Source organism: Acanthochromis polyacanthus, chromosome 13, assembly GCF_021347895.1.
Source record: "Acanthochromis polyacanthus isolate Apoly-LR-REF ecotype Palm Island chromosome 13, KAUST_Apoly_ChrSc, whole genome shotgun sequence".
Classification (NCBI taxonomy): Eukaryota; Metazoa; Chordata; class Actinopteri; family Pomacentridae; genus Acanthochromis; species Acanthochromis polyacanthus.
Genome location: NC_067125.1, coordinates 39,491,092 through 39,779,449, shown reverse-complemented (window position 1 = coordinate 39,779,449; position 288,358 = coordinate 39,491,092). Strand labels below are relative to the sequence as shown.

At 40.1% G+C, this 288,358-nt stretch overlaps 1 protein-coding gene across 2 annotated transcripts; it reads right to left on the bottom strand.

The window, feature by feature from the left end:
• Positions 1 to 49,380: 49,380 nt before the first annotated feature.
• zgc:172282 (leucine-rich repeat and fibronectin type III domain-containing protein 1-like protein) lies at positions 49,381 to 254,375 on the bottom strand. 2 transcript variants are annotated; one of them, XM_022206150.2, is made up of 12 exons: positions 253,109 to 254,375; positions 173,214 to 173,319; positions 143,123 to 143,339; positions 140,777 to 140,928; positions 140,310 to 140,563; positions 139,905 to 140,148; positions 139,627 to 139,784; positions 138,215 to 138,595; positions 76,203 to 76,858; positions 70,326 to 70,430; positions 66,934 to 68,062; positions 49,381 to 50,215 (listed from the first exon to the last, which is right to left on the bottom strand). In XM_022206150.2, exons 3-10 carry the CDS (start codon positions 143,313 to 143,315, stop codon positions 70,372 to 70,374), a joined length of 2,097 nt encoding a protein of 698 aa, XP_022061842.1. In that variant the 5' UTR covers positions 143,316 to 143,339; positions 173,214 to 173,319; positions 253,109 to 254,375; the 3' UTR covers positions 49,381 to 50,215; positions 66,934 to 68,062; positions 70,326 to 70,371. The 2 variants fall into 2 exon arrangements, with proteins under 2 accessions (XP_022061842.1, XP_022061862.1); XM_022206170.2 differs by lacking the exon at positions 70,326 to 70,430 and having other exon boundaries at positions 253,109 to 254,370.
• Positions 254,376 to 288,358: the final 33,983 nt, after the last annotated feature.

Genomic DNA, 288,358 nt, shown 5'->3' with positions numbered 1-288,358 from the left:
CATCAAAGGTTCAGGTTACTGTTCCCTTGGCCATAGCCTGGATCTTTACCAGGGATATCCCAAGCCTGATCATAAGATCGGGATCAAGGCCTATCAGGGGAATTTTCATCTGCTCAGTATCGGCATAAATCTGTGCCTGATTCTTTTCTAAATCTGTCATCAGAAATATAAAAAAAGCCTCAAAAATGGCCATCAGATATTCTCATTGGTACTTAAGAATACTGTCTTGTTTGCCTGGAAAATCCAGACTGACTTTATTTATGTATTAATATAAATACAAATAAAGGCAGTCTGGCATTGCGATGGTACGAGACGATTTCAAAAAGGAGGGGCTAACGAATGCAGCTTGAACGAGAGAACCAATCAGCATAACACGGATGTGACGCACAAACAAATCGACCTTGTAGTCCAAACAACAATGGCATGCAGCCAAGAAAGCGTCGCGGTGAATGATTACTGCCGTTTTTGTCACAAAAATCAGCGAATACATGGGGTACTCTCAAGTACAACACTTATTTTTGAAAAGGCTATGCAACAAAAGACTCCTTCCGAACGATTAGCGGTGTTAGGAATAACTTTAAATCGGTGCGTATGTGTAAAAGTTGCTTAAATTTACTCACGCGTTTGGAACGGGATTTTCCTCTGTACAAACAATGGCAAGAAGCCGAAAGTAACGAGCCATCCACTGCCTCCTCATCGTCGGAAACGTCAAGTGAAAAGAGGCAACGACTAACGCCATCCAAAACGCCAAGAGACCACACAAAGATTCGCTTTGGCCCCCCTCCTCTCTCTCTGTCTCTCCTTCTTGTTTTACGGTGGTGGCCCCCCTCCTCCAGCATCATCTTTATGGGTAATCCAGGCGCTGAAGATGACGCAGCATTAACTCCCGCCTCCCGTGCTATGATTGGTCGTACCAAACTTTCCCGGGAGGGAAACGCGATTCAATTCGGCCAATGCCAAACTGACTCTCCTGTATCTCCTAACTTGGAAATAGGAGATTACATGGAGTTTCAGTTTGGATTTTCCAAGCTATTGTCTTGTTGTTAATCCTAGTTTATTTAGTTCATCACCTGTTCACTGCCTGAGGTCAGTCAGCCTATTAGGAGTCTTTATCACGGTGCGTCTTTACTTGATGAACTTCCACAATGCTCTCTGCTTGCCAACATGAACGTGCCCTCCTCAGGTCACTGCAGTATTAAACACTTAGGCACAACCAGTACTCCAACTAATCTGCAGTACTTCATATGGCGAGTAAAACAAAAAAAAAAAAAGTGATTCAAGCACTACTTTTTGGGCGATCCAACAATATGCACTAAAAAGAGACACTTCATCAGTGCAGTAATAAAACCCCATGTGTGCTCCCTCCCTGGCTCAGAAACAGTGTGCCATGCTTTGGTAAAGGAGCGTGCTACTCTCTGTCGCCATCCCTCAGTGGCTCCCATGCAGGTCTCCTGAGGCATTTTTGTCACACATGTCGACCTCCCCCGGTGGAGGTGAGACAGGCTTTCCGATTGAAAAACACTGATGACTCATGTTTCCCTACAGCGTGCTGCGAGGGCTGATGGACTTTATGTCAACGTGCACTGAGGTCAATGTTTTCACCCATGGCATTCAGTTCCTACCAGCCACTAGGTTGACGTCAGTGTGGTGAGGTTAAGGCTAATCTTAGAGTTGTTAAAATAAATATATGTATCAGTCTGAGATCACTCCCTTATCCTGATTTATTTTGATTTATGTGAAGCTTTATTTGTGTGTTTTTAAGTGATGTGTCAACATTAAAATCATCATTTGTGTACTTTTATTAAAATATGTTAAAGTGGTACCTTATTTTCCCCTGGTTTTTATTAAGTAAGTCATTACAATAATCTGTCTTAATATTGACTGACATGGAAAAATTTAGCTCGATTAGTTAGTTTCAGCTATTTCGGCCAGCCCTAGTTTTCTTAGTTATACCAAAAGTACTCCCCTGCTGGTGAATAAACAGATTACCCAGCCTTATACTTGGGCGTATAAAATTAAGTGTGGCTTAAAAAGTTGAGGTGACTGTACCTCCTAGCACAACATTTGAACATTTGATATTGTAGTGTTGGTGTCTGGCTGCTGCATTACATGGCAGGAGGAAAATGAACCTTCTGCAAACGTGAAGAATCTGTGTTCCCCTGGTTCCGTTAGGATTCTAACTGGAATAAATGGCGTCCAGGAATAGGATGTGAAAGCCTGCGAGTTTTCTGTGTCTGTGTGTACCTGTGCTAGGTCGGGGCAAGTCAGAGACTGAGTGCGCCATTTGAATCAACCTGCAGTGCTGCAACTGCCTGCTTGGCTTTGCTGTTAACTGCATGACCGATCACACAGAGACAGAGGGAAGGAAACAAGGAGTGGGGAGAGCGGTGAAGAGGTGACAGACGGTGCAAGATGAGCGACTAAAAATAAAGGAAGAGGTTGGACTGAAAAATCGAGAGAGTGAAAGAGAAGAATAACAGATCAGAGGAGGACAAGTTTGTAGTGAACATCATGATTGGACACAAACACAGGACAGAGTGGATGGAGGAGGGAAAAAAGCAGTGTGAAAGGAAGGTAGCACTTTGGTTAATTTCATCACTGAACACAGAAAGTGAGGACAGTGTGGAAAATGGAAAAAGGATAAAGAAAAATAGAGCAGACACAGGTGTGCTTCAGTCCTTCAACCCATTTTACAGACTGTGACTGAAGGTACAGTCATGCATGATTTAAGGTGAGATGTTTTTAGAAAAAGGTTAGAAGTTTGAAAGTTCCGGGACACCGGGCAGAGACTTCAAATTGTACTTTTATGCTCCTTGCACCTCATAAAATGGATAGTACACATTTGTTGTAGTGGCAGTGGAATGTAGAGAAAGAGAACAGGTAAAAAAAAAAAAGAGGTCAGATAGAGATAAAAGGCCGTATTTAGATTTGAACACTGAAGTCAGTTGCCCTAGTTTAAGAGTGGTGTCAAAAGACGCGTGCATAAAGTTAGCTGTACTTCAACACAATGTGTGTCGGTACTTAAAAATAAACCCCATGCCCCTCTGTTTCACTAGTGTATCTTTTCACTGGGACAGTAAAGGCTGAGGCCGTCCAAGAGGTATTACTGATGCACAGAGAGGAATATTATTATCATAAAAATACCTTGGTGACAACACCATGTGCTTTCTGGATATATTGAGCTCAGCTTTATAAATACATCAACAACTTATAGCAAACTCCCAGACCAATTAACCACACTGAGATGCTAAACAAGAAAAACAAACAACTTTAGTCATTAACCTCTTAAAGATGACATGCACATGTGTGGATATATTTTTTTCAAAAAGAAAATATTATTCAATAATAATATTAATAATGCACATGTAATATAAATATAAATACAATATAAAAATCAGATAATGGGTATTATACGATTATTATATTTATTGGGTACTCCTTATGCCAAATAAGTAAGAAATCTAAAATGCAGACCAACAAAAAGCCCGAGTCTTAGAGGGCTACAAACTGCAACAAAAAATGTTATTTATGAAATTTACTCCTTTTTTTGTTGCACATTTGCCTAATTTTATACTTATGCGCCAAAGGGACAACAATTAAATTAATTTTCCTTTTCCATTAGTGACTGCTATGTGCACCCCAAAGGGATTTAACAAAGATGAGATCAAGGAAGGTTTGCTGTCAAATTAAAATCTCTGAAAGCACTTGTGAGCCATTACAACACAACACTTTGGATCTCTGAGGAGCAACAAAACATCAGCTGTCAGATTTATATACTGGATATGTTTGAAGGTGTTTGAAAAACAGTATGGAATGTTTCAGATTTCTTATTTGAGTTGTGCTGAGATTTGCTATGTAAAAATTCTGATTATATTTATTTTAAAAAAATGTCGTAAATCCTGCTGCATTAAATAAAGTCAGTGCTGGATTTATTAGTCCTACAGATGGTGACACACAGACAGTGGTTGAATTGGGATGATAGTTTGAATCAACCTGAATAAACATAAATTAGAAAAATCTGTTTATATTTTAGACTAATGAAAAACTGCTTTGAAAATTAATGGTGTGAGGGATTCTGCAAAGTCTAACATAATAGTGCAGTGATATTTCTTCATGTACTTCAAGCCACATGTAAACGTACACTGTAATTAAGATCTACTTGATGATGATTTAACTATAACTACAATGCAACTTATCTTGGTTTAAAAGTATTTTCCACACAGATATTCAAGAAAATAATTGTGTACAATCATTTTTATTCCCAAAAGATTTTTCTTTTTCTTGTGATAAGGGGTGTACGAATGAGATCATGTTTATTTTAATGGCAAAATGACTATATTTATCTTAAAATCAAGAAAAAGAACAAGATGAAAAAAATGCACTTAGAGCCACAATCACTCTCAGCTCCGTAGGCTTTTTTAATCCACCAGCAGCTGAGAGGCGTGCAACGTGCACTGCTCTCTGCTCCTGTTTGTTGTTGATGCTGTCTGTGGATGGACTCAAAGTAAAAATGTTACAAATTTGAGAAATTATAAGTTAAATATCTGTTTTTAACAACCAAATGTTCATACACAAGGTTTGAGAAGTAAACCCAGGCTGCTAGAGGTCTCATCCAAGTGATCGTTAAAGTGAGTCAGCACCAAACTCATCATATCCTCACAAAACTGTTGGGGAAATTTTGCTTTAAAGGTCCCATATAGTAAGACCGGGCGTGAACTAACCGTGACGTCACCCGTTGGTTTCAACGCCAAGAAAATGAAGCCCGGATTTTGCTACTTCCTGGTCGCCATTTTGGATTTTTTGGAGCCAGTGACGTAAAAAGCGTCATCAAACAGGCTGGACCGGAGAGCAACTAGGGGCAGGACCAGTCTATGGGCGGGCCAGACTGAGAGCTGAAGACTCTCTTATCCCGCCCACATTTTACCACAGAGGCTTCTGTTGCTGTCAATCATTCCAGACAAGATTGTCTATCAAGTATAGCCACGCCCCCTGGCTCCGCCAACTTTAACGATTTATTTAAAATTCAGTATTGATTCATTTTAAGATCGGCCACCTGATCTCTCATTTTGACCATGAAAACTAACGGGAAAAAAATCCTGAGCTGTAGAACATCAGTCTGTCAAATTAGATTTTTCCCGGTGATGAATTGGGGTCTATGGAGAAAAAGCTTTTTGGAGCCAACCCTAGCGGATGGCTTGATATTGAAAGTTTTTAACACTTCCGGGTGGGTTTCATTTTTAGAGCCAAATGCTACGTCCATCTCTATATACAGCCTATGAGTAAGACTCCATTGTTACTTTGTTTTGTGGTTGTCATGCTGGAAGTGTAAAAACTGTTAACGTATGAAGACACTTCTGCCATTTGTAAAGGTCCCTCACAACTTAACAGCCCCCTTCCAGCTCGACAAGTGTGTAAGAATTTGACCCACCTAACTTACCGATTGTCATGTAGCTCAAACTGTGGGTAAACCTGCGATCTCACTGGCTGCTGTTTGCCAGGTGAGTCATTCAGAAAGAGCAGCTGCCTGGCAGTCCACCAGGTTTATTTACTTTCTACAGCTGCTTCTACTAAGTCTAAAATGTCTCAGCCTCGAGCAAAGCACACCAAATGTTCTTCTGTTGGCTGCAACAGTGAGCACAAACATCTGAGTAACTGAAGACCCAGCAGATTATTACTTGTCACCACAATAACAGGAGAATGCTTAGTATTGGCACATTGTGTGGCTAATGTTACCATTAGCTTTGGTTGTATGCCCACATGTCAGAGCTCTGTGGAAACTGTAAAACTGAAGGATATTTAGAGATGGTAGAAGCCAAAAAGCTGGTGTGAAACCAGTAAACAAGCACTGTGTGGGTCTCTGTATTTTTTCTATCACCTGTTGTGCTTCACTGCAACCTAAACTCAACCAAGGTTTACATCCATTTGCTTATTTTCTGCTCTCTAGAATCAGATATACAACTTTTTTTAACATAGCCGAATTCCCAACAATGTTCTCATTTACATATTTTCTTTTTCTGTTGTCAGACCACAGAATGAGCTGGCATTGGCATATTACATACTACTGGCAGCCACTTAAGAGCCATTTCCAAACTGCTGCTCTGCACCACTAAACTTGAGATTTTATAATTGCAGCATAGTCTGACAAACTCAACAAACAGTTCAATAGAACTTCTATGCTGTGAGCTTGGTGATACTTCCATGTGAAATGATCACACAGAGAGAAAGAAGTGATGGGGGGGTCCCGGTCTCCTTGTGTCAGCAGCCATGCAGTCAACTGTTTTGCTCTGTGCTGTCAGTCACAGATGCAGACTGAGCCTCCTTTAGGAAGAGGGCAAGGACAGCAGCAGTTTGTTGGTTTTCGAAGCAAAACAGTCAGATTAGAACAGCCCTAAAGCCAAAGGTTATGCTGTCATGGTAGAATGACTCACCTTTGCAGGATTTTGAGCTGTAAAATTTGAAGTTGCACTCTGGGAACATAAGACCGTCGTTAGTTTGCTGAAAAACCTTTTCATCAATATTTTCATTTCATGACGTTTTGCTTAAGTTTTACAAAGTAAAGGTCATGCAAACAAACTTCCTGTTTAAGAGGATGCTCATTGATATAATGTGTCTCTAACCATCACAACTAAATGCTTAACTCTGACGTAAACCAAAATCTATCAGCGATGACTTCAGTGTTTTCCAATACATTTATGTATTTGTGGTTGCATGCCATAGTATCTTTCCTACCTGCAGGCTCACGAGGTCACTATTGTGGTCATCCTGAATGTCATTCAGCTGCCTGCGGATTGACTCAGACTTCAGCATCTTGGGCTACAGCTGTTCACAGTCGTCCTTGTTCTGCTCTCCGGTAGATCCACTGTGAGCTGGAGGGCCACTACTGCCAGAACCTGCAGCAGGTGGAGAACTGGTTCATGTGGCGCTACGCCAATCTCACTGAGGTTGCAGAGCAGAACAAAGATGCCACAAACTCCGCCCGTGATTAGACAGCAGACTTCCATCGCCAGCTGCAGTCCAATATGGTGGAGTTGGAGTCTGTCCCCGGGACAAGACACACTCACCGGTGGGGGAGCTGAAGAAACTGCTCAGTTATTTATTTGTCAATCCCTCCGCTCCCCCCTCCTCCACCCAGTGTCAACATCCATCACAATGTTTCTCTGTGGACGACATCATATGCCAATTCGGTACACATCGCCTAATGCGAAGAGGCATGTACACTCATGGAGATATACATAAATGGAAAGACAGGAGGAGAGTGAGGGGAAAATGGATAGAGTTAGTGTGGTAGCTGATCAGTGCTTCACTAATGGAGTTCTGTGGAGTCATAGCTCTCTGGTCTCCTAATTGACTCCCTGTCATCTACATATCATTTACATACTGTTACCCTGGGCGACGAGGTGCAGGAGAGGCTGCCGAGTGTGTATGTGTGTCCTCCTGTGTGTAGTTAAGTGGAGATGAGTGCAGTGTAAATGCTGTTGGATAGACCCATTAATCATGTGCTTAACCTCATCAGGAGCTACACACACGCTCACACACGCATGCTGTGACAGTGCGAGACAGTGAGAGTTGTAGAGGAAAAGACAGACTGAGGGATAAAGAGTCTAAATGAGAAAAACATCCACAACAGCTGTTAGTAGTGGATGAGTAAATTGATAAATCAACCAGTAGGCTGGCCGTTCAATCCCCAGCTCTTCCTGGCTCTGTATAGTTTTAGTGTTCATGAAGATGGAGTTCAGTGTCACAAGTTCACAGCGGTATACATAAGAGTTACTTGCAAGAAATGTTCCATTGAAAATGAAAATTCAATCACTGTGTACCCCGTTATTTTGAAAGTGAATTTCCACCCATGTGCTTTACCACAAGCTAGCTTATGGAGCTTCATGGCAGGTTTTCCCAAACATAAAAGCTAATAGCAACAGGATCAGCAGCAGTGCAATAATATCTTCACAATTCACACTTCTTCTGAATTTGCTGCTTCACAGAAAATGAGCTAACTAACATGTGTTTAGTTTTAGTTGTAATACCATCGGCACTATTTACAATGTTAAGTTTTTGTGAAATTAAAAGATGTTTGACCTCACAACAATTACATTTTGTGTCCAACCTTTAAAAATGGTAAAAGTAATGGGATTACACTGTTTATGTATGAGCTGACATTTGTAAACATGAACTCGTATTTACCTAAGATGTGTTTCATACTAAATTAATTGGATAGATTATTCACACAGACACCACTGAATGAGTCCACTCCTCTTTCTCATTTACAAAACAGATTTTAATCAGGCAGAGACAGAATTCGACAACGATGGAGGGAGAGGGACTGATGAAAGGACAACAAAGGAGAGGCTAGTGTAATCAATACAGCGAGGCATGGAGAAAGAGACGATAATCAGAGAGACGCAGAGCAACAGAGAGATGGAAGGAGGGAGGTAGAGGACAGAAATGTACAGTAAAGTGAGGTAAGAAGTACAAACAGAGCGAGGAACCTGTTCTCTGTATCCTAAAAAGGAAACTAAATCCAGCCTGATCCCATTCCTGTGTAAATCTGCCAACAAAGCCAAGATGATGGGGAGAATAATAAGATTACGGAACAGAAAGCAGTGTGAGCAATGGGGGACACACACCTAGAAATGCAGACATGGTAGACCCTGTTTTCTAAGCTGGTGGCCCAAAAGGAATAACTTGGTATTGAGACATCTGCAGTGAATTATTATTGGCCACATTACTCTGTCTTGTTGCCTGTAAAATATTACAAAAACAACAAAAAAACTTCTGAAGAGGAAATGGAAATTCTGTTAGTTTACACACAAAAATGCAATCCCCATTGTGAGGGAATCTGACCCGACAGAAATGATGTATTTATTGTATTTCCAGCTCACATGCTTGTCAAGTTAAGTCATCCGTAGCACATTTAAAACAGAAGTTGACCTCAAGTGCCTTTCATTTTAGACAAAGCATAAACAATACAAATATATATGACGTAATTATATCTCTTGCAATATCATGTTACTCTGTTTTTCAGCCCTTGTCCTACATGACAGATGCCCTCTCTGTCTGCATCTGCTGTCACTCATTGCTACACTTCACTGACACACATTTTGAAGCACCCAGACAGAGCAGTGATGAACGGTAGTGACCTAGGAAACCGTCCTTTAGCCGCAGGAATCGTGTTCAATCCTGCATGACAGCAGCCATCCATCCTGCTGAAGTGTCCTTCAGCTAAATGCTGAATTCCTTCCAAGTCAGCTCTTCCAACATCGATTGGAAATATCACACACTAGAAATACAATAATGATAGAGGATAAGATTTAATTTCACATGTTTCCTTTGTGTGTAAGCATTACCGGTGTACATTTCAACTTCTGCGTTTAACTAGATTGTTAGTCCCAGCACAGTCTTTACACATATCAAAGACGTGTGCATCTTATGTGCATGGGGAAGTTGTTAACATGTGGACAGATGTGGGGGTGCTATTTTGAGGTCTCATCTGATAAAAGATGTTTTTCATGTGTAATGACAAGATTTCTGAGCAGCGGCTCAGCAGGAGGCTGAGAAAGAGAGAAGCTTAAAGGGGAACTTCGTTTTTTTTCAACCTGGGGTCTGTTTTCATGTCATTTCATACATGTGCGTGATGGAGAAATGAATTTTCAACATAGCTCCAGTATTTAGCCAGGCAGGCAGCTTAGCAGCTCAGCTAACGAAAGTATGGGGCAACTTGCCCCCCCGCGTCAAAGTCCGCCCTAATGTGCTTTTTGCCCCACACTGACTGACTCAGACAGTCTCAATGAGTGTCCCACAACATACTAGAGATGAGAAGTGAACGAAAACCTCCACATTACCTGGTGATCGCTCTTTGTTGTGGTCTGTATCCAAATCTCAGGACGCTAGAAAGCAAATCTCGTTCCGAAATCGCGCCAAAACCGGTGATGACATATGAAACAGACCCCAGGTTGAAAAAAAACGAAGTTCCCCTTTAAGAGAGACAGTGAGAGTGATCTTGTGGGAGATGAGAGAGTAGGCCAACAAAAAACGAGATGAAAGACAAAGTGGAGAAAAGCTGGAAGTGGCACGGGGAGGTGGAGGGAGAACAAGCGGCTCGAATAGATAAAGAAAGAAAAACCGTAGGAAGGGAAAGAGAGAGGCAGTTGTTAAGAGGGTCTAACCTGAAGTGCTCTAATAAAAGAAACACTAATTTGGAGATACATACAGAAAAGGGATTCAGAGAACGAGAGAGCGGGGCTTGAAGACACAGCAGAAGTTCAATACATCTGATTCAGCTGTGATTAGCCTTGGTGAAGTGCTGTAAACAAACACAGCAAAGTTAGCAGATGGAGGAAGAGATTTAGAGTGAATAACACATATGAGACAACCCACATTCTGTACATTGTATTGTGTAGAATAAACAAACTAGCAGTTTGCAGTATGTGGGGCATGTGAGGGCAAGTTTATTTCCAGAGAACTTTGTGCACATTATAAAATCAGAAGTCCTGTATATATATTAAGGGGACATTACAATCATAGAAATGGCTATGAATACGAATGAAGAAATATGAGCACAAGACAAGCTTAGTGGGACTATACATAGAGCATTTTCATACGCAATAAAAGAAAGCTATCAGTCTGCCTGTCTTTTTTATCAGTCTCTTTCTTCAGATATCTGCTCATTTGTAGAGGTTTCTCTGCCTTGTGTCCTTTAATCACCACAGATAGCATGAAGTTAGCTTGATGTATTCATGTTGTGTTCTTTTCAGAGAGTTCAAGCATGTATATTACACAAGGCATGCGGTGCCAAAAGTGAGGCTTGATTGTCTTCAAATATACAGGCACACACGTACACATGCAATTATGCAAGAGCAAGGCATATTGAATTTCCTGCTCCTAAAAACACTCATGCCCACAAACACAGAGGGAGTGAGGGTTATTAAATGCCTTCATATCAAAAGCACACAGCTCTAACACTTCAAAGAGGAGCAGAGACCTGAGGCACACAACCAACTTAAAACTCACTATCTCAGCTTTCACACACACATATGTCTGAGGACAGCCTATGAAACTTTCATTTGTTACCCCAAACTTGACCCTTACCATTGCCTACTAGGCACACACAACAGAATTACAATGAAAGCTTTAATGTAGCACATTACAGCGCATCAGTGTCACTTATGTACAATTTAAATGGACACGCATGCACTGAGGTAACCCAACTGCAATAGGCCAGTAGTGCATGTTTAGTAGTTCCATACAGAAGCACAGCCTCCCTCCTTGCAAATCTTCTGCAAGCTAAAAGTTTCTGACACAGAGGACAGAATTTGTCATTCATCTCAGTGATTTTCTATATCCGTTTAAGGAACATTGCGCATTACTGACAGGTCAAATCACACAGCACTGTGGTCAGGAGAGAGCAGAGGAGTCACACTATTCTTTAGTTCCCCAGTGCAGACTGACCATATGGCGTGCTGTGGAGCTTTGATTTTTCCTGCAGTGGATTGCGTCACCTCGGTGAGCTGTTATGTCAAGATTAATACTATCTCTGCTAAAAGGAACAGAAAAAAAGCCCCAAATGATTGAAGTTTTTTTCTTCCACAGTGGCTCGACCAAGAATAGAAAGGTGTAAAAACATGTTCACATACTAGCATTGTCACAAGCTTACAGATATAGTTGAACAAAGAAAATATGTAGTCTTTTACATGACTGACTGATATTTCCTGCTTTTGTCAACCACACTTTCAAAAAAAATTCCTCCTATTTGAGTTTTCTGCGATTTTTCTGAGTATCAGCAATAATAAACCGATCTTCTATGGGAGTTTGTTCTGTATAAGGTAACCATCTGTGTACCACTCCAGACTTTAGAGGGCTGTACTTTGCTGTCTCTGTATCTCACAGCAGCTGTTGTACAGAGACGCTTCTTTAGCCTACCTCTAAGCAGAAAAAGAGGTTTAATGTATGATGCAACCCAGACCAACCGCTCACAAAATCCAAGGACTTTCTCACACCCGTAAATTTGGTCTGAGACTATTTGAAGTCACTCTCAGACAACCGACAAAGACTTCTATTCACATGGACCATCTGTTTCACAAACAGGACAGATGTTTACAGTGAAAAGACATTTTAATGCCTCTATGGAGAAAACGGCAGACAGTCTCTACATCCCAAAGAGCTGGGAAGAGCCAATCAAGCGCTGTAAAAGTTAACTTGTGTGGGGGCATGCAGACACACATTCACAAAAGACAGAAACTTTTCTCTGGAAAAAAAAAAGCTCCTAAAATGTTAGCATTATTTTAATGCACACAGTTCTCTTAATATATTAGATGTTTGCGATAATGTATTACAAAATATGTATGTCCGTTACAAGCATTCATTAATATTTTAGCAGCTGTGAAACAGATCATGTTTGATCTCATTGTAATCACCAGAGCAACAGATGTGTATTTATTGTAGTTGTTCATTAATCGGATATGTATATTTAAGAACTTCTTCTAAAGTCAGGTCTAAAGGTATCTGGACTCTCACCTTCAATGGACAGTAAGGGGTTGAACCTTAACCCCACCACTGAACAAAAGCACATCCATGATTGGCTAGATGCTGATCTGAGTTTACTTCTCAATCTTTCATTATAAAAATCCTCCCTGGAATGCAACTTCAGATCCCCCGTTTTACTGATTAAAGCACTCTCCTTTTTTTAAAACCAGCTTTAACTTACTAGCCTTTTTGTGATTGGTACTGACAAATGGATCCCAGCAACTCTACCTTTACCATAACCCTGCAACCCTCTCTCCTTTACCCAACTATGCTGCATAGACGACCTTTGTTTCCGCTCAACGGGTAAAACGGGTTCATTTGATTTCTCAGTTCGAATGGGATTCTGAATTTATCATCACTGTTGTGTAAGCGTTCCCTCTCTGACGCTTACTTAAATTAAATCTTAAATGTGCATCTTCCTTATCCAAAAGCTGCAGATGGCCAACATCAGCATTTGGATCTGCAGTCATGTTTTCAGGCTCTGAAAGCTGCCGGAGAGAAAATAAAGCAGTTCATTCACTGTCGTTTCGTTACATATCGACTGTAGTGATCAGAAATGCTGCTCTTAGCAAATACTGTTGATCAATTAAAGTATTGAAACTAAATTATCAGGATTTGGTATTTAACAGCAAAGTATCGCAGTACTTTTGTAGTATCCATAAACGGCGCAACAGTAGTGGTTCCTCTCCGGGCTGCCAGGAATCCGCCAATCAGAAGAAAGACACAAGCCCTAAGATGTCTTGTTTCAGACCAAGGATGTGCGAAAAGGCTCCATAAAGGGCTAGTACAGGGCAAAGGGGGACTTTTTGAATTGTTCTCTGAATCAGTAATCATCCATCCTCTATACACCGCTCTATCCTCATTAGGGTCGCGGGGGGAGCTGGAGCCTATCCCAGCTGACTCGGGCGAAGGCAGGGGACACCCAGGACAGGTCGCCAGTCTGTCGCAGGGCTACATACACAGACGAACACTCACACTCACATTCACACCTACGGGCAATTTAGAGTACTCAATTAACCTCAGCATATTTTTGGACTGTGGGAGGAAGCCGGAGTACCCGGAGAAAACCCACGCATGCTCAGGGAGAACATGCAAACTCCATGCAGAAAGATCCCAGGCCCAGACTGGGATTCGAACCAGGGATCTTCTTGCTGCAAGGCGAAAGTGCTAATCACTACGCCACTGAGCAGCCCCTAATCAGTAATCAGTTCTTTTTAAAGTGATTATTTGGAAAGGCTTACAGATTATCAAGGTGTTTGACTGAAAAGTTCCACTTGAAGAGTCAGTTAAGTTTTTTTTTTTATGTCATTGATTTGGCCAGTATTCAAATAAGTTTAATTTGTACAAATTTAAATGAAGACTCAACTTTACTGACCTTCTCTTAGAAATTATTTTTACTGTTTCATACAATTTCAATAATATTTTGTTTATTTATGACTTATAAACAAAAAACGAGCAGGCTGGATGCTAATAGAGAGGCTGAAAAATCAGAGGTTAATATTTTTCTTCCCGATAATGTTGAGGGAATTAAATATTTGTGTGGCGATTTGACATATAGGAGCTCACCAGATAGTTGTCTGAGTTGCCACACAAATATATGCAGGACCCAAAAAATAGTTAATTACTGCCATTAATCCTAATTTAATCCAATCTACAGAGGATAGTTTGACTGGCAAAGTGCTTAACCAGTTGCTAACCTCCCTCTGGAGATCTGTCTGTCCGTCTGTCAGTGTGTCAATCTGACTGCTGCACCAAGCTGTCATCACAACATGTGCCAATTAAAGGCAAAAGGGCCAGAAGTGCTGAAGGAATTGCAAACCCTCTCGTACATTCAGAGACACACTCTACATGCACAGGCACCCTGTCTCACACACCTATACTGATGTAAGTGCACAGCGTTATACACACATAAACATGCACACAGCAGGAGGTAGAAAACAATCTAATTGGAGTGGTAACAAGCTGCCTGTCAATCAAAACCCTACTCAGTTCACTTTGTTTTTCTGTTCATTCTGCTCCAAGTCTGCAGCACTTTAATCAGCCACGATTGGGACTGGAATTTCCTTCCTGGACCACTTTGGTATATTTATCTCAGTGTATTTGTCACAGTGAAGGGTGATCGGAGTGGAGGGTTTCAATCTCCTCGATTGATTTAACAAGCACATGGCATGTAGTTTACAGGTCAGCTTATGGGTTTATTTTTATTCATTCAGTTGTTTTATTTTAATGTGCAGTTTCTTGGCAGGTCACAGAATGCTTCTGCACACACTCAACAAGCAAAACAAGATAAACACTGAAGTTAGGCACAGTGACACATCACATGCATACAACACATTCACATGGCTGTAAGGCTCTGTGTTTCTGTGACAGTCTGCCCGAATCTTTAAGAATCTTTGGAGACATAAACATGCAGCCCAGAATTTATGATTGACTGGACTGTCTGCACTTCAAGCATGTCAACTGTTGATGCTCTAGAAAGGTAAACTGGTTGTGCTCTGTGTGAACTGCATGCTTGTCATGTTTTCTTCGTCATTAGTTTTATGTTTTTACATGCTTATTGGGCAAGCACAGCAAAGAAAGGTGATCTGCTTCTTGCTATCAGGAAGTTGCCATCATGTTTTAAGTGATGAAACATAGTCTTTGTGTATTCTACGGCTGTCTTGTAATGTGATCAAGCCTTAACCCCTAGACCTCAGTGGATGTCCTTTGCATCAAAATTCACAACCCCTCTGCTGCATTCTATGACTCTCAAATTATTTATTGCAGTGAAATATGATCCAATTCCGACAAAGCCAGCTGCTTGTCTGTGTGGCAAAGTGTCAGCAAGAGAAATTAAAATTAAATGAACGTCAAATTGAATCATAGCCACAACCTGCATGCAGTTGTGCATATATCTCCACACCTATTAAATTACTCATGAACTCGTCAGTCATCATAATCATTATGATATGTTAATATCACATCACAACAAAGAACGGGACCTGGGCTTTGTAATTATGCTTCTGACATTATTGTATGTACTGAAGTAATAATGTAGTGACAAATGAAACTCCCACTCTTTGGCCGAATAAGTCACGGTATCGCTGTCATTTCACAATGCACGGCCGCTGCATATTAAAATAAACAACAGAGCTTAACCTTTTCGATGATACAGGTTGTTTATCTGTGACCCAAAGAAAAAAAAAAGGTGTTTGATTTTAAAGCCAGTTCCAGCATTGTCATTAAAAACGAGCTGACATTTCATCCCACTTTTTTACAGAAAAATAAGCACAGAATAATGGACTTGCTGTGCATTGGTTTAAAAGTGATGGTCAAAAGACAAGTGCAGGTCACCTGTGCTCAAGAGGGCACTGGTGATCCTTGACTCTGGGGGAGCCAAGACCGTGATTAATGAGGGCCTCTTGTTTGGCTGTAAGAGGATGAGGAGGGCAGGTTTGTGCCTCTCCATGTAGGTGACTGTATGTGAAGTGAATAAAATAATAGTTTTTTTTTTCCATTAGATACCAAGCCCATACTTTTTCCAACTTCTAAGGGGCCGTTTACAGGAGGACCATCCTAACAGAAAAAAAAAGTGGCGTCTTGTCTTTTCACGTTTAGACGAGCAGTTTTGAAGGAAATCTGCGTATGTACGGTGACTCTATAGTGTGTGGAATTCGATTGGATATGCATGCCAGGCAGCTGGGTGGCGCTGTGATCAAACTCCGCCATGTCTACGCGCATGCGTACTATCTCCCTTTTTGGATCTCTGCCGCGGTAAATGTCCATGAATGGAATCTGTACAGATTCTGTACGTGTGTTGGTACGACTCCTGTAGTGTACATAGAGCTGCCAGAGTTGCTTGAAGGTACGAAGGATGGAAATAATCACACATCTTTGTTTAATTCCTTGTACCGGCCGGCAAACCAAAGTACCGGCGCACGTATGTGACGTAATCGCGTACGCGCCGTGGTCAGATCTCGGCAAAGTTTTGCGTTTTGCTGTTTAGACGGAAACGTAACGGCGGAGAGTTTTCTACTTTTCCATTCTGGAGGCCGGTTTCAAATTTTTGCATTTTTGAGCCCCCAAAATGCCGTCCTCGTATAAACGATAGGGTGTTTTGTTGAAATATTTTGATGTTTTTACCTGCAAGCGTCCTCGTGTAAACAGCCCCTGAGTCATACAGTATCCCACCATCCTGGTTGGTTCAATTCCAGACAATCTTCTATATCCAATTTTGGAAGTATATCTCTATTGCCAGCACTTTGTGGCGACATAAATGCATAAATAAAACAATCTCATCATATGTGATATTTTATTTTTCCCATGGCATGAAGGAAAATACAGAAATCTGCAAAGACTTATCAAATTACATCAAATCTGTATGATCTAGACTGTTTTGAAAAAAGAAAAAAAAAGATACAGCATTGATATAGTCCTTATCTTGACCAAGATGAGTGCTTAAACGTAACAGCAGTGAAATTTCCTGGAAAATAACAGAAGGCTCATAGGGTTAAGTCGCCAAGACACTGCAGCCGAGCATTTGAGCAGCACTGGAGTAGCTGCCTGAGACTTCATGGAAGACACAGCTGTCACCAACACTTCACAAATTATTACAATTTGTTCATAAGTGGCCTATTGGACAAATGGAGGTTGTGTAAAATGAACAGCAGGAAAACTCAGAATCATGGTGTGCCAGGGTCGGTTGAACAGAGGGAGCATTTACTTGACAGCTGATTATCAATTGCAGCGCCTGACATCACGCTGGCCTCAGTATAGTTTTACTGCAGGAAAGTAGTTTAAGTTGTTAGTTTAAAAAAATATATAGTTGAAGAGATAGTCAAGACTCTGCCAGACAATGTTTCTTTTTCTTTCTTTTTTTTTCTGACTTCTTCTATATTCCCGTCTTGATATTTAAAATCCTTGCACAGTGTTTGGTACCAGTGTTCTAAATTAATAATGTTCTTCTTTTGGTTATTGTGCTGTAAATAACAATCCATAACTTAATTAATATCTCCTAACATGTTTCTTGGATGTTTCTAGTTGTCTTAAATCTGTGGATTTCCATTGTGTTGGCATCAGACTGCATTTCAGCACTGTGGTATTAAATAGTCTTTGTAAGACGTGCAGTTCTAATACAAAAAAGCCACCCTGAGGTTGAGGATAGTTTTTTGTGGAATGCAAAATGTAGTTATATCATTTGTCAGCACTAATTTGCTAAATAGATAAATGCTTCAGATTTAACCTCTTTCTGCTGTGCCTCATGTCCCAGTCCTCAGCCAATCTTAAGGATCAGTACTGGGGCCAATCCAGGCATATTTAATGGTTGCTGTTGGCGAACATAAGGCCCTTAAAATCCAGTCCTTTCTTCACAGTGCTCTACTGTGTGTTTTCCAGCTCAGCCTGCTCGTGTTGCCATTTCTCCCCTTAATGGCAGCTGGACTTTAAGAGCAGTTCACTGCTTATGACAGTGAAATTAGAGTGTGAATGTGGAATGAATTGGTCACACCAGTGATTGACTCTCCTCTGCCACTCAGGTTGGCAATAGCTCAGCTCTGATAGTAACGCATAAGGGTATATGGTATGTCGGTTTAGTATGTACTTTGGTTTTAGGGTCAGTTTTTGGTACAGCAGGGAAAAATAGTTCAAAACAGCATTTGTGTAATTTCTTCTGAAATTGGAGGCCTTCAATATGACACTGACCCCTGATGTTAATTCCATGATAACTGGTTCCACCTGTCCACACGTCCTTTAGCTTTAACTTATCATGTAGAGAGTTATGGGTGGCAGGAGTCTTCTCTGGCTGATGTTAAATGTAAAATACTTGGCACACTCTGGACAATAACTTGATGACAAGACAAAGTAAAATTTTATTGTCAAGTTTGTGTGCTCTCGGCAATCTGTACTCTGTCACATGTTGTTTGTCAAATAAAAGTAGCATCACTCATTAACTCTACAACTGTGAAAACATGTTTTTGTAGTCCCTGGAGTGATGTCCTCTCTGTAGATGATTGTATCTTGTCAGTTTCAGCAGTTATCACATTAAAGTTCACAAACCAAATACTTTTGAGCAAGGGCAGTCCGGATGTTTACTACATGTGTCTCAGTGTGACATTTACATATTTAACCAACATTTAAGTAATCAAAGGACAAGCTTGGACTCCATGCCAAAGATGGCCAATATTAAATTACTCATTTTGGAATTAAGTCCCTAAAAAGTTGTGAAATTCTGACGATCAAACTTGAGAGAAACTTCCTGTTTAGTAGATAGCCATGGGTAGATGAGGAAAGCTTATGTGCCCTAATGAGGACAGGGAAAAAAAAATCATTTGTGCCTGTTTAAATCCTGACTTAAGAGCTTTTTCAAAGTGGCCGGCTGCCAGCAAAAATTAGACTGCATCTGAAATTAAGAGGCTCCTCTAATGTACGCCTTTGTTATATTCCATGTGAGTTCAGCGATGTGGTGATAATATGCAAAAGCTGAGTCTTATTGAAGTGGCAACCTGCCAGCTAACTGCCCAACTGTATTAAGAAATTAAGGCTTAGCTAATCTTCAATTTTTTGTGATATTGCTGTCTCTGAATTCCTAATGAGTGCAATGATAGGATGATCCTATCTATGTATGCGAGCATACAGTGCAGGCAGAACGCCAGTGAACAACCCAACTGAAAAAAAGAAAGTAGTTGCTCTCCACTTTGACCAAGTTTCGATCTCTCCGTCTTTCTCTTGTTTTTTTTTCTGAATATAAACCTTATGGCATAAAAATCCAACATTAGAAAAGTCTTTGAAATAACTAAACCAAATGAATGTATCGTAAATTTGTACGTGGTTCTGTCTAGGCTTCATGCATAAACCTCACAAACCAGCCGAATAAACAGCAATGAACTTTATATACGATATTGCTCATTTTGTGAGAAATATGCCATGTAATGTGCTTTGCATCAGTGGTAAAAAGTAGCAACATTCACACAAGCATCAGTGTTTAAACAAGATGACAAATAAAGGGGATACTTGAGAGAAAATTCATTTATGCTACAATTTCTTTCTTTGTGGCATCTGCAATTTTCAGTGCATACACAGCATGATATAATAAAGTGATTACAGAGTATTTTTGAATGATTTATTTAATTTGTATATATGAATATTGATACTGGGATATTTCAGTTTGAACTAATTTTAGAATAATCCCACATGACTGGTACATTCTCAATAGGGGTTTCTCTCTATTTGTACTGCAATTATGAGAAATCCTTCTTTAAAAAATATCAGCAAGGGGCAGTTCATGTTTTGAATGTTAGATGTGTTGCATATTTGCACACAAGAGTGGATAAGAGTTTTCTGCAATGTGAGTGTGCGAGGTCGGCCTGTGTTTGCATCACAGCGTCTGCACACATTGTGTTTGTCAGCATTAATTGTTTGTGGTTTTAAGTGGTTATAATTTTACATGTTTTGGTTGGTATCCATGTATCTGGCAGCTGAACTGTATTTGTGTTTGCCTAAGATCAGCTTCATGTACCTAACCACTGACTGGATTTAGACACATACAATGTGACTGTGGGGCATAGTGGTGTAACACATGGCATACACATACAGTACTTGATCTTTTTTATATGTAGAAGCAAACAGGTTAAACAGACACAATGAGAATATGGACCCCAAAGTACAATCTCAGCACAACACAAATGAGTACACCTGTGCTTTCTGCCTAAGGCTACGTGCATGAGTAGGTCTATAAAAGAACCTCTGAACCCACAGCTTTGTCACTGTTGGCCTGAGGGGTATCGGTTGGCTACTGAACATAACACAGCTGCAGCAATGCTTAGGAGATATATGAAGAGTCCTGAACCGGTAAGTGCTACGACTTGGCAGCGGGATTATCTGTGGAAACCGGTGTTTCAGTGTTTGCTCAGACGGTGCAGAAAACATCACACAAAGTCAACCTCTATGGACACTGTCCAATAAGATAACTGTTGCTCACAGAATGGCACAGAATTACAAGATTAAACTTTGCCAAAGCACATGAAAAGAAGCCTCATAAATATTGGCAGTACATTCTTTGAACCAAAATGGATTTGTTTGGATCTTATGCAGTATTTTGCAATGGAAGGTAGAGAAACAAAACCCTCCAGCAAAGCGCAGCTCAAAAGAATCATCTGTGAAGAATGGCAGAACATCTCTCTACAGATTTGTGCAAGCAAGCCCGGTATTCTCCATGCCCAGGAGTTGCAAGTTTGCCAACCAAAACAAAAGCAGACATAAAAAATATTAAGAAATAAAAGAAACTCCCTAATCTTATGGGTTTGGTGTGGTAGAAGTTGGAGTGAAGATGCTTAATCGAATACACAAACTGATGGGATTTTGTATGGAAGCGCATTGCATTCACAAATTGGTTCTGAGTGTCATAATCACAAGAAAGCATCTTGTAATTTCAAGCATTGGATGTCAGAATGAGGGTTAAGGGGGTTATCTATCAGGCTACTTGAGAAGTCAGTGGAATCATGGTGCTTTAATGAATATGAGCTTATTAAACAGTACTTTGCTGCTGTTTTCCACACATTGCTTGTGTTAACACATTAACACTTTTATAAGACGAACAAAGTATAATATTGCTGTGAATACAGGGAGTTACACTGTGGCCTGCAACAGGAGTTTCATCTTTATGTTGCAATGTTTAAGATAAGGTCTCTTCATTTTTCTTTTCTTCAGGAACCGTGCTTCAGTGATTTTGAGATTGCATATGATTTTATTGTACTCTTCAATGCGTGGCTCTGAAGGTGATTGGTAGGCAATCATTGACACAACTAGTTGGGATGGTTAGCAGCTGGCAAGTAGACGCTGCCAGCTGGAGTAACTTCTATGTGTGTGTCATCCTCTTACTTTTGTTTCAATCTCCTTTACATGCACATTTGGATGTTTCTATCAACATCCATCCTGTAACTCTCATCTTACCGTCGTTGATTGTAGTTTATAGTTCACTTCAGCTGAACTATAGAGGAACCAGTTATGTTTTACTCAGGCAAATTTGACATCATCCTCCTGGGTGGACGATGATATCGTGCATAGTTTTGCAAGGTCTGTCAAACATGGGAATTTCTCTGTTTCACGGTGTGTTCATGATCTAACCGGGAGTTAAGCTTGACAAGCTCATTTCATTGTTTCCTTGTTTAGTTTTTAGCTATACACTGATCAGGCACAACATAAAAACAGCACTGTGTAGATCAGTCTTGTGCAGCCCTAACACGTCTGATCCATTTAACCATGAACTTATGTCACTGCAAGACTTTACCAGCAGATTTGGGTTCTGTACGCTGGGAGGTGGGAACTCCATTGCTCAAGCTTTTTCCAGCACATCCTACAGGTGCTTGATCTGATTGAGATCTGAGATATTTGGAGGCCAAGTCAACACCTTGTGTGACAGGGGACATTATATTACTGAAAGAGGCCGCTACCATCAAGGAATACAGTTGCCATGAAAGGGTGTGTTCGTACTGCAACACTGTGTAAGGATGGTGGAAGTAACCTCTATGAATAAATACAAGGACCCAGTTCATCAGAGTGCATCTGCTGGTTTGCTTTCTGCTACCATCTCCTCTGACAAATGGACATTTGTCTAGCTATTAAAATGAAACGATTGAACATAAACATGATTAATGTCTATGTCAGGATGCCTTCTACTGTTAATCCATGTCCAGTTCTGACCCTCATGTAGTGTTGTATACACGATGCCTGGTGTTCTTGGGTCCGCATGAACACTCTGACCAGTGTGATGCTTCACAGCAAAACTGTGATGCACTGTGTGTTCCGTCACCTTTATGTCATAGCCAGCATTAACATTTTCCATTCCATTTGTGATACAGCAGCATTTCTGTGGGGGTCACACCACACGAGTCAGCCTTCATTTCTCATGTGCATCAATGAGCTTTAGGCAGCCATTACCCTGTCACCGATTCACTGGGTGTCCTTGGGCCGTGTTTAGTAGGTACTAACCACTGCATGTTGGGAATACGAAAAAGACCTGCTGTTTTGGAAATACTGACTTAGCCATTGAGCCATCACAATTTGGCATTTGTCAAAGTCGCTCAGATCCTTATGCTGCCCATTTTTTCCTGCCTCCAACACATCGACTTTGAGAACTGACTGTTCACTTGCTGCTGAAAATGTCCCGCCCATGCCATTGTTACAACATAAACAGTTATTCTCTTCATCTGTCAGGTTTAAATGCTGTCACTGATCGGCATATATCTGATCTGTTTTCAATTTCTAGCTCATTTTTCATGTTTTTTTCAGGGTTTTAGTCTTTCCAGTGTGCATGTGTCAAAAAATCTGCTACTCCCATTTAATTAAAATTGTAAAAAGTCCCACTGCTTGTGCGAATATGTTTTACCTCATCTAACTTGTAGATCTTCTCTTCCTTTCTTTCTTGAAGCCACCTGCAGATGGCGAAGAAGAGGGATGGGTAGTGAGCCAAAGCACAGGAAAAGGAAGTTTGTTCTCTCTCTCTCTTTTTTTTTTTTTTTTTTTTACACCGTGTTCAGCCATGTGAGGGAAGGACTGGGATGTTGGCCAACCAAAATACTATCAAAGAAAACACACTGCACACCCTGGAAGTGTAACATACGGTTACACACGCATACACATACAACTGGCTTGTTGGTAAAAGGGCGAGGAGAAGATGAAGTGAGTGATGAGAGGGCAAGGGAGTAAGAAGAGAGAGGTGGAGGGGTGAAGATACAGATTTTGAGGCAGAGGGATTGAAGAAAGGGGGGGAAAAAAAAGAGGAATAGAAATGAAGAAGTCGGAGATAGGAGTGGCGAGTGCAGCTGAGGAGGAAAGAGGGGAGGAGAATGGATTCATTTCTTTTTACCACAGCTTGTCCTATACTTACAGTTAATAGGACACGCCCTTTGGGACACTGAGACAAATTCAGCAATGGAGGATAAAGGATATACAGTACTCGGAGACAGATTTAGACAAAGATATACAGACAGAGAGTGTGGACATAATGAAAACGACAAACAGATGTACAAAACTAAAAGAAGAAGGCAAGATAAAAATGAGGGAGAAATGATGAACAAACGGGAATGAATCCTGCGTCATGTGCCCCATCATTCGAACACATCTGCGTTAGTGTGTGTTCATGACTATACAAACAGCTGATTATCATCTCCTCTGCCCTCCTCATTGCCTGTACTCGTCCTAACCTTTCCTCCATCCCTCCTCCGTCATTTCATTCCCTCTTTGATCTTGTGTGTGTTTCATCTGTTGTGTAAAAAGATCATGTTGTTCTTTGAAACAACAGCAGCTGCATAATGAACTGACATGTCAGTATTTACATAGCACGGGTGGACCGTGAACTCGGCCCAATCTGTCCTCTTTTGAAGTGCAGGGAGAAGAGCAGAGTGATCACCGGGTTCATTTGCAGCACTACGAGTCATGAACAGGGTGTTTGTTGAGGAAGTTGTCTGTGTAGGTTCTTATTCATCCAGGTCATGGTTATCCAAAGTAGTTTAAGTCAATCCACTGGACTTTAAGAAAGTTCCTTGAAGACGTTTCACCTCTCATCCAAGAGGCTTCTTCAGTTCTGGTGGTGGTTGGTGTTGCCTCAGCTTTTAAACCTCTGTGAGGTGTGTCCAGGGCTGTTATTCCAACGACCGATACCAAAACTCATCTGACTACTCAACGATAGTCATTGTGAGTATGGGTGGGGGTCGTTGAAATGCACAGATGTCACTGAGCCCTCGTGTGCTAATGGTGGTCATTAGCATGAGTCTGCTGAGTCGTTCTTTTGGGGAGTTTTGAAAGGACCTGACTGTAAATTGGCGAAAGATGATGTCGCAGACCACCCCCCCGTTCAGAGATGGCCTCTCTACTTTGACATGGATGGTTTCTTTCACTCTCCTCTCAAACCATCTGTCCTCCCTGTCCAAAATCTGAACATTGGGGTCCTGAAACGAGTGTCCTTCTTCCTTAAGGTGAAGGATGACTGCTGAATCCTGTCCTGAGGAACTGGCTCTCCTGTGTTGAGCCATGTGCTTGTTAAGTGGCTGTTTGGTTTCCCCTATGTAGAGATCTGAGCATTCCTCGCTGCATTTAACGGCATACACCAGGTTGCTCTTCTGGCTGTGTGGTGTGGGGTCTTTTGGGTGGACCAGTCTTTGCCTGAGGGTGTTATTTGGCTTAAAAAAGACAGGGATCTGGTATTTGTTGAAAATCCTCCTCAGTTTTTCAGACACCCCAGACACATGTGGGATCACTATATTGTTGCGCCTGCTCTCCTTCTCTTCCTTCTTCATTGGGTTGTTCTCCTTTCTGGATCTTGTGTGAGCCTTCACAAAGGTCCAGTCAGGGTATCCACAAGTTTTCAGTGCCCCTTCAGGTGTTTGTGTTCTCAGGTGTTTGTTTAGGAACACAGTTTTGAATACAAGTCCTTATGTTCAGGTATGTTTGGTTACTGTGTAAATTTCAGATTCAGTGAACATCCAAATAAAAAAGTAATACCTCAGCCCTGAACTTAAGTTAATGCTGAAATCTTTCTGCAAATGTTTTTATCTCTTCGACTGCTGTGCTCTGGATGCTCATGTGGGTGGACGTCACTGATGTTGGCAGCGGCATCATTATCATCAACTTGATAGCAACAAAAAGTCCTTATTTTCCTTCTCTGCATATTGTTTCCATATGGAGGAACTATATATACATTGGAGGTACAAAGCTTTTATGAGATCTGACCCCATGACCAGCAAGTATTCTTATTGCTGGAAGAACTTTATACCTGCAGTTGTAACTGCTTGTTTGCAGTTTCTAAATTATTTCATCAGCATTGAACCGTTGGTAAAGACGACAGCAGTGAAGCTCAGAAGCTTGGAGCCAGAGTTACGAAACACAAATGTGCTGGGTGTTTGCATGAATGTGGAAATGCAAATCGGTTAAATGTGGGAGGAAAAGGGGGAAGCTGGTAGTCTGCTGGTGTGATGGACAGCTGCAGGGGAACACGACGGAAGACATATAAACAAAACTGAACACAAAATAGAAAGAATAAAAAGACTCACCTCCATTCCTGCTGTATTTATTTCATAGTGAGAAAAAGTTACTTTTAAATTCAGAAGGGTTGCGGAAGATGCAAGTTGTTCAGAATTCATAAATGAAGTACATTTTTTCTGAGAATAAAGTCAGATCCAATAATGTGATTTATATGAAATGATTTTCTGAAGTGGTTTCTGAGTGAGCCCATGTAGAAAGAATAACAACTTCAAGGGCAAGCCGACCTGAAGATGGATCTTGATTGAAACACCATCACTGCCCAGTAGTAAAAATTTGGTAAAAGGGTATGCTCTGTACTATGGTTTGACTGAGGATTTAATAAAATACAAAGGTCTCTTCTTGTCTTGTAGGGCTCTGTCCTTTGCATTTAAAGAGAAATCCTGTGAATTTCAGAAACCCTACATTTGTGATCTCACAAATTCTTACACTAAAGGTCATTATGAAAGATTATTTGATAAACATTTGATTGTGGATTTCACCCTGTTAAGAGCAAAGGGCAGTCGTCCCTTGCCATGTCATGATTCACTTTTTGCGGTCTCACTGTATTATGGATTTTTAAATTGTATATATCGAATTTTGTATCGTAGATTTTTTTGCTATATCATGAAGTTTTGCAGTATATAGGTATTTTTATATGTTCATTATTTTAAGTATTATCGCGGTAAAATAAGTATTTTCTGGCCTTAAAAAATGAAAACAATATAAAAAACATAAAAAATAATAATCTCCTGCATCTCCCATGTACAGCATGCGTGCAACATCTGGCTTGTCCATTTCACAGCGACGTCTGATCGCTGTGCATAGTGTTGCTCTGGTGTGGTGTTGTTTTTATGAAATTTTCATGAAAAATGAAATTTATTTCAAGCCCTATGATGTTGATCAAACATTCTGCACCTTCCAAGGCTTCTGGTACCGAACCCAAGCGCCAGAGGAAGATGCTTACTGTTGCAGAAAATTTGAGAATTACGTTGGTTTAGGAGTGTAGAAAGTGTTTATAATAGTGTGGGAAAGGTTTATAAGAATGTGGGAAGGGTTTATAAAGCCTTTAAATATGTATAAATGAAAAATAATAAGTTAAGATTGCCACTTTGCAGATTTCCACCTATAGAGATAAGAGACCACTGTACTACTGGTTATTGTACTGTACTAAAGGCTTGAGCAGTCCCCTATGGTGAAAATCTGTTTTTATCGTATTGTCTATGACTTGCAAACTTAAGGTGTTAAATTAAAGTGAAAATGATAAGATGCTTAATACTGCCATTACTTTGGGGATATTTCCATGTCAAATGTTTGTTTATAAAGAGAAGCGATAGAAAGTTTTATTCTCACACGCCCATTCACATCACACCATGCCATCAACTGTTTGAATCAAGGATGCAGAGAGAGTCTTCTTCCTGAAGGGGGTGTGAACAGCGATGGGTCAACTGCATCTACAATGAAATAGCCTGATCAGAGCAGGGCTAGAACTAGGAGATTATATGGTCATGTTGAAATTAACCCTCTTTCCAGTGTTTTGAGCTGAAAAATTGAAACACGTTCTGGAAACGTGAGACCTTCAATAATTTGCTGAAAAGGGGCATAAATGGGACCTTTAAATACAGTTAAGAGTTAGTGGGAGTAGTTTATTGTATCCAACTCTTCCCATTCTTGCAGTGCATACCAGAAAATGTGTTGTCATGCCAACTGATAAGGAGGATAGATCTGTGTATCTTCACCAAACCTTGAATAATAAGAGTCTCATGTCTTGTATGTATTCGTTTAAAAACAAAAACCAGCAGAACTATTTATCATTAGGGAGTTCATAAAGTTAAAAATTTAAATTTAGAAGATGGTGACATAATGAACTGTACTGAATCAGGACAGGACTTTTTTTTTAATGATTACTTGCTTTACCCTTAAATTTGCTTTGAAGTTGGAAGAACTGCAAACGGATCACTAAAAATGTCTAAATTAGTCACATGAAGAATTCTTTTCTTGCAGATGGCTTGTACAAAATCAATCTAAATATCATTCTGGCATGTTTATGTTGAAACATGTAGGATGTTTCTTTCATGTACTGTGCACTTGGCAATTTTCCAATCAAATTGAATTAAATTCTAAACCACATCAGGCTTTTTATACACATGAAACCTTCTCTACCAACAAACAGCGACACTCTCTCATCACTGTAAAAATCTCTTTTTAGATTACAACTTAGGCTAATTATGTTGCTGTGGATCTCACGTGAAATCCTGTAATATTTAGTTTTCTTTATTTTTTAATTTATATTTTTCATTGCCAATATCTTATCATTCAGCATACTTTGTGTCAAGTTGTTTCAAATGTTTCAGACTTCCTTTGGTTTTCAAGAGCATGGCAGCAGCATTATGTAGACCCTCCAGAAAAACGTGATTATGTGATCGCATGAATTCCCGCATTAATCACCAAAATGCCGCTGATTATGCGGGGGTCAATTATTTCCCAAAAGGCGGCATAATCCCTGCAAAACAGCGCATAATTCCCACAAGAATCTCACATTTCCACGAAAAAAAAAAAGAGAAATATGCGGGTCCCGCTTGATTTCACAATTTACGCATAAAATGAGAAAACTATAACCAAAATAAATGGAGTTGTGAGTTTTTATGTGACGCCCGGCCTGACGTCATCAGTTCACGCATTCACACACACACTAGAAGCACGAGCTGATGCGGAGCGGTGCTCAGAGACGAAAAACAAGAATGGCCAATGCTCAAAGATCACATTTACCTACGAATATTTCAGCCAGAAACCGGGCAAAACAGTACCCAGATTTACTGCACGAAAGTGGGGGGAAGCTTTTTTGCCACCCCGTGCAGCATCGTTCTGGAGCACCGAAGAAAATCAACCGTGTTGCAGCACTTTGTTGCAGGCCAAGCCTGCTCCTTTAACCTAGGCACGTAGAGGTAAAGAGTACGTAATGGGGCCCGCAGCGGGGGTGTGTCGGTAGCAGAGACGTAGATATGTGGAGCTGCACATGATGAGACAGGAGTTATTGAAAAGAAGTATGAGAAGTCGATGTATGCTCCTAGCAGCAAGTGTGGGCAGTCGCTGCTGGTAAACAAAGTGTCCTGTTCTTCCCAACTGCAAAGTTTTGTTGGACTATATATTAGCTGTTACCACCAACGAGTCGTGCTAAGCTAGGCGGGCTAGCACTACCCGAGGCTGCCCAACCACGGTTCGGCGGCCGACAAACGGGTCGGTAACAACTTCTCCACGACACTGGAGCAGGTAGTTTGCTCTACCTCAAAGTATAACTAAGCAGAAAGAATGTTTTATTTCTGACAAATTTGTGATTGAGGATTTTTTAAGTCATGCTTAAGCTGATAATAAATGGAACATTGGCAGCACTTACTGTGATGTGTCTTGCATGTAGTATGTCTGTTTATCTTTATATTGCTCTTTTTCATTCAGTGGTAGCCTAGTAACAGGATGTAGGAGAAGAATCACCTTTTTTCCCCAGTTCTTACATATTTCGCTAGCCTAGCCGCGCTAGACAACCCACGGCAACAAATTTAATTCTCTGCCAGGGTGGGTCTAGTTACCCTCCATAAGGCTCGAGGCTGGATTCTCCTAAAACTGGCCGGACCAATCACCATGAAGTGTAGAGTCAGAAGGCGGGCGTAACGAAGTGACGACAGAGGCATGATGATTCTGACAGAAACAACCGGCGCACAATAAACAGTTATCTTTCGACTCGGCTTTGGCCACAGCCCTTAAAGATTTGAAGCTAAAATTCATCTTGAAAGATAAACAAAGGACGGCACTGAAGTGTTTCATTGAGAAGAAAGACGTATTTGGACTTATGCCGACGGGATATGGCAAATCCTTAATATACCAGTTAACTCCACGGCTCCGCTGGTTGGGAAGCTAATGGGACTTAGCCACAATCTGCCGGTGCTCTAGGAACTACGTCAGCCTATTCGTTGCGTTGATTGGTTGTATACCTACCCAATTGCTGCAGAGAGATTTGATAGACAACCTTTTAGCCCGCCTCCCTCCCTGTCGAGCTTCCCTAGACCCTTGGGCCTTCAGAAACATGGGTGTAGCATGGCTAGGCTAATATTTCGCATCTTTTTGCATATTTCACAACTATTCGCATACTTTGCAACTTTCCGCAATTTCCCCACATAAAATGGCATAAAACCCCCGCGTATTTATTCGCATAATCAAGGATTTTTGCCTGTGTTTTTCTGCAGGGTCTAATTATGAATTATACAGCAATGATTAAATTATTATTTTTTTTTTTTTAAAAATACTTTTCCTTTTTTAGTTAGATTCTTCCCTGAAACTTTGACAGTTAAAAAATATCTAACACATTCTCCTTGAATAACAAGTCCCTGTCCTTAATACTTCTGTAGTCGAAGCAAAAAATATTTCGAATTTTTCTCAATACCTTTTTCTTCTGCCTCCACATATTTCACACAACTCTTAAGTGCGGGTGTATTTTAATACATTTTGTTTTCAGAGCAGAGGTTCTCTTGTCCTTGCTCTCTCTTTGTAGGGATGGCAGTGCTTTGATTTAAGCATGTGCTACTGTTCAAAGTAGCCTTATTCGGGTAATAACCTAACATACTTTTGCTTGTTTGTGAAGCCTTGGCTCTTTGTATGAGGAGAGTTGTTTAATCACTAAAGAAACTTATTCTTCATCAGCAAGAACTTCATGTTCTATTTTCTCCTCTTCTATCTGGATAAGTGTCCTTGAAGTCAAGGTAGATTCAACAGCTTACGTTTTCTGTGATTTCCTGGACCCTGTATTCTTTCCTACTCTTATTCTGTTGTTCCCCGATCCTCAGCCTCTTTCTCTGATAGTCCCTTAACCCTCATCTTACTCTTTCTTCCCACCTTTCTCAAATAAAAGAAATTGTTTCATTGCAGTTCTTTTTATTTCCTTCAGTTTCACTCTTCACGCCTCCCTATTTGTCGTTTTCAGAGTTTCTTTGTTCAAGACGTGCTTCAGTGTTTTTCATCCTCTGTGTTAGTTTTCAGAAACGCTGTCACAGCACACTGCAACAAGTGAAATCAAAGGAAGAGAAATATCTTAAATGAAGATTGATATGCTTGTTTTTTTGTCTGACAAAATATTTCTTCTTTCCAGATAGTTTTGTGACAACATAGCACTTGCTTTGGTATTTTCAGACTTAATTATCTTAAGATATTATATCTTGTGATGGAGAATTACTGGTTCTGAACAATATTTGATACTAGAATTATCAGTGATGAGTATGAAACTGCTTTGTCAGAATTTAGGTATTTCCAGCAATTTGTCCTTTTCATCCCTTCACTTATTAAAGCTAGGTTAGGTAGTTTTTTTTGTGTCATTAGAGGGCAAAATTAACCTTTTGTATGCAAGTATGTTGTAAATCAAGTGGTCTCAGTGGAAACTTCACTTCCACCCCATCTAAATCTAACTCAGTGGTAGGAGACTTTAACCTTATTCACTCAGAGAAGGTGAGATGGTGTAAAGAAAAGCAGCAAAGCGTTTGTGCTGAGAGGAGGATGCAGAGGCACAGTGGGTTAGGCTTTCATTCTGTAGAGCCTGGTTTGAATCCCATGGGAAGCTACACATAAATACAGACTTTTAGCATAAGTGTTTTTCTATGTTTGAGGCATGTGCATATGCTGCTGCTCATTAGCAGAGGGTGTAGGACAGAAAGGGGAGAAGAAAGAGCGGCAGGATCAAAGGTGTATTTTGCTTTTACAGATTTTTAACTATACTAGCTTTAAGAACAGAATAACGACCAAGTGGATTTCTCTGTTATTGTCACTCTTGTATGACAGCACAGCAATCAAAAATCAACCAGATAATCTTTATTAAATAAGCAGGGCATTTGCTGTTCATTATAACAAGGCTTAAAGCACAGTTGCATTTTTGATCTCGGCATAGGTTTGACATTTTCATTTTCACCTTGACGACGAAAGGATTCAATGTTATTTTTATAGATATAATATGCAGATATGCTTTAGGCGTCTTCATTAAAAAAGTGAAGAAACTTATAGAATCTTAAGTTGGCGTGTCAGGAACGTTCCAGGTTTGCAGCAGATGTTATGGATGTTAGCTAAAATATTATGAATGTTCTGTCATTTTGAGCTCTGTATTTGTTCTCTGTGACCCCTTGTTTTCACACCTACTGGTTTTCCTAACAGTGTTTCTCTTAACTCAGTGGGTAGCTCTGGCTTTTGCCATCTTGGCAGTGCCCAACTGTCCCAGTTAATTAAAAAATGAAGACATACATGGAGCGGGGATGAGGCTGAGGTGGTCCAAGTAAATGTCTCTTGGCAACGGACTGTAGCCACACACCGTTATTTATGTATAACTTTAAGCCTTAATGCATTTCACAAAGATGAGCTGTATAAAAAGTTGTCCTGTGTACAGTTGCCATGAATGCAAATTTAGCTCTAGAGACCAAAACTGCTGTTTGCACCTGACTGTGTACATGTTTATTTCTGCTGTAAAGTTGATTTTTTTTTTTTATTATTATTTTTATTTCACATGGGGGTTTGCTGGGATTGACTCACATTTGGAGCCAGCCTCAAATGGACATTCAATAACATGCAGTTTTTGGCACTTCGTGTTGGCTGTAAAGAAAAACTCAAAGTGTCTCACTAACATCAATCAGAAATGACTCACTTCTGGTCTCGACATTCAGTTCCGTCTCTTTTCTTAAGCCAGCCAATGTCCTTTATAGTAGTAGTAATACATTGATCTCAGTCAGGACTACTTCTTTTAAGCACAATATCCTGTTTCCCTCCATAGATTCCTGGGTACATACGTAGTCTTATTTCGAGATAATTGCAATAGCATTGGATGCTTTATTTGAACTCTCTTTCCTACATATTGGGAAAAAATGTTTAATTTTTTCTCTTTGGTTCTGGATAAATGTGCTTAGTCTGGACACACTAGTTTTTACATATCTGTGGTTTCTCTTAGACTATATGTTTATCCTTGTTTTAAAAAAAATCTTGGCAAGTATTCTGTTCACGGACTATTGTGATTATTGTAAGCAATATTTTTCCAATCACTTTTTTTCCCCTTGGTTTTGAATAGATGAGTTTTCACCGTGTACAGTTTCCCTGTTTGCACTGGACTCCAGGAGTATTCAGACCACTTCACTTTTTGCACAGTTCAGTTATTGTCATGTCGATAAATGCAGCCAAATACAGAGAGCGCCTTAAGAAAACCTGCTTCAGCGTGCAGCCACCTGGAACTGGGGTGATGGCTCACCTGTCAGCATGACAATAACCCGAAGCGTACAGCCAAGACAATGCCGGAGCAGCTTTGGGACAAGTCTCTAACTGTCCTTGAGTGGCTCATCCAAAGCTCTGACTCAAACCCCAGGGGACTTTTGAGAGAGAGAGACTTGAAGATGGCAGTTCACAGATACTTCCCATCCAGTCTGAGCTTGAAGGGATCTGCCCTGAAGACTAGGATAAACTGCCCAAATCCAGGTGTGCAAAGCTTGTTGAGACTTACTGAAAAAGACTTGAAGCTGTAATTGCAGACAAAGTGGCTTCAACAAAGGATGGAATTAAGGGTCTGTACTTTACCACTAAATGCTCCTCTTTTGATCGTGAAATTGACTGCAGCAGAGAGAGGTTATTTATACAGGCGAGGACTTGGGTGATTTTGCTCTAACATATGTACTTACTTTGCTCTTAAATGATTACTTGATCCAAGAAAAAATATGCACCTCGAAACCTGCAGTCATCTCTGCTACATTGAAGTTGATAAGAGACTATTCTTGTGTTGATTTGCTGTCAAATGGCCTATTGTTGACTGGAGAGATATCCAACGATCTGTTACTCTGCTAATATCAGAGCATGGTAATGATGATCAGTGTTATTCATTACAAGTGACTCTGCTCCTTAGCATAGAGCAGCCACTATATGATCCTTTCTCTCTTACACAACTACACTGCAATTTGACAAAACCTTGCATCTGTTTTTCTTTGGTCTGCACACCAGTGTCCATAGCTTGTGGCAGCTTCTCATTGCACCTCCTCTGCAGCTGTGGGAGTTGATCCGTTGACATTCGTGTGTCTACCAGATGTGTGAGCCACCTTCAGGCTAACCGTTTTCCCTGCTGCAGAAAAGAGCAAGTCTATTTTCGATGCACCACCATCTCTGAATGTGAAATTTACGTGTGACTGTATGTAAATAGCTGCAATTACTGATAATTGCCTTGAATTCTCCTTAACAGTAGATTATGCTTCAAAAATGTATGCTGCTGTGTCAATGGTAAAGCAGCTACAAGTTCTAAAATGTGGATGCTTTGCACAGAAGCACAGAGGACAATGATACAATGACCACACTCAGTAGATTAGTGTAACCATTTCAGTTTCTGACCAAATGTGAAATATGGACAGATTTTCCCTTCCTCTTCTGAAATTATTGTGCTGAATAATAGACAGAAAAACATTTTTGCAGAACATTTTGATACTACAGTAAAGGTCACCTTTGACATTTTGGATCTAGAATATCTCCACTATACTGTATCATTTTATTCTCTTTGTATGAAACATTGTCATAGTTAATTTGTGAATTCTGAGTTATTGATAAGAATGTGTTCTGTGAGGCCATTGACCTTGGCGTTTACCGCTAAATTCTACTCAATTCATTCTTGAGTTTTAGTGGACATTTGTGCCAATTTTAAAGAAATTCCCCAAGGAAAGTCTTGAGATATTACGTTCTTGAAAATGGGAGGCGGAAAGACTAACTTATAGGTGAACAGATGACCTGAAAACACAATACCTCTGGTCACGGCTTTCACTAATGCACAGGAATAAAATTTTGCCGCACACAGTGTGCTAACAGACAGAAGTGCACAGCATTGTATTTTGATTGATTGAACAGTAATGATGTCCTACTAGCGCTGTTAGCAGCACTCAGGTGAAGTTATAAAGCGTGGTTCCATTAGTTAAAACAAACAAATATTAGCTGTAACAAGCTAATGTAAACTTTAAGCTATTGTTAGCATTTGTGGATGTTGTTTGTGGAGTATTGCTACAACAGATGTGACTATTGCAATAATAGTGATATTATTTCAGGATATGAAGCTTATGATGGCATGTTAATATGTTTGTGTGCTGTTCAAGTAAGTTGAGATTTTCTTCCATTTGTTGCTCTGTGATTCTTTTGTTTTTGTCTTTAACTTGTCCTTGTACCTCACACTCAAACAAGAAATCTCTAGTACCTACAACATCTTCTGCACCTTCAGTAAAATTGAAATAAAAGTACCTTCACATGTTTTTGGCAAACAGTTGGTGCTAAAGTGTGACATATTTATAGAATATACCGATGTGTTATTCTTTCTTGACAAACCCACAAATGCTAAAATGCAGTTTGGAATAAAAGCAGTTAAGTGCAGCATAACTATCAAATGCAGTTTGACCAAGTTCCAGAAAACACCTGTAGAAACATAGAAGAGTGAGCACTTTCACATAATACTGGTAATTAGTAAAGGTTTCACAAAAGAGATTGAATAACATAAATGTAGCGGAAAGTGGAAAGATTGTCTCGCATGGGAACCAAAAGAATACATGTAGCAAAATAGTTGCAGAAAATAGCTTGATACAGTGGAACCAAACATACATATATATGTGGCAAAACTGTCAGCTGCGACACACCTAATGGTAGAAACTACACTTTATGATTAAAATTGCACTCATTAATTTAGGGGCATCATCTTCAGCTTGCCTGAGAAAATTATCAGTTTAAGTCTCAAAGAGACTTTGATTGAAATGTAGTTGATCAGTCTCATTATGAAAGTCGTAAACTCTGATTTCATTGACATTTATTAAGTAATACAAACAAACAATAAACAACAGTGACATGACAACAACAGACTGAATAAATGAATGAATAAATGCAGATAAACTAATGAACGGTGATCGTCACTGGAAGCAGTTGGTAGAAAAGGTGATGAAGTTAGAATGACCTTGAAAATTGGAAAACCAATTGTAATTTGTAAATCCACCCGTTCAGCAGAAGGAAAGTGATACTTGCGTAGCCTTTGTAGTAGTGAGAAGGAGGCTGCCGCAGGATGTGGAGCTGTGATGATCTGATGGATGAATTGTTTCAAGAACACAGAGACAAGGAGACACTTTGGCAGATTTGCATTGCAAAAGTGTGCCAAAATAAATACACTGAGAGTCAAAGCTCGTAGTTATCAAGGAAATATTTGTGCTGTTGTAGTTCTTAAGTAATTCTTAAGTCCAGTTGCATTCTTCTAAGACTCCATGTTCTACAAGTCCTTCTTGCAAGCCCAAGTTGAATTTTTCTAAAAGCCCAGTGTTCTTCATAAAGCCAAGCTCATTCTTCTCAAAGCCTGTTACAATTTTGCAAAAACCAAGTCTGAAACCTGAGAAAGCCCAAAAACAAAACCAAGTTGCATTCCGGTGACTTTCCACCGAAATCAAATCAACATCTAACCAATCATGGATGTGTTCTTCCCAAGAGGTGATGTTAAGCTTCACTGTCCAGTAGAGGTCAGAGGCCATATACTTTCATAATTTACTCTTAGTTCATTTCTTAAATGTAGAAATTCAATTGTTCAGTATTTATGGTGATCACAGATCCAAAATAACACTGAATAAATGATTAAAATGACACCGACACTGCATCTTCCACAAACACTTCAGATTGGATGTGTTCTTCTTCCATACTGGTCCTGATCTACCTGGTATGAGAAACTGGCTCCAGATCATCACACTGGTGATGCTGCATTTATTTATTGTTCTGATTTAAGCTGTTTAATCCATTCCTGCATACCAAGTTGTGAGTGTTGGTTAGGGAGATCAGAAGGTCAGAATGCCAATCCTACAGAGGTATGATTTTTCTGACAGTTGACACTTTATGACCCTTATCAGATTCTAGTGGAGGTAGGAGGCATCCTGTGGTCTCCAAGAGTGCCATGAGTGGTCCTTTAGTATTTAGTAGTAAACATTCGATCAGCAGATGTTCCATTTGGAGGTAAAGTTTGGGCTCACTGTCTTCTGAAATGGTGTCTTATCAAATTTACAGTTTTGACAGAGGGTCTTTGAATCTTTGTGTGTTCCTCTGGAATGTTCTGCTCCTTAGTACGCTACATAAAGAACAGAAAAAAAAAAACAACTTTAAAGCTACAGCTAGTATAGAGGCAGTGGGCTCAGACAGCGGCAAATGCTTGTGGGAAATATTACTCCTCAGGCTGAAAGGTAACTGCACCCAGATGCACTTTACAAATGTCTCAATCAACATAAATTTTATTGAACGCACTGCTACAAATCTTTGATGTTAAAAAGGTCAAACTGTTTTCATTCATTATTACTGGACTTGTTTGCTTTAGAACAAATGCAGGGCTGCACCTCTGTGCTCAATTTTCTGTGTTGTATTACTTTAGTAAAATGGAAATGTAGTTACAGAAACATGTTGTTTATTATTGTAATAAATTATAGTTATTTTGAATCATCATTTGAATCGCTTTTGTAGCTTCTGGGGAAACCTGAGGGATCGCTTGAGCAGTCTGATACCTCGCCAATATCAAAATTCAACTGAAACAGGCTGAAATGCTTTTTATTTGTGGTTTGGAGTGAGCCCACCATTACATCTTGTTTTGTTAAATGAGCAAATCAACACTAGAAACATGACAACTGTACTTAACTACTTTAGACTCACTGGTGATATGATCAGTTGTCATGTAGAGTTGTTGTGTGAGTATTAATGTCAGCTACTGAGTACTACAGGTTGAGGATAAGGGTGACAGATTCCATTCCCCAAAAATACAGAATGGCAGAAAACAATGTTTTTATTTTTTCCCCCTGACAGATATTTTGACTTGTCACAGCAGGGAAAGCAAAAGTAGAATTAACAAATGGCTCCATTACTTTAAATGTCCCAGTAAAATATGACAGGAACCCAGCTTGAACAAATACAAAAAACTTCCCTCTTCCTGCTGCGACACGTCCAAATGTCAGCTCTGAAAAGGGTCTATGCTGAACATTTCCACATTTTTGACAACAATCAAACGCAACAGGTTTGTCAAAACGATTATGATGGCAATTATATTTAAGTTGCTTATATTTGGACTTAACCTGAACTTTGTAGTCATGTCAAAATCTCAGCACTGTGCAGGATCATATATAGTGCAGATGCTTAAGAGGTTTCAAAACTAAAGGTTTAGCATCACAGTCATATGCTCTAATAGGCAAAGTAGTGCCTCTTTTAATAAATCAAAAGGCTCATGTGAACCTTTCACATAATCGCTAAAGCTTTTAATCTCTTGAACTAAGTCTTTATTCAGGTGTGTATGTTTTTAGTGAATTGGGTTCCAGTACGCATGGGTAGTTCCACACAATGTCTGTTTGAATACCATCTAGCAAACTTACATACTGGAGAGAGGTTATGTGCCTTAAGAAGCCAGTTGACTCCATACGAAATGTTTGATACGAGTGTGAATCGTGAACTTCCATGCAGGGAGACGGCAAAAATTTACTGTCCCAAAAAATTGAGGCTCACACAAACTGGTGAAATACTACAGTTGGTAAATGACATTGCTGATGGAAATAATAGGGAGAGGTGTGGTTTATCAAAGGAGTTTCCAGAGGTGTAATTTGTGCGCTAGATACTGATTCAGTTTTATCCATTTTTAATATTTTGGTCAATTTTCTTATTTATTTACATTTGTTATAGGCAACACAAATGAACAACATTCTTATCTACATTTTCTCATCGATTTTCAAGTTTCATTTTTGCATTTTTTTTGTCAGCCTCTGACAATACAGCATTTTCCATACGTGTATGGTTACCATGGTGAGAGGTCATCTGTACAAGTTTAATGGACAAGATTCAGTGCCCTTCTCCTGCTGCAGTTAATATTAGTGTTACCATTGCTAAACTCTGGCTCCTCCCTCTCAACACTGGCATTACCATACCCACCTATTGCTGTTGTAGCTCACCATAAACCATAGACGCCTTTCTGACATAGACATGACTTAGCTTTACAGAATTTGCCTACAACTTGGGAGTTCCTCTTGGGGGGACAACAAGGCCTTCCCAGGGCAAATGAGATATGTAACTTCTCCAGCAAGTTCTCAGTTTGCCCCGGGGTCTCCTTCTAGTTGGATGTGCTGGTAAAACCCAGGAGTCATCCTAATCAAGTGCCCAAACCACCTGAGCTGGCTCCTTTAACTGTTTATATCTGTGATCTCATTCTTTTGGTCACTGAGCTCATCACTATAAGGATGATCTGAACAAAGGCGAACTGGGAAATCGAGAGTCACATCTTCTGGCTCAGCTCCCTCTTCACCACAATGCTCTGATGTAACGGCCACATTATTGCTAGTATCTGTCTAATTATCTATTTTCCCATCACTTGTGAACAAGATCTTGAGATACTTCAACTCCTTCACTTGAGACAGCAACTCCACTCCCAAACCCAGAAGGAGCACGGCACCAGTGTGTGCTAAAGGTCACCAACCGAACTGCAGAGAACAAGATATGACTGCGAGGTTCCCAAACCAGTCACTCTCCTTACCCTGGCTGCGCTTTGAGAACATGTCCTTGAGTATCACTAACAGGATCGGAGTGGCGAGTGGAAACCCTGACAGAGTCCAGCATCCACCAAACACGTTTGCAACTCTCACTTTGGTTGTTCAAGGACATATACACTGGTACATCATATCCTCCTGGTACCCCTGATAGGGCTTCCCTGGAGGACATGGTTGTAAACCTTCTCCAAGTCCACTAAACACATGTGGACTGTCTGGTGAGTTGATAAACTATTCCATGGGATTGACATTGTTCCTTCTTAACCCAAGTGTCGACAGTCCGTTGGAGCCTTACTGCACTCTGGAATAAACTTTCCTGGGGAGGTTGAGCAGTGTGATACCCTGATAATTGGAGCACACCCTCTGGTTCCCTGTTTTTAAATGAGAATCACCACCCCAGCACTGTCACCGACCTCCACGGGACATTGAGCAGACATGTCAGCCAAGACCGCCCATATACAATTTGCAAATTTTCACACATCACTGTGTCAACTACTGTAAGCCAGTGAGTTTGGGACAGATACAGTGAAAGGGTTTATCTCCCCTGGAAGATTATTCTCAATTTGTGTAGGCTGCCCTGATCTTCCTAAATTATTCCTAAATTCTCTCTGCAGTCGCAGACTTTTACACTGAACCAGCCTTGTTCAGTTTGAACATAAAGGCTGCAGTTAATTAGAGAAGAATGATAAGACAACATTTTTTTTTAAGTGTGACAACGAGGTTATAAGCTCTCTCTTTGTCTAAGCTTTGGATTTGCGCAGTGAATGTTAATTTAATCTACTCAATAAGATGTGAAAATAAAATAACAATAAATTGTGCAGTAAATATGTGAACAAGTAAAGCAAATAGTGTCTTTAATGGACCCGTGTTAACTGCGCTGCATTCAAGCCTGAATATTGTCTCCAGAAATAAACATTAGGAAACAAATCAAAACATATCTTTTTTTCTGAAATCTACATTGTTCTACAAAGTTTTCTTCTTCATAAACTTTGTTGAATGCCCCTCCAGCCACAGTTCAGCTCATTTTGCACTTGAGTGAAGTCTGTGCTTCTGGATAATAAACATGCGCTGTGCAAGAAAAAAAAGTAAAAGAAAAAACATGAATCAGATTTTCAAAGGAAACGCGTTCAAGCACAATTTCACAACTTATTTAACCAAATCACATTAAAATGAAATCAATTTTCCTCCTGTAAAAATAGGGACTTGATCTAAGGAATTAAACAGCCTTTTCATGGTTCAATATCCAGTGAAGCGTTAAGATTGATATACGGATGACGGAGCGCAGATACAGCCCTTTTATATAAGATAGAAAGATCAGAGTGAGCGGTGATGGCAGATAAGAAATGATGGCCTTCACGCCACACACAAGCACACATGTGCACTGGCCTAAGATGGCTTCAGCCACAGGCAGCAACATCTCAATCAGGTCTCTCCACCGAGTCTAATCTCTGCTCGGATTGGCTGGCCGGATTGTTTATCTCTGATAGGATCGTTTCGATAAAGCTGTCCTCTAGATGACTTGCGAAACTTTCTTTGTCATCGCTTTTCTCTGTTTTCGTCTTTTCACGTCTGTCATATGAGTTAACTGCTGGCTGCTGCTCGCTACCGTTTTTTCTAAATGATGTTCCCAACACAGACAGCCATGCAGAAGCTTTTGCATATTGGAAACTGAGAAATGTCAGAGCTACATTTTTTTAATGTAATGCAAGCAAATGAGTTAAGCAAAAATGAAACATTACCTCATATCTCAAACCCCCAAATGTACAGAAGAGCCATCGTTTGTTGCACTTTCATTCTCTCTTCGCGAGGATTGTGTCGGACAGCAAATTATTGTCAAAGCTCTGGCCTCTTTCTGCCTTCCTTTGCTACTCTCCATTAACAGTAAATATAAGCTGACCTCTTACTGTCAAAAGCAGCTATGGCCTAACAAAAACACCAACATTCCTGTCTTCCTGTCTTAAATTTCTGTCCATGCCCTCTTACTTCAACTTTAGAAACACTTAGCTGTCTCTTGATAAAAGCTATAGAACAGAATTTGTATGCACCAGAAGCCACAGAACTAATGGCACCCATCAACTATCCATTTTCTACTTTCAACAAAACTACGTCCAGTAAGCACCTAACAACCGACCACTTCATGTCATTTCTTCCTCAGTTGTGAACACAGACACCTTACTCGTACAGGAGAGGAGAGTTGAATTTGCTCTTCTTCAGTTAAGCTTGATTTCTTCCTGTCTACATGTGGTGCTGCTGTCACTGCACTGACAACAAACTACACCAACTCTGGCCATTGTAATTTTAAGTTTGCTAAAAATGTACCTTTTTTTGCTAACTTACCAAGGTAATTAATATATAAAATGATGTCAGCATTATCATAGCTTGTCAGGTGTTCACAAGTATGCAGATCCAGAACACCAGTTCTGATTAATTTATGAGTACTAGTGATTGTAGCATGGCATTATAGACATTTTGTCTCAAATTGTTTGCATTATTAGAAACTGGACTCAGTTAAGTATGAGAATCAAACGCAAAAACACTCAACACATGAACAACAGTGTTATTCAGCATGAAAATAATCAAGTAAATATTAAAAAATAAATTAAGTTTATTCTTACATCTATTCTTACCTGACGTTTAAAGTTTTTGTTTTGGCATTTTTTCATTGTTGGCATTGACAGGTATCACATCAAAGAACACATCACATCAGAACCCTGTAGTTGCAAGGCGAAAGTGCAAAAGAAACCAGCAAGCCATCGTGCAGCCCCTCAATTCTTGTCTATTAGTCTGTAATATTAACGTGTGCTGCTCAAGAATGGGAATTTATCTACATTACGCATGGGATGATGAAGCAGTCTGAATTCTGTTCTTAATTGTGCTGTTTTTTTCTCTTCAAATAATATCAAAAAGTGCCATTAAAGTACTGATTTGATAAGCAGAATCGGCAGAAGTAGCCCCGTTAAAATCACAATACCCATCTCTAATCATGAACGTTTCATTCCTGAGTCTCTACAATGTGGTTATTTGGGTTTATCTGCATGCCTTTGAACAGTGAGAGGAAAACACAGAAGCCTGAAGAAAACCCTAATTTACAATCACCGAGTCATCCTACCACATGAGCCATATCACTACCACGCCAAAAGAAACTGTGAACAGCTGCAAACAATAATTGAATCTTCTATTAATTCTCACTTGGCAGTTAAACACAATGCAGTGATGATGCATGTTTAATATTCATGACGTAGGTTGTTTTGTGTGATGTCCTGTTGTGCAGGGATGACACCAGATGTAACATGTAAAGTCCCAGCACAATGACAGAGGAGAACACAACAACGTGACACAGATCAGCATGCTGCACTGATTGGACAGGTTGTCCTGCTGTTCCTTCAGATACAGATTCAGATCACTGCAGACCCCTGCTAGTTCTGCCAAATGTGGACTAACACTACATGCTTTGACAAGATTTAGCCCCAATTAAGCAGTCCTCGGCATAAAAAAATCTGAAAATATATTTTTCAGAATCTGACCATCGTGATGTTTTTCCTCGGTGGCTTTCTCACAGCAGTTTCCTCATCTGGAAAATTTGGGCTGGGGAAGGACGGTAACTTTGGGTTTAATTAGTTGAACTAAACTTGATGAGATCTTGTGGTGTGCATCCAACCTTAGATAAAACCAAGGGAGAGTGGAGTTTTCAGTTATCCCTCACTGTGAGCTGTCCTCATTAAAACGCATCTGATGCTTGTCTGCAGAAGATTAAACGAAAAACACCATGAGGTGCTCTTATTATAAATACTGAGCTCTACTGATTGCAAACAATTGCCTTCATCACCCTGATTCCCTTTGCTTAACAACTACGCTATCTTTTTAAAGTCCATCTTCTTTGATGTTTTAACTGTAGTCATTTTGTGGTTTATTGGCAAAAAAGACAAAAAATTAAACGGTGATTCATTCAGTCGGTTATTCACAACCTGTTAGGCAAGAACTGAACTGCAAATTTAGCACCAGTTCATTCTCTGATTAAAACATCAGACCGACCCAGGTGAAATGCAGGCAGGTACTTGGAGAGATATGATTTTATTAGGTGAGTCACCGTGTCCCTCTTTGAGTCGGAGTCATTATGAAACACCGGGACACCTGGTGGCTTGGTCGATCTGAGCACGTGGAGTGACCGGCCTTAGTTGAATCTCATTTCGGCGGAGTGTTAACCTTCCTCCGCAATGAGAGGCAGCCTCTGTGTGATGTGTGATATGCGTCATGTGGAGGGACACTGGCATGAAAGGGCAGAGAGGGGGAGTGAAATGGTCTAAAAAAAGAAATGGAACAATGTCAGTCCCTCACCATTTCTTCTTCTGTTACTATGGAGACACCATAAAGGAGTGTTGTCATATTCTGTAAAAAAAAAAAAATTCAAAGTTCTTTCCTCTGTTAGTTCATCTCTCTTGTTTGGAAAATTCAAATGGATGTAGACTGGATGGACCTGAGGCAAGACAGGCTGAGAAATGCTCAGTGGAAACACGCTCCTTGATATGAGCAGCTTTAGGCATTTCCTCAAGGGATCATTTTTCAGAATGAAACCAAGACATTCATTTTGAACATATCATTCTAGCCCATTTGCATTTGACTTGTTGATCCCGAACAAAGGTCAGTTTAGTGACGGAGAAAGAACAAGAGCAAGAAAGATGACCGAGCGGAAGAGACAGAAACCTTTTACTGACTTCTGTTCTGTGTCATATCAGTGTCAGGAGATGCATCATGTTGTCAGTGACTGTGTGAACAATGAGAGCAACGAGCCTGAAAAATGGAACCAACAAGTGGGTCCACTCCAACATTTAAAAACTAACGACAAATCTAAATTAAATCTGAAGCGCTGTACCTCAGTTATTTTTTTTTTTAAATTCAATGCTCTGTTTCATATATTCTTATTCAGACAGGTGTGTTAGATTTTAGTCACTTCCTTAGCAACGTCCAGCTCCGCCTGTGCTTCGTTTTTTCCCTGAAATATGGTACACGGTGCCAAGCACAGAGTTCACGGTGAACAGGTGTTGAAAAAAGAAACAAACAGGTGGGAGGTTCATTCAAAAGAGCCTGTTCAAAGCCAGTTGCTGGTATTTCAGTGGAAAATGTGTATTTTGGTGCTGAAAATAAAATCTCAAACCCACATCTGTTTCTGATTCAGCATCAACCTGCTGCCACTTTGATGATAAATACCCCAAAGTTCTGAAATGACAGAAAAGTCTGCATAAGTCGGCTATTTTAATCAATCTCTTTCCAGCACTTTTCAGCCAGAATACATACTTTTAGTGTGTTAAAAGTGGTGACATATCAGTGTGGCAGTCTGCTTTTGTGTATTATAAATATGAATGATTCTTACAGTAGACCTTCCTGTCTCCCATAACTGTTTTTTGATGAAAAGCTTCAGTTCATTTAATCCCTGCAGCCATCTGAGGGCAGCAGGACGCATATGTTCACAAATCTGCTGCCTCTTATTTGAGACGTGCAGTGCAATTATCCATGACCATCCACTGTGTTTATCTTTATTAAGGTGTGTGCAAATGGTGCCCAGCTGGGATGAAATAACGACACACCTCTCCACTCATCCGACTGGTCGCTTATAACTGTATTCAGGCTCATTAACACCTTTAGGGCCAAATGAAAAACGAGTGCTGGAAAGAGCAGCTTAACTAACTTGTCTGGATCTTTTATTTTTATTTTTTGACACAGTCCAACTGCCCATAATGTAGTTCAAATAGGGCAAAAAAAAAAAGCCATCTTTAACCTCCCACTTGCTGCTGAACATGCTGCCACTGTGGTTGCCTTTCACTTTGTGTATGTCAAGAATCTAGGCATATTTAGGCAAAATTAGCTCACAGTTGTGAACAGTTTTACATCCATTTGCATGCTCTCACCATCAGAACCATTTCACACCTTAAAATTGCAAGGGATTGCAAGAATTCCAAATGAAGTTGGTCAGTCTCCACCTGAGTCGATGGCATCAGAGGGAAGGCAGGCCTCAAAGGCACAACACATCTGGGAGCAGCGACGGACTCCCCCAGAGTGCGAATGAGGAGGGAACGTTAAACACTTGCAAATGAGATTCTGCCAGACGTCCCAGGTTTAAATCTATCTTAGGATGTTGGCCAAATGTCTTCCAGTGCTTTTCTTTTTCCAGTTTTTTTATCCCGTATCAGTCCGCCGAGACTATGCCAAGAGGGGAGAGCACATCTTCAAAAAGAAGCAGAAACCTAACCAGCCACTGAGCATGCAGCCAGGAAAATGAAGTCTGGGGGAAAACGGAGGCTTCACAGTTTAGAAATAAATCACTCAGTCACCCAAGAAGCAGTCAGACATGTAGTAATGACACGCAGCTAATACTGGAGAAGTCACTCAAGCATGTAGGAAATCAGTCACTTCGGTCCACCTCTGACAAGATTTTTCGAACAACAAACCTTTGTGTTCACATGCAAATTTGTCTCTGTGGGTGCTTTCTCTGTGATTATTCGCACAATCATTGCCGTGCATGCAAAGGGGACCAGGATTTTGTTGTCTGGGCGCCTCAATTATAGAATTCCCTGCCTGAGTATCTCAGGTTGTTGTGGATTTACTACGTTTGTTCTTTATTCTTCACAACAGGGCTGCAGAAATAAAGTTGTCTGGCTCTGTGTGTGTCATGCGGGTGAAAGTTTTAGGAGAATATCTGTTCTTATGTGTGGGCTTCTATCTGCTCATGATTTGTGTGTAAGAATTTTCAAGGTTTTTCATTCAAGGCTGCAATCAAAGTTGACCTTTCTATCAGGCGTGCCATGGCTTTCTGGTTAATCCTTTAACCAATTACAAATCTTATATATATAATTTTTCTGCCTTTCAAGGTTCACATTTAACGAGCACTATTCTTTCCAGCAGTGCTGATAGTTCGGTCTAAAAACTACCAAGGTCGCTTTGCCAAAGGTTCCTGCTCTTTGTATTTTTTTGAATACTATCCAGCTGACACATGCCCGTGTCGATTTTTTTTCCTTCTCTTTTTGTGAACATTGATTTGAGAACATGACAGGAATTCAATATGTACACGAACTGTTGCCCCCGTAGAGAAGATGGTCTGATTAAATTTGGAGTACCCTGCTGAATAGATTTCCATATTAATGAGTGTAAAATCATTTCCCTGAAACCACTTCCACTTGTTGGTGCTGTAAAACCAAGTTTGCATTAATACTTTTCACAGTATGTTGACACCAGTATTTGGCTTAATTAATGAATTCAGTAACATATCTGATTATTTTTTAAGGAACAATATGGTGGTAATTATAATGGGCTGTTGTCTTAATAGATGCCTCTTCTTTTATTCATGCAGCTTTGAAGAAAACTTTTAAAAACATGCAGTGGTGACCAATTATTAAATAATTCCTAATGATAATCATGACTCCTCAGGATGTTTTGACTTTGTTTTCTACACTGCTGCACTGATTTCCTGCTGCAATCATATTCACTCCATGGTATACAGTTCCAAGACTGAAAACATGAATCACATTTTAATATTAGGATTTTTCTCCAAACGAGACCCCAGGTGCCATGTTTAGTAGAGCTGCTGATGTCTCATGGGCCTTGTTCTTCCTTTTTCCATTACTTTTTCTCACTTTGATGGTGCTCTGGTAATGTCAGAGTAGTCATTCTGCCTATTTCTACTTCTGATAGGAAAGATACTTTACTTTTCATTATACCACATCCATTCTGACTCTTTCCATTTCTTGTGTACATATAAAGACAAAAATAAAACATAAAAAAAAAAATAGGAAGGGAGAGCAAATAGAGTTAACAGGTTGTGATGAGAGTAAAGGGGAGACAAAAATGGTGGAGAGTTGATCTGTTGCTGGCTGTCTGCCAAGAACAGAGGAGACGAGAACTGAGGAATGGAGCAGATCTGGGGAGCAGAGTGGAGTAGTGTAGAGCAGATTGAGTATTAAAGATGAGAAGAAGAACAGCAGCAGAGAGATGAGAGGATTGAAAGTTAGGAGAGGGGAGAATGAGGGAGAAAAGCAGAGGTGACTGAGGGGAGCAGATGAGTCGAGGAGATAAGAGAGGAGGGAGAGCAAGAAAGCAGACAGATTTAGGTTACATTCACGGGAAACGTTGAAAACGTGGAATAAAGACACGAAAAGAATGCACAAGATTTTACATTTTCAAACTGTCACCTCCGTTTTGAAGACGATACAGCTCAATTTAACGCTCATGTTGTCAGCCAGGTTTAAAATGAATGCATCTGTGCCAAGAAGTACGCAGACCTGCAACGCAAAGCCAAAATGATTTCAGTTCATAATTGACACCACATTTAACAGTATTTGACACAGAAACTGGTTCTCCACATTGGAAATCACAGTGAAGGTCCACTCAGTGAGATATTCTTCCTCTCATGTTTTAAATGGCTTCTCAGCAAAAGAAAACTCATAATAAATGGAAAATCAAAATTGGACGGGTTTTGTTTTGGAGGAAAAATGACAAAACGCTGAAAAATTAGTACTCTGGGACATTGATATGAAGCTATCCTGAGCAAAACGTTTATTTACACATCTAGAAGATATGGAGCAACAACACAATTAATTTGTCATCATTTCTTTACCCCAGATGAATCTAAGTATTATATGTCCTGCCATCCATTCTTCAACAGCTCTTGAGCGAGCTTTCTTGCTCTTTAGCTGCTTAGCTATACTCTCCAGCTAGTTTTTAGCTTCTCTAGGTGCTAGCAGTCAGTTTACAGTAATTCTTATTAAAGCTTTTTCTGCTGTTGCAAACAAAGTTGAGGTGAGCAGGGAAGGTGACCCAAACAGTCCACAAAACCAAAAAAATCATCCATCGAATGAATCGTTGACAAAGATGATTTATAGCAGCTTGAACTAGAATTTTAAATGTGACAGGAATTCACCTGAAGTTGCCATTTCATATAGTTAAATATAAGTGTATCCATCACAAAAAAGATAGATGGGAATAAAACATTGAATATGGATTGTTTAGTCATGAAATTATGAAATTGGTAATTGCTTTACATTTTAAAATAGTTGGAAATATATGAGTAAAACAATAATTGAGAAAAATATTGCAATAATTTAATTTTATGCTAATTAATTTAATTTTATTTGTTAATTCAAATAAATACCTAAAAAAATAAATATACTCAATGCATAGACAGAAACATTCTTCAAACTTAGCATGGCTGCACATGCTGCCTTGTATGTAGGATTGTAAACTTTTTTTTTTTTTTTTTTTTACTACTCAGGATTTGTAGGGATGTTAATGGTAGCTGCCAGCTGGTTATTTTGTTTGTGTCAAAATGGTTTTCAGAGAAGGAAATACATCTCTGTACAGAAGCTTTAGTCTCACACCCATATGTGCAAAAGCTATCTTGGTTTAATGTTTAAAAGTGTGTTCATTTTACAATAAAGACTGTTAAATTGTAAGATGGCCTGTGGATATATTGACCTTTTTCCGCAACAAGACTTTGGAGTGTTGGAGGAGGTATCTGTAACAGTACGTTCAACCAGGAGACAGGTTTGATTTCCATGTGGTCCTGTTGTTCTGTGGGGTCATCACTGGCTGTTTGCTTTCATTTGCAGCCACTGTTTCTTTTTCTTTCTGGTATAGCGATACTTAGTTGTGTTTTAGGCACCACAGCTGCTTGTCTCGGTTCTCAGTTTCAGTTTAAGTACACTTGTTTAAAGACTTGTCAGTCACTTTTTACTGTTTTCTGGAGTTGTTTGCATTTTTTGTGCTGTAGAAACAGCTCTGTAATTTTATATGTTTTACGCAGTGGATCAATGTAGCTATCACACAGTTTTTGGTTTATTTGTGGTTGTCCAAGTCAACAGGAGTCTGCTATCAGTGCTAACAGTGGGTCTTCACTTTGATGCAGAATAACGTGCTCACAAGCTTGCGGGTATTGGGAGCCTTGATATACTAAGGCTTAAAAGCTGCAGGAAGGTAGTTATTTTGTCTGTGTACTGTTATCACTCATTTACACATTGTTGTTGCTCTGTTTATGTGTTTACATCCACTCACAATATATACCTTGAGTCCAGCAATTAACACGTCAAAGCGAGAATCCAGTCGAGTCAGGCTACAGGGGAAAAACATGATTATTCTTATACCTTTGGAATTTATATCTACAGCGTTAACCTTCACTTTCACAGAACATTGTAAACATTGATGCATCTAGAAAATGATGCTTTAAAACATTTGGTAATAGGTCTGCATCTCGTCTGTCGTTGTGACAGACCACTAGAAAATAAACATAGATTTTTAAAAAACACAGTCCAGGAGAAAATCATCCATTTTTGTTTTATTTTATTAGAAAATATCCACACACCATAAAAATTACATGTACAAAACTATAAGATTTGAAATTGCTTTATGTACACATACAAAAGATAAAGCCCAAAGAAAAAGTGAGAGGAACACAGGAGGGGAAAAGTGAAGACAAAGCATTTGTATTTTTATCTTTTTTTTGGGGGGGGTGCTTCTTCTGGGATGGATCAAAACGTTTGAGGTTCTCCGTCTGTTTCCTGTTCTACCACCTCTCATATCTGCAGGGAACTCTTAACAATCATGATGATGCTGATTATGGTGACCCGGGGAATCGGCAGCGAGCGCAGTTACGTGCACACATATGGATAATAAATATCTGAGACTCCACATGTACCACATATCCCATTTACACTAACCAGACTCAAAGCATACTAGAGATGAGAGAGATGCTTGTATAGAGCACCTGGGATATTCTGATGATTTATATAAAGGGATATCTGACAGAGACATTAGATGAGATATGCCCAAGTATCAGTCACGCTGTGTGCACGTAAACACACTCTATGCTGATGAAGATGTGCGGTACCTGGATGGTGACAGCCAGGATGTTAACAACACAGGTTGTGCAGTAAGTATACCGTCGTACAGCATTTTTCTTCACATTAAACTAGTGCCACTTGCAGTGTAGAACTCTTGTAAACGTATTCAGTGATGAAATCAATGGTGGTTGATGAAGTTTCTGATGAAAATGCTGGATGATCTCAATAAGCACTGATGTGATTTGGTACCCTGCTACTTGAACGGTTGGTTTGTCTTTCTTCACTTCAGACATGTGGCTTTCCTCCTGATCACTGGGTCTGAAAGAAAAACAGGAGAACAAACGAGAAAGAAATTAATTTTTCAACTACGTTTTGTCGTTGCCTCAAAAAAAAATCAAGAATTAAGGATCTTAGATGAAGGATATAGCTTTAAACATGAGAATGGTAACAGTGATTTAGTATTTTGATGCAAAAATTTACATCTGATGATTTTGAATAGTATAACACACTTTGTTAACACCTGTTGGACACAGCTACCATATTTTCAGCCTCCGGCGAAACAGAAATGTGCTGTTTATCTGAATAACATTTGTGCTGTGTGTGTCCAGGTGCGACATGTTCCAAGTATATGAGTGTGAGTGTGTTTGTAATTTTCCTCTGTAAACAAGGCCGTCATGACCCAGATAGCAAACTATGGGTGAATCAATGTTGAATCTATGTTGAGACCTAACGTCGAAATTATACAGAAAGCGCAAGGTTGATAAAATGTTGAGCCAACGTTTGCTTTTCAACCATAAATCACACTTTACCCAGATAGCAAAAGATGTTAAATCAATGTTGAATTAGGGTTAAGAAGGTTGAATTGTGGTTACGGTTGAAGACTGATGGTTGGATCAACGTTGATTCAACAACATTTTGTCAACATTGAAGTTTGTGTTTAAAAGATGCCATTGAATCTACATTGTATTTTGGTTTAATTAAAATGTTTGACAGGTCAATGTTTAATTAATGTTGAATCTATGTTTGCAAACATGTAATCTATGTAAGCAAACGCTGACTCAACATTTTATCAACCTTGCGCTTTCTGTATAATTTCGACGTTAGGTCTCAACATAGATTCAACATTGATTCACCCATAGTTTGCTATCTGGGGACTTTACTACATTTTCATTTCTTTCTCTTTTTTTTCTTTTCTTGCATCTCTGTGGATCAGATCAGGCCAATTCAGCAGATGATTACCCTTCAAATTCTGATAAGAACTTCATCCATCTTAACTTGCAAAAAAGATGGCCATGACATTGTCCAACTCTTATGAGAAAACATCTGAAGCCCACATTGTGGAGTAATGCTGATCTTGTTCCTCATCCAAAGACCGTCATAGTGAGGCTGCACATTTCCAGTAGGCTAACAAACCTTGCAGGTGTCGTTAAAGTCACCCCGAGCCAGACAAATTACCATCTTCCTCATTTTCAGTGCTCTACTGTACATGCTGAAAATAATAAGGTATAAAAATCAAGTGTCAGGCTCAACAAATCTGTTCTACATTTAATTGATTCATGCCGTTTCTGCATTCCACTCATCACGCAAAGCTGTTAAAGCTGGAAAATAACAGGATTTCTGAAGAATAATCTGCATCTGTAACGCACCTAATCCAGAAATGCCTGTAAAGCCACGTGGAGTGTGCAGTCGATCGCCCTGTTCAAACAAATTAATGAATGCTTTCTGCTAAGTGACTATAGATTAATTGGGAAAATGTGACGGAAGGCAACTGGTCGGCCCACCATCCACCTTGTTAGACTTGAACAAATCTGCCGCTGGTGGCTTCATTAGTACTGTAATGTGAGCATGCCACAATGATTACATGTCACATTGTAAGTAGTCCTCTTGGGGAAAAGTAGGTCAAATTCTCAAATTGCTCATTGAAAGGTTGGCAGAAACAGAATTAAGTTAGATGTCACTGGTTAAGAAAATAAACAAATGGACAAACTAAAGCTGTCCAGCGATATATAAAATGTAGCAGCAAGAAACAAATAAAATATGGATTCATACAGACGATACTGTGTCAGAAAGCATGACACTCGTAGGAAAGTGAATGACAGGCAACCGTACATAATTAGACTGTGATATAGAAAATATTGATCAAACAGGGTGACTTAAAAACAACAATGTCACTTGCAAGAGGCACAAACTAGAGCCACAAGCGCATGTGTTTGTGAGCCAAGAGCGAAAAATCTTTATGCCATATGGTGCAATCTTGAGAAATGGCTGCATTATTACAGTACAGAGCAAAGTACGCAGCCGCAGGGACAGCCTTCAGTAACGGTCAATCAGCTCAGTTCCTCTCAGTCCCTTTAAAGCGCTGTGTGATAATGAGCACAACAGTAACACCCTGGGCACATGGTCAAAACTGCAGTTTGTAGCACTTCTGGAGGCACTACAAACAATGTGTGCTGCCAGGTATGTGCACAGGACGGATGAAATGAAACCAACAAGAAATGAATCATTACTCCTTGTTGTGCTACGACACTTTCATACATGGTGGTAACACCAGTACAACAGAGTTCAGAATAGGCAACTCTGAAAGTTCTTAAATTGGGCTTCCTGTAGAAGTAAACTGGAACTCCGGTAAAATTACAAGTTAATATTTTACTTTGGAAGTATCTTCACATAGAGCTTTAAATTAGCAGACAGTTTTCTAATGAGCCTGCAGTCCATGCTGGTCCTCTTGGGAGAAAGCCACATTTTACTCGGTGGCAGAAAATCCCACAGCACAGATATACAACACCACAAATATACCTCCCAGGGCAGATGATGTCCCTTTTTTTTTTAAAGCTGGATTTACATTTTAAGATACCCTAAAGTTACTGTGCTCTGAACCGAAGAAAGTTATATATGTGCAGTTTTTGTTCAAGTGATTCAAATGGTTGTAGTCTTTTATATATACACAGCAAATGTCACAAAACAAATTGCATAAACTGTGAGCCATTGATAACAGCAATATTAAACTGCTTAAACAAACCAATAAAACAAAGAAAATCTCCCTATGCAGAGGAAATGGGCTATTATTGCTGCTTCTTTGTAACTGCAGGTATGCATCATTTATCTTTAGAGAGACGCTGCATTTTACATTTTAAGGAAGTTGTGGATGCAGCCTCTGCATTGAATTTACATAGCTCAGTCTGATTTATAAAATAGATAAAAAACGGGATACGCATGTGGATCTCTGTCCTCTAAAGCAGCTCATATGCTCACAGTAAAACTTGGTGCCAACAGCTAAAAGTGTGAGCATCCAAGACAGTAGTGCTAAAAACACATCCTCTTTACCCAAAAAGTAGATGTGCATGTGACAAAAATCACACTGCAATTGAAAAAGCAAGTCCTGTACAACAACGGAGCCCCAAGGCCATGTACAAACCGACATTAGCGCAGCCTGAAAAACGAAAGCCCCTCATCCATTTTAATGAGCCCTCTGCACGGTGGGAGTGCCCATCCAGAGGGCACAGACACACACAAAAAAGATATCCACTTGGCTCAACTTTTGCTGCACTGCAATGCAACATTAGCTGCGTTATCAAATCAACGAGCGCACATTGCTTGTAGATCACAAATTTGAATGGTGCAATTACACTGACATATTTCATTGTCTACTTACTAAAATACAAATCCTATTTTCAGACCCGGCTCCTGCTGAGAGTCTAAATGGCCTGGTAAGGGCTCCTACTGAGGTTTGACAGTCGATGTCAGCGCTGACACTGCAGTGAGCAAGTATTTTGTTTTAGAATAAGATGGTGTTGGAAAGTAGCTAAATTTAATGACTGTTTCATGCCAGAACAATTAATTAGCCATGGCTCCTTAAAAACTGTCAGCCCGGTTCAGTGCAGATGTGGCTAGATCCAAGAGGGTTGGACCTGAATATATACACACTACTGGGCTGCAAATTCCATGAAATATTGGCTCAAGGGAGGACATCAGTGTCAGCTCTTTCTAATCTACTGCAACCTATGCATGAATTCTACTGATAAAGACACATGAAAGCACTCTCTGATTACTGCCTTCATGTTAATGGGAGCCACAACTTCATCTTACATATATTTTCATCATACTTCAACATCCACAGATGATTATTTAAAAAAGTGTCCAGCCGCATTAGGACTATCATCAGTTAATGCTACTGCAGTTTCCCACTAATGCATTAGCCAGAGAGTATGGAAAAATAAAGCAATATATTATAATATATGCAGTTCTTCTGTGCATATTTAAAATGTGTTGTGTAGTAATGCATCCAGTGTTTGGTCCAAACTGAAGCACAGATAAAGAAGAATGCCAATATTATGTCTCCTGAAAATCTGAAATTCATCAAAACGAGTAAAAAAAAACAGAATACCATAGCTATCACTGCAGAGCTTCATTAAGTTGTACTCTGTGACCTCAACGCCATTCTTTGTTACGCTTTGAATTTGCCAATAAACCAATAGGGCACTACAGTGTACTTCATATTTCTAACGCCTAAAGGACTCTTCAAAATCTTCCCCATCACCCCGTTTTCCCCTCAATACAAATAAACTGCATCAGCATTTCTGGTGTAAAGCTGCCAATACAACAGCAAAGTGTGAAACTGCAACCTTAAACCTGCACAAGATTTAATCCAACCATGGTCCCATTTTCTCTGCTGCCTGCGGAAGGAAATGGTTTTCTGCTGACAGATAAATGGAAGGGTGCTAACTTGAAGTCCCAATGCATGAATGCCTTCACGGCCACTGAATTGCACTTTACATTATATGTGGTTTGCAAGGCATTAGAAAAAAATAAGATGTAATTATAATAATTGAATAAATAAGAAATATACAGGAAAACACTGCAGGCATTATATAGATTTACAAAGTACTGTGAGGAAATTAATGGTCCCATATGGTGAAAATCCATTTTTCTTGTCCTTTGTGTTTGTTAAAAGGTAAAAACTGCTAAGATGTGAAGATATATAATTCTGTTGTTCCTCAAGCCTTCTCTTTAGAGCTGCTTCTTTTTCTCTAAATGTCTCAGCTATGAAGAGAGCACAGCAGGTGCTCTGCTGCTAGGTGAACAGGAGGAGTCCTGATGCACTCCTGGCATCTGAGGAACTTAACTTTTGATGGTAATGTTGCCACAACAGTAGGTAAATCCCTAATGTTAGCATTATGTGCAGCTACTGTAGATACTATTCTATTTTGCTTTGATTGTAGGACATCAGGTTAGAGCTCTGTGGAATCTGTAACAGATATTTATAGACGGTGGAAACTTAAACAGCCATTTGAAACCAATAAACATGTACTCGGTGTGTTACTGTTTATCATGTTGCCTATCGTGCTTGGAACAGGACTGCAGCATTGCTGGACGAACTCACCACCATGTACCAGTTAAAAACAACAGCCATGCTATGAATTTAGTGATATTTCCGTGTAAAATGATCACTCTGTGAAAGTTAGAAATGACAGAAAGTTCTTGTCTCACATTCATTCATTTCTATGTCAGCTTCCATGCACTCATTATGGTTTTGCATTTCTGAACGGGGTGTGAACGGCAGCAGCTCAGCTGCATTTAAAGCTATAGAAACTGAAACAGCCTGTATAGAACAGAGTTAAAATCCTTCTTGGCCTAATAAACAGTCTTTGCAGGAATTTGGATTAAAAAACAGATTCTGGAGATGTGAGACTTTTATTAATTTGCTGAATTCAGTTCATACTGTATTAAAATGTTCAAATTTCCAGTGTGAGTAGTGTAAAAGCCATCTAATACACCTTTTCTCCCCGAATGCTCTCTCTATATATCTATTTACTCCCTATGTTACTGTGTTCACTGTGCTCCTGCTGGAGATAACACCACACAGCTACAATCGTGCAAGAATCATCCCTGAAGTATAGAGTTTACAGTTAGAGCTTGGAAGGCACAGCTGTGGCCATTTACATGTAAATTGCTCAGCGTATTTTGCTTTATCATTTCGTAACCTCCTGAATCGTGCCACCTCATTTTTTTGTTTATTATCTCGTCTTCTTCTGTCTGCATCCGTTTCCTGAAGCTGCACCGTGTATCAAACAGCGCCAGTTCTGTCCCACTGATGAGATGCAGGTAAAGATTTTGTGTGGCAGCAGAAAGAAGGATGGAGGGAGTGAGAAGGAGTTTTTATATATATGTGAATGTTGTATATCAACTAATGCTGAGCTGCACATTTCCAGCATTCAGTTATAGCCTCTCTTTCTCCTGCTACTGACTCTCACGCTCACATGCTCAGCTTGGAGTTGCGACAGCTGACTTTTACAAGTCTGTATATCAGGAAATGTCAGCCAGTTCCAGTTGCTATCATGTTTAATTTTTAACGTGGCTATAAATATAATCACTGCTCCCTCATTTGAATCACAGTCTCTCGATGCCAATTAATGATTATACTGAAATCAATCCCTTTCAGTGCCGCAGTGTGCATTTATCTGACAGATGTACTCATTGCCTACAAAACCATCCGGCAGATTCAGCCTCGTTTCATCATTTAAGTGTCATTGTAGAGAAATGGTGCAAATGTCCTGAGATCACCGTAAACCGAGGTCAGATTTAAATGTAGGGATCAGGTACAAGTGAAATAATCCTCCTTCATATTTTTCGCTTTAAAATTCGTATTCCAAAATCACTCTATTTGATTCGATTAGGGTGGTGGGTTTTAGACTTTTATTGACTACACAGATCGACAGCAGTGCTTTTTAACAGCTGAATATGCTACTGACCTTCACAAACTGATGCTGGAACACTGAAAGCAATATCTTTTGAAGGACAAATCCCGTTGGTCCTCAGACGTTTGCATACAAAACAGTGGCTTTTAACATTCCACAGCCAAGTCCTAAAAATGATTTCGGTGCTGAACACAGCCCAGAAAGCCACATTTATTAGGCTGGTTTAGTATTCAGAGTGTTCCAGATTCTGTTCCCGGGTGGACAACGGGCTGAAATGCCAACTTTTTCATTTGAGTGGCACAGAAAGCCCACAACTGAATAACTCAAGTTCTCAAAGAGGGATTCATTCATGTAGACTTGGACCACAGCATTAAAGTATAACATGAAATTTAGAAATTCCCAAAGTATGATCTTCAGTGCTATCAAAAACACATGCTCTTTTTTTAATGATATGGAGTCAGCAGTGCTCTGTGAAATGTGATGTATTGTAGCGCACATCTTGCGTCAGTCGATGCCACTTATGATACAAACCGGTGGAACATGCAGGCAGCCAAGCTGAGAAAGATGATGAATGCTGGTGGAGATACAGAACTCCCTGTTGGGAATTATGCAAGTGTGTTGACCAGTGAGTGTGTACTAAGTTCAAAGGGGGAAGATTTTTCACCAAAGTGGGCAACACGGCCTGCAAATACCTCTGTAAGGGTGCTTCATGTGCAGCATTTTAAGGAATGTTTAATACGACGGAGAACACAGTCACCCTGCAACACTTTCAACTGAAGTCGGTCAAACAACACCACACTTCGAAAATGAAATACATGTATTACCAGGGCTCGATGCTGGAAAAAATAAAACAAAAAACAGAAGCTTTTATTAATCCCACAGTGGGGAAATTTGCAAACAAACCAACCAGGATATACATAAGTAATATTATGATAGTGTTTAATTTTAATTATATATTTTCAAAAAAAAAAAAAACGGAGCATAAAAAGGTTTCTGTTGAATTTAACCGCTTTAGTCTGTTTATCAAGGTACGAGGATAATGTTTTTAATGCTACCCCAGCAATGAAAAACATGCACATAAATCAATTTACACAACTATTATAAAAATAAATAAGGACAAATGAATAATATTGCCTTAATATGGATTAGATAAAGAGAGGAAATGAAACCCTGAGGCGCTCAGAGGGTGACCAGGGTAAAGCTGCTGCACTGCACTCAGGTTAATGGTTTAAGTGGCTTTCCTGGACCTGATGTTACCAGCTGAGGTCCCTGTAACAATGTCTGCTCATGCCCTCACATCAACACCATCAGCCCTCTGGGTAGGCTGCCACCACTTCACTTAGGTGGAGGCGCTGGTGGACACAGGGTAGTGGGTGTTTCATTACCACAAAGCTCATTTTGCAAGAGCAACATCCGCTCCATTTTTGCCGCAGCCTCCACCAGGGCAGGTCTGGGGGTTTTGAAGGGAGCTGCAAGGGACCCAGATGGGCACAAACTAGCATGCCTTGGAAGGCCTGCACGAAACCCTAAAGGAGGGTATTAGAGGGTGGAGGGGCTCCGTTATCAGACATGTTTGAGGATTGTTTATATAACCAAAATTTGTGTTTATGTTCTACACTTTCATGCTGGATTGCATCTGATATTTTGAAGTAAACCGATCGATAATGGTTCCTTAATGCATTGATAAAGTATCTATTGCCGGTGCATATCGCTATAGTTTTATCATCCAGGCCTTGTCATAGAGCATACAGAGGATGCAGCCAATAGAATCGTTATTTGTATGTCGACATGAGGACTGGTGGCCTGCTCATTTTGCCCTGTTGATGGCAACTGGCCACAACGTAACATGGATCAAAAACATTTAATCCCGACAAGATGGGGTGTCTAAGCAATCTGATCAGACAGCACTGTAAACTGCTACATACATACGAAACATTAACTTTTGTTCCTTTTTTTGTCTGATTACTGTCATGTACCTCGGGAAAAAAAATAGACGCTAAGGCATTAAAGCATGCTCAGTAAGTTCCTTGAAACTCTAACTCACAAACATAAACAAATCGATAGCAGGTCACAGGGTGTTTCCACAGAAGTCTCTTGTTCAGCCGAGGACATGGTCTCCCTTGCTGTCAAGATCTTTGTTGCGATCATTTTAAAGAGGACAAGGAGTCACACAATAAACACTCTCAAAAATAAACATGCATTCTGTGTGTGCGTTGTGGCATCTATTATTCATACTACTGTGTTTTCTTTCTGAGCAACCATAGACACCTCATAGCACAATACAGCTCAATATACACTGAGTAATCCTCCACACATCCCACTCACTGTTCTCCTTCTGTTTTCTCCTCTATTCCTTTTCTTTTACTTCTCCTCCTCTACTCTTTCTCATCGTCTTCACATCTTCTCCTCCGCCTCCTTTATTAAATCCTCGTTTTCCCCCTCTTTTCTCCTCTACAATGGTTGTATTTATCCTCTACCTCCTCTTTTTATTAAGCTGCTTATCATGTACTGCCTCTCTTGCCTCTTTCCCTCTCCTCTCTAACAGTTCACTTCAAGAAGCCGTATAAGCATGATAAAATCATCACTGGAGCATCCTTATATACTAGAAGATCATGTCAGCCTATACTGAACAAGCACGTGTATGCAAATGTTGAATTATCTTGCTGAGCCTTACTTCTCGTCCTGCTCTCTCCCTTATATAATCTGTTTTTAACACTTCTTTCACTTATTCTTACCTTATCCCCCCTCCAGTGCATCTGAACCTGCCCCGTTCCCTCTGTCCTTCCCTCTGTTTCCTCTCGTCCTTCCTGTGCTCCCTCTTATCTTTCCGTTCTCTTCTCGTCCTTATCGCAGGCATTGTTGACGTTGTCGTGCTCTTGTAGGACTCTCCTCTTACATCACCGCAGGCCGAGCGGCACAGGGCTGCACAAATACACGCTCCCTGCTCCACAGTCGGTGGACATGCTTTTCGCATGTAGACTCTGCATGTGTTCCGCCCTTTTTCTGCTTCTCAATCTCTGACTCACGCAGCTGGAAAGTTGTATGAAATGAGTGAAACATCAAGCGGCGATGTGTCGGAGAACTCTAGCCTTTTTGACGTGTAAGTGCCTTTGACAGAGGGCAGTAATATATGCATGGTCACATCTAGCTACATTACTGCCACATCAGCAACCAGGTGTGACATCTTGCTCAAATTGAAGTCACTGTATGGCCCATCAGCTCAGATAGTTGGATCTCACTTGGCGTCTTCTCTACATTAAGATCGCAATCACTGTCTGGGCATTTCTCGCCAATGCCTTTTAGCCTCTTTAGATGAAATACACTCAATGGTTGCTGGAAGGGACTTGCTGCTTCAAAGTGGACACATATGGATGCTGTCACATTAGCCGAAACAGAACCTTGCTAAAGACACCGAGCATGTCGCATAAAACGCGTGCCTGGTTCACATCATCAGCTCCTCGTAGATATGGGAGGCGTAGGGGCAGCAGAATGGAGCTTTTCTTTAACAGTGTTGACATTAAGTCAACATTTAAAGAGCTTATATGCACATTTACAGGTCTAAAATTTTAGTTTAGGGCTATTCCGTGTGGTTTTACCAGATGGTGGTTGCCACACCATGCCCTTTTTGTGTCACAAGCTCTAGTTTAGAGCCATACCTGTAGATATCATGACATGTTGACACCCATTTGCAATGCATACATGTAATCAAGGGCGTCAGTTTGTTTTTAAAAGTGGGGGGGATGGAGACCACTTTGAGAAAATGTCGAAGAACGGCGGCAAAATACCACAAGCTGGGCTCGAACTCACAACCACCGCACCAAAGGCGGAGGCTTAACCTGTTAAGCTATCAGTACATACAGGTAAAGGGATCTGTGGGCCGCTATAGTACTAATTCTCCCGGACCGAAATTTTGCCCCTGCACGCCTCTGGTCGGAGCTTCCACTTGGCACGGGCGCAAATTTAGCATCTGCACGGTTTTTTTTAACCTCACGAAGGTGTGCTGCATGTCTGTGCAACTCTTGGCCGAGTGCGGATGGTGCGTTCAGGAGCGTCGGAATTTTGTATACTGCTGAAAATAACTGGGTTTACAACGGCTTACATGTGAAGAATTTGAATGTGTTGGAGACAAAATGACCCCTGACAAAAAGTGGGGGGGGGGACACGTCCCCACCGTCCCCCCCTAAACTGACGCCTATGCATGTAATTATAACATACATACAAATTACATGTACTAACTTGAATTCAGGGAGCTCTGTAGTAGTTCATGGTTGATTAATTTAAAAATAACAACAATAATGTCGAATTTTACAGTATCAGTGCAGTGGGATTAAACATGTTAAATTTAATTGTACAATGTCATGTTACAAGCAAAGGAACCTATACCTAAGTTATACCTAAGTTATACCATTACACTTTTTGAAGGTAGTCACCTTTAACAACTAACATTTCAAAAAGAACAAAACATACATAATACTACCATTGGAATGACTATTAATACTTGTATCCCAATTTAAAGTACTGAAAAGCAAAAAACCATTTTGACATCACCCATGCCATTTTGAGTAAGAATATCTCAGTAACTACAAATATAACCCTGCTGCTTTTTTGTACAGTGATAGAAGACAGATGGAACTGTCTTGTAGAAAAATTTTGGGTCTCTGGTACCTGTCCCACACTGAGATTTTTGCCACCAAAAATAGCCAATTAAAAATCTCGTCCAACTTTGGGAGCTCATATTTTCCAAACTGAGGTACCTAGAAAGCTCCAGTTTGCTAAGTTATCACACACGTTTGTGTAGAATGGAACCCGGGGGTTAGAATACTTCTGTGCAGTATTTCTAGTACTTTTAAGGTCCCAAACCCCACTCGTGAGTAGGTATCTCTTAATTTTTTTTTAATAATTTTTTATCAAGCCCCCATGGCCTGCAGAGTGTAGGGAAACACCTGGGGATGTTTGTGGGGCACTAGCTACATGCAGAGGCCTTGTTTACCAACTCATAGCATGCAAATTTAGGACTAATTTGAAAATGGTGCCACAACACCCCCAAGGAATATCTGGTCATTTCACCTGGAATGACCCTTTAGAGGTCTACTAGAATGCGTTTACATGGTTTAATATTCAATATTCACATTATTTTAAGTAGATTAGCAAACAAATATCAGAATAAAAGCCTGAAACGAGGTGTTTCCAGCAAGTAAGGAGTGTTTTCTACGTGAGAGAGTAACTCCCTTTGACTGGACTTTGGGCTTTGTAAGTTTACAGACATTTCACATGTACTGATAAGCAATATAATACACTAAACAAAAAGAGGGGAAAAAAGCATATTATGGGCTCTTTAATCCTCTGAACCTTAAAACCAGTGTTGGTGCATTTAAAACACATAACGCCTAATAATTACACCATTTATCATACCAAGAACCTGTGAAAATGAGGAAACATTTTTTTAAAATTTTCAGCTTCCTGTCAACCCTTGAAGTAATCATGTGTGACTTTCAGTTTAGTGGAAAATTTTGTAAAAAATTAACCATATCTAAGCTTGAAATCGTAAGCTTATTCTACGTTTGTCAGTTAAATCATGAACAAAAAAATCATTTGACAAAAAGTAAGGGATTTTCCAGCTGAACTCGACTGAACTGTGGGCTGTGTTTACACAGAGCCAACAGGAGACAAGGATGGAAACAAATTAACTAGTAAAATATGTATAATGTTCATTGTTAGTTTTTGTTTCCCACAGTGTAAATAAAATTGAAGGATTTAATTGTTTTACAAACATTAATAGTCATGCATAAAGCAAAAAGATGCCTGCTACCTTGTGGTTTGCAAACATTTTTTACTTTGAATAGCGAAACAAGTAGAAGAAATCTTGATTTTAAACATAATTCTGCAAGAACGACTCTTAAAGGAATGTGTGTATCTGTGGAAAAATGGAATTCCTTGGAAAAAGATGTGAAACAATGTTCAAACATTTTGCAGTTTAAATGTAAGTTTAAAGAAAAAATATTTAACATTTATTCAAAGGAGCAATAACAATGATGTGATTGATCTGTAGATTGATTGTGGCCATCTAATGTTTGTTTTTTGTTTGTTTGTAGGAGTTAAAGACTTATTCTTCATCCTACTCCTGTTCTTGTACATGGGATGTGTGTATTCTGTACTTTATAAATTGTATCCATTTGTTGATTTTTCATGCATTACCATGGAAAAGAATAAATGAAATGAAATGAGTGTTGGTGACATCTGTGGCTATTTCAAAAACTAACTCCCCCCCCCCCCCCCCCCCCCTTTTTTTATGATTTATGGCACAGTAACTGCATTATACTGCACAAAAAAAAAAAAAATCATGTTTGATTTGGCTGTGGTTGTTTCCGTAGATGTGTATTACTTTAGGTTTCTGTAAAAAAAGGAGCCCACAGTGAGAAACGATGTGACACAAGCAGTTTGGCCTTTTGAGAATGTCTGAATTTCATCCCTCTATATTGAGAAGAAATCTACCAATCTAATGTTTGCCAGTTAAATATAATATGCTACAGCTGGTTCGTGGAGCATTGCATAAATACTGAAAACAAGCACATGGTTATCTTGGCAGTGACTTCCTTCCACCTGCCAAGAAATGTACGCGTCATAGAGCCCCAGATTGTCAGTTTTTGGTTTTGTGCTTGATTATGGATTAAACTAATGAGATGTAATGCTTTAATTACTGATCTGGCAGGAAGATTTTGTCACATTTGAACAATGCAAGGCGAGCTGTTTCCCCCTGTTTCCAGTGTTGTGAGAAGCTGAGCTAAATGGCAGCTAGTTATTGCCTTGAGATTAAGCAAGATGGTCAATATTTCACAGGATTTTTAAGTGTTCCTTCAAGTGTTTCCCAACTAGAGCTGAAACAGTACAAAAAAAAATCCAAAAAGAATAAATAAATCATACTTAATAAAAGTTTAGGTGGTGAACACATACCATCTTCACACCATACTCCCCATACTAGGAATCAGAGAAGATGAACATAATTTTGTCGAGATAATAAGCTGTTAACAGGCTTTATGACCATTACAGTAGGGAGTCCAATGTTCAGTCGGAGGAAAGCATAATGAACAATGTCAGTGAGGAGGTAACTGCATCAAACTTGCTGGATGCACTTCATTCACTTTCCCAATTTACAGATGGAAACAGGGAATAAAGCAAGAATTTATGAGTGCAACTGATAGACATTTTCCCCTGTGGGGAAATCTTGCTCTAAACTGGAGTTACTTTCCCATGTCGCCACATATGTTTGAGACAGGGTAAACTCTGCTCTATGGTGGCATGCTCTGATAAGTCAGCATCACTGAACTGTGGAAGATTGTATCCACATCTGTCACATGAGAAAAACAAAGCCATAAATCAATTTGACATGCTATTTTTTTGTCGTGCGGCATCCCAAATATTCCTGTACGTCTGTTGTTATCTATCATGTTGCGTTATGCAACAACAGAAAAGATAATCAAGGCAATTTGGAGCTGATAGTGTGCAGTCTGGAAAGGTCAGGACAAAATCCACCATTGTGACAATGTTTTAGCAGAGTTTGACACTGGGGTGCAACAGTTACAACTTATAAAAATTTGAAAAGAAATGAATACGTTTTTCCTCGGCAAGACAAGCATATTGATCGTGATAAAGGAAATCACTATAATCAAATGTCCTTTCTGCCCATTCCCCTTCTGCCACCTCATCACTCGAGTGTAAGAAAATCTTTCATTATTTGTGATGATGAGTTATGGATGCTGGAAATGTCTGCAGGATAAAATCTATTTATTCCATCACAGACAAGGTTAAAACAGAAGATGGACCAGGAGCACCTTTAACTGAACGTGACTGGGCTCACTTTGCAGAGCTATTTTTTTTCATATGCCATCTATATTTATACCATGCTTTTAGTTTTTGTGTTTGTCCTATCTTGCCTCTCTCTCTGGCAAATGTATGTGTGTGTGTGTGTGTGTGTGTGTGTGCACATGTAAGAAATGGACAAGATGGCTTAAACAATCACCAACAACAAACAACGGACAGAGAAAATGTTGGCTGTGTCTGACATCTGCAGTCGTACTCATACTGGTCAGGCTGTCCTGAGCGGGCACAAACACATACAGTGACGAGTCAGAGGTGCATAAAAAAGTGATAACTATGATAGATGTGCCCTTAATAGCCACTTTAGTTCTCGTGTTTGTGTGCTGGACCAAATACACTGAGTGATTCATTGTCATTGCTTTTACTGAAAGACCAAAGAAAGAGCCTTGTGTCACTTTGCTATTAAAATGTGAATTAAAGAGCCCATATTACCCCCATTTACAGGTTCATAATTTTAGTTTCTGTGTCTACGAGAATACGTTTACATGACTTAATAGTCAAGTGTACATTGCTGCACCACCTCTTTTCATCCTCTTTTTTTCTTTTTAAGAACCCTTCTTGAAAAGTCGCATCTGCTCTGAATACTTAGCTGGCCCGACAAAGGTAAGGCAACACCGGTTACATATCGTAACCTCAGATACTATCAGTAGAGACTTGTTAGCAGCTAACAAACCCCAGAGTTCAACCATACAAGTTTGAACCCCAATCTGACCCAGAACAAGCTGAGGCTGCTTTGTAAGCCACTATGTTACACAATGTCTAATGTTTTAATGAACTATCTTCTCTCAGCAATTCAGTTTCAACATAGCGTGAAAGCAATGAAAGCTAACTAACATTAGTCATAATAGCAGTGCAGTGTGCTAAGACTAAGGATTCTCCTGTTGTAGGGACAATATCATCAAAAGAACAGTAATCCACTGGGACTTTAGCTGCTCAGATGCTGGGATTGAACTGAGACTCCTGTGTTTCCTCCTCCAGCCAACAACAGAACATTTGGCCTGCTTTACTTATGGGCAGAAGCAGCTCAATAAAAGAAGTAATCGTGGACAACGAGGCAGCTGCTCATTCTTCGTTTGAGGATATGCCAAACTAGCCGCTAGGCCGGCATTATGCAAATGTGTTACTGACGTAGGTGAGTAACGGAAGGAAAACCTTGACTACAAAGGAGGCAGTGCAGGGCCAGTGTTTATTGTGGGAGAGAACTCCCTTTGGCATGGACTGAATCAGTTATTTGTGGCTACAGTCAATGTATTGTCTTATTTGATACCATGAGAAAAACATTTTATCAGATTGTACTTTACACCGAACTTTTCTGACAAACAAGTGAAAATGGTCATCAATGATGGGAATAATTAAAGGTAATTGCATTTCATGACAATTATACCATGGCCTTTGATTCTGAATGGCTAAAATGTACTTTGTAAAAGTATGAATCCCCAGCAAGCAAGCTAGTAAAACAATGTTTCCATTTATCCCCAGTAGAGAACACAGAGGTTGTTACTTTAATAAAATCTAATGAAACAGTATGGTTTCCACTGACACAGCATGGCAATGGGAAATTCAAAAGTGCAAATTATTTGGGGAGGTAAACAGTTTAATTGGATGGGAAGAGTTGAGATGCGTGACCATTCAGATTGCTGTGCTGATTTTTTGTTTAGACTCTCTTCCAAATTACCGTAATTTAATTTCTGGTAAATATCAAAAATTCTCCATCTAGTGGAGAGCAAGATTTCAACAACAAGAAAAAAATAGATTTTGCTCTTGATTACCTCTAATAAATTTGTAGTTTCAATTTGAGAGTGACTATCTCTGCAGCCTGGAGACAAGATGAGTTCAGTTCTGCAGCACCAGCCATCACCAGCCTGTGTCCTAGCTGACTAAATAGATATGGCTGACCTCCCTCTTGTATCGGCAAAGTCTGTCCCCGCGGCTGTGCTGTTCACTCATAACCACATCCTCTCCCTTCTCATTATATTCTCCACCAGTATTCAATCACTGCCTCAGGCAAGCGTGAAAAAAAATGACATCTGATGGACAGAGAGGGAGAGTGGTGTATGAGATAAGGAGTGACTCAGACACTCAAAGAGCAAAAAACAAACAGGAGGAAGGAGGGAGGGGGTAAACTTTCTGTCGCCTGTTGTGATATTGTCATTGGAGAGTAGTAACGAAGCAGATCGTTTAGTCGGGGTGGTTCTCTAATTGTCTTGCTGACAGCAATTAGATAGGCGCTCGTTAAAACGTTGCCCTCATTAGGTTTCCAGATTCTCGCGGCAGGAGGAGACGTTGCACAATCTAAGTGTCTCTTAAGCTATGGGGCAGGATCTGATATTGGTGGATGGCCAAGGTGAGTGCCGGCGGGTTACCATATGTCACACTAATTAATGAACCCGGGTGTTTGGGTGTAAGAACTTCTCATTTGGCTTCTTGTTTAGAAGAGGTTAATGGGCTAATCAGCAGATTACTCACCTGTTTAAGTGGGCCTGGAGAGCAGCGAGAGAGGCTGGTAAAGGTCCCCAAGGTCCTCACCAGTCTCATCCAGTGGAAAGCAGTAAATATAGGACAGAGCAGTAGAATGCATACACCAGACTGATGGCAGGCCTGAGTAGTCGAGTACAGTTTAGTCTGCATCATGTTGCTGTACAACTCCAGGTCAGGCTCCACTGGCTCCAGGTTTTGTCCAGTTCTGTCCGGGTCAAACTCGCTCAGTTCATTTTCTTTCTCATATGCTTTATGTGCTTTCCAAAAAGATAAAATTTTGATTAAGACATAACAGGGTCCAGTTATGGTTAAGATCCAGCTCCAGTTGAGCCCAGCCAGCGTCAGCCCAGCCAGCGTCAGCTCAGCTCAGTTCAATTTGACAGAATTGCTTTATTCCACATTGATTAATAGAGTGGAGCCACTTGGAGGCAGCCATCCTGAGTCCCTTATGGTTATTTTCAGAAACAGTCAACCATTATCGTTTAACATGTCCATATCCAAAACCAGACCCATCGGGATACTTTTCTCTATGATGTTCCTTCTTCTGTTTGTGCAGTCTGTCACATTGTACATCCAGCCTTAGCATAATTATCTAGGCATCCAGCTTTGCTTGCTGTTCATTTTCTTTTTCTGTTTTTACCATCCTCTCTGTATCTGTCCATGCATGTCGAAGCTGCCCCAGATGGTGAGAAGTTGATTCACATTTTCTTTCTGCTCCTTTATGCTGCTTTTGAAATAAATTATCTACTCCCAGTGTCTCCACTTCCACACTAATACAGATGTTTTAAGTGGCCCTTCCCTTATCAGTGACTAAGGTGATCACACTGACAGCTGGATCCTGCAACAACTGGTCAATTAGCAGCCAATCAGACACCAGTTCTCGACGTGTCCGTCCAAATCCAGACATGAGAACCAGGATAAGCACTTGAAAGTAAACCAGACAGTACAGGTCTATAACCCCATGATAATCATGGAAACAAAGTAATGTGTACAGTAAACAGGAGATACGGGGAGATGAGCTATAGGGCCTTTTATTCTTCTTCAGAGTTTTCACCAGCTTCTCCCCATTGGTGACCTTTATTTCCCCGCATCTTCCTCTGAGAACAACATCAGGGTTCTAGAAAAGAGGAAAACAAGATTTGAAATTAGAATGTTTATAAATACAGTATGAAGCTTGAAATAAAAAAAAAAAGAAGTCTGACTAAAGAGGATCTGGAGTAGAACATCAGGTCAGGAGGATGGGAAAGCAAGCTTCAGGGCAAAAAATTCAAAATAAAACCAAAGACAACTCAAATCCAAAGACCTGTTAAATCTGGAATACACTAGTTAGGGCAGTATTAATGATACCCGTGGTATAAACATGTGCCGGGAAAACCTAATAAGCCTTTAAGAGGCTTTACAGCCTTTTGTTTATTGACTCAGGTTTAACTAGACGTGATCCTAGCTATGGGCCCGATTTACAAAACTCTCAGAGGAGACTGCTTAATTTGTTTTCATAAGGTCTTCCTTGACTTAAAACTTTTAGAAAAGCTAATATTCACAGAGAAGGCTGCTGTGTTGTTTTGTGACTACATTACCTCCTGGAGGAAAACGGAACAAAATGAAACACTGTGAAACTGGGAGGAATGTAGGAAGTGAAGGTTCAAATGTCATGTTTTTTTTCCCTGACTTTGTAACATCACATCTGGCCTGGAGCCAGACGTTTGAAAAGGACAAAACTCACAATTCAGCACGTTTTCCCGCCTTTGTATTGAGGTTGAAAGGACGCATTGACATGTCTGCCTTTATATCCATATGCCCCTGAGCGTTTAAAGTTGTTTAGTCTTTTATTGTATATTGCAAGAAGGTTTTCAAACGTTCATCAAATTTTTCTGTCTTTGAATCACTTCGCTTCCTTTTTGTGACAGCTGTCTGAGTGTAGCTGCTGTACAGACATACAATAAATGCCTTTTGTTAAAGGTTTGCTGACAAGGGAAAGTTTAGATGTGTGGTGTCTGGGAGAGTAATGCAGCTGCGCTTGTTGCGGCAGTAAATCGACGCAGCCGCTATTTGTTATTTGTAAATGTGTATGTTTGTCAGGCGGGCATTTCTTAACTATGTTTGTCAGGTGGAATATGTCTCAACTGCATTTATGTACAGTCAATGCTTATTGTGTCAGTTTAAGAATGAGGCCCGGTCTCCTTAATGCCAAAGTCTGTATTCATCCATCACAAGCCTTTCCTATCTCCGCTGTCTTCTCCTCCATCATCCTCCTCTCCTCTCCTCTCTCCTCCTGCATCGCTCTTTGCAACATGCAGATGGATGACGGAGGTTGCAAGAGGACAGAGGAGAGGCTTGTATGCGATGATGATAACACGGAGTGAGCGGTGGAGGACGGGGAGGACATGAGAAATAACACATAACTTGACAGATAAAGGTGTTATAAATTGAAAACGAGCGTTAATACGTGATAGAAACAGCGTATGCAAATAGCTTGAGAGAAAAGGGATGTGCCAACAGAAAGGAGATGAAGGGAAGTTAGCGAGGAAGGACAGTGAGAAAATCAACTTTTCGTCATCTTTTTAAGAACCTGTTTCGCTTTTCCTCTTTTTTTAATCTTGAGAACCACCCAGCAGTTTTCATACAAACTACTTTTTCAGTATCCTTTCAATGAAAAATGAAGGACATTGTCAGCTTATCATCTCTCAGACAGGCAGATGTAATATCTCTAAAATGAAAAGAGTCTGCTGAAAATGTTGGTAAAAGTTTCCTGAGGCTCCAGATCACATCATGAAATAACCTCTTTAATTTGACCAAAAGTTGAAAATATAAATCATACTGAATTTACTATCACTATTACTATCATAATATTTGGCATTTTAACTTTAAAAAAATTGCTTTAAAGATCAGTTGGTTATGAAAATCATGATCAATCAAGTAGTTTTCTTTACTGTAAGCACCACAGATGAAATTCCAATTTGCTTCATTTTGTTAGGGTGCAGGCAGGAATGCCAAGGATGCACGCTTTTGTGTTTTATGCACAATATTGGGTTTTTTTTATGTGTCTTATGTGCAATATTGTTTTTATGTGTTTTTTGTGCAATACTGGTAGCACAGCTCTGAGTCCAAGACAAATTTCCCCAAGTGGGACAATAAAGTATATTGAATTGAATATCTCAAAATCACTTGCTAAAATACACAAAATGTGTAATTTGTTACTTGTCTGAATTTATCCAATGAAAAAGACAGATAAGAAAAAGGCACATAGCAGCATGCTGTACAGGAGTGAGGCTACAGTTGGGAAGTTCAGAGCATTGACACGGGACAGAAAGGAGGAGGGAAGGAAGACTATGGGAGAAAAAACTCCAGGGAGTGCTGAAGTTTTAAGTGCCAGTCATTACTCTTTGTGTAGTATGGGCCCGATCACTCTGTGAGGCCAAGAGACCTTCAGATCTTAAAGTCTCTCCATTCGACACTACGAGGCCGCCTGTCGTCTGCTGCTGCTGCTGGAGGCGTCCAAGAGTCAGAAAGAGAGAAATGGAGAAGGAAACAAAGCCAGAATGAGTGATAAAGAGACATGGAGAGAAATAATAAGAAACACAGAAAAAAAGAAAAACACTGACACAGACGCTGCTAAACGACACGAGGGGAGAGCGAGAGGGGGGAAGCCAAAATGTCAGGGCGGGCAGAAGACGGGTAAAAGAGGTAAGAAAAGGAAAGCTAAGAGAGAGTGAGAAAGAGCTTGAGAAATTCAGCGGGAGGGGAGAAGAGACAGCGATTCAGAGAGACAGACGGCGGTGAAGAATGAGGCCGGGCATACGGGATGACACTGAAAGGAGTGATGATAGATTAGAATACACGGAGGACAGACAGGCTACAGGGTCATGGATGGGCCATGGGGAGAACACACACACTTGCACTTCACACGCACACACTCATCCTTGCGTCGTACTTGACTGTTTTCCGATCCTGCTTAACCATGTGGGAACATTTGTACTGGCTCAAGGCAGTTAAACCTTGTGCGTAACAACACACAAATGCATGCACAGACCTGCAGGGATTTGATAGCTGACCCTGAGCTTACACCGACACACTTTCTGTTTTCACAAACATTTTCCTTTCTTGCGAGGACATTGTATTGACTTACATTTGTTACCTGGAGGCTTGCCCTAAAATTAACCTAAATGTAAGTCTTAACCCCTTAAAATAAATGGTTTACCTCATGGGGACATGTTCCTTTGTTCTCACAATGCGACTGTGTAGAGATTTCTGTCCCTAGAACGTGATCATTGCATTACACACACACACGCACAAATTCAGTGTTTGCCTGGCTGTTCTTGAACTAATAGCACTTTGCTTGACATAATCATAATATGTTTGTGTCAAGCATATAATTACCACTAATCCAGATAGAAAATTCCCCACTTGGTATTCAAGTTAAAGAGCTGGTTCTTATGCTGAATCTACATGCAGCGTCCTTGTATTGTGAGGTAGAGCTCACGCTCCAAGGTTAGTTAATACAGAAAATAGTACCCTGCTAATCCTTCCACGAGTATGGAATTGTATAAACACAGATTTATGATTTTTTCTGTCTTCTCTGTTAACCTTTGATTTTCGTCTTGTCACTTGCAAAATTTAAGATGTTCTCTAAAAATAACAAACACACAAAAACATCCCCAAAATCAAATCCAATTCTTATGTATAAATGTGAACAAGATGGCATGTGAGAAGCAACCAAAAAAGAAAACTATCACCCACAATATGCCTTTTTTTCATATTGGGTCACATTTGTGACAACCGTGGGCCTTTAATGGGGTCTCTGTGTGTGTCTGTCAGTAGGTCTATTCCTCAGACTCTCTGACTCACTGCGGCTCTCTCTCTGATCAGATCAATGTTGCCTTTCTCTGCAATGCAGCAACCAGTGAAACACATCACAGACACCGTTACACCCTGAGAAACCCCAGCAGCCTTTCTTCAACCACACGAGTATTATCCCTCATTGTAGGTTGCCCTCAAAGCGCCAACGATCCTGCAATCAAAGCAAGGAAACAAAGAACACAAAGGGCCAGTGGTTGCTTTTTCTTCCTGGGTAAAGTGTCAAAATAAAATCTATAGTAATTGGTTTGTTTGTCTGGCATGGTCTTCTTGTTCTTCTGGGATGCTCTTTGGTAGCTCCTTTGACTGATGCACTGAAGTCAGCTGAGGTTGTGGTGGCGTTCAAACGGTTAATTAGGCCTATAGGGGAAATGTTTGAGTTGGTGCCTATGGTGGTGGCAGAATACAATTCAAGCAAGTTCCTCATCACAGTTTGTAAAATTCTAGTCTGTCACAGCTCTAATGAGCAGCTCTGCAAATCATCTCCTTTGTAACTGCAATTTGGCCATAAACCTGTCAGCACACTTTACTATCTGTGTACACATCCCCTCGTATCCTAAATTAAGAAAACAGCTTCAAACAATGACTATCCAGGGTAGACTGCTCGGTATGGATCGACTGACATGGGTTTTTCAAGTCTGATGTCGGTTATTGGTGTTCAAGAAAGGCAGATCACCGATATTTGAACCTAGTATAGATTGGATTGAATGTTTTAACAGCATGCAATAATAGAAAACTGTCATTAATAACTAGGCTTCTTCATTGATAAGGGTGACTATAACTGAATATGTAAAATAGAAATAGGAGTGATTATATTAGGACGCTCTCCTCTGTTTATGAATGATCGACTTAGATTTGTCTTCTGCAGTTACGTCTGTAATCTTTTCACTTCATATTTCTGTCACTTTTATTGTCCACTAAGGTCCATATCTTAAAGCATTATAAAATATTGTTTTCCGGACTCTGTTTCACTCTAATCTGTGGCTGTGTTCTAACCTAGGCACTAGACATTAGCATAGCTTTAGCCACTGTGAGAGTAGCTGATTTCCTGGTTTGTGGCAACAGCTTGTGGTGCTTGTGTTTCTGCTTGAGAAAGATTTCTGAGACCACAGAGTCACAATAGCATGGTGAAAAATGCCAAATATTAGCCAGGGCAATAATCAGTCTATCCCTACTACTTGGTAGTCTGACAAAAGCAAGAATCGTCTTTCAGAAAGTAATTAGACACTGTAAGCACTTTTAATTGTGATATAAATCTAACTCCGACCAGGCTCCTGAAGGTGAAGACTCCTCCTGAAGTTGCTGGCTAAGCCGCTGCACTCTGCAAAGATCTCTCGTTTCCTCCACTGCTATCAACACGAGGCTCAATGACACCTCATTTCAGCCCATTCACTGAGGCCAATTGAATGGCATATCAGCCGCTGATAACGTATTTCAACTCAGCTGTTTAAGCCACTCGTGTGAAATTATGTCTCCATTTATTAATTCCAATGAAGCGCCCCCCCACCCCCCATTTCCTGAGTGGATTAGTGTTAAAGCGGAAGTACACTGGAGTAGGCGCAGTGCAGGGAAAAAGTGCGCGTAAAGTAAACTTCACATGCTCTTGTGAGTTCATATTATTACAGCACTATTGAGCATTTCAAGTGATCTTTGTGTGTAAGTGGAAGTCACTTCAAAAGTTTGGATAAAAGGAAGCGGGCCTGATTACATAAAAGTAGGCTTTATCTAATAGCCTTTGCTGGAAAAGACTGTGTTACATAATAGCAATTTTCCGTCAGTATCTCGCACGCTTAGGAAGACGTTTATCATAATATCATAATTGTGCAGCGTCGTGCTTTCACCGTCATGGATTTTGCACTACTGGAATGATACTGTGATTGCAAAATGATGTTCCTAAATAAATTATTCAACTTTTATCACACAAATTACCTCTCTATTCTTGCCAACTGACAGCTACAGTATTTTCTATTAGCACAGCCAGGAGCCGCTGCTGTAGAAAATAGGAATATGTATTTCATGCCAGAACAAGACGTTGATCCACAACTAGACAAGAGAGGCACGAGATCAAGAGACGGTGAATGGAAACCGTAATCTCAAGGAGTACTATTAGTTCTGAACCTGGAAATTAACCAATTTTGTTGCAGTAAATTGGGTTGCGGCTGTGCTCAACTTTAGCCTGTCATTTACACTCACTGGAACATCTTCACAAATTAGTTTTTTGGTAACAGCACAGACTTGAGTTTTCTCATTTCCAGGTGTCAGAGAGGCATGATTTCATCATTCATCTAGACTCCACTGTCCGAGGTCATCCAGTCTTCTTTTGTTGGGATTTTATTGAAGTTATTCTCGTTTCATTTTTCTTTATTTCTTTCATTTCTTTTCTTTTCCCTCTATGCCTCTGTACAGGGTCACAGAGGGCCAGAGCCTATCCCAGTTTGACACTGGGTGAGAGGCAGGATACAACATTGGTCATGTCACCAGTCCATTGCAGGGCTAATGCAAAGAGACAACCATGCATGCTCACATTAACATCTACTGGCAATTTGGAATCACCAATTAACCTGTCATGCTTGCTTTAACACCAACACACACACACATGCAGAGAACATACAAAGTCTACACAGAAACCCAGAACTTTCTTCCTGTCAGGTAACAGTTCAGTGTATTTTAAAACTGAAATCATTCGTTTTTGCAACGAACTTGGTAAAAAAGTGCTGTATAAATAAACTAAACTGCCTCTGGCTTTTTACTGACTGGTTGTTCTGCTTGCTGCCAGTTTTGGTCTCCCTCATATGTCTGGCAAAATGCCTTCACTGGCTACGCTGACGACTCTTTTCACCACCGTGTCTTGTTGTCTCACGTTTCCCTATACTGCAGCGTATACATTAATAATAGTTGTGATTGCTTCGGTTGCCTCGTGCATCATGTATATTATATCCACCCTGAATTGTAATAAATGTCTGTCGGATTCTGATTTGTTAGCCCTGGAGAGTTTCAAGTACGCTCTAACCGAATCAACGGTAAAACCAGCTGCTTGGATTTACCCTGCCCTAGGGGGCAGAATCTGAACTGAGCATATACAGCTTTACAAACATAAACACCGTAGTAAAGATTCATCCTTTGGGGAGCAACCGCTTGAACACTTCACAGTGGTATCGGCATGCATTGTTCCTATTTAGTTTTATTTGTTCATTTTCATAGTAAAGTATATATATATACACAATTAGAATATCTGCTGTATAGTTGCATGTTCAAACCATAAAGCTAATTTTGTTGCTTTTATAAGCCTCTTCAGATACTTTACAGGGCTTTTTACACTGCAGTAAATGTTAGCTACACAAAGGCAGTCACACAGATGTGATTTTAAGAACACATTTAGTTTTTGTGCAATTGTTTTGCCACATTTTAAAGTTTTATAAAGGGAGAAATGAGGGTCTTGGGTGTCTTCCAAGCTGGCATTGAATTTTAGGGAGTTTATATAGCCTTTCTTTTGTACTGAGGTAATTTTCCTTTTTCACTTGTAAGCACGTGTGTTGTGTCATTCCTAATGGCAAACAGGCTTTCTTGAGGTGCTTAAAGTCTAATACTTTGTAGCACACTCACGGAGGACACGCAAGGAACGTTATCCTGAATCACGCTAACTGTTGTGTGATGGCTGATCCCACCTGCATCACCAAATCCCTCTCTCCTCTAACACCAGCTTTCTTATGCAACTGGCTACACTCTAACTCTGCTTTTAGAAAAGGACCAAAAATAAAAAAAATCACAGTTTCTTGTAAAAGAAGGTCACAGCACTGTGCACAGCTCACTTGGGAAAACAAAGTAAAGTCAGTAATTTTCTTAAACTTCTTAAAGACTTTAAAGCCGCTGAGTCAAAATGTGCCACTTTCCATTGTTCAGAAATGAAGCCTGGTAATTGGCAAGAGCAGAAAACAAAAATAAATGAGCTTGGAGGAGGTTTTCACTGCACTGTAGGGAAGTTAATGCAAGACTATATTGTTTCATAGCTTTTCTTTTACAGTGAAAGCAATCACAGAGAGTTAAATAACGCTGAAGATACTACTGCAGCCCACCAGACAGAAAGCTGAAGACGTGTCTCACCATCTGTCTCCCATTACCATCTTTCCAGTGGATGAGGACGACATCTCTCATTCATTCTCTCATTCATGCTCACTCAGTTTTTCACTATTCTCTCCATTATTGTCTCGCTCAATTTCACACCCTCAGTTGCACATTGTATATTTCTCATCCTCCATCTCGTTCAGTTTGACTATATTTATTTATGTCTTGCTCCACTCTTTCTCTGTCAGCTTCTCACTGTTTTCTCTGAAATCCTTCCCTCTAGCTCTGCTGCTTGCCCTCTCCATGTCTACTTCCTCCTCCTTTTCTGTTTTCGGTACTACCTGCGAGCTCCTTGGGAGAGGTGGGCTCTTTGGCGACAGATGGCGGTCTGATTTTCATCTCAATGGCAACCCTGGAGGAGTAGCGTGCCTTGGTGGGTGAGAGCAACTCCTCATTGGCCACTGAGTCAGTTCTTGTCATTATGTTCCGTCCACTGCCCTCCTCCTCCACCAATGCCACTGTGTCTCTCAGGGTGTTGCTAGGCGACATGGCCCTGGACGGTGCTAGTGCCTGGTCGTCCTGACTGTCAATCATCTTTGAGGCAGAGCGAGGGACGACTTGGACCTGACTGCCTCCTCCTTGTCCGTTGCTCTGCGGCCTCGGCGCCGTCGTCGTGGCCGCGATGGCTCCCTTGCTGTGTCCCGCCCCTTGATGGCTGTAAACCTTGTATCGTATCATTAGGATGATGATGAAAACTAGCACAGAAGCAACAATAATCCCTCCGATGATGATGATCATAGTGCCACCCAGGAAGTGGCTGTGCAGTGCTTGACACTGGCTGAACTCTGTGTCCGTAGTGAATGACAGACAGCCCAACGGACGCGTTGCAGTCAGCGATGTGATGACGTCATCAAACACGGCCAGGACGCAAAGGTCGTAGCTGCGTCCAGCAGCGAGGTCCCGCACCAGGAAGTCGTTGCTGCTGGATGGAATCATCCTGCCACAGCAAATACAAAAGAAAAGAGGATGTCAGTATCAAGAAACCTAATAATGCAAAATAAATCATTAAACTCAAAGCAGAAGAAATACAGGTAAAAACAGAATCCTAGTTCAGCTTTTAAATTAATCTGAATTGCTAATAAGATCTAGAGGATTTTTAATCAGTGTCCGGGAAGTCAGCTGGACATGCAATAATGTGAATTACTTTCACAAACAGCTTCCTTTTTTTTTGGGTGAATGAAGCACCACATTAATGACCTGCGTCAGAGTCAGCAGGAGGTGGTTGGGGTGGATGGTGGGTGTACAAAGCATGATGAGTAAGACCGAGCTTCACATCCTGACTCCCATCTATGGTTCTGTTTAAGCAGCAAAAGAACTGTGATCATGGTGAGGAAAAAATGTGTTTTTGATTTGTTGTAAAGAAAACTTTTCTGTCTCCTGTCACAGTGGACATCATCTGTTTTTAACCAACTGCTGACAGTCATTAATTAACTGCTAGAAATCTTGTAGAGCTATACACGATGTTTTATACTGCTAGTACTGGCTACAAGGGGATACTGTAGTGCAAGTTCGGATATTTTGGCAGAAAAAACACAAAATTTACCATCACTCAATATATTACTTAAATGTTATGTATCAATGTGTTTCCTACTTGCCAAGAACATGTAATCTGATCAATTTCTTGTTTCCTTCTAAATATATTTGTTTTTGCAATATAGTTGCATAGCTTTTAAGGGGATAAAATGTAGAGTTTATACCAATGAAACACCCAAATTACCTAAAAAAACAAGCAAAACATCAAGCTTTTAGAGTGCATCAGTGAAAGATAACAAGGTAGGACAAAATAGTAACTTTACCATTATGTTGCCTGTCATTTTGGCCGATAGTGAGCTGAAAATTATGTCAGTGTCTTACGACAGTGCTGTCAATGACACTGCACTGCTGGATGCCGTCATTAGGTTAACACTGCAATAGAGCTGAATCGAAAAGCCACCAACACAAACCTGCTCTGTCCTACTCCACTCTGCCCATTCACTACACTGCACCAACAGCCAAATCAGCAATGCTGAGCCATGTAGCAGGAAAAAAAAAAATAAAAACCTCCTCTCCCAGGATGACTTATGATTGCAGCTGCTTGTTTTGCTTCCTTGTATTCTGCTGTGTGCTATAATATGAACGCTGCAGCGATGACACATGCACTATCATTACATATTTCCATGCAGCGCTGCCTGGAGCACAACAGTCACCTCACCGGCCTTATTTCCCCACAGAGTTAGAATTCATAAGTCTGTGATCTGGCAACACGTTCCATGCCTCACAGCTGCAGAAATCATCGCTCTCTGATTAAACACTTTCCTGATTCTTTCCATCGTGAACTTCTCCGGCCTTTCAGAAGGTAAATACTGCAGATCTCATTTTTCTTTGCTCGTATCCGATCCTGGTGGGGCGGACTAAGGGGGAGAAAGCACCCTGGTAAATGGGAGCAATGTTTTTTTTTTTTTTTCTGCGCTTACCTTGGTTTTGCTTTCTCTCTCTTTTTATCCGTACTTTCTCCAGGGGCCTTCGGAATAACTAGTGGGATTGTCAGACACCCACATGTCACTGCTATATTCTATCTAAGTCATATTTCCCTTCATTCGCATGCCCCCAGATGTACTGCGAGCCTTTCTGTCGTCGCCCATTCCCACCCCATGAATGTATTTCCACCTCTGCATGCAGACAGGCGGGCTTTGCAGCAAAGTCAGAGTGAAATAGTACTGATGGGCTTGTGTGTGTATGTGTGTGTCTGTTTGTGAGAGCCAGTGGGCAGCAGGGTATCGGCTGGCTCAGTCTCAGTGCCAAGCTCATCGATGGCATTGAACCTCAACCAGGAAGTATAACTTGGCAGATAGCTCTGTGTGTGTTTATCTGTGTGTGTGTGCGTGACCTTGTGCGGTTGTGAAGTGATGTGAAAGGATCCCTGGACTGAGTTCCTAATAGGAATCGAACCAGGAAACTTTAGCGGCCCTGATGTCTTGCCGAAGGGTAACAGCATGATTTGAGAGCAAAGCTGGACCAGGGCTTCCGAAAGCAATTTTTTAAGGGCTACTGAGAGAGAAAAAAAAGCACATAATAGAAGAAAAGTACCTCTGTCCACATTACTAAGCTTCAAAAAACTACAGAGTGAGACTTCTGTTGAATGTGTTTGAGCAAAATGATACCATATTTGTTTGCCTCTCCTCTCATCTTCACGGTGTGACAAACTGAATCATAGTTCAGAGAAATTTTTAGGGAAATTGGTAGGAGAGCAGGGCTGGTGGTGTCCTTTTGTGAACTCCACAAAGCACACGTGGGCTCCTTTTCCAAAATCTGCAGCCTGACACACTGCATTCAGTTTTAACAGTAACTTCTTTGTTAAACTTACCCCTTGGTTTTGTTGTTTTGAAAGCGCGTGTGGTGTTTCTCATGACACAAAGTGAGGTGTGTAAACGTGCCCTCAGGAGCCAAACAGGCTGACTCAAAACACATTATGTAAAAGTCGTGACTGATTATAATTAAACTGTCATGGAGATAGAGGGAGCAACTTTGAAAATTTGTGATTGTATTGCCTCCAATGCTAACTGTGCGTCACGTTTCACAGTGGGAATGTTGCTGCTTTTAGCAATGAAAGAGAAACAAAGAAAGCTAACAGTGAGAAAGCAGATCAATGTAAATTTGAATGCTTAATTCAGCAGAGACTAGTTCAACTTTTAACTTATAGTGCTATTGCTTAAAATTCATTATTGTAAGCTTTAATGATGGGACATTGTTGCCATTAATTCAGAAAGTGGGAATCTGTCGAATAGAGCTGTGTGAGGGATTACCGTGCCAATAATTTGTCTAACAGAGAGAAACTAATGAATGGCCCAGTGTGTATTGCACTTAGCCAAACCTTGGCATTTTCTGCTTTGTTGTGATTTGCTGTCATTTGGTTTCGTTTCACTGAGCTCTTTGTCATGTTGATTTGATTTGTTTTATTCTATTTCACAATGACTAGGCTGCATTGAACAAAATATGACAGTTACATCCCTCTGTGGGAACACAAACTCATGCAAAGAGAACTGCTGTGCGTGTGAGAGCTTATGTTACAATGGAAACAGAGGGCACGATTTATTTACAAATGAATACAAATTGCAATCCATATTAAAATGGAGTAAGCTGCATTTAAAATTAACATCGACATCTGTGTGAAGTCGTGCCTGGTAAGATGCAGTGAGTGAGACTCTAACACTGGTCTTAGATGAAGATTTTTTCATTGCAGATTTCTGATCTTTCCCTCAATTTTAGGCTTAATCCATGTTTGAGAGGTTGTTTGAAAGACTGAGGTGAGAATTAATTAATGATAAATTTAATTAAACACAACACAGGAGGTCTAAAAAGTTATATTCTCAATGAATGTTTATCCTTCTTGTCACGTATCTCATGTCCTGACCTTCCTCACATGGGTTGGGGGTCTATACTGTTGGGACAAGTCTGCAAACATGACATACCACTGGGCCAGTGCAGATGTCAGGTCATAAATATCAACTTTGCTGCCAGTGAAGTGTCTTTGATAAGTCTGACACAACCACATTGGGTGAGACTGAATCTGTGAAGCGCTTCACACTGCCCATGTAACCTTTGGGAATAATCAGCATTGCCTCCAACTACAATTAATCCTACGATTGTCTGGATGGCCAAATCTGGTGCAAATCAGCTTGAAAATCCCCCTGACGTGTACCCCTGTCTGTAAGGGCTCTTTTCTTAATAGGAATTAAACCAGGAAGCTTCCTCTGCCCTGAGGCTTTGCTAAAAGGCAGCTGCGTGTGAACTGAGAAGTGAGTAGTTGGGATGAGGTGGAGGAAATTGAAGGGAGGGATGCTAATAAAACAGAACATGCCACCACTATCTCTCTTTAAACGTGAACAAGTAGGAAACGTGTGTATACAGGGTGGGCCATAAGCTTCCACACACAGGAAAAATTAACATTTTATGTTGGACAACCGATTTTATTTATATAATGTGCTCTATATGATTACCATTGTTTCGAAAACACATATTAATATACATGTTTTCCACTGTTGATGAACTTGCATTAGCACAGCTGAAGTTGAAACATAAAAAAAAAATACATTACACATTTTCCTATGCATGTAAACTTATGGCCCACCCTGTATACACCGATCAGCCACAACATTATGACCACTGACAGGTGAAGTGAATAAAACTGAGCATGCTGGTACTATGGTGGTGGGCCTTGGATTTTGGCGTCCATGTTAGTGAGACTTAGACAGCCACATAAACATTGTCCTAGATCAAGTAGAATTCATTGTGCAAATGGAAATCCCAAATGTCACTGGCCTACCCCTGCAGGAAAATGCATCCGACCACATCGCAAAAACATCCATCAGGAACATCTTGACGAACATGACAATTGCACAAGACGTTGACTTGACCTCCATACTTCCTCGACCCAATTCTGATCAAGCATCAACAGGAACAAGTTTGATTCACAGAAGCTCCACTGCACAACCCAGAGGACCCAAAGGATCCACTGCCAATGTCCCAGTGCCAGACCTCATAGGACACCCTGAGAGGTCCTCTGGTCTAGGCCCAATCAGTGCTATGCCTGATCAATGTATACATTGTGTGTGTGTGTGTGTGTGTGTGTGTGTGTGTGTGTGTGTGTGTGTGTGTGTGTGTGTGTGTGTGTGTGTGTGTGTGTGTGTGTGTGTGTGTGTGTGTGTGTGTGTGTGTGTGTGTGTGTGTGTGTATATATACACATTTGTGTATTTGTCCTGTTCTTGTACAAATCCTTTTCTTATTTCACCAACGAATGACTTCAAAAAGATCGGTTAGAAAACAGCATAGAAAAAAATGGAAGATTTAATGCGTTTCTCAAGGACTCTTGTTCAGACAGGGTTTGGTGACACTGAAGACGGAACATCTGCACCCTCCAATTCTGCCACCTACCAAAAATAATCGCAACAACTTCAATTATATCAAATGAAATTGGCATATGGCATTCAGATTGCTCATTGGCCTGCATCTGTTTGTGTTTTGTACATCCATGGTTCTACAGATTCGTCAAGATTGATGCAGCGTTTCCAACCAATCAATAATTAACTGTGGCTGGGAGTTTTGGGTCTTGTGAAAGTGTGTCATGACTTTAAAAAGGACAAGGATTGCTGGGCCAAGCAGAAATGCTTCAGCAAACCCATTTGACACCACAATCATACTGGATGGTTTATTCAGTTAATGGGTTCAACCACGCAACCACGCACACACACACACACACACACACACACACACACACACACACACACACACACACACACTCAGACTCAGACTTAAACAGCTTAATGGAATCTTTTCTTCCACAACTGAGATTCACAAACACACACAGCTACTAAGCGAAACTAATGGTTTGTACGACTGCCGCTCTCTCTCTCTCACACACGACAAACAGATCAACAGTCAGTTATGTTTTGTCACCCTTCAGTTTATCCTCACACCCACAGGCGCACATGCAAACGCGCACACACAAATGTGCGCCTACACACAGCTGAAAAGACTAGATCCATTGAAATACGCAAACAGATAAAGTATTTCATTGTTTGACTCGAACAGATTACCACGCGCTATGTGATCTGGCTGTGTACACATGTACGCAATACTGCAAGCATGACAATAGTCTGATTCATGTGTTTAAAGGATTGCATAAGCTGACAACTCCTCAAAATAATCCCCTTTTTTCAATTCATGTGTTTCTTCAGTGACACACGGTCAACTTAAAGCTTTATATTGAGCCGTTGTTTGTGTAGACGCAGCGTTATCACTGGGGACTCTGTGTTGTCGTCGTCCTTGGAAAGCAGTAGGTCGTGGGTGCATATGCTGTGTGGGTGTCTCCCAGCACATCTGCTATTTTAGTTCACGTGGGTGCAGCAGGTTAGTTTGATTGAAAGCAGAGCACCATATGTGACTTAGATTTGTCCCTGCAGTGGTGCTACAGCTTGAACACTTGGCAATATTCACAATATTTAAGTTAAAAGTTCTGATTTAGCCAGCCTTTTCAGCACCATTTCTTGGTGTCAGATCTATGCGCAAACATGCCCGTCCTTTTATGTGTACAGATATCAACAAACCAGATCACTTATCAAGCTGCTTCAGAGAGGTCAGAAACTCAACAGCAGCAGTCTCCATCCTTTTTTTTGCACGACGGACGGTTTTCAAGCAAGACGGTTTTCTTTTTCTGTCTCAGCATCGAGTCTCTCTTCTTTTCAAAGAAGCTCTCCAGAAACATTTGTTTTTTCTTCATTTTGGCAGGGGTTAGATTGACGACTTTATTTAAACGGCCGGGCAGGAAAACTGACAGAGCTAAATGTGGGAAACAAGCACAGATGGAAGTGACGGGAAGATGATCTATCCATTTTTCAAAATAAAACACCCTGCAGGCTCGGCCGGAAATAAAATTTAAAATAAAATTTTTTTCTTTCGACTGGGCCTGGTACCAAATGACCCACAGCCCGGTGATTGGCGACTGTTGCTCTGCAGGATACTTTTACTGTAGGATTATGGAGTTTGCGCTCATATTCATTTGCACATTTTTACTGGTGAATTCCCTGAAAAACAAACATCTTTTCCTAATTCTAATCCTCATTGTCACTCAAACCAATTACAGTTACTTAGCAATTGGTACCATTTAATAAGCTGCATTATCTCTGCACAGTTTACTCTTTGGCCCCTGGTGTTATTGATACAAATTGCTTCCCAATCTCCACAGACTATTTATAATCTCCACTGAGAGCTAGTGAGATTTCACAGTGACCAGTTGGAGCTGGGGAGCAAGACATCCTCCCCTCTGGCTGTGACAGTGAGCAATCTGTCACAGCGCATGTATCATCCCGAATGCTGAATAGCTATGGTAATGTTGCCGTCTCTGCATTTATTTTGGATGCGCGATCCGGTTCCGAAAATAGTTGGGGCGCTTTCATTCTCCCGATAGCGTGTTTTGAAAACCATCAGGCCTATTCTCTCACGTATCGCCGCATTTTATCAGAGAATTTTCTATTGACATTTCCCCCACCCACCCCCTTCATCGGTTTTGTTTTCTTGGCTTTTCATCTCTAACTGCTTTCAACACAACCACATTCAAAGACTAGTAATTACTGCAGATTGCTGTCATTTCCCCAGGTTATTCCTTGCCTGTGTACCGCAAAGCACAACTTAACCGTGCAATTCACCACCTAACTGTTTATGTTCCAAAACACACTCTGAAGCTCTGCTGATTTACAGGAGCAACAAACGTTGAGACTATGTGATTTTCGGAGTTGAAATGGTTTTCTTCTCGACTCTATGTGCAGAACGGGAGCTCAAAAATGCTACTAAATTTCTGCACTTCTGTAAAGTGACATTTTTTCACTAATACCAGTCAACAGACATGTAATAAAATACTAACAAGTAATTTATATGAAATGCAGATGGATGGATAATTGGCTGAGCTGATTATTGAGCCCAATATCTGGTATTTTTCAGGTTGTATTCTCTATCTTTACTTTTAGTAATGTATTATCAATAAATTAAATGCACCACTTTGGGTCTGATGCTGCTGTCTTTCTCTCTGGTTTCAGTAATGTTTCTTTAGCAGAGACACAACCTGCAAAAGCTAAACAAGAAACACAAGCTACTTTACCAGTGTCTAAATCTAAGCTAGTGGCTAGAGGCTAAGTTATTAGGCAGCTACAGATCAGCCTGAAAGAGCGTCTGGAAAACAGTCACTAATAATACTTTAAGATATAGACTTCAGACAGCAGATGAAGTGGAAGGAGACAAACTGATCAATCAATAGATCAATCAGTAAAGAGAGGAGAGTCCCCTGGCATCATGTAATGGTTAGATGCATGCTCATTCCTATTGCTAGCATATTTATTCAGTTATAGTAATCTTTATAAATGAAGATGCCTAGTTCTAAATGGCAGTTTCCCTGCTTTCAAATGCTGTTGATATATAAGATTTCATGAAAATAGTATGATTACAAAGTGGATTGCCTTGATTATCAATAATCAGCATCAGTATCGGCCCTGGAAAAAACCCCCGTATTGGTCAATCTCATGTGCAATACTACAATATGCACCTGTGTTTATGTAGACTTACACAGCAGCCTTTTCTGACAGACGAAGGTGAAGCAGATGTGCTGGAACATGCAGTCATAACATCACAACCTGCAATTTCTTCTAACATATCCATGATTAGAATCCAGTTGTTGGTGTCAGAATCATTCGTTTACGATCCTTTAAATCATCACTGATTGTCACATAACAAGGCCGCGTTCCTTTTTGGAGTTCTGTGATGATCGCCGTTGGTTTGTCTGTCTGTATGTCTGTCTGTCTGACTCTTTGCAACATTACTCAAAAACGGACTAATTGAATTAGATGAAATTTCCAGGGAAGATCAGAAATTACACAAGGACCAGCTGATCAGGTTTCAACAGTGATGCAGCTTATAGTGTGGATCCAGGGATTTGTTAAGAATTTCTGTATCATTGTGAGACAGCGTTACGGCGTCACTGTAACTATGACAACAAGTGAACACTACATCAGCTGCCTGCTGGTGATCACATGATTGTGACCCTACTACAAATCAACCACAGCGGACTTATTGGGACTTATCCATCAGAAATGATACATGGAACAACTGATTGAACTGAGGAGGTGTTTCAGAGTGTGACGAACAGGGCCGTCCGTCACGTATGTTTGCACATTGCACATGACACTTTATGCATTCAGTTAGCGTGTTAATGCACCCAACACTGTGAGAAGCTAATTGGTAAATAATTTGTACACGATTGTCGGTTTTAAATATTTTATTAACCAAACAGTTTTATTGAGGTTGGCCGTGGGTCCGGTCCGGTGGCGTCACCTGGGGTGATGGCGGCGGCCGGGTCTGCGGAGGTGACAGGATAATTTAGATTGGAATGTACAATATTGTGAGATAATTTAAATTGGTGGTTCTCTTAGTGTGGTGTGCATGCGGTGAATGTATTGAGTGTCGTGGAGGTGTGTGTGTGAATGAGTGGTCTGCGCAGTTAACCTACCGTTTCCTCTTGTGTCCAGGTGCGTCTGGCCAAAAGAGTCCTCAGGGAGCCAGACGCCCAAAAGACTGTTCCGGGCTGAACCAAGGGGAGGGATACGGAAGGGGTGGCTGCAATACTTTTAACTTTATATTGTGTTGTTGGTTTAAGTTTGGTGGGTTTAGTTGGGTTAGTTTGCATTAGTTATTTTTTGTTTACTTTATTCTGGGTTTTGGTTTATGATGGAGAGTTTTTAACTTAGGTGGTAACGGCTAAGGATAAGGTGATCTACCTCCAGAGTTTTATTGGTTTATTCCTGTTGAGCAGACCAGTATTAGAGGAGGCTGTTCCCCTCATTCAAGGGAAACGGTTTGTCTGTCTGGTTGTTCTGCGTTCTGCTGCTGGAGAAGCCATTGCTCCTACCCTCCAACGCACCTGCACTTTTTGCACTTGCACTTTGATATTTTGTATTTTTGCACATTTGGAAAATAAAGAAGGAAAAAAAAGAAAAGAAGTCGACCACTCAAATGCTGCCTCCGCCTGCCTTTGTACCACTGTTCTTCCACCGCTCGAGCCGCTTGATCACACAGAGTCACATCAATCGCCACCACCCATTACATTTGTAGGTTACACGATTCAGTATCCATACATAATGTACACATACATAAGACAAGCTTGTGCTCAGTGCAAGGTCCTGTTGTTTGTGGGTTGTTGCTGTGATTTCTGATCATCAATAACTAATAAACAAATGCTGCATTTCTGACCATGCCATATGAGGGAATGAACAGCCTTTGTGAAGTACTGTGCCCTCTTTGTAGCCTAGCCGCGCTAGACAACCCATGGCAACGAATTTAATTCTCTGCCAGGGTGGGTCTAGTTACCCTCCATAAGGCTCGAGGTTGGATGCTCCTAAAACTGGCCGGACGAATCACCATGAAGTGTAGAGTCAGAAGGTGGGCGTAACGATTCTGAGAGAAACAACCGGAAACAACTAGCCTAGCCACGCTAGACAACCCACGGCAACGAATTTAATTCTCTGTCAGGGTCGACAACAAAAACAACAACAGTCGTTGAGCTCCATTAGCACCGACTCTGAATAATCTTTCTGTTAACATGTCTGTAATATACTTGAGCTTCACCCATTGACTGTATAAATAAGGCTTCACCGAACTACCGCATCCTCTGATTTCTGGTGCTCTAGGAGCCTGTTCGTTGCGCTGATTGGTTGTATACCTACCCAATTGCTGCAGAGTGATTTGATAGACAACCTTTTAGCCCGCCTCCCTCCCTGTCGAGTGTGCCTAGACCCTTGCGTCTTCAGAGCATGGGTCTAGCGCGGCTAGGCTACCCTCTTTGTGCTTTTCTAGTTATTTATCAGATGCATTTACAGTCATTAGATTATCATAGTGTTTAAAAACACACATTTTGTATTCTGTACACAGCTTCACCATATCTGCCATTGAGCCTGTAGAGGAGACGTGTAGGTCTCGGTGTCTGTAGTCCAGAATGGCATTAACAGATGCTAATGGACCTGTTCTGAGCAGCTCTGCTTTGTTAGCATGTCATTGTCTGGTCTCAGGCGAGAACAGTGACAAGTTCGTTAGAGGCTCTTGTTACAACAGCAGAGTGACGAGGGGCTGCTGTACCGCTCCGTCCTGCGAGTGCACGTTCATGAGTGAGTGTGCCCATTCCGAGTGCGGCTGACATTTCCGTGCCCAGCGTGGATATGTACTCTCACATCTGTGTCGGCGCATGAGCCTGACATTTTCATGCTGTCTGAATTTAGTTAGGTTGACTGACAGGGAGAAGTTTTGTTTGTAAATACTGTCCATCAATCAGCCCTTGGGCACTCAGAATGCATACGCACACACACACATCCGCATATGCAAACACACACACACACACAATGTCATGAAGTCACATCCGGAGCCTTGGGTTGTGACTGTTGATCTAAGCAAAACGTCAAGTGAATATTTATGATAATGTGCCCTGGATGTTTTTAAATAATTTAATGTGCCAATTATTCCTCCAGTGCAGGCAGCCCAGAAAAGAGGAGGGCAAAGGTTTGACAGCACAGTCCCTGCAGCACACACACACACACACTCTGTCCATCTTGCGAGACACACTGCAAAAAATGAACCCACAATATGTCACTGAGCTGAACATGGATGGATGGGTTGATGGATAGATGCGCAGACCTATTTTAGACCTCAAATCATAAAGGAGGTTTTCCTCGACCTGGCACGGTGTCTGCAAAAAAAGTGACATTACTTGAAATAATTCATTATTAAAAGGAAAGGGGAAAAAAATCGCTGTGAGAGTTCACCGTTTTTTACAGAACCGAGCAGCCGTTCGGTATTCATGAGACCCAGGGGACAGATTTTGATGTTACAAGCTTTAATTATGAAAATAAGTGCCATATAATCTATCATTCTGTGTGGACTTCCCCTTCTGCACCTGAGGGCCCTGTCCGGTTGCCCTCTCTTAAGAGGTGAGCCGTCCCCCTGCATCTTCCCCTGGGGAACTGAGTCAGTATTTTTAAGGTCCCGCTGATTGGCTGGTTCTGTTAGCTTTTCACTCCACCAGTCCCTGTGACACAGCTTCCTTTTTAATCATAGCCTCTCCCTCTCCTGACATCATGCATATAATTTTTGTCCCTATGTCAGTCCTGCTCATTCTCTGTTTTCACCTTTGTGCGCCTCTCTGTTCTGATGTCTTTCCATCTCGCTCACATTTTTCACACCTGTATTTTTTTCTCCCATCAAATCCAATTTCTCTGCCTATTACTCTGTCTGCTTTGCATTTATTTTCTCTCTCACAAACATATGTTAAAACAGATGAGGTTTGTGAGTCAACCTTGCAAAAGCATGTACACTTAAATCAGATGCATTTTTATAGATGTAGCTGCAGGTTAAATCATGTATCAGTGTATATAATGTCAGACTGCACAAATAGGAATAAAAACTAACTAGTTTTGATTTGAGCATCGCATCCACACTGGCAGACACAACAGCTAAACTAACAATGGTCACAAGTACTGCTGAATTATTTGCTTTTTGATCTTTTTTTAAATATTCTTTGGTGATTTGTTGTCTTTAAAACGCCCCACAAGTGCCTACATTTGATTAAAAAAAAAAGATATTTGTCAAAATGGCAATTATTTGTGACTTTGTCTTCAGATAACATTATTTTTTCATCATGCTGAGTGTTCTTTGCATCACTTTCAGTACATTAATTTATAGAAAGTACCAGTGTTCCTGTTTTATGATCCTCTCCTGCTCCTACCCAGCAGTTCTGCCTACAGATGGTGAGTTAAATACGTCAAATTGCACTATAAGCATGTGATCAGCTCGGGATCATTAAGCAACCTGTTAGGGTTGGCAACTTGACCTCTTTTGAGATGGGTATAATATGATGGAAAACTAATCCAGTCAGCAATACTTTAGTCCAACTCATATCGAGACAGGAAAAAATAGCCATCTATCATATATATACCGGGCTTTGCAAAAGTTCTGTTACACGGTTTCATGATCTTTAGAGACGTTTACATGTCGGAGTGAAAAATTCCATGAAACAAACTGAAAGTTCTACCTTATAGGCAGGTGTCATTAACACAAATTTGTTCTCCGGTGAAGTTGTATCAAGATGGAAGTGAAAAGAGTTGAGATGTCTGCTCTCCTTCATGCAGGCCACAACAAGTCTGACAGAGCCAAGCAGCTGAACAGTCGCGGAGAGGCTCAAGAATGGTGAAGATCTTTCAGATGATCTTTCAAGAATGGTGAAGACCTGAAAGATCTTCACCATTCTTTAGCCTCTCCGCGACTCTGTGGACGGTCATCCGGCTGATGTTCAGCACGAAGGAGAGCAGATATCTCAACTCTTTTGACTTCCATCTTGATACAACTTCACCGGAGAAAAAAATTGTATTAAGGACACCTGCCTATAAGGTAGAACTTTCAGTTTATTAAATGGAATTTTTCACTCTCTAAAGATCATGAAACCGAGTGTAACAGAAGTTTTGCAAAGTCCGGTATATATATATGTGTGTGTGTGTATGCTTTTCAAATGCAAAAATAGACATACAGCAATATATTCCAGGGGAAAAGATAAATACATCAACCCTAGAGAAACAGTGTTATTGTTTATCTTAACTAAGAAATATTAATCAACATGCATCAGTTTAAAATGAATTAAATCTGTTGCATCCTTTATGTTCCAGCCAGGGAGGCCTGGGAGAGGAAGACAGAAATTTAAATGATTATTGTCATGCGCGTTCTAAACGACCAGTTCTGAGAAGAAAGCACCGTAAAGTACCGCAATCGTCTCACAGCCTTCTGTGTTTTACTGCGTTTTAAGTACTTCATCATATTTGAGTCTCATTTTCTTTGACAGGACAGAACTAAGTGAGTTTCAGACAATAGCACTGCCTGGGCGTTCAGCATCAATTAACTTGACTGAAGTCCACTGGCTACTTTGCTGGCCAGATGAATTGCAATCATTTCCCCAAAGCGGTTAAAAAATCCAGCATATTTGCAGCAGTGACAGTTGCCAAAGTAGATTTACCTTCTTTTTTTTTGCTCTAATCTGTGTGGCCACATCATTAAAAATGACTGACAACAGCAGTTCAGGGGTAAGGCTGTAATAGTTGTGTGTGGGTAGCTCATACAAGGTTGCCCGATTACCTGTGTGAGTTCAGTAAATGAGGGTGAAAATGCAACTGACACGCAACAGCAGTGTCATCCTTGCTTTTCAGCTGTGTTGCTTTTCATCTCTTTTGTGCGATTGTTCCAGAGTTGAAAATCTGTGAACTTTTTCACAAAAGTGCCGGTTTCGCTCCTTTTCAGGCAACCAATCATATGGGCGGGACTCATCCCCCTGGCGACCGAGAAAATAGAGACGCTTGTTCCCCCTGTTTCTGCCTGTCCCGGCCTGTATGATGTGCCAAAAAGAAATGATCACAATGAGGGGCGATGCTATCATACAGTGGGGGTTAGGGTGGTGATGTGTTTTCAAGAGCGCCCTGCCAGCCCTTTTCTGCCTGAGGAAGCCACTATATGGACACATGCATTTACTCATGCAATCCCTTCCTTCCATTATTTTTCCCATTTGAACCATTTTCTTTAACCATCTTCTGCTTCTACCACACTCCTACTAGCGTTGCATGGTACACCAGTGCTGGAAAGGTACAATTCCAATATCCTGCTGTTAAAAACAATACTTTCTCCCATTTTATTAATACCTGCACTTTAAGAATGACCTGTTTTAATAGAAGCCGTGTTCCCTTTGAGCTGCCTCGACGTGTAACTGCAGGGCACTGTGTGTGTCCAGCGTTCTGCTTCCACTGCCTGCAGGCATGGTGGGCTTGCCAACTAGGTTTTTTTTAACTTTTTTTTTTGGTTTTCTCATACGCACACTGCAGCTTTAATGATGGCAAAGCAAGAAACATGGTTGCAAGTGCTCTTGTCGACTGTCCACGTTTTGGACAAAGTAGGCGCACAAAGCGAAATACGGCATTACTTCCCCGACAGTCAGGGAAAGCCCACGGACACCACAAAGCCCGTCTGTTAAAAAAAAAGAAGAAATCTTTCAAACCTACGCAGACCGAGGAAGCCAACTTGGCAAAACATTTCGCCGACAGCTTGTTCAAAGAATTCAAGCAGTGACAGGTTAGCGATAGATGACATAATTACATCATGCCCACATCCTCAAATATGAAGTCAAACCAGAGCTACGATAACTGTTTCATTTGGGTTTATATTTTTAGCTGATTTAACAAACATTTCTATATGCAAATGCAACGCTCACACAGGTAACGTTACCTTTCCCACAACCTGCAAACTGCTTTAAGTGAAGTGTTCATGAATATGCAGATTAACACCATCAGGTATAAATGAGCAACGAGATAGCAGCAAAACTGTGAAAGTAGCTAATTAAAACTTACACTCAAATAATCTTCACACTTATTTGTGACGTGAAGGTGGAGAGATTTGAACAGTTAAGGAGCTGATCTCTGGTGTTTCTGCAGCTGTGACTGGATCTGAAAATGTGTGAATACATGAAGGTGCAATAATTCCCCTTTTTGTTTGTTTTTACATCCTCCAGTGCCTTGGGTTGACATTGTTTGAATTTTAATTTCCAAAAAAGTTCTATGAAAATTGAAGTTTCTTTATCTTATGATTAAGGTTCAGGGTCATAAAGTCACCATGAAAGCTGCAGTGAGAATATGAGAGAAAGAAAAGAGTAATTATTTTAGCATCGTATTGAGATTTTCATGCAAGTTTTATACACAAGTTCTAATTTTAGTATTGTGACATTAGTTTCTAAGTTGATAAAAACTCAAGTTAATATTTCAGTATTTCAGCATTTATTTAGAAGGTCACCAGTTTCTTCCGTGAATGGTCTGACCTGGAGAGCTGCCCTCAAGGACGAATGTTTCTTTGCCTTTGTAGATTTTTGCTGTGTTTTTTTAATGGAATTAGTAGCAATATCCACTGTAGAAAGAGAATCTGAAATATGAGCTTGTATTATTTTTCTTCTTCTTCTTCTTTTCCTCAGAATTCCAAGTTCCAACTGAATTTAACATTGCTACCAGCGTTACTATCAGTTTTCATCTTTCAACATTGCTATACAGGTAAAAGCCAGAAAATTAGAATATTTTCATAAACTTGATTTATTTCCGTAATTGCGAACAAAAGGTATAACTTTTACATTATATGTAATCATTGCACGCAGACTGATGCACTTCAAATGTTTATTTATTTAATTTTGATGATCATAGGTGGCAACAAATGAAAATCCGACATTCCGTGGGTCAGAAAATTAGAATATTGTGAAATGGGTCAAGTTTGAAGACACCTGGTGCCACCCACTAACCAGCTGATTAACTCAAAACACCTGCAAAGGGCTTTAAATGGTCTCTCAGTCCAGTTCTGAAGCTTACACAAACATGGGGAAGACTTCAGATTTGACAGCTGTCCAAAAGGCAACCATTGACACATTGCACAAGGAGGGCAAGACTCAAAAGGTTATTGCTGAAAAGGTTGGCTGTTCTCAAAGCTCTGTGTCCAAACACATTAATGGAGAGGCAAAGGGTAGGAAAAACTGTGGTAGGAAAAAGTGTACAAGCGACAGGGATCACCACGCCCTGGTGAAGATTGTGGAAAAAAAACCCATTCAAAAATGTGGGGGAGATTCACAAGGACTGGACTGCTGCAGGAGTCAGTGCTTCAAAATCCACCACCAAGAGACGCATGAAAGACATGGGTTTCAACTGCCGCATACCTCGTGTCAAGCCTCTTTTGAACAAGAAACAGCGCGCAAAGCGTCTCACCTGGGCTAAGGAAAAAAAGAGCTGGACTGCAGCTGAGTGGTCCAAAGTTATGTTTTCTGATGAAAGCAAATTTTGCATTGCCTTTGGAAATCGAGGTCCCAGAGTCTGGAGGAGGACAGGAGAGGCACAGGATCCACGTTGCCTGAAGTCTAGTGTGAAGTTTCCACCATCAGTGATGGTTTGGGGTGCCATGTCATCTGCTGGTGTCGGTCCACTCTGTTTCCTGAGATCCAAGGTCAACGCAGCCGTCTACCAGCAAGTTTTAGAGCACTTCATGCTTCCTGCTGCTGACCTGCTTTATGGAGGTGGGGATTTTATGTTCCAACAGGACTTGGCGCCTGCACACAGTGCCAAATCTACCAGTGCCTGGTTTAAGGACCATGATATTTCTGTACTCAATTGGCCAGCCAACTCGCCCGACCTTAGCCCCATCGAAAATCTGTGGGGTATTGTTAAGAGGAAGATGCAGAATGCCAGACCCAAAAATGCAGAAGAGCTGAAGGCCACTATCAAAGCAACCTGGGCTCTCATAACACCTGAGCAGTGCCAGAAACTGATCGACTCCATGCCACGCCGCATTAATGCAGTCATTGAGGCAAAAGGAGCTCCAACCAAGTATTGAGTACTGTACATGCTCATATTTTTCACGTTCATACTTTTCAGTTGGCCAACATTTCAACAAATCCTGTTTTTGTATTGGCCTCAGGTAATATTCTAATTTTCTGACCCACGGAATGTCGGATTTTCATTTGTTGCCACCTATGATCATCAAAATTAAATAAATAAACATTTGAAGTGCATCAGTCTGCGTGCAATGATTACATATAATGTAAAAGTTATACCTTTTGTTCGCAATTACGGAAATAAATCAAGTTTATGAAAATATTCTAATTTTCTGGCTTTTACCTGTACTGCTTTATTAAACTGTACACATCCTTATGCCATTAACAAAATGAAGATGCGACTTATCAATGTTATCTGCAACTACAAACACAGTAGTATTGTCACTGCTCAATTGTAAACAGTGCAATTACTGCATAACATGAGGGAAAAGCAGGAAAAACGGGGAAATATTTTGAAGCTCATGCTGGATAAATCCACACATATGGTGCACTGTAGTTCCAAATAAATTATTTTAAATTGGAGAGATTGCATGATGCTCTGCAGGGGCACAAGGCAAGGTGCAAACAAAGGAGCTAGATGAGTACATTGCAGCTATAATTGAAGCGGCTGCATTGATGGCTGTGAACTCCAGCTGTCCCCTGGACTGAACCTATAGCTAATATGGAGCTGGATCAGTTACGAAGAGCAGAGAATGATAAAAACACAATCCAAATTATAGATCCGTACAGTGGAAGAGGCTTTCCTATCGGTTTGCACTCCATATGCTCCTTTTCAATCAATTTAACATTTTATTTATGGCCTCACAAGAGGAGCATTATCGATTAAGTCGTTGTTGATGGAAACAACGCAAAAATTATTAACAGAATCCTTCTTTTGCAAACGACTTTCTGTCCAGTGTTGAGTTCACAGAGTTACAGATGATAGGATTTCATAATTAGGTAAGTAGGCTGCCATTTCCTCTGCATGTCCTGTTTGTGTCTGACCAAACATTCATTCATGTCGTCACCTCAGTTTCCCAGCTGTCTAGCAGCATCTTTTCAATGGTTCAATGGAACCATGTGAACTTTTCCAACCATAAATCAGTGTCTTTCTCTGCGTCCTGCTGTTGCGTTTGATGTATTTGCATTGTAAAGACACAGTCGGTGACCTTTGTGGCTTGACTGTAGGCTGTTTCCCTCTCTGTTCCACCCACTGGCCTAGCCGTGTAGAGGTGATTGGAGGTTACCATGAATACACAGACGTGAGGAGCTGCCAGGATGTGGTGCATCTTTACCACCTGTTATGGTCCGCGACCATCATAATTAGGACTGAGTTGTTTTTTTTAAATGATTCCAGCACTGCTAGAATCTCAATAGACTTGTGTACAGAAATTAGACCAAGGAAAGAAATGGAATTTCACTCCCCTATATTACCACCCAGCAGATTTTGTGGATAGCCTCCAATGTGTACACACTATCTACGACACGCAACAGAGGAAGTCACTCATTCACTTATCCCAAGACTGTAGCAACAAGCTATGATTGGCTGATTACCCATTTGCCAATCCATGACTGACTCATTACCCATTTGAAAGTCTGGCAATAAACCCTGAAACAAAACAGACTTCCAATTGTGATGCATGCTCACTCACTATGGAGACAAAGCAACAGCAGCGATACAATAACTGTTAAAAAAAACCCAAATAGAAAATGTAGATAAGAGAGTGCTCACTGACTTAAAGGACAGAGATGGAGAGGAGAAAAACTGCTCAGATGAACACACTCAGTGTTATTCCTTTTGTCTCATTCATACCTCATCTTCACCGTATTTTCCTTTTCTCAGTTTTGCTGAAAACCTAACATACACCTCCAACCACTCTTACATGTCTGAGAATTAGACTGCATAAGCAAGATAAGGGTTAAATTTGCAGCTCCCCGGAGTTTGATTGATTTGACATCACTTTTACACATTTGCAAATGAAACCTAAAGTGTGAAGTTTTCTCAGGGGGAAACGCTTCGCAAAATAATTCAGAAAACCCGTATTTCCTTTTTTTTTTTTTTTTTTTTGCCTCCACCTGAACACCCGCAGCAGCTGTGATAAGGACGACACTGACCTTATTCCAGTGTATCCTCTTTTTTTATTTGTTTTGGCTACAGTCATGTTTGGAGGTAATCTAATTTGCTGAGATGGCACGTGGCTAAATGTGAAAAACAGAACTTTCCCCCCACATTAGTGCCAGAAATGCACGAGGTCCAACAGTCTGGCGTTTCTCTAATTTGTCATATAATGGATATCAACTGAGCACTGTGCAGGGTTCCACTTTTGACAACATAAAAATGAACAGAATTAGAACATTTTAAACCTTTTTTTTTTTTTAGAACTACTAAGTCAGGATGAAAGCTTGTCTGTTTTTACAAATATGTTTTTTATGAGTCATCGTCATATCTGGGATACTTGTGCTGATGGAGTTTGACTCTTTACAAGTGGAATGCTGCAGGGTAAACTTTTATGTTCACTGCCTCTGTTTGAGAAACTTCGATGCTTTTCCCATTTGTGACATTTTATCGCAAGCAATTACGTTCACATGAGAAGCCACAGAAATGACTACACCAAAAAAATACATGCCAGTTTGCCCCCTTCTCATCATGTTAAAACCTTTTAGCTTTGCGATTTGATGACCAGAGAATGCCGACTTTTCTTTTGTGACTTAACATTCAGAATGCCAATTTACATTATCTTGTCTGGACACTAATGGTGCCCTGTTTTTATCTTGCCAGCTGCCAAAAAAAAAAAAAAAGGAAAGTTGAGGCAATTATCGAATGCTAGGGGCTTCCGAGATGTGTTGGGAGTGTGCGGTATCTCTGACTCTGTGATGAGACATTTGGTCTTTATGCCCTCCTTCACAGTGTGAGACAGGCATGGAGGGGAAATCAAAGCCGAGCTGAAGTCTGAGTGTCCAGTTCTGTGACATTATGATGGTATTTCTGTTCACAAATGATGTTCTCCCTTTGCTTAACAGACTGTGATTTCCTGTGTGCACTGGAGCATTTTGCCGCTGAATTTTAGACGGTATCAGAGTCAAGCTCCAGTTCCCTTTCAGAAAAGGGTCAAAGGACGATGTGCTGGGTAGATGAAGCGGCTGTATAAATGCAGGTGCTGTATTGGAGCGTGGCGGCAGACAATTCGGGCATAAATCTTTATTTATCAGTCAGCTTTTATTTTGACCTGCACCTTTCCGTCGAGAGCTTTGTGTAGTGACCAACAGAATACGATTACGGCTTCGAGCAGCCAAAATGAGGTTTATCCTCACGCTAACTGAGCTCAGTATCCATGACACAGTGAGGAGCCAGACAGTCCAGAGGGCCTCAGAGTTAAGCCTGCTCCTCTGCATTCAAAGGAGCCAGATGATGTTGTTTGGCACCTGGTAGGGATGCCAACTCCTCATGTGCATCCCTTTGAATGTATCTCGGCCACGGCTGACTGATAGAACAGCCCACGGCAGGCCCAGGACGTGCTGGAGAGGCATGCTGGAGGGGCTTCCAGCTGGCAGGAGAGCTCATCGGGATCCCCCAAAAGGAACGGCGGCTGCAGAAAAAGACGTGTACACCGCTGCTTTTCTTGTTGACACCTCAAAGATGAAATGAAGAGCAAAAAGGGAGGCATAAAATGATACTCTGTCTGCCTGATTCTTAAAGATCACACATGCCTAAAAATACATATTTGCCTTTTGAAATAGAATCCCACCACAAAGCTTTAATGGTATATTTCAAGCGGTGACCACGGAGGGTTTTCTTTTCATCTGAACATTAAGTCTCACAGTATCACATTCCGCTTCCTGATGTTGTGCTCGGCAGTCACTGGATATAAAAAAAATCGAAGAGGAAAGAAAAAAATCCTTGTATCACAAAGTCAGCCATTGATATTGTCTGGCATTTAACATAATCAGTGAGCATGCCTGGTCTAAAATATGCCTCCAAGTAAAGCAGATTTTCCTTCCCATTGTGTTCGGTTGTTAAATTATGAAAACACTGTGGCTTCCAGGTAACTCTCCTGCCACAACTGAAGTGGCTGCCATTAAAATTTTAACAAGTGTCACAGCAATAAGGTTTGTTCACTCAGCATGAACATTTGAACTGTAGATTTGACATTCAAAACGTGTATGTTCTGCTAAAAGACACCTTTGCAAAAATAATTCTAACTATTAACACAATAATCAGTCATTCTGCTATACCAGAATTCGGCTCTGAACTATCAGAGTGAATGTAATTGTGTCTTGTGTCTACAGTGTTTTCAGTGAAAAGGTTGCAGCAGCCTTATTTTACTGCTGAACAAATCGCGCTGAGAATAGCACCATGAGCTCTAAAATGTGATGTGCAAACAGTGAGCAAGTGAGAGAAATGGTGATAAACATCATTATACATCATCAGTGAGAAGGGGAATACAGTTGTACTATTTATTCCTCACTAGGTGAAAACTGCAGCAGATACAGCATGTCTTGAATAAGGTGTGCATGCATCGAAGAAATTACCTCCTCCTGTGGTAGATGGAGGTTGAACATGACATTTTGCTGCTCAATATGGAACAGACCTTAGGGGACTGGTCATTAGTGGGATGCACAATGCAAAGTGAATGAGGGATGGAGGGCAAGTAGTCGGATAAATGTGGACTGGAACTGTCTTTCTTGTTGCTCATGTACATTTTGCATTTACAGTTGAAGCACATGGACAGAGATTATCTCTACAAATGGTGCTTGAAATGTGTTCTAAGTAATCTAGCTGATTGATTGATGTTCTACAAGTGAAATCATGTCAGATCTTAAAAAAAAAAGGCTGTACCTCATTCTAGTAGGAGAATGCATACTGGTGCTGTCACTGATTATTTTAGGTCACTGTGTATTCTGACATTTAGCAAAGATAATCTTTACTCTTAACCATTGATAGGGCTATTTTGGTCTGTGGCACAGGCTGACTTTTCACTCTCCATCTCCATTGTGATGATTTGAGGAAACAAGGAGTTGCACAGAACAGCATGGGAGCGGTGTATATTGTGGCAGCTCCCTGCAGCTTTCCAAAAACTTGATTTTACATGAATCATTTGACATAAATAAAGAAATTAGCAGCTTGGATCGGCCATATTGCCAACTGCAATGGGGACTTCCATTCGGATACTTGCCGGTTGACCAGATCACTTGCATATTCATTTTCATACAACGGTTTGTAAACTTTGTTTACTTGTGTGAAGCTGAATTTGAGCAGTTTCCTGCACTAATGTGGATCATAATGGAGAAGACTGCAGGAATGTGACAGTTGGCCGTATTTATTGATACAAACTGGTGGAGTCCAGTGTTTTGCGATACTGACTGAGGAGTACATTTTTGCTGTGAAAAGTGAAAGCTGTTGATGCCATTGAAAATCATATGTCCCCAGGATGAGATTAATCCCAGCTATGTAGCGACAACCACTGAATTTGCATTTATGCTATTAAACTTGCACGTTAAATCACTTTTTCTGTAAGTACAAGTGATGCAAATAGAAAACACAATGATTATAAGGGTTTGAACTAACAGAATAGAGAGAACACTAACTTTGAGTGCAAAGCTGCAATTATAGATGATTACATGGCAGCGTAACCTGAGGAACAAGCTTGCTTCAACAGATGAATTGACTAAATGATTCATATTTGCATGGAAGCGGTTATTTTTCATTACAAACAAACACAAGGTCAAGAGAAATTCTGAGAAGTTCCACCAACATGCACAGAGAAACGGCAAGCGGTGATAGCTAGTCACTGTTAGCCATTACTGTAGTGATCATAGCAAGTAGTAAACACAATATCTACTGCAACCTGAGCTAAGATGTGCAAACAGGATTCAGAAGCATCTCCTGTTCTGCCTCACAGGGTCTCTGAACTCAAATAGCAGCTGTACGTTTGAGGGGGAAATGATTTGGATGTTTTGATAGAACACGATGCACAAAGTCGTCTCTTTCAAAATGTTCACCACATACACAATAGTCTGTCAGGCAGAGAGCTTTGATACTTGTGTTGGGGTCAATTTGCAGAGTAACAAGCCACAACTGGAGTCTTCCTTTGTCGTGCAGCGACAGTCGATGAAAACTGCATATTGTGTGTCTTGTCATCTTATTCTTCCAATCTGGAAGCTCGCAGACACTAAACATTTTATTTGGTGTGACGATACCCATCCAGGATGAACACAAGGTAAACGGAAAGCTATCCACAGCCTTGCACGTGCAAACAAACTTGCACGTAGATGAATATATTGTGTGTGATTCGATCAGTGTCCTGGATGGAGAACACTTTTAAAATAATTCAGTTTTTTTGTAAACCTGCAGGGACTCCTCACTGATTCTCTGCAGCGGATGTGAGAGCCTGATGTTAGCATGACCGATAGAGTCACAATATCCTGATTAATGGGGAAATTGAATTGAAATAAAACAGAACTGTCCTTTAACCTCATCAGTAAATCAGTGTTACTCTGTGACAAACATTCAGTACTAAATGATGTCGGACCTTCACTCTCATCAAGTCAGAGGTCAAAGATCCCCTGTATGAGATAAAGTCAGCAGTAATCCCAACTGTCTATTGTCTATAACTGCAAGTGAAGACTTAACTTTCAGGTTAAACACTTTAAGTATTGCAGTCTGCTTACCGAGGCCCTTTGCTAGCGGATGTCCTCGAAAAGATGAATCTTTTGTCATAATGCAGACATATAGGATTTATCTAAATAGAATTTTCTGTTTATATAGGCAGAGAGATTTCCTTTGTGTGAGAATAGTAAAGTAATTCACTGCTCAGGAATGGCCTTAGAAAAAAATATTTTTGCGCATTACATTGAGTTAAACGCGCATTAAGTTGAGTAAGAAGAAGCATAACACTTTCTTCACCACAGATTTTCTCCTGCTCTATTGTGTGTCAAGTTCTTGACTCTGTATACTGACTTATGCTATAATACACATTCCATATAGGAGCAAATATACTTTTCACTCAACCCTCACCGATCTTTGAGACTTAGTCGTGGCAGTAGCCTTTCTGCAGCTGATGCTTTATTGATCTCTGCAGGGAAATCGGCTCTCCACATGTCTTCCCATAATGTAGAGATCAGAATTCATGGTCAGCTGTAGGCAGCATAGCAGGAACTGGCTTGAAAACCTCAGACTTCAAACAACCATTTCCTGCAGTTCTCCTTAGCTGCAGTGCAATTGGAATATTTCAAGATTTCCTTGAAGACTAAAGGGAAAAAAATGTACTGAACACAGAAAAGTGGACCAATTCCTGCCCCTTTTGTTGACAGTAGCAGATAATGTCACATTTGATGAGGACTAATCTCTCTTCAGCTGCTGCTGCTCTACGCTAATGATCTTTGACGTAATGCTGCGACCTTACCCCCACATTTGAGAACAATAGATCATGACATTATGTCATCTTTTATATCAATACAGTGCTTAAGTAATGGCCTATGTTGTAACATCAATTCAGTTCAATTCAATTTTATTTATATAGCTTCAATTACATCACACTATAACTCATCATGCTGACCCTAAATCCTCTTTAAATCTAACCCCTGATAACAGTGCAGGGAAATTGTCAGCAAGTCCTCAAATTCATACGACCACATCGGTCATATGTAACGTGCACCGGAATACGACTCATGAGAGCGTATTTAAATTAGCGCCCCTACGGGGAAAAGGAACGCATTATGGGATTTAATTTGAGAAACTGCTTTTCCCTCGCGAAACGGCTTTTTCCTCACTTTCCCAACACGGGTTTAGGGTTATGGTTAGGGATAGGGATAGTGTTAGATAAATTTTTGTTCATGGTGACGTTTCACCTGTGACACCGGAGTGTCGATATTTACTCAACCGCCAGAGGTCGCATAGTCAAAACGTAACACTCGGTCGTAATACGGGCGGGTACAGACGACCTATGTGGTCGTTTTTCGTTTGAGGACAGGCTGGAAATTGTAGTGGCAGTATGAATTAAAAGACATTATCATTTGCTTGACTGAAGCTAAACATGTTGACAGTAATAGAGATACATGTGTTCTTATGACAAAAGGGCCCGAATAAGAAATAAACCAAGAATTATGTAAAATTGTTCAACGATAATACGTCAATAAATTTCTTTTGTCATTTCAGAATAAATTTTCAATTAACAAGATTTATTTTTCAGCTTTATATGTTCTCAGTGGCATGAGGATGTTCTATGGTAAACAGCCTTTTCCTCAGTTGAGATCTAAATTATTTTGCTGTCATTATGCAAACTGAGATAAACTGGGAATTGACGGAATAATTTGCTCAGTCAATCACAAATGTGGAACAATCTAAGTGTTTTAATTTCATCCCCGAGGTTTACTATACATATTGAAGGTGAATATCAGCTCATAGCTCAGAGGAAAGCCCTGACATGGTGAATTAACATGTAGTTAATGATGTGGAACTCACCAACACTTTATGAATGTGTCTCATTAATCAGTAGATTTGATCATTTTACATATTTTAATTATTTTGATTTAATTCCAAACAAATATGCAGAGTCAGGTTTGGCTTTGTAAATGTCTTGGTAATGTCCTACATGTATAGGTTAGAGAGCAGAAATAGAATCGATATGGATTCAAAAGCTCATCAAAAACACGGCAACATAAGAATTTGGTACACAGTTTTAATAAAAGTTTGTTGATGCAATGTTACTCTACTTTTCAATTAGATTTTTTATCCCAAACAGATAAGCAGCTCCATATAAATGTTATTTTAATATTGGTGTTGAATGCAAAAGGGCTGCAGATTTTAATTATTTTAAGTATTCTACTGATTATTCCATGGGTTAATCGAGTAATCAGGTAAGAAATGCTGTACTAAAGAGAAATACCAGCTAAATATACACGTCAGAAAGAAACTGCACACCCCCATACTGAAACAGGGGCGATGCCAGCTTTGCGGGCAAAATTGAAGGAAATAAACAAACATATTTTGGCAGCCTAAATATCCTCTATTGTTACTTCGAGGGCATCTGTCGAAATCCAGCGCAGATACAAACACACAATGACACCTGTCACAAAACACCTGATGTTAGCTAGTTGGACAGTGAGATGAAAACATTAGCCTGCAGTGAATGACGTTCAAGTTTAACAGAGTTTACGACAAATCTGCTTTGAATTTAGATCACTGCCGATAGCTAAATCAGGTTCAGTCAACCTGACTGGTGACAAAGCTCAAAACTGCTAACGTTGCTTCAGTTTGCTCATTTAGATGTCAGCGTGCAGCTTGTCCTCAACAGAACCTGAGAGCTCCTGTACTCGTCTCTGCACTTTACTAGCCTTTATCTCAACCAGCAATTGTATTGATTTTTGTTGAATGCTAACAACGCCTTGGGTCAGGGCCTGCGAGAGAAACAGTTAACCATTGAGGCCATTTGACCTCTGTGTTCCTGTAGGTTTAGCATGCATTCACTAATATGTAGTGACAATATGTATGCTAATAATGATGGTAACGTAATGATGGTAAATAACAAGAAGGTTAAAAATCATTATATGGAAGGATGCATGTGTTTTGATAAGAAGGCTTTGATCAGATTAATTTTTTGTAAGCTCTGCATGCATCAGTCCACTATACACTACTTCACAAGACAGGCTGTGCGGATATCTTTTTCTTTTTTCTTTTTCTTTCTATGTAAACCTGACTTGCAAAAAACAGGACATACAGAATGTGACCATTCAGAAGCCGACAAGAAGAGAGATTCAGATTCAATAGCTGACTCACCGATAAGTGAAGGTTGTGTGATGCATATGGTGGCAACGAGGAACAGTAGTTCTGAAAATACACATATTCTATACCTCAGTTGCTTTTGACAGCTTTTCTTCTTAAATCTCTGCATGTAGTTAATGATGTGGAACTCACCAACACTTTATGAATGTGTCTCATAAATCTCTGTATGATAAACCCACAAGTTGTCTAAGGATCACTGACTCTGCTCATTTTCTTATTCTCAGGTTTGTGATAATAATTTAGAATAATTCAATGAATGTGGTGGTCAGAAAATAGTCTGGTCTTTGGACTGGAGCCGTAGACTGGAGGCTTTCTGCTAAGATGCTGAGGCATTGATGTCAAGCTATTCTGACAGGCCAGTTTGGATTTACAATAGATAGTCTAAACAGAGTTTCTGGGGGTTATTTCCGCACAAATGATCCCAACCTTTGGACACTAGTTGTTTTTTTTTCTCCATTTATTTCTGTATTTTGCTATCACAGTGAACCTGTATATCATTATATAGTTACAGCAAAGCTCCAATGCAAATTTTCGACATAGATGTTTCGCTATCAACTCAAGCACTAAAACACAACAAATCACTCAATGCAATGGAGCAATTACGACACTTTCCCTCTTCTCCACCCTGTGCTAAGTTGTCAGTCTGACACAGCACAGGTAACCAATCTGCAAAGCTCTTATGTTGGTATGAACTGGACAAGTTAACACTAATCGCTCTCTCTCTCTCTCTCTCTCTCTCTCTCTGCGCTGCCTCCCATTCCATCACCTCAACAAACAGGGAGATAATCTGAGCAGAGATTATTGTGAGATTAGTTGTGTCTACTGTATGTTGTGTGTGTGTGTGGTGGAGGAGCTCGATTTGCCGGCAACACAAAATCAGATGATGAATGAAGGGAGGGGAGACGAGGGATGCAGGGGATAGATTTAAGGAAGATAAAAGAACAGGTGGGTAAATCCACCATCTAACATAGAAGGACAGAGAGCCTTACAGACAGGAAAAAAACAAAACGAAACAACGAATACAAATCGACAGCAGGGCACAAGGCAGACAGCGACATGAATAAGACTGGCTAGCATTAAAATACAAATACTTGCCAGCCAAGCCACTTATTTTTTTAATATGTCCTATGACCTATATGGTGCTTCAGTCACTAACCTTCATCAAGCTTTTCATGAAGCTTGCTGATGCTTTTATCTTACTTTCCTGTATATATAGAAGGCATAAACCATACAGTGAATATTTTATAAAGTTTATGTTTTATCGTATCATACATCATTGAACACCAGTAAGCCAGTGCCCTTGTCCTCAAGTAGAAACATCCACACAACAATCACTCTAAAATAACACGCTGAAGGCCAAATGAAGGTGCAGCATCGGGTCAACACTGGCGATCTTGAATTTATTAAGCAGAATGGGTAGCAGCCATTACGGGTTCAGTCCACCTTAAATACAATTGATTTTTCATCATCTTTACAGTATTAGTTTACCATTTCTGCTGTCATTTATTTTCGTCAATTGTTAGCTTGATTTTAGCAATATGATTCCACTGAGTTCAAGGGACTGAGGTGAGCAGACTGCATTTATTGGTTGAAAATACAAAAAATAAAAAAAGTTGAATCTGTGCATTTGTTCAAGAATAAAGTGATTCCCTCCTCAGTCTATCTTTGATACACCAGGACAGCCTGGCTTGCATCCGTGAGACATAATTTACTTATCCCTTATTGTTTGGTCGTCTTTTAAAATTTGAGGACTCTTAAACAAGAAAGTACCTATCAATTCCCTGTGACAGAGATGAAGACAATGCTTTTATTTCTTTTCAGGATTTTCAGTAACTCTTTAACCCCCTCGTTTTGCTTCAACTTTCAAAGTGACATTTCCGGGTTGCATTTTGGTCAAAAACCTTGTGTTTGCTGTGTGCGTGCATTTCAGGTGTTGGTGTTTTTTCTCCGCTGCCAATCTTACACCGTTTGAAAGGGCAGCAAAGAGGGCCTGGAGTGTCTGGACTGAAGTGAATGCAATACATCAACTGCTGACATGTAATGGAATAAAAATGATGTAGGTAGCTGTTAACACTTGGATAAAATGCTCCCCTGGCCATGAGGACAGACAGAGAAAACAAAAGAGAAAACATATTTTTTTTTATAATGCAGGCTGATTTTCAAGTAAGTGTCTCTGGATACTTTGACCTGTGCCATTTCCATCCAAAAAACTACGAAACTACAAAGCAGCTTTCTGAAATGATATTATATCGTAGTCAGTATTTTTACTAAGAGATTTAGATTAACATTCAAAACAAAATCTAGTCAGTGCATAAACATTTCTTTATAAATTATTAACTGCTAAGCTCTGAAGAAACAAATGCCTGGAAGCTTTCCCTAAATGCACCAATTACAGCCGAGTTCAGGTAAATGGCTGGCACACATGGAATTATGGTCATTTAATCTACTTGATCCTGCTGTTTTTGGTCTTTTAGGGTGATCAAACCATGTAGACATGTTGAAACTGTTCAACATAGCAACACTGACTTGACCAAAATCATGCATTGGTCATTCAAACCTACATTTATCCCTAAATCTTAATTTTGTCATCAAATTCTGAGCATGTAATTATTTTGTTTTAGCTTTTTGATGTTATTATTTAAAATACTGACACTAATTATGTCCATATATTATTATTATTATTATTATTATGTCCGTATGTAACATTATGTCTGAAAAAGTGATTTAAATATTCTTTTGCTTCATTTTCAACAAACAAACTGTCTAAAAGGGATTTCACATGCACAAAAACTGCAGACAGGTGGTCACAGCAAGTGCCTCTGTGTTCATATATACACACATGACATGAGTAAACAGCATGGGGCCTATAGAAGAATTGCAAATACACACACTTGGCCAACTGGACTGTCCTCTCTTGAATCAATAATGTTCTTAGAATGCACAGACAGACTCTCTCACACAAATTTCTGTAGCACCAAGTAAATAATACGCAAGGACAGAGACACACACACATGGAGCCACTCGCACTGTGACAGTCATAACCATGCAGGGGAAAATGTCAGTCTCTTTGTCAAGCAGAAGAGCCTGACAGAATCAATTAGCAGGCAGGGAGAATGGAGAATACTGGATTCAATTAAACTGACAGCTTTCCCCATAGGCGAACCACTCACTGGGCCATTATTCAACCAAACCGTGTGTGTGAAAGAGAGAGACAGACTGAGGAGAAGGGTGGGTGTGTGTGTGTGTGTGTGTGTCTCGTTGTGCGTGTTCGAGAGCGTGTCTGTGTGTGTTTATCTTGAGGATGAACTCATTTCTCTCCATCCGCCCCGAGGTCAGCAAGCTCTGTTAGGGATTTAGACCCACACAAACACAGTCAAAATCTAATCCCTTTCTCAGCCGTCCTCACCAAGCCACACAAACAGTGTCCGCAGTTCAAAGAGCAGCTCTGGTATCAATGCACTGGATTCATAGGCCACATTAGCATTAGTAGCAAAATGGCTTTCTGACTCTGGCTTTGAAGAGGAGCTCCGGCAACGGAGATGCTTCCATCAGTCTGGATTATAGACAAATTTACCGTCGCTGGCAGGGATGTTGTGAGGAGCGTTCACGACTCGGCCCAGAGGCAGTCACAGCGCCACAGTGGGAGAGTTCTAGGGGCATTCACCCCGGGAGAAAAACTGTAACATTTCAAAATCAATAACGTGAATGCAGCTGCGAATGTACATAATGCCGGAGAAACAGCGCTGTGGCTGAGTCTGGGTGGGTGTGCGGAGGTTGCACTTGATTGTTTATGTTATTATTGTACACCGAGCACTTTGTTCAGTCCATCTGTAATGTGGGAAGCCTTTGCGAGGGGTTGTTAGTTGTTTGCAGTCATTTAGCTATAATGTAAAAAAAATGTCTCGGTGGCTGTTAATGTGTGTTTTTGTCTGGCGATTTCCATAAACACACAATGCACTTCTAAAAGGACACCAAAGTAAGCTACCGGGAGCCTGAACAGACCTGCGTTGGATTATAGCGTGCAGTCTGGCTTATCTGTAGCTGTGCCTGTCATTCTACCACTCCTAAGTTATGAACAGAACCTCAACTCTTATCTTTCTTCGTCTCTGTCCTCATGTTGTCTGCTATGTAGCGCAGATAAACGGAGAGAAAGAAATTTGAATGAATTTACAGACTAATGTTCAGGAGACCAAAAAGACTTGGGGCTGGATGGGCGATGAACCTGATGAGATCTACATTTAGTGACTATTAGAGATAGACTGAAGTCACAGGAGTCATTTTGTACACAACAATTCAGTATTATGTTGACTGATAAATAGAATAACTCTTTTTTGTATGTATGTATGTGTTAACAGTATATAAAGTTTAGGATGAAAACATAAGTTATTTGATTGTGAGTGAATATGTACACATCTGAACTACACTCCTATGTTTATTCCTTAGTATTCCAAAACATTTATAGCTCTAAGTGCGGGCTGAGCCATTCAGGTGTCAAGTCAAATAAGCTAAGCAAAAACATGGTTGCAAGGAGACAGCTTTCACGTCAGAACAGCTTGTTTTTTAAACTTTAAACGTCTTTTCTTACACAAACAAATGTTGACATAAACACGTTTTGGTATTTTATGCAGACAAGTCTTACATAAAAAGGTTTTTAAAAGATCTGAGCTGATGGAAGAAAAGGCAGTACAGAAGGGAGAGAGAAATCTCTAAACTGTAGTTGGTGTCCTCTGGTTAAAGATGAATAAATCCGGCTCATACTATAGTCAACCAGTTCACTTTTGGTGGTTTCTGCTAGTTGTGTTTACTTTCTTAATCGAGACAATCGACTGTATGCATGACACTGATGCTGAAATGGCAAGAAAGGATAACAGCAATTAAACGTGAGGTGCTTCTTCTGTGAGAGAATAATTGAAAAATTATAATGCGACAGTCAACTAATTCCACTGTGTACTTCCATTTTTATTTTCCTAGTACAATGGACATTTGTACATTTTATGCTGATACTTTACTATTTATGTTTATATTTTTGGTATGTATTTGTCTACTAATGTTTATCTTCTGTTTTATCTTCTGACTAACTTTCCAAGACTTGGAGCAAATGTAACATAAGCAGTCTCCCCTCTGGGATCAGTAAATTATTTCTGATTCTGATCCTCATTGACTGAATCCATCATTTTCAGCACCATGGACAGCGGCGTTGAAAAACGTCTGAGATGTGCCTTTTTGATCAACCTTTTTTGTGACAAATTTATATCAGCTGAAAAATCTGAGTGAAAAAAGTACATGATTGTCGGAATAGTTCATGTGCGTCTGCCGTTTGTGCAACACTTCACAGCCCAGACAACGTTCCAAAGAGTTTCTTGTGAAGACAGGATTGTTTGGTTTTCGAAGTTTTCAAGTGCCTCCATAAATGTTCAGTTTGGCTGAGGTCTGGTGGCTGTGGAGGAAAAGTCCACGACAGTCAGCACTTCTCTGTCTTATTTGATCTTCAAGTAGCAAAGCGCTGAGATGTGTTTGGGCTCATTATCCTGCTGCAGTATGAATCCCACTCCACAGAGATGCGAAGCGGAGCGTCTAGCATGTCTCTGAGGACTGGAGTGTTACTTGTCCTGGGTCAGGGTGGATTCAATTTGGTGCAGGTGTCCAACTCCAGAGCAGACAAAACACCCCCACACTTCACTATTCCTACAACCATGTGCCACTGCAGTATCATTCTTTCTTCTGTTCTTTTCTGTATTGGCAAATAGGACTTTTTTCAGTCATACACAATGAAATGCTGGTACACCCAAGTGTTTGTCCTTGCTTCCCCTCTTGACAAGTGATTTCGAGCCTGCTACTTGTCCTCTGAGACAACCATCCTTCATTACTTTTGCTGATTGGAGTCTGGAGTTCTGTTTGGCAAATTCTGTGATGAAGTTGCTTGTCTGGCTCTCAGTGAACAAAGCTTGATGTATTGATCTTCTGATTTTGTGGTCACTTTTAGCCTGTCTCACTGTACTTTGGATACAGTTTCTGCCAAGCCTTAAGAGCGCTGTGCTGCCCCCTTAGAAAACTTTAGTCTCACCGTGAATCGATACTGAGAAAGCTTCTCTTCAGTCTGACTTCTCTCACTTTCAATTTATTTCAATGCCATGTTTTCCACTATCTCAATGCTGCTTATGAAGCAAATGTTCTTGAGAGAAACTTGAGGCACAACTTTGTTCACAGACAAACAAACAAGTTCACTGCCACTAAACTGCCTACATTTAATTGCTAGTCTATCAGAGTGTTTTTGTTCAAACTTTAAAAACTTAAACCTTAACATAACCCTTCTGAATATTTTGCAGTATTACAAACTGAAACCAATGCATAAATATTTACCATATGCATCTTTTCACAGAAGATTTGTCCACAATAAAAGGCTGATTGTTTACACAAAAGCTATGCCTAATCTAATTGCTTTATTCTTCCACTCAAGTCAGTGTTTGTGTTTATGCAAGTACATTGCCAAAAGCCCTTTTCTCCCCCTGCATATGCAATCTCCAAAGAAATATGCTGTTATGCTTGTAAAATATATGTAATTGCTTATTTCTTGGCCATTAAATCTTACTTTAGTGAAGAGTCCAAATTTGTGGACTTGGATATATTATTAAATTATGTGCATTCCCTACATTCTGTTGAGCAGTGCAGATTGATTGAGATTGACCTTGAGGCTTATTTTAAAAGCTGTCCTGCTGAGTTCCATTTGGCCAACGAGTCACCACTCCCATTTATGTTTAATTTAGAAGCTTTGCCACCCTTTGTAACCTCTGTGTGAAAAAACATCCCGCTACCACATCAAACAAACATGTGACACACAAACAGATGGATGAATATAAAATATTAGTACTGAACTAGCAGCGGGAACTCAGTCAAAAGCAGTAATGCCATAATTCAAATTCTGAATAGAATTAATTTAAAGGGAAATGAATACAGTTTCTAATTGCAGAGGGATAATGCAAAGAGTTGGATATAAAAAAAAAGAAAGAAAAAAAGCCGTATCAGTGTGGTCAGACCTACTTTCCATGCAGCTTAAGTTGGACAGCATCATCATGGTTCTGGCCAGAAGCCTGAATTCATAACTCTGGACATTTCATGTGTTTATTTCAGGTCCAAGTAATAAAACTAGTGGGCCAGGGGCTCATTATACTTGTTTTGAATTGCCTTCTCTAATTTAGTCCCAGATGTGTTGTTCAATGCAAGCTCAGTTAAAGCACATACCTTTAAAACACACTAATAAAACTGTCTATCTTGATACGATACAGGAAAAAAAATACTGCGTGATGTGATATAGGAATATTGCATATTGTGTTTTCCCTGACTGCTTTTGCGTTTCTCTCCGTTTCCCTCAGTCTGTCCAATTCACTTTGTTTGCCCTTTTTAAAAAAACAAAAACAAAACAAGAAACAGCACAGCGTGTTGCTATTTTTGTGACCTTGAAATGCACATGATTGAACAACGGAATGGGAGTCGCATGCAAATCAGGGTAGCATGCGGCAGGGTGCAGGTATTTTTTTGTGAAGTAATTGCAAAGGACCACGTCTCTCATCTTTTACAATTTGGTGATTTTGCCCGCCGGCGTGAAAGGAATACATGCTGTAACTGTGCTACTGTGACTCAGTAATGCAAAATAATGCCAACAAACAAGAGTAATAACGGTAATCTCAGTAAAGAGTAATGAAATAGCCTCTCAGTGATGCTGGACAGTGACCACATGGCTTCGGTGTCTGCTGGGAATATGTGCCGTATCTGTGCTAGCTCACAACCAAAACAGCCAGGCAATATTGTCTGTCTGTCTGCTTCACTTCCCGTCTGTCTCTTGCCTTTCTGTAAGTAATTTTGGCACATTCGCACACACACACACACACACACACACACACACACACACACACACACACACACACACACACACACACACACACACACACACACACACACACACACACACACACACACACACACACACACACACACAGACAGACACATACTCTTAACCAGTTAGCTCCTAAACCAGCTGTAATAGGTTAGATTTTCAAGAGCCACGGGCAGATTTCCTCTCATTTATCAAAACTATTGATCCACAAACCGCCCATGGCCCATCAACCACAGAGAGGGAGCGAGAGAGAGCAAAAGAGAGAAACAGATACAAAGGGAGCAAGATAGAGAGGAGATTACATTCATTTAAAGTGCAGTGTTGACAGTGGGGGCCATGTGCTAAATTTAGCACATCTATCATAGATGAAATCCAGAAAGGCAACGAGAGGGAAAGAGAGAAATAAAAGAGAAGAAGGGAACAAAAAAATGTGGAAGAGAGTGAGAGGAAGAGAGATGAAATATTACGGAATGAGCAGTGTTGACACTGGGGAGCATGTATTTAGTTCAGCTGGCGGATTAAAGCCTAATTTTACATCCATCTAAGTGGGCCATAGGGGGAGCGAGTGGGGCTGAGGCTGATGCTTGTTAATGGCTTAAGAGTCTTGTAAGGGCTGGGATAGACTTTGAGTTCAATGACAAGTTGTGCTTGATACACGATGGAGGTTTTAGAGGCTCAAGAAAAAAACATGTTTTCAGTTCAATAATGTTAAGCAGAAGATCCAACCAGGCCCGCTGAAAGAGTTTGGTTTTAATGTAGTGTTGATGCTTAATGAAAACCAGATGTCTTCAGTTTCTGTCATGTTTTATTATAATAGTTTAACTGAATGCACCACCCTTCATGTACTGAGTAAAGTCCCTTATCTGATGAACTAAAAAGCTCACTCAGAACAGTGAAGGTACCCACATACTGTAAGTTGTGCTAAGCTGTGACACTGCATTTGCTCATTCAAGATTAGAGTCGGCAAAACTGAAAGTCAGCATGATGGACTTCAGTAGCACTAGGACTAACAATTACTAGTATCATCTGTTTTTTTGTTTTTTTTTAATCTATCCATCCTTTAGCAAGTCACTGGAGTCTCTGGATCTCTGCTGGCTTTGGGCAAGAGACCGTCTACATCCTGGACAAGTTGCCGCTCCAGCACAGGGAGACAACCTTATACACTCACACAATACTGCTAATTTAGAATCACTATTTAACCTACTCTCCACATCTTTGGACTGACGGGGAAGCACCTGCAGAACATACAAACTCCACACAGAAAGGCCTCAGCTCTCCAGCACGTCCAAGCCCTCTGAACTATCACCGCCATGCACCCTGCTTTTTTAGTACTGTACATAAAAATATTCCAGTCGAGCCCTATACCGGAAATATATTAAGCTTTCATTTGAGTTTTTATGGATTATTCACTCCTTCCCTGATTGTAATGCATGCATTAAAACATAATGAATTCCTCGGCATTAGTTTCCTGGAAGTATGACTAAGAGGGAAAAAAAACACGCATAAAGTAGGACATAAAACGGAGGAAGCTCTGCAAAATGTAGAGGAGTTAAGCAGTATAGTGAGAGAATAGGCAAATGACAGCAAAAACAAAGAGGGTAAAGTTAAAGTGAAGGAGGAATGGAGGCTCAGTTTTGTTTTGTTTTTAGTTGGTTGAATATTTCTAGCAGAGAGAAAAAAAAACATTGATGCTGATGTTGTGCACTGACAGAAGCTGGCTTAGTTACATGTTTACACCCTCACACATACTGTTTTTGCAAATGATCTACTTGGCTGATGTAAATGCAGTGTCAGCAAATGCAATAACACTATTAAATCAAAATGCATCCACACGGACAACACCAGAGATCCACATGCCTTAAACAGCATGTTTTCACATACATAATTAATACATATTTCATCCATCATCATGTGCGACCTCGCATAAGCAACTTTTCACATGATTTTAGACAGCTGCACACACACAGACACACACATGAATGTATATTATTATCACTGGCAGAGAGGAGTTAGTAGGGTGTGATTATTCTCCACTGCTGATTTTAATGCCTCTCTCCATCTTTCACACTCTCACCTCATTTCTGCCCTTCCCCACTCCCTCATAAGCAACCCATACATTTCTCTGTGATTTTCGTCATACGACTGCATGTGTATTTAAGAGGCGGTTATTACTGTAGCTTCCTGTGGCGTCAAAAAACAAAGAGGCGGGCATCAGGCAGAAATGAGGAGGCAGAGGGGATGATGGACAAAGCAGATGAGGAAGGGTGTGACAAAGGAAGAAAGATGAGGGCCGAGACTCAGAGATAGGGAAAGACCATGATGGAGAGTTGGAGACAAATACTCATTATTAGCCTCAGTAATAAATGGCAGGTCCTACACATGAGTGTGCAGGAGTTCATACAGTATGCACACACGTACATACATGCAATACACAGCCCGGTACAGTACAACAAACTCCAATTAAAAGAGGCTGCTATTGTGACATGTGCCTATTAGTGGTGATGGGATGCTACTTTGACAATCAGCAGTGATTTCTAAGCTCATATGAGGCCATTTGCTGAGCGTGAAAGAGTCATTGAATCCTTAACTTTGAAAAATCACTGATTGCCTGATGTTCTAACACAACCTCTTTACACACTCTCGCTCTTCTAGTTCTTATCAATACCAAAAGATTTAGCTTGTAATGAGAACATGGATGTCAGTATTCAAGGCAATCCATTACTTATTGTTTGAGATGTTTCACTCAAAACCAGAAATGTTAGCCTCATGTTGGCACTGCAGGAGCAAAATATTTAAGATTCATTCATTGGATCAGTTAAGGACTTCATTTAGTATCGATCCATCCAGCTAAGGTTGTGATATTTCAGTTTGGCTCTAAGAGGTGAACGGATACTATCCACTGCTATCCACAGGTAAAAGAGGACTATAAAGAGACTTGTTTAAAACCCACTTTGGATAAATATTATTAATAAAGGATGCTACAACCTCGCCTGCCTGAGGATGCTAATCTGACAATAGTATACCTAGAGGCAACAGTCTAATGTATACAATTTCCTCTCCATCATTGATTAAACCAACCAAAAACCCATGTCTGTGTTTCAAACGGCTACGTTTTTATTCCCTGAAAATAATCCCTTCCTGCCTTGAAGCGGCTTAGATGTAACACTGTTGCTTCTGTTGGAAAGTTCTCACCTCCTTCTCCACCCACCTCCCCACCATTCATTGCAGCTCCTGTACTTGAAAGCTACTCTACATTTCACAGTGGCAAATTGATATAACCTTGGAGTAATTCAGTCATACATGTTTGAACTGACCCGTGCAGTGGTCCCCTGCCTTCACCCTAAGTCAGCTGGGATAGGCTCCACCCCCCTCTGTGACCCTAGTGAGGATTAAGTGGTGTATAGATAGTGGCTGGATGGATGTTTGAATTGTAAACTGATTCTGAAAAAGAATTCTGATATGAAAAGCTCTGCCCTTCAAGTTGACGGGATTGTTTCCCTCGGTTTGTTACACTGATGCCTCTATCAGGTATTTGTAGCTACAAATCTGATCCATTTGATTTTTAGCATCTGCCAATACCATTTTTGTAGATAATGCAAACTCCATGTATTGTAGATTTGCTATAGTACCAGGTTGTTCCTTCAGGTTTCTCTTACTAGGCTTCTAATACTGCCAAAAGGAAGCAGGGGAATCTTTATGGGGATTTAGCATGTAAAGGAACACCATGACGGAGACTTCAGTGAGACTTGATGATATCAGGCCATCAATTAAGAAATAAATTCAGTGCAGCTTCAATAGAACAGAGATCTTACACCCCACTAGAACATCTGATGGCTGTTTTTGTGTCTTTTTTTAAAAAATTCCAGTCTAGTCTTTCAGCATATAAAAAAGTAACATATGGACTTATCAACAAGGCAAAAAAGAAATAAAAGTTGATTTGAATTATAAGGGAGAATCTTTAGCTCTTTTTTCAAGGGAATATTTCAGCCAGACTGAATAATTTTGGGGGGGAAGGAAGCTGCATTTCACTTTCTAAAAACATAATGCTCAGCAGGATAACGATCTCTTTTTAATCCAGGAAAGCGAACTCTGACCTGACTTGGCACCGCGCTCTGTTTATTCAGTCTCCCCACCCATGTTTTCAGACAGTTGCACTCTTCTCCAAAGGAACACAAAACAAACCCACCATATCTTGAGGCATAAAGGAGTTGTCAGCGCCCCAGACAGCCCATCGTCTGGGCATCATTCCAAACTCAGAAAGCCAGTTCTGTGATCGTGTTGGTCACCCAGAAGTGCAATGTAGCTCCTTTGTTTACAAAAACCCAGACTTCTTCTCCGTTCATTTGCCATTCAGCCAGAGAAAGACGGCAAATCAAAAGTACTGCTTATTTTCCTGACGCTAATCCCAGACAAAGCTACATATCATCGCTTATGTAGTGGGAAAACATGAGGCAACATTATAGCTGAGATGCACTTCAATCCTAGTTGCAGGAAGAAGTGAAAACTCAGCAACCTGTCATTGTTTCACTTCTGAGTGGCAGCACTCTGTCCGCCGTCGTGTCTTTTAAAGTTCAGTCTAACTTTTGATGTGTGTGTGTATACCTGTCTATGTGCAGAGCTATGTTTTCTCATCAGCTATGCGCCTTCCTTCTCTCGGTCTGAATGAAGAAGACATGGTGGCTCTGTGCTCAGGAGTTCGGTGACTCGTTGTGTCTTCAAGCCTGTTCAGTGGGACCCTTGACAGCAGGTCCTCAGAGGGGAGCAGAGAAAGGGTCCTCACTCCTAATGAGACATCCCTCCTCCCACCTTCCCACCTTTATTTCATCTTTCTTTTATCCTTCACTCCCCTTACGCCTCTTGTATCTCCCTTTCCTGCCTTTTCTGCTTTTCATCTTGCTCTTTGCCCTTCCACACGTCTCCACTGTTTGCTTTTTGCTTCCCCTCAGTCACTCTTTCCCTACTTTCCACCCACCTCTCTTCTCTTTCATCTGTTCTCAACTTTAACCTGTAACTTCTTTAGCTCCTCCCATGATTCACGCTCCCCATCCTTTCCCTCCTCGCTGCTCCCCTCATTACTCTGCCCTATTTCTCCCCCTCTTGCCTCGCATCTCAATAATATGAAAATTAATGGAAAAAAAAGTGTAATGAAAAAGGACGTATGCACCTCTTTGAAGTTATTCTAAGTCAGAATGGATAATAGCATCAGCCAAATGCTTAAAAAATGTTTATGTAAACGAGGATCAAAGAACACTACACTGAAAGCTATATTTGTCTGCCAGATGTCATTTGGACCAAAGAGAGATGACGTTCGTGGGAATACAGCTCCAAAATAACATCAAGTGTCAGGCAGCAGAATTGACATTTGCACCAAGATTCTAAATATTGTTTCTTATCAGCATCACAGCATTATGAAAAGTCAAACAAATCTATTTGAAATGCTTTGCTGACTTGAGGAAGGTGTTTCGGATCTTTACATCTTTGAGGTGGAGTGTGGGTTGCCAAGCTGTTTTAATGATTGCTTTTTATGAGGAGAATATTAAACCACATTTTGAATAGAATGGCTGATGTCTGTGAAGGGCAGAATAAATCTTAGAATTACCACGGAACATATCACGAATTAACAAGGTCACGATTTAACTTTATAGTAGGGGGATATCCAAGAAAGGGCAGATGATCCGAAAGCACTGACAATTAAACATGAAGCACCGTAACGGAATTATACTTAAATTACACTTTAACATGCTGACATATGAGCTAATATCCACATGGTTGTATTTATATAGCACTTTTATCCAAAGCACTTTACATGATACATCACATTCACCCATTCACACACTGATGGCGCTAACCACGACCCACCAGGAGCATTTAGGGGTTAGGTGTCTTGCTCAGGAACACCTCGACATGAGCTCGACGGGCCGAGGATCGAACCGACAACCTTCCAGTTACAAGACGGCCACTCTACCCACTGAGCCACGCCACCCACATAATGTGAAAAGCTACACACAACTAGAATGTGGGGGTTTGTATTGACGGCAGGGTGCAGAATCTCCTCAGCAACACTACATTTCACTTAAATGTATTAATACTCTATACAGGCTCCTGTTGGAAGAAGCAGCTCATTGCCTATGGCAACCTTAATCTCCATGTACTGGTGGCTTAGGCAGATGTTATAAATAACTGATTAATGCTCTGTAATACTGTGCAGTAATTATTCAGGAATCCTGATAAAATATTCATATCAAGGTATTCCTTTGCTAAGGAACTGCTCAAAACAAGTCACACGCTGTAGTGTTATTAACCATGTAAGAGAATCATCCGTTTCTATTTCTATTTGTATTGATATGATGTAAAGATAATTTCACCATAAATGACCGTGACAAAACAAAATGTCATGCTGTGGTGAACTAGATTATAGGATCCGTCTAGAAACAGAAGATCCTGGGTTTGAATGTACAACATTCTCCAATTCTAATCTGTGGCAACACGCACACGCACACGCACGCACGCACACACACACACACACACACACACAGTAAGAGACATTTAATATGCACGTACATGGAGCTTAATGCACCTTCGACCTTGGAGCTCCTCCATCAGGTGGAGTGGGACTGGCTGTTTCGACACTTTCTCTTGATGACTTCTCCTTGATCTACTGTGGGGTTGGATTGTACCTCATTTATATGTTGCTTTGGACAAAAGCATCTGCCCAGTTGAAAAATGTAAGTAGAATGAGTTTCATCTAAAACTGTATTCCTAATGCAAAACAATGAAAGAGACACCAGGCTTTGCCTTTCTTTCTTATTCTCCCAGTCTTCACAAAATCATGTTTCTGTACAACTACGCTGCATCCTCAATTCAATTCCTGGCAGAAAATGTTTTTTTCTTATTACGTGTGTTTCTGATGCATCACAAATCAACATATTTCTGCCATTTATTTTATTGTTTTATTTTCTTTTCAGCCAACCAAATACATATTAGATGAGGCAGAATTTGTCAGCTTGGTCACCCAGAAAAGGGAGATGAAGTTTCAATCATGCAGTGAAACAGTGGTATTATAACCCAAACCATGATTTTTTTCCTTAATAAAATAATTTTTGTGACTTAAATTAATCAAGCTTCGGACATCTATCCATCCATTATCTAGACATCACTTAATCCTAACCGCATAGTTTTGTTGCCAAAACTTAACCAAAAAGAGAGTGACAACTGAAAGTACACAAGGTAAACCATATCTAAGTCTAAAGTATAAGCATAAAGGTTCCACATGAGATGTGAGCTCTTGTCTTCTAGGTGAAAGTCCTGTGCTGACTGTTACCTCCAGTTACCACCCCTTTTGACACTCTATTCAGATTTCTGTTTTGTTCAAGCTGCACGATTTTCCTGCAACATACCACAACTTCATATGGATTTAGTCTGTTTCACAATGAAACTGCCCTCCTTTCTACATGTAAATTAAAATGCAGTGTTGTTATATGGGAATGTACCTTAGACGCTGTTTTATCCTCAGTTTTTCTGCTTCTTGCTACTTGTGTGCTTCATGGCTATACAACACTTTAAAAGGGAAAAAATAAAACCTGACCCCTTCGAGAGAGTTTTATACCCGTTTATAGTTTTCTAACAAAGATGTTTACTGGCCAGTCATTGGTTCCTGCCATGTGCTTTCCACTGAAATGTGCCAGAGGCATGAGATGGTACTAATAAGCTATTAAAATCACTGCTGATAACTTAACAAATTAAATCTTGTGCAATGTGATGGTTTAATTAAGTTTAGGCACAAAAATGGCTCATTTAAAATAATGGAAAGTCACTGGTTTGGTTTAATAAAAGGACGGTAGCGACAATAAATGTAAGTTGATGGCATTGTTGAAAGAAACAGAGCTGACTGGTTTGAAACAGGTTATCTTCTGTGTTGAATTCCACTGTTTTGTTGCCACAGTTACGACAGTCACAAGAGGAGCTTTGTCATTTGATCCTGAATATAAGTAGTTTTGGGGCATTTGCTGAAGCATCTGATGATAACTCACATGACTCCTAGAGATCAGGATTGTATGATTCATTTTTTGAGATCATGAACATCTGAACCAAATGCATCCAATGGATATTTCAGTTATGAGACCAATTGACAGGACATTTGAGTTTGGTTGAGTTGATGTGTTTCTGTCATCCCAGATTCAAGCAGCTCTTGATAAATTACCCCATTCAAATAACTGGCTTGATAAATTATTCTTAGGCTTCTGACATATTTACAAATCGTAGATTTATCGTTTAGATCGAATTAGGTCCTATTAAGTTTTAAATTTAAATAAGTGAGAGCCCAAATAAGCCCCTGATATCTCAGGTCAGACTGTTTCCTGTCTATAGTTAATTATATTGCCATCAGGTAAAATACACTGCAATTATACAAATCAGAGTCTTTATTATACATATGTAATGCAGCTTAACCTCCAAAGGGTTCAGCAGCTCAGCAATGGAACATTAATGGGGTCAAATGGATTAAAAAAGCGACAGACAGAGATGGATAGAGACTGAATGAAGGAGAAACAGACTGAGAGGAAAAAAGGGGAAATGTGGGGAGGAAAGGTTCTCACTGCAGGCAGTAGTTGCTAAAAGCCAATACTGCTGATCGATATAACAGCGTGCACTTTTGGGAAAAAATAAAAAAGCATGACCCAATCTAAGATAATGCCAGATCACTTTATACGAAAGGAAGACACCTGAGAAAGAAACGGGGGAAATGGTATGAATAATGAAATGATCAAGCAAGAGAATGATGGGGAACGAGAAGAAACAGGAGAGAGAGAAGGTGTTATATTTCAAGTCTTTACCAACAGGGAAAAAAAGGATTCTTCTACGATACCCAACACATGCACAGGAGCAAAACATCAATACTGTTGTAATCATGTTTCACATGACCTGAAAACAGACATGTTCCTCATTATGGAGTCATCAGTTGTGTCCTTGTTCTGTATGACATACAACCAATCATGCACACATGCATGAAAAAACCCTGTCATTTATAGTAGTTCTTTTTTCCTTTTGCTCTAATCAAGTTAATGCATTTTAGATACTGAAATGCTTTTCAACAACTGTTTTTTTATTCGTTAATTTAGCACGAAAAAGGATTTTTCTTTTATTTATTTTTTTAGACACAAGAGGAGAGATACAGGGAGGAACTGTTCAAGGTTGGAATAATTGCACCGATAATGAGGGAGCCACTAAAAACACACAGGTTTTCAAGCAAATACAATAAAAATGGATTTTTAATATAGAAATACCAGAAAGTGATGATTTTTGTTTCAGAATTTATTCATAAGATATTAAGGCATACAAAGCTGGCAAACAAGGTTACATTTTTTAATCTTTTTTTTTATTTAATGCTGCTGCATTTTCTGCTTTATTCAATATTTAAACTGATTCTTGTATTTTTATTTTATTATTTTGGGGGCAGGATAACCAAAGACACTGAATATTCATCGCTTTAAACATTTGATCCCTCTGAATCCCAAGTAAATGCGAGTTTTTTAAAACAACTTTCCCCATTTTAACTTTGAAAGTTCTTCCTTTCTCTTCTTTTCACATTCCATAAGTGTAAAGTGTCGGTTTGTTTTGTGGAGCATTGACACTTTATAATTGAAGTTGTTCCACTTTGTAACTGACTTTACAAATGTCTAATTGGTGTTTGCGGTTATTTAGAATAAAATAATGCAACAATGCTAATTTTCAGTTTAAATTTGACTTCAGTGTTCATACAGGGAACACTCTTATACTGCAGGACGTCTTGTAGTTGTGGTTCTTTTCTATAGCAGAGCCTGTAAATGGTTGTAATCTCTGTCTAGTTTCAGAAAAGTGCATTATTTATTACTATTATACATTTATTATTATACTTTTGCTCAAACAAATCTCACATTTCTTGACTCAGTTTTCATTCTGTTTTTTGATGACACTGGATTGTCACTAATTATCTGGATTCGGCACCAGATGTTAACCCATAACCTCAGCTCTCACCCCCGCACCGCTAAATACAAGATAAAAGGATAACACTTAAACCAGGATTTGGGGAGTCAGACATAATCCATGTCAACACCCCAAGAGAGAGAAAAGTAACTGGATAATAACGATGAAACTTACTGCATATTTAACCACTGTAAATGTACATTTCATTTGCACAAGCATTACTCTAAGGCAGCTGCAAATAGAAGGGCAAAAAAGCCTAATACTTTTAATCTCATCGTGGCTTAATGCTGAGCTAAATTGGACTGCAATGCACTCGATATATTGGCCTGGGTTTAACTGATTGGAATTGGTTTGACTTGTCTTGTTGACTATTAATTCTTGTTCTTAGCCTGTGGTCCCATGCTTGACAAGTGTTCCAACACGGTGCAATATATTTTACTCTACAACTCCATTCCCTCACCATTCATTTCATTTTCCCATTCATTCATTTTCATACAGTCATTCCTGTTCAGCGTTAAATGGTGACTGCAGCTTAGCCACTCATGCATAGGACAAAGAGCAGAGAAAAGTCCCGGTCTTATCACAGGGTTATACATACAAATTCCCTCATACTCAATACAGGAAATGACAAATTTAGCATTTCCAATTTAGTTGAGCTGAATGTGCATGTTTGGAGTTGAAGCAAACTCAAGCGAAAACAGCGGGAGCTCCACATCAACGTGATGCACAAATTAAATATTTTACCGAGTTGTTTTCTTAGTCACAACAACAGCATGCACTTCGTAGGTTACCAGCTGGAGTTTTTAAATGTCAACATGGTGTCGACATAGTTTTGCTCACGTCAGTCATGCACAACCCTCACCTCACATCTTTGTCGGAGCTCTGAGAACAGGCTGGTGACTTTTTATGCATGACTGAAAAAGCCTGAAAAAGTAGCAGCTGCTGCACAGTTTCCTAACTGGTACTGTGTCATAGCTAAGAAACTCTCTGTCCCAATGCAGTTTAAAGAAAGGTGTCAAACCAATGCAAATAAATGCAGTTCAGTTCTGACATGTCTTCTCTCATATGATTATTAATAGTTTGATATGTCTTGATGTTTTTTTCTTTATTTTTTTGTAAAGCTAAGGCATTCTGAGCACATAGCACAAGGACTTCATACTGGTATGCCATTGAAAAAGGGACCAATAAAATATTTGAATGAGGTTTTTAACTTTGCTGACTATAGTAATTACATTTTTAATACATTTTAAAAGGTCTTATTTAAAACAAATTCATGTATTAGACTGTGTACAGAAGTTCAATAAGCTGAAATGACTCAAATAATTTATTGGACTTAGTGATCTGCTGCAGCTGCAATGTGCTCTGATAGGTACTCAGTCTATCACTTAGTTTAAATCTGCAGTTAGCAGTTGGTGACAATATTGTGCTGTCTGGACAGTGTCTTTATTGCACCCAAAAGAGCTGTTTAGAGACACGGAAGAAAGAGGAAGCAACTGCGACATTTCTGTCCCTGAACAATGATTTATTTTTACGTATCAGACATGTTATTGAGTGTATTGTTTTCAATCAAAACATGTGTTTACTCAAAAATTACAGATGTCCCAAACCCCCAAATTGGGATAGGGTGGATCATGGTATGTTCTAATTGATTTGCGTCGGCATAAATCTATGGTTGAGTCTGTTTTTACATCTGTTGTCATCTTGAAACATGAATCATAAAATAACACAAAAACAGTCAACAGATTTTCCACTGGGATGTAGAACTCTTTCTTAAAGCATCCTATCTTAAATTAACACTAGTTCACTGGCTAGAAATGGTTAAGTGTCGTGTCACAGTGCTCCTTTAACAGCTAAATTCCCATAGTAGTCAACTGCCAACATGGTAGCGCCAGCCTACAGTATTGAACAATATGAGACTTCCCCTGGTGGCTCAAACAGGTACTGCAGCTAATCTACAACGCTAGGAGTGTGTATTGTTTAGAAAAATGACATCAGAATGGACTGGATCAGGGACAAAAAAACAAAGAGAAACTTGAAGGAGACATAATTATCAAAAATGTGTATTATAAAAAAAAAAAAATTCCACCAGTGAGGGCGGCACTCTCATGCTTCCTATTGGGGCGATAATTACTGATCTGAAAATTTTTTTTTGATGGGCTTAAATTTCCCTATGACTAATGGAATGATGTTGAGTCCTGATGATTAAATACACAATCCAAACCTTTATATTCTGCTTTACGCACAGCCCAAGCAAGTCAGAGTCCAGTGCTTCCTGGGAGCTTAAAACATAGATAAACCATGCTTGAATATTAAGCTTGTCTAAGCGCATGATAGGAACTCAGTCATTAATGAAGAGTTTGTTTACTTATATTCCATTGAGTGTTATGGGATGCAATCCATCCACCGGCTCCCATCTCTTATCCCTACTTATCATCCAAATCCCTCTTCTCCTTTCCTCTCATTCTCTCCAGTTTGCTCTGCTCCTCCCCCTTCCTGCCCCATAGTCTCCTCCTATAACCCACTGCATCCTCACCCATCTTCTCTGGCTTCCTTTCTTCCTCCTCCACTCCCTTCCTCCTCTTGCTCTCCCCCTTTGCCCGCTGTGTGTCTTTTTAATTACTCTTCCCTCCATCCATGAAGATCTGAAGGCAGGGTCGGGGCTGGTGAGGGGAGGGAGGTTGTGGACGGATGATGAGGGGGAGAGAAACTGGAGAGGGTGGACGATCGGGGGGGTGAGTGTCGCGGGATAATTAAGCATCGATTGGGATGATGATGAAAATGGCAACAAGACACCAAACAAGGGGATTATGGGTCGGACAGCCAACGGCGTTCTGCTGAGCACCGCAAATATCCAGGAGAGGTGAGGAAAGGGAAGCAGAGTAAGGAAGAAATGGAGGGAGGGAGAAATAGAAGGGATAACGCTGCCAGTTAAAGAATACTGAGAGGAGCAAGAATAGAGACAAGTCGAGATATGGAAAAAGAGGAGCAGATAAGCAAACTGACATACAAAAATAACACAAAAGAACAGGGAGTAAAGAGGGGAAAGATAGAATAAGGCAGAAAAAAATGAGGAAAAATTGATAGGGAAGTGACACAGATTGAAAGGGGGGAAAAAAAGATAAAAGAAGAAAGGGCACATGAATGAAACAAAATGTGAAATGGGGAAAGAGCAGTAGACTTAGTGGAGGCTTATTTAGTTAAGGGAGACCGTAGATGTGAAGAGAAAATGAGAGAGAGATGACTAAACAGACCATGTCTTCTGTGTCTTTGAACTTAACCTCTCTGATCTGACTCATTAGTTCTGCATTTAATTGGCACAAATACAGCAGGTACCAGCTGTGTGTGTGTGTGTGTGTGTGTGTGTGTGTGTGTGTGTGTGTGTGTGTGTGTGTGTGTGTGTGTGTGTGTGTGTGTGTGTGTGTGTGTGTGTGTGTGTGTGTGTGTGTGTGTGTGCCCTTGTACATGTGTGTGGGCAGTCATTTGTCATTAGACCCTTGAGCTTGTTAGGACGTATCCAGTGAATCATTCAATTAAATGACAATGACCTACAGCAAACTGACTGCTCATTGCTGCAAGTGGGTGTGTGTGTGTGCATTGTGATTGGAACTTTTTGTGAACCTGAATATTAACCCCAAAATCTGCCGGTGGATATGAAAGTCGTGTCATCCAAAAAATGACCAAATTGACACAATTTAACAGAGACAGAAACGATAAAAGACAGATCAGATTTTGACATTTCTGAAGCCCTAATAATGAGTGACTTGTTGGGAAACTTAACCAAGTCGAAGCTTAAAATCCAGATGTTTAATCTAATCACTTTCCTCTACGTTTCATTTTTGAAATACTGCAATTTATTGAATCTGATTTATTGTTATTATAAATCAGATTCTGTAAAAGTAAATAAATAAATCTGCACTGCCATTTTGCCAGAATCTGTCATTAACGACTCTACGACCAACAGTCGTGACAAAAAATGTAAGGACTTTTCAGAAAAGTAAATCCTGCTGTCTACATGCAGAGCAGATAGGAGACATGTACAGAAACAAATCAAAAACATTCATATCTATAGTGGTGTAAAAACAGATTTGCCCCCTTTTTTTATGTTCTTTTTTTTAATATATATTTCTCCCACTTTAATGTTGAAGATCGTCATATGCTGTATAGTATGTGGAGTCATATTTTTTCCAGTGTTGATAAAACCTGTGGGCACTTGGAAAATCCAAATGTATTGGATTTTTGTAAAAATAAAAATTGTACTTTTTTCAGATTTTATAATTTAAGGTATTATAGCTTTGCTATATAGACACAGATGATATGCCTGAGTTCCTCCTACCTCTAGCCATGGTTGTGCTGTTTCCATAGAGGTGCAGGACCGTATATTGGAGTGAAAACTGTTGCCACAATGAGTAATAATGTGACAGTATTAAAAATAAATCAATAAGTACGTGATAAATATGTAAATCATTGGCATTCAGAGGGTTAACCTGAAATGATTACAACTGTAATGTTCCACTATAAAGCCTATGACATCAGTAACTATTTGTGAGTGTACTGTAATAGTTGCAAATGCCATTGTAGCAGTGGTACTAGATGTATTGAAAATGTCGTACCTGAAAACTGTGACATTATTAGTACAAAATAACCAGTATCACCAACTTCAGTCGTAAAGTGCTGGTATCAGCAGTGACCTTTCAGAAGCCATACATCAAACCCTCCTCTGAATGTGTGTGTGAGCATATAGCAGCCATCACTGCAGCCTCGAAAACCAGCGCAAGGTGAGAAACATAAACCCTCTAAAGTCCTCAAAATTTTCATTGTGTGTGTAATTGATGATATCAAAGCAAGTTGCTGCCATACAGAGAGGTAAAAAGCAGTGGTTTGTCTGCCCCTCTGCTTTCATGAGCCATATAATATAGAATTTCCCATTCCAAGGTCATATGCATCTGGCCAGGGCTGTCTCATTAAATCGCAATTTAGTGTGAAATGGGGCTAGAACTCATCCATATCATGCAATTTACCACAGCAGGTTATACAATCCTCTCCTTTTTTGCGTGGTCTTGTCTACAAAGCTCATTTACCAGCTGAACTACAGTGTTTGAGGAAAACGCTGCCCCTTGTAAGCACCAGCTGAGTGCAATTTATTCCAGTGAAGCTTTATTTGACTAAAATTAAATTTAAAAAAAAAACTTTCCATCTTTTTATCTTTCTGTTGTTTTCTCACTTGTGAACACGCATTCACCCTCACACTAACGCACATATACAGTGTAAGTAATAAGCAGTAAAGAGGGTTGCAACCTACCCACTGTGTTGTATATTTGCCTGAAAGTAATAAGGCAATCAAAATTTAAGATCAAGGTAATAAAATGATGCATCAACTGTGGTAAATTACAGTCTGTTTAGTCTTTATTGGTGCATGGAGTGCAGTAAGTGTTGTTTGCAAATGTGGTAATAAACACACATAAAACAAGTGCATAAGTGAACTATACATGAGGACACATTCAATTTGGATAAAATCTTACCTTTTGTATTGAAACATTCTTTTTTTCCAACTGATGTAGAAAAAAAAATGTTACCAAATGACCTCAAGTGACACTGTAAACTGCTAACCTGTGTCATAACTCATACAAAAGGAACTCCTTTACATTTTTTTTTGCAGCGATAAAAGATTTTCTAACCTGCAAATCGGATCTGCAAGCTTGATCCTTTTCAGGTATTTAATGTCCTTTATAGTGATTTCTTTTACAGAATTGCAGTTTTAGTTTCATTTGCAAGATTGTGAATTGGTGGAATTTACTAATAAGACTGATCTACGAAAATCAGAAACTACATCTGCCCCACAAACATTAAATATTTCAGAGCTTTTCTGTGCTTCATTTGCTGTACTTGTCCAAAAATATAATTGCGCTTGCATGCACATACAGTATAATCTCTCTTCGTCTATTTTTTCCCCAACACGCAGTTGCCAACATGCAGGAACACCTCAGCCCACCCAGCTTTGCTCCAGATGCTCCTACCACCTGCTCGACAGCTATAACCCCCCAAGCGCTCTTTAGCTACGCAATCAAACACGCATGCAAACACACACGTGTAGGTCTTTGCATTCTGCCTTCCCAAGTCCCTGAAACTAACCTTAAGCATGTCAACTAAATATCTAACTCAAACTTTACCCTAAAACAAAACTGAATCTTTTTTCCAACCTTCAACCTAAATCTAAGTCTTTACCCTTCAACAGCCCTTTGAAACTCTGTTCAAATGTGAGGAACAGCCAGAAATGTTCCGACATCCGAAGCTTTGAACTGGTCCCCATACGCACACATACAGAAATACTGCTTGTGTGCAGACTTCAGTTCATTCATATTTCAGTTTAATGACGCTTACAATTCACTATTAATATCATTCTAAGTGCTGTAATGGGTCTCTAAATTTTGTAACGCCTGTGCATTGTCTGCTATGTTCATTCGTGAGAGAATTGAAGGTATTGTAGTGGATTAAAAATAGACATTTAGACTGATCTTTTCTGTGTTTTTTTCCTGAGCAAACAAAATATCCCTGTCTACTAGAGCTAAAACAATTCCGATGATTGAATCGAACAAATAAAAAGACATGAGTGTCGAAGCTTGTCATCATCCATGTAATAGGGTGCAAAGCGCACATTTACATTCACAGGTGTCACATAATGTGTAGGGCATTCCAGGCTTTAAATAAGCGATAAATAGATTTGATAAAAAAACATAAGAGCAGAAATTTGTGCAGATTTTATGCGTCTATCAGTCTAATGAACCATGAAACACGGTCAGGGCAGAAAAGCTGGACAGAAAGTTAGATCTCAGGCACAATGATGTCTTGATTGGTGTCTGTGGTGTGGGTGGATATGTGTTCCTGTGTGTGGGGAAAAAAAAAGATTCACTCTGACCTCTCTCTGCCCTTGCCTGAAGAGAGGAATGTGAGGCAAATACAAGTCTTTTAAATCAACTTGGGCACACAGACACAAATAAACACACAAGCACATGCTCAAAAGAAAATGATCCCACATGTACTCTATGATGTAGTCACTCATACCTGATCCAGACTGAAGAAAGGTGAATTTAGAAAAGAATCAGAGGTGTTGGTTTCAAAGTAGGTATTCTGAAGTGATATCTATTTTCAGGAGAGGTTTGCGTGTGTGAATGTGTGCTCATGTACTGACAAGAGGTTAATGTACTGTAAATATACCTTCAAAGACAGTCATGCTCCCGTACGTGAATTAAAGTGTGTGCTTTATGGAGTCGGCACCTACATCGAGAGGCTGACTCAACACATTGCAAAAAGCTCTCTGCCAAAAGAAAAAATCTGCACGTTGCTGATCAAGTCAAACTTGTACAAATCGTTTCCCCGATTTCCATACAAATAAGATTTAAGTTTTCTTGTTCCTTACTAACTAGTCTGACGTCTTGTAGCCAAATGTTGCACATTTCAGTGGCATTTTTGAACCTGATTATGTTAAGGACTCAGTCACACCACTGGTGGATTATATTTAAGAACAAATAAGCCTGTGTTTTGCAGTTCAGAGTTTCCCTCTGTGCTCCGGCTGCAGCACAGTTAAAGTTTCCACTGTAAATTCAATCCTCAGACAGGATGCACTGAGTGGCAGATCTCCACCCCGTTATGTCAGATTCTGCTCATGTTGCACTATGCTAAGGCCGACCATGTCCATTAGGGGGTCAGGTCTGCGTTTCGATAGTAACTCTGCAGAGCTTGGAGTCGCCCATGTCACAAGTGCAGCAAACACACAAGAGCTAAGATGTCACATTTTGCATTCACAATGGATCTTCAGCACAGCAACGTTTCCCCTTGAGACAAACCAACATAGAAATTCACATAGAAAAAGACATGCAGCTATAGGTTAAATCTAATAAATGAACTGTAATTTGTTTTATGGCACTCATCCAGATTGTTTTTGCCTTGGGTGTCATATCCACTGTCAGGTGTATGTTGCTTTTAATAAAAGCATCTGCTAAATGAAATTGTAGAATAATTAAGTTGTATATGAAGACAAAGCATGTCACTATAGCTGCAGAAGGTGCTATCTGTGGTCTGCACTAAATGTCACCGGGGTTTCAGACAACACTGCTCTCATTTTGCTCCCAGTTTGAGTCCTCTTCTTCACACAATCACTGCTGCATGGTGTAGCTTTGGGGTAAGTTATAAAAGAAAGAAGAAAAAAAAGCAGGAATGTAAAGCGTCTTTAAAAACCCTTACAGAAGAGGAAAATGCAATAAAAGATTACCTGAGGAAATATAAAATAACAGAGAGGGCAGTAAAGGAGATAATTAAGCATGTGACATAAAGTGGAAGCAGATAATAATGAAGGCGTCAAGTTGAGATGAAATGAGAACTTGTGTAGATTTATCTAATTCATTCATGTGGCCAGAAATGTTGAGGCTAAATTAATCTATCAAGTCCAGTGTTTTACTACTTATCGGAGAGGCTTTACTGCTTATCCACAAGGACTTATCAGTCCTGCAGTCTGATAACTGAGTTCGACCTTAAACCGTAAAAAGAGCCTATATGTCCAACCACAGGACAGACACTAACAGTGAGGAGAGGAGGAGGAAGGAGTGAGATTATGACATCAACTATCTGATGCTTATGTCACTGCCTCTGCTTTACTGCAGCACACTTCAGGGGACACTGCTTCTGCACACTCAGCAGCCAAAACCTTGTATAACGCGTCATAAAGTTCATTCATGGCAAGAGGACTCCTCAGCAGCTACTAGAACTAGTCATTTAGAGAACAACAGTTTGGATTTGGTATTGAAAGAAAAAATACCCAACTTTTGCACTCAAACTGGTACTTGAATATTGTCTTTAAAGTTCACCGTACAATGCTTTGTCTTTGCATCAACAAATACAGAGTAGACATGTATAATGGGGGACAAAAGGTCTGCTTTGATGAATTTCTCTTTACATCTGACTGATATTGCTGCAATAATGTCCTCTTGATTGTGTTATTAGTGCAGCGAATGCTATATTTATGCAGAGCATGCACATCATAGTGCTTTACATCCTGCAGATGAGTAGTACACATGATTCATACACAAAACCCAAACATAGTGATAAGCATCAGTAAATAAACTGAAGTGCTCATAATATGTTGCTGACGGTGAATCGGTTTATTTTTGTGTGTTGGTGATATGATGAAGAATGTAAATGCAGTTGAGTTAAACATACAGAAGAGGCGTGATGGTCACTGTGAGCATCTGTAGTCTCCTTTTAAATAACACACAAACATACATGCTTTAACATTGCAAGGCACTTAGAGATAATAATCGATAGATTATTCAGATGTGTATTTACTAGGAATTTCTTTTTTTTTCTTCCAATGGAATGATTATTTGAACTAGTATGTACACAGCCTGCTGTACGTTGTTTCCTTGTGGGAAGGAAACCAGTGTGATGTAAAGTAGTCTCTAATAGCATGAGAGACGGGCCGCAAAGGGCTCAGCACTCAGATCATTAAGTCGTTCATTCTTTCAGTCTCGCATCCACACTGCAACAGGTATTGATTATATTAGTGAAGGTGTTATGATGAATATGTCTGAGACTCAGGGTTAAGTAGCACCAATGCTTTCCATATGGTTACACACACACACACACACACACACACACACACACACACACACACACACACACACACACACACACACACACACACACACACACACACACACACAGACTCACACATGATGCAATAATAGCATTGATCATAATGATAGTGTTGGGGTTTTGAGACTGCTTCAGACGGCCCTCTATGGTCTGGAAAACCTCCAGACAATCGGTAGCCTTTCTGAAGTGCTCGTTGTTCTTATTTCAGCAGCATGCTTAATAAAAGTTAAATAAAAAAAGGACACAGAGAGCGGTTATCAGATTACAAGATGCTGTGATTTGAATCCACTGGTTGGATTAATTTAATCACCAATCGCAGCCCTCTGTGTGTTCGATATCACGAGTCTGAGTCATAATTCAAACACAGCAGTGTGACAGACAGTCCTGTGTCTGTCTTTTAACTTTCACCCGCTCTAATGTACTCTACATGTAGCAGCCGTGCTTGCGTCACAAAGCAAACTTTTCATTTTCTGATCATGAGGAGGAAACACCCTTTCATCATTTTTCTATCCGTTCTAAATAGTATTGACTAAGCTTCAACATCTGTTGCACGAATACGTGTTTTTCAAAAAGAAATGGACCAGAAATAACGACTAGATAGCTAAATAAATGCATTAAGCTCAAATGGCCTCTCCTTGCTGCACCAGTGTTGTTTTCTCTTCCGTGGTCCTCAGCACTTTGTGCCCTCTCCTCGATTCCCCCCTTCCTCTCCTCTTCTCATTGCTTTGTGCCTCACCCCCCTTAATGGATATTGACCGAAGGAAGATAGAAGAGAGGAACTGTATGCTCACACTCAGGGCTGCTTCATTTGTTTTCTTTTACTCAGAAGTGAGCTGGTGCAATGTTGATGCCTTCTAATGGATATTAATCTCACAAAGCCCTCTGATCACATCCCGTCCGAGATATCAGACTGAAGACTCAACCCTGATCTTATATCGTGAAGTAAGATCACAACAATTTATAGAATATGCGGTACAGGGCTTTGTTATTGCACCAAGCTGTGCCACATCCTACTCTGATGCCTTTTTCTCTTTTATTTGACAGTTTCTGGGTTTCCTGTGCTGAAATAGTCACTCTGCTGTTGAGACCTTGGATTTTTTTTTTTTGTTAACCTCCAACCTCAATGTTGGAATCCTGTTACTGTGGTAACAGTTAGTGCACTTAAATACTACGGTGAACTCTCCTTGAGCGGCTTTGTCAAAGAAGTGCAAAGCAACTAGTGTATTCATTTACAGCAACACCAAACAAAAACATTGTTTCCATAAAGTAGACGGTCTAAAATAATTGCAACCATAGTCTGATTTCATGCTCCACATGGTACAAGCTGTTTTCCACACAGGACACCACAGAGCTAGTTATCTCGCCTTTAGAGTTGGAGGTGTGCAGCCTGTTGCCTGCAGCTCTTCGTCTAACAGCTTACTGTGTCTATTTTGTGTTTGTTTTTTCATCACTAACTTGTTAAAATTGAAAACTCATCTGCTGTTGAAAACGTGAGAAATGGCCGTTGTTTTGTAGATGGCTTTATGGTGATTTTTATGGTGTGTTTGCTCTGATGGCTTCACAGTAAAAGCCACTCCATCTTCCACCTTTCATCTTTTTAATGCATAGCAATGGCAGTCTGTATTTATGTGTGCATTAGTGGTGACAGAATGCAGCTCATACATGTTTTCAAGAGAGCAAATTGTGCTGGAAGCAAGTGATAGGAGGTAATCTTGTGTTTTTCAGTTTGACCCCATAACGGTACTGTTGTTTCAATGTTACCGTTAATTAATACAAGCACACTGATAAAGAAGCTTGTTTATAATGACTTACTGGCAGGGGAACATAGTGGCACAGGTTTAGTGTGCAGCAGGATTTTCTTTGATATTCTTTGATTTGAATTGTTTGCTATCTCCTCTTTGTAAACATCGCCTGCAGTTCATCCAAGTGGAGCCAAAAAGTGCCAGGTTTTGTGTCAATGGACTCTTGGTTGCAGCTGAGTCAGTAATGACTTTTCAGTTGCATTGAGGAGGATAGAAGTTTTAGTTTTTACATAATCCAGTTTGTTCATATCCTTTATTACATGTCAGATTCCTTGATTTTGAAGAAATATCGCAATCTTAAAGCTGGATTTTGTTTGTGATAGCACAGCACATCACAGATGAGTAGTTAAGGAAATATCTGCAAGTTGAAAAACTGACAGATATTGTTCTAAGGTTTCTGGCTCTGATACATGAAGTAATTTTGGATGTTTTTAAAGATAGCATGCATTTTTAGCCTGCTGCTGGTTTTGGAGTTTAGATGATTGAAAACAGAAGGCAGCATGGCAGTGACAAAGCTACTTCAGATGACATGCGTTCTGAAGGAAAAACTATCACATACTTGACACAAGAGAGACAAAAAGTAAGAAACTGACCACACTTGTTTCTTTATGAAGCCTCTAGAGCCTACAGAAGTCTGCTGAAGGGCAGATTCTGTTTGTTCAGTCAGAACAGAGTGAGCTCATTGGAATAGGGGGGGCTTTAAAGGTTCAGCTCGGTTCACACAGAGGCTGAACATGAAATCATACCAAGATCTGACATAGAGCTGAAGAATAAAAAAGCTGTTATGTTTGGCCAGAAACAAAGCTGTTTCAGCTGAAAGAAATGCTGCTGATGCCACATCTGTCCATCCACCTTTGGTGGCAAAACAGTAGAGGAACTATGTGTTTGACATTTTAGTTCTGTATTATTTTGATGTAAGTGCCCACAGTGCCATGTGACACCCTGTCCAGCAGATCCAGAAAATTCCTGTTACGTCCACATATTGCATCCATGCTCACCTCATAAAAACGAGGTACAAGGCAGGGCAAAATTTCTTCCAAAATAGATGTCATATATATATGTATCACGGTAGAGACTGCGATTTGGTAGAATTGGAGTCTCTACCAGTAGAGATTGCGATCGCAACCTCTACCAGTAGAAACTCCAATCCTACCAGTAGAGATTTGTCAGGGCTAAGGTTAGACTTTTAAGGTTAGGGTCAGGGGTCAGGGCAGGGGTCAGATTTAAAGTTCCATCTCTACTGGTAGAGATTACAATCGCAATCTCTACTGGTAGAAACTCCAATTCTACCAAATCGCAGTCTCTACCCTGACATACATTCGTACATACATATACTAATTTATGTGATGCAAAGAAAAAAATGTACACATTTCTTACAAAATCGTAACAAAGACTGGAAAGTGTTTGTTTGCTCTGTTCAGACTCTGTGAGGATTTCTCTACATTTTTGTTCTGTATGTGGCAGCAGAGTTTTGGTTTTTCCCCTCATCCTCGCCACTCTCCACTCAAGTATCCTAGCTCTCAGGACCTGTTGTTCTTTGGTGAAAGTAGCTTTTTGGAAGCTTCTGTCGTGACAGGTTTACCGGACGGCAGGACAATGAGGGGACCCAGTTGGACAATTTGCTCTGTTTCGTGGTCTGCTCCTCTCTTCATATATACATATGGCATATGTTTTACTAATTACAACATATATTTTTGTGGGTTTGTCATTGTTACTTTCTGAACAAATTGCAGGCAGTCGGATTATCATAATGTGGTTTAATGTGTGTTATGCCAGATCAATAAAACTGTTTAAAAGGTTAAAAAACACTCATGCATTTTTGAGTTGATTGTTGTCCTACTTGTTTAGGACAGTCACTTTACAGTTTTGAGATATACAGTTAATTCAGAATTGCAAAACACTTAGGTAATCTGTTTTATAATGTGAAGCTCAAAATAAGACATACATTTACACATACAAAGACATCTATGTGACCAGGGCCACTAACAGCATGCAGCATTGCCCTTCTGACTGCAGATGGACTGTTGCTATGCAGGAGCACATTGAACACATATGAAAATGTATGAAAACATGTTTGGAATTGCAACAATCTGCTTGCCTCCCACTGTCAGCAGACTATCAGAGTAGGTAATGGAGACTTGTCCTGAACAAAGTGTTCTCTCTCCCTCACTGAGAAATAACACCACAATCACATTTCTGTACAGACTCCCATTTTCATATCTCAGAAGTGTTGACTTTTCACAAATTAAGAGGAACTGTCTGTTTCTCCTGTCAACATGAATGGATCTGATTCTATCAGACTTTCTCCATCCAAGGATTACTTTCCCCAGAGAGACAATTTCAGCTGTTGATCAAGAGGAAAAAGGCCAAATTGGTTATCAGACAATTTTGTAGGGCTGTGAAGGCATTTTCGATTTACTTCTGTTATCGCAGCAGACGGGGTGATATATTTGGCCATTTTATTTGCACCTCAGAAAAAAATTAAATAAATAGATAAATAGCCGGCCCACAGTACTCGTGTGTGATAGTATTAAAGCCACCTGTCACTCATAACAAGATCTAGGAGATGTTCCCAACCTGTTGCCATGGCAACTTCCTAACATATGAAAACTCCTGAGCTCTGAAAATAAACAGGGCTTTCCCAAGCATTCGGAGAGAGATTGAAGCGGTGATGTTGCCAGAGCTTTGGGTTTTGAGAGAGAGAATGTGGAAGAATCCCTAAGAGCGCAAAGATTTAGACGAGAACGTTACCACACCACCTGCAAGTGCTCGGTGGTAGTTAACCGCACTCTTTCTCACACAACTCCAGAGGCATCCCTCAGCTGTAGCAGTTATAAGAGGAAGCGGCAGAGTAGGAGAGAAGGATTGTGGAGAGAAATCTCCCCCACTGACAGGTACATAAACATTCTGTAGCGAAGAGAGACAGAGCCATCAATAAATACACCGTACAAGAGGGATCCAAACCAGCAGCAGCAGCAGAAAACAACCTGCCAATCTAAATGTGATTGCATCCATATAAATGCATGCCTTCAGATATTCAAATCAATAACGTGCAGTTTACACATCACCTTATAATTCTAAATAGTCAAGGGATGAAAGCTGTAACGTGCCGTAACTCATATCAAGTGCATGAGTGGTACTTTAGAATGCGATGCATGACAATCTGAGTGTTGAGAAGAAAACAGGAACAAACTGAGAACTATGTAATAATTGTTGAGTCGTTCCTGAAAAACTGGATTGAGGACTCCATAGCAGATGAGCGATGAGTTAGGAGGGAACACGCTGTATTAATGAATTGTTGGGCAATGAAAAATGAAAAATTCTGGACTTCTGTCTGCATGAGAATTTCCTGATTAATTATGAACTTATATCAAGAGAGACTGCTGTGCTATGTTTCCCTATGTATTTAAAGTTATTCAGGAGCTAGTCATTAACGAATCATCAAAGCATTACTACAAAAGGCTTCTTAAGTGGATCTTCTGTTTGCATTTTAAGCCAAAGAAAAAAATGATTTTAATGTTTAAATTAACCTCTCATTTAGATCTAGAAACAAAACACTCTGTAGTCTGTACATGTCTGTACACCTAACCAGCACTTCTTGGAAACATTCAACTTTCAGTATATTTCAGTGTTTCAATCCCATAAGAGGTTCTACATGCAGAATTCATAGATCCATATTAAATATCGACCACAAATCAAAATATCCATGGCAGATCGAGGCCGTTACCCGTCGTATATTACTATTTTAAAAAATAACTCTTACATTTGGTTACTTCTCAAATCGAGCACCCAAGACACACTGAGATTTCAGGCTCAGCCCCTTAAGCCCCCTTTTTTTTGTCTGACTGGTCCGAGGATTTGCTGATCAGGTAACACCTAACACTGATCAACAACAAAACAGTCTCCTTTGCTACTTTGCCCCAAATCATAAATATCATGGCAGAGTATATCTTTACCGTCAGATATGCGAATAAGAGACAGATCCCGACCAAACGAGTGTCCACAGTAGCATCATAGAGAAAGGATGACTGACAAAGTAAAGAGTCAGTGGTCACTGCAGGACAGATGAGGTGGAACAAAGATGCAGATAGTCTTAAAATGTGACAAATATAATTATGTAAGAGAGGAATACTTTAAGTGTTGACTTATAAATCCCAAACTTTACAGAACTATATGCCAATGAAAAGGAATAGATTCTGTGACTGCATGTCACAAGCTGAGGGATATATACTTAAAATATCACTGAATACCATAATTATCTTGACAGAGCTTTCTATACATGTGACAAACACTCACACATATACAAAAAACATGTATTTACAGTCTGTCTTTTCATTTTTTGTTCTTTTTAGTCATCACATTTATTTTTCAGTTTTTTTTTTTAAATTTCCTCACTTCTTTTTCTTTAATTACACCATCCTTAATGCTTTGGCAAAATTATTAACTTGATATTCATGCCAATGAAGCATACTGAATTGCAAAAAGCTGGATGAGCTTTCTACATTTTTGGAAGTGGTGCGTCAAATGAGGCAAATTTCAATGATAGCATCATTAAAATTCTAAGGCAGTTCATTCCCATTGTATTTAGACTTGAGATACCAGATGACAGCTCAGTGTGCTGTAGCATGTTGTGCACAAAGCTCTGATCACATACCTGTTTAAGACATCTGTTTAAGTGCAATATATGACCTCCCTTTTCTACATTCAGCCATTCTGTTTATTTACGGTTGTAGTGATTTGATTTCACTCACTCAGTAACAGCCAAAACTGCCAACATAATGACAGTGTCAATGCCCTCATCTAGCCAAACCTCACTAAACATGGGAAAACGTCTCATTCATGAAGCCATAATGAAAATGCCGGTAATAAAAGCATGCAGCAGAAGTATCAGCACAGCAGTAAAGCAAACTAAGAGACAAGCATTAAAACTTGTTCGACAGACTTTCCTCACATTTGGCCCTGACTAGCCTGTGTTCAGCGAACCCGACAATGGCTCTGTTCCGCTACAGATGTCTTTATCATTTCAGCTGATTAGACTTTTACGACTGGATGGCGCTAATCCCCACTTGTATCATCTGTCATCTGCTCTCATCCTCGTAGCGACGGCTGATGTCTCCTGATTAACTTGCATACAGCTCCACACATGGTCACACTCTTCAACACATACAGAGACACAAATGGCTCCTAAAGATTACTAAGAGTCACCATCGATACCACAGATGGAAAATTAAAACACAGATAGTCAATGGATGAATTGACAGTGCAGATGGACAGACCTGTAAACCAGCGTGTCATCCCCAGAGCTGTTGTACTGGACTTGGAACATCCTGACTCCTGATGTCGGAGTTTGACTGCTCCATCTAATGAGGGCAGAGTTCCCCGTCAGCTCCACCAGTGAGACCCTCCTGTCTGCCACTCTAGTCTCGTTGTTGGGCAATGCAACTTTAGAGGAGGTCAGGATGTCAGAGGGGGCAGGATCGGAGGAAGGGTCTCGGCTGCGGCTGGTGCTGTTTGCCAGATGGGGCATTGCCGTGACGACTAACTCCACCCTTCCTGTGGATTCACCTGCTGCGTTGGAGGCAATGCAGGTGAAGTTTCCTGAGTCCTTCAGGGACGTTACGTTGATCTCCAGGCTTCCGTTGGGGAAGACTAAAGTTCTGAAGCAAAAGGAAAGTGAGATGTCATGGTTAAGGTTGTCTTTACTGAAATGTAACAAACATATAGGGAGCTTTCCCTCTAATCCCTTGTTTTTATTCTTTTCCTCTAAGTCACATCTGCTGATTCCCAGTCATTCAGATAGGATACTGTTATAATTCTCATCACAGCTCAGATTGGCAGAATCAGAACGTCATAAAAACATGGGCCAGGACACGATTTACTCCCCATTCAATTTAGTGAAGACATGATCAAGTCACATTCACTTCCACTTCTCGGTCCCACAAGCCTTCTTTCTCGGACTCCCACTCTCCACCTAATAGCTAATCAGTGTTCACTTTAATAAGCCATTTACTCACATGTGTACTTTGCTGCCTCCAGCACCTAATGCTGATGCCAACTTCCACCACCAGCATCCACTCGAACTCTGATCGTAATCAATGCAGTGACTGCCAGGCTGAGGGGTTACGCTGCCGATCGGTCTTGTGATTCATCCCCATAATTTTCAGAATTACCACAAAAGGCACTTGCCAACAAAAAATAAACAATGCTTCATACCCGTAAACTTGGCTGCTCTGGTTAAATATTTAATAATGCAACTCGAAATGGAAAATCAAACCGTTCCCAAACAGCTGCAAAAAATACACATATTTCGAGATGTATATATAAAGCCATATCCGCAAACTTGTATCTGACAAGTGTGCCAACTAGGTTACCAGATCAAGATGAAAGAAAGGTGTTATGAGTGAGGAGATTCTGACCTCAACAACTAGCTTATAATCTTCTTTTTGAGTTGGCCCACACAAGTCAAGTGCCTACGCCCAACTACAGCCAAGACAGAAATTATCTAAGATGCATCGTCTTTCTGACTGAGATGCACATTGCACATAGCAGTGAACTGGAGCAACTCCTCTCTCACACACACCAGCCTCTATTACCAGGTTTCCAACATCGCTGAATGAAGAACTGAATAAACTGTAGGCCCAAAGAGAAGAGCAATGAATCAAACTCCACCATGGGATCAAGTTAATACCTTGATCCATTTGATATAAGCCGCCCTTCAGGGCTGATCCAGTGGACTTCAGGCTCTGGGTCACCATTTGCTTTGCACTTCAGACTGGCAGGTTGGCCTTCCATAGCCACAGTATGAGGTGACTTTCGGGTCAGAACCGGTGGATCGCAAATAAACTCCTAAAAGGCAAAACAGATAAGGCCATGCTTGACATGCTGTCTTGGTTATTTGGCATCATTTTTTAATTAATTTTCTGCATGGATTTCTGCACAGATAAAAAACAGAAAAATGTCTGTCACCTCTTCAGGTATTGTCCAGAAGTACTTGGCACTGAGGTCAGGGGGAGAGGCGCATGTCTCCAGGTCATCTTCTCTGGTTAATCTCCTCAGCCACAGAAGTTCACAGTTACAGTGAAGGGGGTTACCACCAAAACTCAACACAAGAGAGGAGAGGGGAGAGCCTTTGGACTTGGCATAAACTGGAATTCTCAGGAACAGCGGATCTGGAGGGATCTTCTTTAGCTTGTTGGACGTCATGTCTAGCCTGTTTAAGGACATAGTGTAGGGAGAAGAGGAAGGTAGGGAAAATATAGACGTATAAAATCAAAAGAGAGACAACAGGATGTTTTTTCAGCCAACTAGTTAACGCATCATTGCACTTAGACATTATATTTCACACATATAATGTCATTTGTATGTTCCTACCTGGCCAGTTTGTGCAGGTTGGTGAATACCCCCTGTGGAACATTTTCTATGAGGTTATGGTCCATATTCAGGGTGTTGACATTGGTTAGGCGCCCGATTGTGTCCCAGGGCACCTGGGCAAGGTTGTTATAACTGAGGTCTAGATCCTCCAGTGTGGACAAGAAGTCATCGAAGGCATGAGGAGATATTGAGTGAAGCTGGTTGTTGGCCAAGATCAGATGGCGAAGGTTGGTCAGACCTTTGAAATGGTCGTCCTGGTTGTTGAAAAAGGTAAACGGATAGTAACTTTGAGTATTTGTCAGGTACATCCACTGTATCTACTGTTCAGGATCATTTAACACTGTAGCTCTGTTGTTGAGTTGTGTATCTGTTAAGCCTCTATCTCAGCTTAAATTTTGGTTGTCTGCCTGTGTTGTCTGATCCTGACTATTCACTATCATTTTTTTCCGTTTATTCATCCATCTTACCTTGATCACAGTTAATCTATTAGAGTCCAGATGGAGCGCTCGCAGTCGCCGTAGATCACTGAACGCTGACGGAAGGATCTGACTGATGGTGTTTCTGGACAGGGTCAGATGTAACAGGCTGGTCATGTTGGCAAAGTCCTTTCTTCGGACAGCTAGGAGGGAGCCAAACAAACACAAAGACTCAGTCCCAAGTATCAGGATATGCATAAGGTAGAGTAATGAGGAAGAATGGAACACAGCTTGTGCCGTATGCGAGTTTCAGAGCACGATCGTTTGAATGACCCTAGAATGAAAGTGGATGACTCACATTTGCAATGTTCTGTAGCTTCTTATGAAATTGTTTGTTTTTTAGATGTAAGTGAGAGGATATATAAGATGAATAAGAAATAAGGTACTGAGATACATTTACTGAAGTGATTTAACTTGATCTTACTGAGCACAAGGCTATTGTGGAAGTAAACTCAGTTTTAAAGTTCAGGTCTAGCATTTATTCGTATGATAATTATCCACTTATAACTATTTGCTTATATATGCCGACCTGTCGCTTCTAGTAGTTGTTTGACTGTCTTCCCTGCCGAGTGTTGTGTGAGAGGTTGGAGAGGCCATATGAAGAGGGTTCATAGCCTGAGAAAAGTTCCTATTAGCTTAAAAGTGTTGCATTTAGAAACACAAACCAAATGAAAACGAGTTCTCCATTCACTATGAAGTCTCTCTTTCCATTTTCTACACTGATGCTCTGGAAAATTTATTGTTTTCTTTAATATATACTGTATGTATGCACATGGTATATATTTTGCAGAGGATCTGCAAGTGCTTTGCCTGTTTTCGAGAAGCTGCTATATGTTACTTTTCCTCTATACATTGATCACCTCTTTAAGGTTAAAAAATGGGTTGTTTTGTTTGCTTCCAACTGTTTAATTGTGTAATGATTCCACTTGATTCTTGAGATGAGTTGTAATACTTATGCAGATGACAGTCAGCTGTATGATAATCCCAATAATATTACCACACGACGACACAAATTTTCTGTTTCACTCCTGCAAAGTCTCCAAAGGTAATAAAACCTCCAGCAGCTCAGGAGAATCTTAAAACTTCTTTATTTTTCAGATCCATTAAGTCCATGTCTTTGTCATCAGCTCTAGAATGGTGTGACACCCTTAGTTTTGCTCTTCCTGCTAATTTTTTTCACCAGCTCTAGTTTATTCAAAATACAGCAGCCTCGACTAGAAATCTGACCCTATCATTCCATTTTCTGAACAGCTTCACTGGCCTGTTTGTTGCAGAATTGACTGATTCAAAAGTTTGACTTTAAGCACATAAATGGCCAGGAATTATATCTCGCATGATTCCATTTGGTTAGCCAGGTGCATTCCTAGCTTTCTTTTTGATATTCAGGAATTTGGAGTTGATTCTAAATCAGACAACAGATTTTTGATGCTCCTAAGGTGTGGAACAGCATGCCAGCTGAGTAGTTGTTTGCATGAATGCTGTCCTGTTTTAAGAGTAAAAAGAATTTATACTATGTTTATATGTGCATATTGTCTGCTTGTGCATTGCACCATTTGAACTGACTGTCACATGAAACATATTGTGCCTAAATATTTAGAAAGCCAACGCCTTATTACCCTCTAGCATTTGGAGAATAGAGCCTACTTTTCATAATTCCTGTAAAAATTTAGTTTTTGGCAACGCACACTAAAAACCTTTGTTGGCAGCAGAGGGAATGTGGTATGGACCAAAATGAAACACTGAATCTTTACCTTTGCACAGGGTAATGTTACTATAAAATTAATTTCTGTTTAGCATCAAATTATCTTTCTGGACCCTGTGAGAGCAGTGTTTTCTTTAAGGTTGTCTGTCTTTGGTTTTGGCCAACTGTGGAATAAAGAACTAGTGGGACTTCAGATTAAAATGAAAGGATAAAGCAACAATTCAGTTCTTAAAAATAAGTATGTTTCAAAGTCACAAAGAGAGCTCTTTGATATAAAAAGGAGATGAATCATGAATACGATTTACTTGGCTGAACCGCGAAACAACAACAACAAAAAGTATTAAAACTGAACAGAAATATCCAAGCTAATAAGAAGAGACAAACAAAATGGAATTGTGACTTGGGCCAACATTTGCATTCAGTGTTTGAAAACTGTTCAGTTACAACCAAGTGTTCTGAGATAAGCTAAATATGCTGCCAAATTTCAATCAGCCACTGAGTTTTCATTTTTTCCTCTGTGTAAACAACCAATCCAAACATACACATTGCAAAAGACGGATATGCCAGTGTGTGATGTGAATTTCAGTGGTATATTAAATTAAATGGAACACAGGACAGACTGGCAGGCTCATTACCTGTGATGAAGTTCTCTTGAAGCCTCAGCTCCACTGTGCGTCGATCAATGGCAGCAGGAACAAACAGCAAGCCTGTCTTGGAGCAGAGGATAGCGAGCGACGGAGAAAGGCTCTGGCACATGCAGCGTTTCGGACACGGCTGTCCCCTGCATGCTGCTGCCAGCAACAGCAAAGAGAACCACAGCCGTTCCATTATCCTCCACTGGGAACGGGGCAACTGAAAGACAGAAAGACAGGAGCAATGAATTACAGTGGATAGGAAGAAGAAAAGGCTGTCAGGAAGCGGAATACCAGTGTGGATTTCTGACCTCCAGAGAAACTTGATCAGTCACAAAGATGTCATACTGTTGCAACAAGCGGCACATTTCTTTGTTTGGGAAAGCAAACATGAAGGCTCTGTTTGATAGCTTTGTAAATGGGCCAGCTTTGGAACTGCAGCACAATTAGCCTTTTAAACTGTTTCAAGTTTTTAACTTTCAGAACCTCATCTAGATGCACAATTGATTGGAACTTCCATAAGTGGGTCAAAATGACCTGTAAAAGAATCAATGGCTGTGTCCGAAATGGCATACTAACGTACTACATACTCAATGAGTATATACTGTATACTACGTACTATAAGTATGATTAGAATGCTGACCGTTCACACTGTAGTATACTACTACGTTTCCCATAATGCATTTCAAACCTCCGACGACAAAAACCGGAAGTACGGCTATCAAATATCTCGGCTGAATGCCAGCTTCAGGTCGATTTTACGCTAACAAACAGTCGCATAATTAATGTGGCAATTTCAAGCCGGCACTCCTCATGCAGTTATTAGCCAGATTATGCGAATCGTTTCAATTGTAGCTGCAGGCTACTGGAGGTAGCTGCTACTTGTTCTGTATGCGAAGCGAGCTGCTGCAACTAGCTGCTAGCATTCAGTAGCACGTTGTGAGACGTCTGACAAATTTAAAACGTTGGTCAGAAAACGCCTATTTCTCAAATCTGTGGGGTGATTAGGATGACTACTTAACCACATAAAATAAAATTAAACCACATATCCCGCAGAGGCTTCCATTTCGGTGGGTAGCTCGCAAAGCATTATGGGGCGGTTGAGTATGACTAGTGTGGTCACCGTGCATACTTAAAAATTTTCCGGAAATAGTATACATCCGGGTATTTGTCGCATACTCAATCTTTTCATACTATCTAATGTGAACACACTACATACTTATTTTGACGTCACACTTAGTATGAGTAGTACGTTAGTATGCCATTTCAAACACAGCCAATGTGTTTTTATGCCATTTTGGTCATTTTGATTAAGAATAACATTTTTTTAAATTATTGTTTGTATTATATTTTGTTCACACAATAATGATTACATGTTTGAAGTATGTTTATTTTTCACTTTCTAACATATTTTGAACATTTTGATGATTGATAAAGAATATTACACAGAACAGTACAGAATGGCACTCTTTTCTTCCAGTTGTTGCTGCTGTCCGTCCCTCCAAGTTTGTGCATAACGCTCTTGTATGATATTATTAGTGATAATAATGGGGGTGGCATGGCTCAGTGGGTAGAGTGGCCGTCTTGTAACTGGAAGGTTGCCGGTTCGATCCTTGGCCCGTCGAGCTCACGTTGAGGTCCCTGAGCAAGACACCCAACCCCTAATTGCTCCTGATGGGTCGTGGTTAGCGCCTTGCATGGCAGCTTCCACCATCAGTGTGTGAATGGGTGAATGTGACATATCATGTAAAGTACTTTGGGTAAAAGCGCTATATAAATACAACCATTTACCATTTTGATAAAGAGCTTGTAGTAGTAATACAAATACCACAATTTATTTAAAAGTATAAAAGGTAATTTAAAAATTTAAATGAAATGATCTCAAAAAACATGTTTGTTGAGGAATAGCTGGAAAATGAAATGATAAAAACTTTTCACTACAAAGATAGTTGGAAAACAACCTCACCGGGTCATTTTTTGACCCATTTATGCATCTTAGGGCTATGAGGACTGTGACCCAGTTGAAAACTATGGTTTTGTACCCACAAGAAGCTTTTTAATATGACAAGCCAAGTTTACCACCCGTGTACACTCTTGGACTTCTGCACACATTCTTTCAATTCACTTACTTGCTGACTCACATCTTCCATACCTGGCAGAATAACTTTTTAACTTCTACAGCAGAAGCGAAAATAAATATCTGATAATGTCTGTGACTCATGTATTCAAGACTTACATTTTCCCAGCACATCATAGCCTGTGTGCTTTATAATTAATCTATATTTAAACTCAGAGCCACACTGAGGCACACTGGCAGTATAATCAAGCAAAGACACAAAAGAAACAGAACACGTAGGCATTTAGGTAACTACTGAAGTAAAATTAGAAATAAAGATATAAAATCTACTTACAAAACATATAATCCCTTAAAAATGCAAATTTTAGGTATGTAGAGTATAATTCTGGGATATGTTAGGCTTTCATATAAGCCTCAGACATTAAATTCTGTGACTAAGTTGCTATTGAGATAAATGTTCTTTAATAAAACCCTTTTTTTTGACCTTACAATTATTTCTGGATGCCACTAAGGAAAAAAGGAGACAGATGACTAAAGCGCACAATCCAGTGAGCACAAAAAGGGCTCTATTATTGCAAAGGCACAATGCTGAGTTGGCATTTTTTTAAGGCACACTGGGGCTTTTCCTTGTTCGTGTCTGAGATTTCAGTTTAGATATTTGTTGTAAATTAGGGGTGAAATGTCACTGTCAATCCATCTGTAATTTTCAGTTTGGTATACAGATTGATATACAGCTACAGCATCCACTATTTGGGATCAGTTTCTTGTTTCAACTGCATTGTTACCAGCAAGGTAAACTAAAGGTTGGTCTGTCATCCATCGTAGCTATGATGAATGATGAGTATTTTCAGATCCAGCTGCAGGTCTGTGTTCTCTGCAGTTCTCATGCAAACCTAGTTATACATGACTGACTTAATGTCCTTCGTTAAATCTTCCACAACCGGCACGGAGCTACAAAATAAACCCAATACTTCTGTACAACAAGCTGATCTGTTACTTTTTTTCTGTTTTCAAATTAACAGCAGTGCTGAGGATGGTGACATGCCCAGAACACAGGAGACAGTTTTATCAAAAATTGACAAAACTTCTCTTTCCAATTTGCAGTAGTTAAACCCTCCCAGGACCATTCCTTCCTCTCTCGACATCTGTTTCAAACAACACCTGTCTATTTGTTTCTGATAGGTGTGGCAGAGGCAGCATCTGAAACATCAGTTTTGTAAATGCAATAGATGCTGACCTCCATCTGCAATTACAGTTTGTGGTAGAAGAGAATCCAAACTGCTTATAACTGCAATGATGACAGTTTATGAGTGAATCCTGGAATTATAGATTTCTACTTAGGGATCATCAACAGTATATATATTGCTTTTTGTTGCATTTAGATACAAATATATCTAGTTATCGCTTTGTGCTGTGGTCCACATCTGTAGCGCAACAGCAAAAAAAGTTGTAGTGTCTCTGACTGTTTTGTGTTAAATTACTGTAATTTTTCTGTTTTTACATATCATCTACTATCTTCATCATGCTGGTAAACCATGCATACATGTTGTACAATAGAGCAAATTAACATGCCTGGGTTGCATGATTTATTTATTTTTGTTTGATTGCAAAGAAGAAATTATCACCTTCTCTTTGCAGTTTGTTATATTTATACCATCTGCTATAAAGCAATAGGGGACTCCAAGAGTCACAAAACTCATCGAGGATCAAATTCTACCTGTCGCGGTTTAGCCATGCAGCTAAATATAGAGTCAGTTCCACATTGGCACACAATGGGTGACTCTAAAAACTCATGGTGTGATATGTGTGTGTATCGGTGAGCAGCAGTATATTAGCCTCACCAGTCTGACTGAAAGGCGAATCAATAGCATTGAACTTTTATCCAGCAGGGGGGCCTGTGTACTACATCTGCATCCCACTCCACCCCTGACAGTCCTAAAACCCTTGACAGAACATTTTTATCAAGGGATGACAATGTACTACACATCACAAGATTAAAAATACCCAGCGTTGCTGCACTTTTCTGTCTCTTTAGCTTGGATTTACCTGTGTATTATCCAGCAAGGCGATTCTGCCAAATACACACAAACAAATGAAAGAGCACGCAGTCTCATGAGCCTGGTAAAAATAGATATGCTGTAATGTGATAGTTCATGTTCTCCATCCTCCCACAACGTAAAAATGATTAGCTAACTTGCATATACACTGGCACGTTGTTTCTTCTGTCAGCTCTTCCATATCACTCCCTGTAGTTGTTTCTTTCTGTGCCAGTCAACATAGTTCTTCCCATTAGTTATTTCCTCCGCCATACCTCCCTGTCCTATTCCTCTAATATGACTCTCAGTCTGCATTTTTCAGTCACTCAAAGATCCATAATTTTCTCCTCTCTTCACACCACTTTACTCACTCCATTTGTTCCTATTTTCAAATGAATATATCGCACATAGATTCGTATCTTGTCACTCCACTGCCCACTTTGCTCCAGCTGTCCGTCATTCCACGCAACAACTTGGTAATCTCCACTCATATACGTCCCTCTTTTTTGTCGTCGTTTCTGTTTTCCTGCTTGCCTCTCAGCTCTTCCTCTCCTAAACCTTTAATTTAGTGTAATTTAATTAACACCCTCCCTTATGGTGCTTTTTCAATAATCATCAGTTTCCTAAGTCCAAAACTTGGTCTCCTTTTTCATGCTCCTACATCCTCCGTCATTCATCCGTTACCTTCCCTCACTCAATTTTACGCATTATTACCATTACTGTGTCTTTAATGCATTTACCTTTTACCAACTGTGATTTGAAATGCACACATCCTTCACATAGTTAACCTACTCCCCCAGCTTTGTAATAAGTGTGCTATTTTAAACATTTAGACACACCTCACTTGGTTCTCCCACTCAACCCGGCCATGGGTGTGTTTAAGGCTCTTCAATTGTGGACGTATGGGAGCTTTTTTCTGTGTAATTCACTGAAGATGTGATCAGTCACCCATCATTACTCACTGCCAGGCTTGTTCAGCTAAGGAGAGCTAATAACGGAAGAGAAACAGATCCACACTGTCTGCACTTGTTACCAGTTAGATTTGGCCATTAGAGTTGTTGGCAGTAATCTGAATGACAGTTTAATGCTCTGCAAATGGTCACTGTCATCCTCTGTGCAACTGGTTGTCTTGTATACTCTGTCTGATACTCTAGTAGTCTCGTACTGCATGACATGAATGAATGGTGTACTTGCCATCGGGTGTAATCTGGTGGAGTCAGAACAATCCACTCCAAAGTTTTAACCAGACTTATCTGCCTCTTAGCGACCCTCTTTTTGTGTCTGTCATTTGAGATGCCTATGCCAGTTGTTTTCTTTTTTTTTGCTACATGTACCAACCTACAGTTCAGTGAAGGCAAGTCCACGTGGCCCTTCATATTTGCCAACAGAAGGTACAAATGTCACAGATCCAACACAAAAACCAAAGTCAAATTTATTCCTAAAGCACATTTAACACAACTGAATTTGAACCAAAGTGCAAGTCTGAATAAAAGTAATAAGATTATAAGAATAAAAGACATAATACAAGAGATTAAGTTGGGGTATCAAGATCTATTTAAATCAAACGCCAACGATAAGAGGTGTTTTTAGAGTCTGAGCAGGTCTCATATTAAAAGGTAAAATGTTCTAAAGATTAGAGGTGGCCACTAATCTTTGGGATATCCAAGAGGAACTGGTTGGTCAACCTCAGTGATCTAAATGGGTATGAAGTTGCAAGAGTTTTGCTAAGTACAGGGTGGGGAAGCAAAAATATCCTGTCAGGTAAAAACAACTATAAATGGGTATAACTTTTTTATTCTTTGGAATTTTGAACTGATTTCTTGAAGAACACAAATTTAAAGCTTTCAGAACATGTTTATTCAATATGTCCTCCATCAGCCATGACGAAGGCCTCGATACAGCCTCTGAAAGAGCCACAGGCCCTCCTGATATCCTCCTTGGGGTAGGCCTCCCATTCCCTGAAGAATGCAGCCTTAAGTAAATCCATATTGGCATGAGGGTGGCATTAGTCCTCAACTCAATGGAGCCCCATCAGAAAAATCCCGGGGGTTTAGATCATGTGAGCTAGGGGGCCAAATGCCTTTGGGCCAGAAGTTATTCTACTCACAGAACTTTTGGACCTTGGTTGATGTGTGAGCAGGAGCCCCATCTTGTTGCCACACATAGTTGTTGTCAGGGTAGGTGGCCTTCAGCCAGGGCAAAACGGTGTATCTCAGAACTTTGTAGCACACATCAGCCCCAATTTTCTGATCTGGCTTGAAGAAGTAGGGGGGCATCTTATTGCCATCTGAGCCCAAGACTCCCAGGACCATCTGGAGATCTCTTGGTGCCCAAACTGGATTGTCTGCCATGCTGGATGCGGTGAATGGTCCTCTCACTGATGCCAACACTCTTAGCAATGTCCTTCTGAGGGATTTGGGTATCCAGAAGATCACAAACCCTATTGCATTTTGCTTGTTGCTTGCTCACTTCACAATGCACCAAGGTCTGACAAATACTAAAAAGATTGGTTAAAGGTAAGGAACTTTTATTTTAATTACTGTTTTGATTACCCTCACCGTTTGGGCAGGACATTCAAACTTGTCAATAGGACATTTTTGCTTCCCCACCCTGTAAGGTGGCATTAGCCCATCAAAAACCTTCAAAACAAACAGAAAGATCTTAAAAGAAATCTAACAGTGGAGAGAGGATGACACTGGATCACAGTAAATTTAGTCCAAGAGGTCCAGCCCAAAAGGAACCCACTCAAAAAACATCATTGAAGATGGAACCCAGTGATGAAACCTACCAGGGTCCATAAATAAGAAACTTTTAATTAAGTCAGAACTAGTGTGGAAAAAATTAGTCAGATGTAGGAACCTTACCAGAGGGAGGAGGGCGGTGCTGACGAGATTGAAATTTTTTTCATAAAGTTAAGCACAAGCAGACAGTGCCTCTTCTTCACTTTGAGCTTGATTACTTTAAAGATGCAGTTGACTTAATTATATTAAACCATGCTGATGGCTGACAGACCATGTCATTCCAATCATGTGCAAAAGTGACTCCGGGGGTTAGAATCTGAAAAAAATATATATATTTAGCAGAGTACATTTAAGGACCTTCTTGAAATCAGTTTAATCGCAAAGATTGACTTGTGACTCAGTTTAGATAAAAACTTTTTACTTTGAAGGATTTAGAGGAAAACTGAACAGGAGCAACAAACTGAACGAGTAAATCAGACCACATGTTGCATTCGCCCACCAAAATCACAGACCACTGCCATCCACTTAAGTGTCATCCAAATTCATTTTGAAGCATCCTCTTCTCTAGACACACTTCATTGTTCTTAATATCAGACCACTAACATTTGGTTTAGTGTGTCTTTATGTCTGAAAGTCAGAGGTAACAAATTAAATACATCCAGCCTCTTTTTTTTTTTTTTTTTGCAGTAATTACACTGAAGAGCTCTGTATTGATATTCATTTTCTAAAAGTGACGGTAAAAGCTGCCAGAGCAACACTGGGTATGACTCCAGCAGTGACAAATGTTTATGTTTTTACGTTTTTCAAACACACACTGACAGTCTCTTTGTTTTGCTTGACAGTATGATCTCCGCTTTGCATTTGTGAATCAATCAGCTGCTCCCAGGCAGAGTATTTTTCTATGTGTTAAGGCCAGATATTGCAACAGACTGGAATGCTGCTCAAAAAGCCCGGATTTGTACTCATTGGAAGAGAATGGTCATGAGTTTCAGGGAGGGGAGGAGAATTGCAAGAGATTCCCAAACAACATCAAACACAAAACAAAGTAGCATTGCTTTGGAGTGTTCTAAAGGAGGCAGTAATTAGCAACACATCCAGCAAAAATCCAACAGGTAAAAATTGTCCTTCACAAGAAATATCGACCCCACCTGTGATGACAGCCCCTTGTGCATCTTCCTCAATCTATTTTTCTTCACCGTTTCACACACAATCAATGGAAACAAGCAGGTGTCTCTACTAATGCCTTTATTGTTAATATAGCAGGCTGCAATTCTATAGTGTTTACTCTTTTTAAGGAAGCAGTGAGCTTTTTCCATTAAATCTGATTTTCTTTTGATTAAAGCCATGCTGCTCAGACAGAAAGAACAAGATGCGATCAAACGCCTCCCCACACCCCCAGCCCCCAACCCCCACCCCCACCCCCCAAAGCCAGCCAAAGCTCTTTCATTTCAATGCATACATAATGCATTTACGGGATGATAGAAAACAAAAAGACAACCACAGTGTTTACAGCATTGACGTTTAAAAATATCATGGGTGTGATATCAAAAAAACGGAATTTAACAGCGGTCAGACACACTGAAGTGGACTAGCGGCTGTGAGAACTAAAACTAAGAGAACTTAAAGTAGGAGCATTATTACAGCCACATCTGAAGCACATAGCAACGCAAATCACTACACACACATAAATATGATATTAATGTGATAAAGAACGAGCCAGAGCAAAAGTCAGCACGAGAGAAATGATCACAGAAACTCCAAATCTAAACACAGATGTAATCAGAAGAATCAAAATGAAAGGTGGAAGTTGGAAGTAGCAGTCCAGAGGAATGATTGGAGGAATGAACAGATATTTATACAATTTGTAGTTGTCTAAAAGGTGTGGAAATACTGAAAATTTAGGTTTAGCTCAACAGAACTCACCACAGTAGGTCTCAAACTTCCCTCAGACACTTAAAACAACCATTTCCTGTGGAAGATATTCTACTTACCCATTTCTTGACTCACTTGCACTGTTAAAACCCTGTGTCATGAGATTAAGGGAATCATTTTTCTAAAAAAAAATCTTAAATTCCAGAAATGAGCACAGAACCTGCCCTCGATTTTGCTATCTCTGCTTTAACAAAGTAAAGTACCGCTGTAACCTCTGAGCAAGCAAATGTCAGCTCGCTCTTCTCTTAACTGCCCATTGAAGGGTACCTTTACCTTTGCCTCTGCCTCAGTCCAATCCGTGTGATGTTATGTGTTCATGAATTTCAAAAGAATCTAATTTAAAGGGCCTCCGGTGATAAATTTTACCCCGACTGGCAACCTTTGATCTCACAATCAACAAGACTCACTCCTGCTGAAGTAGCACTTCACTTACATAAAAATGACATACTGAATCAACCGATCCTGCTAACCTATAGAGCGTGCGCAGGATGGAAAGTGGACACCATTACAAGCTGTATGCGGTAATACGATCCATAGAATTACTTTGAAGAGCATTTTTAAAGACAAATGATGTAAAACAATGACTAAACACTGTTGTTGCCCCTTAATGTGAAAACAGATGATTTTCTTTTAAAACCTGCATTTACCACACAGTTTATGAGATGTTGTAGCCATAAATATGGATATGTTTGATCCAGTGACAGTTCATATTGTTGCTACATCACCATTAACCTGATTGTGTGCACAATCATTCATTAGATTATAATTGGAAATAATCCAGTACTCTCAGTGGCTGCAATTTATCCACGTCTGGACAGGTGTGTGTGTGTGTGTGTGTGTGTGTGTGTGTGTGTGTGTGTGTGTGTGTGTGTGTGTGTGTGTGTGTGTGTGTGTGTGTGTGTGTGTGTGTGTGTGTGTGTGTGTGTGTGTGTGTGTGTGTGTGTGTGTGTGTGTGTGTGTGTGTGTGTGTGTGTGTGTGTTTTTACCTTATATGTGCCTGCGTGTATGTGTGTATACATGTATTTCTGGCCCCTCACTTATGCTGTGTCCAGCCTGTTTTCCCAGAGTGCCCTGCACTTTGCAATGGAGATGGATTACCCTGTCAGCTTTCTTGCAGAACCACCGAGGAGTATCTTGTGTGTATAATTTGCTGCATACGTGCCACGGCGTGAGCGTATGCACATGTGCTTGCTGAATGCTTATCCCATTTACCTCTTTGAACATGCACAAATGCAGCTGTGTTCATGTGCATGCAGTACACCCGAACACGTGTGCATATAATGTAGGCATTGTCGTGTTTAGGCTTAAACCCGTGTACTGATGTACGGATACATGGTCCTTTCTTGACTGTGTAGAAGGATATGTCTTTCTTCTGTCTATAAGTGTTTGCTTGTGTGTCTTTGTTTTTGTATACACATGAGAATGTATTGTAATCGTGTGCACACGTGTGTGTTTTCCATGTCTTTCTGCAGACTGTGCCCTTGTGAGAACACCGGGCTTTTACTGACCTCGAAAGCAGCAGCATCCATCTGCTGCCTTCACACACAAATGTACTTTACACACATGCATGCAGACACACACGCAGTCAAAGTTCACTTAAATTAGATTACTTTTGTGTGTGTGTGTGTGTTAATTTGAGTGAGTGCATGCTTGTGTATTTATGTGCATATACGTACCCCTGCTGTAAGTGTACAATAATATGCTGCAGCTTAATCTCTGTATAAAGCTATAGTGATTAACCATGAAACAAATCTGTTTCATTTCCATATCTACAATATGTCACTGAACCAAAGCTACACTTCCTGGTCTCCTATTTGTCTTTCCTTGTCTCACTTCCATAAAAAGTCTACTTCATTATGTTTTATGACATGAATAGAAGGATGGAGAGAAAGAAAGAAAAGAAAGCAAGATTGGTTGCAGGAAACTGAAATCAAAGCATGGAAAGGCATGAAAGCAAGTGAATGAAGGACAGGTGAGAGAAGCATGGCAAGGCGAAGCCATGGAAAGAGATAAAGCTAAAGCAGAAACAAAGTGCTCCTACAGAAAGGGGTATCTGTCAAAACCAGTGGTGAAGGCGAAGCTTTTATTGGCTGCAAATAAAAAACTTGGTGGGGGCCTGTAACTTAGCAACAGCCAATGACACATGGATGGTAACAGTGAGGAGGTGGGAAGAGAGTGTGTGCTGTGATTGTGGAGGTGTAGTGAGAGTGTGTGTACGGGAGCTGTGAGAAAGTGCAAGATTGGTCTGGAGATCTCGCAAGTAATGAATCTGGAGTGTTGCCGTCAGAGAGGGCGAATGAGGGGGAGATTCAGAGAAAGAAAGAGAGAGAGAGAGAGAGAGACGGCACTGATGTTGCAATAACAGTGTCGTGGTCCACGGTTTATTTTTTGCTCCACATTGCATCAAGATGCTTTTAACAAGCGGTCAAAATAAACCAGATTTTAATGAAATGAATCCCACCTTTCTCTAAATTTAACTTTCTCTCATCAGTTGCTGAAACCCCTCAAAATGCATCTAAACTCTCCCCAGAGTCCCTCATCACATGGCTGAAAGCTCACTTGCTTTCTCATCATGCCAAAACTCATGTTCGTGGGAATTGTGTAGCAGCCTGTCTGAAGCCTTAATGAAAAGCACGGCACCGGGGGAGTCATTGAAAAACCAACGTGAAGAAAATAAAATGTACGTTTTGAAACAAAGTGAGCGTAAGAGCTCCGGAACCTCCGCAGATGGCTGCAAAAAAACTGCGCTAAGTGAGTGCAATAACTGACAATACATCAGAGTCCAGCCATGCTTTTATTCTGAATGCCTCCCCCCCAGGTGGAAAATTATGCTTTTATGATGCAGTTTGGAACATATGTTACATGTCTGAGAAAGCATTCATCTTGACAATAGCAGAGGAAATATAATGCGTTGAGACCGCTAACTTGGTCACCATGGATTCAGAGTCTCCATGCACACAAATAGACGACTGTGAGGGCTTTCATTACTATTTGTAACAGAGACCAAATGTTGAAACTTTCCTCTTACAGATTTTATTGTGGCACCCACTAACTGGACCCTATGAAGCAATTTATTTGTTTTCCAGGGTCAACTCTACAGAGAGGTTAAAGGTACAGCCATAGATGACTCATATGCTTCCAATTATATCAGCCTATTTTGGGGATTTCTGATCATTACCGTCCACTCCTCTTCCTATTTTGTGTGTTTCTTGTCCACCTGCTTCCTGCACTCTGACCATTCACACGTGTGAAATACAGAGTTCCAGAGATTTTGTGTCTTTTTCTGTCCCGAAGGAAAAACACAATATTTTAATGAGTAGAATGAATAAGAGATGCATACATCTTGTTAACTACTTAGCAAAATTATAAATACATGCATAAGAATTATTAACTCAAGGGCAGCATGTACATATCCCATACATGTTTTGTTAGTATCTTGTTTAATATATGCAGGAAAAGTACTTTAATTTTGAAAGAGAACTTTGAAATGTGAGAAGAGAACAGGTACACACTGACTAGTTATTCAGGGAAACTATTCCCGCTACCTTAATAAATACACGGTTATAAGAGAACAAGAAATCTAATTCACAGATTCAGATTGACATTTTTACAGTAACTTGGCAACATTTCTGATGAGCTGGGTTGACATCAGGAAGTTTGCAATATTGTGTGTAACTTAAACTCAAATTTCTGCCATTAGTTGATTAAAAACTAGACTGCAGTTGACGTAACTTAATTAGAAAACTTGATAAATAATATTTTCTTCACCTTGAATTCAGGATTTCAAATCTCCTCTCCCACTGACTTAACATACCTGACTGAGGCCATGCCGAGATGAGAATCATTTTGTTTACAAATGCATTTCACCAAAGACCAATTCCGTCTGAATTCACAGATGGGGGTTGCAGCACCATTTTCAATTTGGCTTTGGAAGATAGTGGTGGGAGATCATGATAAAAAAAAAAAAAAAAAACTTTATGTGCAAAATTACAGGCTTATAATCTCAAGAGTTTTTGAGTTATGGCATTTTCAAATTTTAATAATTTTGGCCAAAATGCCCTCCCCCCAATCCTTGCCTGGAATTTTTAGGTTTTAAAATGGCTTATATCTCTGCTTCTGGGTATCACAGAGACTTGAAATTTTTCTCCAAGTTCTCTACATGTTGGTGATGTCCTAGAAACAACACACACACTCAGGAGAAGTCTCTACAGAGCAGGGGGGGCTTGCCCAAAATGTATAAATTATTTGTAAAAACCACTCGCGAGTAGGGTTAAGGGTGTTAAAAATACCAGAAATCTTACAGATTAATGTCTTAGCACCATTTAGTATTGCTCTAGACCAGACTGGCTTATAATTTATACAGGGGGAGCCCTCTAGGCACATTATTTAGAGAGATATGGACTGCTGAACATTGCCCCCCATGAAAAGTGCCTAATTTTGAAGGACCCTGAAGTCAATGTAGCACAGGTGGTAGAGATCTGCAAATTTGCACAGAAACTCATCTATCCTCTGACTATAGCCATGCAAAGTCCCAACTTCTAGCCATCACTGCATCAGCTTTTTTATCATGATCTTCCACCACCAGCACCCACAGTAAAATTGAAGATGGTGCTGCAACCACCTTCCTGAATATTTGTTGTTTTGGGATGGAATAAGCCCAAAGCAATGACTAGTGGAATATTTTCAATTCTGACAGTGCACTTGTGTGCAAAGGTTGAGCTAAACCTGCTATAACAGTTGATGGAATATGTTGTTCTGCTGCATGTAGCTAATGCTGGTCACATTAAGCAGTGAAATTTGACCATGTTACCCTTCAGGTTGGAAAGGAAGGGCTATTCATTTGGAAAAAGCTTCACTCAGTTTGTCTGATATTCTAGTAAAGATCAGTGATCAAAATCTTTGTGAAGCCTGACATCTGGTTCTAACAAGTTTTACAGTTTGCTTTAGCAAGGCATTTAACTGGCCACCTCTTTGCTTCATGTCAAAATGGCTATTTACACTTAATAACTACACACACTGAAAAAATCATTTAGAATTTGAATACCAATTGGTACAATCATTTTTTTTTATAATTAGCAACCTTTATTCTGCAAAAAATTAAGTGAGAATTTAAAATTGTTTTGAAAAATTAATGCACAGAAGTCAGCATGATTTGTTGGTTGAACAGAATTCCAATAAAATATATATAAATATTACATTATGCAAATGTATTTATTTTTATTTGTTTGTTTTGTTTTTCTTAGCCCAAACACTGTATTTCATAATGTATGCTGACGTAACCCAGTGGTGCTAGTATCTATACTTTACACATTTGTCCCAACTCTTCAAGTCCGGTTCTTTATTCATAACAACTGGGAAATTTGTCCAAAATGTCAGATGTGTCTTTCTGTTCGGTAAAGCCCACATTATTTGTGGTCCATGAAAGTTCTTTGCAGCTCTCTGTTCAATTTGCACCATCAAAATGAATTCAATAGCTGTAAAACTTTCAGAATCCTTTCACAAAAGGATAATATGATGAAACATCTGAATATTGAGTCATTGTCATTTTTGCTTGAATATTCAAATTCTTCAACAACACAAATGTTAGACAAAAAAATTAAGCAGAGAGAAAATTATCCATTTCGGGAGTCAAGTTTTTTGAAAACTTGACATCTAATTTGATTCATTTTATGGTGCAAATTGAACAAAAAAAGCTGCAAAACCAATCTTCTTTTCAACTTCATCTGTTGAATTCCTCTGGTTGGCACTAATCCCGGGATCTGCAGTTTATTTTTTGACAGCACACCCGCAAGAAAGTTCAAAATTCTCCGCTCCCACAGGATTTGCATTCTGTCCAGTGTGGTCCTCTACTGTAGTCAGACAAACATTTTCAAAGTCAACATCAAAGGGTAAAGGAGATTTATAGCTGACCTTAATTTCATCTTCTCATCTTCTGAACAACTCATTGATTTTCACCAGTACCTGAATACCACTAATCCAAACACCAAACTCAGTTCAGAATACAGTAATACCGAGATAACCTGACTGGATCTGAGAGTCTCTGTGGATCAGCGGGGATACTTGCACACGCCGATTTAGAGAAGAAGAAAAGAAACGTGACAGGACCACCATCTTCAAGGCAGACAGCTTCCACCCGACTAACCTTGTATCAAATATCCAATATGGCCAGTATTAAAAGGCTTAAGAGGATCTGTGACACTGAGAATGATTTTCAACATCAAGCTCAGGACGCACAACGCAGATACAACAGAGGGACGGACAAGAAAGTACTCTGTCAAGCTTTGACAAGGGCTTAATTCTTGGATAGGAAGCCTCTTCCAAACAGGAGACTCCATGAACAGCAGTCCTCCAGAATTAATTTCAACAAGAGACACATCATCTAAAAAAATGGGGCATTTTTCCAGTGACCACCCTTCATCACCTAACAGACAGTCCTGGTGAGGAGTTCCCCCTCTATAAAGCCATCACCTGGTTCCCAAAGCCTACTGGTACTTTTAGATGTGGTTCTTGCACACAAGCATTTGTAAACATTTGATGTATCAAAGCATTCTTTATTTGCAACACAACTTATGCCATCTATAGACTTGGATGTGAATGTGGCCACACAAAGTGTAACTTGCAATAGAGATTAACTGAACACAAAAACACCATAAGGACTCACAACTTCAGTTAACCTATCCTATCAAGGTCATTCCAAAACATGTGAAAGGAGGCAACAGACTTAACCAAACCACAAATGGCAAAATCGACTTCTCCTCTTTTCCTTTTCTCATTGCAAGAAAGAATATCCGGTGGTTTCTGTCTATACTGTGATCTATCACACTATTTCACACTGCACACAGTATAGTTTGTTTGTTTTTTACATTTATTGTCTGTGTATAGGATTAATAATCTTATCTGATATATATATTTTTTGTTCCTTGCTGATATCTTCAACATTAAACTGTGTTTCTGACTAGTACCGAGTTTGGTGATTTCTTACATATCATCCAGTACTGTAGGGTGCTGTTTATAGTGTTAACTACCTACACTATATAATTCCATCATCCTTAAAAGATCTGACTGTACATCTATTTCTATCTGTTCTATTTTTAATAGCAGATGCGTTAAATTATAATAGCACCTGTTTCTATATGTTTCTAAGTAAGAATTCTTATCATTTGACTTCTTTCCATTGCACTTTGCATTTTGATGAAGACAAAACAAGTTAGTTTATCTGTGCATCAACAAACGATTTATAAAGCTGCATGATTAATTAATTGGAGATTGAAGATATTTAAAGTTTAAGGTTAAATCAGAGTGCCTGCGATTCATTTTGGACCCCCCGCTAATACCAGAAGGGGCAGTCATTTTGTTTTTTACTTGACAAAGCAATGCAGAGTTCAACTTATTCATTCCATCTTGAGCTTTCAGTCGTACCACGAGGTCTCCATCTGGTAAACATGATATAGATGAAGTTAGAGCAGCAACTGAGCCCACATGTCTACAGATCTGTCTCCAAGACAACCTGACAACTGGGCAAACACCTTCTGCTTGTACAGATTGTATGAGCTAGGAGCTTGCTAAAAGGTCTGCAGAGCTGCAGAGCTGCTGTCTGAACTTTGAATCACCCTTTCACATTAGTTTGTTCATTCAATAATAATGAAAAAAAAGCAGTTTTTAATTGGTTGTTTCAAATAGTTGCTTTTTTTAAGATTCCAGTTTAAATGCAACTAATCTGCTGAACATGAGCACTGAGTTTTCAAGCAAGTGAAAGGAACCCTTTTTCACCCATGACACACCCATATGCCTGTACCTTCAGTGGTTTTGTGGGAACATCTCGAGTCAGGTTGTACTAAACGTCTGAAACGCTCCTGAAAAACCCACCACAGTAAATCTTTGATAAGCCTCTTGTGATCTTCCAGATTGGCAGCCTGTTCCCTGTCCGGATGTCACACTTTTAGACCAGGCTTCGACTGGGCAACGGGGTTACGCCCCCTGTGCCAGCGAAGATCTGCCCTACCAAAGAGAAAAGCTGAATCCCTGTTGACTGGTGGTGCTGTGCTGCAGCTGACCCTGACCTTCTCCATGGAGGAGAACGAGAGATGAGACACTTTCTCTGTGGGGATCACTATTATTATAGCCTATGAGCTGTGCTGTTCACCCTCTGAAATCAGTGGGAAAAGATGTGTGCTAGTTTTTCTCCTTGCCAGGGCAGCAGCTGCCTCAGCTATGTCCTCAGAAACGGTGCTGTGTGGTCGGTTTCAAAGGACACAAAGACCTCATTCCAGTTAAACTGTTGTGATTTTCTTAAAAGTTCTTTAAGAATTTATTCTAACTGTGTTGAGTGATATTTGGAGAAGTTAAACCTATCCAAAACTCAATTTACATTTTCAAAATTAAATAGGTTGCTGTCTGGAAGCAAATAATGTAATTGCTAAGTCCTCAGGCAACTTATTCAAAGTCTGTGGTTTTAATTTGGATGGAAAAGTAATCACCCTGCTTTCCCATTAACTCTTTTCTTCAATCTTTTCTCACTGTGATTTTACACCACCAGACTTTGCCATAATGACTTCTGGGAATCCATGTATTTCCTCATGAATAAACCCAAGTTTGGTTTAATGTGAGTAAATCACAAGAAATATTCAACCTGGAACTGCAACCATGTTTCTCATCTTGGATTTTTATACAACTCTGACATTGAACAGTTTTGGCAAAAAAGGTGAATATGATTATTTTTTTTATTGTAAAACACATTGACTTCACAGCTTGGCAGAGTTTTTGAAATGGCAGAGGCATCAAAACCACTAAATCAAACTGTCTGCCGTTCTCAAAAGCAGCCAAAATTCTACATGAATTCAAATTAGAACAACAGAGAAACTAAGGAGAACCCCCACTAAAAGAGCAAAATAAAACCAAAAAAATGTAATAAATACATAAGAAAAGTGACTTTTGAAAGTTTGTAATTTCACCGTTGAATGCACCTCTTGTTGGCTGTGTTTTCCAGTTACATTTGAGAGGAGACAAGTGTGTTATGCTTTTGCCCAGAAACATTAGGACTGAGGAATATATTATCTCATTTTTATGAGAAGGACTCTCTAAATAACCTTGTTATTGCCACTGATTTACTCTAAAAAAAATTTAAATTCCAAGCAACCCTAGGGACAGCTGGCAGATCAGAAAGTAAAATTATGCTGCTGCTGTGTTCCTCATGTTAAATCTGATATCGTTATTGCATTACTGGTGTTGTGGCTAAAGTCGTGATTTATGTTTCTGTTTTTGCTTATAGCTTCTGAAATGCTGTTGTATCAAAGTCAGTGTCAAAATGTTGTCGAGTAGAATGTCAAACGTTTAGTCCGTCTCTCTGAATCCTCTGTTGGCTATCCTGCAAACACACACAAAGTGGCACAAGCAAACACACACATATCCGCATAGTTACACAGGTGCTGATGCACAAAATTGCCCGGGCCAACCTCTACCTCCAGCATGGGACTGTTGCACTGATGGGATCTGAGCCTCACGTATCTTTTTCACACACACAAACGCACATGCTGTCTTTCAGGGATCTGAGCAGCCGAGGGAAACAGGCATTTGCTAATGGCTCTTTTGTTAAACAACTCTTTTGCTCCGTCTTCCTCTCTTTATTTAGTTCTCGCTGTTTCACACTCCAATTCTTTTTTTTCTTTCACTCTATTAATCTTGCTCTCCTTTCGTGTCATTGTCATCCTCCGTTTTCTTCTCCGTCTGCGTTCTTTCTCTCTCTGTCCCTTTTTCTGTATCTCCTTTCTAACGCTCTGTCCTCTCTCTGTCAGTACAGTAGATAATGAGGTGATTGCAGCTGCTAGGACAGTGCATCAATGCTTGTCGTCCTGTGCTCTGTTGTAATAATAACCATGGCCACTGGTTTACTGTAACACCACGCACTGACGCACATATTCTTCCTTATTTACTGCACATCTAATCCTACTCCTTTGTGCCTCATGACATTGCAGTTTGTTTTCTTTTCCTTTTTCCCATTATCGCATTTTGTAATTGGGGGTGTCTTTATTGCTGGGATGCAAGAACGTCATGTCACCCTCATGTCCACCTAAAAAAAACAAAAAATAAATGAAAAAAAAAACAAACCTCCATCTTAGTCTCAACACCACTGTATGATAGAAATGTCAGCTCCAAACATCAATACTTCTATTTTTACACCTATATGAAACAGAACTCCTTCCCTACTGTTGTTTAGTTCCACATCCTACTTTTTTCTTGCTTTATTTACGATCATGATGCTATTATTTAAGTGTGTTAATTATAACTTTCATTAAAATGTGCATCTTTTCAGTCATTCTTAAATTTAAACCAACATTTTCACTTTTTCATATTCCTGTATCTGTAACATCATAGCTTTTGTGTTTTTCACAATAAGTAAAATTTGCTTTTCCAATTCACCTGAACCCTGTGGTGTTTTCATTATCCACCACAGTAAGAGACACGCAACAACGGGGCCTTTGTAGGCTCAAATTGAAGACACTGTGGCTACACGAACTCCTGACACCTTAACTCTTTCTTACTCTTTATTTGTTGGTGTTTTCTGGTCAATTGGAAGCAAGTACTGATGAGTGGCAGCAAGAAATGTGACTTTTTGTTTGCAGTAGAGGAAGCACAACATTTTTCTGCTTTGGCCAAGCACAAAAATCTTTTGAATATATGTTTGTTTTTTTATGATTTCAAAATGTAATTGCATGCATGCACCAGCTGAAATTGTGAAACCTCATCTTTCAGAGTTTCTCTCTTGTGTCTCCCCACCATAAAAAACAGCAGCTTTGCAGTCATTTTTACACCTACATTTCTAATGTTAATGCAATCCCAGGGTAGTGAAAAAGTAACAACTACAGCAACCATCAAGAGCCACCAAGGCAGTCAAGGGAATACGAAGCTCTAAAAGCTGTTTGATATGCTGTTACAATCACAGCCAAGATGACCTTGGAAAACTTTAAAGCGCTGACTGCAAGATGTTGGTATCAAAAATTTCAACAAAGAACGGCGAGTGGGGAAAGAAAACAAACATAATCCACTTCTGCTTTCACCTCCATGTCTGATTGCTTCATGTTTGAACATGCCATAAGCAGGTTTCCTACACTGAGGTTCACAAGTAAAGAGAGCATGAAACATAGTAATTCATGGTTTCATCTCTCGCTTCCCTCCAAGTATTGCTGTTTCTCTATACAGCATTCTCTCTCCAACTACACTGTGCTGTAGCTAATGAGGTTTTGACATCAAACATTCCCCAATCTGAAACACTACTAAATATAGACCAACTTGTTTCATCAGGTTTCCCCATGTTGTAACCCTGCATGCCTCTTCTAAATGATTTCCTCCTCCACCATGTTTCACTCTTCCTATCTTCTTTTTTCTCTTTCCCCCCCTTTTCTTGATTTCCCTTTCAGCTCTCTTCCATTCTTTCCTCCCTCATTCCTGCCTTCCTTCCCCTCTTTCGTCAGCTCTTATTCAAGGTTTTCTACAGGTTTAGCTGTGACAGATGTGTCTCATTTTGCAGGGAGCCGGAGCAAGCAGTTCTGATTCTGTGATTATGGTGATTGGAGAGTCATATTATTACAGGGGGGGAAAAAAAGGGAAAATAAAGGGTGGGAGAAGCAAAACTGAGATGCTGGAAAAAGGAAGAATGGAGAGAGGGCAGGAGAAGAGAGAACAACAAGAGAAACATGAGGAAATAAGAAGCTGATCGGTTTACAGACACCGATGAGAGGCAAGAAAGGGAAAACAGAAGATACGGGAATGTATAGTAGAAAGAAGGAGAAAGAGGCTGGAAAGACGTGTGTGCCACTTGGTAGTCATCACAGAGAAGCCTTCTCCATTCAGGAACTCGGTGTGCAGCTGTCGCTTCAGGGAACTGATCACACACACCCTCAGTCACAGATACAAACACACACAAGCACAGAAGCACACACATGCTATCTTCTGCTCACACACACGCACATGCACTCATGCTTTGGGCTGTGCTTTGAACTGATCCCTGCCACTGGAGAGACACACATAGAGAGCTGGCTGATAATAATATTATCCTATGGCCTTCATATGGTAATATGCTTTTATTGCTATGAAGAAATATGAATATTATGGCTTTCATAGGCAGCTTAGGGAATTACATGGCTGTCATGGTTCTCAGCTTCAATAGAATATTTAGATTCTCTATTTATCTAGGGTCCCTGGGTGGGAAATCTATTAAGTTATTTACCTTTGCCATGATATTAGTTGGTATGTTGTATATTTATACCTATGAGTATGTACAAAGGCAAAACATAAGATAAGCATTGAGTGAAGGTCACATCTCCGTGGGGCAGACCTGCAGGCATCTGGATAGACAGTATTTTGTGAGACACTGCAGAATGCACTCAGTTACTTAAAGACTGGATAGTTTATTGCATGGTATGTATTATTGAGCAGCAACATAAAGGCTGGTTTGATAAATGCATTACAACTAGGGATGTTAATGACTGTTAGCTAGTTGATTGATTGTAGATAATATTTTTACCAAGTAAAATTATATTGACTGACAATGCAGAAGTAAAAGGACATGCACGTCAGAAAAATCCTTGTAGTTGGCTGTATTACCTGGTTGGTCCCCAGATGGAGGCTCTTACTTTTCAACACTGTAGCAACCCATGGAGGTAGCCACCCGAGCAGTTACAGGCTAGCAAGCAGAGTGTTGTGAGGGCTGAACTAGCAAAAGGCCACCATGACAAAGACTTATGTGATGCATAATGTCTTCTGACCAGAATTCATTGTTTTGAAGGAAAATTCTGAAACAGCAAAGATATGTTCCCATGTCCAAGGGCATATGTAATTGAGATGCTTTTGTGACAGATATCACATGTCTCCTGACTAAAACGGTAGCAGCATCACAGGAACTAATGCCGATCATTGATTGATAATGCTGCCAATTATTGGGTAAAAAAAATTAGTATTCATATATCTAATTATAATATATCTTAACCAAATGTCATGCTCATTCAGTTTTTCCTGCCTGTTCCTGTTTGCACTCTATCCACTGTCTTCCAATTTCTCAGGCTCATGAATATGGTAAATATATTATCATTAAAAGCGTCTTCACTGACCCTAGTCACTCATCTGTTTTCTGTATTACAATGATCTCACCAGGAGCTGTTTTGTGTATTATTGTTTCACAGTCGCTGTCCAGGGTGCTGAAACTGGGGCTGCCTCAAGCGGTCTTTGACATTCACACTGATATGCCGGGATCTCACTTCGGCAGCTACTTCATCATACAACAAGAGTTTCAGACTGATTTAACTTCATTTCACCAGTCCTGGCCATTAAAGTAGAAATCTGGTCTGGGATCTTAGGAGTTGAAGTTAGGATGGATACGATCACCATGGAAGTGCCCAGGGGAGGAGGGCACTGCTGCTAAGCAACACTAAACATTTTAGCTCTTGATGCTAATGTTAGCCATGGATAGTAGAGCTAATTGTTGATGATTTGTTGCTGAAATCTCATCTCCAATTTCCATCCATCCACCCATCCTCTGTACACCGCTTTATCCTCACTAGGGTCATGGGGGGTGCTGGAGCCTATCTCAGCTGACTCAGGTAAAGTCAGAGGACACCCTGGACAGGTCACCAGTCTGTCACAGGGCTACATATACAGACAAACAATCACACTCACATTCACACCTACGGACAATTTAGAGTAATCAATTAACCTCAGCATATTTTTGGACTGTGGGAGGAAGCCGGAGTGCCCGTAGAAAACCCACACATGCACAGGGAGAACATGCAAACTCCATGCAGAAAGATCCCAGGCCGGGATTTGAACGAGGGATCTTCTTGTTGCAAGGTGGAAGTGCTAACCACTATGGCACTGTGCAGCCCCTCACCTCCAATTTCTCACTGAAATTTAAATAACCCACATCTCCTAAACCATTTTCTCATCCAGACTTTCTAGATGATGGTTAATACTTTGCATTGGTTTGATTAGTTAAAGGCATTATGGAGGATGTTTTTTTTTGTTGTTTAATTTGTCTGATTCACATAAAATGAATATACTGACCTTTAGTGGACTTGTATGTATGGTCTCTAAAAGAATTTTTAAAAAAAAAACAAAAAAAAACTGTGGACATGGCAGGACCTGAAAAACATCAGCCAATCAAACCGCTCGGACCGAGGCGTTTGGTTTGCTCCCTTTCCTGTCAATCAAAAATCTTCCGGCTCAGGCCTAGTTACGTAGATTACGTACGCCTTGGACTTACGTGTTTTCTGTATGTGTTGCTTTGGTATAGCTTCGTAGTTAGCTGGAGACTTGTTTTGCTCATCTTTTTTTACATAATGGCAGATAAAGATCCAGGGGGACCCAGCCGTAAAAGACAACTTCACGAGTCCTACGCAAGTTTCTGGAGGGGGGCGTTTCTTCGTAAATGTTAAGAGGGGGGAGGTTAGAGGGGGGTGAGGGAGAGGTTGTATGTGCGCATGCGCATGCTACGTTCAAAGTCGTAGGAAATTAAATCTCCTCTAATGCCTTTAAGTCATTTTCCTCCACCTCCCAACTTTGCTATCTATACTTAATATTTCACCTCCTCATTGCTGAATCTTAGAGATTCAATATCAAGATCCTTCTACTCCAGGTGGTTGTAAGATAGTTATTTTTAGTGGCATGCTTTTCTTTTTGGCCAGTTCAGTTGGTGTTGATCCTCCTACTCTGGAAGAAGATTTTCTTGTTTTATATTTTAAGGCCAAACAATAAATGTGTGGTGTGTTCACAGCCTGGGTGTAGTTAAGTTGCAATGCACCAATGCAATTTTCCCTTGTCTACTACCTTATTAAAGAGAAAAAGTCTTTATCTGCTTTGGGGTCAGTGAAAACAGTAAAAACTTTTACATTCACTTGATAAGCCCACTTTAGTCTCAGCGAAATACCCGTTCATCAATGAGCTAATCATCAGAATTCTGCCAGTGACTCACAGCTCCTTTTCCCCCCAGCGTTATCCAAATATCCCCCACTTTTTTTGGAGAGGGTTTTTAATTGAACTTGCTGTTCTACCCCTTGATCGTAATGTTCTTGTCATATTGGAACTATCATATCTACCATTCCCTTCACTTCCTTTCCATTTTTATTCCATTATCAGTCTCCTCCACCCCTGCTGCCAAGGATGAATTCAACAAAACCTTGAATTGGTTTAAAAAAAAAAAAAAAAACTTGTCAATTATGTCTGATATATGCACCTGGAAGCTATGATATGTTTAAGGTTTGGTGCAAAAAACATGATTATCATAAATAAAGGTAATCTGAGAGAAAAGCCACAGTAGCAAATGCATTTCTGCATACGCACCCACCCAGTTTGTCTTTAATGAGCCCTACTTTAGATCAAATGTTTAAAAATACAGACAGGCTTTGAGCTTTGTGAATGACCCTTGAATTGATAAGAGCAATTTTTAGAGATGTAAACTTTCTCTATTTATTTTTTGTGCTAAAAATTGAGGTATTTCAATATGGTGGAAAAACAGTATAATGAAGTACTGTGACCTTAGTGTAAAACAACAACAGTAACAGAGTAATGTTGATCAGCAAGTAATATTAAATAACCTTTTTTTCTTGTTCTTATTTGCTCAGCTAGCTGTTTTATAATATAAAAACAGTATGAGGTGTTTTCTAGATCAGGACTGTTAAACATACATACATACAAAGCGACCCGCCAGAGAGTCCAATCCAGCCCACGGAATGACTTTGCAAAGTACATTTTTTGTTAGAACTTTCAGGTTGTTCATAAAATTTTGTAAAAACGATTTTCAGAATGTACTTGTAATTCTTTGCACTAAAACAAAGGAAACCTTTTAGATTTGTCATTATTTATAGGTTATTATGCTATGATTTTACTGGTCCGACCCAGTTGAGATCAAAGTGGGCTGGATGTAGCCCCTGAACTAAAATTAATTTGACACCCCTGTTCTAGTTGTCAGTTACTCTATGGTTTAAAGCAGAGTCTTGACAAGGAGTGAATCCAACAGAAACTTTATGTTGGCTTTTTAAACTCAAGACAAGTCACGTCTGTAGAGAAGAGGATAACTCTTTACTACCATTCAATCGTTCATTTTGCTCACAGTGATAGAAATATAGGAAAACGTGTTCTGCTGCCTGAAAATATGCAATTTTCCGCAATTTGTGCATGCAATCTACATTGCATTAACGTCCCCTTTACCGAGACAGCAGCTTATACTGGTATCCCCATAATCACATTTTGCAAGTAAATGAGAGCATTTCAAACGTAGAATTTCACCTGACAGGCAAACTGCTCATTCAGGCTGCCAGACATGTTTGATGAATTGGATTTATTTCTGGTACAGGAAAGCATCTAAAACAAAGCACATAATTAAATTCATCTCTATGCATGGATGTGTCTGCTGGCGTTAACTTACACAAAGCAGCCACAACATTAAAACCACCAGCATAATATTACTGTGTAGGTCCCTCTCGTGGCAACAAAACAGCTCTGAACTGTCAGGACATGGACTCCCATAAGACCTATAAAGGTGTTCTGTGGAATCTGGCACCAGTTTGTTGGCAGAGGGTCTTTTGGGGGCTGTGAGTTGTGGAGTGGAGTTTACTTTTTGAGGTGTGTCTCACGGATGCTTGACCAAATTGGGATCTGGAAGATTTAGAGACTGTGTCAATGCCTTTAGCTCTTTGTTCTTTTCCTCACATTGTTGCTGAGCCGTTTTTGCTGTGGGGCAGGAAGTGTGTCTGCTGAGGAAGGATGCTGCCTTTGAGGAGTGCTTATTCATGGTCTGGAACAATTTTTAGGTGGCTGATTATAAGTAACATCCACATGAACGCCAGAATTCCAGCAGAGCTTTGTATTATAACGAGACCATCATTGTTATACACTTCACTTGAAAGTGGTTTTAATGTTGATCAATGTCCATTAACTATCTTAGTTGTACAAAACGTCTCATCAGCCCTATAGATTGGTCTAGTGTTTGTTTGACCAGTGTGAGTAGGTGATGTTACACAGTGGGTTTGTAAAAGTCATTAAATTCACATAAACTGATGCCACTGTCAGACCAGCTGGATACTACAAATAAATTGAATCTGGCATGTTTTCACTGGTAAAATTATAGGTTTGTGAGCAGTAAAAGGCACATAATGTGCACAATCTGACCTGACAGACGTGAAGAAATGTTAAAAAGCCTTATTTACTGTTTTTCAATACACTCACTTACTGGTGCACTTTATGTTTACAGCTTATACCGAATTACCCAGGCTTCTTTATTACTTTTATTCCAGACTGGAGTGAACATTAAATGAACAAATCTGAACTGTGGGAAATAGTGTAAAATTGCACTTTTGATGTCTGGAGCTGTCGTGTGTTGATCCATTTACATGTCAGGAGCTTTAGAGGAACAGGTTGACTGCACTTTGTTGAAAATTTGAGCATTCTTGACATATATGAGATGACTCGGCAGTGCCATTTACTTTGATGGTTTTGCGTCCCTTTTGGATAAACAGATCCATCAGGCCGCTCTCCTGGATGACTGCGAATTTTCACATATATAGTGAGCATGCACCTGGGCTTTTCTGTGAAAAAAGACAGCCGTGATGGACTGCCATCCAAACACTTGGGCTGCATTTTTAATCAGAGGCAGGTCCCAGCATTGATAGCAGTGAATCAGAACTAGTAAATTTGCATTCAGCAGTTTTTCTTCACAGGCAGGATGCCAAGTCATTACACTAAATGAGCAGCACCTGACCTAATATGTGGACTTGAGCACTTTTCTAACCCTGAATTAGAAGGTACACCAAGCTGATGGTAAAACACCACTACATTATTCTGTGTTTATGCACTTGTCAGTAAAATTACCTCAATTGCATCTTAACATTAAAAGGTCAAGTCCTCCTGTTTTCATGTGATAGTACTACATGCCCCTATGCAGGCAGGATCTGAACAGACTGAATCTATTCATTGCAACTTGATAAGAAACCAGAAAGTTAAGAAACCACAAATCCAAACAGAATATATTCATTATTATGACAATACAGAAATACTGCAATGCACACCAATGCAGCAGAACTGAGCTACTTGAAGGCAGCAGAGACATTACAAGAGACACGACTGACTATTGTTCCTTAAATTCTGTGTAAAAGGACTTCCTGAAGGGTTAGCTTCACACATAAACTATACACACACACCCACATTCATAGAAATCACTGTGACCTATTCCAATCCTCCTTGGTTTTGTCAAATTGTGCATCTTTGGCTTTAAGAGATTTAGACTTCAAATATCCAATTCTCTAACATCAATCCCCTTCAATATCCAAGATAACTAATCTTAGATAAGTAGAAACTTCCCCAGTGCCAAATACAGCTTTATTCATTTCCGATATGTAATCTATAAAGATTTCACAAAGGGATAAGGACATAAAAATAAACTGCATTGTAAAAGATATCACATGGTTCAAAGGAGCAATCTTGAAAGCTGAGAAATTATTAGGCTGATATGGATAAAGCTGTTTGACTCCATGTGTCATTGTAAAGTCTTGGAAAAGTTTTAATTTAAATGTCAGAAAATCACCATCTGTAATCTGATCAGTGTTTGGTATTGGATTTTAAAAAAAGGGATACTACCATAGGAAGCAATTCCTTACTTCCACCGTATTTTTATTTTTAGCCCTCGCAGTGGCTATTTTGCCTCTCTGCCGGGGTTTAAACAAACATACTGAAATATAAAATATCTTGGATGTTTTAGCTGTTTAGTTCACTCTAATAAACAGCTCATGGCAGATGTTTCTCCTGGGTGCTGGCAGAGACTAAAAGCAGTTTAAGGAAGGCAGGCAAGGCTGCAAGCATGAAGAAAACGGGATGGTGCTGTAAATTGTTCTGCAACCTCAGAGATGAAATCATTTTTCCCACCATTTGTAAAAAAGTGTGTAAGCCAGAGTTAATATGCTGTAATAGGTTGACTGGAGAGAGCCTCTGTAGCAGAATTACGCCAGGACCTCTACTGACTCTACTGTAAATCAGTATGCATGCTGCCACATGCACTCACACGGCGACACTGAGTCTTTTTTGTTTACAGATGAAGTTTGTACAATTGAGTATAGATTTGCAGTATCATTGAAACACAACTAACAGACAAAAGAAAACTATATACTGGTGTCCCTGCAGGCTTTGATGTTAAGCAATGGAACTAATGCTATATCACTATGGGAAAACTTCATTAAGACATAATTGCTTTTCTAGTGAATAAACATTTCTTTTTCAAAGTGCAAGATCCCAGTTAGTCAGCCATGTAACACCGAGAATAATGTAGGGCACTGACACAGACAAGGGGTGAAAGTAAAGGGTCATTTGTTTTTCTTTAAGGTTTGAAGTGCTTTTGAACTTGAGCAAGTTGTGTTAACAGTAAATACTTCAGCCTGAAACACATTCTGCACTATATACTATAAATACACTGCTTTGTGTTTTGGTAGGAAAATTGCAGAGAAAAGTAAACTACATGCGGTGACTCAGGGAGTAAATACAATGGCCTCTAGTAGTGCAGTACATAGAGGTATACATGATGGTCTATAGCACAAAAACAAAAAAATACTGTTGGCCAACATTGTTGGGGAAAATTGCTCACCTCTGCTGCTAGAAAATGTTTGGATGAGTGTTGTGGCTTTAACTGATTGCCTGACTTGTCTTCATGACCACTCTTTGGGTAGCAGCCAGTAGCTACATATTGTCGACAATTCCAACTGAAAGAAAAACCAATAAGATAGCGTCTAACTTTATGTGCTGCTGGAAAAAACTGAAAAGCTTTAAAGACTGAACTGGTACCATGTAGGGTTGAGGTTTTAGCAGTTGTACTCACATACACTGTAATATCCAGGGAAATGAAAAAGCAGTTCATCCAACACTTCATGCTAAAGCTCAGAGTTGTGAAGAATAAAATGCCCACCCAATTTATATTTTGAAGAAGGAATGTTAGTGGATGTATATGTTTTTCTTTATAATGATTCCTATTAGTGCATGTGAGTCTCAGTGTCTGAAAAATGTTGTTTCTAATCTTCGTCCCCAGTCGACCACAGGATTAAGCCATGTTGGGTCTGACCTCTTCACTCCAAAAAACATCCCCGCCTCACACAGTGTGTCAGCTCTGCCGTGGTTTCAGACCTCGTTGGTTTATAAAGACTTAAATTCATCCTGCCCTGGTCAAGTACATCTGACATCAAACTACTGCACTTTACTCCCAAACAGCTGACCGTTTTGCAGGGAGTTTACCAGATAGTAGCTCAAGAACCAAATCTCTGCTTTTATAAATCACAGCATACACGGAGTTCTCTCAGCGAAAGATGCTGTCTTTAAAGGTGTCATTTCAAATGACAGCTTTCTGTGTTATTTGTGCATTTCAAATGCCAAATCTGGATTTGATATATCAAATGGAATGACTAGTAATTAATATTGTGCTCAACAAAACCAAAGGTCTAGTGACTGTGTTATGAAATTTTTAAATGTGATTTCTTTTCAGCAAAAGAAGGCATGCAACAAGGGGGTTTCTGAGTGTTGTACAATGACATCTTTTTCATCTTTGATTTACATCCATCTATCCCCCTTGTATCTGGTAGTAGCAGAGTCTGTGCTCGGCTTAGCAGCCTGCCTGGAGACCTGTTTGGCCCCTGTGCTCTTGCAGCCCACTGAATACATACTTTAACAGAGACGCTGTATTGGACCACGGCACTGCTCTCATCACGCAGCCAAACCGAGACGAAGCAGACACAGAGGAATGCATTTACATTTACATGTGAATAAGTGCACTTAACCTCAATTTACTGTACAGGAGGGCACATCCATTTTGTGTTTCCCCTGTCACTCTCTCAAACACACACAAGTTCATGTATGTGCGGTATATTTTACTGAGAATGTCTAACTTAGTACAATTTATATAACATGCTTGTGTGACTAAATTCCAGGGGTAAGACAAAGAAAAATGCAAAATTGCTGATGTTTATTTGTCTTTTTAAATTTAACATACACTTTGCTAGTTAGTGCAAACACAAGTATGTTATGTGTGGGAGTACATTTTAATAACATCCGTCAAATCATTATGTAATATGCTATAGGCTACTTATCTAATTTCCCAAAGGGGATCATTAAAGTTTTATTAAACTTAATTGGCAATAACTGTTTGTGTATGTTTGAGGTGTAATTAAAAAAAGAACAGCGGTGTCACAGTTCCCAACAGATTCTATTTTGCAGCCTCAGTTAGCACACTTTTTAAACTCATATAGGACAAGAGAGTCCAGAGTTGCAGCTGCATCGTAATCTTTACCTACCTCTATCTGGTGTGCTGCAGTTTTTTGTTACTCAACATGAAGATGAACTGCAGTGACAGGCGGATGGACAGAAAGAGAGATGGCCTGGGGAGATGGATCCAAAGACCTGCAGATGAGAACAGAGAAAGAAGGCAGGGGTTAGAGCTTGATTGTTAATCGAGATACCACTACATTTGAGCAGCTCAGTTTCAATTCAGTTCTATTTATATAGCGCCAGTGTTACTACATAAATCAGCTCAGAACATTTCACATAGTAAGGTCGAGACCTTACAGTATTACATTATCGAGAGAAATTCAACACATCCAACAAGTCCATCTGAGCAAGCACTTCGCAGCAGTGGGAGGAAATAAAAATCCTTTTAACAGAAAGAAACCTCCGGCAGAACCAGGCACAGGGAATTCAGACATCGGCCTACACCAGTTGGGGTGAAAGTAAAGGGGAGATATGAAGAGTCTGCACTTCCATTACTTTATCATAACCCAGTGCATGGCATCTGTGCCTTCAAAGAAAACCCACTGGTATTCATTGACGCACAAACACCTTCCCCTTGCATGTAGCATGTAGCATGTAGCACTGTGACTGAGTAAATTAACCAAAAGTGCAAACCATCATTTATTGCTAGCTAACAGTTTCAACTATTAAGTTATTACAGATTGACATGTTCAAAGAGATATGAACATCTGTGCCATATTTCATGGAGCTTCATCAAGTACTTATTAAGTTATTTTCATTCAAGACCACACATTTCAATCTTGTGGACACTACAGGAAAAATCAGTGATTTTTTTTAAAATTCTGTCAGTAAGGTTAATTCTCTGTCAAACACAAGCACTCAAATTCATTCAGTATTTGGAGGGAGATGATATTCTGGCCAAGCACAGTAAATTAAGTAATCGGACACACTTTCTGTCAGTCTGGACAGCAGACTAACACAATCACGTGCAATCCATCTGAACCCAAAACACTTTCTGGTCCTTTGTTGCTCCCATCCTGTTTTTACTCACTGTTGGCTCATTTTTCACAACAATATACAGCCATGGCAAGAAGAGAAGAGTACTCAACACGCCTCTGTGTAGTACTAGACCCCAAAAATGCCATAAATCATAACAACACAAAAAAGTTCAATTTGATTATCAGTTTTGTTAAATTTGGGAGTGGGGGTTTACTAGCCTAGCCGTGCTAGACCCATGTTTCTGACGGCACAAGGGTCTAGGGAAGCTCGACAGGGATAAAAGGTTGTCTATCAAATCCCTCTGCAGCAATTGGGTAGGTATACAACCAATCAACTCAACGAATAGGCTGGCGTAGTTCCGAGAGCACCGGCGGATTGTGGCTAAGTCCCATTAGCTTCCAACTAGCGGAGCCAACTGGTATATTAAGGATTTGCCATATCCCGTCGGCATAAGTCCAAATACGTCTTTCTTCTCAATGAAACACTTAAGTGCCGTTCTTTGTTTATCTTTCAAGTTGAATTTTAGCTTCAAATCTTTAAGGGCTGTGGCCAAAGCCGAGTCGAAAGATAACTGTTTATTGTGCGCCGGTTGTTTCTGTCAGAATCGTCACGCCTCTGTCGTCACTTAGTTACGCCCGCCTTCTGACTCTACACTTCATGGTGATTGGTCCGGCCAGTTTTAGGAGAATCCAGCCTCGAGCCTTATGGAGGGTAACTAGACCCACCCTGGCAGAGAATTAAATTCGTTGCCGTGGGTTGTCTAGCGTGGCTAGGCTAGGGGTTTACAGGTGCCCACAGGCCTTACTAGCAGTAGACTATACTGATGTCTCTATATATTATAAATGATCAGTTCTTTATATATATATATATATATATATATATATATATTTTTTTTTTTTTAAAGTTCTGTCTCCTATCTGCTTTGTGCAAATACAGTCCCTGAATTTTTGTTACACTCTTGTTAATCTTGGGCTTTTTTTCTTTCTCTTTAAAGTTATTTTTTGGCCTTGTTAGATTGGTACAGTGTAGAGGCAGACAGGAAATTTGAGAGAAGACATGCAGTAAAGGGCTGTGAGCAGGAATCAAACCTTATTTTTTTATTTATTTTTTTTAACAAGACATGTAGAATAAAGCGTGTTAATTTCTAGGAAATATCTTGATTTTAAGCTTACCTTAGGTAGTTTTTCCCAACAAATGTAAGATACACACAAGGTTGGGCAGTAACGGATGACAAGTAAGGGCTTGTCAGTAAATTTACCTCAATAATAATCTGTTACAATACACACACAAAAAATGTAGTCCCGTTACTGGTGTATTTGATAAAAACGGGGATTACGGAACGGGATTATATTTTAATATCAAACGGGGCAGCAGACGTATGCATTGTGACACTTTACAGCACTTTATGGCACAACACCACAACAAAGCAACACGTGAAAGGAGCCCTGCGACCGACCGCTGCTCATAGCTTTGACAGGAGAAAACGCCTTCCCTGGCTGGAAACTTCGGAATCATTTTGTATTAAAATCAGAGAAGACGCACGACATCTCGGTACAATGCAAACCATGCCTTCCAGCTGTGAGAGTGCTGTCAACATCCAGGGACTCACTGACCAACTGAAATAAGCATCTGCAGGTACGAAGACATGCCGCTAACTTTTACTGAAGCACACGTGAACCCGGTAGGCTAAAGTTCAGTTAGCTTGCTAACTTGTACGTCACCTGTCAACATGCTACTTGTGCTACCGCTGTACTGTATAACCGCACATGTTGGGGCTGTTGGTGCTGATGCTGACTGTCGTGTCAAAAAGTGAGCCCTTCTCAGTTGGTTTGAACAAACCATGTTTTAGCGGTCATAAGAAGTCTACCAGTGGGGCGGTTAGAATCAGGCTGACTGCTTCTGTGTGCAGAGAGACTAGGTGTTGATGGTGTGTGTCACAGCTGTAGTTAGAGTCAGCTGCTGTGTGTTTCATCTCAAGCTATGCAGACACCAGGGGAGAAAAAATAGTTGGAGGAAACTTTAGAGCATGTTAATACTTGACCAATCTCTTTAAGGTGGTCATTTTATTTATTTTCTACAACTAATAACAATTTGAATTTTTACAATTATTGATTTTGTTGTGTTGGTACTTTAGGTAGCTCTAAATCATGTCAATATCTAACACACGTCTTTCAGGTTCTGTTTTTTTTTACCTGTCCTTATTATAATAAGAATAATAAAATGCACAATACTATTAATATCCATTATTATCATTATTATTACAGTTATTGTTTTATAAGCTGTCATCTAACTTATACATACAGCTGGATAGTTCATAAATAATAAGTTAATTGATTATTTTGCAATGTGTATTTTCCAGAGGAAACATTTGGATAATTTGGAAGCTTTATTTGTCCTTATTTGTGATTTTGACCGTCTTTTTTTCCTTTTTTAAATTCAGTATCAGACACCTGGTTTGTTACAAATACTGTGGGTTCTCCTGGAGTTCAAAATTTTTCACAGTTATACTAAAGGAGCATTTTGTGTATGCCGTGTAAAGATTGGTAAATACACTCAGCAGATCACACACCTTCTTAATCCAACAGTAACCACAAGTAATCTAGTACAGCACTTTTTAAAAAAAAAATTTAGTACTTAGAGTAAGTTACTGATTACGTTTGTTTTTTTTTTTTTAACAGATATCTTGTAATTGTACCTGAAATTTGGAAGTTTCCTTTGATATAACTTTGGCAATAAAAAACATAAAAATACTTTGCCTTTCACACAAGATGGTGGGTTTTGTGGTTTAGAGGGTTCAAAACTAGAATATGTATTCCATTGTTAGCTACAAAGAGATGAATTCCAAATCGTATAGAAAACCTTCCAGGCACGCCAGCTAAAGTCTGACACTCCCTTCTCTGCAATAGGGAATACAAAAACTAGATTACTTGTGGCCTGTGTCAGTTTTCAGCACAAATGAGGAAAACCATGGCTAGCTGCTCAATTGGCTAAGCCCATCCCCATATCCAATGTAGGCAGGTACTGTCAAACCCCCCACACTTCTCCTGTAAACACCAGCTACACCCATTATAATTCTATAAAGAGCACTCAAAACACACTGTATCTCACTCATGAGCAGTAACAGTAAAGTCAGTTCTGTCAGGGCGAATTCTGTTATTGCTACCCTCCCTCTTTTTTCTCTGTCTTTATTTAGTTATCTCAAAGAGAATCTATACTCAGAGCTTTCTAAAATAAGATATGAAGACCCTATTTATGTTCTTGGCAAGCAAAAACCTAGAAGTCAGAATGTAGCATGAATTTCCAATGCATCCACTTAGAATACTTTTGGCACCTCAAAATGTGGGCAGTGATGCAAAAATTATGTCACTTTTTTTTAACAGTTCGTCCAATATTGATCAAAGTGCCATCAAATTGAAACTGACAATCTGTACTTTTGTGGTTTAGTTGAGAGTACACAAAGACACACACATCAAACAGGGTGTAGACACTCTGGCAGTCAGTTTCGAAGCCAGCTGAGCTAACAAGCTGCAGGTTATTAGAAAATCATTACTCGCATCAGAGGCCCAAAGGCGTCTCCTCGCTAAGACATGAAACAGCAGTGTGACACAACGGTAGGACGGCTGATCACTTTTGTAGACACTCAGGCTGCACATAGGTGAATGCAGTGATGGCAGCACTAGCATGACAAACTATTTTGCAGGTTGGCAGTTGCAACATGTACACGTCAGGACAGTAGTTTGCTTGATCGCACACGTACAGACACAAAACAGACTGTTTTTGACATTAAAAGTATTAATGATCTTCATTAAAGGCAATTCCCATAAAACAATACAAGTAAAATGCACACACACACACACACACACACACACACACACACACACACACACACACACACACACACACACACACACACACACACACACACGTCCTTAACAGTGACAGGATCATTTTAATTCACTTTTTGAAAACTATCTTTCCTTCTATTTATGTGGGCTTTTTCGCTCAGCACTTTGTTCTGTACCCTGCTGTCACAACAACAATCCACAAGAGGATACTCTGGTATGATATCCAGCTGCAGCTCAGTCCCTGGTGGCAGGTGCTGCTGGCTTCAATGAGGTGCTTAAAATTATAGTAAACTTTGGCAGAGTGGCTTTTATAAACCACCAGGGTTCCATCTTGAAATACTACATGTCAATTTTGAATAGCCAAAAAAAAAAAAAAAATCCCACCACCAAATGAAGAGTCCATTAACCCTGGGGAGTCCTAGGGGAGGCAAAAATAATTTGTAATCTTGAAGTTATAATCTGCTAATTTGTATTTATAATTTGTAACCTGGAATTACTCAATTCATCTTCCCACTTTAATTAATGGGAGAGCAATTTTGTGCCCATTGAACGACTGAATTTTGCTCTCCACTTGTTTAATTTGCCTCCTCCTTTTACTTTTGATCAGGAGCACATCTTTACCACCTCATAGCACAAATTCATTGCAGTCAACCACTAATGAAGCGCTCCCAAATTCGTGAAGGAGCAGTGTTAGTCACTGAAGGGCATCTTCAGTATTTTCTTTGGGTTTTTATCGTGAAAGACTCCCTTCAAAATGTGAAAGAACTGTGTATATTAGCCACATAATGACACATGGATCGGTCTACAATTTTGGACTTTTGTTTTGAAGTCCGCTCGGTTCATTTAGATTCTATGACCTCTCAAACTGCTCAAACTGTTTATTTTGCTCAGCATTACTTAGCGGCATGTGTGCAAATGTGGCCCAAGCCAGTAAACAAAGAGTGATGAAACAATAACATCAAAACTGCGCTGGAAAGAGAGCATGGAGGGTGGACAGAACAAAAGCGATGAAGGTCAAACGCACTATTTGAGTGAAGCATTTCAACATTACTGCTCCTCCCTATCCGGCTACTTTCTAAAGCTCACTTGATATCCCAGAAAGGTGGCCAATTAAGAGTGAAACTTGTATTTTAAAACCTCCAAGATGTCAGACTAGTGCCGAGTAATGCAGAAGATAAATGCTGGTGCCTCTCAACGCCCATCATTTCACGTAACAGTTTAAATGCTAATTTAGTAAAACACACGTTGTTAACACTCACAGGTACAACTGCCTCAAAGCTGTTTTACTGTTTATTCATTTTGCGCACAAAAGTCATCAGTAACACTGATTAACAGCTATAAATGCCTGATGGTGTAGTTCTTTATTACCATGTGTTTATCCGTGGAATAAATTAAGCTATTCTTTCACATTAAATTAGTTTCAAGCCTCTTTAACCACCTTGAACCTGTCTTTGAAAAACGCTGCCTTATTGCCTCATCTGAACCATGCCGCCGCTCATCTGTATTGTACGTATGATCTTGCAAGTCATTGACATTCTGCTCAGTCTGCCTCTATATTTAGCAGCTGCTCTCTGCACTACCTATGTTAGAAGGTGCTAAAATGACCTGTCAGTGAGCTTGACGAGCGTGTACATGCATGTGCTTTTGCGTGTGCATGAATACGAATAGAAAATAGGGAAGAGAACATGTATGTAGGAGAATAAAGCAAAAAAAAAAAAGGAAGTGACTAAAAATGGCCATCCACGAGGTGTGTATGTGTGGTTGTGATGCTGTACAATTTTTGGATGACTTTGAACATAAAAGCAAGAGAAGAAATAAAAACTAATGTGGAAAAAGTACCTCAGAAGGTTAAATGAACAGATCAGGAACTCTTATAGTCCACTAGGGCTGATAGAGGTTTCTGGCCTCCAAATATTCGGGCCCTATTAAAGATGAATATTCGAATATTCGTTCCGCCCCGTAACGTCCGATGGGTCTCCCGGGTCCAAATTTTGCCTTCGTTTTGTCTTCAGTTAAACTGAAGAATTCCCAAACAGCGGAGGTCTTCAGCATCTTGTCTTGTGTTTATGCAACGAAGTGAAGCGTGACGTCAGAGTCGGCAGCAACCCGGCCGTTCGGGTGGTAACAAACACGAATGGATGAGCAGAGATGAGCCGAAGAACACGGCAGGATGAGCCGAAATGGGGCGAAGGGAAGAGACGAGCTCCGAATATTTTCTTCTGGGGGGAGGAAGGGGTGATCACATAGACATATGTGTTCCACCGTAGCGAATAAATATTTGAATATTCAGGATATTCGGGTCCAGCCCTACAGTCCACACCATCAAAAATGTACCTGCCATAATTTTCTAAGAAAGAAGGGAATTCTTGAGTTTTTCCCTCGACATACATGTTTTTTACTTTACCTTTTATGCCATACTTTTAGTACCATACTTTTTTCTTAAATGCACCCACCAATTTTATTTTTTAAAAATTTTTATTATCTCCATACTGCAGAAATATGCCGCTTACATTTTGTTGTCTGCAGGTCTGCATTGGTAATTACTAGAACTTTCAGGACCTGTTGAAATCTAACCCACAGACCTTATAACATCATCAACATGTGAGCAGAGACAGGTTTCACAAAAATAAATTACAAATGAAGTTGCATTTTTCACTTAAAATGATTGAAACCATCTGCTCTCCACTGCTAGTTCACTGTGTGCCATGCTTGAGGTAAAGAACAAATGAAAGACCATAGAATAAAGTATATGAGAACAACATTTTGACACAAAATAAGATGGCTGAGAGTATTCAAATGGCACACTGAGGAACAGCATTATTTTCATTTTCTCAACCAGTAAAGTCAATTCACTGTGGCACAGTTAGATGTCAATATTAGCAAAAAGCAGATAAAAGCATGAATTATACACAGATATCTAGATAATATCAGATGGACTCTCCCGTGAGGAGCAGCAACAGCTCAAACTAGAGAGAAATCAAAATGTGGTCAAAAAAATTTTAAATGTTAGGAATTAAATTAGCTCCATGGCGCTCTAGCAGAGTTAATCCACATTAGTGTGATCTTCCTGCTGTGAGGAAGCAGCCATTAGTGAATTTTCCCAATTTTCATTTAACCTCCGCTGCATGTAATGTGCCTTTGTGACATTTTGGTTCCCGCCTTTGCCAGGAATCCTTACAAATTTCAAGAGTTTTTGTTCATTATCATATTTGCATTTTCATTGCACTTATTGAATGTGTCAAGCAATTGAATATAATCAGACTGTATTGTATTGAACTGAATTGTGACCTCACACTCAGTGGGAAGGGCATTACGTTAAACTTCAGTCTCTACCAAGTATGTTACAGTTTTTCTCGACTTTAGAGAAAAGCTTGCATTAATTCAAATAGACAAAGAAAGTCATATTGGTGTATAAGATTACGCTCAACTGTGCGAAAATCATAAAAAATAAGACTGTATGCATCATGAGACACCTGCCAGTATTACTATGTCAAGTATAAAGCAGGTCAGCATTACTTACCGTCAAGTAAGACCTTTGCAGGCCTTGAATTTATGGAGTACATACTTCAACAAAAGATATTTCATTTTTTTCCCCCATTTGTTCTGCTTTCATCTGATCTCCTCTTCCCCATCTCATGATCCACTGAATCTATCTCTTAACTCCCTCTTTGTGTACATGCACCAATCTTTCCCTCATCCATTCCACTCCCGTTTTGATCCACCACCCTCTCCACGCTCTTCCTCCCTTCATCAGATGTGTTATAATTATCTGGTCATCATTATCAGAATCATTCTGTTTCCTCATTATAAACCCATCTGCTCTGCTTTCCAATTCAACCAACGCAGCATAAACACGCAGACATACAGAAACTGACACACAGACACACTCTTGTCTCTTTTTCTGTCTCTCTCTGTCCCATTACAGTCTCATTACTTGAACCACTTTAGTGACTGAATACATCAGTGTAACTGGTCTGAGGTAATTATGGTGAGATTGAGGTAAAGATGTTGGACTAATTTGCTGAGATCCATAGAGAAATGGAAATTATTGAGGACCCTCTCTTCCTGTGGTCTCGATGTAACCCAGCTAAAATAATACAGTGTTTTGCAATGGGATCTCGAATGCACTGACAGGTATACTGTTGTCATGTCTATTAGCGTTCAGTTGCAGCAATGCGGACAGGTATGTCATGAAAACATCGGAGTAATGGGGCTAGATGGTGACATGTTCAGTGGGGCAGTTCTTGTTCATTTACACCGTCAAGGATAATTACAATGAATAAACTCTGTTGACAACAGCAGTCAAATCAGACCAGGTTCCAAAAAACCAGCAGCTTTGCTTGTGAAGCTGAGACACACAAATATAAAGACTCTGAGATTACAGATGATCTTCTAGAGAGTGAAGTGTCAGTGTGTATAAGATCAGTTTTGTGTGTGTGTGTGTGTGTGTTATGGCAAATGCATGTTCTTAATCTACTCGTCTGGCTGGGAATAGGTTAGTGTTGATGATGAAGTTTAGAGGTAAGATAGGGATGGAGAACTCTTGTGGGACTTGTGCTAAAGGACAAATGCAGGATGCGATGCAGAGAATATGAAGAGGAAGCTGTTACCATGGCTACCACGAGGTTACTAATCATAGAGTCCATTTAATCAACAAATCGTTGAGGCTGCTTTTCTCCCGAGAAACGAATGTCAACATTGAAAACGACCTCATTACACCTACTTTAGTGTTTATCAAGTCTAGATGTGATTAAAAATTTTAATCTCCTTTACAAGATTATCTAGGCTTTCGTGAGATACATGCACCTATTAGTTTTTTTAGGGAGGAAAAAAGTAAAAATAAGAAGAGAGGTCAAGCCAGCAGAACGTCGGGCAGCTTGATATGAACTGACATGCCCAATATCCAAAATATTTCATGTGAATACCAACAAAAAAGTGGGATGACTCACTCCTGTAATGAAACCTGGCTGTCACCCTTAAAATGACTTCTTCTGTAACGAAAAAAAACCTGGTAATATTGCAATAAAATATTAGCTGGAGCCTAAAGGTAATATAGTGAAGAGGAATGACTGTCACAGTATGAAAGCAGCAAAAGCAGTGCATGAATCTCAGGAAAAATATCATTTCAGTGGAGTTCATTTGTCTGCAAAACATTAGTGAATCTAATAAAGTGAAAATTACCATGTAGGTTAGTGGTGAGCAAAAAATGACTATCGAAGAGCATTTCAGGTGGTTAGATGTTGCCGCGATGACCTCTGAAAGCTCTGCGCTGACAGCAAGTGTTTTAGTGCTACACGTACAACCTTGCAGTGGCAGGAAGTAAGTGTCTGTGTGTGCTGTTATTTGTGGGTGTGTGTATATTATGAGTGTGTGTTTATGTATGTATATGTATAGTAGGACACACAGTGTAACATTCAATATCCAGCTCTGATGTTGTGACATAGACCATGCTTGCACATATGTGTCCTGTGCACTTAAGTACACTAGCACTTGCATTTACAAGCAAGCACACAAACATAGACAGACACATAGATGGACACACAGACACACACAGACACATGTCTGGTCTGCCATTCCCATGGGGACATACCATTGACTCCCATTCATATCTAACCCCTAACCCTTACCTTAACCCTAACCCTAACCAAAACAATGCCTAACCCTAAAGAAATGTTTTTGCACTTTTACTTTTTTCAGTAACAACAACATGGCCAAGAAAACACTGTTTAAACTTGTGGGGACCGAAATGAGGTCCCCACAAGTGACATTGTTTTCGGTTTTCCTACAGTTGTGAGGACATTTGGTCCCCACAAGTCTAGCCAGCACCTGACCACACACACACACACACACACACACACACACACACACACACACACATGCACAGACACAGTATGGTCCATGTCGAAGCAGTGTCTGGCACTCTCACACATACAGGAGCACTTAAGAGAGGATCATAACTCCCTCTGTACTGCATAAGGTCAGATATTTACCAGCCTATTAGATTATGTAAAGTCAAATAAATAGATGTATTCCGCCTCTTGACCAGGTCGCTATTGTAAATGAGAACCAGGTCTCAACTAACTTACCTGGTAAAATAAAGGATAAATAAAATAAAGATAATAATGCAAATAACTTTAAAAAATGATCAACATGTTTCATTGGCCCTTTTAAAAGCTTCCAAATGCAATGCTTTTTTTTCCTTTTTAATGAAAATATGTAACCTTCATTTAGACCAACATGCTGCACATGCAACACAGAAGAATAACTGCAGCCCTACTTTTTCCAGCTGCTCTGTATCACTGTTAGGGGTGAATACACAGCTTAACCCATCAGATGCTTTTCCTATCCGCCTTTGTGAAATTCCAGATATCACAACAAATATTCAGTGAAATATACCACTTGTGTTCCATAACTATTTTTTAACACCATAGCGTACCTACAGCATCTATAGACTGCATCTGAGTCTCTCTGGCTGTGTCACAACCTCTCTTGCACTAAAAGTTGTTTGTTTTCTCCCTACATACTAAACTAGGCTAATGAAGGTCCATGTATGCACAAAAAAGGTTGTTGTGTTGGCCAGCTGTGGTCATTGTTCTGAAAGTAACACAGTGATGATGGTGCAGTGTAATACTACTTAAAAGCAACAACCACTCCCGCTTAATGTCGAGCGATAAAAATCATTTAATAATTTGCACACTGAATAGAGCAGCACTTTTTAAATGAAAACAGTTTTTCCCTGTTACACACTTCCCTCTGCTGTATCCCAAACTTCAAATTAACCTATAAATATCCACCAAACACTAATAAAACCTGCTGAATATTGCGTAGGTCCCCCTTGTGCTGCTGAAACATCTCTGACCCATCTTGCCGTAAACACAGGACCTCTGGGGGACATGTTCTCTGGTGTTTGGGACATCGGCATCAACTGTTTTGGGTCCTGTGGGATGTAGAATTGAGCCTACATGGTTCAAACTTTCCACAGTGGATCCCATAAGAGGCTCAAACAGATGGGAGTCTGGGGTTTTGGACACTCAGTCAACACTTTGGGCTCTCATTGTGTTTCTCAAGACATTCCTGAGGAGTTTTTGCAGCATGGCAAGGTGCCAATGCCAGTTCCATCTGGGAGTGCTGTTTCCATGCTAGAGGTTGTATGTGCATGGTCTGCAAAAGTCTTTCAGTGGATGGTACATGTCAAAGCAACATCCCCATGAATGCATGACCCAAGGTTTGCCAGTAGAACATTGCATTATATGGAGCTAATCAACTGTATTCACTTCTTCGGTCAGCGATTTTAAGTTTGTGGGTAATTACTGTATGCTGTCTGTTGCTCATACATTCACAGAGAGGGTCATACAGGCACCGACATACAAATGGAAACACACAGACCGACACACACAGCGTCCCAGCTGTGCGAGGGATTAGAGATTAAACGCGATGGGATGAATCTATCTAAACACTGCGGTCTATAATAGAACCACACAGATACGTCTGCAAACGTTTATCCTGCATAACAGTAGAGATAAGTTGACAATGTGCATTAGGTCCACTCACATTTGTGCTCCCTTGAAGAATCGACCTCACGCTGTATACCATCGAATAAGCCTCCTGCATCTTTGGCACACAATAGTATATGAGCACACTGATAATGTCACTGCTGTTTTGCTGATACGGTTCCTACAGTCAGATCTCGCCTGCTTCTGTTATTTATCAGACGTTTCATTTGTTTTTCTATTTTCTTTTTGTGCTATTGTTTAAATAGAGCCTCTCTGTAAGGCAGTAGGATTAGGTGATCTGTTTGGTATTTTTATTTGCGGTGTCATTTTTTCGTCTGAGACAGCAGCATGAACAGCGTGTCATTTTTCAGACTGAAGTCCATTGAAAGGAAGAAAACAAATTATATATGTGTGTATATATATATATATATATATATACACATATATAATTGACAGTACGAGATCTTTGGAAGATTTAGAAAATCTAGAAAAGACTTAATAACTTAACCTGTGATTTGACACTAAGAGGGTATTAGGGTGGAGCACTAAAATCACTTTAAATCTGATTATTTTAAAGGGGAATGACTAATTCATGTATAGAAAAACAAGCAGAGTTGTGGAAAACAGAGAACATTTTTAAGGTGGTTCCAAGAGATGAATGTGAGAGAGGAATGAAGAAAAACGAATAGAGGAACGGGTGAGGAGGAGAAAAGAAGGAGGGAGCAGATAAACAAACACTGGAGAAAGACTGCTGCACGTTAAATGGTATCCCTCATCTCCGCCTGTCTGGGATCTCTCGGGGGTTCAGTGTCAATCAAGATGACTCTCTGTGAGTCAGTCAGGTAAAGAGAAGCCAAACTTACTTTTCTTCCAGACAAGGTGATCCCTGCAACACCTTTTGAATAAAAGTAATCTCAAGTAAACACCCAGTGTAAACATTCAGCAGCTGAACAGTACAGTATACACGAGACGGATATTAAGATTGATCATGTAAATCTGAAATGCGACCAACAATCAGCCTCATTAATTGTAATTTTAATTTGCAGGCAATTATAAAACAAAGGCTTGAGTACATTACCCAACAGTGTGCTGCATGTAAACAAACTGACACCGTGCTGTGTGTGTGTGTGTGTGTGTGTGTGTGTGTGTGTGTGTGTGTGTGTGTGTGCGCGTATGCATGCATGTGTGTGTGCAGATGGTTAATGATGTCATGAATATAATCGCTCCGTCTAACATCCAGTTTTGCCACATGACTGATGATGACCAACTGCTGCTTTTGGTGTCCTCCCTACTCAGCCCCCTTTTTCTACTCTTAACTTCTAATTTGGTTTCTGTTTAAAGTCAGGATTGCATATCTAAATTAATTTGAAAAATGTACTGACACTGTTTTTCGGGCTGATCCCAGTGTAGAATTTTAGGAAGTAAAAATTAAGATATATTAGCTGATGTTCATTACACAGTCTGACCTACTTGATGTTGACTTTGGGTAGAAGCCTGGCATTGGCTGCTTATTTCAACTGGCTTTCTCCTCTCTTCCAGCTATCTGTGTGTTGCCAGTTTTAAAATTCCCTTCACTACAGGAAACAGCAGCAGTAACCTCCGGGCAGCAATCTACCACACTAAAAAATTCTAGTTTTGCAGAGATTTTTGGTTGTGCCATATGGTTACCTTAATAGTTTTTTGTTTGTTTGTTTGTTTTCAGTGGTTTAACCTGTTTTTTTTTTTTTTTTGATAGTGCTTGTCTCCCTGCATGCAACTGTGTCACCGAAGCTACCTTCACCCACAATCACTGCGATTGGTTTACAGAGGATTTGTGTTTATTACCTTTCCAGCATTGGGCACCACAATACGTTTGCAGCTTCCACTTGACTCCAACAACTGCTCCATGCTCTGCTACATGTGCTGCAGACAGTGCTGAGAGTATTTTAACCCTTTAAGCTTCAGTGTACCGCCGGCGGTACACCTACTAATTTGCATAGGAATTTCAGGAATGTCCGACGGGTGCAAACGCGATTATACAAACACTATACACCGATGGAAAGCTTAGATTCTCATGAATCCGCCGGTATAAACCACTTTCAGATGCGATTACCACAGCGGGTGAGAAAAACACATTTGTCCGACAAAAACAAATATTCATCCATCCGTTCTCTATACACGGCTTCAAAGCACACAGCGCGACTCACATTTCCGGGTTTATTATTACACACACAAAAAAAGATTCCACAAAAAACGGCTATAATCCAACCTTTTACATCAGATGACACAAGCCAGGAAACTATTTTGTCCAAAACATGTCCTGAAGTCGGTATAAAATCCCCGAATCGGTCGTTTTCAAGGAAATGCACCTCCCGATGCGCGTCCAATATTCCCCGTATTTTTCGTAATTTTTTTTATTTAAAAATAGAATATTAGCGATTTTTTGTACTGAAAACGGCTGGAATTGACTGAAGCTTAAAGGGTTAAAGAGTGGAGTCACAATCTGTTGGGCAAATTGTGTCATGAGATGGTTTCTAATTTACCCCAAGCGTCATGTTTTGCGTTATTTTCATAAAAATTCTCATATTGATCACTGCACAGTACATGCTGAAACCAATTTACCTGTAACACTCCAGTGTCGGCTAAAAATATCAGTGAACCGCTATATGGATGTACGATTCTAGAATAAAGATGGTATCTTAAACACTATGTCCTAGCAAAAAGGATGCTTCCTTCCTTACAAAAATGAGTTCCCCCGATTTTATACCTACCTGCTCGATAGTTACGTTGAGTACAACTCAGCCACTTATGCCTTCTCTTCAGGGGCTCTGAATGATCTTAGAGCTTAGAAAGCAGGCCCAAGTGGTAGGTGTCTAGAGTTTGAGGCAATGTTTCTGTTTAAAAGAAAGATTTTGCTAGTTACTGGAGATGTGAAGTTTAAAAAAAAAAAACACTTTAACAGGTAGCATCGAGCATTAACTGCTGCAGGGAGATGGGAATAGTAGAAAGACATGGATCAAGCTCCAAGAAACATGTTTACGGAGCTTGATCCATGCTGAGGCCGAGAAGCGAGGATATCTCAGTCTCTCCTGCATCAGTGTTGACTTTTCTTCCCCCAACTTTGTGGAAATACATCACTGAGTTGATGGAGTACCTTTTTCACCTCAGGGTGTGAAGTTAGTCGTGTTTCTTGCGTCATGCACAAGTGCTTTACAAGTGCCCGGCCCACACGCAATTGCAAGATACCAAAAATACAGACAGGCCACCGTTTGAAGTATAGGAATCTCACGCTTTGACAATGTGCGTCAGCTTTTGAAGTTTCTGTCAGATTTGCTTATTGGTAGCCAGGTCTCAACCTTGACTAATTCACAGGCAGATTGTAGACCACACACACGACGCTATGCAATACTTTATCTATACACACAAAGTCGAGAGTGTGAAGCAGCTCCCCTCATCTTAAACAATTTCTTCATTCACTTTTCTCTATCTCCCAACCACTTACAGCACCACTATTTCTCTCTATTTAGGCTGTCTATATCGCCAGGGAGGCATTGTGTTGTGTGTGTGTGTGTGTGTTCCATTAGGGTGTGTTGATAGGTTGTGATAGGTCTCAGAGAGAAAGTTAACACTGGCCTCTCCATCGCTTTCTCTCTACCTCCCAAACCACACCAGCTTTCTCTCTCTCACTCTGTCTCTCTATCACTCCTTCACTGTCTCTCCGTCTTTGTGTTGCTTTATTGTATTGTACCACGTCTTGTTCTCCTCAGCTGCTGCCTCTCCCCTTTTCAATTTCTTCTTTCTCCTTCACATTCTCCATGTCTTTATTGGCACTGTCATCCTCGCTCCTTCTATTTTTACCATTTTTTTTTAACTTTTCACAGTGCTCACCAGATAACAGCAAGTTTACAATGTATCTCCAGCTCTGCACTCTGCTACACACTTTTGCTCCATTCTTCATTGTCCCTTTCTTCCATCCCGTTTTTTTTTTTTTTTTTTTAGCCTTAAGGCCCCTCCACACTGTGCGATAATGTCAATCTTGCAGTTTCGGTGCATGTCGTAATGCATGAGACGGGCCTAATAAAATCTTGGTCATGATCAATGTCACTGTGACTGTGTAATATTAGTTTTGAAGCATGTCAGATTGTGCCGTGGACACCTGGCGAGTTGTGGGATTATGATATAAACTAAAAAAAAAAAAAAAAAAAAAAAAAAAAGCTGCTCTCATGTTTCAAAAATGCTACACAACTTTGGGAAAAAAAAAAACTCTGTTGTTCATGTATTCCTTCTCCAGAAGATTTAGATTTTTCACTGGAGCAAGAATTTGTAGAGCAAAAAGAAAAGTAAATGCATCAGCAAACTCATTATAATTCATTACCGGGTGACCAGTTTCTGTACCAAGTTTCATTGCAAGCCATCGAATAGTTGTTGAGATATTTTAACTGAGACAAAAGTGGTGGCACATTCAAACAGCCAACATCAGAAGCTGTGGCTCTGTTGGTGTTTAACCCTCTGAACCCCAAGCGGTTTCTTTGTCTTTTGCTCCAATCCCTTTTTTCTCCTTCAATATAATGTTCCACACTTCTATAAAAACAGCACAGCCTCGGCTAGAAGTGGGGAAAATTCAACAAAGTCTTCTGTGCAGTATAACAAAGTTTAAATCTTAAAAATCTTAAAAAAGAATGTATTTATTTTATGTTGTTATTGTTTTACAAATTAAAAAAAAAAATCAAACTGGGATGTACAACATTTTTCCAAGTGTCCTCGAGTGTTACCAATACTAAAAAGATGGCAAATACATGTGATGTGAGAGATTTTACTATTTACATTTTTAATGTGTTTCCATATTCCAATTTGCTGTTTGTGTACACTGCTTGCAGTTCAACCCAGTTCAGCCAACAAATCTCATGTGACTATTGATCTCAGCTAGTAACTTATGGTACTTATGGCACCAAGGAGTGTAGAAATTTTTTGTTTGTTTGTTTGTTTATATACGATGTAGTGGAGCAAACCACTTATTTTTGGTGATTTTTTAAAATAAAAAAAAGACTTGTAGAATAGACTGATTTTGATTAAATATCACAAATTTAAGTTTAGATTTGGTTTTCTTTCCCAAAAGAACGGCCAAGTACTGCCAGACGGTTGATAGTCCCATTATTCTTTCTGTTTTACTGTCTCTGGCTCTGATAAATGGGGCAATTTTGATTATTTTTGGAGTCAACATGCCCTTTAAAAGTTGCCAGTGTGTTCTGCATCAATTCATTTTCTTCCAAACTGGCTGGTTTCGAGACCCACATCATAGCAGCAGTGATGCTATGAGAGTTCAATCACGGACTTCTAAACACTGTCCAAATTTGGACATTGTCTTGGCTTTGTTTATCGCCAGAGCTCTGATTTTGCCATTCGTGAGCATATCTCACAGTGTGATTGTCAAATTTGTCGAGGGCAGCCCATAATTGCACAGTGAAGATTTTTACTCTCCAGTTTTAATAAACGACAGCATGACCTTGAGGTACGTGCTCTCTCAAACTGCCTTACGTTGCCGTCACTGTCATCCCCTTCCTCCATTCCACCTGATTGCCGTCTACGACATTTCTCCCTCCATTTGACTACCGCCGCCTCAAATTGTCGCCCTTCGTTTGTTTGCTCCCTCCTCTATCCATTACCTCCTCATTTGCGCCTTCCACACTTTCTTATCTCATCCCACAATTACCGACTAAATTTAAACCTAATTTTAATATGCTTCTTCCGCCCTCTCCCCATGTCTCCATTCCTTCAGTGCCTCCTCTTGTACTTTTAGATTTTCTGTCCTCCCTTCCTCGATGTCACGGCTGTAATTTCTTTTTCCTCTCACCCCACTATCTGGCTCCCCTCTGTTTCCTTGCTCTCCCCCTCCCACCTGCTCCTCATTGCCTGCCTCCACTGAGCAGTGGTCAGTGTTCATTCATTTATCTGTTTATCCATCCCATGCCTGCCTGTCTGTGTGTGTCTGCCTGTGTGTGTGTGTGTGCTGTGATAATGAGAGGGCTGGCTGATCTAAACTTGCAATATGACCCAATCAACCCTCACTAATAAAACAGCTTCCCTTTACACACACATGCACACTCTGCTGCAGTGAGCCATGGTCACCCAGTCACACCATATATCCTGTGGTCCATTCCTCAACACTTGACTTCCCCTGGACCTCATAACTGTGCAATTTAATAGGCGAATTTGGTCTTTCGCTGGTTCATCCGATGTCTGGTTCGTTTTACACCCTCCTTCTCTTCACCACCTTTCTTTTTTTGTCCTTGTCAGCTTAGCTTGTTTGTCTTCCCCTATTTTCTGCCTCTGCCCTCTGTGTTGTTTTGTCTATTTAAATCCACTGATTTGAACTGTTGTCTAAGGACACTAGAATTGACAAACCTCTGAATGTTTTATAGAAATGGTTGCCAGTCATTTTTCATCATACATCAAATAACATATTAATTGCATTTAATGTTAAGCTACAGTGATTCATCGTGCCTCAGATACAAACAGGATGTGTCTTGAATATCTACCAGCTTGTCCCTGTCCTTCTCTCTCAGACAAATCTAATCCTCTGTTGAAAGCTCTTCTATGTATCTACTTTTATAGCTGCCTGTCACTATCTCTGTCTCTTTCTGCGGCACACTCTTTCTCTCTGGCCCTTTCAACTTTTAATTAATTCACTGAATGCTTTCCAGCGTGACATGTAGATCCCCTATTTTGCCAAGTGCATTCACCAAGGCTTACATTCAGGATTGCGATAAGCACACATAATGGGGGTTTATCTGCAAAATTGTGGGCGTTGGCATTCATACATATGCGCTTGTGAGACACCTCTGAGGCTGCTACATGTGCTGGGTGGAATTTTTTCTTTTCTTTTTTTTTTTTTTTCAAAAGACTGCCATTTACTAAGAAAAACCTCCAGGATTTACTACATAATGTCTGCTTTACAGACAAAACTGGCCTGAGGACAGAGGCCACAGAGTGTTTTTGGTTAAACTTTTATTCTATATCCACTATAAAGACAGCAATTTTGTTTTATTTATCCTAACTGATCCGGTATTCAACAAAAGGAACCTCTTAAGCCTCAAGCTATTTTTTAAAAATTATTTATTCCAAATTAGAACAGCAGATAATGTCTGCCACTAAAGCAAAGAAAGAAGAGCCAGTGTTGGAGAGTTCACAGTTTCTTAGGCTCATTTGATGTGCATTTGCATCTTTTTTGTTTAGCTTTAGAACTATAGAGCTTTCACAGTTTATTTAACAAAGAAACAGACATCATAGACAGACTACAGGAGGCTGGATTTAAATTCTCGAAGGCGTATCTACCCAACTCAGAGGGACAAGTCAGATGGGTAATACCTGCAATCATCGTGAGGCGTCATCTTGGCTAAAGAATGCACGCTCACAACAGAGATACACAAACCGTGAATGGAAGCAAAATCATCATATCCTTCATTCAGCAATCATAGTCTTCCTTAAAGTCACAGTACACGTTCTTTGTGTGGCTGAGAGATATGGTCATAGAAAAGTAGACAATTATGGGTGAACTAGAACACAAACATCGTCACAGAAAGGTTTGTATTGCTGCATTAATGTATCAGCTGGTAATGGAGGGTCAGTGGTGCCAATAACATAGGCATGAACAAAACCTACTATAGACATCACAGAGAAAGCAGGGAAGACAAATGAAACAGAAAGTAAAATAAAGTATTCTTGGTTAAGATAAAATAAAGAGAATAATGAAATGAACTGTGTAAATTGTGCTGAATGTGGCGGTACCTGTGCAAGCAACACAGTGTTTGCCAAAGGCCCACCTCAGAAACTCCATGTATCACAACCTATGCAAGTGCTCATAAATTGTCCAAAGAGCAGCTTCCCTTTACAAACTGCACACCAAATTCAGTGTTACATATCACATTGCTAAAGAGGAAATTCCTTTTAGTGAATTTGAATTAGAAATTCTGCGTCTAAAGAAAAAAAAAGGACTTTCATAAAGCTCTTATTGTGCTTTTTAGTTTTGCTGAGGGGCATGTGACCTGTCTGCTCTTAAGTGTCTAATCTGAATTTTGCACTTTGTTTCACAATAAAGGGTGGTGACTCATATTAGTCTCTCCGAATTTAGTAATAAATATACTGATGATAATGATACGTTCGAATAAAGTAAGAGAAATAATACATACTCTTACTTTAACGTTATGCCATGACACATTGTAGCTGCTGGACTATACTTGATCAGTGTGCACATCGTGGGTCAGCTGAACTAACCTCTCTGATAGTTTTTATAAGAAAACGGTGGTAACTTGGGCTTAGCAAAAGTTCTTACACTCGGGGGATTCTTTTGGAAATTGAATTATTTTTAAAATAGTGAAAGTCACCAAGAGTGTGTTGGGCTGCTTAATTTCCTAAAAGTTTTCTTGAATTTGCCTTGGCTCATATATACCATATGTTTTTTTTTCACCTTCAGCCCCCCCCCCCCCTTTTTTTATTAGTTTTTACATTTTCCACAAGTTAAATGAGAGAGTCTGAAGTGACTACATAAGAGCTGTTCCTGGTCGATGTTGGACCGCCACCTGCTGCGCTCTGTTCGTGGTCCCTGGAGGCTCAGCTAAGAATCCAAAAAGAGAAGTCTGAATTACTTTCAAATCTATCCACCGCCTGCCTCTGAGACACACACTGAGAAGACAGAAATCCTCCTGCAGAGAACATAAGTGAAAACTGATTTATGGAGACCAAGGTGGAAAAAGTGTGAAAGTCTGAAGCTATTATTATATCATGGATCTGCAGTGCCTAGAAAAAATATTCACCCCTCTTGGTAGTTTATTGTTTTTATGTCTTTTCAACATTAAATCATGGCTGTTATAATTTTGCTTTTTCGACAAGAAATTACCAAAAAAGACTCTTTCATGTCTAAATGAAAGCAGATTTCTACCAATAAATGCCGGTTGATTAAAAAGAGAAAACATAAAACAAGTGACTGCATAAGTTTTTTAGTGACAGCACCAAATTGGTACCAGAAGTTACACGATTAGTGACATGGTGATCACCTGAGTGCAGTGATTTTATCCTAAGTGACTGCAGAATAAAGACACCTGTAGACAGAAGATACAGTCACTTCAGCACCAGTGCTCCTGGTTATCAGCACCAAAGACAAAAGAATGCTCCAAGAAACTCTGTCAAAAGGTTTTTAAGAAGAGTAAATCAGGGGATGGATACAAGAAAATCCCCAACTCACTCAATATCCGTTGGAGTACATTTAAGTCTTTGATTTAGGAATGGAAGGAATATGACACACGTTTCATCCTCAAAAACTGAGAGAGTGTGCAAGAAAGAGACAGTGAGGGAGGCTAAGACATGTAGGAGTCCTGGGAGAGGCTGTGCATACAGCATCTGTTGTCTGTTCCTCACCAGTCACAGCTTTGTGGGAGAGTGGCAAAGAGAAAGTTATTGTTGAAAAAAGCTTATATTAAATCTCAACTAGAGTTTGGCAAAAGGTGACGACACATGAAAGCAGCAAAGTATGCTGGAGAACAATCTGATTCAGTCTACCAGAGAACTATGACTTGCAAGACGATTTGCTTTCCAGACAATGACACAAAGCATACCGTCAGAGTTACACAGAAATGGTATTAAGACAACAAATAAATCTAAGTGACAACCTGGAGGGGGTGAATACTTAGGTAATCCCTTATTTTGCATCTTACATGTTTAATGAATTAACATTACTGAGTAGAAATCAGTTGTGACTTTGACATGAGAGACATTTTTTTGTAGATTCTTGCCAAAAACTTCCAAGGGGGTGAATATGTTTTTATGGACAGTGCATGTTTCCATATATCCTTCCAACCACATGACAGCAGAGTGAAAATCATCAGTACCAGTTATTATTGGTCACTCTAGCTTATGTATTCTTAGTTTTTTTTATATTGTAAGAACACAGATGTGTCAGCGAATTTCAGATGATGGTAAAATATGACAGCTTGGGTTTTGGCTGCAGGAATCACTGGCTGTTGTTCTTGTACTTACATTTTGTGAAGCTTTTCAGTCATGGCAACTGTTTCATTTAATTTTCACCTGCAGAAAAGTTTGTTTTCAATTGTGATATCAATTTAAGTTTCATTTAGTTCAGTGTACATGTGCTGTAGTTTGCCACCTTCCAGAAAAGGTTCCTTATCAGTTTGTCTGAATTCTGTATTGTTTGGGGATTAGCATTGTCATGGATGAGGAAAGGTGGAATGCATCCAATAAAGCAGTCCCACATTATTTTTATTCTGTCTGAATCAAAACATCTTCAGGGGTATTGCACTATTCCTGCCCTTGGGCTAAGTCATTGTGAATCTAATTCAGTTCAACCATAATGTCTTTGGTGTGCAGAGAATCCAGCAGCATACCTCGCTGTAACATGACCCATAATTTATTTATGCATTCCTCCTCAGATTTCTGCTTTACAGCAGCACACTAAACTAATTGTGTTTCACTCTGTCTCAGTGTGTGTCTCCCCGATCTGTCTCTCTTTGGCTCTGTTTTTACCTGCCCATTACTTATAATTTCTATATTTCTCTATCATTATCTCCTGCACCTGCATCTGTAATTTATTCTGCTTTTAATGTGCTGCTGTCTGAGCTTCTGTTTCGAAAAAGAAACAAAAAAAAGGCTGATCACAAGGAGGATGGAGAGAAACTGCATGAAAAATCACAACTGTTTCCTTACCACTGGAAATCCAACCTTGTTAATTTTATTTGTGTGTCCGCTGCAATTAGGCAGCAGCTCACTAACTTTACTTTCGGAAATGTGAACAATTTAGAACCGGTTCACACATCTTTAGTGACAAAAATGCCAATTTGTCTAAAATTAGTTTTAAAATATGTGCAGTATTCATTATCCCATTATGCATTAGTGTGAATTAAGTATCATTTTGCAGGATGTTGCTTTCTTGGTCAAGGACATGTTCCGATTTTTATTATAATGCCTGGACTCCTAATGATTTGTTGTCTTTGTTTTGTGCACTATATACATATTATTATGCCCCACTGTTTAATTTCACATCTGCGGTGTCCATTTTCAGCTGATTTACTTATCCTTCTCCCAATTAGACCAACATCTACCAATAATTCAACTATTGTTCTTAAACATCCAAGTAAGATGTTTAAGATGTGCGATTACTTTAGGTACATATCAGAATCTGAGTGCATTTAGAGTGGATTAAAAAGTTTGTGCCAAAACTTTGAAACTAGGGTGCCAGAGTCAAAGGGAAATGTGTCCATCACCTCCCTCCCACCACTTTACCCCTTTTATTTTTTTCCCTATAATATTGCAAAGTTAAACCATTGCTATGCCTCTTGTTTAACACCAGTGGCAAATGATCAAAAATTACATGCTGTTGCTTTTCATGGCTATAATTACAGTAAAAATTTCAGCAAACTGCTAAGGACCCATTGTAGCTCCCTTGTACTACTATTTTTCCTATTAACAGTTGCAAACACAAGTGTGCACTGATTCAACTCCACAACCAGCCAGCCACAGACAGTCGAGTGACCACTTTCAGCAGTGACAGTTCAAGTATGAGTCATTGAGAGTGGAGTGGTTGGTGGAATGAGATTTAACTAGACTGTGAGGCTGCAGCCCAAGGCAACGGGCCTACGATAACACCAACGGTCACCTTTCAACTTTACAGCTAAGTGGGGTCAGGTCCAGCTTAGCAAGGCAAAACCAGCAGCATTTTGCTGACAGGTTTCTCAGGTAAAAAGAAAACCCAAAAACTGAGGGTTTATAATACCAAGACTGATGCTGGAAGAAGGTGAAGGAGCAAAACCCAAAGTAAAAGTAACCCTCTTAACTGCAAGACTCATCGGTTGGTTGGCTTTCAAAAATTACACCATTTATCAGCTGCAACAACATGGAGAATCTGAAAGCTTTCCAACACTAGCCAAATGTAAACTTACAATCCTGGCACATCATTTAAATTACTTTAATCTACATGTTTGATTTACAAATTTGCAAAAATTAAACCGTTTGCCCTGACTAGACACGACTATCCGAATATTTGGTCGTTGTGGTAATATCTGAATATCAATTTTGAGATCTGATTACTCAGATCTCTTTACAGCATACTCTATACAGCACATAAGACATTTTGAGCTCTCTTTACTTCTAGCCATGGTTGTGCAGTTTCCAAAGAGGTGCAGGTCTTTATATTCCAGTGAAAAATGAGCCCACAGTGAGGAAAAAAAACATGACGGGTGCAAAAAAGGCCCAGAAACTACTTAGAGTTCAAAGGGTTAAAGTATAGTTAAACAAAAGAATCAGACGAATAAATGAAGTCCCAGAAATAATATAAGAAAAAAAGAGTCTCTCCACATGAGGCACTTTAATGTCATCCTCAGGCCTCCCTGAAGGGAGCACGCACTCAGGTCCACTATGTCCTTTATGTGTTTTTTTCTCTTTTTCATTTTGCTGTAAACTCTCCAGCTTCATCCACATAACTGTATTCTCTCTCCCTTAACTGCTTTCAATTCCTGCTTCTTCTTCCCTCTCCATTCTTTTTTTTTTAACTCTCACTTTCTCTTTCCTCCCTTTTCCAGTCTATCATTAGCACATTGTGACAATTTAATCCTGCAACCAGTGGCTACTCAGTGTTGGCAGCCTCAAAAATATGTATGAGAGAGACAGCAACACACACAGAGAAGGCGTGTGTGTGAGAGAGATTGCGTGTGTGTGTGTTGACTGGATGCCAGCTGGCCTGTGGTGCAGCAAGCTGTCCTAATAAAGTGATCCTATGTGCCCCTCCAACCAATCTGAATTTGTTTAAAAACAGCGAGCACACAGGGAACCACAATAATTATTTTATCCTATAATACAAAAAATTATGAGCAGTTTCTTAAGATCCGAACAACAAAACAATAGCGAAGACTATGCACCCGACTTTCTTTGAGGTTCATTGAACAAAGACTAGCTCTGTGTTTTTTTTTCGTTTTGTAACATGCTCAACTACAGTCAATACATGAGGAACCGGCAGGCCCTTGAAAATGTTGAACAACTGGTAGCAGTTGAAGCCACCAATTTCTCCGGGGAATTCGAGGGAACGTTTTATCTCCTCATTAAGAACTCCAAACAAGATGCATGCTATTTAAAAAAAAAAAAAAAATGTCCTGTAAAAATTGGCCAACCGGGGCCATTTCAAATAAAGCAGTGAGTTGTACAGAAAAGTTCAGAAAAGTAGCATCAATGAAAATGTTATGATAGCAAAATTCCAGCATAATTTATTGTTCATGTCTTTGGATGTTTACCAGTTATTAAACTCTTGATCAACGCTGATAAATCACACCTAAAATTCTGTGATATCCATCCGTACTAGATTTTACTTTAAATTTCAAATCTCACTGGTTATATTGTGATGAGAAAGTATCACGATAAAATGAATTATGACCCACTCAAACAGTTTTTGAAAACACCAGTTTATCTAAAACTTAAATCATGAGTAATTAAATTAGCAAGACTAATAAGATCTTTGCAACATCAATGCACTAATCAGAATAGCTAATAGTCTCATTCTTAGTTTAATCAGCTAACCTCACACTTCTTCTTAGAAAGACACGTTTATTGAATTGCATTATCGGAAACATGTCAGCTGTCTTATAATTATGCATGTGTCTGCTGCTCCCTGCTGTAGCCATGCTAGTGACAAAGCCATCAGGCACATTTAACATTAAAACATGGCAGGCATCTCCATAGAATTGTGTTCCTAAATAACTAAATTGCATTGTCAGTTGTGTTCTGGTGGAAATGGTTTTTTTTTTGTTTGTTTTTTATGCCGGATAACATTTGTATGTAATTTATCGCAAATATATTTGCAATCAGCACCCTGGTAACTAAAAAAATGAAAGAGAGACATCAACCATGGAGTAAAAAAAGTCATATTTTTACCCAAATCAAGTCATTTTGGTGCCTCTAATAAAGCAAGCTTCCCACATGTAGATATCACTGTGAAGAAGTTAAGTGTGATATTTTCACTAGCCAAATAGCTATGGTGGCTAAACCTAGCCCCGCAAAAAGTGATTACAAAATGAAAGCAAACCAGGGAAAACAAAACTTCAGTGTAAGACTAAAGGCCACTGTATCAGTCTCCTGGATGAGGGGCCAGGTCTCTGCAGTCCTGTACCTTCATCCTCCTTTCTTCCCTCCTTACATAGGTTTTGTGGCACTTTCATGGACTCTTTTCTCACCAAGACACAGGTGAAAAATTACACTGACAGTCATTAAAAACTTTGAGACCATATTTTTCAACATAATTTTTATTTTGAAGCCTGAAACTGGATTTTCTTCATATGAATCATTTGTTTAACATATTGGCATACAGAAACAAAAATCTAAAGTTTCAAGAATGATTTCAAAATAAAGAATTTCACAAAAGAAAACGGCACCTGCCAAACACAAAGTCACAACAGTCAATACCGAGTATGGCCTCCATCTGCTTGGATGCAGGCAGCAATCCGTCGGCGCATGCTTTGGACCAGGCTTCTGATTGTGGGTTGGGAACAGCCCATAATACGCCTGGATACATCACTGTAGCTCAAAGCGGCCTCCACCATACCCAGTGCCCGGAGACGTTGTTCATGTGATAGACGCGGCATGATGCTGTTCACTGGACTAACAATGGTGGCCTTTTTTGGGCCTTTATATAGGCCTTCAGAACCCATTCTCACATTGTGCAGATACTCACTGAGTATTGCTTGGTGTGTATTTGGTTCACTTTTGCAAAGTGACCAACCCATGTGCAGTGAATCATGACAAAATGACAACTCATCATTATCTCAACTACCAGGGCACTAGATCATCAGTAAATCCACCATGAATAATTACAACCCCCCTACAAGTAGAATTCTGCCTACATTTCTACCTCAAAGTTTCTATTGACTGTATACATTTCCCTCATAGTGTAATAAAGCAACTTCAGGTTCAGTGTTATGTTGCTTTTAATGCTTTTATTGTCATTATTTTCATTCGCTATAGTGTTATTAGCCATTATACTTTAGTAGCTAGGAGCATAGGGTTTAGTTCTGATGTGCACCTGGAGTCTATTTTGAATGAAAATAAAGTTCAGTGGCTTCTTCGTAACGCTAGTGTCAGAGGTTTGATACTTTCATGGTGAGCATTTAACTCAAACTTTATTTATTTGTATAGCACTTTTCATGCAGAACAACACAAAGTACTAAGTAAGTGTGCTGCACAAAGGTTAACATCTGAATGCATGATAAAAACTTAGCATCGGTAGTTCGATGTGATAACTCAGTGTGAAAGTCCAGGATAATGCTGAAGTCAAAACATAAAAGGCAAACTGTGTGTAGCCAGGTTTCTACAGCTCAGTCCATTTTTTTTCAATGTTGTACGAAGGGAAAATTCTTATGATATCCATGTTTGGATATTTTCCTTTATAAGTGCTTGAAGAGTTGCTCCTTCATGCTTGGGGACTGTGGAGTCCTGAAGACAGGTCGACACAAGAGCACAGACCTTCACAGGTTTAGTCGCTGAAATAGTTTAGGTTTAACCGGGGGTTTGAAGGTGCTTGTAAACAGCTTAACAGGATAAGCTGGAACCTGAGAGCGGCAAACAGCTGATTTGCCGTGAGCGTGACGGTCAGTTTGGACCACACCTGGCTGTGAAGAAGAGAGAGAGGGGGAGAAGGAGGCAGGAAACGGGAGAAAAATCATTAGTCAGACAGTCGAGCTGTCGGCGCTCCTGCTGAGCCTTCACAGCTCCTCCTGCATGTGTGTGTGTGTTTTAGAGAGTGAACACAGCTGCGTGTGTGAGATGAAGCAGCCTTCCTGGAGTAGCTTCATCTTCCTCTCTGCTCAAAAAACACACACTACTACTTTAATAATAGATGAGCTTCGCATGATATATTCACAGACACGCGTGCACAGTGTGACATGACAACACACACACACCCTGCAATGTATGCAATAGGTGTGATATGTCTCTGCACAGCCTCCTGTACTGTGTATGTTCTGCTGATTCATTCAGGTACTGTAATGCCAGTTACAAGCACCTTGTTTCTGTTGACATGACAACAGAACTGATGTGTTTCATGTGTAGCCTTGCAGAAGAAAAAAAAATCACCCTTTCTTCTAATTGCACTTATCTAATTCATGCATAAACAGATTTTTGTCCTCGATTCCATCTTTGCCTCCATTCAGTGTGCTACAGCAGCAGCAGACTGTTCTACCAGGAATTGCACTATTTAAATCAGTAAGCCAAGTACTTAATGGGTCGCCAAAAAATCTGGCAAAACAGCCACTATTGTGCGCTGACATCCTGCGGGATTATGCTAACATGCTATGTATGTCAAGTTTATAGTGCGCCACAAAGGAAACAATGTGTGAATACTAAGAAGTTTCTCTTCCTACTGTCATCCTGCTTGTTCGTTCTTGTCTGTCCTCTACCTTCTACTACTCCTCTTCTCCTCCTACACACACATAGGCCGTCTCATCTATTCAAGGAGAATATCAAGTAATATGAATTTAATCTTCAACAATTGAAAAGAAAATTACTTATTGACAAACAGTTCTTCTCTCATTACAATACAATTATTTCAATCCACTGCCACCCCTACTATCCTGTCATGCTACAGTGAGTTATCCCTCTTGACTTCCACTGCAATATTGCCAATCTGCCACCTGACTCTAAGCTCCTTTTCTCTGCCACTACACCTACTGTGAGAGAAGTAAAAATATGCAAGCGAAGCTCTCTGAGCGTTGACGACGCATACTGTAAAAAGAGAGGCAAGTAAACATGTTTTGATAACGTTTCTCATCAAAGAATCTGCTGCGTGAAAGTGTTTCCTGCAAGCAATATTGCCACTGTCCCCGAGCTCAACAGATTCTAGTGAAGCAAATGCTGCATTGCAGAGACAGCAAAAACAAAGGTGAGTGTACTGATGTGACTGATAGTAACAGCCCAGAGCAAGAAATCCTTTTATCGTATCAGCATGTGAATTATACAGGGAGTGGCAAATGAGAAACTGTTAATAGATAAAATAACCAACCATGAATGTGTGCTTACATTTCTGGAAAATTTAAACTTTGACAAAATCAGAAAGTACATTAATACAGTGGTAAGTGTCTGAAAAACCCATTTATGCTTTAGATGTTATGTGTTAAAGGGGTCTACTCTCTCACACAGTTCTGTCTTTATTGACTGTCCTGAAATTAAAGCTGAGACTTGGCATTTTCATGTAGGATCCATTATTGAATTTCAAAGCGAATGTGCTGAAGCACAAAGCAAATTGAACAAAAACGTGTAACTGTTCAAGTAATTGCAGCCTGCACTTCTTTCTTCTTTCCTTTCAGGAAAGATCAGCTTAACACTTTTGCCTTTTAGCACCTCTTCCATTACTAGCCCACACCAGGCTTGACCAAACACTGAGGTAGAGTACCTAATGACCGAAAACAATACGGCTAAAATAACAAGGAGAAATCTACCTTTCCACCATATTCACAGCCAAGTTTTTATTTAATATATTCCAAAATATTGCAAAAAAAATAAGGGTCTAAGCATTTCTGTCATTGCTACAGCAGTCTGACATGCTGGAAGTTGGGTGTATGCTTGTGATTGGCCACAAATTCCTCCTTACTTTCTGCTATCTGCTTTTTGTCATTTCCAAAATTCCCGACATAACAAGAACAACAGCCCATGGAATATTTCAGGTTTTGTCAAAAGCCCTGCTGTTTTTTTTTTCTTCTCTTTTGTTTAGTTATTTTCATGACAGTGCTGAAGTCCCTGCATGTAAATGTTTAACCAATGTATTTCCCTTAACTGTTTAGAGCAGACAATTAGTGGTGCACCCCGCCATTTGCCCTGCCCAAAATGACTGTGATTGGTTAAAAAAAATACAAGCAGAGCCACAGCTTTGTCCCCCCCCCCCCCCCCCGCTGTATCAGAATTAAGGCAGTCAGACTATTCTACACAACACTGTGTCAGCATTAGAGAATGGTCTGGCTTTGCGGGACTATTACTAAATAGACTTTGGGTAACAGAAGAAATAGTAAACAGATATGTCAGAACAACTTAACCAGTGCTGCAGATATGCCAAAAACAGAAACGTCTCGTTTCTAATGCCACCCAATTAAAGGTTAAGAAATATGGAGATGACCTGTTTCCATGAAGTTATTATTACTTTTTTGTCAACTCTACTTTTAAAATGATTTATGGAAGAATTACATGAAAAAGCTGGGTCATTCCAGGTGAAATGACCAGAGTGTGGGGAAACACCTGGGGATGTTTGTGGGGCACTAGCTACATGCAGAGGCCTTGTTTACCAACTCACAGCTCTCTGGTATGTCTAGAGGCTGAGAAATAACCACTTAAAGATGAAAAAAAACCTGGCGAGGCTTTTTATAGCCCAAATTCTGAAAATTTCAGACCCCCACAACTCAGAAACTATTTGAGCTACAGGCCTACAATTTTGCATAGAAAGTACTTTTGTAACTATCTAGTGACATACAAATTTAGGACTAATTTGAAAATGGTGTGGCAACCACCATCTGGTGAAACCACACAGAATGACCCAGCTGATAGTCAGCACTCACCCTCATGATAAAGGCTTGAACATGAGTTAAGCATCTCTGCATATATTATTGACATTTTTATCAGGCTTACAAAAGTACTCTGCTTCAATTCATTTATCTTAAGTTAAAGTTAAAATAATTCATTTACGTCCAGTTAATTAACATACCACATGAAGAAAAATTAAAATGAAATTCCTTTTATCTTGCTTCCAACCAGGCTTTGAAAACTAGCATTTATTTTGTCAAAGTTAAGATGTCAGCTGGCAATTCCAGAAATAATTTAATGTGAAACAGCTAGTAATTAGCACTGCTCTTTGACACAGACTCAATTAAATGGCAATAAATGGGAGTTTAATAGGTTAGAAGCCCTTTTCTAATCGCAGTTTTCCCCACAGAGGCCAGAGGAGCAAAGTTAACAGCAGGAACGTAAAGGGCTTCGGAATGATCATCTGAGGGCTTTTTTATTTTCAGATGTTCAGACAGTTGTGTCATCTGAGAAGTGCTAAAAACCAAAGTAATCTATTGCTCGTCAGAACCAGAAATAACTCATGACTTAGCGCCATTGGCAGCAGCTCTGGCACTGCTTAACACGCACACACGCACACACACACACACAAACACGCGCACACACACACACACACACACACACACACACACACACACACACACACACACACACACACACACGCAACATAATTCCAGAGCAAATAACCATTACCTCTCACACTTGCACTCACACACCCTTTTCACGACCCTACTCAGCATGCAACATGAGTAACTTCCTCGGCTGAGGGAAAGACGCTGCTTTAATTTTAAATCCTGTGCACGCACATGCATGTGTGTGTGTGTGTATGGGTGTGGATGTGGCTGTACGTTCCCTCTGCATAATGTACACATTTGTGCCTGCATCACGTTCTAGTTCATGTACAAGGCAATATACTGTATTGAAGTGGCCATGCAACCTATATATAGATATTTTTTTCTCATGCTGCTTTAAGTGTGATTTATATTTTATTAGCTACTGGCTCTAATGCTCTAGTCCAAGTAAGTGGTTACATGTAAATGTTTTTCACACATCTTATACAAAGGGATCATTTCAAGGTTAATGCTTGGGCGTGAGAATGAGTATTTTAACAGATATTCAAAATGCCTTCACAAGCCCTGCTCTCTCATGCATTTAATGCCACAGTATAATGACATACTGTAGCCTCTGAGAGATGAAAGTTCCAGTTTTGCTTTTTGAGCCCTGTTCTGGGTGTTTGAAAATTAAAAAATTGCAGTATTAGGTGGACAGCTAAAGGAAGTAAACTGAGAACTTAATGGCTAACGCATACCCTTTGACATGAGCAGTTTAAAAGCATGCATTTAGATTGTGAGTATATCTTTATATGAGACTTACTGGTGCAAAATGTCTCTGGAAGCTTAACATTCAGACACATTCAGATGGTATTTTTAGGCCTGTGGCAATATCAGCCCGCTATGTATGCAAAGGTTTATGATGCGTTTCCTATTTGTGCACAGTTTTCGTATCTGCTTTTAAGTGTTAGAATCCATGGTTTCTATATGCATCTCAGTTTTAGTGGCAGTAGTTAGAGCAGTGCTTTGGAGCAGCCTTGGGATAAAAACATACTGAACTTCGGTTGTCTACCATTTGCAACCACTCTGTTGTACAACTCAGTGCTGGAGGGCACCCATTTACCCACCAATGCAATACAGCATCTCTGTGTTAGCAAAATGAATGCTGTCACACATCGCTGTGAAAGGAGGGAGCAAAGAAAGGAATCTGACAAAACAGAGGGAAGGAAACGAAGGAGGGGAATAAACTGAAGAGAACTGAACTAAATGAAATAACGATGACAAAGGCCGACGAGAAATCTGCTCTAAAAGCATCCGCTTCAACATCACTCCCCTCCTCCTACCCTCCATCCTTCCACCTCCTCATTTATATTCCTCAACTCCTGCTCTTGCTGATCAGTTTCCGCTGGATATCGATTACTGCTATAACTGCACAATACTCATCACATGCCCTCTGGAATCACTCAGCTCTCTCGGTTTCTAGTTCCCCTCCATTGCCCTACGCTTTTTTCTGCTCATTTCCTTTTCAGCTTGTTTAGATTTCTGAGAGGTTTTCCCTCTCTCTCAAGAAAAAAACAACAACCTATCAAGGATTATAATCCCCTCATAGTTAGTGTCAGACTGGAAATGGTTTTCTCTTGTGTGATCCATGGGAACATAAACCCACTAACAGCATGGTTCTAAGTATATATACACAAATGCTATTACCTACTAATCAGTACTATCATTATTAGGTGGTCAGAGGGAGCACTGAGGGCCGATCTGTGTTTACTCATTTGTTTGTGCATTCATGTTAAATGCTTTTTTACATTGTGACTGTTTAGGGATTTCTAGTCAGCACTGTGAAAGCTGAGTGGTGTTCAGAAGGCCTGTGTAATGGAAATGCAGGGTTGTTTTAAGGTATGCACAAATCACATGAGCAACCAGAGACACTGCACACTGCAGGAATGTACTTTAGCTGAAGACTTCCAAGCAGGAGTGCCAGCAAATCAGTTCTAAATAGAGACACATGATATTGGATTTTTGCATTTATTCAATATGTCAATATTTGGCAACTATTTTGGGCTGATTGCAGATGCCAATATGTGCACTTTTTTGTTTGTTTGTTTGTTTTTCTCCACCTAGGTTCAGAGAACATTACATTTCCCCTGTAGTGAAGTTAACACATTGTACTATTATGTCCACAAGTATTGTGAAGATCCACATAGAATGTAAGAGTTCTCAAATGTACATAACCAAGAATAAGAAAATGACTCTATCTTACATGTAGAACATGCCAATAGTAATTGGCAACGTCACATTTTCTAGCAAAACTGTAAACTTCTAGCCTGACAGGTGGTACCTGCCTTTTAATGTTGATTTTGGACCAATGCCTGTATCTCTTTTGAAAGCCTTTATTAGTTCATTGATGGTGCTCATGTCATTTTGAATCCTTACTTCAATATTACGCTTCCCAATTCTCAATTTAACTACAGCTTTAACTAAACATAGATGAAAAGTTGATCATTTTCATTCAAGCATTAAAGTAACAACACAACAGCTTGAAAAAGAACCAAAAATATGAGGTAAATACTCCTTTAGAAATTTTAAAAATGTAAATCATTTTTTTAAAAAATAGATTGCGAAGTGATTATGAATGAATTATGAATGTCATTTACTCCAAATATGTTTGTTTTCTTTCACTGTTTCTGAGCTTCTGTGGTTGTGGCCCCTGACAGTTTCGTCAGTGTTTTTTTTTCTCACTACCTGTGTTTCACTCCTTGTCATGTTCACTGTTTCTCCCTCTCAAAAATGATCGTCTCTCTTTTTAAAAAAAATTTTTTTTGCTCTGTTTTTCCATTTCTATCCCCGGTCTTTTTGTCTCTCAGCTGAGAGCGTTGACTTTCTCGTCCATCAGAGAGCTTCATCCCCAGAGTGCTGCTTTTATCCGTCTGTCCCATCTATGTTCTCTCTCTCGCTGCTTTGCCCTCTCTTTTTGCTTTCACATGGCTCCGTCTGTGTCAGAGCAGTTTGGACAATATTTCTTTCTGCTTGTGCTGCTTCCCAAATTAGATATACCAGATTCAGTGTTTTATAGCTTAGGTATACTGATAAAACTTCCCTTAGAGCCATTAAAGGTGACTAACTTACTTAGTTTGATAAGATATGACATGAAGTAGCAGGTTATACAAAATTTAAGAAGGCCATATTTTGCAGGCACAGTTATTGTGCGTGACACTGATTCACACTGTGATCGTTAAAGAAGTCGTTTTTACATATTTAGGAGGGAAGGAGCAGGGAAAATATGTAAGCAGAGGAGTTGTTAGCAGTGGAAGATCAAGAATTGAGAAGATATGAGGATGAAGAAGATGGAAAGAATCCAAAAACAAGATAAATGGGGCAGAATAGATTGAGAGGAGAGAGTGATAAGTGTAGGAAGAGAGTTAAAGGAGGACGGGAGGTGGTAGGAGCAAAATGTACACGGACCCCCGCTAGTCCAACAGGATCAGCCACTGTCAGGTGCTGCTACCTGTGTCATCTCCCGTGTGTGTGTTTGCGTGGATGTGAGGATGAACACCTGTCAACATCAAGTGGATGACACCGAGTTTTGTGTGTGTGTGTGTGTGACTGTCAAGTTAATGAAATGTGTGTGTGTATGGGGGGAGGGAGTGTTTGACAGTTTTACAGTGTCTGTCATCTACAGCATCCAGAAAATCTTACAATTCTTTTAAGACGAGCTGTCACCACCTCTGTGGGCAAGCACACACACACACCACACACACACACACACACACACACACACACACACACACACACACACACACACACACACACACACACACACACACACAAGCTCTTTGATCTAATTCAGCATCAAGCACACACACATGGAAAACACGCATCTATTCACACCTGACACCGATGTACCATCATTCAGCGTAGTATTAACTTGTTTAATGCATGATGTTACGGCCCAACACACATTTCCCGAAAAAGGAAGCAAAATTTTGGGTGTGAAGGGAGTCAGTAGGAGAGAAGTGTTTTCAAGTTGATCCAAGTGAGTGTTTGATGGAGGAGGTGATGCCGATGAAAGAGCATGAACAAGGCAGCCAGAGAGAACAAAGGGAGATAGTAGAGTACAGCACTGAGGTGTAAGTCGCTTCTGAGGTCTATTAACTGCCAACACAGGAGTGCAGAGCAGAAGGCACCAGTACAGGACAGGTACAACTGTACAATCTCTATATTTTCAACCACCGTACAGTAAGGTCCAGCACCGAAACAAGCTGCACAACACAGTCCCACATCGGCATGACTTGTGTAACTTCTTTGACATGATTTTTCCAGCCGGTCTGGGGATCTGAAATGGTCCCCTTGCAGTTCACAAGTCCACCCCTGTAATCTCTGAATCACACTTTCCTTAGTATCGGTGTACGATTTGCACCTGATTTTTCCCTCGGCTTGCTCTGGCGATTGAGATATCATGAAAATGTGGCCGGGCAGTTCAGCTGTCCCTGCTCATATGGTCCTGTGGGACCCCACGGGGAAGCTCGTCCAAAAGAACATTCAGTCTGCCTCCCTGTGTGAGACGAGCAGGTGGGGGTGGGGGAGGTGGTGGGCGCACAAAACATCCCTGCACCTGGGTCCACTGCTGCTGAGCGATGGCTGAATCTGGCACTAAGGCTCACAGACTGCTGAAAAGGGATCAGTTTGTATTCTGAGTGATGAACGAGATTAGCTAGACTAAGACCTGGACCCTGATCCCAGATCAGGCTGACTGCTATCAATAGAAGAGCTCTATAAATCAACATATAGAAGATGTAGAGACTGCAAATCTCTGCTACAACATACATACCTGACTGGTTGATTTTGTTTGCTGTAAGTAAACACAAGTGACCCCATCTCTCTGATGTTACACAAGAGATGGGATTGTCCATTAGTGCCAATAACTACAGGGGGAAAATCTGTCAGTGCATATAAATCTTTGTGTCTTCCATTTTAAAGCATTTCTGTGATGCATAACGCTTTGAATTCAGCTGAGATGGGATACAATCATCTCTCATTAAATTAATCTAACCACCCATCCATCTTTGTTTGCTGCTGTATTCAGGTGGCGTCCAAGAAGCAGCTTCAACCAAGGATCCCAAATTGGTCCCAGGCTAGTTGGGGTATTTAGTTCTGTCACCACATTTTTTTCAGACATCAGAGTCTTCTTCATTCCAAATAAGCTCAGAATACCACTGAATTTAATCATGCACTGCTCTGAACAGACCACCTCATCTCACTCATGCCAACCTAAACAGTCCCTAAGTTCATCCCAAACATGCAAGGCACTCACCTCATCTCTAAGATACCAGACCTCCCACAAAGCTGGATTATTTCAGCCACTTCGCCATGTTTCATCCATTCAGTCAGCACTCAAAGCTTATGACCGTAAGTATGGGTCAGACTGTATAGATTGACTGAGAGCTTCATTCTGACCTCGGCTCCCACATAAAATCAGTGGTTGCACTGAACCACCTCCTATCACACGGCCCATCTCACCCTCACTTTTGAAGCAGAACGCGGCTACTTTAACTCCATTACTTGGCGAAGCAATGTACACCACACCAAGAGGAAGCATTTTACTTTTGTCCTCCAAAATCCCAGAGGTGAGATGCAAAACCTGATCCCATTTGCATCACGCTTGTCTTCTTTTAAACCAGCCAGCTGCTGGAGCTCACAGTCTGATGTAAACATCAGAGACTCAATGAGTAAGAAATGTAAGTGTTCAGACTTTAGTCCTTGTCTGCTCCTTGAAATTCGGTCCACAATGTGGAGACCTTAAAGCTAAGTCCTGGAATGGCAAATTTCCATTTTTTTTTCTGTGTTCAGACAAGCAGTCCATCTCCTGTATTATTCTGTAGTTGTGAATGATAAGTTAGCCTTTGCTTCTGGTATCAGTGGCAATGGAAACAAAAGTCTGCTCATGTCCGTTTGCAACATTTGTGCCTGAATATGAACTATAGCCATTACTCTAATTACCATTACGCATGACCCCTGCCATAATAGCAAGATTCTCATTACCACATTAAGATATAAAGAGTGGTGTGTGTGTGTGCGCGCATCTAAAACACTGTGGAGGAGAGATAATTGGAAATAACGGTCTATGCCACATGCATTTTTAAACACATTTGGAAGTACTGCTGGAGACATGAGCGGCTTTCTATTATACAATCCATTAAATCATTAAAATGTAATTTACCACGTCCATGTTTGTGAAAGTAGGAGCTAAGACAGAAACTATCATTTCTGTGGCCCAGCTGAGGTGACACTGGAGTTCAAATTAATGCGTTGTGTTTGAAATAACTGACAGTAAAACAGTAGAAATTGAGGATATCTTATGCAGCAGTGGCTCTGTGAGTTAAAATCAGGATACGATTGTGGAGAAATCCCAGCGAGTTTCATAGCTGCTGAAGAATTGACAAAAAATTAATTGTCAATTCAGTTACCAACCTGATTTTTTATTAAGGGAAAAAATATTAATGTGCCCCGGTCTAATTAAAAGAATCTATTATCTTGTTCTTCACATGAAATGAATTCACATCCCATCTCACACATTTTCTGTGGGGAACATGTGAAATAATGATTAAGACTTCTCCCACATGCCCACCGCTGGCACGCTCCATCCGGATGGCGAGGCTTGGCGTCACCGCTTCCTCGTTAAATAAAACCCTGTTCAGCAACACATGCATTTGTAGGTCACTTAAACAGATAAAAATCACAACTTTGTGTCACACATATACATGAGTGCACAGCATGCTCACAAACGTATGCAGAGAGGAAGCACTAATGTGGCACAGTCAACGATGGTAATCACGTTAGGTGCTCTGACTCAGCCCGGCTGTCTGCACGGTGGCTCACAGCAGATGTAGTCTGTTAAATTGCGTTTTGTTTCCCACTTTTTTGCATTACAGCCTAACTAATCTTAGCCTACATTTCATTGTAGATGCATTCATCAGGAATGAATTGACAACATACATACTGCGGAGGTTTTCTCATTGCAAAAGCAGAGCAACACGTCAAATTAAGCAACATTTTTATATCATATAGAGAGTTGAGTGCCAGATCCAGGAAGCTTTTTTCTTCTACTGATTTTGGGGACATGACACAAAGTTTCCGGGATGACAGTGAGGACCAGTGCTAGTCTGGAATCACTCCTTACCTGATCTATTTTCCAACTAAAGCAAAAAATAAGTTTCATGCTTTGCAGCAAAGCTTTTCCTCCTTAGATCCTCTGTTGTTTTTTGGGATAGTCCAAATGCCTTTCTGCCTCTGCCTCTATCATTCTTTTGTCCTGCTGCATTTGATTTAGCCCCTCCGCTGTTTTCTCCAGTTATGTAAATGTGGCTAACCATCAAAGTAAAATGACTTGCGGTAGTCTTTTTTATCATCCAGGGGGCAAGCTGCCATTGCATTTTGCTTTTTTGTTTCCTTAGAAGACAGCATAAGTGAAAGCTGGCCTCAGATAATTGGACAAAGCAGCAAGTGTCATTTCATTTAGCCACAGTGAACATCCAATGCTTCTTTCTACATTTTTGTCAAAAAGATGATAATTATACTTCATAATTATTGCTGTCGTCATAGTAGATGGTGATAGATGGAACTCGACAGTGTTCCTATTATTTTCTGCACCTTATTAACATACACAAAGGAGGCAGAATATTAGGAACATTTCATAAAAGCAGAATTTATGGCAAAGCTGTTACATTGGATTGCATCAGATTTCACCTGATAAAGTCCCCAGAATCAGAAAGCCTTTGACTGATTAAACCAGAGGCATCCAAGATACACTGAGTCAGAATAGTTTATAATTGTGCTTTTTTTGTTGTTGTTGTTTATCAAAGTTTAACTTATTAACACCCAGTATGTCCCATCAGTCACAGGATGACATCTGATCTTTTATTGGCAAAAGGATTCCAACAGGCTGTCCCTGTGGCTGAAATGGAAGTTTTTGGTTGTTGTTTTTCATTTTACACTTAAAGAACTATAATCATCTTTATTTCACAGCCCACAGTCCACGAGAATGCATCCAAAAAGCCAAAAGTTGACAGTTGAAAAAGCACAGATAACTTTTACTCACCTTCCCTGAAATGGCCACACACACACACACACACACACACACACACACACACACACACACACACACACACACACACACACACACACACACACACACACACACACACGACATACACTGTGGCTGTCTGAACTGTGGAAACTACTGGCATCATTCAGCTGTAGCCAAAAGTCATTCTAGCAGGGACATACAGATGAAAAATGTTGCTATGAGGAACAGATTTCATAGCCACAAATAAATCACATTGAATGTCTGATCTCTCTCCACCCACTGTCACCCTCCTCCTGTCTGTGTCCCCCCCCTCTCCTCCTCCCTTCCTTAACATCTTTTTTCTGCCCTCTGATGTTAGCTGCAGCTCTGACACACATGTCTCTGGCAAAGCTATTAATGAAGCACATAAACACGCACACCTCTGTCTACTGCAGTAAACACAGTTTCACACGTCTTTTGTTTCTTGACTTGGAGACTGATAGCAGCACATTCAGTATCAGCTCAGAAACCCTTGAAATGTAATCAGTTTTATCTTACTCCATTTGTAAGTGACTTCAGTGATGAATACCTGTAAGTTAATATTCTGCATGAATTCTGTTCTAGTTAAATGTTTCATATTCTGTTCATCAGCCAGAAATATTACGTTTTTTGTTTTTTTTTCATGTTGGATCTCTGACTGCCAACAAATCCTCAAATTCAGAGCTCTTGGAGTTGCCCCCAGACCCTCTGCTGCTGCTTAACAAAACCCACATCTCCTCTATTTTTCCCGCTGTTTCTTCCAAAAGAAAAAAACTCATAGGCATCACACGCAACGCCTCTAGTATTACTGGCCTTCCAACCCCCAACCTCTTAGACGGAAACAGCAAAGCCATCGCACACAGAGCATGTAGCACCACACAGGACCCTTGGCACCCCTTCAAACAACTCTACATACGGCCTCCATTGGGTCGCAGATATAGGAGATCCCTGGCCTGGAAACAGGCAAAACACGCAATGACTGGAGTTTGTCTCCTCAGAGATCATTGTTACGTGTAAAGACAGTATGTACTATATGTGAGTATGCATGCATAAATATGGATGTATCCTGTAACCTGTATGTTTGTATGAGCGTGTGTAGAGACTGCGGAAACAAATTTCCATAGAAAAGAGCAAATAATATCTATCTATCTATCTGAAGCTACTTAATCAACACTGGCGTTAATTAAGCCTCATTGATTTTTTTACAACCTGTACCCAATAAAAGTGAGATGAAAATGTTGATTGAAATGGATGGTTCTGACACCCTGAAACATTTAGACATTTACACACTTGAGTTTTTTTAAAGTCAATCCAAATAATGAGCCCTGATTCAAGACTATAAGGCTTATAAGGTTAATGAGCTCAAAGCATCGATTTGATGCACGGAGCTGTGACTCTCTTTTATTTGATGTGTGTGATCATTTCTGCAGTCACCACTCTGTTGGACTACAAAAATATAATTCCCTCACAGGAGTGGAGTGATGTCATAAAGACAGATGCATTTTTTTTTTCTTTACTCACAAACTCTCTAAAGCAGAGGAAAGTCAGTGGATTGATGAGAACACATTAGCCAATCGTCAAGTTCCAGTCCTGTTTTGGAGTTAGCATTAAATAATTACCTGTAACTGATAAAATCTACCAATGGAGATGTTACCATCATAAATTAGAACCAGCTATAAATGAGATGCCTGATAATGTTGCTTGTGTTTTTTGTAGCATTAATCTTTGCTAATATTTTAAAAAAAACAATAACAAGGATATACACGCTGGATAAAAAGCAGATTTGTCAGCATTGGAGCCTCATGCATCTGGGTATTTTGCAGATTGGACATTGAATCCAAAACACACAGCAGCACTCACAAACACATGCACAGGCACAGACAAGCAGACACACACGGCGGGGCTCGTGTATCGGAGGGGACCAGACCATGGCGGTCCAGTTAGCTTTGGAGCAAAGTCAGAATGTGACACCACTTACATAAGCTGAGAGCTCCAACCCCCCTCTCGGCTCCGCTAAGCTCCCACCGCACAAGGTCACACTGGAACTGATGGGCTGCTCAATCAAGCAGCCCGTTTTGCCCATCATCTGTCCAAAATCTGTTAAGTACATACTTAATCCTAACTGTACACGGAGTAGGCAAAAAAAAAAAAAAAAAAAGTCTCCAGCAGAAGGAGGCTGGAAATGCCAGGACGCTGCCTTGAGCTCAGAACTGTGCGCTAATGTGGGTGTGTTTATCGGTAAGCTACTTGGATTCACACTGGCCATATAGTGTAGTGTGTGTTAGACCATTTTAGACTCTTATTTGCTCCCTTGCAGTGAGTTAGATGGGAAGATCGATAGCACTCTCAAATCTGTCTGTTAAATGTGACGCCGGAGCGTGCTGCTGGTTGGCTTATCTTTGCATGAAGACTGTAAAGAGGGGCGAGCAAAATCTGCCTCTAAATCTTACTGGATGCTATGCAATATCTTATTTTGTTAATTTGTACAGAAAACAAAATGTAAATGCAAGAGTTTGTGGTTTTAAGTGGGTTCTTTGTGAGATCAGAAGTGGCCGGTGGGTTAGTTGGACCTCGCTAAGTAATTTTGCTGTACATGACCTTCCTGTAAAGGAGGTAATATTTACATTAGTTTAGCTGTTTATGTCCAGATTAAGAAGCCACATAATACCACTGACATATCACAATCCTGTGTGAGCCAATTTATTGTAATAATAATGATAATATTAAAAAATAATGAATGAATGGAGGCACAAAAGGTAGCAGTGTGACAGTTAACATGGCCGTGTGTTTCATGTATCAAATGGAATTAAGTGTGATCCTGTGTCCTAAGTAGTGAACTGTATCACTGCAACGTACTACAGTTGCTACAACATTATGACAAAAGTGTGTATTTGTCTCAGCTTTGATTATTTTGTTATAAAACATTAAACAGCATTATACTAATGGAGTGTGTTGAGAGAAAAGAGAGGGACAGAGAGAGAGAGAGAGAGAGAGAGAGTTGATAGCTTAAAAGCCCACTTTAATACATCACTTATCAGTGCCCATGTTTTGTGTATGTCTGCAACTGTCCGGATCGCTTAAAAAACCACTTACATTTACACAGCGGTGTAACACTGGATGTTGAAAATGTGTTCTGTGTGTGCATCCGCCTGTGTGTAGTAGGCTCTCCACAAAGTCTTACTCAGCCTAACAGTATTGAGAGGCGACACTTTTGGATAAATCAAATCATTCAACGTCACAAAATAAATGCTTAGAAAGACCGAGACTCGCTGATAGAACAGGAGAGGACACGCTGGATGTAATCTCCCAGTATTTAGGCCTGTGTGGAAGATAAAAAACATATGTGTTGAGAGAGGTCATTACCATGTGAGAATAGCACAGAGCACCACAGCTTCCAGTTGCATAAGCTCCTGTAATTTATGACGAACCTTCTGCTGTAAAGCCTTTGAAGCTCAGACTGGTGAATATGAGATTCTCATCCACGGGTACATCGTGTTAAAACAAAACATCTAGATGTCATTTACCATGCTTAAAGTATGTATAATAGAATGAACATTTAATGGCTTTTAGTAGTGACACTGTGCAACTCATAGAGGTTGAAGCTTATGGGTGGTCAGTTTCAAACCTTGGCAAACCTTAACAAGCCCTCAAGCCAGTGTGTCACCTTTGACCAAATAGAGGAGTTATCTAATGTTTGACAAAAATGTACTTTGTGTATTCTTTTTCTACTTTAATTCACGCTGAATCTGTATTGGTACACACCGCCTCAGGGACATAGCCAAATGAATGGCCACTAAATCTGATTTTCCCTGCAAGGATTACTGTATTTGTACATGTCTGCTGACACTGCATACGTTTAACTTGATATAACTCACCTTGGCTACTGCTGATACCAGTTCTCATACATCCGTTGTGGCTGACAGTTCAACAGCTTTTACTCCCTGTTATGGTTAATTATTGTTTTTTTCTTATTCATGTAAATGTTAGCATAAAAACCTATTTCTCCGGTCTATAATTTTGTGAGTCCCAACTGGATCATTCATCGTTATAGCTTGACAGACGTATTAATATTTAATTGTGATGTCTGAATTTAACTGTGCTAGTTTTGGATGTGTGTGCGTGTGTGTCTGTACTGGATATTTGGTTTTAACATGGAGCCCCATTCGCTCCTATGAAAATTAATTTCAGCTTGCAAACATTGGAAAACTTCATTTGTGGGCCCTAGGGCTTGCACACTGGGGTCCCTCTCCAGCTGAGAGCATCCACGTCACAGGCAAACCAGCTAATTCCCTGCTGGCTCTCCTCACACATGGATGTGATAAAATAATCTAATCATGTTCACAGTCCAGTTCTATTCGTGGAGCTTCGGCGTCAACCACGGATGTATTAAAGAAACTATGCAGCTGATTAAGGATGCTGCTGTGTGTACACTTCAATTATCTCCTGACAATAATGCAGTAATTGATTTATGCCTGTGGCAGGATGTGTCTTTATGTGCTGGCTCGTGGGGAGCTTTTGTGTTGTCGTAATATGGCATCGGCTCCTTTTAGCTGTGCACCTATGCATAATTACTTTGTGAGCTCAGGGTGTCAGATCTTATCAGTTCAGCTTAGTGACAGCCTGGATCAAAAAGTAACCTAATTTCTGAACAGCTCTTGGGATTTGAGACATTCAGTTAAGTGTTCCAAACTTTTGCTGAAGCAAATCTTTTATCTGTTGATGTTCCTTGTATAAGGAAAATGGGCATTTCATGATTCAGTCATGACATGGACACAGTGATTGCAAATAATGGCATTATATACACATCAGTCTGCTAAGAGGCATAATTGTATTGAACCACTTTGGTTTGAGAAGTAATTGTGTTCTGATCTTTAATTTGGTCAATGTTGCTGCTGCTGCTGGAGGTCACCATGGCAACTTTAATGATACATTTCACAAACACAGAAAGAAACTGCTTTATTTAGCTTTGTCCATTAGGAAAACAATATGTACTTTTCACTTTATACATTTTATAGCTGAATGCTTTTGTCTATTCTTAAGCAGTCTCACTAATTTTCTATACACTTATTTAATACCGTATAATTTGAATTAAAGTAGGACAGCATAGTTATTTCAAAATCAGTAATATAGAAAAAGAAATACTGCTCATCTTATCTTAAACTAGGTTCAAAACGTGGTTTGTCAGAAATATTGAAAGTTGAATATTGTCTATTTTTTTGACTCGTTTTGAATTTAATTATTCCCCCCACTCTGCATTGACCAGTTCCCTGTTGTGCTGCCGTCCATGTCTGTGCTAACTCCCTCAGTTGGCCTGGGGATGTTGTTGACAGGCTTCTGTCAACTCTGATACACATCACCAGCTGCCTCTCTTCACCTGTCAGCATAAAGCTTCACCAGATGGACAGAACACATGTCAAGGTTCAACTGTCCCGCTGGATTCCACATGCTTCACAATTCTGTTTCTTCTATAGAGTCTTCAGACACACGTTGGTTTTTTTAGACCATGATGTCTGGAACCTTAGTGGAGTAGACTGGCCCTAATGAAAGGCTACCCACCCACAAAGACTGCCAAATTCCGCCTTGTTTGTTTAATATGTAAAAAAAGCAAAAATATTAAAACGCTTGAACTTGATTTGCTTCTTTCTTGCATCATTACTGCTCCATGTAAAAGTGGGATGTTTTTGCCTTCAGCCGAATTTCAAATAGCTTGATGTGTGCCCCAAAAGTCTGCAGCGGAGTACTGTTTGCTTTCATAAGTGCACATGAATTGTTATGTGTTGAATTTTTAATTTACTTTTGTATTGAAATATTGCTGCTTTGAGTATTTCAGCAGCAAAGCAGCTAGGCTAACTATTAGCATTTACACACCACGCTTGTTGTCATATTAATGAGACACACTCTGAAGAAGAACTTTGCACAAATGGATGTGTATTGCTGCACATCCGAGGAGGATATGGCAGGCTCCCAATGGGGAGCAGTGTGTGTTTTAACTCGACACTGAACAGTGACAGGAACTGCCAAACTGCAAATTTCTCTGGTGCAGTCATCTCTTGATTCTCAAAACAGCATGCAGACAAGCAGCTTCAGGCTCATTCATAATGACTACAAGTCGAGGCAGGCTTGCTGTCTCGCTCTTTCTCTGCCTACTTAGGCCTGTGATAGAAATGAGAAGCCTCTACAAGGGCTTCTACTGTACAGCTGTTAACACAGCCAGGGCTGGTAATAAAATGACCCGTTTCCCTGCAGACATAAAGACATATTCATAACAGTCTCATTGCAACAACTGTCATTCCAGAACCTTTCATATGCACGATAATACTACTAGAGGGTTTCAGCAAGACAGGATGGGACAGGATAGAGGGGTTGAGAGAAGTCATCCATTGGCTGCACGAGGGGCAAAGAGTATGGAAGTAGAAAGAGATGGAAGGTGAAAGTGAAGAGTCACAGAGAAGGAGAGGCCAAGATAAATGGTGTGAGAGGAGAGCGAGGGATGGTGAGTGAGGAAGAGTTGCAACAACGTGCTGACAGTTGCAGCCTGTCAACATACACCAGAGGATTTTGTTTTTGTGCATGCATTTGTGTGTGTGTGTGTGTGTACGCTCATGTGGTGTGATATTTGAATATGCACTGCCAGCTATCACACTTAGTAAAGACACAGTGACATCTCTCTCTCTCTCCCTCTAAGACAGACTGCTCAGAGGAGCAGGAAATGTCATTGCTGCCTAGCAACCACGTGGTAGCCTGTGAGACGATGGCAATATGACATTTTATTTTTGTAGTTTTCTTTGCCAAATTTCACACTTCCACTTGATTTAAATGCATGGTCCAATTAATACAATGGGCTAGACACACAGATCCTGTGAATGCCTTACTTACAGAAACGCGTGTGTGTTTGTACACGTGCAATGCCAAACTATTTTGATCAGCCACAGCTATGCCAAGACAAACATTAGCAATAGCATGGCTTTGTAACAGACTGATGTGTGTTTATGTGTGAATGTGTGATGCTGTTGTAACACTAATATAGTTTTCGGCTTTTCTACCACATTAGTTCAGACTGTGCCAGGATTATACTACTTATACCAGTGATCGCCAGACTTGCTTAAACATGTCCCATACATGCGTGCCAGTTGTAAGTGTGTGTTGGCATAGGCATCTGGTTTCATCATATTGGGATAGTTAGTGTCATGCCTATTTATGTGCAACACTATAGGCTGAAAGCCTAAGAAACGCATGTTGAGAATGCTTTCTGCATTCACACGATATGTTCTGAAATTCAAGATTGCAGCTCAGCCTAGCAATATAAAAAAAACTGTAGCAATTTGGCAAGTAACATATCATTAGTCTGGAGGGGCTTTGCAGATTTGCCTCTGTGGTTCATTCAGAACCAAATATAAACTAAGGTAAACATAAATTATGCAGCACCAGCGGCTGAGTTCCTGCTTTCTACTGAGAGCTAAGTCTACACAGTTAAAAAGAATTCTCCTCTGAAGGAGTTTATCCTGACAGTTTATATTATAACAGTCTTTTGTTCAGGTGAGGTGTAAGGTGATGATTTTCTCTTCAAAGACATCTGCATTTACACCTACACATACACACAGCTGTACTTTATCAAGTGCAGCTCTCCATGTAAGCGAACACCCGGCTTCTCCAGACAATGACTTGCATAAACATAAATAAAACACAAGTTTAAGGCATGTGGACTGGGTCACACAGTTCAGTTGCTGTTTAACTGAATATTACAGTGGGCATCTGAACCCTCAGAGTGCTCGTTCGTGCTGACCAGCAACAACTCTTCTGCGATTTTCATGAAAATGGTATATTCATATTTAAGGAAGCAAGGTGAACAGCAGTTCAAGGAAGCAGGCTGAGCAGCCACGTGAGAATGTTTGTACAGTGCACAATGGCTATCTCGATCAGCACATCTCAAGCCTCACAGCAACAGTGACAGTACTTGAAGAATCCTAGTTTAATCCATCTACTCTGACTGATATCTGTATCGTGCTGTTCTGGCACATCAAACAGATGCTCAATCAGATTGGGATCTGGGGAGTTTAAGAGTCAGAACCTTGAGCTCTTTATAGTGTTCCTCGAGTCATTCTTGAGCAGTGCTTATGTTGTGGGTGAGGTATAATGTCCTGCTTGAGGGTGCCATTGTGGTCAGATAGTGCTACTGCAATTAGCAGGTCTGCTTGATCTACAATCATGTTTACGTGGGTGAGTGACTTCCAAATGAATGGCAGATCCCCAGTAAAACGAAAATCAGTGGTAATAACTTCATCTGTCAGTCATATGTTGTGGCTGATCAACGGAAGTGCAGCAATTATCAATATTCCACATTTGATTCAATGCTTTTTGTTGGTGGATTAGCTACATTTTCAATTTGTTGTCGTGAACTTCACACAGTCAGAAAATTGAACAAGAACAAGAAATCAAATCTTGTTGAACACATTTCAAATGCAAATAGGGGGGCAGTGGTGGTGCAATGGTAAAGTCTCTGGACTACTGATCAGAAGGTCAGTGGTTCAAACCCCAATGCAGCCACTGTCAGGCCTTTGAGCAAGGCCCTTAACCCTTCCTGCTCCAGGGGTGCTGTACTATGGCTGACCCTGATTGGGATAAGCAAAAAGCAACATTTCACAGTGCTGTAATCTATTTGTGACACATAATGGCAAACTATTATTATGATAATATATCAAATTAAAGGCAAAAAGTTGACATGATTCTTAGTAACTTGCTGGATTGCCATGGCCCACTGAAACAGCCACTCATCATTCTTAAAAATCTATTCTTCCTTTGGTGTTTTGATGATGAATGGGGAGAGCGCTGTCAGTAAACATTCAGCCATGTTTAACACTTGGTTGAAATCTAGTTAGTGTGAAGGCCGTACCATATGATTCACATCACTTCCATGCTCATTACCATTCAGTGAACCCTCATGCCCCGTGGAAGCAATGCACTGTGTTTCTTCACTCATGGATTTTGGGTTTTTTTTTGTTTGTTTTTAACTGTGTGACTAAAACGTGGTGAGAGGAATAGCGGATACGAACTACCACAGCACTGTATTGTTCAGTGTTTTATTATATTTTTTAAATCTGAACAGGTGGTTTCATGTTCAGTTCAAACACATGATTTGTTGTGATGCGCTGTGAACCATCTATTCACAAGATTTTAAGATAACTGAACACCATTGGCACAAAGCAAAGTGGTATATCTACAGTACCATTGTGTTTGGAAAATTTCTTTAAGAACAGCCTGGTATTATTGAGTGTGATGGTAAAAAAGATCCTCTGAAGCATCCACTGGTTCCTTATTGAATTTATGGCTCAGGTCTTTTTTTAGTAGGTACAAAAGGTTTGGACATGGTGTTATGTACCAGAAGCTAAGGAAAATAGTACTGAGTAGGTACAACACATGCACTCAATGTTTTCATCCTGCTGCTATGGATGTGTTGGGTTTTTTTTTCCACAGTAGAATTTATTGTGTTTACGACAATGATACAGAATCCAATTAGGAAGTTTAGTCCCTTGCTTTGAAAACAAGGTTCATTAAAGCATATATATAAAGCATATAAGCATTATATGGGGTGCCACAAGGGGATAAATCCATGACCTATTTTGGGTCCCGACCCAAAGTGGTAAAAATACCCTCTCAGCGTGTGGTGTGGAAATTCATCCTGGTACTGTTCCTTTTTTCCTGTAGGGCTCTCAGGACAACATAAAACACCACAGAGATATGGGGAAATAGAGCAGAACTGGCAAAATTAGATCTCAACCATAACTGATGCCTTCCTTGAGAGCACACATCAGCACCAGGAGTACAATGCAAAGCAAGCATGAAGACGACATGCAGAAAAACAGACAGATGAAGGGGAAACACTCCTGCATTGCATCCTATAATGAGGAAGTTTGTGCATGTTTTTAGCATTTAGCCATTATTAGATAGGAGCAATTGATACAGAGGGGAATGTGGGGAAAATAGAGCAGGGGGATGACAAATGTCTGGATGGCCAAGGATCGAAGTGAGGACTCACTGCTAATGACATTTGTACCCATGTGTTATATGCCCTAACTGCTCGACTATCGGCTCGCCCTTGACTTTAATCTTCTGGTCAACTCAGTCGTTTTTGTGCAGTTTTTCTGGGCATATAATCCAGCTGTAGTCGCTATTATATCTGTATGTGACAGTATTTCAAGACAGCAGATTATCACGGGGTAACCCTGATTAACAAACTGCCTTTTTTTTCTCGTCTCCTCTCCTACTCCGACGCTGTTTCTTTGCCTCTTTCCTCTGAATCTGTCTCACTGTCCACCTGTCTTCACGTCCTCCTGCCCACAGTCTTTCAGTTTCACTTTCTTCAAAAGAGTCGGTGGTGTGAAGGAGGGCCAGCAGAGAGAAATCCATCGCCCTCCTTTGTGCTTTTCATCTTGCATTCGCCCCTTTAAAAGCACACTTATGATGCATATCATTTCTATACCGTCGCAGGGAAGAGGAAAAGAAATAAGAATTGAGATTGAAAAATGACTATTCATGAATTCTGAGCAAGTTTCATTGACTCCAGTGTCATGGAAATTGCTTGGCACACCTGAAAAATTTTGTATTTAAAAATAAATGTTAGGGGAGCGGGCAGTATGGTCAGATAAGCCGCTGAATTAATGGTCGGATGGTTGAATAGAGGGATCAATATAGAGCAAAAGGCCCAGACTGCGCCTGATTTAATCCCACAGCACAATCCCACTGTCTTCTCTCTGCTCTCCTCAGCCCTGCCCAGTTCATCCCTCCATCCGGTCCACCTGTTATCGCTAGTTTGTGTGTGTGTGTGTGTATGTGCGTGTGTGTCTGTGTGCGTGCATTATGCATTAATCCTGTGATCATCACATTCTTTGACACACTAACCTTAGTCCCAGCGTAGCACGGACTAATCCAGATAGAGCCTCTCTGTGATTCTATGACACATCATAACCCTCTTACATATGAAACATACTTGATGCACATAGGTTTTATCTTTCTAGTGTCAATTTTCAACACAGGGAAGCAAAGAGCGTGTTAAATCTTACTGTGGCAAGTGTCAGTTTCCATTAGGGCAATATATGGAGCTCCTGAGGCAGTAACTGAATGATATTCATATTGATAATGCTTATTTTCTCCTTTCTTTGTTGTCATTTGGTGACATTTACAGACTGTGTGATGTCGTTCAACAGTCAGATGTGGTGTGTGAGGCAGTTCTGTGTTTGGTGCTGAGGATCTGTCTGTTTTTGGGAGACAGTTCAGAATATGCATATTGAAAATTAACCTGTCCATTCTTTTTCGTTTCTCCTTTTCTGAAAGTAAAAAAGATCCTTCGAAACATTTCTGGCAGCCAGTTTAATCTATGGCTCAGATTTTTTTAGTAGGTACAAAAGGGTTGTACATGTTGTGCACTTGAAGCTAAAGAAATGATACTGAGTAGGTACAACACACACACTGTTACCAACCTACACTTTTACCTTGCGGCTATGGATGTACTTTTTTTTTTAAGAACAAAATTTATTGTGTTTTGGACAATACCCTTCACACTAAGGCATCAAACAAGTTTTCTTTTATTTATTTTTTTTATAAGCGAAAAAGTCCAATTTGGAAGTTTCATGTCTCGCTGCAAAAGACAAGGGTCATTAAAGCATACCACCAAGGGATTGGTCCATGACCTATTTTAGGTCTCGATCTAAAGTAGCAAAAAATCCCCCGAAATGTAGACTGCTACTGTTGGTTCTTCCCTTCAGGGCTCTCAGGACAACACCACAGAGATATGGAGAAATAGAGCAGAACTGGCAAAATTAGATCTTTCTCCAGGCTCAACTGCCTCCTTCCTTGCTAAAAAACAACTCCATTCTCCAGCAGCTTGCCTCAGCTGGTTAAAAATGGCCAATGAACAATTCAAGGTTCCTGCAGGGCACTGAGGCAATACAAGCAAACGGAGCCAGTGCAGTGCAGCGGAGGCAGGTTATCCTGAATCTATGTTTGGTGCCACCAGCCAGTTGGCTTAACACTATTGCTACTTTACAGAGGCCACAGTAATACGGTGTCTGAGCCAACAAGCTGACATAGTTCACAGCAGTCACACTGACTAACACACACAGAGGTGAGCAGCCTTTGTGTAGCCAGATGGTGACACAGAGCAGCTATTTATAGCCTCCCTGAAAAAAGTCCAAAGAAAAGTCGGTGAAAGAAGCAGAAAGAGGAGCGTCACACCACCAGTGGCATTGATGTTTTCGCCTATGACGTCTGTCGATCTGACATATTGATTCCCCGGTTTAAATGCACCATTTGAAAACACTTTCTTTTCAGAAAAAAAAAAGGGTGAAAAAGCTGAATTTCCATCACATGTATATCAGAATGTCAAATTTATCAGCTGTTCTGTGACAAAGGCAAGTTCTGCAAATCTAATTTGCCTGAATGAATGTTAATATTCCCAAAATAAGCCAAAATGGAATGTTTGTTTTTGGCTCACTCAAATGGCACTTTCAGTTTGAACCATGCAGTGTTAAATAATGACTTTAAATTTAGTGGGCCATTTTATTTATGGTCCCCCATTTCAGGGCGCCAAATGTACTTCGAGGGATTAAGATAATATTCAATAAAGCAGTCACTTATTTTCATTTTGTGGTTACACATTCTGGTCATGAAGTAGCTCATCTGAAACCCATTAAGAAAACACATTAAGGTTCATCATACTTTGTTTTCATGCACGTTTTACTCTCTCCTATTTGCATTTATTTGTATTATAGAAGATTATGCTTTTATAATAAATTAAATGAAGTGAGAATGTTTTTTTTAATGCTATTTAAATAATGAAACTGACCGTGTGTGCACTGCCAGTTATGGCATGTTGCAATTTATGCTACAACAAAATGACAAAAATGACAAAGCTAAATGCATCCTCACATTATTTCTTTTGTAAGGTTGATGCATTTCACAGATAGTGCCCAGCAAGCCATAAAAGCGAGTTATTGCCATACTGGAGAACAGTGTTTGTCAGGAAAAATATTCCCTTTCCAAGAGATAAATGGCAAAGGATACCCTGTGCAGAAGATACCTATTTTCAAAACACAAGGCCTTCAAAACAGTAGTTCACCACATAACTTTGCTTTAGGCAACGGGCAGGCTTTGCTCAAGTATGCCAGCTATCACTCCTTTAAAGGTCTGTTTTATCCTTCAAAAATTTAAAGCCACAGATTCCAACTTTTACGTTCATGAATAAATGATGCACGCCCTCGTTATCTGACCCTGTGTGTAAGTGTCGACGGTCCCATTTGTTCCTGAAAGTGGCTTTTCAGTGATGCTCTGGATATTTTGGGAATATAAACGCTGCTGGTGCAGGTGCAGCCAGCGGTGAACCACGGTGAGTCACAGGAACCAAAACAATGGAGGAAAGTGGTGTCAAGTGAAAGAACAGCGAGGCGTGACTGACAAGCACGGTTCTGAAAACAAATGTCAGAATTACCAGTGTCTCTTCTGTTTTGGACTGTCTGTTTTGGCTGTTTTGTTTAAATATTGACACTAGACACTATAACTATACAGTAAATGTGTGAGTTATGTAGATATTGGTAAACTTTGGTGTGTTTTATCTTGAACTGCACTAATTTATTGCAAGCCATTTCAATGCTCAAAACAGATCCTATAAATGAACTCTTAATTAGTTGGCAATTAATTGTCAACTGGTTGTACCACAGGCTTCAGGTACAGTTTTAAGGTAAAGTATCATATGTAGCAGTTCATATATTCCCTATGAATGCACAGTCAACATAACTATCATATAATTACATCATAGCAACAACAGGCTGCACAGTGGCTTGGTGGCTGCCTTGCAGCTAGAACATCCCTGGTTCGCATTCCAGCCTTCCGTGATCTTTCTGCATGGAGTTTGCATAGCCTCCCAGCTTCCTCCCATGGTCTGAAAACACGTTCAGGCTAATTGGTAACTCTAAATTGTCCGTAGATGTGAATGTGAGTGTGACTGTCTGTATATGTAGCCCTGTGACAGACTGGTGACCTGTCCAGGGTGTCCCCTGCCTTCACCCTAAGTTGGCTGGGATAGGCTCCAGCACCCCATGACCCGAAAGAGGATTAAGCTATGTATACATGATGGATGAACGGACATTACCAAATAGTCTTTTTGTTTTTTTAACCACCTACATTTTTCATACAAGCTCTTACAGACATGCATATCAAGAAACTAACATTACTGTAAGTCTGATCTCTCACATATACCTGAAAAGATGCTCACTGTCTGTTTTTTCATAGTTTGGTGTAATTTCTTACTGTGGTTTGACTTCAGTAAGGACAGAAGCTCTCTTGCATCGACGGTATGATCAGATGTAACCAGTAACCCATTTTCTTTGTGGTGAGCCTGAGTAATACTATACATTAGACCTCAGTGCTATACTTCATCACCTCTCTACTTAAAACACCTGGTGGGCAGTAGCAGGAAACCGATGCCCCACCAGCCTCCCATTTGCCACCACTGACTGCGATGTTGTGAGGTCTGACGTGGATTTAGTCTCAGCATGCCTGTCAAACAACACACAGCATTAGAACCCCCACAGGCAGTGAGTATTACACGAAAAGCTTCTATTAAAGAGCTGAAAACACCTGCTCTGAAATTCATGTGATACACAATTGTGAAAGCTTGGTTATGGATGGACTGTAGAGCCACCATTAAAAAACTCAATAATCCAGCTCTCAAAGCTGAAGAATATATTGTATTTTTTTTGTAGCTTTCAGTCAGGAAAAAGGATACATTTGATGTCTTGCCAGTGGACTTCAGTAAAAAGCTTAATCTATCGACGGCTTCTTTTCATATTTGAAGTATGCAGGGAAAGAGGAATCTGTGAGCCCTGATGAATGCCTTCTTAACAGCACAGCAGCAGATGTTACATTTGAAGTGTACAGTCAGTTCTATAGCCACAGATGAGTTCAGCCTTTCAAATGAATTGTAATGCAGTTTTAATGTAATGTGCCTGTCATTACTAACTATCCCCTATCTGAGACATACTACAATTTTAATTTAGTACTTCATTTTAGCCAAATAAATCTGAGGTTTATTAGCATGTATAATAAAACACTTTGAATTATGAATGGGAAATCTATTTTCTGTCTCTGCTTTTGCTGTTGTTTTCTCCTGAATCCAAAATAGACATTTCTCATCGCAAATATTGCTGATATGAAAAACAAACCTGCATTATTTTTGTGTTTGCTAGCAGCAATAGATGTGCACATTCACACATCAACACCAGAGAAACGGAGTATTTAGGGAAGTACTTGCAAAAGTCAAGCATACAGCATAAAGTAATGTTATTTCTACTATTATGCAGAATCAGGCTTCAAGATGAAATTCTATACCTGCTCACACATCTGTTTCCATAAAGGCATGGGTTAAAGTGACCAGATATGTGACATTTTCCCAGATATTCAAGATGCCAAAAAGAAAAAAAAATTGCTAAACAATAATGAATTCAGTGAAATGAATGCTGGTGTTACAGTAATGTTCAAACCAGGACTGCGTCTATTCAGGAATAATGGATCAAACAATGAATCATTTTACTTTACTTTAAAATAAACTATTTTATTTTTGCGTCTTGGAATTCAAGCTATACAATTTTTGTCATATACTGTTGGAAAGTCTAGTCTTCTCCAGAGTAATTGCAGACAATTTCCCATAATAAAAGTCGCAATCAACTTCAAAATAGGTGTTCTAACAGAATACTCACGCTAACTGCAAACAGAAAATCACCAAGGTAAATCCTATTACATGGAAGTGCAGACCAGCAGCCTTGAATTGGTTTATTCTTGTTCTCAGACTAGAATAATACCAAATGCGAGGCTGTGCTCGGCCCAAACAATGGAAACCACAATTTCTGAAAACAATGCACATGGCACAACATAAAGCACTCGAGTCCTCTGGGGAATCAATCAAAAGTACAAGCCAAGTGAAGGGAAGCTCCTGATGAGCTGCAGTCCTGCTAGTGGAGGGTTTCAGCACTTTCTCAGGTATTACATTTATGGGAACCAATCATCAGGGCTGCAGTCAGCTACAGTCTGATACAGGTCTGACTTCTTGACTTTCCATCGCAGGTTTTTACTGCAACTCAATTATTCATAGCTCCTTATTTCATATTTTTGGTAACAGATCTGGCATGTTGGCGTACATGTGAGAACTAAACTAAATTTAGGACAAATTATACCGTAAATAGTAAAGTGGCAGTGTTTAATTATAGTCATGGCAAGGCATTTTCTTTTTTAATTGAAGTGTACTGAACTGGGACACAAACTTTGTTGTGCAGCAAGTCTTACTGCTGCTTGTCCTTGTTGTTGCATCACTGGAAACTGCAGCTCATTTTGCTGACTCTTGGGTTCAGTCCTGGCTTGCTGACTGTAGTGTTTATGATTGTGAGCTTGGTGGTGTAATTAGAGTTTCATCAGGCAATGACTCTGGTAATAAGACATAATGATAGAGTAAACTGAACTACATTAAAATGTCAATTGATATTTTTTTTTGCAGTTATCATTTTCTTCTAACTAAACCTTTAAAGCAAGATATGTCACGCACACACACTGTCAATACTGTGCTACTACTTCATCATGTAGCCTCTCAGTGAGTTGCAGTGGGAGACGACCGGCTGCTCTCCGGTCTGCTTCTTTATCTGTGTTTCACCATGAGAAGTTTTGCTGCCGAGTCTGGCTACCAGCTGCGATAGCATAGCTGGTATTATTTTCACCTTGAGAGCCTATCGTGTGTATGTGTGTGTTATCGTGGCAAAACATAGTCTCTACTGTAGTGAGAAAGGTGGTGTGGCGTAATGGGGCAGGTGTTCACACCTGTCTGGATGTCAGTGGACAGATTTTTACAATAGAATAGTGTCACAACCATGCAAGACACAGTGATGAAACTTTACAGGTTTATAGTTGAGATTGATGTTAAGGCATAGAGCAAAGATTGGTGTGGTTTGATTCACAAGTACTCATGTGATCATGACTACTGAATTCTCAAGGGTTGGAGCATCAATGTGTCGATGGACCACATTGTAGGTGTGACCCACTGAGGGTTGCTAATTGGAAAAAAAAAACAATTGTGATAGATTTTATCTGCATTACTGGAAACGCTGAATCTAATCACATGTCAAACCTGTGACAATAATAATAATAATAATAAGGTGGTGCACTTGGTTGTATTTATTGCATCTCAAGGTTGACAGATGTTAAAGTTTCCGAAACAGTTGCTGTCAGTCTTATAACTGGCAATTGTTAATATATTCGTGGAGCTGTCCAGCACGATTTAAAAAAAGTGCCTGATGGCATCAGATTACTATTTCCCATGAACTGATTTTTTGTGGCAGCATGTTACAATATCAGCATTGACTGCTGCATTTGTTTACCATGTACAATGGATAAAATCTTGTTTCATTTTAGAGTTAAACCTCTTCTCCCTCACTTAAAAAAACATAACCCAGAAAGAAGGATTTAAAAAAAAAAAAAAGGTTTCCCACCCCAGAATTGAATCAGTCTGGAGTTCTCAAATTGTTAGTATCTTTAACACCTTTACAGAAGTGTGTCCAAAATGGATGCATTCAAGTTAAAAGTAATAATTTAACATATTTGTTCTTAACACAACACTGTCGATCTGAGAGATCCAACTGTTCAGTTAAGTTTTCCTTTTTTATATATACTTTTCCAAATTCCCAGCTCTGAACCATGACAGGCAGGGCCTCTCCTTTAAGGCTCAGTATCTTTACTTTCACATGACTTGAAGCTGCTAACAAGTCAACTCTGTGATGATCAGGAGAGGCAGTGAAACCCTGTTATAACGCTGCATGAACCAGGCCTTTATTTTCTTTTCTAGGGCAGTAAAAACAGTACGCAACCTCTGAATAACTGTTATACTGACACTCAAGCCTTTCTACACCCTGGCAGTGTAGTGACAGTAACTGAATCACCTCTGTAGGCTTGCTACATGCTGCTAACTTACTTCTCTCACACACACAACTTAAGCTGCTGGTTATATATTAGTGTATGTTTTGAATTGTACTTCACAGGTTAATTAGTTACTGAGTTGAACTTTCAAGGATGCACATCATTAAATTAGCAAAATAAAATGACAAAAAACACTCCCCCAGAAAAAATACCAAGTGGGAATAGACATAGGCAAACACTAACAGAAGATATATTCGCCGAGGCTTAGTGCATCTCTGGATAAAGAGTCTGTCTTTGTTGTTTATGTGTCCACTAGAAAAAGTGTCTATGTATCACCACAGTCAGCAGGACTGTAGTGCATTTCTTCAGTGTCATATGGGTGAAAAAAATACCTCACTGATTTGTAATGTACCGTAATCTGTCACCATCCAGTAGCTGGGCGAAAGCATCTGCTAACCATTTTTTATCTTAAGTACCTCCTAGCATCGTAACCGTGTAGACGGTTAGCCTAAGGTGAGCGAGACTCAGACCAATAAAGCATCACTTGGAGCAGCTGCACTCAAGACCCAATTACTGCTGAACTAGAGGACACAAAAGAAATGAAGACAGGGGAGGCGAGAGAGAGATGAGAAAAGACAAAGAACAAGGCAAAAGTAAAGGACAATAAAGACAAAAACAACAAAAAGAGAGAAGGAGGAGAGAGATGAGTTGTTTATGAGCTGCCCAAGGAGAGGTCAGCTGTGGCCGGTAGACACTCGTTAATCTATCATTACTCTCATCAGGCCTCTGGCATCGCCACGCTGCTGCTGTGTGTGCGTGTGTGTGTGTGCTTGTCAGGGCACCGAGTCTGATTGGGATTCTGGTCGCTGGCTGGGGAAAAGCTGAGTCACCATGGCGACCTGGAGCCAAGGAGGAGAGTAGAGGGAACATGGGAAGAAGAAGAAGAAGAGATGGTGGGATGAGAAGAAGGACGGGGACGGCCCAGAGAAAATGTGCGGTGTAATGAAATAGTAACTCCCTTGGTGTTTAGGACATTGCGTTCGACTCGTCTGTTCTGAGAGGAAGTTATACAAAAGGCAGATTGTCTTGTTGAGAAAAGAAAGGACGCCTCATAATGAGGGCAAGAATGGTGCTCTCGCCCTCTCTTTGGATTTTTCTGCGTCTTTTCTCCCTATTGTCCGTCCCACATCTCTTGAACAGAAACACCAAAACTTTTCGCTTTTCTCTGTCCCTTCAACTTCTCTGTGCCTTCTTCTATCACCCATATTTCACACAGGGAGGTAAAACTGGTTGATTAACATGGATGTTTCTCAGAGGGTTTGATTCCACCCCTTAGGAAAGTTTTTAACATCATAAACTTTGTCCTGGATTGTTCCTAAATGTTACTTTATTTCTGATTACGTCTGCAAATATCGTACAGCTCATTTTTCGGGAGTCAGTTGAATCTGAGAGACAGCCCAAGGATGCTATAATTGCTTGCACCAAATGTAGCAGCAAGTGTTATGCATTGTTCTGTATACATGAACAATGCACTTCGATTAACTTTTCTGATTGCATGTGAAGTGCACCTTCACTTTTATTCAATTCCAAGCTTATTAGGCATATAAGTGTTAGAAAAAGAGAGTCATTAATTCTTTAGCCTCAATGATTAGCTGCCAACAAATGATGTGCTACCTTTAATGATGTTCATAAATTCAGTCTAACGCATTTAAAAAGTGAATATGATAAGCTGCACAAGGGATGTTCACATTACATTGTGCAGGTCTTTCTACTTCTCTGACTGAATTTTCTGTCGTGTTTGTAGTGAGCTTGCGTTGATTCAAAAGACTCGAAAACTTAGTGTGACTAGGAGAAATTGGCTCCTTTCAAGCAAATTAGCTCATGGGTTTTGGGCAAACACAAAGACTTCTGTTCAATGAGGACATTCAAAGTGATTTTGAGCAACACTAAAAATAATATTGCAGGATTTGAGTCTTAGTGGAAACGGTTGGAGATGAAAAGTGCTTCAGCAACATGATGCCAAAATTAAGAACAATGGCCATTCTCATTTCAAAGCAGTACCCGGAAGCACTAGAAGGTGATGTCCCAAATTGTGCTTTGAGGGAATTATTCTACATCTAGAGACTGTGCTGAAATGGCCACAGCACACAAGGCGATCAGACAGTGGCATCGCAACAACATCTAAATTCCCTCAGTACACTGTCCGCTCTGAGGTTTGTTGTTTTTTTGTTGTTTTTTTTCTTGCCAGCCTGGTTCCAACACCACAGTGTAATAATGCTCCCTTCTCACGGGGACAGATCCCCAAGGATTCAAAAGGATGTCAGCCTCTCAACAGAATAAAAGCCACTTTGAGACCAGCAGCAGAAAAAAAAAAAAAACATTTGGTTCTGTGTTGCTCACCTTCACATTGCATTCAACTGGCTAGTATGGGTTTACGTAGTCATAATCATATTTATTAATCACTCATGTATTGCAGTGTGTGTCTGTGCTTCGAGGGGAGGCATATGTCAGTCCACTAGTTTAGCATAGACTGAAATATGACTGTTTGATGAGTTGCCATGAAATTATGTTCAGAGATTCCTGGTACCCAGAGGAGAAACCGGTGATTCATGACTTTTCTTTTATTGTATCACCTTTTAATTTGATACATACAGTCTGCGAGTTTGCTTGAAGCATCAGCAGCAAACTCAAACCCTTCCCTTGGTGAAATATAACACATCCTGAATGCATTAGGATAGTGACGTTTCTACATGTGTGTACATTTGTGGTTTATATATGGTCTGTATGGATTGCCACAAAATCTCTTACATGCAGTCATTCCCCCCAGAGGATGAATTGCAATACCTTTGGTGATACCCTAGTTTCACATATGGCGCCATTATTGGATGAAAAAATTCATTTATCCCATATTTTGGTTTCTGACCAAGTACAGCACCTGCCAAACTAAAAGCATTCCCATCTACCTCAGCTGTACTTTCTGTTAAGTGCTCATTTGACACAATAAAACACCACATAAAGAAAGTGAACACTGGAAACATTGTACATGCTAAATATCAGCTTGTTAGCTTTGCTGCTTTGCTCATATTAACATACTGAGCATTAAGCACAGAGCCCCATTGTGCCCAATTACAGACTCATGAAGTAGCCAGCTAGGCTATAAACAATCATTATTTATCAGTTATGTATCTGGTTGGTAATAAAAGCTTTTCTTCGTAGAAAAGGGCAATACCTTTGAAACTGCAGAAGCATATTTATAGCTTCAGGATCAATTCGAACAGTAACAGTGACAAAGACGTGTTCTATATGAAATGAAAAGCACTCCATTAGACAGTATAAAGCACAAACGCAAGTAAGAATAATGAATTCATATCAAAGAGTTCAGTCATTAGTTGGCCGTTGCTGTGATCACACAGTTACAGGTATTTGACGGGTATATCAAAGAAAGCTCTGCCCTGAACTTGGAAGGTGAATTATTTTTTTCCTTCATATCTGACACATTTAAGACACTCGAACAGGCGAAGAGACAGACGCGCTCACACAGCTCTGGACAAGTGAAAAACATTGCAGCGCTGCAGACATTGACATGCCAGTCACTGGCTGTAATTGATTTTCTTTTAAGGTGTAAAAAAGGTTTCAAACCCCTGTATTGATGTAACCTCTATCTAACAAGAAGAGCAAGTGTGCGAATGTGCATGCATTCGAGAGACAAACACAGACTTAGAAGCTGAGTGAAGATAAGTGTCTGTGAGCTAAAGCGAGAGAAAGAGACAGACAGATATTGTGAATACATATAAAGTGGACAAATGACCAGTATAGGCTGTTCCAGTAGAATAATGGGAGTTGATGGGGATCAATTGGTAAATTACATGCTGCACTGATTACCAATCTATACAGCGGCTGCTCTTACACAGCTAAAAACGAAGGAGGCCATGCCGATTGAATCTGATTGTGTGTGTCAGCAAAGAGATCTGATATTGAGTCCACACACACACACACACACACACACAGTCATGCACGCGAGACTACGTGAACAATCACTTACAGTAGCTCACGGACGCACAAACCCAGAGCACGGTGACAAATTAGTCTCTGCGTGTTGCACTGTCAGCAACACTAAATTAGAAGACAAGCAGACCTTTTCAGGCTGAAATGAAATACCTGAATTGAAAACAGGTTTCCTACATTTCCCCAGTTACTCATCAACACACTCATTTAGTTTGGAGTTGATTTAATTTATGGAAAGGTTCCTGAGGCATATCTCATCCATTCTGGGGCTCCCAAAACATTTCTTTTGGTGATAAACTTTTTGTGCCTCTCTTAATTTGGTTTAATTTACTGCAACAGCTAATGAGTGACGGAAGGAGAGAACAAACCACTCTGAAGGCTTTAAGACTTCTGAATGAATGAATGAATGAATTCTAGTGCGCAATGTCACCTTCCATTTTTTAGAGAAAACAAATATACACAATCTGCCACAATCCATGAGCTTTGATTGTGTGTCTACTAAATTAGTACTCAGTAAAGTACAGCTTCAGTTCACTTAAAAGAAAGTGAATCAGGACTATAAAGTGTTCTTTTTTTTATACATTTTAGAAGTTGTCATGAGAGGCTAAAAGGGAGGGAGTATAAATGCTGCATCATCTATTGATCGGTGGTATCTTTCAGACCAAGGACAGCATCTGAGGGCGAAACAGTAGCTCAGGTTGGCCGCAGATGCCTTTGATAAACACAAATACATTACAAAGAAAAAATAATTGAGACTTAGAGTCTACAGCTGGTGGTGTCCTTCTGGTGTCATCCTGTAGAAGCACAAAGCCTGCTGATAAACACCTGTAATTAGCTAATGCATTAAAGATTATTGCTCCCCTCATAACTGATAGGAAATTAAACAAAGCATTGTTTCAAAAAGTCTAGACTCCGGGTCATTAATTAAATAATCATTATCAACAACTGTCAACATACCTAGAAGATTACAAGCTGTCTAATTAATAATATATGTAACGATAACAGTAGGGATTAAAGATGATTTATTCTGTGCCGGTAGCTACAGCTGTAGACCTGCTGATGTTTGCATCTGTGCACAAAAACTCACACATGCTGGACCCTCGCTACCTCGCCTGACGGTGTACAGACTATCACTTTATCTGTCTGCCACAATTAAATAATCATCACCTGGTGCTGAAAATAAACCGCTCGCCTTCCCTCAACCCCACATCAGGTCTACCTCTGTCTCAGCTGAAGTTAGGCACTGGAGCAGAAACGGGCAGAAAAGAAAAGAAACTAAGAGAGAGAGAGAGGTGCAAAGTTTGCTTTTAAAAGGCTCTGGCATCCCAAATTGAAACATAAGAAAAATTCAAAAGCACAAGGTAAAAATACAATGAGGCCCTTGATGATTTTGTCTTAAACACTTACTATCTACAATTCCAAGCCTCTGTGATATAAATCAGGTGTTTATTATGCAGTCTAGGCTAAATTAAACACTCATGGGAATGAAAAACCACAGTACAATTACTGAGATTTGCATAGAGAGCACAGAGAACAGACGGTAAAACCTTTTTTTTTAATAACAATCTTGGTCCCGAGAATTAAAGTTGGAAAACAAGTGGTGCTTTATTCTTTGACATTCAACATGTTGGGGCCCTTTTCTGCACACCTATGAAACAAATAGTTTAAATGTGAAAGAAAGAAATGCCTTAGATCATCCAGCTTTTGAAGAACAGATGTAAAATGTATCCTCTGTCCGGAAAAAGAAAATGATTACTGGTATTTATAAAAAGAACAAAGAAAATGAATCTCTTTGGCACTAACTTTAACTGGGGAAATGCTATTTATAACTCAATCCATTATCTGTCCCCAGCTGAATTAAAATGTTAACTAAAAGCTCCACATGGCGAGGGAAAAGGGACTCTGATGTGTACCGATGCCCAGTGTAAATGTAAACCCAAGTTCTAAAATTGCATTGCATATAAAAAGAAAGTATTAAAGAGGTACACAATAAAAGATGCTGAGTTTGGTTCAAAGTGACATTAAGTTCCTGTGATAATTTAAAACCCTGGGGACTGGCAACAGAGCAGAGCCACCATAAAGAAGACTTCATGCACAAAGTTTCTGTGATCTTGAGCGGTGCAGTTTATGTCCGTGAACAACATTCCTCAAAGCTCCAATACCCACCAGCCAGTGTGGACCGGTGGGTGGATTTTCTGTTCAATAAAAATGTAAATCCTCAACTAAAACATGACAGTGTTTGGAAAAACAATCGCTGCAATCTTTAGACCCTTAGTGAGAGAGAGCAGAATTCACCAGGATTGGGATTTTCCGCTGTGAAATCGGTCTTCAACTATTTGCCAAACCGTGCGCCTGGCATTAGTCCCCTCACTGCACTTCTTCGTGGTTATTTAATTATTCATTGTTCAATACAGATAATTCTAGATTAAGCCAGTGTGTTATAATCCTTTAGATTTTCATAATAACAAACCCCATTTTTTGATACTAGTGGTTGACATTTTGTCAGCAGTGGCTATTCAGTGGATTTGCATTCTAATTATCTCGCTATGCTGTGGTTTTAATTCTAATTGCACACTCAAAAGGGTTTCAAAGGAAACCACAAATGCGCATAATTGGACATGATGTGGAAGACAAACGCCCGTGCATGTCTGCATTTCATTTGAAATTGCTCTTTGGTCATTGATTAAACCCCTCAAAACTCATCACTATGTAATAAAGTGATATATATATATATATATATATATATAAATAATACATTTTATTTGGCAGCGCTTTTCACAACACCCAAGGTCACTTTACAGACGATAAAAACACAGTAAAATAAATAAAACAAAACAACAGACAAAAGTAACACAATAGTTAAAAAAAACAATGAGATTACAATGAATATGCAGATTTAAATGGATGTTTTTTGAGTCTTGACTTGAACTGGGGTAAAGAGACAATGTTGTGGATGTCTGGTGGGAGAGAATTCCAGAGTTGGGGAGCATCAAAATGGTTTACACCTTCTAAAAAGCTGCCACCTCTCTTTTCCTCACCCCTCCTCGCTATTTGCAGCTCCAGCGCTCCAGCTCACCTCTTCTCTAACACTGTACAACTACTCTGTTCTGCAAAATGCCAAGCAAACGCAGTATTGGAGTAATTCAGTCATGCGTGTTCAGATCTAAACCCAACTCTACAGAATGATGAGGGAAGTCCTTTCCCACAAGCTGCTGAGATTGGTTCCTTAGAGTTGTTTCATATGAAACTCCAACAGTCGAATTTGTGATTTTGGGACTGTCACTGTCCGGGTCTCTTTCGTCAAGGACCAGTTTACCCAAACTGCTCTTTTTTTCGGGAACGTTTCCAAGTCAAAGCCAGGAATTCAATCTTGAGAAAAGTGTTTTATACATCAGGACCAGCACAAAATCTCACATGATGTGTATGAAATTGTATTAGAAAAACAGAACCCAGAAATTGAACACCACGTCCTAACAAATGCAGTGTTATTTGGACATATTTTACATGGTAAAGTAAGAAAAATGTATGGTTTTGCTCTGTGTGTCACTGGAGTCCATCAATTCTTTTATGTCTTGATGAGTCCAGAGAAACATTTGATCGCTGCCCAAAGCCTGAGGACAGTATACGACTGACTCAATGAATTATGAAACACTATTTAACTTGAGATTTGTGCTTAAACTACACCAACACAGACTAAAACCACGGACTGGATTTCCATGAGATGTTGTTTTAACAGGTTGCTAACTGATAGCAGCAGTTAACAAAAAGCAACTGTTTGCGTGACAGCTCTTATGTAGCTAAAGATAGGTTCAGGAACCTGAATGAATGTACCAGAAGCTATATGCAGTTTCTGGTTGAAATGCCCAGTAAATGTCAGATATGAGTAGTCCAGGATTTATAGAAAAAATATGACAGCTATTGCTATTGCTATGGCCATATCTACAAGACAACTATTGAATAATAACACAGCAAATGCATGTAATAATTTAAATTAAAGTGAATTTCTGCCCTATATGTCAGAAAAGGACAGACGAAGTTTTATTTTGGGACACACCCATGTAACTGGATTTAAAATCCCACATGGGATAATTTCACACATCCTAATTCACTACATATTTACATTAACTTATTGGATGGTTCCATACGTTCTTAGTGTGATACAAGCATTACACATAATCTGTCTATGCACTTATCTATTTATATGCGGTAGAAATTACCAGTCACTGATCAGAGAAAAAGATATGAGATACAGCTGTTAGTGTTCCCATTTTAAATCTATGCTTCACCACCACTGCCTCCTCTTATAGTGATGAAGATATGCTTTGTGTAAAAACATGAGTTGCTGCATTTTATTAAAAAGATCCCAATGTCACTGTCCTCCTTATCTCATCTTTTCAGAACAGAAACGTTTGTTGACTGACTATGAAATTAAACTGCGAGTAAAGAGTAGTCAGGAAGAAAACGTGACATCATTGTTTAGGTAGAAGCTCATGTTTAATTGTCTTTATTCCTCTCTTTTGGTGCTGGGCCTGCCTTTGGGCGCTTTCCACGCTTGCATACACACAGTGCTATTTTCCATTTATCCAAGATTAGCCTGGTATGACTTCTTCAAGCAGCACAGTTTTCTAAGATTGTGACCAATTTATTTGTTATATAATGCATTCAGTTCATTACTCATTCTCCTTTGGGGGGGAAAAAGTCAGTTGAGTCATTATTTGTAAGACAACAATTATAAGTAAAATTCTCATCAGTGGCAGAGTCCTCACAACCAAAGTGGAATGGCAAGGTGCACACCCGGTAACAGTGGTAAATGTCAGTGATGAATCTGGAGCATGAGTGATCCAAATGGCTCCAGATTTCACAGGATTATTACAGGATTGATAGAGACGAGCCACTACAACTTTATTGTAACAGCTGCCAGCCCAATGAATTGGCTGCAAAGCCTGACAGCTGGGACGAGGACTTCTACAGCTGTTACACACTCGTATGGATTCTCACAGAGTGTCAAACCTGTAAACACTGGGCACCATTAAATTGAAAGCTATGAATGTCCTGCGAGCACCGATAACTCTGAGAATACTTTTAGAATTGCCCTGAACTGGAACAGAAAACTGTATAAATTAGGACAATCAAGATTTGTTTGGAAAATGCAGTGTCTAATGGCTGCCATCTTGGCTCCACAATCCCCCCCTATGGCTGTTGTTGAGTAATTTGTGTTTCACTATAACCTGATTTATGGACCGCTTGGCTCATCATCAGCAGATAGCTGCCAGTTCTAGAGAGAGGCGTCTTCATCGCTCGGTCTGAAACAGGTCTGGCTGAGTGGGAGGCCACAGCCAGATGTCTCACCTCCTGCAACCTCCGCTGGTCCAGTGAGCTAGCTGATGGTGCTGGGCATCATTTCTCAGAAACAGGGGCTGTTTCATGCACTAACACTGAGTTTGTTCAGTGACACTGTGAACAGCCAGTTAGACCTAAAATGAAAAAAATATAGAACATAGTTTTTACTATTAATTCATATTTAATTAATCCCATTGTTAGTCCCATTTCCAACAAACAAGCTTCATGAAGGACACTACGATAAAATGGACTCTTCATTGGCTGTGTGTGTTGGATGTTCCTGAAGTGAACTAAATTCTTTCGTGAATTCGAGATCTGCTGTGGGATTTTACCATTCAACACAGGAGTTGTAGCAGATGTGGTGTCATGAATGTCAAACAATTCGGGGAGTCACATGGGAAGCACATCTGGCAGTGAAAGTTGAGTTTTTTCAGTTGTACAGCACAAGCTATTATTCATTTTAAAACATATTTCGAGCCACACGGAAAACATAATTCCAATATTTGCTTATTTGTTTTGGTCCATATCAACTACAAAAAACAACCTCTTGCTAGTTGCTAGTATCTGTCTGCAGCAGACAGCAACACCTTTAAAGCAGAGAGAAACTGTTTATTTTCAAGCAATAATTCTTTGCAGGTTGTTTTCACATTGCCATTCAACTATTTTTGTAGATATTGAAACAAGATACCATTATATTTCAGCAATTGAGAAGACAAACAGTGCAAGAAGATATAATCAATTTTCCAGTCGTGGCAAATACACATACCAGGAAACATTGTGTATCCCAATACCATAATACTGGGCCAATGACTTTCACTCTTTGGAAGATATGAGATTCTGTTTCAAATCTAGCTTCCATACAAGAGAAAAACTAATGTATTCACACTGTATTTTGAGAGCGGATTCTGCATTAGTTTGAATGTATTTCTACGGCAATCATGAATATTTTTTGGCCACAGCATCTGGCTGCAAACAATGGTACTCTGTCTTCAGGCACTTTGCATAATTATTTGCCTTTTGTTATATTAGTTGTCATTTGGTCTCTTGCATATACAAACACACCAACACAACCTTCTGCCTCTGTCAGTGAAACCATCATCCAATATGCATCAGGAGCTTCACTGGCTCATGTAAAAAGTAGAAAACAGTGTGCATGTGTGTGTGTAAAAGAAAGAATGAATTCAAGCTGGCATGTGTGTGTTTCACCTGTTTGTAGGAGAATAGCAGAAATTATGCTGGCTACATGCCTTCATGTTCAGGATCTATGATGGTGAGCATCTGCAGGCTGAGTTCCTGTCAGCCTCACATACATATTCAGACGGATATCTAAGAAAATCTTTTGTTGGCTGGAAGCTTTCTGTGCTCCAGTCTGGGTTGTTTTGTTTTGTTTTTTGTTTGTATGTTTGTTTGTTTTTTCCAAAATTAAAGCTAAATCAAAAAGTTGATCATGAAAAAACACAATATAGATATATAAATACATATACATTTTCATTTTGGTCATGACTTATGTTGGAACTAAATATGTTCTGCAGTGATTTTAATCAGTAACTGGTCCTAGTAATGTGGTATCATCCTGAAACTTTTTGAGAAAGTTTTTAGCGCGTAATTGGTCAAATGAAATTTACCATACGGGGTTTTTTTTCTTCTGTTTGCTCTTTAGTTAAAGTTAAAATGTTATCAATAAACTGAGCACTTACATGGTGCCCTGCCTTTGAGAGGGAGCCAGAAATACAATTTCTGATTACCACTGCCAAGTTTTCCAGAAAGCAACAGCGAGATAATTTCCTCTGTGCCTCATGAGGGACCTGTAACTAGCTTAGCACATGATGCAATGACTGCACAGTCAATACCACAAAGTCAAGTTAGAGAACTTGTGTTGCACAGACAATCCAGAGCATCATGTGAAGTCCTTCTGATCAGATAAATAGATTAAAGCCTTGTAAAGTGATAGTCCAGATCATAATCAAGGCTGAACTACAATGATTTTTCAGTTTCTCGGTTTACTGCTGTACTCTCTTCAAGCTACAACTAGTGCTGAGCTTTATAAACTACCTGCTAAGTCCTTAAGAGAGCTATTATCTACAGTAGATTGCCCTCTCAAGTCAAATTATTTCTCTGACTATCTTGCAGACTATCAGCCTCATGATGCGTCAAGTGGACCATTTCAACCCAGCAGGGTCCGTCCTTTTAGCCTGCGTTAATAAACACTCATTTTGTGAACTGCTGAGTGGGCTGCGTCAAGGCTAAGGGGTTGCCTCTCTTATTAGCTGCTGTTTTCTGAACCAATGACAGGTTTCAGATTAATTTCCTTCAACTCTGTGAAGTAGTCCAATATTACTTGCATACCCCGGCATACTTTTGCTTAAAGTCCTCAACGCATATGGCTTTTTTTTTTTTTTTTTTTGGAACATGCACAGGAAGGTTTTTAAGCACTTAAGAAGTCTTCGGTAAGAGCAAGGCTCTGTGTGCTCATTATTTTTGCTTCCACTTGTATCACAATGTACTAGTTAGAGGAATTAAGTCTACATTGTTAGAGACTCAGAGCTATAAATATGAGAATACTAAAAGCATCAGTCAACCTGTGCATTCATGTCAGGTTTGGTTATTATGCTGCAGTGCCTTTATATTACATTCATTTTTTATGTCAGCATGGACTCAGTCTAAACACAACAACTAGACAGTAGAAAATTGTCAGCTGGTCAGGACAAAGGTTGTTTCTCTGCCTTGAAAATAATAGTTTGACATTACTTACAGATTACAAGTGTGAAAAAACAACTTTAGTTTTAAACAGTTGGTGTTTTGTTTCACACTTAAATGTTTATATCAATGCATATTTAATGCACAATGCCTGATATCTCTGATTTGAATTTGGCCACTGTCCTGCAGTATCCTGCAGTGATACAGTCCTGCTCCCAATACGCCTGTCAAGCACCATCTGCAATGGGCACTGCATTTCCTTCATTGTGGCAAAATGGCGATCCTTCAACTTGAATTTCATTTTGGGGAAGAGGAAGAAGTCATATGGTGCCAAATCTGGTGAGAAGGGTGGCTGGAGAGAGAAGATTGTGTTATTGTGGCCAAAATCTTGTACAGCCTGCTGTAAGCAGGCGCACATTGGCACTGTGGAACATTCCCACTCAGCCTCCTCAGGACTATACAGTAGGACTCGGCATTGACAGGCTGACCCTGGGGGATAAATTCCCAGTGCTCAACCCTGTAAATGTCAAACTGAACAAGGAGTGTGCTTTTGGTTGCGATGCTGACCTGATGCAGGCTTTTCTACAGACTGCTATTTGATCTCGTGATTTAAACTCTTATGACCAGGAATGATGTTTGGCATGAAGGTTGGGTCAGTTTAAAGTACAATGTGATGTTTTGCTTGCAGGCCAGATGTTCACGTTGAAATCATAAATTCACATCTGCAAGCGGTCAGAATTAGACTTCCACAGAGATTCACAAAATGGCAGAAGGGCTGAGAGCAAGACATCACTGCACAAGAAGACTGATTGTCAGTGTCAAAGGAGACGGGAGCAAAATTTAAATTGCGGACAGTTTTTGCTTTTTATAGAAGCAGTCTCGCAACTTTTTGATTGTGCCTCCTACACTAAAACCCTTGAATAAAAACCCATCCGTTTTGATCTAAGTTACAATTAAGCACAGGTTACTTTCCTGGAGCATACATCAGAATGCATGAACTTTGAACAGGCACACAAAGAGACACACAAGCACATCAGACGTGTGAGAATATTTACATTTGGTTTATAATCTGAGGTGATCAACCTTCAAACTGGGAGGATAATGTATTTCTTTCAAGCTCTCTTCTTTCCACAAGCAAATTAAGAAACCATCAGCAAATTCCACTCATTTCACTAATGACTTTTGAAACCAAGCACACTGTGCCTGTTTCTGTAGCTGTGCAGTTTTTGCTACACCTAACACATTATTCATAGACCTCAATGCCCTGGTGATGTAGCAACAGCTAGGGATGTCCTGAGTCAATCTAAGGCATTTGTATGAAAAAGCAATTTCTCAGTGAATCAATGTGAACAGATTTTACACTCTGAACCATTTATAGTCATCATAGTCACTGTTCTTTTTCATGTTTCTGAATTAACAAATAAATAGCTGACAGAAGTTTTAATGAAAGACCATTTATGCTGGCGACAACAGCGACTGAAGCCACCACGTATAAACTGAATTAGAAATGACGTCTTGGCTGACATTTCACACATTTTCTAAAGACAGCATTCACAATTTAGTCATGAAGTGACACCGTCTATATCCTATCCAAATGTAGTACTCCTGCCAGAATGGACTGCCACTGTCCTTGTATATTACACATGTTAACATATGGCCAGAGACACTATGTGAAAATGATCCCCTTAATTACTTTTGGTCTATTTTTGATTTTCTTTCTGCATTGTCTATTTAAACCAAATAACTACATCATATTGTAGAACACAATACAAAGTGTTGGAAGAAACCATTAAGGAAAGATATTTTGCAGACTGTATTTGTTACCACAGAGCTATTCAAATGTATTCTCCAAATTGCATCAGCTTTACTATTTTTAATATGTGAGCGGTACACTGTTTTCTGTTCATTTACAATTGAAAAGTCAACCAACTCTGCCTGCAGCATGAAGTGTACAAAATTAAATGTAAGCGCAGACAACAGACACTTCTGCTTCCAAGTCATAGCCGACTGATAAATGTCAACAAACACGGTGATAGATCACTCCATCCAGGTAATTTGAAATTCTGTGTCTGTACAGATCCCTACGCTATCATTTAAACACTCGAAATCCACAAACGCGTTCTAACTTTACCATGCACATGCTGTCAGTCCGAGGAAGGAGAATACATCACAGAGGAAGGAAAAACAGATAGAGAATGAATGAGAAATAGTCAGAAAGAGACAAATTACAAAAAAATGGAAGGAGCAAGTGACATGAAGATGAAGAGAAACCAAGTGGTGAAAAATGAGTGAGTGAGTGAGAGCGAAACAGAGGGAACGGAGTGAGAAGTTGATAGAGATAGAGCGGGGCATCCATCCATCATGCTGCGTTGCTTCTGTCAGACACAAGTAATAGATGTGGAGAGATAGAGGAGAGAGCTGACACTCCTCTTCAATCTATCTCCACTCACGATCTGGGTTAGCTTGTCAGGTCTGCTCTGTCACCCCAGACCAAGACAATTACAGAGGAGAGGTGAGAGAGCTGCAGTTGCATACAAACACATGGATCCAGACAGAGAGGCTGACACACACTGTAACACTGAACAGCTGTTTCAGAGAAGAGAAGAAGGAATGTGTAAGACAGAGAAAGACTTGTCGTGATCAGTCATCAGTGTCACACTGATGACAAGAAACCATGCACTTATTTAACACGCTAAACAGATACAGACTAGATAGAATGATCCAACAGATATGATGCTGAAGGAAACGGTGACAAAAAGCCAATGGTTTGAAATGCATATATTCTACTTTTTGCAATTTTAAAAACAAATGACCAGTATTTAAATAAAACACAAAAAATGTCATCATTACCAACAATCAACTCAATTAAGACAGTTTTTCTTGTTTTTGGTATCCATGTCTCAGAAATGAAATTCTACTTTTCTGTCACAGTAACTGCTGATTTGAAAGTTTTGAAATGAAAATGAATGTATTTGTCATTTATTATTTAAGTCAAACTACCACAATGCCCTTTGAATGCTGTTAGCATGTCTCACACACGGTAAAAGCCTTTCAACAAAAAGACTTTTATTGTAAAGCAACAGCAGAAGTCTTCAGTAATGGTAGTTATGTATGGTAGCCACTCATTTCTACATTCAGGCTTTCACCTTTTTCTGGTGGATTAATCTTCCACTGTCAATTAGAAGAGATGGTGCTTTAGTGTAGTTTCACAGAAACATAGATCTCCATTTTGTACAAAGTGATCATATGCAAGGTTTTTCCAAAACTGTCTGTGCACGCACCGCATCACAAGTAATTATTGGAAAGAAGCATTTAGACCCTTTAAAATAGGATAATTTAATACTTTAATTATGATGCTTAATGCACGTGACCAGATGTGTTGATGGGGTTTTAGTTGCCAAACAACCAAAGTTCAAGCTAATGTTTTTAGCCACCACAGCCAATCCAATCAACTCTTTCCATCCACCTCCACAGCACTTTCTTTTGTAACTGTCCAAGAGTGATTTGCCCATGTAACCTAGCTCATGTAACCTAGCTGTGACCAGTCGGGTGAGGAGAAAATAAAGCCAGCCTTAGTTTAACTGACTTAGTATAACTCTTCATAGCAATGAGTTTGAATCGGACACACACAAAACAGCATTGTATTTCAAAAAAGTTGGCATGTTACTCATAAATATCTTTTTGGTAATATATGATGAAAATGTAAACATAAATTATTGATCTCCTGTGGCTTGAATTGTGCCTCTATTGCATGTCGATTTGGATAAAAGCATCTGAAATTAAAATATGTAAGTGTAAAAGTACACCTAAAAATATATGAGTCTATGCAGTGGTTAGTGTACATTACAGGCACCGCAGCAAAATAAAACCAAGATTAATCATTCCTTAGGCAGAGGATGGCTCCTGTACACTAGTACAGCAGCAAACCTCTGCTGTACTACTGTACAGTACAGCAAAGTCAGGCCCAAAGGTGGGTCAAAGGATGGTAAAAATAGACATCCATGGTGCTCTTGGCACATTTGAGATATATCCACAGCTTCAGGTACAACCTGTATAAGCCCCTTTACTGTAGACTGCATGGTAGAGAAGTGTAACATTGATTCACAGTCACAATAAATCAGAAAAATATGTCTTGGGCTGTGAGAAAAACAAACAAAAAAAATAACGCATTCAAAATCACTGTCTAAAATCGACAAAATGTTGCTGGTTGAGGGGAAAAAAAGAAAAAGAAAATAATAAACTGCCGTCCCCAGAGATAAAGTTTGGAAATACACAGGACGCTGTGGTTTAACTGAGCAGTGTTACATCCCTGTGCCCGCCTGCTCGACACAGCACCATTCTAACACCACGCTGCTTGCAATTCAGCTCACCGCTCACTCCCTCTTGCTCTCCTTCTCTTTCTCCTGGCACCGTCCCTCCTCCCTCCTTCCCTTCACCTCCCCCCTCTCCCTCTCTTTCTTTTTCAGCGGCCTCTCTCCCCCGTTCCTCCCTGGTGAGGTGGGATTGCGCCACTGAACCAGCATCTGTTGCCACGCGCGTGCACACGCCTGCACGCATGCACACATACACAAACCGTGTCAACATTTAAACCCCCACCGTAGTGGACAGCATGTCACAGATTTTAGATATTAAAACTACAAAACAGCATGTTGCCATATCACAGTCTTTACACCTACAGTCTCATTACGAAATATCTTCACCTCATGCTTCTATTCTTTTCTCTCATTTCTCATCCCCTCCCTTCCTGTTCTTGTTTTTCCTTGTTATTCCCCTCCTCCTCACGCTCTCTCGCCCCCTCCTCACTGCTCTATTACTTCCCTTATTGTCTGTCTGCTTCACCAAAATACAGGATTTGCTCTTAATTGACCTGCCTTGTTGAATAAATGTAACTCCTCTCCTCCAGCAGCCACCTGAGTTCCAGTTTTGTTTTCTTCTTGCTGTCAACCTCTCTTTTTTTTTTCGCAGTTTATCTTGTTTTCTCCTGTAATATAAAGCCCTTACTGCATCCCATCGCTGTGCATGATTTCTTTTTTGGAAGTAAGGCACACATCTTCAGATATCCAGTGTAAATGTATATACTTTCAGTCTATTGAGTTAGAAGCACCGCTGTGTGAGCTTCTCCTGTGCATACAGACCTATATATTACTTCCCCACAGTGATTAAACTATTTCCCTTCTCTGTGTAAAACTCATCGAGCCTCTCTGTGTGAGTTCCATTTCTTTTCTTCTCTGTCTCTCACACAGACACATCAATCAATTAGACTTACACTCCTCCAGAATTTACACTGCTCTTCAGCGTCATTATTCAACCTGACGTTGACAAAAAAGAGAGGTATTTTATATGATACCGAGAATAGATGGCTTTTTTGTTCAAAGTTAGCTCAAACAGAGCTTGGAACACTTTCCTATGGCTACAGAAAAGTCTGGACCAGACTAATAGCACAGACCTAAACCACTCAGCATTCATTATTGCTGTAATGCATTAAATGACTCTATTAGTACTGACAGTCCCTGATTATGCTACAATGAAAAAACAGACTAAAGTGGTTCCGTCCCTTGCTCCTAAATAATCTAAACAGTCTCCCTCCCCTTCAGATCAAGCTGTCCTCTTTCCTGCTTTGAATCAGCATGGTTCAATAAACTGTAAATATGATAAAGAGCCCTGCATTGTGAGCTCTTGCAGAAGCAGCCGTGTTAAGGGACTATCGCTTTTTAATTGTCATATGCCATCTGCCATCAATCTCCCACCTCTGCTGTGCTCAGTTTGGAAGGACGAGACATTTGGTAATCTGAATATGGACAACTGAGTTATGGAACAGCAGTAAACATATGACTGCTGTGTTGAAAATTAGCCTTTAAAATACATTTTACAGCAGCTTTTCTCACTTTCTGGCCATTATGTCTTTAGTATGTTTTCAGTATAAACCCCAGTAAGCCACAGGGATCACTGAAGTGCCACTTTCACGGCCTCTTTTCAAACTGGAAATCAGGGTCAAACGAGTCTGTGCCCTTCCACTCTGCAGGAAATCTCTGCCTGTCCTGAGTCGACTGGTTACAGATGTGAGCCTGCTACTTAATCGATTGTGGGGATTTTTGTACTTTTGGAGAAAGCAAATGCTTTTTGGCTTTTTTGGAGAGATGAAGATGAGATGAAAGATGCAACATATGTAGATATGATGACACCACCACCAGCTGGTTTTCTTTATTTAGCATATTGATTTCAAACAGCTGATCTAACTGTCCAGATGTAACATAATTCTACCAAGCAGCACTTCTAAAATGAACATATCATCACATTATATCTGGTTTGTGTTTTTTGTAGATTTTTTTTTTGTCATTGTCTGTACAAAAACTAAAATTCAAATACATGAAGTTGTGGTTTTGCAGGTATCTATGCGTCAGACTGTTTTGTACGTGATAAATCCAGCAGTAGCAGTGATGGTAAACGGGGTGACGAGGGAGCTTAATAAGTAAAATACTGTTGTCCAGAAAACAATACAACTGAATATGATCTATATATATATAATCCATAACTCTGTTTTTCTATTTAATCAGTACAGCTTTACAGGCATGCACGTGCTCCAGTGAGTTCAACGCTATTTTTGGCACAGTGTTACACTATAGAGACGTCAATAAAACACCGAGTACAGACACCACATTATTCGACGGCAACATTTTCAAATGCATTACAGAATATGATGCATTAGGCTTTTAACATATTACATAGCATGATACCATCATTCTGCTGTGAGCAACAACCCCTTTCATTAGACACCAATACATTGAAAAGAACAGATCCATTATGCCATGATGTAACTTCGGCTGGGAGATAACAGTTGAGTTACAATATTTATCGTTGCCAAGTTAAAGACGAAATTAGCTTCATGTGGTTAAGTGGAATGTTGTAGTAATGCGGTTGGCCATTATGCAAAAACTGCTGTGTTGTTCCTGGAAGCTGTTAGACAACCAGCTGAGACTCTAGTAAGTTGCTGTACCCAACAAGAAATTGTACAGCACAAAGCCTAAATCTCTCCATCCATCCGTTCAGCTAGGCACAGCACTCCAGACATCCTTTCCCTCTGTAAGGTTTTCCAGCTCCTCCTAGGGATCCCAGGTATTCACAGATGCCATGTGAGATGTGCAATCCCCCAATGAATTCTAGATATACCCCTGGGTCTCCTCCCATGTGGCCATGCCCAGTAAACTTCCAAAGGAAGGCACCCTGGAAGCATTCTAATCAGATGCCTGAATCTCCTTAGCTAGTTACTTTTAATGCAAGGGAGCAGCGACTCTACTATGAGCTCCCTCCAGATGTCCAAGTCCTTCAGTTCATCTCTAATCCTGAGCTCAACCACCATACAGAAGAAGCCCTATTTCAGCATCCATGACGTCATTGTTTCTGTCACTATCCAGAGCTCATGACCATAGATAAGGAAAGACCTTAGCCTTCTGACTCAGCTCCTTTTTCCTTCACACTGGTCTGGTACAATGTTTGCATTACTGCTGACGCTGCACCAATCTTTCCGTCCATCTCACTCTTTCCACTTTCCCATCACTTGTTAACAAGATCCCAAGATACTTAAACGCATTATCTTAAGGCAGCAACTCAGCTCCAACCCAGAGAAAATAATCATTGGTTTCTGGTAGAGAACCTTGACCTCAGATCTGGAGGTGGTGATTCTGATCCGGGCCGCTTCACACTCAGCTGCTTAGTGCAAGCTGAAATCTGAAGAAGCCAACAGAATCACATCATCTGCAAAAAGCGGAGATCCAGCTCTGAGGTTCCCAAACTGGAACCCTGAGATCCTGTTAATGAATGTCTCAAACAGGATCAGAGACAAGGGGCAACCTTGGTGGAGTCCAACACCCACCCATCCACCAAAGTTCTGGGGTGCTGTTCAGTGTATTTCCCAAAATACTGAACTGTTTTTTCAGGCCTACACAATGTGGTTGGCCTTTTCTCATGTGCACAGCTTTACCTTAGAGTGTTCGATGCTATTAGAAAGACTGACATCCTCCTCAAGCAATGACCAATAAAATTATCCCATTCACTCTAGCTAAATTAAATTCAATATTACAGTGGCTATTTCTTCCTCAGTTTCAGCCATTAGCGTAGAATGTCCTGTTCCCAACAAATGACAATGTTTACACACATTAAAATTGTCTAACAATGACTCAATGTGGGTAAAGGTGTTTTTCAAAAAGGTGAAACAAAACAGTTAATGTGATTTTCCACTCAAAACACAAATAGCTTTTCTCAACTGAATAAATACATTCATATTCAGAGTAATGTCATAGATTCTCTGACTTGACAGTACAGATTGGTCTGTTTATGATAATCACACGGTTTACGTCCAATTTCTTTCATATCACCACACTGCAAAGTCACCAACACACCCAAGGCAATTGATTTCGAAGCATTTATTGATGTTGATTAATGTATTTATATGCATCTATATATAGCTAGGAATTTACTTTGGTACTGCTTCAAGTAAATGTCATATTTACATACTGTCATTTACATACTGAATTTCCATTCAGGGATGAAAAAAGTGATTCTGATATATTTTTATAAGAATTGCATTCATTCCATAAGAAGATCCAAATAAAGCAGCTAGATTAATGCACTGCAGCCAATTTTAGTTTCATTTTGCAGCTACTTGTGTGTACTTACTGTTTCCATGACAGTGTGGGGATATTCTGATTATTTGTGTGCACCAGTATTCATGAGTGAAAGCTTGACCAGATTATGAGGCATAAACCAGAACAACCAGCAAACACGTCAGTTATTCAGACAATGTAGAGAATCAAGGCCTTGCAAATTAAGGTTCACTTTAGAGATACATCAGTTTTTTCTCCTAATTATACAACTGCAAGTCAGCTGGTCTGACAGTCTTCTTTGAGCATGTTTAAGGTTTAGTTCAATCTTAATCACATCCTTTGTTGGTGTTTGAGTTTTACAGTTGCAGCACAAATGGGATCATGATCAATAGTAGAGGACAGCAGCAAGTGCTCTTCATGATTCCATTTACGTCGCCCACTGCATTCCAGCATACTGATTAATACGATGATTGCAAGCATTAAGATTGTGATTTGAAATGCATTAAAAATCCCACAACAAACTCAATCTTTCAGAATTCTGCCCAGACAGCACTTGGAGCTACATTCAAACAAGATGTATGAATACAAGTGAGAGAGAGGAGATGACAAAATGTTGGCAAGAGAGATTGAAATATCGAAACGAGGCTCCGGCTAAGCCACAGGTAGACACATTTGGAGAAAGAAACAGGGAAAACCAGTGGACAACTTCAAGCAAAGCTCATTTAATCCTGCATGTGTGTTTACATGTGTTTTAAGGTGGCTTAGAGCCACTGCAAAACCCAATCAAAATGCAAATGGGGCCAGTTAGGGATGAGGAAATGTAGCAGGTAAAGAGGAGCTGATGAGCTGACACAGCAAACTAAATTGTTGTGGCATCGCTCGCTGTAGCTTTTTGTGGTTTCCTCTCTGTGTCTCTCTCCGTCTCCACAGTACAGCAAAGACCATTACTCAGCAATCCATCAGATAATACCATATGCTATCTACAGCAGAGTATTCTACATTTGGCCTCCAGCATCGTATTGTTCGAGCTCTCTTGTAAGATCATTTCCATGCAGGCTGCAGCACCTGCTCTCTATCTTTTCCTCATTCCGCTCCTGTACCTCCTTTCCCACCAACTGCCCTCCCAATCTATTTTATTCCATTACCCCCTCCCTGTCCTCTTATATTTTCTCCACTCACCTTTCCTGCAGACCTCCCTCTTCTGCCCTTATACCCACCCTTCTCCCCCTTTATCATCCTGCCCATCTCCTCTCCTTCTCTCCTCTGCCCTCTCCCCTCAAACGACTCATTTTAAGCCCCTCCAGTCTCACTTCTTGTCCTCCCCTGTCTACTCTTACACTGTCCTATCCTCCTCACCTCACCGGTGTGCTTCTCCCATCAAACCTTCACCTCCAAAACTCTCAGACTCCTCTTTACACCCTTCTCCTACCATGCGGTTCCATTTGCCTGCAGACTATTCAAGCCTATTTTCTGTACATCTCATTCTATCATCTGGTGGATTTCTTCACACTTTGCATCCTCGGTAGCATCTCCTGTCTTTAATCTAGAGAGGGGATATCACCGTGTCCAAATCGTATGGGAGAGAAAACACCAGCGCCATTATCTCTCCATCTGCCATCTATTCTGTTTCAACTCGGCTCTTCTAAAATTACTAACCAACCTCTGAAAACCACGATGCGGCACGAAAAAAAGAGAAAGAAAAGCCAGAAGATACAGACAGCAGAGGGTGATGGAGGGAGGAGAGGGAGGATAATCGGACAGAGGGGAAAAGTAGATAAAGAGACTGTCATACCTGCGCGTCTCCTCCTCTCCTGTTGGGTAGAAAAGCCTAATCTCCTCCGGGAGTCTCCTCCCTATTTATCAAGCCAGGATGAAGAACTCCACTCAGCAAATAAAATGTTAAATAATCCCCTTCTTGAACAGACAAATTATCAAACCAAATAAGAAATCATATCCACTTCCCCCCCCCTTTCCTCTCCGGTCTTGTAGCTGCCGCGCAAGGCTGGTCGCGCTGCGGGGCTCCTGGAGGGAGGTGGTGGTGGTGATGGGGGGCGAACCAGGCGGTTCAATTTAGTTCCCGTTGAGTTTGCATGAAAAGCCCACTGCGGGTAGTGGACCGGTGGCAGACTGTAACCTCCAGCAATCCGCTGCTGATCCACTGGGACAGGACTGTGAGAGTGGGGGAAGAAAAAACGCCGCTAAGCCGGCGCACCGCCGCGTTGCGCACTCATTTGGTCTCCATATATGAGCTCCTCGCGTTTCTGTTAGGACTCCGTTAAACGGTCATTTGAAGGAAATATAGCCGAGCTCCTTCGCAGGAATCCACTGTTTAAAGAGTGGAAGGGGAATCGGTGTATAGTATCTGCTAAAGAAACGACTCCGGACTCCGATCTCACCGTTCCAGGTTACTCAGCTGGTCTCCACGGAAGCTCCCCTATAGATGCTCTTTGCTTCCACATCCAGCAACTGCCCCAACATCACATCTCACTCATTCACAGCTCTTCTGGTTTTATTGCTAATAATAATCCTTTCTGCTCGGTTTTGATACGTCCCAATGTCTTCCACAGTTAAGAAATACAGCTGGAAAAGAAGCTGCAGAATCACAGGGAGCTTGGATAAACGCTCGCTCTCCCCCTTCCCAGCTACAGAAGTGACTTTGTCTTGACCTCTCTCTCTTCTCTCCAAGAGAAGGCGCCGGACAGCAGTGCGGGTTGCCCGGCTGGATGGCCGCCTATAGATAGAGGCAGAGGATGATAAACCTCTCTAGGAAAACATCTCCGGTCCTTATCCTCTCGTTAAAAACGCGCTCTGATCCGTTGCGGTGAGCGCATCTCTCCTGCAGTTACTTTCCCAGTGTGCGGTGGCTCGTCCCGGGAGGCGCTACGCCCACCAGCTCCTCTGCTGTCTGCGTCTCCGGATCGGTGTCCTGCTCCTCTATTGACAAGTCGCTGCTCCGGAGATCACAGAGCTGCTAATAACAGATGGATGCGCAATGACGACGGCGGCTGATGCCATCGCGGGGCGTTTTGCCTGAGGGGGGAAGTACAGCTGATTTAATTCAGGGTCTGTTAGGAGACACAATAGACACTGGTATGGTCAGAGGGTTCTCAAAGTATGGGGCGGAGACCTCAAGGGTGCAAATTGGATGCAGGTGCGCCCTTGGATACAAATACACAAGTTCCATCTCGTGATTTGGGATCATATTTATCATGATGGTGATAATGCACAATAGTGATCAAGTGTTAAACTGCTGAAACACTATCTGTGCAGGTGCTGGAAACAAGTTTCAGCCCTTAATCCATATAATATGACAGACTCATCAAATATTCAAGAAAGAAACAATCAGAAAAATCCCAGCTTCTGTCTCATGCATAATGTCTTTTTTCTTTTTAAAAAAATGCTGGAAATGCTTAAATATATTCAGCTTACCTCATTTGGAAAATACAGACTCAGTGAACATTAACTTGAGGACAGGCTAAGGTCACGACGCAGCTTCTTTTGCAAGGCACTGTCAAAAGCAGAAATCAAAGATGATTATGTGATTTAGCTGAAGTCATTATTTACTGATTTCTTTAAATCATAAAAATTCCAGGAGTCGAAAGACAAATATACCTTCATTTTAATGCAACATTTTGATAATGAAGCAATCTAAAAACATTTATGAAGCAAAAATATCTGCTTCCAGTGTATCAGTTTCCTATTTTTGTCTTTTAAACGCTCAGATCCCAAAACCATGTTCACAATCTCATGCACATTCATTTGTTTTTTTATCATTATTATTGTTACTTTTAATAATACTTAAAAATGTGGGGCTTGCCTCAGGTGGACTCCTGGTTGTCAGTGGAGGCCAAATTGGCAGCTACTTTCCATCTTACTTTTAAAGCAATATGCTTCTTGGCTTTCTTGCCAAGAGTTAGAAGAGAAGACTGATCCCATTTTTTCTGTCTGTGCAGCAAATATGAAGCTGCTTCCACCTCACTGTGACGGCAAAACTCCAGGAGGTCGTCCAAGTCGGAAACCACGTAACCCCTCGTAAAGCCACAAGATATAGATGTGCACTCTGTTCTTTATACAGATCAAACAAAGGGGATGTAAGGTGTTCGTTTATTATGCTTTAGGGATTCAGTCGGTGGATTTACACGCAGCCAGACTAACCATTTCTCTTGTTTATAGATTGAATGCCAGTTTATGATAACTGGCAACTGATAATAGATTCATAGTTGCAGTCACATGCAAATATGACAGTCTTTTTATGTATGGACAAGGAAAGAAGTGATCAAATTTCCCAAAAAATCTTGAAATAAAAGTATAAAAAGAGTGAGTTTTAGGTTATTTTAAATGTGTAATATCTGGCTGGTTATATTCAGTATATTTTTAAACACAGGCAGCAGGTTACTAAATTGTTACCAGCTTTTGGCAAACTTTTATAATTTCTGACAAGATTCATCCCTGGAAAAAAAAAGTACACGCAGTTACCACTAGGAGGCGGAGAGGAGCAGGAAGTAAGTTGTAAATAAGATGAAATCACAAAATTCAACTTAAGTTTTTTTCTGTCACTGATATTGTAGATGCAGTGGATTGTATGTGAATGTCTTCTTTGCCAAAGTTCACCACAGTATTTTAGGGGTTAAAACTGCAGTAATGAGTGCTACCTTTAGAAAATGATGAAACATGTGACACAAGAGGTAGATCACTTTACAGATTCTGCGGGATTTAATGGATTATGAAGTGTGAGTGTTCTGTAATTATCTGATAAAGGAGAGATGGGATAAATTATGAAGCGTGCTACTGGTAGAACACCAAAGGGTTCAAGGTTGTGGTCCATGGTGGCGGTGGAGCCGTGAGGGCAGGGGATAATAAAGAGATAACAACGGAACGCAGAAATAACCAGACAAACAGATTCACTGTATGGGCAGAGATCAGACAGGGGCCAGGAAAATGAAAAATGGAACGGTTTGCTTCATTTTCTGTAACCTCATTGGAAATAGAAACACCTCTGGGCTATGTGGGCTAAAGGTCAGGATAATAAAAAATAAATAAATGGCCTGAGAGAGAGATAGACAGAGCAGGACTGAGAGAAAAAATGGGAGGTTTGGAGTTTTCAGTGGCTTATTTTGGGAAATAGTAATTACAAAATTGTTTCTGTTGGCATTTTAAGGCATATTGTGATGAGAATTTAACAGGCCTGGAGCAGCATTTCTTTAACTACTGGTCAGAGTCCTGTTTCTCGTGGTTTCTATCTGCAGAAGCAATGTTTTAATTAGCCTGGTTGTCTCCGGGGCCCAAAACAAAATTTGCAAATTTTGAGACGCTCAAATGAAAAATTATCTGTGACCTAAAGGATCCCGTCGAGTTGTGTAATCAAGCCGTTAGAGTACTGGTGTACACCCGAGTACACCAGCTTTTTACACATGCAAATGAAGTCATGACACTGAATGAGAGTGAAAGATAAAAAAAAAAAGAACAAAGCGGATGGAGGGTGAAAGGGATGATAAAAGACATAGAGGGCTGCTGACTGTGGGATTCTGTCACTTCGCAATGCCCTGAGGACGCTTAGCGAGGGGCATAATTTGGTCAGTGTCCGTTAATGACAATGATTTTTCAAATTTTACAAATATTTTGATGGAAAATGCTTACTTGTCACCACTGTACACAGCCCTGAAATCCAATCCAGAGATTTCATCAGCCAGCTGGTCATAGAGCTACGTTTAGTCCAGCCAAAGCTTTACAACAGCATCAAACCAAATTCTAACAAAGAAAAAAAGACAAATGTGGAGAGAATAGCACAATCCTGACGCAAACTGGAAACACGTTCATCCTTAAATAGAGAGTAAGCCTACGTACATGATGGCAGGCTACCAGGCCAGTGTGACTAATAGGCCCAAAGGAAGGAAAATGTTGGAAAAATACAGACTGAGTGAACAGAGAACTACAGGACAGAGTTATAATCAGACTGCTCACAAAGAAAGGTGAGGATGCAGCTTTGTTTGCGAGGCATATAGTATTAAGAAGAAAAAAAAGATTCACTGATTTGTTCAAAATACAAAAATTCCAGGAGTGAAACGGTAAATATGTCTTCACTTCAGTGCACAAATTTAGTAATGACACAATCTAAAGATATTTGAGACGCAAAAATGTCTGTTTCCAGTCTGATAATTTCCTTATATTAACTTTTCAGATCTCAGAATTCACTGGCATGTTTAGTTGGTATGTCATCCTTTTGAAAAACTGTCTTAATTACACCATTTATCAATAAATCAATTAATCTGTAGAAACAGATGGAAACAAGCATTTACATCTTTCTGATGATTCTTGAATTATTCATGTGTGATGTCAACGACAATAATTCCATGAAGAAAATTGACAAAATCAAGCCTAAAATCATGACAAGTCATCAAAATCACTTTATTGTCCATATCGTTTTTTCAGAAAATTGCCAAAAATAAATACTTCAAGCCAACCAGATTCTGTATATATATATATATATATATATATATATATATATATATATATGTACCGGGCTTTGCAAAAGTTCTGTTACACGGTTTCATGATCTTTAGAGGAGTTTACATGTCGGAGTGAAAAATTCCATTAAACAAACTGAAAGTTCTACCTTATAGGCAGGTGTCATTAACACAAATTTGTTCTCCGGTGAAGTTGTATCACGATGGAAGTCAAAACAGTTGAGATATCTGCTCTCCTTCATGCTGGCCACAACAAGTCTGACAGAGCCAAGCAGCTGAACATCAGCCGGATGACCGTCCACAGAGTCACAGAGAGGCTCAAGAATGGTGAAGATCTTTCAGATGATCTTTCAAGAATGGTGAAGACCTGAAAGATCTTCACCATTCTTTAGCCTCTCCGCGACTCTGTGGACGGTCATCCGGCTGATGTTCAGCACCAAGGAGAGCAGATATCTCAACTCTTTTGACTTCCATCTTGATACAACTTCACCGGAGAAAAAAATTGTATTAAGGACACCTGCCTATAAGGTAGAACTTTCAGTTTATTTAATGGAATTTTTCACTAGGACATGTAAACGTCTCCAAAGATCAGGAAACGGAGTGTAACAGAAGTTTTGCAAAGCCCGGTATATATTAATAATAGTAAATTTGCACTCTTTAGCACAACTGTGAAGTCATTAGTGACAACTGCGACCAACAGTCATGTGACAGCAATGTGACTGAACTGCAGAGCATAATGAAGACATGCATTAAATAAATAAAAAAGTAAATATTTGAATAATAATACCACCTGGAGGCTGCATTTTCTCCAACTATTACACATTGGTTCCATTTTTAATTTATTTATTTATATTTTTTTGTAAAATAGGTGAAAGAAATTCAGCTTTCCTTTTTATTCTTTCCTGTGATTTGTGGCATAATCATTTTGTCATTCTGAGCAATATATATCTTTTAGTTCTCTCGACTTCTAGTTGTGGTTGTACTGTTTCAGTAGAGGCGTAGGACTTCATATTTCATTGAAAAATAAGGCTGTAGTGAGGAAAATGTGGCAGGAGCAAAAAAGTCTAAATTTTAAAAAAAAATCACCCAGAAAGTGCTTGGGGTTCAGACGGTTAATATCATTACAGATTAAATGTCTTTGGGGTGTTGGACTCCATGGATTTATCATTATCTGGTATTTTCCAGATTAAATGACAAAATTATTAGAGTAATTAGAAAAATAACTATCTGACAATAATAAAACACAATTTATTGTGTCTTTCACACAGAACAACGTATTAGCTATTTTTAGATTAAGCCCTTAAGCCCCAAGCTATTTCTGAAATTTTGCACTTGGGGAAAAAAAATATTCCTTCGTTGCAAAGCTGTGAGTCCAAAATGTCCAACTGAAAGCTTTATGGAGAGGAGATAACCCTAACCCTTGGGAGAGTTTTTGAAATACAATATGTCTCCTGATCCTTAACAGCAGACTGAAGGGCGATTTGGGAAACCTGTATAAAAACTGACTTTTTTACCTGTGCTAAACCCAGGTCTCTGTGATGTAAATATACATAGGTTTTAGTTGAGGCAACTTTGTTACATATATGTCAAAACACTATCAACAATATTGACTTTACTATGTTTTGTTATTGAGAGCTGATTTTCTAATTTGCTAATTTTGTTCTATTTATTCGCATCTGATTTTGTGTACTTGCATATTTGTTGCTGCTTTGCTCAAGTCTACTGTGTGTTGACATTGCTGTGGCAACATGCTGTGTTTCATAACAATAAAGCCTGTGAAGTTTAGACAGGAAGATGGAGAGCACAATGACAGGCAGAAAGATAGAGAGAAGAGGGGAAAGTGTTTGAGAGGATAGGCGGGAGGCAGGGAGATAAAGACAGACGGAAGACCCTCCAGCCGATTCAGCACCACGGACAGAGCTGCAGCGGGATTCAGCTGCACAAGGCCGGAACAAGCTTTATCCTCAGAGAGAAAAGCCAAAAGCTCTTCTCAACATGCTCTGATCTCTCTCACTGTAACTCTTTCGCTCTCTTACCAACACACACTGATCTCCCATCCATGTGTTCCTCTCTCTCCTCCCTCTCTCTTCCCATGCTCGTCATTGCTTCTCTCATAACTGTCTCCCTACTGCCTGCCACCCTCTACAGTTTTTTTTCCTTATCATTTCTCTGCGTGAATGCCCTCTTTGTGGATCAACATCAGAAAATAGTTGACAATAAGTCAAGCAAGCGCGTGTGTGTCTGTGCACGTTTATGTCAGTCAGACTGGGAGGACATTTTTTGTATTTACTTGTATTGAACATTTGTTTTTTTAGAGGAGTAAAGGAAGAGTTCATAAGGACACTGTGCACTAAAGCAGCTGAGTGAACTATAAACAGGACAAGTCTGCTTGGTCCTGAGAGAGACATGTACAGAGATGACTGCACAGTGAAAAGAAGGAGAGTAGAAAACATGTAGAGTGAGATAAATAGATAGAGAGATGGCAAAGGACACAATACCAGGGCATTTGAACCCTTTTGACCTGAGCTTTTATTGTCACATCCTACTTTTAGAAACAGCTTATCTGAAGACAGACTCATGTTCCCTTCTATTAATCACTATAATAGTTCAGTAGAATCAATCCTAGAGCTGTGTGCGCCTGGTAGTCTTTTTTTTTTTTTTAACTTCTTCCACCCTGGAGGTCCCTGTACTGTGATCAGACATCCAAAACATGTCTTATTCCAACAGCTTGTCAGCTCAGCATGACCAACCAATCAATAAGCAAAACAGTCAATCAACTGATCATGGGATCAGTGCCTAGGGGCAACAGTTGATCAATCATGCAATCAAGTAATTGATTGACATTGATTAGTTAATACTGTAGCTAAGTGTGTGATTAAGAAGACTACAAGTGTGTTTCACAAATCCGATTTGGGGTGAATGTTATAACCAGAGTCTCCTCATTGAGTTTTCAGGTGAAGTACACACTTGTCTTTATTATTTTCTATAGAGATGTATTAAATATATTCACGCTACAGCACACTCCCATTTATAAGCACAGAGAGGAGTTTAAATTGAGGTTACTCTCGTTAATAAAGATAAATCAACCTGTTCATGCAAAGTAGAGAAAAGGAGGAGTTCAATGGCTCTTAGAATAACACATTTCTCAGTGCAGAAGTTCAATATCTCTCTTCACTGTGTCCATGAAACAGTTCAAGATGCTTTCACCAACCAGCTAGAACATTAAACCGCCTTCCTAGTATTGTGTAGGTTTATTTTGTGCTGCCAAAATGCTCTGACCCACTGGGGCATGAATATCACACTTCTGAAAGTGTCTGGTATAGTGATGTTGGAAGCAGATCCTTTGGGTCTTGTGGGTTACAATCTGGGGCCTCCATGGGTCCAAAATGTCTCACATATGCTGGGATCAAACTGGGTTCAGGGGATATTAGAGTTTGGGTCAACTTATGGGGATTTTTGTCGTGTTTCTTAAGCATCTGTGTCTTGCTGGGTAAGGCTGCTCATCTTGAGGAATGCTGTTGCTACAGGGGGAATGTTCTTGGTCTGCAGCAGTGTTTAGGTGGGTAGTACGTGTCCAAGTAACATCCACATTAATGCCAGGAGACTAGATTTCCCAGCAGACCATTCCATTGTGGCTAGCTCTTCTCTTTATTCATTTAACCTTTCACTGGTTTTAAGGTTGTGGTTGCACAGTCTAGATTATTTTTTAAACAAACTTAATTTCACTTCAGTCTGATTCAGACGATTTTTTATTGACACCTGTTTTGAAATGTTGGATGGTGCTGCCTGATTCTTTTTTTCTATCAATTCTTCACCACACCAACATCTTGCTTATTCCAGCCACCCAAATACAATTCCCTTTATCCAATATCTGTGAAACAGAGAACAAAGGCAAGCTAACCAATGAATGACACAACATCCATCAGCTACCACGTCTGAAGCACCAAGCTGATTTAGGAAGAAACAGAAATACATTGAAGTGACCTACAATTTCACCCGTCCCTCCTGTCCAACAGTGTCACTGTTCTAAATTAAGACAAGATGAAATTGGAAGAAAGGTTCTGGCCAAAAGAGATGACCAGCCACCCCAGAGGAAAACCTCCACACCTCAAACCTGCAAATTACAGAAAGACACATGGTCTCAGATGGTTTGAGTTTAGTGGTATCCTCAATCACTGACAAGCACTGTTGTTTAAAGCCTGGAAAGAAAGCCACGTGTGTTTCCCTGGGAATAGCTTTCTTCTTGTAAGTAAAGCGTATTTGCAGTGTAAATTATATATTTAGGTTCCAGCTTGTTTTCTGTCATATGAGCAGTTATGTGGAAGGGTTGATTTTTTTTTTTTTTTTGCTTTCAAAGGGATCAACCGATAAGAGTCAGCCAATACTGATGCGGATTGTTGGTAATCAAGAACAACAATCACTGATATTTGGAGCTGATATACATTAAATGTAGTGTTTTAACAGCATATGATAGCAGACAACCTTTCATTCCTAACTTGGCTTTTTCATTAATACGGATGACTGCAGCTGATCATGTTAAATAATAACAGGAATGATTAAATTAGAACGCTCTCCTCTGTTTATGTGGATCGACTGAGACTGATCAATTTGTCTCATGCAGTTACGTCTGCTGTTCTTCTCTAGCTTCTGAATCTTTCACTGTTCTGTCACTTGTGTTGTCCACTAAGGTCCAGAGCTGAAAGCATTATTATTTTTGTTAAAGGGTAATCTGTGGCTGCCTTTTAACTTTGCCGCTAGCTGTAAGCGTAGCATTAGCCACTGTCCAAGTAGCTCATTTCCTGGTTTGTGGCAAAAGCTTGTGTTCCTTGTGCAGTTTTTGCAGTCTGTGCTTGAGAAACATTTCTGAGACTACAGAGTGACTACAGACAGAGAGACCTGAAGTGGCACATTTAATTTATCAATGATTGGACAATAGAAATAACAATACTAATAATTGGAAAATGCCAAATATTAGTCACAATATTTGGCAAGGCTGATAATTGTCTACTTTCAATGATAAACAGGTTTGGGACATGTTAGCTTTGTGACTGAGATGGAGGAGTGGTGGAGCAGCTAGTTTCATGTCGACCACGAATGATTCAATTTGCATCGGAATTTGTATTTGTTTGTCGTTTTGGGTGACTGGCTCAGCCTAAATTCAGTGATCAGCTGGTTTTATTCCGAGGTGGAGGATGTGTGTCTCTTACTCTGAACTGTACTTGTGAGGCTCTCAGCCATTTGCTTGACTAGCTTCAGATTGTTGGTTAAAAAAAAAAAAAACTCCAATTACTGCTACTTGCTGAGAAGTTAGTAAAGTTACACTGATGTAAAGTCTTTGCATTCTTCCCAGCAGCAATGGAAGTTTCAGAAAAATCTCTCATGTAACAGCAGGAAAACAAAACAAGCTCTTGGGCTGTACCTGTTTATTTCCACAAGAGAGTTGCAGTGAGGGAAATGGAACAGAGATGTTATAGTATTGTCCTTCAGAGTAGCAAGGTTACAGTTTAATGGAGCCGGCATGAATGCCTCTCCTGACACATCCACCCCACCATGACCAGCTATTAGTAGGGGGATAGAGAGGAAGAGGGAGAAGCACAGAGCCACGCAGAGCATCATAGGCTGACAGAAAGCGAGAGAGAGAGAGAGAGAAAGACTGTCAATCCATGGCCTTCTGTCACCACACTGATGCAGGGAGGGAAATGGAGGGGGAGTGCAGAGACGGAGAGGGAGGCAGAGACCCTGACACAACATGGTCATCCATTATTCCAGAAAGTAGAGAGAGGAAAGAAGACAGACGGAGCAAGAGTGAGGTGTATATATAACGTTATAATAGTGCAAAGGAATAGTCATTTATATGTATGATTTAGAGCCTTCTGAAACAGTACACTGAAGCAACATAGAATTCAAAGGAGAAAAAAGTGAGGTGGAGATGTTGTCGGGGTGGGAGTTGGGTGTAGAGATCGACTGAAGGAGATCAGTAAATGGAGGACAAGGAAGATTTAGAAAGAAGATAGAGACTTGGTGAATGTCTGTCTCCAAGGGCTCAGCCTGGGAGAGAGTGATGGGAGGAAGATAAGAAAGAGAGGAAAGGTCAATAGAGACGGCACGAGTGAGAGACAGGTGGAGAAAGTCTGTCAGAGTGGAGGAGAGGCTTTTCTGAACATTAGAGGCAATGCGGGTCATTGCTGTACTCTGCTGTTTAAAAAAAAGAAATGTGTGAGGTCAAAAGTATGAAGGCCTTTTTGAAATGGAGGGAAAGGTTAACTGTACTGTTTTTTTCATTACTTAAACTGTATTCTTCAGTTTCTGGAAAAAAACCAACTGTAAAGAGCTTGAAAGTGAGCATTTATACGCTTGCAACAGGGAGAAAAAGTAGAGGTAAAGTTGTTTCAAAAAGCACATTTATCTACAAGAAATCCTGCAGAAAGCATCTGATCAGTTGTGTAACCCGACACCGTACTGACAAATACATCCCGGAAAACTGAATAAATACTTGGTGTCAAAGAATGTGATGGAATCCAATAAAATGCAAAAACTGTACATGTGTCAGATCTCAGAGTCCTTATGTGTGTTCACCAGCACTCTGCTTTTAATTAAAGTTTGACATTTTACCCCAACATTCATTTTAAATGGAGTTAAATCTGTAGGTTAAACAGTGTAGCACCGCACACATGGCTTATATTTATTATATGTATCATCCTCATTTTACCACCTGTTTCCTGCGTTAGGGGATCAAATATGCAAAAGACATGCAAAGTCACTGTAGATGAAGTAAAAATATTAAAAGAAAATGGAGCAATAAGGAAAACAGAAGAAATAAAGTGTTTAGAAAGGGGGACAATAAAACTTCAAAGTGAAACAGCAACAAAAATAAAACTGAAGTTATGCTGTAACATATTAATATTATGGCTTTACCAAACTGTTTGCAGTTGTATAAGACATCTATATGATTTCACCTTGTTTATTCGCAGCCCAGTCCCCTATGTGTCTGTGTCTGTGTTGGAAATTCTTATATATTTACAGCGTGAAAGACGGTATGCATCAGGAAAAGCTGTTAAAGCACTCAGCCAGATAACAAGGTGTGCATAAAGATGCTCCTCCAAGAGGGCTTGTGTCAAGAATAAGTACTCAGCTAGAAAACAAACTGTGTGGAAGTATGTGTGTGTGTTGGATAAGAAAATATTCAACATGGACATTAGCAAACACCAGACAGAGGTATAGATGACTCTGTATGCTTGGAATTGAAAGTTCCCCTGCATTCATGAAGGCAATAGTGAGTTCAAGGAAGTCAAAGAATGAATACAAAACTCCACAGAGGAAATCTTTGCAGTGTTTCAGCCAACAGTTTCAAGTTATTCAAGTCAAAATGTAGTGATGAAATATTGTGTTTGTTCCACACAGCCTTCCAAAATTCCAACAAAGAGCACCAGCTTTTAGAAGATTTTGTGGCAACACAATAAACCCAGCTAATTTTTAAAACAAATAGTGTTTCATGCCCAAACCCGCCTATTGTTACAGCTCAGTACGTTTTTCATGTTCCCTGTATCTTGTTATTTTTGGTATGGAACCACCAGGGAGTAAAAGAAAACAGGCAAACTGCTTTTCATTGATAAAAATCACCTTCAAAGCCACAGACGCTGAACAACTCGTGTCACCAACCAGAGTGGCTGTTTGCTTTCTAATTATCATTTGCGAGTGCGCGTATTTCCAGTGCATAGCCGTGCCCGCATGTGTGTGTTGCTGTAAAAACCCAGATTCAATCAGTCTCGTTAATTAGCAGCAGATGTGTTGCTTCCCAAATTAGAAAGTGATGATTCAGTGAAAGCGTACCAGCACTCTGCCGCCTTCCTCAAATCCATTAAGACCGAAAAAAAAAGGCAAAGTCCTCTCATTTACTGGAATAAACCTGGACTGAAGAATGTAGAAAAATGCTCGGTGCTGCTTTTACATTATTTATTTTGGAAAGAATATATAAGTGAAATATTAGAGATGGTTTTTTTTCTCTTTTTGTATGCTGGACACCTAAAATATCAGTGACAGTAGTAATGAAATATATTATGTTTCCACAAATTGTAACTTGAAAATGTAGCAACTGTGGTCACACTTTCAGGAATCTTGGTTGAGTCAGCACATACTTAATTGCACTGCATGTATTCAGACCTGCACTCAAACAAAAATACAACACAAACAAACAGTCAAGCAGCATGAGTGTAATCATCATGTTATTTTTTTTTGTCTGTTTGTTTTTTCCCCAGCAGCCACCTGTTGCCTATTGAATCCTTGTAAGGGGCTGGAATCGGAGTAAAAACGGTAATTATTGCTGTTGTTTCACGTTTTCAATGGGGAAGATGACACAGTAGGACATAACACTTACCACTCCCTAGCAAATGCTATTGCACAACTTTCTCAACCCCCTTTGCCACCCACTGCATGTTTCCAACGCCGTCGCCGGTTCAGTGAATCTGAGCTGCTGTTAAACAGTTTTCAGGGCTTTGAAATGGTTGTGGCATGGCTCCAAACTGCTCATTAAAGAATTTTATAGTTACGGTCGCTGAAGCGTGCAGGGCTGAGCGCTGCAGCAACGCCACCGTCCTCGGTACTCCAGTAGAGAATGGTATGGGACGGCTCAGCAGGGCAAAGGTATGGCACAGCACTTCTTAGAAAATCACATTCCAGCTCAGCGTGATGTACTACTGTACAGCACAGAATGAAGACCCAGTGGACAGTAAAGAACAGTAAGACAGCGGAGGATATAAGTGTGCTTGGCTTTAGATTAAGGCAGCACAAAATGCAGTCATCTACCGTAGATCAGCGGCCCATGCAGCGTGTTACAGCTTGGCACAGCATCTCAGCGCTGAATTGCACATGTTAGATTAGAGTTGCACAGAGAAATGAAAAATGGTGCAGTTTTGACTGATGTGTACATTTCCTCAGCTCCTGTGTTTCTTTCACACAATTTCACGGGATTTTTGTGATTTTCTTTTATAGCGGGAGTGGAGAGAGATGAAGAAGACGTGCCAGAGAATGACATGCAGCAAACGGTCCCCATCTGGGAACTGAACCAGGGACACATCTTGCTGCTAACCACTTGGCTACCTGGTCACCCGAATGATAAGCAGGGTAAGTAAAACAGAAACTCTGTGTCATGTCTTCAAGTCAGCCCCATAAACAGACTGCCATAACCAGAATGAATAGGATGCCTCCCTCCCAGTGCATGCTGGGATTGTCTCTAGTCTTCCCCGTGACCCTCAATAAATGAGCAGAAACTTTATGAATTATTAACAACTTTTAAAATAGTCACTGTTAAGGCCAATTTGCAGTAAAACCAGACAGAGAGTCTACAGCCGCACTAACTGCTCTGTGAGGCTGCACTTTGGCTCAGGGCCGCTTTGAGCTAAATACTAATGCCAGCATGCTAATGTGGAGCAAGGACAATGTTTACAGTGTTCAACATCTAAGTTTAGGATGTTAGCAGTTTGCTAATTAACAACAGCAAATATGTGGAAACTTAAAAGATGACCAAATGATTCCAATTCATCATAATTATGTAAGAGTGAAATTTCAGTCCATCCAATAGGTGCTGAGATGTTTCTGTAAAAACAACAAATTCCAACCCAACTGGAGAATAAGTCAGGGGTTCATTAAAGTCAGGAAACTATCCTGCAGGGAATCTGAACCAAAATTCCAAGACGAGCCATCCAGCAGTTGTTCAGATATTTATAGGTTCTTCTTCTTGTTACCCTTTTCCTCCTCCAGCTGCAGCCGTGAGGGATAGAGTTCTGTAAGGACTAAGAACAAACCAGGTGTGAGTATGTGGGAGAGAGAGAGTGGTAGCAACGTACAGCAATAGGTGATACTCTGGACTTGAACTCGCAACATGACAAGTATGTGAGATGCCCCTGCTGCTCCACAAAGCCCTTAGCCCTGCTGTGCTCTGTTGTGTTCCGTGCTGAGGCGTTCTGTTTCATGCCAAGCAGGCTAACTACACTGTTATGCTTCGCTGGTGCAGAACGTCAACTGCATCTGCTACACTGGCCTGTCTGCTTGTGTGTGCGAGAGAGAGAGAGGAAGAGGATGAATAAGTATGAGGATAAAATAAGCAACACATAGCGAGAGAGAATGAAAGAAGAGCTGAGAGGTGAGAGCGAGGGAAGTAAAAAACGAGAAACGACAATAGAGTGAGTGGAGGAAGCTTCTGGGGTATGGCGGGAGAACAACACATTTTGTGACGAAATAAGAAGTAAAGCAAAATGCAGAGAAAGCAGCTCACTGCACAAACCATTCACTCCAATCTCCCGTGGTTTATTGCTTGGTGAAACTGAAACAGTGCGTGTTAGAGGGATGAGATTGGAGGAAATTTCCAAATTTCTGGAACCATGTCTGCATCACTCATATGGTTCACATCTCGGTGTCTTCTGTCAACCATCTGTTGCTGCTTAAATAAAAAAGAAAAACAAAACACTGATCACTGATTATCTAGAGATATTTTTTCACCTAGCGTGACTTCTTTCTTTCCCTTTGGCTCATTTGCTCTCACACGTTGTCTTCTGATCCACTGATGCTCTCGTGTCTCCTGTTTCTCACATGAGCTCCACGACAGTCTGCTGCCTTGTTCCTCAGGGGTTTTTCCTCCCATCCTAAACCCAGTATATTATAAGCACCAAGTAATACAGTAAGAGCCCGATGGGTAAATTGTGAAATCTTGTTGTCATGAACTGTAGAGAAAAGCAAATAGGATCCCTTCCTGAAAATGGCCTTTGCTGTTATCTTATTGTGAAAAGACTGATCAGAACAGATGGTTGTTAATAATATAAGCTAAACTCCTCATGTACATTAAAAACATCAGTGTTACTTCTACATGTGGGTGTGTTTTTATGGACTTTCCAAATAACTATCTGAACCCTCATGTCTGAACATTTATGGAGACTTCTGCAGGTTTCATCCAGGCAATGATTTTGAACAACACATCAGCTAGGAAGAAAAACAGAGATGGACAGAGAGAGATGAAAACATATTGGCAGACAAACAGAAGCACTGCCTTACAAATAAGGCAGCATAAACCATTAATTTAAAGCTGCGCCACTCAACACTTTTGTTTGACCATTTAGTCAGATGACTGTGAATGATGGAGAAGGAGTGACTCACCTCCATAATCCTGAGCATTTTCGCATTTTCCCGCTGGTTTTCTGCAGTCTTGTTTCCAGCTACAGCAGCGGGCTAGTTGGTGATCTAGTAAAGACTGAGGAGCATGTAGCAGCTGAAAAAACAAGTAATTCCCTCAGGAAATGGTGGCAATGAGACCAGTGTTGGTTATTCCTAATACTTGCTGCATGCCTCCTGCATTTGTAAACATTTCGGACAAATTTCTTGTAACTATGTCAATGTTGTGTTACTAGCTTCCTATGCTGCCCCCAAGTGGTTCTCAAAAAACAGTGAAAGGTTCAGGAAAGCATTATGGTTTTTCAAAATAAACTGTGCATGGTTAGGCTTAGGCAGTATGTAAGTATGATGCTTAAATTGCTTTTTTATGCAAATCACCAAACCCCAGTGCTATAGCAAAAGCACATAGCTGGGAATTCATGTGAGTATAATTCTCTGTTGAGCACTGCAAATGCTATTAAAGTTTTCAGTTTATTTTCACGTTTTATCAATTATTATACACTTGAAGTAGCCTAGCCACGCTATACCCATGTTTCTGACGGCACAAGGGTCTAGGGAAGCTCGACAGGGAGGGAGGCGGGCTAAAAGGTTGTCTATCAAATCACTCTGCAGCAATTGGGTAGGTATACAACCAATCAACGCAACGAATAGGCTGATGTAGTTCCGAGAGCACCGGCAGATTGTGGCTAAGTCCCATTAGCTTCCCAACCAGCGGAGCCAACTGGTATATTAAGGATTTGCCATATCCCGTCGGCATAAGTCCAAATACATCTTTCTTCTCAATGAAACTCTTCAGTGCCGTCCTTTGTTTATCTTTCAAGTTGAATTTTAGCTTCAAATCTTTAAGGGCTGTGGCCAAAGCCCAGTCGAAAGATAACTGTTTATTGTGCACTGGTTGTTTCTGTCAGAATCGTCACGCCTCTGTCGTCACTTCGTTACGCCCGCCTTCTGACTCTACACTTCATGGCGATTGGTCCGGCCAGTTTTAGGAGCATCCAGCCCCAAGCCTTATGGAGGGTAACTAGACCCACCCTGGCAGAGAATTAAATTTGTTGCCGTGGGTTGTCTAGCGCGGCTAGACTACACTTGAAGGCTACCATACCTGTTTTTGTTTTTTAGCTATGCAAAGTAAATCTGTGTTTGGCGGCTCATAATTGATACATACAGAGATCTGAATCATGACTAAGCCTGGTGTAAGTAACTGAGCAATCAGCCCAGCAAAGGATATGAACTGTAGCTGGTTAGACCAACCCTGCAGCTGCATTACAGATGTGTGATGTCAGTGTGTGCATCTGCCCTTTCAGGTGCTGCTCCCTGCTCTGAATTGAGATGTTAAAGTAAAGAAAAAGAAGAAGAAAGAAAAGTAATTTCTTCCTAACTGCGCCATCGAACATGTTCAGTCAACAGGCACTACACTCTCTTCAGTGAGATTTTCTGATTTATGCACATCCTGTTGGCGTGCACACACATGCACTCGCGTGTACACACTCACTCACTTTCTCATTACACCGACTTCATTCTAAGTCTGTCCTTCTGTCCATCTGTCTTTGCTGCTTCACCGCATCCTGAGAGACTATTCAACACTCTGTTACCAAATGGGTTAATGGCTATACACTCAGAAAATATTACTACTCCATCAGAGGTCCATATTTATGCAGGCAGATCTGGTCATGCTTTCATCCAGTGTTGCTGAGGTTTTAGGTGATTTTTTTTTTTTTTTTTTTTTTACTCCAAAAAGCTGGCAGAGTCTAACAATGTTACATAACTAACGGTGGTGGTAGACCAGCTCTAATTCACTTCTTTTGCTTTTTCTGTCCATAAACAATGCATGTTTGTGTCAGCTTCCATCTTTATTTGTTTATTTGAACACTGAACAGCCCATATGGGAGAGTTAATTGAAATTAATGACAGGACATAAAGGAATGAAGAAATGCATGACATGCATAAAAGGACCCTGTATCGCATTGGAATGGTACGCTGTAAATAAAGCCGACAAACAACGCCCCAAACATACTGTGGAATACTGGAACAAAGCAATCTCATAAAAATGCATTATTCTTTTATAATTAATGTAATTAAAGTATGTTTTTTAATGAATTTTCTATTTCAGTTTTAAGTAATTTTATGTGATATTTAATATTTACCAAACAAACCTATGAAAATTTACAGGGACAATACTTCTTTATCTGTTAATAGTTACTAATTAATCAAATTTTAGAAATATATTTACAGTATAAAAGTTGAATTTGACATTTTCACCTGTTAACTAAATAGGAAATAACATTCTTTTATCACATCTTTTGATTGCAAAAAAGTAAAACATTTTTTTTTAGAAATGTAGTTATTTAAATTTACAAATTTTAAAAGGTATTTTCCACTAGACATGTACATTCACAGTCTTTTGACTTTTTTTTTTTATAGGAGATCGCAAGTCATTCATTCCATCTGCTATAAGACTTTATAACATCAGCATCACTGGCTGATGTTAAGATAAAACTGGACTCTATCACATCATCCTTTACCACATAATCTGCACAGTTCTTGCACCATTTGAATATTATTATGCCTATAAATATATTGTTGTTTATTGCTGCTCATACTGTATGCTGTGTGCTGCTGTAACATGGGAAATTTCCCTGGACACGGGGAGTAATAAAGGACTATCTTATCTTTTTCTGTGATGTTATTGTCATTTATGGAGAAAATCTAGCAAATGAAAAGAAATAATTGTGTTAAAGTACAGATTTTTTACATTGTAGCAGTTACATGTACAGTGAGTGTTTCCTTGATTCTCATACAGTATCAACTACCTGTGTAAAAACCAACACATTTGATTTCTTCAACAGCGACATTTTACAGCACTCCCAGCCTCAGTAAAGCTGTGCCATCAATACTGAATGCTTTAATCCTAAATAGAATGAAGCACCTAAGCACTGACACTAATATCACATCAAGTGAAAATGAAAGCTCCTCTGTGCCCTCGACTCCATTTCCAGCTTCAAGATGTGACACTAATTTCTGAATCAATTTATGAAACTGTTCCCCCCTTAAACTGAGCATTTATATATGAGCTACTTTGCTTTGCTTTCACATTTACATAAATACTTTGTGCTTCCTCGCCCATCCAGAACAGATACAGCTAGCCTCTCCCCACCTGCAGCAGCTTTCCGCAGGGACGAGGTGGAAAGGTTAACCTTGACACACGTGGCTAAAAACACACACGTCTTAAAATCAAATTATGTCAATTTAGACATGGTTTACTTCACATTTTTCAGCACACATGGGTGTCTGTTTTTTCAGGTTTGTTCACTTGAAAAGAAGAGCCCCGGTCTTTCTCCACCAATAAATAGCTGCTTTTAATGTGTACCTTGTAAACAGTGAATAGCAGTTCCTCATACTGAAGCACTACTTCAAGGACACTGAGCTGAAACACACACAGGCATCTACACACAAGTGCACATAGGCATTCACAGGCCTTAGTGCATGCGCAGACATCCTTCCTCTCATGCCCACATACTGCCTACATGCTCTTGACCTATCGTCCCCACCTGAGCACAGACGTGTACAACGAATGGATGGGTTAATCATGTTAATCACATAATGTTGATTAAAGAAAACAGTTAATTGTTTCTATGTCACCCAGTCTGGTTGTTAAATTGAATAGGAAAGGATGAAAAGGAGAGCAAATTCTCCATGTGCCATGTTTGTGCCATTTGCGTCCATGAACTGTGTGCATACATGCATCGTGTGTGTGCATACAGTCCGTGTGTGTTCTTGTGTTTGTTGGATGTGGGCCCCCGTAATAGAAGGCTGTTATCCTTGTTAAAACAACTAAATGAAAGAGGTGAACAATAAGCTGAAAACAAACAGGCAGTATGCTAATTGGCAGCAACTCACAGTAGCTGCTGCAAACCAGCTGCTGGCAAAACAAACATGTCATCTGGGTTAATCAAAATATCACAAGTAAGTGGTCAATTTCATCTCATATAAGGGATAAATCCACAGTATTAAAGCAGGTTTGCATGCTGTTCCTCTGTTTTATATCGCTTTGATCTAGATATATGTGTAAATAAGAGCTTCAAACAGCTGAAACTGTATCACACGTTTGATTTTGTCAATTCCCTGACAAGAGCCTGGGTTATTTCTGAAGAAAAAGATACACGTTTAAATCCACTATTGTCTAACCAAAGGGGAAATAAAGTATTTCTTCATTAAAACTCAGCAGCATGCATTAAAAAATCAAAACCATAACAAACAGGCTTGTTTAGCTTCGGGGCAATATTTAACTTTCAACAAATAGCTACGTTCTTGATATTTTGTTTTCTCCCAAGAGTTTCCAAGAAGACCTTTTGCTCATTCGTAGACAAGATCATAATTAAAGCAAAAACAAGTCAACACAAATTAGTTTACAATTTGCTTACAACCCTTTGACAGGCAGTTTTGGGAGTACAATATTACATCTTATGCCACTGGGTTGATTTGTTCAGCTTCAATAATGGGGGACAAATGGTTTCTTCAGGATACTGTTACATAACTAAATTAATGAAATGGATGTCATTCTCTTCCCACACTGGCCCTTTTTTTTCTGTATTTAACCCCACCACCTGTACCTTTAATTCTCCTGTTTTAACTCTATTATTAATAGTTCTGTCTTTGTTTTGATGCTCTGTCAAGCTCAATAATGTGAACACTCCAAAAGGCTGAGCTCTGGTCAGATCTTTACTTCAAACGATAAAAGTTAGGAAAAGCATTTTGCCAGCGTGCGTTGTCTATGCAGAGCTTGTTCCATAGCTTTAATATTGAACCTTGAGATAATCAAGGTAAACTCTCCTGTGCTGTACCCTTCATCCTTATGTATCCGTGTTTGAGTTGCTAATGGGCATTTAAAAGTCTAACGAGTGATGCTAATGTGCGATCATATTTATTTTGCAGTGAAGTCGCATTTGTCTCCTCTCTGCTTGCAAAAACAATGTATCCACACAGGCCGTCGCCTTTTAATGCACCAGGCGTGGGGTTGAAACATGCAAATGCAGAGCCTTAGACACAACATCGTCTGATCTAGTCTGATCACCAACAGGGAGTTACTTGAAGCTGACAGCCCCTTTTACTGGAGGAATATGCAACTCTCTTCAACCTTTCTAATTTCAATGAGGGATTTTTTTGCACTTTCCCTGACCTCCCCTGACATGAAGTATATTTAGAAATGAGAATAAACAGACCACTACATCGAGGAGCGAAGGGCTTCTCAATAAATCTTGACATGTAAGACCTCATCTAATGGTATTAATAAAATTCAGCCTTCAGGGGATGAAAAGCTTTGCCGTCCAAGCAGGAACAGGTCATGCAGATGCCAAGACTTAGTCAAAGTTAGTCATGCAGGTGAAAAGTTAATACGTATACGGCAATATCATGAAAGTGATAACATGAAGGCTTTTGTTAGGTTTTGCCTCGTAATACTACAAGCTGTATCCACACCAGTACATGATGCAATAAGTCTGCTATTGCAAATTACAAATAGTTATTTGCCACTTCCAAAGATAGCTTTTGCTGTGCATGGCATAATCCTGTTTTGATTTGTTCAGTAATGTATTACTGCTGCACCCGGCCTGTGTGCGGCTCTCTGGATGTGGAGCACTAAATGAAATCTCAGCTAACAACATAGAGGGCATTTCAGGACACATCAAGTTCTTATGCCAAAGCAATGTAGTGACGAGAAGATCAAAGTAATGAATGTTCCCTCGGTGTCCAGAGCCTGTCCATCTAACCTGAAAGCCTCCTCTCAAGATGTGGCTTGTGCAGAGAGCAGAGCTTTATGATCATTATGGTCGCTGATATTTGTGCTAAATATAATATTAGCCTTAAACTGAGTAAGGGTTTTATGTTTGATTGAATTAGAAAATAGAAGTCTTTATCAAGTTTTATTTCATATCATGTAATACTATGTTTATGAATGTGTGTTGTTGCCTCTTTTTGGCAGCGATAAAGATGGATTATACATATCAAAATTAATTTTCTAACTTACAGTTGCATGCTACAGGTGCAGTCTGTTTAGCTTCCACTAGTCTTTATTTATTTTGCACAGCATTCAAGGTTTTTGTCCCAGGTCATTTTACACTAGGGGTGGCATAGCTCAGTGGGTAGAGTGGCCGTCTTGTAACTAGAAGGTTGCTGGTTCGATCCTCGGCCCGTTGAGCTCATGTCGAGGTGTCCCTGAGCAAGACACCTAACCCCTAATTGCGCCTGATGGGTCGTGGTTAGCACCTTGCATGGCAGCTCCCACCGTGAATGTGTGTGTGAATGGGTAAATGTGACATATCATCATGTAAAGCGCTTTGGATAAAAGCGCTATATAAATACAACCATTTACCATTTTACACTTGTTGCTCAGAGAAGGGGAGAGAATTTCTCATTCTCTGTCACACCTGAATATCTCCAATTAGTCCAGTGAGCTGAGCCAGCAAACTCCCATTTGCAAGTTTGCTACTCTTGTATTAGAATACTGCCACCACTGCACACTGGCATTTACTGAACAGCCACACTTAGACTTTTACTGTGGTGCACTCACCTTAACAGACTTCTGGCTGACTGGGTCTGTTTTTAACTGTCTCTCAATTAGACTGTCTGTGCATTTATTTATTTATTTCCCTTTACCTTCTGCACAGTCGCTCTACAAAGAGTAGAAACTGCAGACAGACCAGGAGACCAATAGGCAGAAGTGCATCAAGTGAAATGTCCCCCATGCGTGTGTGAATCATGAATCATGAAATGCTCCTTTAATTTCACATCTCAACGTGATTGATTTTTAATAATGTCTTGCATATCACATGTGCAACTGGAAAATTTATCACACGGAAAATGTCAGACAATCAAACCTAAATTGACTGTGAAATGGTGTTTTACGTTAGATAAACTCACAATTGCTTTTCTTGTTGAGACAAAAAGGAAAATGTGGATTAATAAACAGAAACAGATAATAGATGGAAATGAAAGAGAAGGATGAAACAACTAGCCCAGTCCAAATAAACTAAAATGCAATGCTCATGGTTTCCTGAACTGCATGTTGCATAGATGCAGTAGATTAAGTAGAAAAGCAAAAAAAAAAAAGTTTAATCATATAAATTGTGCACTTAAAAGGTCAGTGTTTTCGTCTTGAATAAACGTATACTATCATCTATTAAAAAGAACGTAATATAAATAATGTGAATTCTTTCATAAATATGTGCATTTATCTGCATTATTCTATAATGTGGGTCACAGTATTAACGTTTATCTGCAGATTTGTTTTTGCATATTACGTTACATGGTATATGGATACATGTGCTATGATTATTGAAAAGCAGCACTCAGTATGTTCTGCTGTACTCTGCACAAATGTGATCTATTTCATGGTGCATCGCAAATACACCATATTGAACATATGTTGAAATATTAAATCTCACATCCGGAAAATCCACTGCTTGATCCACTGCATGGTTGCAAAGCCAAATGTTGTCTGACCTGCCCGAGCTCTGCTTCGTTGGTGGCTCAGTGCTTAACCCCCTTGCCACAGCTGCTAGCCTTTTAAATATGCAGCAAAAGGCTGTTGCTCTTAAGCTATGCTATAGCCGTTAGCTGATGACAATAAGTGGTAAAGCTGCTAGTCTCTTAAACAACCTACACTGTAGAAGGCTTTTCTTACTGGAGCTCGGGGCTAGGTGTTAGCTCTTTAATATGCAGGCTGGTGGCATTAAGGGGGTTCGGCTGCTGGCGCTATTGTTAATATGCAGCATAAGGCTGGCGATGCAGAGTGCTAAAGCTGCTAGCTGTGATGCCCAGGGAAATCCCTGCTGCTGACCTTTCACTGACAGGATGAAACCTGACACAGATACACACATGGTAATGAGGGCTGGGAGGGGAAAGGGAGGAAGGAGAGGAGGCGAGTCAGAGAGGAGACTGGTGATGGGAAGCGCAATGGAGAGACTGATAGGGGAATTAGGGAAATAAAGGCGATGGGTTTGGGAAAAGAAAGGAAGGAGCCAGTTGCAGAACATGGTAGTTTTGGGGAGGAAAGAGGGAGAGTACAGGGGGAATGAGGAGCAGTGATGTGAACTGCAGGGAATGCCTTTGGCAGCGCTGTTTACGCAACTAACAAAGAAGATGTCAGCAAAGGAGGATAAGATTTTTTTTTTGAGACATAATGCAAGATGAACAGAGAAAGTAGATTTTAAAAAGTACCAAGGACCAAGTGAACCAAAAGAGGAGAGCAGGTGAACGGGGAAAATAGAGGAGACAATTCAAGACATGCAATGATAGCAACACAAACAGGACTGTTTGTAAAGTGGAAAACAACAGGTGAGAGCAGAAACAGGTCTCAGAGTAAAGAGAAAGATCGGTGACGATAGAGGTGAGGATGGAGGGAGAAAAAAGGGAGGAGGGGGGGCGAGAGGATAAGAGACAGCAAGCAGAGAACACAGCGATTCCCTCACAGCGCTGTTGGTGAGGCTGTAATTTAACGCTCCGTCAGGTCGCAATCAGAGCCCGTGTGTGCATGCATGTGTGTGTGTTGGCGAGCGGGCTGGGGGGTACAGTTAGATACACACCACATTTAGAGGGTGGGAGGGTGAGGCGAGCACAAACAAATAAATAGATGAGCAGACGGAAGAGACCGGCAGGGCAGATCCCGAGGCTTTGTCAAGATTTTGTTTCTCCTCTGCTCTGTTTAGAGACACGTCGCTTTGGGATTCGAAACTGAGTCAGACGAGAGAAGTTGAGAAGTAAAAGGTCAAGAGGGGAGAAAGTAAAGGGGGATGAGAGAAAAAAAAGGAGAGGAGGTGCAAAAAGGGGAGAAGCAGGAGGGTGAAAAGAGAAAATATGAGCAGCTGTGGAGAAAGTGGATAGAGGAGAAGACGACAGAGCAGGGCAGGAGATGTAGGGCGAATGAAAGATAAGTTAGGAGGAAAGAGTGAGGGCTGGAGAGGAAATAATAGGGGAGACTGTCAGAGGATCAAAGCAAAAAATGGAAGAGGGAAGCAGCGAGGAGGAGATGAAGAAGGAGTGTATTGGAAGAGGGGAGGGAGTCAAGGAGAAAAGGGGATAAGGGGGAGGTGAGGACTGGAGAAAATAAGGGATGAGTTGGGACAGTAATGGAGAAGTGAAAAGAGGAAAAAGAAGAAATTCAGAGGAGAGGGAGAGAAGATGGGATTAGAGGAGGGTTGGAAAGAGAAAACGGAAGGGAGAGCCATAAGGGAGGGGAGAGGGGACAAAAATGAGTTTCTTTTTCATCCAGAGTAGAATAATCCCCCAAAACTGTACAGATAAAGGGAGTTCAAAGGACTAGTTAGAATATAAAAAAGGAAAAGAGGCATTTCCTTACATCTCAGTTCAGAACACTGAACAAAGTGCCTATTTTTCCACATCTAAATGTGCTTCTAAGCAACTGCCAGCTTACAGATAGCAGCAACAATTAGAGGGCAGGCAGCTTGTCAATTAATTAATTACCAATTGATTTCCCATATAATTTCAACTGCTGTGATCTTCATGTTTCATGCCCTCACCTACATTTTCCACGCTTTTATTACACACACGCACACACATATGAAACATATTAAAGCGTGATTCATAAAGAGGGGAGCCCGTGGCCATAAAATGTAGCGAGGGTGAAAAGGATAAACAAAATATTCATCACTGTTTGAAGCTGTCCCCTTTTAGTGCTTTTCAGTGATAAATTATACTCGGTATGTTTTGACTTTTTGTTAGTAATTTTAAAAAGACTCTTTTGTGTCCAAGTGAAAGCAGATTTCTGCAAAGTAATGTCCGTTAATTAAAAATATAATATGTAATATAAGTGAATATAAATTATTCGACCCCTTCCAACCAGTATGTATTAGATGCACTTTGGATGCAATTACAGCATTGAATTAGCCTAGCCGTGCTAGACAACCCACGGCAACGAATTTAATTCTCTGCCAGGGTGGGTCTAGTTACCCTCCATAAGGCTCGAGGTTGGATGCTCCTAAAACTGGCCGGACCAATCACCATGAAGTGTAGAGTCAGAAGGCGGGCGTAACTAAGTGACAACAGAGGCGCGACAATTCTGACAGAAACAACCGGCGCACAATAAACAGTTATCTTTCGACTGGGCTTTGGCCACAGTCCTTAAAGATTTGAAGCTAAAATTCAACTTGAAAGATAAACAAAGGACGGCACTGAAGTGTTTCATTGGTTGGGAAGCTAATGGGACTTAGCCACAATCCTGCGCTCTAAGAACTACGTCAGCCTATTCGTTGCGTTGATTGGTTGTATACCTACCCAATTGCTGCAGAGTGATTTGATAGACAACCTTTTAGCCCGCCTCCCTCCCTGTCGAGCGTTCCTAGACCCTTGTGTCTTAAGAGCTGGGTCTAGCGTGGCTAGGCTAGCATTGAATGTGAATAGATATCAATTAGCTGGACACTGCAATTTTAACTCATTCTTCTTTACAAAGCTACTCAAGCACTGTCAGGCTGCACAGGGATAATGAGAGAACAGCTCTTTTCAAGTCCATCCATCCATTATCTATGCACCGCTTAATCCTCTGTCGGGTCACGATGGACTGGAGTCTATCCCAGCTGACTTGGGGTGAAAGCAATTGACACTCTGGACAGGTCACCAGTCTATTACAGAGCCATACAGACAAACAAGCACACTAACATTCACATCTATGGACAATTTAGAATCACCTGTTAACCTCAGCATGTTTTTGGAATGTAGGAGGAAGCCAGTGAGAACCCACGCTGCACAGGGAGAACACGTAAACTCCACACAGAAAGACCCCAGGCCCAGGTCAGGACGCTAACCAGGAATCTTCTAGCTGAGCCAGACCACTGCCCCTTTTACAAGTCAAGTCACAAATTCTCTGGCTCTGACTCAGTCACTCCACAACATTCAGCTTGTTGTCTTTAAACTATTTCGGTGTAGCTTTGGCTTTATGCTTTGAGTCATTGTCTTGCTGGAAAAGTAATATGCTCTCACATCACAGATCTCACAGATCTCTTTATCCTTTACTACATTTATTTTACCCTCTTCCTTTAGCTGCTTTTCATGGACTGCTGCTGAGTAGCATCCCTACATCATGATGCTGCCACCACCAATCTCAATTTTGGTCTCATCAACCCAACGAATCTCCTACCAATTGTCCTCAGAGTCTCCCAAATGTGTTCTGTTGAATTCTAGTTGCGAATTAATATGAGCTTTTTTCAGTAATGGCTTTCTAAAGCTGTATCCAGTGAAGAAGAGCAAGCAGTTGTTGTTCACACAGTCTCTTCTGTGTCAGCTGCTGGAGCTTGTAGCTCCTTCAGAGAAATCACATGTCTTGGTGGCCTCCCTTGCCTCTTGCATGGTCACTCAGTTTTTTACCTGATATTTAGAGTAAAACTCTCTCCTGTGCCTCTGGTCATGGATGGATGGATGGATGGATGGATGGATGGATGGAGAACTGCATGAACTTTTCACTATTCATTTGTCGAACATCCTTCGAGGTTTGAATGACATTCAACAGATCAGTCACGCTAAAGCTGCTGAACAGTGAGGGGCAAACACGCACACATACACAATTTCATCAGAATGATTTATTTATATCATCATTATAACCAGAATTTGGGGATCACATTAATATTACAGTTGCAATCATATGCCTCGTAACCCTACAGTTACAAATGTCTCTGCAAAAAGAGACAAAAGGAGCACATTGCATGGCACCTTACCAACTTTTTCTATCAATAAATAGATAGATAATTAGGGCTTTTGTTTGTCCTAAGTAATACAAGCTGAAGGCGACTCAAGCCTGCAAACACCATGATTAATTTCACAGCACATTTTGCAGAAAATATAAAGCTGCCAAGTGCACATATTGATTGCTTGGAGATGTCACATAAAGTGGTATTACGCATAAAGGAAGCAAACACTTTGTGCTGCAGGGGTTTATTCTAAATTGTTTATTTGAAGGAACCACTTAGGCTCTAATTTCATTCATTTTGCTTTATACACTCTACACTATTATCTGTCTATTACAGATTATATAGTTGAACATATTGGATATTTTTGCTGTTTTGCCTCATTACAATATTCTTTCTGATTCTTTCTTTTTTTTCATTTCCAGTTTCATTTGACAACCTTAATTTAATCTCTGCTGTGTGTCTCTCAAACTGTTTTCTTGCCAGCTCTTGGGGTGTTCTGCTATTATTTTCACCCCGGGGCACCCATTTTGCTGTTTGGTGAAGTTCTCATTATTATAGTATTAAATGAGGAACGTAAGGCTGCATGGTTTCCCACTGTGCATGAACACATCATGCAGATACACCCACACATCTAGCAATGCAGGTAGCACACTCAGAGGGAAATGCTCAAATGTACAAGGAGAAAGCTGAACCAAAAATCCACAATTCGTATGTACACAGTATGTGTTAATATTTGCATAAGGAAATATTCCTATTTATGCAAACAGCATGATGAACGAATGGCAAAATGTGTCCTTGTGCAGAGAAAGCTTCAGGGGTTTGACTTAAAACAGTTACAAGTGGTTTCATGTGTCAAAAAACACCTGCAAGACAAAATGCTTGTTGTGTTGTTTCATACATCATAAACAGATGTGACACATGAATGACAGATACGGTTTTATGTCTTAAGCATTAAATTGTGTGTTTCTCAGAAAGACACATGAGATATGATGAATACTGAGGGAAAGTAAGAAGTGATATAAAGATGTGGCATCATTTCCACAGTCATTTAATCTATTGCAATTTTCTCTCCCAGCAAAATTCACTCCTAAACTACCACCTTTCTCCTACGGAAAACTAATTGATCTCTACCGGGATGCCACAGCAGCCATGTTTTCAACTGCTTTTTTTATATTATAATATCTACAGCCTGATAAATACTTGTATACAAAGAAAAAAAAGAAGGACGCATGACGTATTATGCACACACACTCAATGAACAAGTAAACATAACATGCAGCCAAACACACACACGCACCACAACAAAAATAAATGTGTAGAAGGCTCTACACCATATTAATCATCATGGCATATAGCTGTGGTATACACAGACTGGCCTGTCCTCGCCTCAAAAACATAGTGACTAATCACATACTGGCTTTTCATATGGCTCATTTTTCATGCTAAAGAGAGACTCAGTGGTGAGATATACAGTCCAAATAAACAGCACCTTCACAGAATAGAGGAAGAATACACAGAGATATCCTCCAACAAAACAGTCAACAAGCACAATGATGTGATTTATTCTTTGGGATTTTGCAGACAGAGCTCGCATTGAGTTCTACTGGGCATTTAAATTTTTTATGCCTCCATCTTATTTGTTTTGAGCTGTGTTTGGTGATGAAAAGGGAAGAGCTAACATTTTTCATCACTATGAGGCTATGGGCATGTGATGTACCAGCCACTACAAGGTGTCTCTGAGTCAGTTTGTTTTAGAAACCAGGTTATTCAGAGTTTACTTTAAATCTTGTGTATACCTGCAGTAGTGGTCAGATTTCTCTCCTGCCCCTGACTTTATTTTTTGAAGAACAACTTTCCTGTTAGGGATAAAACATGCTCTCTCACTTCCTGAAATGTGTAGTCCGTGCTAAATAAATCATTTATAAATCTGTCTTAGTCACTCTCTGCTAGTTTCAGATTAAGTCAGACTGATTGGAGTTATTTAGTGGTGCGAAGCTGATGTTGCACTGTTGCCACTACCCCACTTTTTTTAAATTTTATTTTTAATTTATGCATATCGAAGATGAGCGCATGCTAAAAGGGAGTGCTGAGTTACACTTTATACTATATCTGTGTATGGCAAAGTCAGCCCTGAGCGAGTTCCTCATCCATCAGGTGGTTCTTGTTGCACCAGAAGGTATTTGGAATGTCAGTGCGAAGACAAGAGGCTGGTGATTTGGGACCAGCAGCTCTAACCTGGCCAACTGCACTCGAGCACATGAGTAACTAGACGAGCCCTCAGTTGATGGCAGAACCACGCCCATGCATGATACTCTGTATCAATTTAGATCATCCTACGTATATCCCTTCCTACTTGATCTGCTGACCTGTAACTCCACAACTGAGCAGGGGACCTTAGACTGATCTTCAGAGCCAAGTTTGATTATCCTGACTTCAACACTTGTAGAGATATCTGACCGGACATACCCACACACACATACACACATACACACTTACCCAGCCAGATACCGAAGTGAATGCAGTAACCCTGCTGACGTACATCAGGCGTGGTTAATGAGATCCTGCAGAGAATGATAGAGAAAGGAATTGTGAATGAATAGAAGGAGGAGGCGGTGAGAGGTTTGCTGTCCAGAAAACTATATAATAATGTGACCAATAACTATGAAACTTTGATGTTACACACTCTGGTGGAACAGAGGCTGAAAGTCTACAGGACTGTGGTCCATCTTCATTCGTTGCCTTCCAGGTTCTGCAGTGAGATAATGCTGACATGCTTCTTCTCCCCATCACTATGCTTCGGTAGGGGTCGAGGGGTCCAGAGAGGGTGCAGAGCTCTGTGTAGGCTTTTCAGACAGACAGACAGACAGGGCAGAGAGTGCAGACCCCCAGGAGGTTGCAAGAAAAATGTCTGACTCGCCGCTCAAGCACACACTCACATAAAAGACACACTAAAGCAAACAGCAGAGCAGCAGGGGGAGATAACAATCGCAGCAGGAGACAGTAGTTGTGGTAGAAGTTATTAATCAAAAAAAAAGATAAATTAGTGCAATGCAAACCTACGCTACGAAAATTGTCCCTGGTTAACCGCTAATCACTGGCTGATAGGAGTCTATTAATCTTGTTCTGCTCAGATAAATTCTTAAAATCTGACATTTGCTGTGGAAGAATGTGTCTTTTTGAGTGGGAATCGCTGAAAGTCAGATCTTTAGGGAATATATGCTACAATAAAGGGGTGCTGGCATGAACTGCATGTCACACTGAATCTGAAGATCAAGCTGACAAAGTGGATATCTCGCAAAAGTGTTTCATATTTAAATAAGCAACAGAGTTTGTTTTTAAATTCTAAACTAATTGAATTAAAAAGAAAACTGTATCACTTACTGTTACCAAAGCAATGCTGAACATGAAGCTGACTGTGGAAACAAGTGTTGGTCTCCAGCAGTATGAACGAATTGTGTGTTGACAACAGCTTCCTAAACCAGGGCCAGCAAAACAACTGCTCTGAATTCATTACCATGTGATCTGAGTATCCAGCTACAAAACAGAATTTTGTAAAACAAAACAAGGAGTGCAATGCAGTTTGTTCTGACTCTACCCTCTAGTGCACTCCTTTTTTTCAGTGCAATTCACGGTGAGCCATGAAAATAACAAAAACGAATAAAACTCCCTTTTTTTTTCTCGTGGACTGTATACAGCCTATGGCTTTTCTCCAGAAAATTACCTTTGTACCACTTCAAGGTCACTGAGCGTGAGCTTCACAGTGTAAAATGATCTTTCAAAGATTGAGCTTGTAGTGTGAAAAGATTGAGCGCACACAAGCAAAGGAAAGCGGGCATCTATGTGGTGTTGTACTTCCAGAAGTATGATGAAGTAAATTGATTGACCCCCACAAGGTTGATGCTGGTTCCACATTAAGCCCAAGAAAATGGGTTAATGTGCCTTCACAGATTTCAGAGTAACAATGTGGTTTGACTGTGAGCAACAAGATGCAGTGAAATGCCCTTTGTTGTCATTCTGTTACAGCTGAGGCACAGAAGCTTCCCTTTGGCCGCTCCTCAGTAAAGCAGTGAACTGTGCCTCATAGTCACCACAAATTTTTACCAAGTCCAGCTATGTGGTCCAGCCACTTCTCTGCGTCACCGGAGCATGAACAAAACTGTGCAGCTACAGTTAGAGACCATAGCTGTGGTTTTCTCAAAGTATAAAAGAAAAATCAGTACCGGACACTGGAATGATTCTTTGACTTGCCATACTGTTTTATTTATTTATGGACTTAATTTTCCAGGGTTATGCAAGCAGCAGATCATTTATTCATTTTCTGTTATGTGTACAAATGCATATTTTTAAGCATATAAATGTTAATTTTGGAGATGAGAAAAGAAGTAAAAATGGAGAGAAAATACTGTCACTGATTTGGAATTCGATATAGCATTTTTATTACAAAAATTATATATCAAAAGCTGTTTCCTCTGTTCTATTTTCTTAGTAACTGCAATGTGTTTAACGCTGGATACAATGGCACACTTAATTGTAACAGAACATGCCGATGCCATCACAATAAAACAATTCTTTCCGTTTTCAAAATTCAGTTCTGAGTTATAGAAAAGTGAAACAGGCTCAGGGCAGCTCGGTCTTTAGTATTTTCATTGACTATAATTGAAAATGCAGCATATTTTTTTAAAGAGGCTAAACAAATCAGGTTAAAGAAGAGTTAAGCATACACACAAACATACACAAAGCTCAGAGCAAATGATCAGTGTCACAACAAGTGGTCAGTATTGGATCTAAAGTATTGGTTCTAAAGGGTGGCTAGGATGTGAAATCGTTGCACTTTTATGCACCGCTGTTGACAATCTCGGTGCAATGTTGGTTGTCCAATTATCAATCCCTCACCAAGGACCCCCTGGAAAATGAAGAATGTAAAAAATATATATATATATTGCTTGTATCTCATCAGCAAGTGTTAAATATCAACACAGTTGTATTCTTACACATCATAGCCCATCTGCCCATCAGAGTGGCAATACATTTCATTGTTTCATTGACAGAAGCCAGATGATTTAAGACTGTAATAGAGATGTCTGCCTCCTTTTAGAAAACACATGAGGAAGAAAATACTGTTCCTAAATTGCATGGATGGCTTCCCTATCCTCTATATGAAATGAATGCAACAGAGGGAAGAGTGACATAAAATTAAATGATGAACGTGAAAGATGCGAACAAAGCAAAAAGCCACAGCAATTAAAGGAGAAATTGTTAGACATGTTTATTCTCATTAGACACAGCTAATCAATCTTCCTTTACCTGATGGAAATTGCCCTCATAAACATCTCGGGAACAATCTGAATGCTCAGCAGCACTATGTGAAAGCCATCCATCTTTCTTTAAGATCCATCTATCTCCATCCTCACCAGCCTGCTGCACATCAGCCATAATTCCATAATTAAAAGGAAGGGAATTTGAATAGGTAGAAGGGGCATTCCCATTAAAACCCTCCTGCTCCAATGGTTGCTTTAGCAGGTACGCTGGAAAGAGGTGTCATGGAAGAATTGTATTGCTTTTGTGGAAATCCATATGAAATGGTCACTAATTTGTACTGAACTGGGAGACACACCAGTGTAGAGGGTTGTTCCAAATTTTCTCTTTCTGTGAAAATCACATTTTCTACTTTATTACAGCCTTCTTTGTTTATGACAGTGGACATAGTGGGTGGTGGTTGGCAGGGTCTTCAGTCTTTGGTCAGAGTAAAATAATACAGATAAACATTATTCAGAAAGCCTCTGTGTGGCTGTTTACTCCATTTCTGTTGCTGAGCCTTGTTAAATTGAAAGAGTCCATGTGTGATCCAAATAGAAACACCGGGGCAGGCCCTCCTACACTGGAGACTGTTATTTCTAAACTGATCTCAGCCCTGCTACGGCCATATTTCTAGGAATTACCATAAAATGCTCTACTCAGATTTGTTGCTCCCTAATGATTTTGGGCGTCTTCAAACATTTCATCAACGTCCACCAGCAGACCAAGCTGTTGATACATGGATGGTTTATTTGTTGACTGGACATGCTGCTATTCCCTCTAAATAAACTATACAGATGGGCTGCTATAACATCGTGCTGCTATTCTGTGAACAAAAGACAAATTACAATACAGGCTGCCATTACCCTGTAACATTCTGTCTCTTTTTTACATTGTCTATTCTATTGAAGTCAATACCATGTTTGTACAATGTTGGCCTAGTTAGTAGAACAGAATTCCTTCTTGATTGTGCTGAGGCACATGATACTTTCATATGTTGAAAGTGATGAAGTGTAACAGCTTTGCCGGTGCTTCATTTTGTCTAGTACTTTTTTTTTATGACCAAATACCTGCAAAACCAAAGACAGTCAGCCTCAGCTTTAGTCTACATTTGTGGTAAATAGCCGACTTTAGCATGCTAACATACTAACGAAAAAGTGAGGAATATGGTAATCATTAAATCAGGTTGTTAACATGGTGAGCATGCTAGAGCTAAGCTTAAAGGCCTGTATACACGGAGTAACAAGAGACAACAAATAGTGACCAGTAACATATGAAATGTTGATGTTTCCACTTATGTAAACAACCTATGGGGGTATTTACTTATTGCACTGAATCACTGTGGGAGTGATATAGGATCATAAACAAAATAAAAGCCCCTTCCATTGAAAATCAAATTTGTTTTCTTATGTTTTTCATGTGCAAAAAGACACATCATGAGCATAGCGAGCACCGCAGCTAAGAACTTCCACTTCACAACTGCAGTGCAGTTCACACGTAACAAATCAAAGGAAGTGATTTGTCCATTTGCAGGGTGGAGCTTTCCATATCAGAAGAGGAGTGGAGAAGAAGACATGGCGTCTGTTTCTTTTTTCATTGTTGTTGCAAAGTTGCAAGAGGAGCAACTGTGGACCTTTAACTAACATTAACATTCCATAATGGGGTCAAACTGAAGTCTCTTGTTATCTATTACCGCGATACATAAAGCACATTATCATTATGATACATCAACTCGAGGATATTACAAGTTGCTGTCGTGTAGCATAGACTAGCTTTATGGTGTCTGAACACGGTCAAAGGTTACCACATACGCTTATGCTGCAAGCAAGTAGCTGAAGAGTTAGTGAAGAGAGAGGTGAAGACCAATTTGCATATTCATAAATCCGCACATACTAAAGGTGGCAAAGGTGGAGAGTTGCATCTGAGCCATTTTAAGGCAAGAAGGGATTATTTTCATGGAAGAAAACTTCTAAATATATAATTCTGATGAACAGGGCTTTTAAGGGTTTAATCAATGCCAGGAGAAGGACTTTAAGTAAAAATACAATTTAAAAATGTCTAAGGATTGCCGAAAAAGGCCTTAAATAATTCACAGTGAAGGACATTGTTCCATTAGTCGTGTTTAACAGATTATAAAATAAAGCAAGACAGAAAACAGCAGGTGCAGACTTGCTGGGGAGTAGGCATTGCCTGATAGGAAACACATCACTCAGCTATCAATTCCAGCTTTCTCCCAGGTACTTTCAACTCAAGTGATACTTTTCAGAGAACTCGCTGCCAATTACCAAAGCTATTCCCCGGCAAGAATAAGGAACCCATTTAAAATGAACAGCCTCAATCACTAATGATGGATTACGTTTTCTAATGTGCAAGGATAGCTGTCAGTGGGATATGGAATAGAGTTTCAAATAAACTCTTTTGCTTTGGGCT

Bases quoted from the DNA above. Each gene is read 5' to 3' on its own strand.
- zgc:172282 (XM_022206150.2), bottom strand. From the start codon at position 143,315: ATGGAACGGCTGTGGTTCTCTTTGCTGTTGCTGGCAGCAGCATGCAGG. The intron at 140,929-143,122 runs GTAATGAGCCTG...GCTCCCTCCTAG, and splicing joins TCAAGAGAACTTCATCACAG to CTGTCCGAAGAAAGGACTTT. The intron at 76,859-138,214 runs GTCTGTCCATCT...TTGCTGTGGCAG, and splicing joins GATGACACGCTGGTTTACAG to GATGATTCCATCCAGCAGCA.